General features: G+C 35.8%; 3 protein-coding genes, 1 long non-coding RNA gene and 1 pseudogene across 7 annotated transcripts; 2 read left to right on the top strand and 3 right to left on the bottom strand.

Moving 5' to 3' along the window:
- Nucleotides 1-37,976: 37,976 nt before the first annotated feature.
- Nucleotides 37,977-98,945, top strand: TNKS2 (tankyrase 2). 2 transcript variants are annotated; one of them, XM_081267372.1, is made up of 27 exons: nucleotides 37,977-38,550; nucleotides 50,816-51,040; nucleotides 53,759-53,854; nucleotides 55,148-55,184; nucleotides 55,634-55,709; nucleotides 56,268-56,362; nucleotides 58,713-58,779; nucleotides 62,437-62,623; nucleotides 63,579-63,700; nucleotides 66,769-66,860; nucleotides 66,949-67,027; nucleotides 70,081-70,252; nucleotides 72,702-72,781; nucleotides 76,163-76,308; nucleotides 77,142-77,307; nucleotides 78,951-79,170; nucleotides 82,438-82,529; nucleotides 83,184-83,372; nucleotides 84,907-85,159; nucleotides 85,841-85,923; nucleotides 87,023-87,143; nucleotides 88,471-88,568; nucleotides 89,563-89,637; nucleotides 92,062-92,167; nucleotides 93,526-93,712; nucleotides 95,775-95,931; nucleotides 96,591-98,945. In XM_081267372.1, the coding sequence occupies exons 1-27, from the start codon at nucleotides 38,352-38,354 to the stop codon at nucleotides 96,651-96,653; spliced, it is 3,483 nt and encodes a 1,160-aa protein (XP_081123498.1). In that variant the 5' UTR covers nucleotides 37,977-38,351; the 3' UTR covers nucleotides 96,654-98,945. The 2 variants fall into 2 exon arrangements, with proteins under 2 accessions (XP_081123498.1, XP_081123497.1); XM_081267371.1 differs by having other exon boundaries at nucleotides 37,989-38,550; nucleotides 82,420-82,529.
- On the bottom strand, nucleotides 93,695-226,693 carry LOC308633948. The gene is made up of 2 exons (XR_014018917.1): nucleotides 226,638-226,693; nucleotides 93,695-95,064 (listed from the first exon to the last, which is right to left on the bottom strand). It is a non-coding gene; the product is annotated as an uncharacterized lncRNA (long non-coding RNA).
- On the bottom strand, nucleotides 138,410-139,186 carry FGFBP3 (fibroblast growth factor binding protein 3; the record flags this gene model as incomplete). Its single annotated transcript, XM_081268649.1, has 1 exon — nucleotides 138,410-139,186. The coding sequence occupies one exon, from the start codon at nucleotides 139,184-139,186 to the stop codon at nucleotides 138,410-138,412; it is 777 nt and encodes a 258-aa protein (XP_081124775.1).
- On the top strand, nucleotides 152,301-242,562 carry BTAF1 (B-TFIID TATA-box binding protein associated factor 1). 2 transcript variants are annotated; one of them, XM_081267369.1, is made up of 38 exons: nucleotides 152,301-153,240; nucleotides 167,432-167,555; nucleotides 175,542-175,656; nucleotides 176,648-176,794; nucleotides 181,629-181,792; nucleotides 184,614-184,750; nucleotides 187,364-187,493; nucleotides 187,762-187,830; nucleotides 189,618-189,707; nucleotides 190,620-190,715; nucleotides 190,821-190,997; nucleotides 192,127-192,267; nucleotides 193,487-193,611; nucleotides 196,226-196,346; nucleotides 204,221-204,325; nucleotides 206,266-206,415; nucleotides 206,933-207,075; nucleotides 207,908-208,082; nucleotides 209,516-209,719; nucleotides 215,959-216,385; nucleotides 217,402-217,592; nucleotides 219,397-219,550; nucleotides 220,156-220,265; nucleotides 221,681-221,882; nucleotides 223,417-223,565; nucleotides 227,431-227,583; nucleotides 227,946-228,067; nucleotides 228,150-228,317; nucleotides 229,772-229,849; nucleotides 229,988-230,117; nucleotides 231,793-231,934; nucleotides 232,022-232,152; nucleotides 234,427-234,552; nucleotides 236,374-236,526; nucleotides 237,728-237,939; nucleotides 239,204-239,363; nucleotides 239,812-239,982; nucleotides 241,202-242,562. In XM_081267369.1, the coding sequence occupies exons 1-38, from the start codon at nucleotides 153,227-153,229 to the stop codon at nucleotides 241,343-241,345; spliced, it is 5,550 nt and encodes a 1,849-aa protein (XP_081123495.1). In that variant the 5' UTR covers nucleotides 152,301-153,226; the 3' UTR covers nucleotides 241,346-242,562. The 2 variants fall into 2 exon arrangements, with proteins under 2 accessions (XP_081123495.1, XP_081123496.1); XM_081267370.1 differs by lacking the exon at nucleotides 167,432-167,555.
- Nucleotides 164,936-165,419, bottom strand: LOC308634049 (peptidyl-tRNA hydrolase 2, mitochondrial-like; annotated as a pseudogene). The gene has a single exon. The product of its transcript is annotated as a peptidyl-tRNA hydrolase 2, mitochondrial-like (transcript).
- Nucleotides 242,563-255,743: the final 13,181 nt, after the last annotated feature.

The following is a 255,743-nucleotide window of genomic DNA, read 5'->3' on the forward strand; positions in this document are numbered from 1 at the left end:
ACAGTCTTACAAACTGCCCTTTTGTATACAGCTTTTATCTTGAAATATTAGACCACAGCTGATTCCTGTACCATTAAAAATTCATCAGAAGAACTAATTTTTTGAACCTGCATTTATCTCAGTGAAGTATCATAATTTAACAATACTTTATACTGAATATGGTCATATTTATTAGTGTTTCATATAAATATGATGATTATCATCATATTTAAAAATTTAACCATACCTTTGACTGTTTCCATATTCCTAGACATATATTTACATGTATTTGCATTCAAGCCAATGTGAAATTGGGAAACTTTTTCTTCAGCAAGAACTTAACCTAACTGTCTGATGCACTAACAGAAAGAGAATGATTAGCAACTATCCTCCAGTAAACCACAATGTCATAAGATTATTGTTTGTTTTACCAAAAGGAGTCCACTGATTACAAGTCATGAGGAGCCAATGATAAAGGAAACTCTAAATAGATTTCATAAGTGTGTTTGAACTTCACAAGCTTTTCATATCTCCCAGAAAGCCAAATTCACCTGGTGTTTTAATACAATCTCCCAATCTTACTTTTTGAAGACTGTCCTTCACTTTCCTGTCCACATTTCCAAATGACATTAGTTTTTAAAGTTCCAAATCAATTGCTATTTCTTTCAGTTGCTCACCTTACAAGAAGAATAATTACCAACCTTACCTCTCCTTTATGCCCACAGCACTCCTTATACTCTTAAAATATCAAAACACTTCCACTCTGCTTTATAGTGGTTGTGCCCATATCTTATCTCCCATGTTCAACTTTATGATTTGAGGAAAGAACCTTTGTCTGATCCATCTTCATATCCCCCAAGTACCTAGAACTCTAATTCAGTCTTCAACCTGGAAAGGACTCAAGGAATCATTCTTATAGACTTCAATACATAAGTGGTAACAACTTCAACTATACAATATTAATAATAACCAACAATATGTATTTCTACTTTTAAATGTAAAACTTAATTTTTACTCAACTACATTGAGAAATTTTGTCTTTTGGAATGCAAATACAGCCTGGATAAAAGCCACCAAGCACTACATTTGAGGACTTTAAAATTTAAGGAAATTTGTGATTCAAGCAGAACTGAAGTAAAATTCGGAAATTTGGTTAATCTGATTTTTGCATTTAACATTTAACTAATTTTATGTACAATATGGCTGGAAATAAGTCTAATTATAATGCTAAATAGCAAGGTTAAGTATTTTCTCCCTTTGAATTACTTATAAATTTTTAAAATCATAGTAAAAATCCTTAACTACTTAAAGAATGAATCTAAATACTAAATGACTTTTTCCCCCAGTACTGGAATCAAACCCAGGAGCACTCTACCACTGAGCTACATCACCACCCTTTTTATATATTTTTTTTTTCAGTTGTAGTTGGACACAATACCTTTATTTTATTTATTGTTATATGGTGCTGAGGATCGAACCCAGCACCTCGCACATGCTAGGCAAGCCCTCTACCAATGAGCCACAACCCTATCCCCATTTTTATATTTTATTTTGAGACAAGGTCTCACTAAATGCTGAGACTGACCTCAAAATTTGCAATCCTCCTGCTTCCACATCCCCTCGATTACAAGTGTGAACCACTATACCTAGCTACCAAATAACTAGTTTGTATTTGTCCCTTGTTAACAAGAAGGTTATACTGGATTGATGGATGGATAAGTGATAAAGCACATATATCAACATGTTAAAAACATCAATTAAATCAGTGGTTGAGGGCCAGGGTTTTGGCTCAACAGTAGAGCACTCACCTAGCACATGAGAGGCCCTGGGTTCGAGCCTCAGCACCACATAAAGATAAATAAAGATATGTGTCCAACTAAAAAATAAATATTTTTAAAAAATAAAAAGTAATAAATCAAGGGTTGATAAACTTTCTCTGTAAAAGTTCAGACAGCAAATACTTTAGGTTTTGCAGTCTCTGTCAAAAGTATTTAACGCCTTGGTGTAGTGCAAAAGCAGCCAGACACAGACAGGAACTAATGGCCATGAATGTGTTCCAATAAAACTTTATTTACAAAAATAGATCAAGGAAATTAGAATTGGTTCACAAGCTGCAGTTTGCCAACCCCTAATCTAAATGGTGGGTATATAGGTATTCACTATGTAATTTTTTTTACCTTTTCTGTATATATTGGAAACAATATGTCTATGAATTATCCAAAGGTTTTAAACAAGTACCCAAAAATTTAAATATTAAAAGTTTATCCGGGCTGGGGTTATGGCTCAGCGGTAGAGCACTCGCCTACCCTGGGTTCAATCCTCGGCACCACATAAAAATAATAAGTGAAATAAAGGTATTGTGTCCAACTACAACTAAAAAATATTTTTAAAAGTTTATAAATTGTTACCAAGTTTTGGTTCTTGTATATGTTCTTTGATACAGCCTTCAGATGGTATAAATTAAATATCAAATTTTCTTAGTTGTGTATTAAAATCACCCTGAGCAGTAATAATTAATCCAAAAATGGTTAATCCTTGGCAATGGTAAGAAGAAAAATTTTCCTCCCTGCTTTTCTTGATCAAAGCTACAGTGACTTTCCACTTAATTGTGACCTTTCCATTCTTGTCAGGAAAGGGGAAGTGGATGTTTTTTGGCACTATTATTTTATACACAGTGTATGTGCCTTTTTGCAGGTCTTTTTTTAACATTCCATTTTTTAAAGCTGACATTATCTAAAGTTGACAGCAGTGACTTTTCAAATTATGTTATTTCCCTTTGAATAATTCCATCTACATGGTCCTTAATACAATTTGACATATTTTCACTTTCTTAACAATGTGAGCTATTTTAAAACTACATTTTATGGAAGTTGTGACCCTGATTACTTTAAAATGTTAAAAGGAATCTAAATTTGTATGTGTTTAGAATATCAGCTCTTGTGAACAGAGCAAGATGACAACCAGGCTGTAATACACCTTTAGGATCATATGTCCTGCTTAAATTGAGCAGAAAAAAAAATTGTTTTGTAGTCACTGCCTTAATTCTAAATTCAAACCAGATGTTAGGAGATGATCGTAGTGTCCCAACAGAATTTTTCTTTGAGCCTATGAAATCATCTGGCCTTAGCACTAACTGCTCAGACCAACTGATCACTATAGGAAACAAAAAAAGTATGAGCTGGGAAGAAAATAGTCTATGTTGTAGGATCAGTTTGGCCATCCAGTCATAAATGCTTCCATTTGCATTGTGATTCCCAGTCCTACTGGTTGCAGGGTCCCTGCCTAACTCATGCTACTCAGCTCTTTCAAGTAAATCTCTTGTGTAAAACCCAGTGGATTTCTTCAGAGGATTCGAGGACCTGGCCTTCGTCCTGTGCCAGTCATTTACACTAAGCACACATGTTCCTCATTCTGGGTAATTATTTTAAATAAATAAACTGAGGTTGGGAGGAATTACATGGCCTCCCTTCCTGCTCTGCAAATCCTGGCAACACTGCTCTTCTATGTCTGACTCAGCATCATCACTTCCTGCTATCTTGCCAATGCCCTCTTTGCATTCAAACTCTGAAGTCAAATAAATCAGTGTCCCCCTCTCACAATTATCCTTATTAGTTCTAGATTTTGATTAAGCTACTTACTCCTACAGAAGTAGTCAGATAATGGTACCAAAGGGTAAGTCCAGGTTTTAACCCTTGGAACCTGTGAATGTTCCCTTATACAGAAACTTTTGGAGGTGTGATCAATTAAAGGTCTTGAAATGCAGAAACTATACTGATTATCCTAATCAGTATAATTATCCTAATCAGTATAATCCTAATGTTGTCCCCAAATGCCATCACAAATGCCCTTAAAAGATACACAGGGAGAGTAGACACCACACAGAGAAGACAATACAAACACAGAGGCAGAGATTGGAATGATGTGGCCATTAATTAGCTAAAGAATCAAATAGCCACCAGAAGGTAGAAGAGTCAAATAATGGATGCTTCTCTGAACCCTCCAAAAAGGACCAGCTCTTCCAACACCTTGATTTCAGACTTCTGGTCCCCACAATTGTGGAAGAATAAATTTTTATTGCTGGTTGTTTTATTTTTTGTTTTTGTTTTTTGGTTGTACACATTACCTTTATTTTAACGATTATTTTTATGTGGTGTTGAGGATCGAACCCAGAGCCTTGCACATGCTAGGTGAGCATTCTATAGCTGAGCCACAACCCCAGCCCAATTTTTGTTGTTTTAAGCACTAAATTTGTGGTAATTGCTAAACCTCAGTTTCTTCATCTGTTAAACAAAAATAATATATGCCTTGCTGGGTTGTTATCAGAACAAAAGTCATAAATATAAAATACTAGTTAATTCTCCAGCACAAAGGAGGCGTATAGTACACAGCAGTAGCTACTTTTTCTATTATAATTATCTTTATTATTTTTTAATATGGATTTTTTTACCCTAAGCCTAAAACTATTGTTTTAAGAATCAAAACAGCCTATAATTCTTACTACCCAGGAGGCTGAGGCAGGAGGAACACAAGTTTAAGGACAGTCTCAGAAATTTAAGGAGACCCTGTCTCAAAATAAAAAATAAAAAGGGCTGGAGATGTAGTTCAGTGATAGAGTGCCCCTGGGTTCAATCCCCAGTGCTGAAGGAAAAGAAAAGAATCAAATCAAACCATACCCAATGGTTTCATCTTCATATAGGAAGAATTGCAATTCATATTTATAATTCATAGCAAAATAGTGCCTTTCATCAAGAAGCTGTCTTCTTGCTATATTATTATGATATGTCAGATCTATTCATGTCAATAATCAAATAAGCCATGTTGCACATTTCCAAGTATCTAATTGTGCATTTTACCATAAATTATATGTTGAAGATGGAAAATAAACAGTTGCAGCTGTCTTGAAAACAGCAAATCTAAATTTGAATTGCTGGATTTTAGAAAAATGACAGATCGTTAATATGCTACTATTTGTTTAAACCAACATCAACTCTTACTTATTCAGAAGCTGAACATTCATGGAGATATAATTAGGGGAGAGTCGGAGTTTTACATGATGCAAGATTGGCTAGAGGTGTACTATGTAGGGAAGTAATCATTCACCTAATAAATGATAATGAAACCATTGTGCTGAGTACTAGAGTGTATAAGGGTGAATAAGAGGGACTCCTTACTTTGGAGGTACATATACAATAATAAAGGACATATAAATATAAAAGATAGATTGAAATTCAGAAAAATAGTAAAGCTAACACAAGAATTTATTATATGCCAGGCACTGTATAATCCTTCCTATGCATGATCTCATTTAATATACTCAATGGAGTATGAGTTTGTTGGGATGAAGCCAACTACTATGTATAAGCAAAAAGCTTTAATTAAAAAATAATAATAAGGGGCTGGGGTACTGGCTCAACACTAAAGTGCTTGCCTTGCATGTGTGAGGCACTGGGTTCAATCCTCAGCACTAAATAAATAAATAAATAAAGGCATTGTGTTATGTACAAAAAATTTTTAAATAAATAATAATAATAATTATTATTATTATTATTATTAATAATAATAATATACATAGTGGTGTTTTAGTAAGCTTAATTTGCCCAAGTCACATTATTTAAGAACAGGAGCATAAAAAAGCCACAAGATCAATTTAAGAAAAATGTAAAGGAAGATAAAATACAGCAGTTCACAGGAGAAATTAATCCAAATTATTAATTATTTAAATAAATTGCTCATTTTAAAAAAACAATTAGGGCACCTCTTCCAATCATCGGACTATGGCAGGAGCCCAGACTGCCCACACCAGCCCATGCAGGACCCTGGCTCTCAGTAGGTCCGGTTCACTCCTGCCTCTGGCGCAGGACTGCCCCTTCCAACCAGCAGACTACCAAGGGAGGTCAAGCCCAGTGGCCCAGATCCACCTACACTGGCCTGTGCTGGTCTCAGGCTCACAGCAGGCCCAGTCCATTCCTCCGCCGGAGGGGCAGACACCTGCCCAAGTCTAGCCTCTGGCACAGGACTGCCCCTTCCAACCTACTGACTACCGAGGGAGGTCAAGCCCAGTGGCCCAGATCTACCCACTCCAACTTGTGCAGGACCCAGACTCAGGATGCAATAGCATTTATTGAGGGACACCAGCAGGGCCTGGAAGTCCAACATCAAAGTGAGGTACAGACAATCTTCACAGGTACTACAAGAATTTAGAGAAAAAAACTGTAATGTCTCAGATCCACACTGCAAGAAAGGAAGACACATAGACAACATGAAAAAACAAGGGAGGAAAGTGCCCCCAAACAAACCAGGACACTACAATAACAGAACCCATGGACAGCGAAGTTGATGAAATGTCAGAGAAGGAGTTCAGAAGGTTCATAATTAAAATTATCTGTGAATTTAAAAATGACCTAAATGAGCAAATACAGGCAAAAATTGATCACTCCAATGAGATAAAAGAGCAAATACAGACAGCAAAAGATTACTTCAAGAGAAAGATAGAGACTCTGAAAAAACAAAATCGGAAATCCTTGAAATGAAGGATACAATAAATCAAATAAAAAACTCAATAAAAAGTATAACCAAAAGACTAGATCACTTGGAAGAAAGAACGTCAGATAATGAAGACACAGTATATAATCTGGAAAATAAAGTTGATCACACAGTAAAGATAGTTAGAAACCATTGAACAGAACATCCAAGATTTATGGGACAGCATCAAAAGACCAAATCTAAGAGTTATTGGGATAGGGGAAGGCACAGAGTTTCAAACCAAAGGAATGCACAATCTCTACAATGAGATAATATCGGAAAATTTCAAGCATGAAGAACAAATTAGAAAACCAAATACAAGAGGCTTACAGGACTCCAAATGTACAAAATTACAACAGATCTATACCAAGGCAATGAAAATGCCTACCATATAGAATAAGGATAGAATCTTAAAAGCCATAAGAGAAAGGAATCAGATCACATATAGGGGGAGACCAATTCATAGCTCAGCAGATTTTTTTTTTCAACCCAGACCCTCAAAGCTCAGGAGATTGTGGAACAACATATACCAAGCTCTGAAAGAAAATGGATGCCAACCAAGAATCTTATATCCAGAAAAACAAAGCTTTAGATTTGATAATGAAATTAAAACCTTCCTTAATAAACAAAAGTTAAAAGAATTTACAACTAGAAAGCCTGCACTACAGAACACCCTCAGCAAAATATTCCAAGAAGAGGAAATAAAAAACAATGATGAAAATCAACAGAGGGAGGGATTAAACTAAAGAAAAATCTAATCAGAGGAGAAACCAAGTCATGTTAAATACCAAAAATAAACAAAAATGGCTGGGAATACAAATCATGTCTCAATAATAACCCTGAATGTTAATGGCCTAAATTCACTAATGAAAAGACATAGACTAGCATGATTGGATCAAAAAAAAAAAAAAAAAGACCCAACAATATGCTGCCTCCAAGAGACTCATGTTATAGAAAAAGACATCCACAGACTAAAGGTGAAAGGTTGGGAAAAATCAGACTCACATGGACTGTGGAAGCAAGCAGGGGTTTCCATCCTCATATCAAATAAAGCAGACTTCAAACTAAAGTCAAAACGGATAAAAAGACACTACATACTGTTCAAGGGAACCATAAACCAACAAGACTTAACAGTTATAAATATGTATGCCCCCAAATAATGGAGCATCTACATTCATCAAACAAACTCTTCTCAAGGTCAAGAGTCAAGTAGACCACAAAACAATAATTTTGGGTGACTTTAACACACCTCTTTCACCACTGCATAGATCGTCCAAACAAAAGCTGAACAAAGAAACTACAGAACTCAATAATACAATCAATAACTTTCACTTAACTGACATATATAGAATATTTCATCCTTCAATGAACAAGTACACTTTCTTCTCAGCAGCACATGGATCCTTCTATAAAATAGACCATATATTATGCCACAAAGCAACTCTTAGCAAATATAAAAAAGTAGAGATACTACCCTGCATTCTAAGATCATAATGAAATAAAATTAGAAATCAATGATAAAATAAGAAATAAAATCCACTCCAACACTTGGAGACTAAATAATATACTACTGAATGAACAATGGGTTACAGAAGACATCAAGCAGGAGATATTAAAAAATTTTTAGAGGTGAATGAGATACAACATATCAAAATCTCTGGGACACTATGAAAGCAGTTCTAAGAGGAAAGTTCATTGCATGGAGTTTATTCCTTAAAAGAAGAAAAAGTCAACAAATAAATGTCTTAACATTACATCTCAAAGCCCTAAAAAAAGAACAAATCAATACCAAAAGCATCAGAAGACAGGAAATAATTAAAATCAGAGCTGAAATCAATGAAATTGAAACAATTGAAAAAATTGACAGAATAAAAAGTTGTTCTTTGAAAGAATAAATAAAATTGATAGACCCTTAGCTATGCTAACAAAGAGAAGAAGAAAAAAAACTCAAATCACTAACATGTGATGAAAAAGGAAATATCAAACATACACTACAGAAATACAGAAGATAAGTTGAAATTATTTTGAAAACTTGTACTCCAGTAAAATAGAAAATATTGAAGGCATCAACAAATTTTTAGAGTCATATAATTTGCCCTGATTAAATCAGAATGATATACACAATTTAAACAGATCAATTTCAAGTGACGAAATAGCAGATGCCATCAAAAATCTACCAACCAAGAAAAGCTCAGGACCAGAAGAATACACAGCCAAGTTCTAAAAGACCTTTAAAGAAGAACTAATACCAATACTCTTTAATTTATTTTAGGAAATAGAAAAAAGAGAGAGCACTTCCAAACTCATTCTATGAGGCCAATATCACTCTGATTCCAAAACCAGGCAAAGACACATCAAAAAAAAGAAAACTTCAAACTAATATCTCTAATGATGCAAAAGTTCTCAATAAAATTCTGGCAAATCGAATACAAAAACATACCAAAAAGATCGTTCACCATGATCAAGTGGGATTCATCCCAGTAATGCAAGATTGGTTCAACCATATGAAAATAAATAAATGTAATTCATCACATTAATAAACTTAAAGATGAGAATAATATGATCATCTCAATAGATGCAGAAAAGGCATTTGAAAAAATACAACACCCGCTTCATGTTCAAAACACTAGAAAAACTAGGGATAACAGGAACATAACTCAACATCATAAAGGCTATCTATGCTAAGCCCCAGGCCAAAATCATTCTAAATGGAGAAAAATTGAAGGCATTCCCTCTAAAAACTGGAACAAGACAGGGATGTCTTGTTCCACTTTCACCACTTTTATTTAACATAGTTTTTGAAACACTGGCCAGAGTAATTAGACAGACGAAAGAAATTAAAGGGGTACATATAGGAAAAGAAGAACTCAAATTGGAACTATTTGCTGATTATATGATTTTATACTTAGAAGACCCTAAAAGTTCCACCAGAAAACTTCTAGAACTAGTAAATGAATTCAGCAAAGTAGCAAGATACAGAATCAACACCCATAAATCAAAGGCATTTCTATATATCAATGACAAATCCTCAGAATTTTAGAACCTTATCTTAAGTGAGGCAATTTCTGGAAAACAATCCCAATATTTCCTTTCCAAGTACAATCATCTGTATAATTCCCAAAAGAGAAGCAGACAATAATCCTGCTTCAATAAAATAATTAGAAGTTAAAAAAGAGAGAGAGAGAGAAATGAAGGGGACTGGGGATGTGGCTCAAGGGGTGAGTGCTTGCCTGGCATGCGCGGGGCCCTGGGCTCAATCCTCAGCACCACATAAAAATAAAATAAAGATGTGTCCACCGAAAATTAAAAAATAAATATTAAAAAAATTCTCTCTCTCTCTCTCTCTCTCTCTCCCCCTCCCTCCCTCCCTCCCTCCCTTCCTCCCTCCCTCTCTTCTTCTCTAAAAAAAAAAAAAAGAAAGGGAAAGGGAAATGAGGAAAACTACCCCATTTACAATAGCCTCAAAAACAAAAACAAAAATACTTGGGAATAAACTTAACAAAAGAGGTGAAAGATCTATATAATGAAAATTACAGAACCCTAAAGAAAGAAGTCAAAGAAGACCTTAGAATATGGAAAGATCTACCTTGTTCTTGGATAGGCAGAAATAATATTACCAAAATGACCATATTTCCAAAAGCACTATACAGATTTAATGCAATTCCAATCAAAATCCCAATTACATTCTTCATAGAAATAGAAAAAGCAGTCATGAAATTCATCTGGAAAAATAAGAAGACCCATAATAGCTAAAGCAGTTCTTAGCAGGAAGAGTGAAGCAGGTGACATCACTATACCAGACCTTAAACTATACTACAGAGCAATAGTAACCAAAACGGCATGGTATTGGCACCAAAACAGACTGGTAGACCAATAGTACAGAATAGAGGACACAGAGACTAACCCACAAAATTACAATTATCTTACATTGGACAAAGGTGCCAAAAACATGCATTGGAGAAAAGATAGCCTCTTCAACAAATGGTGCTGAGAAAATGGAAATCCATATGCAACAAAATGAAATTACGCACCTATCTCTCACCATGCACAAAACTCAACTCAAAATGGATGGAGGACCTAGGAATAAAACCAGAGACCCTGCGTCTAATAGAAGAAAAAGTAGGCCATAATCTCCATCATGTGGGATTAGGCCCCAACTTCCTTAATAAGACTCCTGTGGCACAAGAATTAAAATCAAGAATCAATAAATGGGATGGACTCAAACTAAAAAAGTTTCTTCTCAGCAAAAGAAACAATCTGTGAGGTGAATAGAGAGCCTACATCTTGGGAGCAAATCTTTACCCCTCACATATCAGATAAAGCACTAATCTCTAGGGTATATAAATAACTCAAAAAACTAAGCACCAAAAAAAATAAATAAATAACCCAGTCAATAAATAGGCCAAGGACCCTGAACAGACACTTCTCAGAAGAGGATATATAATCAATCAACAAATATATGAAAAAAAGTTCATCATCACTAGCAATTAGAAAGGGATGGGGATGCAGCTCAGTGGTAGAACTCTAAGATTTCATCTTACTCCCATCAGAATGGCAGCTATTATGAAGACAACAATAAGTGTTGGCAAGGATGTGGGGGGAAAGGTACACTCATATACCACTGGTGGGACTGCAAATTGGTGCAACCAATATGGAAAGCAGTATGTGCCGCAGTCTTGGCTGGGCACAGAATCACGAGCCACCACAGCTTTGTAGATTCAAACAGCAATTCTTTATTCCCAAACTCACACCGGCCTCCACACACGCTCTGGGGCAATCCCAGTTCTTCTGCCACCCAATTCACCTACTCCACGAGGCTTTTTTTCCCAAAATGCTCTCTGAATCTCACGAGAACTCAATGGGAGCTCAGGCAGCAGGAACGCCCTAATTCCAGCAGCAATAATCCTCAACATCGAACTTCCCTAAAATCCAAGGTCTTAAACTGGGAACGCCCTTAACCCAAGGAGCGGGATACTTCCTCAAACCTGATCAGCTCTAAACCCGGATCCGCCTTCCTTGAGCAAGGTCACCTTACATGCAATGTCAACAGCGAAATTCCAAGGCAAGTCATTTAACATGGGGTACGCTGGCAAGGAAATTTCGAATGCGTCATTCCTACTTGGTAATGGCCCTCAGCAAGTATGGAGATTTCTTGGAAAATTGGGAATGGAACCACCATTTGACTCAGCTATCCCTCTCCTCGGTCTATACCCCAAAGGACTTAAAAATAGCATACTCCAGGGCACAGCCACATCAATGTTTATAGCAGCACAATTCACAATAGCTAAACTGTGGAACCAACCTAGATGCCCTTCAATAGATGAATGGATTAAAAATGTGGCATTTATACACAATGAAATATTACTCAACAATAAAAGAGAATAAAATCATGGCGTTTGCAGGTAAATGGATGGAGTTAGAGAAGATAATTCGAAGTGAAGTTAGCCAATCCCAAAAAAACAAATGCAAAATATTTTTTATATAAGGAGGCTTATTTATAGTGGGATAGGAAGAGGGACCATGGGAGAAACAGAGAACTCTAGATAGGGCAGAGGGGTTGGAAGGGAAGAGAAGGGGTTATCATTATCCAAAGGACATGTATGAAGACACAAATTGGTGTGAATATACTTTGTATACAACCAGAGATGTGAAAAAAACTGTGCTCCATATGTGTAATAAGAATTGTAATGGGGCTGGGGATGTGGCTCAAGCGGTAGCGCGCTCGCCTGGCATGCGTGCGGCCCGGGTTCGATCCTCAGCACCACATACCAACAAAGATGTTGTGTCCGCCGAGAACTAAAAAAAAATAAATATTAAAAATTCTCTCTCACTCTCTCTCCTCTCTCACTCTCTCTTTAAAAAAAAAAAAAAAAGAATTGTAATGCATTCTACTGTCATACATAAATTTTAAAAAACCAATAAGGTAAGAAGAGAAAAGCACAAACATACAGCACAGGAAATGCCAAAGGGAACACAAATAAATATATATATATATATATTAAATCTCTATTAATAAAAACTTTCTGAGGGCTGGGGATGTGGCTCAAGCGGTAGCGCGCTCGCCTGGCATGCGTGCGGCCCGGGTTCGATCCTCAGCACCACATACAAACAAAGATGTTGTGTCCGCCGAGAACTAAAAAATAAATATTAAAAATTCTCTCTCTCTCTCTCTCTCTCTCTCTCTCTCTCTCTCTCTCTCTCCTCTCTCACTCTCTCTTAAAAAAAAAATAAAATAAAAACTTTCTGAGCCTGGCATGGTGGTACACACCTTTAATCCCAGTTACTTGAGAGCCTGAGAAAGAAGAATCAGATCACAAGTTTCAGACCAGCCTCAATAACATAGCAAGACCCTATCTCAAAATAAAATTAAAAGGGATGGGGATGCAGCTCAGTGGTAGAACACTTGCTTAGCATGTGCAAGGCTCTTGATTTAATTCCCAATATTAGAGGGGAAAAAAAGAAAAGGAAGAGAAGGAAGAAAGGGAGGATTGGAGGAAGGAAAGAGAAAAGAAATTATATATATGTATAGATATGTAGAGATACACACACACACACACACAATGAAATCTTTCATGCAAAGGTGGTAGATGTGATAGAATAATACCAAAGAACTTTTTAAGTGTGCCAAAAAATATTCCCCCAAAGATATTAGGTTATAGTCCCATTGGTTTCAGATTGGTTCTTGCATGTCTTAAAGAGGAATATGTAATTCATATGCTAAAGAGTATAGAAAAAGAAGAATTTTTTTTCTTGTTCACTTTACCAGATGATATGACCTTGATAATAAAACCTTTAAAAATGGGGAAAATGGGGCTGGGGCTATAGCTCAGTGGTAGAGCGCTTGCTGCGTACATGTGAGGCACTGGGTTTGATCCTCAGCACCACATAAAAATAAATAAATAAAGATATTGTGTCCATCTACAAATTTAAAAAAATTCTTAAACACTATTTCCTTTTCTTTTTTAATATTTATTTTTTCATTGTAATGAACAATACCTTTATTTTATTTGTTTATTTTTATGTGGTGCTGAGGATTGAACCCAGGGCCTCACACATGCTAGGGGAGCACTTTACTGCTGAGCCACAACTCCATCCCCCAAATAAAAAAAATTAATGGGAAAAATATATTTAACTCACATTTAAGGACTTTAAATTCTAAAAAAATTACTAAAAATTATCAAGTAGTATATTTTTTAGAATTATCTTAATTTGTAATTCAATTAACATAATTCTCCATGTTACCAAACTAAAAACATAAAAACTATATGATCATCTCAGTAGACATATACAAAGAATTTGACACAACCCAACATCCATTCCTGCTGAAATTCTCAGCAAACTAGGAATAAAAGGGAATTTCCTCAACACAATAAAAATAAGCATGAAACCTGCAACTAATATCAAACTTAATGGTAAAAAAAGCCTAAATGTTTGCCACCTAAGAACAGAAACAAGATAAGAATCTGCTTTTGCCACTTCTATTTACCATTGAACTGAAGATTCCAACCAGTGTAATAGGCAAGAAAAGGAAATAAAAACCATGTTGACTGGAAAGAAAGATATAAAACTGCCTTCATTCACAGATGATGTATCTGTAACAATCTGATAGAATCTACAGAAGAAGCTATTAGAACTAATAAGTGAATATAGAATGCAAGATCAATATACAGAAATGTAGTTTTACATATACTAGTGTAAGGGTCCGGCTAACATCGGAGGAAGAGACCACCAAGAGACCAGCTCATGCAACAGCAAAAGGGGTTTATTGAGGATCCAATCCAGCGCGCTGGGGCTCCAGGCTCACTCAAGACGGGAGAGCGGCCAAGAGCCCCGGGCAGGGGTTGAGCAGTGCTTAAGTACACTTTTTGGGGAGGGCAGGGGCTTTGCATACATCACAGTCTCCTTTAACAAATCACCATACACCGCGGGAAAATCAAACAACAATTCCCAAACATGATTAGTACATTCATTGGTGGAAACAGGTCAGGCGAGAGTGATAGGCCAGTCCTAAGAAGGGGGGTACATTCAAACTGATTGGTTTGGGCCCTGAGATGCCTATGTGCCAAGCTGCACAGGGTCCTAGGTTATTAAATAACTAAATGGTCTGGGGGAATATCTACTGGGCAGTCCCGGGAATTGTTTTAACAGCTACAGGAATTTCAGGTTTTGAGTGCAGTTTAGAAACTTTACAATACCTAGTCCTTTACATTTTAACTCAGGCTTTGCAGCTTAGAAGCAGCTTTACAATGCCTGGTCCTTTACATTTTAACTCAGGCTTTGCAGCTTAGAAACTTTACCCTTTCACTAGCAATGGGGAATCAGAATTTTAAAATAATACCATTTACAATAGCAAAAAAAAATGAACTATTTTAAGGACAGATACAACAAAAGATATGGAAGATTTACAATTTGAAAACCAGAAAACAATGGTGCCATTCTTCTGCATCTTAGTAAATAACACTTCCATTAAACCAGTTGCCCAAACCAGAAACTTGAAAGTCATCATTGATATTTCATACTTCCTTAATTCCCAGATATAATCCATCACCAATTCGTCCCGATTCCGCATTCAAAATACATCTCAACTCACATTGTTGTAAGGACTTAGCCCTGTCCTAGCCACCTTTGTTCCCCTTCTTATCTTTTGTTATAATCTTTTGCCTTGATCATTCCACTTCCACCATTTCCCTTCCCAGTCCATAGCACACTAGCCAGAAACATATTCTCAAAGTGTAAATCTAATCAACTCTCTTCAGTGGCTTCTTAATGAAAATCCAGAATCCTCACATCTACATGATCTGGCTTCTTGTATCTCTTCAGCTTCATCTCATCTCTTTGATCTCCCATTTTCCTCCAGCCACATTGCTACTTTCAAGTCTTCAAACATAACAAATTCTTTCCACCTCATGGGGTCTGTCTGTGCTTTTCTCTCTTCCAAACCACTCTCCATGAGTCTTTGCCCATCTAACTCTTATTTATCCTCTGGCCACAGTTTAAACATCACTCCCTCAAAGTGGCTTTCCTGACCATTATAATCCCCAATTTAAATAAGATCTCTGTAGGACACAATCTTGTGCTTTGCCTTCATAGAATTTATATTGGTTTGTGTTGTACACCAATTTAAAAGGTTATTTCTAATGTGTTTTCCCACTAAGGCTAGATATCTATATCTATATCTATCTATCTATATATATAGATATATATATATATAGATATAGATATATTTTTTTGCTATATAGTTTATACATATATATATATGGAGAGAGAGATTGAGAGAGAGAGAGAGAGAGAGAGAGAGAGAGAGATTGAACTCAGGAGCACTGACATCCCAGCCCTTTTTATTTTTTATTTTGAGACAGGGTCTCACTACACTGCTTAGGACCTCCTTACATTGTGAGGCTGGCCTCAAACTTGTGATCCTTCTGCCCAGGCTTCTGATCCTGGGGTTACAGGCATGCACCATTGTGCCCAGCAAGATGAGATTATACAATGCATGAGGACAGATACCAGGGAATATTGGTTTGACTCATCACTTTTATACCCAACACTCTACCCTGGCACACAGTCTTGTGTTTTCATTTTTGATTCTCAATTTTTTTCATGCTTGTATTAGTGAATATGTGAAGATTCAGCTCAAGCATCAATTCTTATAATACAACCACCCTCACTACCTGCCAACACTGGTAGATTTTAGCACTTGCCTCTTAGTTCTGCACTTAGTTCTGTACCTATATGCCACAGTCTGGCTGGGCACAAAATCACGAGCCACTCACACCTTGTAGATTCAAACAGCAACTCTTTATTCCCGAACTCACACCGGCACTCTACACACGTTCTGGGGAAATCCACGTTCTGGGCAAAATCCACGTTCTGAATCCCAAATACTCTCTGAATCCCGCTCAACTCAACGGGAACTCAAGGAGCAGGCGTGCCTGAGGCAGCAGGATATGCCCTATTCCCAGCAGGGTACACCTTAAACCTGGAACCGCCCTAAACCCAAGGAGCAGGATACTCCCTAAAACCTGATCCGTCCTAAACCCGGATCCGCCCTGGCCCTTGAGCAAGGTCACCTTACTCAAGCATACATGCAATGTCACTGCAAATGACCTGGGTCCAAAGGCAAGCCCATTTCCACAATGGAGAGTCCTTCCTCTAAGCAACATGGAGTAGGCTGACAAAGAAATTGCCATGCGTCATTTCTACTTGGCAATGTCTCTCAGCACCTATAACTCATATTTGACAACCAGTTTCACTAAACTTCAAGTTCCTAGATGAGCCAATATTCCATGTCACCTTTCAACCTTCACATATGCTATTCCTTCCTTATAGCAAAAGGGGGAACCCTTTTGCCTAACTCCTCTCCACTCATCTTTGGGATCTTAGTTTGGACATCATTTCCTTCAAGAAATCTCAATATCTCCCCAACATTTTTCATTGTAATTATCCATTTAGTTAACCTCATCCCTGTCCAGAATGTGACCTCATGTCCTGTGTCTGTCTTGTTCACTGCTCTTTCTCTAGAACATAGCACAAAATCTGTCACATAGTAAATGGCTAATAAGTATATGCTGAATCAATGAATTTGCAAATGCTTAATAGCTGTTAATTTTTAAAAGAAGAAAATTAATGTATGTAGTTTTCAAACTCTAGGTATTCTCTTCATTTAGCCAAATGTTTCAACTCACATGGTTAGAATCAATTTATATTGGAGAATTAATTAAAACCCTACTTAAACAGTTCTCTCCCTATAAAGATGAGAGTAGACCTGCTTCTACTGAATCAAATCAACACTTTTCTGTAACAATCATAATAGTAATAGGAAATTCTAAAATGACCCTCTACAGGTTCCAAAAATCACACTCTACTGCTGAAAATATTACCATTTTAACTTCATCTCTCACTAATGAAATAGAAATAAATAAGCAAACCAGATTCTCTAAATTGGCTTCCAGGACAATGCCAGCACTATCTGTGTTAAAATTTCAGGGGGAAATGCAATCATTGCATAAGATGAGTGCCCAGTTTTCCAAACAGTCAAAATTGGCTTTTTCAGAAGAGCAACCTTGGAAGTATGCAGAAATCAATTGATTAGGCAAATGCACACTCAGCAACTGCAAAGTTGGCATAGTGTTTAAATCAGCAAGCAAAAACCAGGGAGACCTTCACAGACACTATTCCAGTAAAGATATACCCTGAGAACAGAGTACAGCAGGTAAAAATGACTAAACATTCTGATATCAACTCAATCACCAATGGTATATGGCATGTGCTGTTTTTTTATAACTATGTTGTAGGCACCATAGTTTGGCTCAGTTGGCATCCATTTCTACATTTTCTTTCTTGGTTTCTTCTACTATACTGGAAAAGCTAAATAAGCTCGTAGCCAGTTTCTCTTCCAATTAGGGGTGGCTAAAAGAATAGTTTGGGATAAATAAGACTCTGGGAAAGTATTTCATGATAAAGGAGGCAGAAGTAACTAGCACCACATTTCCCTTATCTTTCTGCTTAGACCATGAACTAAATGTCTGCAATGGTAGTAGCCATCTTGAAACCATGAGGCAACACACCAATATGCAGAAGACAAATAGATAAAATGCCTGGAAATTTGATGATGTCTACCCTATACTGCCTACCTTCTGATCTTTTTGTTATATAAGAAAAACAAACCTTTATCTGTATGAACTACGATTCTTGCAGCTGAAAATATTTCTGAATGATACTATGACAATGCTACTCAAAATATGGCCTGCAAGTCAGCAACATTAGCATCAGAATACCTGGGAGCTGTCAGAGATGGAAATTCTCACCTCTGTCTTTCTCCCACCTCCATCCCCACTACCGTTCAAGTTCTATTTCCAGCCTTCCAATCTTTCCTTCTCTTCTAGTTTTCATTATGTCACTTCTTGGATATTTCTCTTCCTTTCTCCATGTTTTTATTGGGACTGAAAAGGTTAAATATTAGATGTGCATAATGCATTACTGGTTAGAGTAGATGGTACAAAAGAAAATCATAGGCATTACCACATATCTAGTTTGCACTTCAAATTTTTAAAATACAAAACCAAAGTCTTGATTTTTATTTTTTCCTCTCAAACTGCTCTTCCCCTGGTGTTAATTTCAATTAATGACATTTCCATTCTCCCAACTGCTTGAGTCAAAAACTTGGAGTCATTCTTGACTCTTTTTTTTTTCTACATACCACATTTGATCCATTAGTAAATTCTTTTTGCTCCACTTTCTTAACATATCCCCAATCCTAATACTTCTCACCACTGTGCCATTTCTACCTTGGTTTCAGCCAGCATTATATATTACCTGAGCCACCACAGTAGTTTCCTATTTGATTTCTCTGCCTCCATCTTTGCCTCCCTACAATCTATTTTTCAAAAAATAGATGAAGCAATCTTTTCTAAAGTGCAGACATATTATGCCTTTGCTCAAAACTTCCAATGTCTTTTAATGTATGAAATATGAACTCCTTATCACAATCTAAAAGGCCTTACATGATCTGGCCTCTGGCTACCTCATCAACATCAGTACATACCACTCTTTTCTCGTTCACCCTGCTTCAGTATTGTTGGCCTTCTTGCTCTCAGCCATGGCAAGCACATCCCTTCTGAGGACCTTTATATGTCTTATTCCCTCCCCTGGAGTACTCTTCTTCCAGATACATTTCCCCTCGCCTACTCAATTGTCACCTTATCAAAGTTGCCCTCCCTGAAAACTTTCTCTAAAATAGAATGCTGCCCATCTCATGCTACCATTTACTTTCTTTTACTTGATTGCACACATTGCAACTTGACCTTGTATTAAATATTCATTACTATTTACTTATTATCCCCAAAGTGCAAATACAAAACACACATCCCAACATCTTAAAAAAATGCTTGACATGTATTTGTTAAATTAATAAAATTCCTGTAGACCTGAGTTAAATATATACCATATTACCATTCCTTACCATTTCCTCTACTTTTTCTAAGTTGATAGTTAAGGCAAATTTTATTCATTGTCCAATCAACACTTAAGCCTCCTATTCCACTTTTATGACTAAAATTCTATTTGTCAACTAATCACAGACTGGCTTCAGCTAGTCATAGGTAATCGTATTCTATGTTTCCATAGATAGTTAAATAACAGTTATTTGATCTCATTTTGTAAAATAAGGTGTCCTACTTTATAGCTTAAGCTAGAAGGGTAATTTTACTAAAACGTCTCTCTTCTCAAATAAAAAGACAGAGACTTGGAAGTTTCAAATTGTTCATATTTATCCCTTCCTTCTTGGAACACAAATTTAAGGAGATGAGGCTACTACCTTGAAGTTACCAAGTGGTATATATAAAAACTGAAGGTCAACCCAATAAGGATAGCAAAGTGGAAAGACAGGCCCTAAGTCCTTGCTAATATCATTGAGTCATCAGGCCTGAAACTACTCGTTTCCAGAGTTCTTATTAAATATCAATACATATTCTTTTTTTAAATTTTTTTTAACATTTATTTTTTAGTTATAGGTGGACAGAGTACATTTTATTTTTATGTGGTGCTGAGGATCGAACTCAGTGCCTCACGCATGCTAGGCAAGCGCTCTACTTCTGAGCCACAACCCCAGCCCAATACATGTTCTTATAGTTGAAGCTATTGTTGGTTAAGTTTTCCTTTATTTGCAAACAAAATCTAATTTAATTATTTTATTTATGAATGTTTGAGGAGAAAAATGTGATTTTTTTCTTTATATAGAACATTCTAGATAACAAATGGGAGGTCAAGAGAAATAAAATCAAGAGAGGAGGAAGGAATAAACAAACCCAAGTAATTTATGAATGAAATAATCCTGAAAGTAAAGCAAGTTATAAGAAATAGGGGAAAAAATACTCAACATCTTCCTCACTCATCATCTAACCTCAACTTCCTCTAATCTTCCTTTTTTTAAAAAAGTTGTAAATGGACACAATATCTTTATTTTTTATTTATTTATTTTTATGTGGTGCTGAGGATCAAACCCAGGGCTTCACACATGTGAGAAGCGCTCTGCCGCTGAGCTACTACCCCAGCCCAGGCCCTTTTTTTTAATATAGAAGAACCATAAACTAAAATGCTACTTTTATACGTCTACTACCACACTGTAAAACCACTAATAGTTTCTCATCATCTACCACATAATGTTTGTCTAGTCACCAAAGATTCCAAAACCAGTCACACCAACCCATTAAATTTATCTCCCACTATTTTCTAATCTAAACCCTCCAGCTTAAGTAAAAATAAAAACACTCTCCTTATTGTCCTCTTACTCTATGTTACGTCTAAGCCACTGATCTTTCCACTCCCAGTGGTGAATGATTCAATAGACAAAATAAGTAGATATTGAAAACACTACAACTCAATAATGATGGACTGATCCAGAATTTTCCAACCAGAAAATCTGGAATAAATAATTTCATCAGACATACACATTTTATGATTTACAATTTTAGAATTACTTTATTTTCAATTGTATATGGTGTGTGTACATCATAATTTTTCTTCTAAACATTAAATTGAGTCTTGACCACTTAGAATACATTTTTTTCCTCTTATCTAAATCCTTCCTTATCCCTTGAGTCCAAATTAAAGTCCAATCTTCTCCAAGAAAACTTTCCAGACCAGAACAAGGTCTTCCCTTAATTAAATTTGTACAATTTTTTAGACTCAAATTTTCACTTAAATATATATGTGTATTTGTATTATAATATTTTATGTGAATTATAATTATCTCTCTAATAAGACTCAAAGTTTCTTACAAAGAAATCCTCCAGAATGCATTGTACTTTTTGAAATCTCTCACATACTAACACAGTAAGAATGCAATGAACACTTGTTAAATGGAAAGATAATAGAATCACTGACCTGCCAATTTATGTAACCATGTGCAGATGAACGTTTAAACATAAAAGCTTTATTTTCCAAGAGTTATCAGCTATCTTTTGAGCCAAAGAGAAATTCTAGCTTAAGCTATAAAATAGGACACCACTATCAATATCAATAAATTGAGCCAAACTCTCTCTTGGGATTTGGGTTGTGGCTCGGCGATAGAGCGCTCACCTCACACATGTGAGACCCTAGGTTCGATCCTCAGCACCACATAAAAAGAAAATAAGTGAAATAAAGGTATTGTCCAACTACAACTAAAAAACAAATATTAAAAAAAAACCAGCCAAATTCTTCTTTGGGAACTGCTGCAGGAATCCATCAATTTTAACCAATTGCTCCTTGCAAAGTCTTTCCTAAGGAAGAGCCATAAAGAGTACTCAACTGATCAGACATCAATTTCCTCACCCAATACCATCCCTTCCAAAATGCCCAGCACCATTACCAAATCAAAAGTATGAATTTTTAATCAGAATATAGATTGGCAAACAACAGCATTTATGCTGTACCAAATTGATTGCCAACATATTTCTCACCCTTTCCTGCTTAAGACAGTCTGGTACCTGCCTCAGTGACAAAAATTGGTAGCTGATTCCTTCCCCTTTCAGTGTTAGTGGACTATCCTGCTCTCTTATCTGGAAATCATAACCAAAGACACTCTCCATGAGCCATCTCCAACATTCCATAGGGAAAGAATAGGAACTTGGGCACCCCAGTTTTAAATAGTGCCACTTCAAGAGGTATAAGGAAGACCATATTTTTCTTCTAATTTGGACAGGGCCTATTTCCTTTTTTGTAGTCATTAGTTGATGTTCTTAGCAGGGAACAAGTAGAGTAAGCTTTTTCCAGGATGGGCTTATACCCTCAGAAATATATCATCCAAAATTAAAAGCCAAATTTCTGATTGTTTCTCAGTTTGCACCCACTTAGGCACCAAAACACCTCATTCTTTAAAAAATAGTCTAACAAAATTTAGAGCCAAATTTATACTTCATTCTGCCTGTGCCCAATGACAAGTCATTCCAATTCTTTTTCTCTTTTGTCTATTTTATTTCCCTTCTACTCAATTAAAAGAGAAATCTTTTTGTCACTGGTATTCACTGCATTTCCTATTTTTTCCCTTTCCTGTACCCTGCCCTCTGCCTGAGTAAAAAAAAAAAAATTATAAACTAAATTGTAGGTAATCTATAATTGATATTATAAGTTCAAGATATAAAAACTGAATATAAATACAATTTGACTCAATAGATAATTTATTTCTGTATACATCTGAATCTAGTTACACAAAATGTTTTTAAGGAGAAACTATCTTTCCTTGGGAAATCTGTTTTGGAAGATTGCATGCTGTCAATGTCACATTATAATAAGGTAACAAAAATAAACTACTACAAATTCCTTCCTATTGGAATCAGTGGTAGAAGTTTAATAGGCAATTCAGGGCTCCAGCTTCAACTTTAATCAATGTCAACTCTCTGATAATCATATGTTCCATTTAATGAGTAACTAGCTGCAGAGAAAGATCTCAATTTGATTGCAGCATGTTATGTACAAACCAGACCACTTTTTTTTTTTAACACAGTTAAAGAGTAACAAATATGTTTTTAAAGGCCATGGAAAAGTACCACATTTGTGGGAAAACTGAAAAAAATAAATGCTCCTAATTACAGGGTAAGTTATTTTCATATTCTGGGCTTGATTTTTCCTTAACATATCAAGAAGATACAATATGAAATATTGAGCTACAGAAATAATAAACAACTTCCACCAACATTTATATTATTTAAGTCTTGGTTGTCCAGTTTGAGGACTAGGTCTAACAGTTCAAGCATAACCAAGATATTTTTTAGCCTTCCTTTGAGAACTCATCAAGATTTGAGTACCAATTCTATCATTCAAGAGCTGTCACTTAAGAATATAATTGAGTTTTCTAATTCTCAGTTTTCTTATTGGTAAAGCAAAGATCATAACCGACCTCAGGAGTTGTTGAGAGACTACACATAAAGTATCAAATTTAATGCTCAGAACATACTGAATTTCCTTCAAATTCTTTTCCCACATGCTCCATCTTTAAACTTCCACTCTTACTGTTATGTATCATTATGGATATATGACGATCTCTTCCACTGCTTGATAGCAATGAGTTAGACAAAAATCTTTTTGTTGTTAGATGTTCTAGCAAAATATATCTTTTGTGTGCAGGTAATTTTAATTTATATAAATAGTACTATGCAATATATTTCATTCTACTTTTTATTCTTTTCTGACTTGGGGTTTGGAGGAATTCTTTGCTTCTTATTGTGATTTGGGAAAAATATAAAATCTGTCTTTCACAATTCCTTTTCGAAGGCAAATTCAAAAGTGAGATTTTATAAGTCAGGAATGCCCAAACTCACTTGGAACAACTTTATCTGAAGAGATTAGATATACATGGAGAGCAAATACATGATGAAAGGGTGCAGAAGTTTTTATCTTAGATCTTTTGTGGGAGGAGGGGTGGATGCCCTAGCTGCACAGGGTTGGGTTGATCATATTCTTCACTTAAAATCCCATTATCATCATTGGTCTGTGCAGGGCCTTGCCCATGTTTTATTTATTTATTCTCCCATTAATCACCATCCCCTGCTCCTTCCTCCTTAATCTCCCTGTAGGCAACTATGCCAATGAATGAATATCTTTTTGTTCATGTTCTTACAAAATACATGGTTAGCATGAAAAAATTTGATAAAGGTAGTTTTAATTTTCTTAAGTAGTAGTGTGCATCTGACTATCTTTTGTTTTATTCTGCTTTTAAGTTCATCTATATGCCATATGTAAATCTACATAGTTACTACTAGTTCTTGCCTTATTCCCATGGTATGCAATTTCCACATTTTACCCAGCCAGTCTCCTAGTGTGGGACACTCAAGAGAACATTCAAACATTGGCCACCATAAATAATGCTGAAATTAATATTCTTACATGAGCTTCCACGTGAACAGCCAAAGCTATGAGGAATGGTGGTATATGTACACAGTACTTCAATATGAAAAAGCTGACTCAGCCATAAAGAGACCTGGAGATTCTAGATATGGAACCAAACCAGTTAGAGAAATAGGCTTAGAGATCACAATCTTAATTTTTGCTTAGTTTTATTTTAAGAACAGAAATTTAAAGATTTCAAATGTTACTTCTTTTTGAAATTTCACCTTATAATAGTAAAATGATCTTTGGAAAGAATCCTACCGATCTGTTTTAATAAAACTATAATCTGAAGGGGGGATTTAAAGCAAAAGCTAATACATCAAAAACCATCACTAGTGCAAAGTTAGCAAACCAAAATTTTGTAATTTAAAATAAAAGCTTTTTGGAATTAATTTTTAGAAAACAAAAGTTACCTCCTAAAAAAAACACTACCTTATGTTTTTCACTTATACAATTTGTCCATAGTAAAAATAAAATCAAATTTTTAGATAAAGATGAAGTTGACTATCTTAATTTATTTCTAATAAATAAATGAATAAAATTCCGTCCAAATTCATGATCTTATAAAAGTAACTGAAAATACAAGAGATCATGTGCTATTAAAAACAACTATGCTTTAAATAACTTGAAATGCACATGTGTTGATTCCATTAAAGTAACATTATCCTTGAGAATGTACATTTTAAATCTAAAGAATATATGTATATGTCCTAAACCATAATAATTTTGAACAACAATTAGGCTATTTCTAGGAATAAGGCAATAATAGATCAAAAGCATTACATTTCTATAAACAAGATGTCTTATAATTTTAAAACTAATGCATAAACAAAAACAAAAAAATGCAGCATTTTTAAAAAGTAATAAATTTTAACTAATTTAATTATATGCCATTACATATTCACAAGAATAGCTAAAATCAAGACAATATCAAGTGTTGAAGAAGATGCAGATCAACTGAAATCATACATTGCTGATGGGAATATATACTGGTACAACTCCTTTGATATATAGTTTATAATAACATTAATTATATCCACACCCTATGGCCTGGCAAGCCTACTTTTAAGTTTCTATCCAAGAGAAATGAAAATATAGGAACACAAAGATTTTACACAATTACTCATATGAGTTTTATACATAATAGCAAAAAAACTGGAAATAACCATATGCCCATTAACAGGAGAAGGACAAATAAATTGTGACATATACATATATATGTCTATATGTATGTATATAATTAGCGGAAAGGCTACTTGAGATGTTAAGTGTATACATACATATATATGAGTTACTATCATATATCATATATATATATATATATATATATATATATATCCCTATATTATATATATATATAGGTAGTTCCTATCTCATATCCATGCTATAAAGTAGCTCTTTAGTTGCTCAAAAACACTAACATTATGAATCACTTTGTAACATACATATAGATTATACATATCTATATGAATACCATTCAGAAATTTAAAAGAATGAAATATGGATCCTCAAGGCAATATAGATATATCTTACAAACATTAGGCTGACAACAAGAAGCCGTAAAAGAGTGCATACCATATTTTTTTATGAAACTCATGAATAGGCCAAGCCAGTGGCTCACACTTGTAATCCCAGCTATTCAGGAGGCTAAGGCAAGAAGATTGCAAGGCCACTGCCAGCCTTAACTACTTTGCAAGACCCTGTCACAAAACTTTAAAAGGGCTGAAGATATAATTGAGTGGTAGAGGGCTTGCCTAGCAAGTAATACAACAAAAACAACAAAGAAAAAAAAAAAGAATAGGCCTTGGAGGGAGACAGAAAGGCTAATTGAGAAGGAGCATGATGTAACATATGATATAACTATCTAGGATAATGAAAATGTTTTCTACCTTGATTTGGGTTGTGTTCATACAGGGATAGCCATAAGTAGAATCACTGAGATATATATACTTAATTATCTCAGTGTCGAAAATTCCCGTTCACAGAATCTTCTTGTTGTCTTTAAAACCCAATGCCACTTACATTCTCCTTATACAAAATCAATGCTGTTTAAATTGCCAAAATTGATGGCAGTGATTTCAAACTGGTATTCAAAGGCAATTTGTCAGTTTCAGAGGAAAAAACAATGAAAAGACTTTTTTATCTAAAAGAACTTTTTATATCATTTTGCATTAATTTTTATATTTATAAAATTTGCAGTTTTTTACTATTAAGTTGGGTTATATTCTCTGGTTCAAAAATATATATCAAACTCAAAAGTGATTAATTGTAGTATAAAAATAGTACCAAAGATAATAGAAATATCATCATTAAGAATTCTATTACAAGTATACAGTGGGAGAACAGGACTAGAATTGGTACAGAGTACTTTGAGTATACTTGGCTTCACATGAAATCTGCAAAAGAAAAGTACCACTAAGTATAATTATCAATACCTGGAACATAGGATTTTTGAGAACTGATGATCCATTTGCTCATGGTCGCTAGAGCATTATCTATTACCAAAATGTTTCAAACAGCTCATGTCATTGAAACATTACGGTAAGTAAAGCATCATGAACTCTCCAGTAACTAATATGCACAAAATTCTGTTTTCCAGTCTTAAACTGAGATACCTTGGTTGCCAGGGGCAAAAAGGGGGCAAAATTTTAAAGGCACCACTTGAAATTTCATTCCTCGTAATAAAAACCAGTATAAGTTATAGTACTGGTAAGAAGTTTAGAATAATAGCCATAATTAATAAAATTGATGTTTTTCTCATAGAAATAATAATGGGCTATTAGCAGAATTTATAACACTGAATTCTGAATATCCGGAATATAGCTTTGGAAGGTAGTTGCTATCATATATCCATGCTAGAAAGTAGCTCTTTAGTTGCTCAAAACCACTAACGTTAAGAATCATTTCATAGCATACATATGGATAAAACAGATAACAGAACGCACTTGATGATTTTATGCATTTATAACTGAGAATCCATGCTGCAGAAGAAGAAACTATGGTTAGCAAATATTTTGTGAAATGGAAAATGTATAGTGAGTGGATTTAGTAGTAACAGAACGCTGGGTATGGACAGAACCAGTATATGTTGCCATGCAAATGAAACACCAACACACAGGTGGCTATGGTTACAGAGCACAGACAAAAATTGACATATACCTTCTGGTATTCACTTGGTGTTGTAGGAAACAGACAACTGTTACAATGATCAAGGTATGGCTAATAAGAACACTAAGCTTGGGATGAGAACAAATTTTAAAAAGGTCAAAGTTTTTTATGATAAATAAAACAAGTAATTACATGAGCTTTTAAAATCAAGACAGAATAAAATTTTGCTCTAGATTCTGATAATGTTGGTAAAGATCTTTTTAAGGACTTCCATAAGCTGCACATATGAGTACCATATCTAGTATCTTGACTAGCCAGAACTTATTTTAAGGTAAAAATATGCTGATAATCCTGAGGTTAAAGTGTTGGGATTTCATGAGAAAACTACATTGTAATAAAAATTATTCAATAGACAATCATTTCACTCTACAAATATTTGGGGTTTTTTTACTCTTCAAAGAAATAAATAGATGGTATATTATTGGGCATATTTTTAAACTACAAACAAACACTGCAACAGAAATGTCAAGAAATTTTTCTTAGAGTTGCAAACAACCAAATTTCGAAGTATTAGTATCTATATCACTAACTGGAGAATTACATATGTTCTTCTCCAAAATATATCTCTGGAAATGTCCCCCCAAAATTTCAGGATCCATATTCAACCCCAAAGTCTTCACAAAGTCTGAAAACATTTCTTTCCATCTCTGATGCTCATAATTGTGAATTAACACTTTCTAATTTAGAAGAAAACAAAGAGTAAGAAAAGAAAATATAAAATCTGACCTAGAGCTCTAGGCATCCATCATCAAACCTATCAAAGGTTATTGTTAATCATTTCAATGTTCTTTATTTTTGAATATGCTAATAAATTTTAAACCTCTAACTGTAGAATTGCATATGCTATAAAAATTCATTAAGTGACCTATGGACCTCATAAGTTAAACATGGATGGACAGTAAGACATGATAAATGAGAGTTTCACTGTGTGTTTCTGGGTGTCACTAATTCACAACTAGTATCCAAGGAACTAAAAAGAAAGAGTTGTTCTCTTCCTAAAGTCACAGGTGACCATGCTATTACTATGTTATTTTTATCCATAAGAAAACTGTAATCTGGATAAGTAAAATGAGCAAAGTCATACAGGTGATAAACACCAAAAGCATATCTGACTCAAATATTCACATTCCTAATTCAAACTCCTGGCTTTATACCATTCCTTCTCAGAACCAGAGCTGTTGAGTACTTTTGGTATATCAGTAGACTTTAGTTTTTTAAAATATTAATTTAAGGGAAAACTTATCCTGTAATTCTTACTGAGCTGGTAGCTGCCAACTACACTTCCTACACCATAGCCAGGTGCTGGTTGTTCAGCTTACATTAAAAAATATTCTGCTATACTACAAAATTATATTTTTCCTGTTATCTTAGGGAGCATCCAAAGCAGCCCAAAGCAGTGCATACTTGAATACAGTACTGCTTTTATTCTGCTTCTATTCTGATGACCCTCTATTCCCTGAACCAAAGCACCGGTTTATCTCCCTAGCCCAAGATCCCTTTCCCCACTTGCAGGCCTGAATATAAGGTAAGGAGCATCAGAATACTCGATGCTTTTTTAAAAATACTTCTTAAACCTTAAACATGGCAGTTTGCAGTTGAGCCATGGGTTCATATTCACTTTATTTGCTAGTCTTTTAAAATTAGTAGAACTATTTCCACTAGATGGCTGTCTTTACCAAGAACTGTAAAAGCTATTCCAGCTTGTGATGATTTGCAAGTTTAAAGATTCGTATATGTGCAGCCATTTAGAAGACTTACTCATACAAAGCAACTATGATGTTATTTTCTCACTCCTACAGAGGAAAAAGTCAGTATGTTGAAAATGTAATGAGATTTTTAAATAGAAGAAAAAATTTCATGTTGAAGATTTTCTTAAGAAAATAATGAGTTTCACCCAGAAGACAAATAGAAAGCCAGACGTATATAAAAATTATTTGTGTAATTGCTAATGTTTTCAGATCAAATGTTCATTATAAAATTAAGTGTTCTATATTTAAAGGAAGAGATTGACTATTGCTAGTTGTAGTAGGCATTTGTTTGGCATCTTATCTTCAGTGATAAAGATGGAATTTATTATATGTTATAATTTCAACTGATGATCAGTGAAATTTGTTTACTTCTATCCCACACTTTGTTATTTGATTAGTACTTGATGCCTTATTATTTGACTAGAAGAAAAAATCAGCAGCATGTTTGGAGAGGATTAGTTCATGGTTGTTCAGTAAAGATTTTATTTAAATGTAACAAAACTAAAGAAAAGTATGCAAATTGTAAGCTTATAGCTTGATTACTTTTCAAAGGAATGAGATTAATGTAAATATTTTCACAGAATTGTAGATTTCATCTTAAGTTTTGGGGCTTTTTTTTTTTTTTTTTTTTTTTTGCTATTTGTTTGGTTATCCAAATAACAAGAATAAGAACTAGGACTCTAACAGCTACCCAGAAGCTTATTTATGCTTCCCCCTAGAAATGTCCTCAAATGGTGACCATTTTCCTGACTTCTAGTATCATAGGTGACTTTCGCCTGTTTTTGAAGCTTATCTGAATCAACTCACTTCTTTTGGTTTCCACTATGTTTGTTAAAATTTTCCATGTTGTTTTCACAATGTATTCATCCTATTTCTGGATACTTGGCTAGTTTCCAGTTTGGAGCTATTATGAGTGTTTTATGAAGTTTTTGTTTTGTTTTGTTTGTGGTGTTAAGGATTGAACCCAGGACTGCATATGCTAAGCATGTGCTCTACCACATCCCCAGCCCATAAGTTTTTATATGTACTGTAAGTCAATATGTGTATTGACTTATGCCTAGAATTGGAAATGCTAGGTCATGGGATTTGCATATATTCAGCTTTAATTGATACTGCTAATTTTCTACAATTGTTGTACCAACCCACACTCCCACTAGCAGTACATAAGGGTTCCATTACTCCAGTGTCTCTTCAGCACTTGGCATTGTCACTCCTTTAAATTGTAGCCATTTCAATGGATATATAATGATATCTCATGTGGTTCTAAAGTACATTTCCCTGAAGACTGATAGAGTTGTTCATACATTTATTGGTTGATGATGTTCTAATCTTTTGTTCATTTTCTATAATATTTTCTCATTTTATGTTAATTCATATGAGTTCTTTATAAAATCTGAAGGTCATCCAGTCAGTGGTCAGATATAAATATATTGTAACTATCTTATCCTACTCCAGGGCTTGACTTTTTATACTTTTTTTTTTTACAACTTAAATATTTTTTTTCAAGTGGGTTATGAACTCCCATTTTTACCCCGTATACAGATTGCAGAATCACATCAGTTACACTTCCATTGATTTACATATTGCCATACTAGTGTCTGTCGTATTCTGTTGCCTTTCCTATCCTCTACTATCCCCCCTCCCCTCCCCTCCCCTCCCCTTTTCTCATGAGAAGAAGATTAACATTAAACAGGGATGAGAGGTGGGAGGGAAAGCGAGAGAGAAGGGAAATTGCATGGAAATGGAAGGAGACCCTCAGGGTTATACAAAATTACATACAAGAGGAAGTGAGGGGAAAAGGAAAAATAATACAAGGGGGAGAAATGAATTACAGTAGAGTGGGTAGAGAGACTTTTTATACTTTTAATGGAATCTTTGATAAAAAATTTATCAATTATTGTCCTTGATGGTTAGCATATTGTTTAAAAAAATCTTCACTTATTCCAAACTTATAAATATATTTCCTTTGTGCTTTTTTCTTGGAGCTTTATCAGACTTAATCTAGCTTCAATTGCTTTTGGTCTATGGTGTGAAGCACAGGCAAAAATTTATCATTTCATATGGGTATGAAATTGTTCCAGTATCAATTTTTGAAAAGACTATTATTTCACTACTGTACTATTGTTTCTTCTTTGTCATAAATCAGATAATTGCACATACTGTCAGTTTTATTCTGGATTTTTAATTTTTTATTCTATTTCTTTGGTATATTATCTATCCTTGGGTTCATGGCCTTCATTATTAACAGTAATGTAAGAAGTCATGATATCTAGTAGTCTAAGACCTCCCCCCCCCCAGCTTTGTCCTTTATCCTGACTGTTCTTGATCCTTTACATTTCCATATAGATTTTAGAGTCAACTTATACATTTATACAGGAGGAAGAAAAATAACTGCTGGGATTAATATTGGAAATGAATTAATCAATAAAACAATTTAAGGGAAGACACACACCTCTGTGGCTTTGTACTGTGTCAATTTCGCTAGGTAAAACTACATCTCCCCAAATTCCCTTCTCTAATCATTTAGGTTAGGGTGGACCACAGGAGACTTATTTTGCAGAATATTTGACGTGAAGAACAAAGCAGTAGCAATAATTTTTGTGTTCCAGCGTCAGAACAGGCATTGTTATAGCTCATGTACATTAATAACTTTCTTTTGGATCACCTCATTGGTGTGGGAACAACAGTTGGGCCAATTTCCTCTGATTCCTCTTTCAGCTTCTCTGTCTCCTTGACAAAGTTTTCCTCCTGCTAGACACCAACATCACCAAGTTTGAAGGTAGTGAGAGCTGGGCTCATACAGGTTTCTATCCTAGTCTACCTCTTAATATTCTTCCTTTCTCAACTACTTGCCATACAGAAACCAAACTCTAGCATTAAATGAAAGGACAACAGCCTTATAGAGGCTGTTTTACGAGCTCCCTCATTATGTAAGTTCAAATTCTTTTTAACAGTTATATATTCTGTAGGGGAAGATACTAGGAAAACAAAAAGTTAACCATGTATTATGGTTACTGGTTGGATTTAGCAAGATATTAGAAAATAGGATGATCTCAAATAAAATTGGCTGATTTCAAACAAAAATTAAAGGGAATAAAAAGAATCCATAATTGTGGGCATTAAAGGACAAAAAAAGAAGGAAATTGAGAAAAACTTTATGCAACAAAGAGCCATTAAGATTGAGATGGGGCCTGGGGTTGTAGCTCAATGGCAGGTGAGCCCAGCATGTGTGAGGCACTGGGTTCCATTCTCAGCATCACATATAAATAAATAAAAAATAAATTTCTATCAACAACTAAAAATATATATATTAAAAAAAAGATTGAGATGGGTTGTGCATCTATGAATATCTAACAACAAATCCAACTGTTGTGTATAATTAGAATGCATAATTTTAAAAAATAAATTAAAAAAGATATATTAAAACACACTCAAATTCACACTCAAACCCGAGTAGGTATTAGATGCCTATAATCCTAGCTAGGGAGCCTGAGGCAGGAGGATTGCAAGTTCAAGGCCAGCCTGGGTGACTTATCAAGACTCTGTCTCAACATTTAAAAAATAAATAAATAATAAGGGCTCAGCAGTAGAGCATCCCTAGATTCAATCCCCAGTAAAGCAAAATGATCATGATAATGATGATGATATTGAGACAAATGGAAAAGAATAAATTAAAGGAATGGCCTCCTTCCCAAGACCAATGGCCTTAAAGTAACTATCATTAAGAGAGAAAAACTTGATGGCATTCAGGAAGCAGGAAATAATCAAGTTTGAGAATTGTATCTGCAAAATAATTTAAGTGCCATTACAGGTATATTAAATTAACTAGAAGCAAATTAATCTGAAACCAATTAAGTTTAGAAGGAATTGTTTTGCCAAAAACAAAAACTAACAGGGTCAACCATAGAATCTGGACTGAAAAATCATTCAACTATTCTAGTTTTAAAATAAACTTTGGGTTCTAAAATTTACATAGCTGCAAGTAGGCTGAGAAAACTGTGCAGTCCCCATGAAGGGTATATTCCTCAACAACCTCTTCATGTATGGCCATGAAGAAAAATAGACAAGGAAGAGTATCCAAGAAGGTAAAATCAAGAACCATGAACAGAATTCCTCAAAGGAAGCAGAATTAAGGTCTAATAAAAAATTAGCCTACATCTCCACATAGGAGATATTTATAATGAATGCTTCAGAGGATTTTATAGCTAACATTGACCAATGACTGCTATTAAATATTAAGAGTATGGTATTGGAAGAAGGATAATAAATCAATCAGTGGAATGAAAGAGAATCCCAAACTAATTCATGAATATGAGGAAGCTTGATGTGGCACTGTAGTTCTCTTCTTAAAGTAGGGAGCACTTAATAAGTGGTGCTAGAAAAATTTGTTATCCTATAATAAATCCCAAAATCAAGTCTATGAATACTAATAACTTAAATGTAAAGGTAAAAATTTTTAACTTGTAGAAGAAAATAAAGAATATCTTTACAGCCATGTGGTAAAGGAGAATTCTTAAGAAACAAACTCTAGATGAAAATCTTTATAAATTCAACTACATTAAAATTGAGACATCTTCTCATTGAGAAAGTCAAAAACAAACTACAAACTGGGAGAAGATATTCTCAACACATATAACTGACAGGATTAGTATCCAAAATTTATGAATAATGCTTATAAATTGATAGCAAAAGCTGATAAAAATGGACAAAAGACAAACTCCTCTAAGATTCAAGTTGAATTTAATCTTCACTGCAATAATATTAAAAGGTTTGGCCATTGAGAGGTGATTAAGACCTAAGGGCTCTACCCTTATGAATAGAATTAGTACCCTGAAAAAATGGCTTAAGTTTGAAAGGAGTTCTCTCTTGCTTTCCATCCCTCCTGCCATGAGAGCACACAGTGTTACTCCCCACAGGCTGCAGGAACAAGACACTCTTAGAAGCAGAGAGCAGTCCTCACAGTACACTAGGCTGCTAGCACCTCATCTTAGACTTTCTAGCTTACAGAACTATAATAAATAAATGTTTTTTAATTTATTATAGTTATTTATAAACAATAACCCAGTCTTGAATACTTTGTAATAGCATCACAAACTAAGATACTTAATTTTATTAGCTTTTTTTGCCATCTTAACCTTTTTATTTATTTATTTTTCTTGTACTGGGGATTGAACCCAGGGGCACTAAACCACCAAGCCACATCCCCCGCCCTTGTTTATATTTTATTTAGAGACAAGGTCTCCCTGAGTTGCTTAAGGCCTTGCTAAATTGCTGACTCTGGCTTGGAACCCACAATCTTTCTGCCTCAGCCTCCCAAGCTGCTGGGACTACAGGCATGGGCCACGGCACCTGGCTTATTTTAACAATTTTTAAGTGAATAGTTCAGTAATCTTAAGTATTGTTATACAACATTTTTCCAGAAATTTTTCATCTTATAAGACCAAAATTCTATAAGCATTAAACAATCTTCCATTTCCCTTTCTCACCTGCCTTTAATAACCACCATTCTACTCTCTGTTTCTGTGAATTTTACTACTTTAGATACCTTACATAATGAGTTGAATTGTGTCCCCAGCCCCCAATTCTTCTGTTGAGACTCTAATCCCCAGTAGCTCAGAATGTGACTATATTTAGAGAATGAGCCTTTAAAGAAATAATCAAGGTTATATGGGGTCATTTGGTGCGGGTTCTAATCCAATCTGACTGGATTCCTTATGAGGTGAGGAATTTGGGGCACAAAAGAGACAACAGAGTTGTGCATGTGGAGGAAATGACATGTGAGAAGGAGAGAGGCCTCAAGGAGAAATTAACACCTTGATTTTGAACCTTCTTGCCTCCATACAGTAATAAGTGTCAATTCTTTAAACCATCCATTTTGTGGCATTTCCTCATAGCAGTCCTCAGAAAACTAGTACATTTAATTCAAGTCACATACATGGAATCACATACAAATAAGACAGTCACATACATGGAATCGTATGTGACTGTCATTTCACCTAGCATTGTATCCTTAAGATTCACTCATGTTGCCAGGTGCAGTGGCCCATACCTGTAATCCCAGTAACTCAGGAGGCAGAGGTAGAAGAACTGCAAGTTCAAGGCCAGCCTTAGCAATTTAGTGAGACCCTGTCTCAAAATAAAAATAAAGAGGTGGGCTGGGGCTGTATCTCAGTGGTAGAACACTTTCCTAGCACGTGAGAGGCACTGGGTTGAGCCTCAGCACCACATGAAAATAAATAAATTAATTAAAATATTTAAAAATAAAAAGGGGTGGGAATGTGGTTCAGTCGTTAAGCCCCTCTGGGCTCAATCTCTGGTACCACCACTCCCACAAAAAAGATTCACTCATGTCATAGCATGTGACAAAATTTCCATCATTTTGAGGGCTCAATAATATTTATATACGTGTGTGTGTTTGTGTGCTTTGCTTATTCATCCATCCATTCATGGACATTTGGGTTGTTTGTACCCCTCAGCTCTTGCAATGCTCTTATGAACATGGATGTGCAAATATCTCCTTGAGATCCTGCCTTCGATTCTTTTAGAGATATAGATACTAAGAAGTGGATTGATATCTCTATGTTTAATTTGTTTGAGGAACTACCCTATTATTTTCTATAACAGATGACAATTTTTTGATTCCACAAATTGTGCAAAAGATTCTAATTTCTCCACATTCTCACCAACACGTGTTCTCTCTTGTATTTTTTTTTAATAGTAACTTACATCCTAATGGGTATGAGGTTATAGCTCACTGTGGTTTTGATTTGCATTTCTCTAATGATTATTTGCTATTTCAAAAAAAAGTCAACTACTATCTCTCTGAAATATCATTTACATTTACCAAGATGGAAAATTAGTCTGCCAATACCAAGGGTGGGTGATAAAAAATGAAAACTCCTATATGCTGCAGGTGGGTATAGACATTATTAACAATCCCTTTGAAAAACAATGTTACCTTGGAAAGTGAACATTTATATTTCCTGTAATCCTTTCTTCCAGTGTTTTTCAAAACTTGGGTCACACTTACTAGTGAGTTCTGTGATGCATTTTAAGAGTCTCAATTAGCATTTTTTAACACATAGGACAGGCAAATAGGATTTTGTTATTTTAAGAAACTTTCATTGGATATAGGCGAGTGTGTTTCCTGGTTGAAGACACCAAATGAATTTCTTATACTATGAGTAGTGCATAATGTCTGAAAGCCTCCCATACTAAATTCTTGCACAGGTGTACTAGAAGAGTGGAAAAGAATGTTCATAACAAAAAAGTCGGAAACAAACCAAATGTCCAGCAAAATTGTAAAATTGTGGTATGTTAATTTAATGCAACTCTATAAAGCAATGAAAAGAATGCATGAGTCTCACAAACCATTAAGTGAAAAGAAATTACAAAGAAAAACTGATATTTTTATAAAGCTCAAAAAAATAAATAAATAAATAAAAGTGACCAAGCACAGTGGCTCAGCCTATAATCCCAACTACTCTAGAGGTTTAGGCAGGAAGACCACAAGATAGAAAACAACTGGGCAATATAGCCTGACCCTGTTTTAAAAAAAGGAAAAACAAGTAAAACTAAACAACGTGTTGTTTAGGGACACACATCAGAAGCAAATACATAAGTGGAAATTACTGAACAAAAAACAGTAATAAAAATTGGGAATATATTTGGCAAGTGGGTGAAATGGGGAAGAAAAACAAGAAACAATCATATTGACAATGTTGTAGTACTTTGGTGAGTTCAAATGCACCAAAATTTTAATTTATATTAAGCATTTCAAGTACATACGATTTCATAACTTACATATTTATAACAACGTTCATTTTTATAAAAATGCTTTTGTAAAAAGTGGACATTCTCTTCTAGCACAGCAGTGAGTCAACACTCCCAAACAAAAACTGGATTTCCTGAAAAACAGGTTAATACGATAGGGGAGAAAAGCTTGTCAGCATGCCAAAGGTCAACATGAATAGTTACGCAGGCAAAACCAATCTACTCTTTTTTTTTTTTTTTCTTGAGGTAAGGAAAATCTTTCACAACTATGCCTCTACATTGAGCATGAAAATAAATTAGGTGCTTTCCTTGTATTCCCTGGTCACAGAAAAAAAAAATCACAATTCAGAAACCTTTTCTGGAGATGTGCACGCCCCGCATATTGGCACCACTGCTGTGCCCTGTACAATATTGACTTATAGACAGGTCTTCCAGTCAGCACTAAGCACATAACTTGCTATGAAAAAGTAATTCAACAGAGCCATTCCTCTCAATTGTTACTTTAGAATTGGAATAACTTTCATCACTTTCTTGATTTCCTTTATCTTGGGGCAGTTCTTCCAAACTTGGTTCACTTCTGAAAAGTGGCTTACAAGAAACAAAAGCAGTTGCGGGGGCTTCAGGAGAGAAATACGGTAAAGAAATCCTACAGGAGAAAAGGAAGCTTAAAATACAGAAAATTTCCACCCTAACACTCCCAAAAGAATATGCAAGAACGGAGAGAAACTTCCAAGGGCTCTTTTTCAGTATATTAACAGGAAGAAAATTCATCTCGGGAAATCTGTGCCCTCTCTTTTTTTAAAGGCAATAGGCAGAGGCGCTCGGTTTCGGCCGAACCGCTGTAAAGATGGCGGTGGGACGAAGCCCCTTCTCCAGCCGCCACCTAGGTCTCTCGCCTCATATTTCCCACAAACCCCTCCGCGCGGCCCCACTCGCCCAGAGCTGCTCGGCCGGTGTCCCCGCAAGTGCGCACGCGCGGAACGACGTCACGTGAGCTCCCAGGGCTCCACCGAGCTGGCAGGAGGGGCCTTGCCAGCTTCCGCCGCCGCGTCGCTTCAGGACTCGGACGGCTGGTTCTCGCTGCTTCCGCTGCCGCGGGGCAGCCGGAGGCCACCGACCGATGCTAGGAGCGCGCGGCGGCGCGGCCATGGGACTGCGCCGACTTCGGTGACAGCAGGGAGCCAAGCGGCCCAGGCCCTGAGCGCGTCTCCACCAGGGGGCCTCGCCCTCCTGCTCGCGGGTCCGGGGCTCCTGCTGCCGTTGCTAGCGCTGCTGCTGGCGGCGGCGGCCAGGATCATGTCGGGCCGCCGCTGCGCCGGCGGCGGTGCGGCCTGCGCGAGCGCTATAGCCGAGGCCGTGGAGCCGGCCGCCCGTGAGCTTTTCGAAGCGTGCCGCAACGGGGACGTGGAGCGAGTCAAGAGGCTGGTGACGCCCGAGAAGGTGAACAGCCGAGACACGGCGGGCAGGAAGTCCACCCCGCTCCACTTCGCTGCAGGTAACCCAGGCCAGCGCTGTCTCCCCTAGCTCCCGAGCCCACCTGTGCACCTCGGGCTTGCAGGCCCGAAACCACGCCGTGCTCTTCTGCCCCCCGACCTTTCGCTCAGGACGCTGGTTTTGGCAATCTCACTCCCATCTAAGTGGGGATTAAGGAGATTAGGGGTGGGTTAGCGTGCTGTACTCTCTGGAAGTGGGGGGTTGGTTTGGTTGGTTTGGGGGTCGGGGGCTTTATTTTCTTTTACAGTATCAACAATACCTGTACAACTTCCGGTCTTGCTACCCTGAGAGGCCCTTAACACACAAGAAAGAATGGGGAACATAGTAAATGGACCTTCTGATTTGAAAGAAATAATACTCTCAAACATTTATCGTTATTGCAGGCTCTTCTGTTAACTCTTATCAGTACGTTGAGTTAAAGTCTAGAGACCTTTGTAAAGTGCTAGATGTAATTTATAAGTTCGTTAATCGCTATTGACACAGCGTTAATTGGTTTATCAGAGTAGCCAATCATTAGCAAGTTTCCACACAGACTAGAACTGAAAAAGCAAGTTGGAAGAACTGAGATCTGATTTAGGTTGGGTGTGGGTAGTCCCTGCAATACAGTGAAAAGATGGTGTAGGTTCTTTAGCTTGGGGCTAACTTTGTCACATTCTGAGATTTGGAGCATTTGAATTACTTTCTCTTACTGTTTATTAGATTCATTTTATGACACTAGAATGTTAAGTTTAATTGAAGTGTTTGAAAGAGCCAGAAATGGGAATAGAACAGTCACCTTAATTCCATAAAGCCTGTATGCTTTTTTCACTTTCAGGAAAGGTTGTGACTATTTCTAACTTCAAGTAGTTGAAAATGGGAGAAATCCTCATACTTCGATAATCCTTGTATTTTACTTGATGTATATCATGATTGTTTTAAAACGTTCTTTTTTTTTAAAGCTGGGAGATACATTTTAAAGTATCCTTGTTCTTTGGAGGCAGGAATGATGAGTGGAGGAGCTTGAGAAAGATTTCCTTGTTCTTAGACATTGCTTGTAGGGTTTCTACCAATTGGAGATTTGTTTGCTTTAACCTGTTCCCATTTTAAAATGTAAATACTGGGCTGGGGATGTGGCTCAAGCGGTAGCGCGCTCGCCTGGCATGCGTGCGGCCTGGGTTCGATCCTCAGCACCACATACCAACAAAGATGTTGTGTCCTCCGAGAACTAAAAAATAAATATTAAAAATTCTCTCTCTCTCCCCCCTCTCTCACTCTCTCTTTAAAAAATAAAAATAAAAAAAAGAAAAAGAAAATAAAATGTAAATACTACCAGGAAACATGCTTTCTTGATCAATTGCACCTTTGTTCTGTTTCTCACTGCAGAGCCTTTTTAAGAGAAAAAAGCTTGGGTGGACCCATAGTTGTGAGAACTAGAAAAAACTTGTGGGCAATGGAAATAAAAGCAAGAATACTGAAGTCATATCTCACCTCTTTAGCCATTTTGCTTTAGATTTGGGTGGTCATTACTGCCTTCCTTCAGTTAATTTGAATTGTCCTGTTTGACCATGTAGTCAACATTTAACCAACTGATTTGGCAAACTGTTACAACCAACTGATACATAATCCAAAGGGTAGTATTACTTAGATTATGTTCACTTGATCTGTGAGATAAAAATAGCCAAGGAAGATCTTAGTTGCTACCTTTCAAGAATTTGGTGTATTAGTGAGTTCATAATCTGAAAATAGTAATATTTAGAGGTGTAATGTTATGGTATTATCTTCTCACTGACCTTGTTTCTCCTCCACCGTCCCACCTTCAGTTCTCTCCCAACATTTCAAAGTATCTTTTACATAGATTTTATGTTCAGATTGAAATGAAAAACTTAATATTTGAGGAACTGGTCCACTGCTCACAGTCTACTCAAATTCTCAGGTTTAGGTTATAAGGTTAAGAATTGAAGTATAACCACTTTATGTTAGCCTCCCAAAATAAGTAAGACTGGAGGCTACAAAGAAGGATTCTCAGACAGAAATGCCTGATAACTATCAAAAGGAACTGCCAGAGTAGTTTTTAGTTTAAGGCCTACAGCTATTTCTAACCTACACAGGTAGGCTTGGTGTTTGCTAGTATGATTATCCAGCCCTGAGTAACAAGATTAAAGGTTTCTCTATTAGTCACAGAGGTCATACTAGAAAAAAGATTTTGCAAGATCAGATGACATTAAATTATTAAACTGTATCTTAAGAAAAAGGACATCTATAACCCTAAAAGTTAAATGTTGTGTTTACATCCCTGACAATTCTGGCAATGTGACAAATATCCTTAAAGATTTACATGCTCAGATAGAAGCCATGTCCTCACCAACTTTGTCATGGGAACATATCTTAGCTCCTGGTTCTCTGTTACTTCCTGGTGGAAAACATTGTTAGTCTCTGTCTTTGGCATCATACTCATTGGCATATTCCTGTGCTGTGGCATTTATTGCTGCATCAATCTGGTTCCAGTACTAATGAATTCTTGTTTCTCTTATAGACCACCCATCACTCAAATGGCCCTCCAGCCTATTACTTCTCAATCGGACTTCTATCATGGACCACTCGATAGACCCGATTTTTAAAGGGGACTGCAAACTGCTTGCCCAACATCATCCCCTTTCAGCCTGAAGAAGCCAGAACGATCTTCGCCCCCCTTTCCTTACAGTAGTAAGGAGTTCCCAAAATTAGAGGGGGGAATGAAGCCAGATTTAAAATTAGGTAGTCAGTGTAGTTAGGTAAATTGGGTCTAATATCGAGTGAAATCTAAGATGGAGGCCATGTTGAGAATGAATTTCTGGAAAAGTTGAGCAACTCTTGAAATGTTAATGAAGTCCCAAGAAAAGCCCTGGGCCCAAAGTCCATCCCAAAGAAGTGTTAATGAAGTCCTTCCTGCCCAGATTACTTCTTTGGCCCACCTGTTTCCCACCCCTGAGGCCTTCCAACCTACATTCCATCACTGAAAGAACTATAAAAAGGGGAAACAACCGCACTTCCACGGATTCCACCTCTTGGGTCCCCTTCTTCCTCCGGGAGAAATCTTTTCTGCTGTCCTTTAATAAACTTCTAATTTCTACTCTGAAAAAAAAAAAAAAGAATTGAAGTATAACATTTTAGCTAAAGTTTTCTAAGTCCTGCATTTAAACCGAAAGGTTAAGAAATGTTTTTTTAAAGATGGTTTTGTAAACTTAATCTAAAAAATTTATATTAAAGAGAGGCACTTGTTTTCTTTAAGTATACTCAGCTTCATTTTTCTCTTAATATTTGGAGAATACATTTCACAGGTTGTTTTATAACGTGATATATCGGTCATGTTAATGTATATGGGAGCATTCTGTTGGGTGCTCAACATAGGTGTTAGTACTGTGTTACTGCCTAACCAAGCAATTACTTGTCTCCACACATTGTAAAGGAACATGGGAGGAGGGTCATTCTTTTTAAAAATCTTTTTAGCCAATTAAAGTTTGGAGATTTTATTGGTATGGGGGCATGTTTTGTCTTTGGTTTGCTTCCCAAGGAAGAGAAGGAATGAGATGTGTGTAGACCTCAGAAAATGCAGAACAGTTTAGAAAAAAATTTGTTTTGTCTTTTCATTCAAAGAAAATCTTTCTTTGAATGAAAAGACAAAATCAGTTCCAACCCTAAGGGAATTAAATTGTTAATGGAAAAGGTAATTAACATAAACAGAAATTTTTCTTCTATTTGTGTTTTTTTTTTACTAATGAACTAGATTACATATCTATAGGTAACTATGATTTAAGAAGTCATTTCTTAAGAGAAAAGTTATTCTGGAAATAACATCCTTTTTCATCCACCCTCTGCCTGACCCCTAACCACACGCAGGATATGAATGATTTTTTTGTGACACATCATAGAACTTGTAGAGGCAAGTTGGTGGTAGGGTGGCATTAGCTCTAATTCTACTAAAAGGAAGAATATCTGAAATTCTTGACATTGTAAGCCCCAAGAAAACAAACTTCAGTAAGAAAGACTGCTTCTCTAACTTACTTCTGAAAAATAGGAAGTGACAGAAACTTTGGAAAAAAGACACTTAGTGCCCATTGTAGTAAAAGAAATATGGCCTTCCTTAGAATCTTAGAACTCAGAGTGAGGGCGTAAAACTCCATGACTTAAGAATCTTAAATATTCTTTGGAGCATACACAGAAGTAGCATTCAGTAGTGAAAAATGTTTATTAGGTTCAAGAAATTCAAGTATATATATATGGCACAAAGATTATATGTGTAATTGGGAGAATTACAAGTTGAAAATAAACTCACATCATGAAGTCCCCGCTGGTTAATACTTGTTTTGATTGATAGTAATATTATTGTTCCATATCCATTTAGACTGAACTTGAATTATTATATGCAGTTATATAGATTAATTACTAAAGAGAATTTTTTTTCAGAGAAGGAAAGTAGAATTAGAGTTTCTGGAACATATGCAAGCAACAGATCAGAAAACTAGGGGTACTTATTCGGAAAAACTAGACCATGTTATTATCTTCACATATGTGGAAGAGTCAGTCATGTATGAGTGTATATGACTAGTGTGCCTACAGCAATCAGAACTAAGGACAGTAGGATAAATGTTACAAGGATTCAGACAGACTAACCATCTCAGCTGTGGAACTGGCTGGAAGTATCCAAGCAGTAGCTAGATTGTCATCTTTCAGAGATGTTATAGAAGGGATTTCTACATTAAGTGGGCAGTTTGACTTAACAGGTCATTATCATACTGGTAACCAAAAAAGTAGAATGGTTCCTTCAAGATTTTGACAAGTAAGGTGCTAAAGATAAATGAAATTTTTAGGGTTGCTATTTGTATCCTTCCCACAAATGATCCTGTCAAAGACCTCTGAAACTCCTTCAATACCATTTCCTTTTTGACTATAGGCCACCATCATATTTATGGTAAATGAACATGGTGTATCTTCTCTGCCTGTGTCTTTAATTATAGATTATTATTTTCAGAATTTTTTTAATGTGAGAAATAATTAAATCATGAACAGAAAACCCCCGTATCAAGTATGATCAGTCTGTTCAAGAATTCAGAATCCTTGCCGGATGCGTTGACACACACCTGTAATCCCAGCAGCTCAGGAGGCTGAGGCAGGAGGATCTCGAGTTCATACCCAGTCTCAGCAACTTAGCGAGGCCCTAAGCAACTCAGGGAGACCCTGTCTCTAATAAACTATTAAAAAGGGCTGGAGATATGGCTGTGTCAGTAAGCACCCCTGGGTTCAATTCCTGGTATCATAAAAAAAGAATTCAGAGTCTCTACATGACCAGTGAAGCTCCACCTCTTGTACAAGAATGCTATTCCAATTAGAATAAGTTATACTCCAGGTATGTATACTATGTCAAAATACACTCTTCCTGTCGTGTATATCTAAATAGAGCCCCCAAAATCACTTTGTATCTAAATATGTACAAATATCCTGTGCCAATCAAAATTTTTAATTTAAAACAATGGTATTTTCAAGAATGGCAACAATTGCTTTGCATGTATTGAGCAATGCCTTCTTACTAGAGACAGTGTGCAAGTGCTGCATATCATCTTATTTCATTCTTATGACAAAATTATCTATATCTAAACCATTATTAAATTTTTAGTACTGTATAATCAATCAATCTTAACGTATTTTATCACAAAGCAATGAGATAAAATATATTATTTTAGCCCTAAAGCAAGATTGACTATTGGTTCCAAAAGATTTACAAAACCAATTAATTTATGAGTAACTACCATATTATATAGTGATATTTGATGCCTGCGAATGAGCTTCCCTGAAAATATCAGTTTCAGTCCTCACCATTATGTTTGATGTTAACATAAAAAAATTCATCACTGTGTCTTAATGGATTTTCAAATTTGTGATATCTCTTATTAGGCTATAAATGCCATTTGGTGTTTTATTGTTGTTTGGTTGGTTGGTTGGTTTGGGTTTTTTTTTTTTTTTTTTTTTTAAAGAATTCAGAATTCTTGACACACTAAATCTCCAGCTATCTTAATCAAGATCTTGAGCTAAGTGGCTGGGGTAGTGGTTCAATGGTAGAGTGCTTGCCTAGCGTGTGTGAGGCACTGGGTTTGATTCTCAATACCACATATAATAAATTAAATAAAGGTCCATTGGCAGCTAAAAAATATTTTAAAAGATCTTGAGCTAAGCCATTTTATTCAACTCTCCTTGAATCTACAGTAGATAGTTGACTTCAATAATTATTTTGGCATACTCTTCAGTGTTCCCCAATGCAGATTGTCAGAATTTCATCATCCTAGTGCCATGACATTATTCTTTTCTAAGTTTCTTCTTGTCTGGCCAGATACTATATCTGTTCCAAGTTGAGATGGGTAAAGCCCTCTCCCTTATATTCCTCATTATACAGAATACATGTGGGAAATAGCTTTTCTGGATTTTTGTAAACTAAAGTAATTAGCAATTGAGAAATGTAAAATGACATTCCTTTGAAAAATCTGTTGAGTAGCCCCTGCTATATAAGACAAAACTGAGGCTCTTAATTATACTTTCCCCATCTCCCAGAACTCTGAAATTTTCTGTTTCATGGCATTTGTTCCTTTTTGTTTCTGAACTTTTTCTCTGATAAAACTATGTGATGTTGACCTATGTTTAGATTAGTAAGACATCATCTTATATTGGACCATTTGTATCTTCAGTGGCCTGTTCCACCTTTGGACTAAAAACGGGGATGAGAGTGGTACTAAATGAAACTTCCTCAGAGTCTAGGTTGGTTTTTTTTGTAGTGACTTCTACCTCTGTGCTTTTTGGAAGCCAATTAGATGAAAGCATATTTCCAGTATATGCTGCAAAATATGGTACTGTTAACAGTGGTCATGATTGGCAAGACAAAGATAGTTCCTGGAATTGTTGAAATTAATGACATCTGAATAATAAAGAAACTTTGACAAGATAGAAAATGAATAAATTGCTTGTCTTAGTGGTCCAAAGTCATCAACTCTATTCCCTGAGAGGGTTCTTTGTTTGCTATTCCCAAAAAAATATGAGGCTTAGATTAAACAAATAAATATTTATCAAGCCCCACTGTTTGCTAGACATTGGCCTTGTCCCTGAGAAAACTGAAATGAACACAATACCTGTAATTAAATGACACAGTTATTGATCAAATAAACTTTCTAAATAGACCTTCACTTCTCTGTCAGAACTTTATAGTAGATTCATACTTGATGTATGATTTCCTCAGGATTTTTAAACAGAGCAGTGTATGACAATGAATGTTGTTCCGTAATTATAAAATAAACTATAATGTGTCCTGAACATTCACGACTACCAACTTTAGGTTTCTGATTCCTTTGTAAAGAGACTCTTAGGATATGGAGATTGGCATTGACTCTGAGGATACAACTGTTCACATTTTACCTGACCAGTGAGAACATGATCAGAATATATCCTATAAAGCTATTTCCCCCACTCAAGAATCACTGTTTTTAAGACCATAAGAATAAAGATTTCATCAAGGGATTACCTGAGAGTATGGGAAGCATCTTAACTCTTTAAGGTTTCACCAATATCCCAACAGTGAAAGATTTTTTATTTGTAAGAGCTGCCTTCTAGCTCCCTCCAAGTAATTTCCTTTAGTGCCAAAGTGTGGCTTTAAATATTCAAAAATCATCTTCTACTGTATTAATGTAGCAAACTATTGCCACCTAACATAGTCCTTATGATGTGACTTTGGAAACACTGACCTCTCAGTCTCCAGCCTGCTTTAGACATCTTAATCAATAAGGAACCATGTTGGCATATTGTTGACAACTAGTTAACAACTAATTGGTAGTTGGATGACCTAATTGGGGAGGACAGTGTGATCAACAGTGCCCAGATAGTGATAAAGGAAGACTGAAGTCAGGACTAATGATAACTGACTTTACTTCTACAGTGCTGTTCTTAGTTTTACTTTACTCTCTGTTCTGAAAGCCTGATTTATTAATATAGCAAATGTCAACAGATATTATATACTACATACCAGGGAAGTAGTGATGATCTAGAAGATACATGACTCTTACCTTTTATGGAAGTAAGAGATAGGTAAGAAATAGTTACAAATTGTGATACTACTGTGAACAGCAGAGACCAGAACCCCTGCTTTTATGGAGCTTGCAGTCTAGTCAAAGAGATGGGGAGACAGACTAATAAACAGTGTTAATATAGAAAATAATGTGGGTGGGCAGAATGGAATGCTTTAGATAGGATGGTCAGAGATGACCTCTTTAAGATAGTGACATTAAACAGATTAGACAATAAGTAGAAGTGAGGCATAATATGTTCAAGGGAAGAACATTCCAAGCAGAAAGATGGCCTTTACCAAGTCCCTAGCACACTTGATAAACTAAAAGAAAGCTGGATCATAGTTGGGAAAGAGAAGAGTGGTATGAAATTCAGTTAGAGAAGTGATAAAAACTATTTTATTCAAGTAACCCTGTAGGCCACAATAAAGGGTTTGAATTTTATTCTAAGAGCAACCATTTGGAAATCATGAGTTATTTTAAAGAGAGATGTATTGTGATGTCTGTTTTTGAAAGATCACTAGGGACATAAGTGGAAATGAGAGGCCTACTTAGGACACAGTTGGAATAGTTCAGGATGGAGGTGATACTGGTTGGATTCAGATAGTGTCCATGGAAATGGAGAGAAGCTGCGCTGCGGAACATGTGGAGTTTGAGATGCATTTGAATTATCAAGAAGAAGGTATGTCAAGTAAACATACTGAAACTTAGGTGAAAAATCTAGACCAGAAATTTAAATTTGAAGGCTGTATATTTAGATAGTTTTTTAAAGTCATAGGAGTAGATAAGATTGTATAAAAAGATAACTTAGAGTCTTGAGGAATTCCAGCATTTAGAAATTGGGTAGAGAAAGCAGGAACCCCCCCCCACACCCCCGCTGGGATGGGGGGGGGGATATGACATGTCCAATACTTGAACTCCTCATCCTTTGCCGCGAAGTGTGTCTTCTGCAGCTTTCCCCTTTCTCAATGGATGGCAGCCATACATCACTAAAGCCAAAAACCTTGGGGTCATCCAAAACTCCTCACTCATATTCAGTGGCTCTTGTTCTCTCTCTCGCGCCCCATATCTAATCCATTAGGAAACTGCTGGCTCTACCTCCAGAGTATCCAGAGTCTTAAACTTTCCACTATTCTGACAAGTACCATGAGATTATGGTCTAAACCACTGTAAGCTCTCACGTGCTTTTACCCATAACCTCTACAATCTATTCCAAGAGTAGTCAGAGTAATGTAAGTTATGTCATGTAATTTATCAGCTCAGAACCCTGTGGTGACTCTCCATTTTCCTCAGTTTAAAAAATGAAATTCTTACAGTGGTCTTCAAGCCTCTTAATCTGTTGTCCTTATCTGGTCCTCATCACTTCTAACCTCATCTCCTTGCTATCTCTTTCTCTCTCTACTCTAGCCACTCTGGCTTTATTACTGTTGGCCAGTAAGGCTAACTCCCTCATCTTTTTTAAGCTTTTGATCAACTGCTACCATCTCAGCAAAGATGTCTAGTCAAGTAAGGACGGGTGTGTCCCTTGGATTTGGCAATGTGGAGATTATAAGTGACTTTATTGAAAGAAGTTGTAAGGAAGAAGCAAAGCCAATCAAATTTGGGAAAATAGAGAGGGGAATAATATAGATTGGGTTATGTGAAGGAGCAGAGAAATGGTAAAGTGACTTTAGGGAGAATACTTTTTATAAAATGAAAGGGATTGGAACATGTTAAAACATTGAACATAAGAATGATTTAGTTAGAGATAGGGAGAGGTGGTGTTCTCTAGTCAACTTCATGAATATTTATACATGATTCAAATACTGTCTGTATGATCATGACCAAAAAGTGTCTCCAGGCTCAGACCAGTTTCTCCAAATTAGCATCCACAGAACTTACTACTTACTAGACATTTGTCCTACAAATGCTTCAAATTTAAGCATTTCCAAAACCAAATATTATCCCACAAAACTTCCTGTTTTATTCTGTATTTTATGGATTTGATAGTCATCTGCAGCTTCTTTCCTTTCATCAAATAAATCACTTTGTTCTACCAATTTTCTCTTCTCTCTCTTTAGATACTCTTAGCAACATTGTATGAAATGATAAAAGACTGGAAACAACCTAATTATGCATGAGAATGGAACTAGTTAGCTTTTGATTCTTCCAGTAAAGAATATGTACTACTAGTAGTGATTTCTAGGATATTACTACATTTTTCTTTAAAAGAAAAGAACAAACAGTATCTTTTTAACAATTAGTAGGTGTTTGCTTATACATATATAAAATAATTTTGGAAATATAAGCAAAAGAAAATCAGAATGAAGGGAACTGGGAGGTTTGGAATAGGAGTTGAGAAGAAGGCTTCATAGTATCCCCTTTTACCAATCATGTGAATATACCTATTCTGTTTACATGAACAGTGTGAATGAGACAACAAATCAGTCTCAGTTTTGACCCTTATCATCTATCACATGGACTATGGCAGTGGCTATCTAAAATCTTAAGGACCAGACCCTACTACTTCTTTCTCTTCTCATTTTACCCATTTATCCACACAATCACCAAGGTTATCTTTCTTTTTTAAAAAAAGGAGGCAAAAAAGCCAACTTAACAAAGTGGACTACTCTGAACAAGCCTTTGTAAATACTAATGTGTTGTGGGAATGTTTTTCCAACTGTTCCTAAGAGGTGGCTCAAAGATACAGGGATATTTAGATATTTTCTTTTAGGTCTGAAAAAGAAGGATATTCATTTCGTTAATTTGAACTTCGTGAGTACCAGCTGAGTACCAGCATTAGCTATTTAACAATAAAGATAACATAAACATGCATTGAAATTATAAATAAGATTTCATTGAAATCTTCTGTCTGAAGAACACCAGTCCATGGAACAGAGTCCATACACCTCCTTAGCATGACAAAAGGTTCTTTCTGATTGGCATGTGCCTATTTTAGCATTCTGTGCCATGGCTGTTATGAAGGATTTACTCCTTCATACCTCCTTTCCCAGGTACTTTTTTTTTTTTTTTTCCTGCTTAACCTGTAATGTCTTGCCCTTAAATTGTGAGCTTTTTTTTTTTTTCCCTCTCTTTTAGTTGTCAATAGACCTTTATTTTATTTATTTACATGTGGTCCTGAGATTCAAACCCAGTGCCTCACACATGCTAGGCGAGCTCTCTACCACTGAGCCACAACCCCAGCCCCAATTGTGAGCTTTTTAAAAGGAGGAACAAGGATACGAGGATACTCATCTTTGTGGGCACAGAGCCTAACAAGATTAAAACAAAGTTAATCTTTTTAACCATCATTAACTCCTTAGTTGCAACCAATGTCCTGTCAACCCAAGAAGTCTATACCATTGTTTTTTCATCCATTCCCATGCTAGTCATTTTAGGATTACATTCAGAGTTGAGGATTTAAGAATATTCTTTTCCTCTCCCTCAGCCCGTAGACAAACCTCTCTCTGCTTTAACTTCTGCCTGGGATCCTTTTCATTTCATGAATAACAACACTAAAAGGATATTAAGTATTAATATATGAAAATTAAGTTACCATGCTCTTCTTTTATTTGGTTGGGGGGGTGGCTTTTGAGCAAAACTATGGAAATTAAGTAGCTAAAGGAGGACTCCTATCTGGGAAGAAGTTGCTTATGTTGTGCAAGTGGCAGGTTAAGGGCTCTTTTGAAAACATCTGATTTGATTCTTTTTTTTTTTTTTTTTTTAGTGTCACCTTTTCTCACTACAAAGACAAATATAACCTATAAGCGGATCTTGTCTTACTGCTATCTCATAGTCCCCCACAGAAACATTTTATGAGACAGATGTGGGAAAGAATTCTAGTAAGAGTTAGTTTTGTCACTATTTCATAATGTAGTGGTTTATATACTTAAGTTATATACTTTGAACATGTGAAAATATGTGTACAGTAAATATGCAGAACTCTTTATTTACAATTTGAATCCTTATAAAGCTATTTAGCTTTTGGTCAGTTAGTAATCTTTCTCTGAAGATGATAGTAGCACCAACTAAGGCACTACTGCTGTACTTCAGGCTACTTAGCAGTGCTACCCTTTAGATTTATCATTAAGAATAGTTACTAACATTTTAGATCAATTTTTCAATAATTAATCCTTGGATTATTGAATCTATTATTTTCCGTTCTGAAACATTTTAGCATGACTTGGACTCACTGAGTCTAATTTATTAAAATAATTTGTTTTCTTCTAGGTTTTGGACGGAAAGATGTGGTTGAATATTTGCTTCAGAATGGTGCAAATGTCCAAGCACGTGATGATGGTGGGCTTATTCCTCTTCATAATGCATGTTCTTTTGGTCATGCTGAAGTAGTCAATCTCCTTTTGCAACATGGTGCAGACCCAAACGCTCGAGATAATTGGAATTATACTCCTCTCCACGAAGCTGCAATTAAAGGAAAGATTGATGTTTGTATTGGTAAGACTATTTACTTTTCAGAATTTCCCAGAAATTCTAACTGTTTAAGAGTTTATATTGAATTATTTGTTACTATCATCAAATTCTGCCATACTAAATATAAATAAGAACACTTCATGATTTTTAAAATTTATTTATTCTAAATAGTTTGTGATTTTTATCTAACCACTGTTTACTGAATTGCCTTTTTGTGTATAATACTTAACCTAAATTTCTTTGCAGAATAGTTTACAAAGTTCCTGTTCTGTGGAAACATGCATTCTCTTGGGAGATAAAATACACAACCAGCTAAAGATACAGTGGAAGTGAAATTGACTGTTAAAAGAAAAGTGATTAGGGCTATGACTAGACTGGAGTCAAGTCTCAGAGCCCAGTTTCCTAGAATCTTTCTAGTCTTTCTAGTGGGACACAGGTTAGGGATTTCTTTATAAAGAGCTTTGAATTTTAGGTTATGGAGCTCGATGTTGCTAAGTAAGTAGTGTGCAATATTGAAAATAATTGAGGTAAACAATTTCACGAAAGTAGTATATTTTAGAAACAGTAATCTGGTAGGGAGCTGGGTAGAATGCCAGCATCAGGGAAACTAGTTAAGAAACTGGAAAATAACCCAGGTAAGAAATGAGAGAATGACCTCAGGTCACTCCAGGAGATTAAAACTGACAGATTGGGCTGGGGATGTGGCTCAAGCGGTAGCACGCTCGCCTGGCATGCGTGCGGCCCGGGTTCGATCCTCAGCACCACATACCAACAAAGATGTTGTGTCCGCCGAGAATTAAAAAATAAATATTAAAAAAAATTCTCTCTCTCTCTCTCTCTTAAAAAAAAAAAAAAACTGACAGATTAAGTAAGAAGCGTGTGGTGGAAAAAATATTATTTAGAATATTTGAACCTAACAAGTGAGACAGGATTTGCCTGACAGGTTGATCCCTGACAAAAATGATACATGAGAAGGCTGTTTGAGATTTTTTATTAATCAGGGATTTGGGATTCATTGTCACCTTAGCTCCATTGTTTTTCCTGATTCAAAACAGGAACACTTAAAACTCTTTTAACACAAAGAAAGGCAGGTCTGAGCACCAGGAAAAGTCCAGGGGCTCTGTGCTGGAATTAAACTGGCCTTCCTCCTCCAAAATCCTCATTTATTACACCAAAGTCATTAGTTTGAAATGGGTCATTTATTAAGATGGCAAAGTGAAGGACTTACTTACCTTTGTCCACTTCTCCTTTTCTGTGTGTTAAATTATTCTTGCCCTTTGCTCAGTCTACTCTTTGTACCACATAACGAATCCCTAGTGCCTTGGAGTCTCAGGCATATAAATAATTTTAATACAATAACATGGAGTTTTCCAGATGTGGTTATGGATCCATACTCTCCAGTGTAGTAGCTAAGGACTTAGAATGGAGGCTAGTCTTAATTGAGTGTGCTATAAAGGAAAATATACACACTATTTCAAAAACTTAGTACCAAAAATAAAAGAATGTAAAATATCTCATTAGTAATTTTATATTGATTATAATATGAATATAAATATTGAATATTTAATGTATTAGGTTAAAATTAATTTAAATTTATTTTTAATGTAACTACTAGAAAATTTTAAATGACATTTGTGGCTTACATTCTAACACATTTTATTTCTATTGAATGGCACTATTAAAGACTAGAATGAAATGGAAATTAATCTATTAAAGAACAGGGGCTAAGCTGAGCTTTTTTGTTTGTTTGTTTTGTCTGTTTTCTCTTAGCTCTTTATTTATAGAATGTCTTGGAATGTCTTCCTATAAAAAATAACAATATGAATCATAGCATAAGGCTTCTCCTCTTATGTGCCTTAGATTATATCTTTGAGGTTTTTTTTCTTTTTAATGTATTTATTTTTATATGATGCTAAGGATTGAATCCAGTGCCTCACACGTGAGAGGCAGGCGCTCTACCACTGAGCTACAGCCCCAGCCCCTCTTTGAGGTTTATTGATGACTTTTTAAAAGAATTTACACATGTACAAAGTATTTTAGATATGAACAAAAAAAAATTTACCCATGTGATTTTTTTTTTTTAATCCTACACATCTTATTTATGGGCTATCTATAGCTTTAGACATTTCATTTATGTCATGATAGAATAGTCTCCATTGGAATGAGAAAAGCTTTCAAGCAAACTTGCCCTTTTTTCCCCTTATGTACTTACCTGTTGTTAGTCAACTCATTACCATCTATATAAATAGCCAAGGAAAATCTCCCATTAAACTGAAGGGAAACTTATTTAGTGTGTCTTTAACACATTAAATACTAGACTATTTTATATATTCTTAAATTTAAAATATAACATTTACCATGTTATAATATGAAAAATTTTTAAACTTCTTTGAAACTTCTGGAACAGAACTCTTAAAAAAATTGATTTACTTCAAAAAAAAAAGAAAATTATTTATTAAAATCAAGTTTTTATTTATTAAAATCAGTCCAGCTGGGGTTATGGCTCAGTGGTAGAGCACTTGCCTAGCACAGGTAAGGCACTGGGTTTGATTCTCAGCACCACATAAAAAAATAAATAAAGATATCCTGTTCATCTACATTCTCAAATATTTAATAATAAGTTGCAGTGGCAGAGCAGCAAAGACTATATTCAAAATGTAAAGTGGACTACTATTACATTTTTTTAAAAAAATCAAGTTAATTATAGTTACCATTTCTTAAAGCAGTGTTGCTATTTTTCAGTGCTCTTACAACATGGAGCTGAGCCAACCATCCGAAATACAGATGGAAGGACAGCATTGGATTTAGCAGACCCATCTGCAAAAGCAGTGCTTACTGGTAAGTCTATATACTGTCTTTGGTTATTCCAGGAAGACTATAAAGAACAAACTTACTAGGTAGACCATCTGCCTCCTGCAGTTAATGATCTCAACAAGGATTTTTAAACAGTTGTCAGTTCAGTTGCTATTCTTTTTTTTTCTTTTCAAATTCATTTTAAAATTTGTCATTGTTATCTTATTAAGTGTGTTTGCCATTGGGTATTCAGGATACTTTTTAAATATCCCTGAATTTTCAAATGTATCTACCCCTTTATAAACTATTACTTAGGGAGGAGGGAATGTACTTTAATCATTTTTTACATATCCTTTCAAAAAAGCACTAATCGTTATCTTTTACTAATTATCTTCATAACAATAGTCTGTGCATACTCCATTTCAGTACTAAGAGTACTAATTATTGTACTCTGCTCTAACATATTCATGTCATTGAAATCCATCTTCAAAAAACTTTGGGACATAAAGAAGCCTTGCCTTAGTAATCAGTACACAATTCACATTGTAAGCAATAATTTGAATGTTGTTTCAGCAAGTCTTTATATTAATTTAAATTTTGTTGATTTTATACTTTCATTTGTATTATTTTATAAATGTTTTCAGCATAGTTTATAATTAATCATTTTTGTATATGTAAAATAGTATCAAATAGAAACAGTCAATGTTGAAAAACTCTTTGGATTCGTAAGGATTTAATATTTATGTTCAATTAGTGATGCAGTAGATTTTTTTTTAATATTTGTAATGTTGTTATATTAGGTTTGTTTTGTTTTGTTTTGATTGTTGTTGTTTTATTTTCCTTTTGGTGCTGGGGCTTGAACTCAGTGCCTCACGCCTGCTAAGCCTGTACTCTACCACTGAGCTACACTCCCAAACCCCTTATTTTGGTTTTGAATGTTTTGGATACATTTGTCAATTATGTTTAAAAAAATAACATCCTTATTTTAGGGGAAAAGAAGAAAAGAAAAAGTTCACCAATAATCTACCAGCCCAGATAAAACTTTGTTAATATTTCCTTCTGGGCTTCTGTTTCTCTGTGTATATTAATTTTTTGTAGGTGTAGTCATACTTTATTACATAACATGGAATCTTTTTTTAAAACTTTCATAACAATGATATTTCATGTCCTCATGTAAGTATTAAACTGCACGATATTCTGTTTATTAACCCCTTTCCATTTTAGAAATTTGTTTTCAAATTTATCTGTTTTAAATAGAATAGGCATCTTTTTGCATAAAACTGTCATTGATTTTTTTTTTTTAATTTCTTCTCATTCCCCCCCCCCCCCAATTCACAGGAGAATATAAGAAAGATGAACTTTTAGAAAGTGCCAGGTATGTACTGATGTTATTGAATATACACCATGAATTTTTACAATTAAAAATTTTTTAATTTTTACGATTAAAAATTTGTTTATAAAAGTATACATTAAAAGAGAATGATAAAGGGAAATCAGTAGAGGGACCAAAGGGTAGAATGTAGAGAGGGACAGGGGAAGTGCTGAGGAGTGGTATTGCTCAAATTGTATCATTATGTTGTGTATTGTATGCATGTATGAATATGTGCAACTATAGTGAACCAATAAAAAAAATATATGGTAGTGGGGATGAGAATGAGTTTTGTCTTAATGGCCCTAATACATGCCTCTAGATATGATTTGATAAAGAATATAAATTGCTGGACTGGGGATGTGCTTGCTTAGCATTCAAAAGGCCCTGGGTTCGATCCCCAGCACCATACAAGAAAACACACATAAATAGCTAATACTTTTTTTGTGTTCTAGGAGTGGCAATGAGGAAAAAATGATGGCTCTTCTTACACCATTAAATGTCAACTGTCATGCAAGTGATGGCAGAAAGGTACTTCCTTTTGTAATTAAGTTTGTGCTTATCTCCTGGTGATGGGTAAATTAAATTGAGTAAAGTACTGATTTTTTTTAAATAGTAATTCAGATTAATTCTCAGTTTTAGTAAATGACCTGGCACAGTGGCATACATCTGTAATCCAGGTATTCTGGAGTCTTGAGACAGGAGGATCACAAGTTCAAATCCACCCTAAGCCACTTGGCAAGATCCTGTCTGAAAATAAGAATGGAAAGGGCTGGGCATGTACCTTAGTAGAAGTAGATTGCCCCTGAGTTCAGTCCCTATTACTGGGATTTTAAAAAGAACAAAAAGCAAATTTAGTGGAACTTTATTGATAATAAACATTTTAAGTTGTTTGCTTCCCATATGCAGTAGTGAACATCAAACTTTAATATGGTACCCTCAGTATATATGTTATATTTTATTTAAAAAATTAAATTGATGTTACACAAGTTGTAATTTGATTTTCTGGTTTTATATTGGATTTTACCTTTTTATATATTTTATTCATTCATTATGTGATTTTATTAATTTATTTGATTAATATTTCAGTCAACACCATTGCATTTGGCAGCAGGATACAATAGAGTAAAGATTGTACAACTGTTATTGCAACATGGAGCTGATGTTCATGCTAAAGATAAAGGGTAAGCATTTGAGCAAAAATAAGGACTTTGTTTACAGTACACTCTGAAGTCTTATAAAAAGCATGTTTTTGACTAAACAACATTATCATTTATTGAGTTTTTACAATTTACAGGTACTCTGAGGATAGAGAATTATAAAACCTTAAGCCTCATATACAGTACTTTATGGATCATGAAAGATAACTGATAAAGAGATCTGTACCAAGTGCCAGGTGATAGACCCACTCCTGGAAAACCCTATCAGTGAGGGATGAAGTGGTTGGGAAATCCTTCAGAAGGCGGTGGTACTTGACCTTGACTTTAAAGCCAAGTCTTAAATAAGAAAGCAAAGTGGGGAACATCACTCTGTAAGAGAATCGATGTAAGTTTAGGTACTAACCCAGATGATATAGTACATTTAAGAAACTATAACCGGCGGGCTGGGGTTGTGGCTCAGTGGTGGAGCAGTTGCCTAGTGTCTATGAGGTACTGGGTTCGATTCTCAGCATTGCATATAAACAAACAAAATAAGGTCTATTAATAACTAAAAATAAAAAATTTTAAAAAAATACATTAAAAGAGAAGAAAGAAACAGTGACCAGGGATGTTGCTCAGTGACAGAGCACCTAACTAGCATGCACAAGGCCCTAGATTCAATCTGGGGCACTGAAAAAAAAGAAACAATGAATAGATCAACTTGACTGAACCAGATGATTCATATGTGGAACAAATAAAAATTTAGGATTGGAGAAACAGGTAAGAACCAGATTTTAGAGAAGTTGATATCCTATCCTGAAGAATTCAAACTTTATTCTTTCATCATAAGCAATCTATGATCTGAAACAAGGGGATTTTTTCCCCCTAGTGGAGTTTTAGGAGGCGTATTCTGGAGCAATGTGTAAGGTTAATTGAAGAAGGAAGAGACTGGAGCAAAAGGAGCAGTTAGAAAAGTGAGCATTATAGGAGTTTGACATAGTGAAGATCTTTAATGATGGTAGAGAAAAATGAAAATAAAGGCATAGATGCAATAGATATTACAGTGTAAGAATGGACAAGATGGCACAAAGTCTAGACATGAGAGAATGTGGAGTAAAAGGAAATCTGTTTTACATCCTGAAGTGGAATGAGACCCAAAAGTACACATAATGAAATACAACAGTGAAAACTGGGGAAAAACAAGTTCATTTTTACAACTTTTGGTTTTATGTGAATATGATGGGAATTCAAATGGAAATGTCTACTACATATTTGGGAATAAAATTGAAGTTTAGGCAAGTAAAGAACCATATATTTAAAAATGGTATGGCAGAAAGCCATTAACCTTTAAAGAGAGATGTATAGAACTAAAGAGACTAAATTGCAGATGGCCATCACTTACCATAGATCATCATGATAGTGGCTATAGCAGTTAATTAGTGACTAATTCCCCAAGGAGAAGGAGAAGCTTAAAAATAGGATTTGATGTTCCACTATACCTTTCCATATATCATGTTCTTCCATTCTCATCATGAATGAATTGGATTTCAGTTTGTTGAGGAGTGTAGCAGTTCTCCTTATAGGATTTTAAAAACATTTCAAAGAAGAGCCATTGTTTGGGCTGAGTCTAGAAAAGATGTGTAACAGTGATTGATCCAAAGAAGGGAGAGAAATTTATCCTATACCCAGGACGCAGTATGTATAGAGACAGAGGGCACTGTAAGTTCAGCATACCTTTAGTAAAAGGGAAAGGCCAGAGAAGGAGTCTTGTTAAGAAGTTACTACTATCTCTTAAAAGCAACAAGGAACCACTAAGGATGTTAAAACAAGATTAGCCACATAAGAAAAATCTGGCTGCAAGCAGGCATGGTGGCTCATGCCTATAATTTTGGTAACTTGGGAGGCTAAGGCAGCAGGATGACAATTTCAAGGCCAACCTGAGCAATTCAGCAAGACCCTGGCTTAAAATTATTAAAAAGGTAGGGTGGGAGGGTGGGCTGTGTGATGTACCTTCCTGATGGCTCATCCCTGGGTTCAATGTTCAGTCCCAAGAAAAAGAAAAATCTTGCTATGTTATAGCTTGCAGGATAAACTGGAGTGGGGCTATTTAAGTAGTTCAGGAGACAAATAACAATAGACCTAAACAAAATTAGTGGAAGAAAAAAGAAAAAGAGATTTGAAAAAGAATTGGGAGTTAGAATTTTTAGGACTTAGGATTCAAATGGATGTTACCAAAATTGTACATTTTTATTAGAAGTTCACATAAGCCATTTTCTACTTAAAACAAGTATAAATTTAGAATAATTTAAGTTTGAACATATTTTAATTTGTAAATTTCTCTACACCTAGGGAATGTGTAATAATATAGGCTTCCCCCCTCCCCCTTTCATTGTAGTGATCTGGTGCCGTTACACAATGCCTGTTCTTATGGTCATTATGAAGTAACTGAACTTCTGGTCAAGGTTAGTTCTCTTATACCTTTCTGATTATTTTCTCCTATAAAATTTTGTAAAGTACATAGTGTATCTGGGTTTGTTCCTGTGTTCTAAATTCTTAGTAGAAAGAGAAGCCATATGCCAGGCACGGTGGCACATGCCTGTAATCCCAGTAGCTCAGGAGGCAGAGGCAGAAGGATCATGAGTTCAAAGCCAGCCTCAGCAAAAGTGAGGTGCTAAGCAACTCGGTGGTCGAGCTCAGTGGATGTGGTTTAGTGGCCGGGTGTCCCTGAGTTCAATCCCCAGTACCAGAAAAAGAAAATGAAAAGAAGCTATATGTATAATCATAAAATACAGGTGATTAATAGATTATCATCTAACTGCTCTCGTATTTTTGAGATACCATACACTTCTAAATATAAAATAGTACTACCATCATGGGAATAGCAGATTAAATGATTCTGTAATTTGTAACTAAAGAAAGCAAGGTTTAGTGGCTCATATTATTTAAACCAAATATATTTGCAAGATTTGCTAATTTGTATTTTAGATTGATGCAGGCTTACTTGGTAAGCTTTACTAGCAAGAAACTTATTTTGACCCATACTGAATGGGAGTAAAAGACATGTGTCATCCTTGAGAATGAATCCAAGGATGTTGCTATCCCTCAAATACTTTTCCTTACCCTCTCAACAGCCGTCATGGGAAGGAAAAGAGGGCACTTGTCCTCTGTGCTTCTTTTTTGGGCATATGCCACCATGGAATACATTTTTCCCACAGAAACAATGTGTAGCATTTAAGCAAATCTCTTTAAATACCTATAGTATTGGGCATTTGTAGCACTAATGCTTTTGCTTCTTGTAGAAGTGATTCTTGAATTCAATAGCATATTTGGAACATTACTATGAATAAAGAGTGAAACAGATTGAAAGTATTCAAAGTATAGCCTAGTGGTAGAGTACTTTTATAGCATGTTCAAGTCCCTGGCTTTAACCCCCAGCACATAAAAAAGTAAATAAGATTGAGAAACTGGGACTAGGGTACAGTGGTAGAGCACTTGCCTAGCATGTGCTCTGGTATGAGGTCTTGGATTCAGTCCTCAGTACTGTGGGGAAAAAAATGTGGGATGGAGTGGAAAACTGACTAGGGGTCATACTTAGAAGGATGTTAGGTGAGGCAAGTTTAGTATACAGTAATAAAGTTCAGGAAACTCAGGAGAAAGGAAGTAGATAGGAATTGGGAATACATGTGAGGTCCCAGGCAACACCAAGTTGACAGCCATAGCAAAAGAGTCTGGCTAATAGAAACTGTCATGTAATAGCAGACATTCAGTGACTGCTTTCCAAGACCAAGACATGATCTCTAAGTCAATGAAGTATGATACCAGCAGACACAAGAATACAAGGAGTTCTCTTAACTTTTTCATTCTAAAAGGCCTCTCAATACAAGGAAGCAAATAGGTGGATCTGGTTATAATGAGGGGAAATTTTTGTTAGGTGAATTCATAATTAAACATCTGTGCAGAAAGTGATGACTAGTGGGAACGTCAGAACCTTTAATGGCTGCCAGAGGTTCTATCTTTGCCTTCATTGTGATCCACATTTTTATTGTTGGCTTAAAAGAATTAGAAAGGGATACTTATAAAATTTGCAGATTAACATGAAGCTGGGAAGGATAAGTAAGCTTGGGTTGAAGCCAGTAAAATGAAATTTAATAGATTTAATAGGATCAATAAGGAGACAGGTTTATAAATCTAAGTACACAAGAAGAAGAATTGCAAGGAGAATATACTTTGATGTTTGTTTCGAGCTTTTATGTTGCCCACTGATTGAATATAAGTATAAATTAATGTAACTCCCGAAAAACCTATTATAATTTTATGCCAGTAGTACAAGTACAGTGTTAAGAACAGATGTATTGGGCTGGGGTTGTGGCTCAGCGGTAGAGCGCTCACCTAGCATGTGTGAGTCCCTGGGTTCGAATCTTGGCACCACATAAAAATAAATAAAGATGATATTGTGTCCAACTGAAAAATAAATATTAAAAAAAAAAAAAAGAACGGGCTGGGATTGTGGCTCAGTGGTAGAGCGCTCACTTAGCACAGGCGGGACCCGGGTTTGATCCTCAGCACCACATAAAAATAAAAGGCATTGTGTCCATCTACACCTAAAAAATAAATATTTAAAAAAAGAACAAATGTATTCATGAACATACTATATTTTGCACAGTCAAACCACTTTCCAAATCTATTGTTATTTTAGGCTCACAATATTTTTTTAAATGAATTTCTTAGACTAAAGTATGTTTAGTTGATGGCTACAAGGATGAGTTTAGAAACCATCTGATATGAAGGATGAGTGAAGGAACTTTGAGGTATGTAGACTGGAAAAGAAAAACCTAAGAATATTACAAAATTACAACAAAAGAGTATTGATCTTTGATGCCCAAAAAAGACAAATGGAGCAAATTTTGAAGTGCATATATTAAAGTAGAAGTGAACATCCTAATGGGAATTCTGTAGTACCTATAAAAAGCCATGTTAGCCAAGAATTGGCTCCCCATCACTGAACATATAAAAAGCAGTATCTTGGAGGGGAGGGGGGATAGTAGAGGATAGGAAAGGTAGCAGAATACAACAGTCACTAATATGGCAGTATGTAAAAATGTGGATGTGTAACCGATGTGATTCTGCAATCTGTATTTGGGGTAAAAATGGGAGTTCATAACCCACTTGATTCTAATATATGAAATATGATATGTCAAGAGCTTTGTAATGTTGTGAACAACCAATAAAAATATATATATATATATTTTAAGACCAAAAAAAAAAAAGCAGTATCTTTTTCACTGTCAGGAATGCTCTGGAAGAGATTTTGTGTTTGATGGGTCGTAGTAGTATAACTTCTACAGTCCATCCAACTCCAAGGCTTGGAAATGACTAAAATATTGTTAAGTTTGACCAATGAAGTGTTAGCAAGGATATGGAACAACTGGAATTCAGAACATTGCTGTTAGCAATGTAAAATATATAGCCACTTTAGAAAATGGTTTCCGTTTTTGGTAAAGTTAAACATTAGACCCATTTTGACAGCTGCTTGTATAATGAATAATGTTCCTCAGCAGTGAAAATAAACTATTGATACAAAAAAAATAATAATTTTTTAATTTTTTTAAAACGTGAATAAAGTTAGACACAGAAATATACACTGTATTTTTTCCTTTTTATGAAATTTAGAAACACATTAACATGGTACTACAAGTAGGATGAGGCAGAAATTGCCTATAAAAAAGAGCATGAGGAAGCATTCTGAGTGTCCTATATCTTGATTCAGATTATTGTATTGTGTATAGATATATCTGTCAAAACTCACTAAAATTCAAACTTAGGAGTTTTGCATTTCACTATATGTAAATTATACCTCAAAAGGGGATGGGGGTGGTTCTTGGAGAAGATATAGATTAAATCTAAAGCTTCATTTGAGTTAAGTAGGCCCCTTGTGGACATGCCTAACAATCAGCCACTATTCCTCCATTGGGAAAAACATTTTCGTTTTGAATTAATTGGCTTAAAAAGTGAACTTTAGGAACATAACCATTTTAAGCTTACATGATGTTAATTGCACAGTACTAATAATTCTAAATTCTCTTAAAATTGAACATTAAATGTATACTTTTTCCTCCCAGCATGGTGCCTGTGTGAATGCAATGGACTTGTGGCAGTTCACTCCTCTTCATGAGGCAGCTTCTAAGAATAGGGTTGAAGTGTGTTCTCTTCTCCTAAGTTACGGTGCAGATCCAACACTACTCAATTGTCACAACAAAAGTGCTATTGACTTGGCTCCTACACCACAGTTAAAAGAAAGATTATCATGTGAGTATAAAAATTATGAATGTCCAGCTAGGATATTATGGTATCATTGACCTGAATACTTTTCTTTCCTATAAAATTTTCAGAATGAAATATTATCCTTAGATATAAGTACAGTTGTTTAGGGAGCTTCAGCATATTCTAGGTGCTATGAAAAGAAAATATATTTGTATAGGGTTTTTGAAGTCAAGTTATACTTTTTATATGTTTTAGTCTTATGATATTTTTTTGAAATGAAAGCATGAATTTCAGTCACATCTTTGATATGACTTTCTAGTTAACCTGTTAATGAAGTTAGTATTATTTATCAGATTGCCATCTTGTAAACACAGTTCCCAGGTCTTAACATTTAATAATCTTTAATACCTGGGCTTAGTTCTGTGGTTTTCTGTTTTTAGCTGAAATAGATGCAGAAAGAAATAACCACTATATTCAGTATTACTACATATATTATGTAGTACTTCTGCAGTATTACTACATATAAATAGGCAACTTGAATTAGTTATATTTTTCTGGAGTAATAAAGGATAAGGGTGATTTCACAAGTCTGATGAGTAAAAGAAAAATACCCTCCTTTGTTTGATCATCATAGGTGGCACTTAGTAATAGACAATTTGTCTAGCACCCAATTATCTAATAGATCTAAACAAAACTATCTTTATGTTAGTTTAGGGGTTATTTATTGAGGAAAGTTTTGAAAAATTCTCACAATATATTATAGTACTCTAGATAGCTCTAGAGCAATTATGTATTTGAGCAGATCCTCAATCTGCCATAACCTAAATATGTGTGTACACTTGAGGATGAATTGAGTCATAACTGAGAAGAACTGGAATACCACTATAGGCTATTTGGGAAGATTATTTTCAAAATAACATCAAGAATCATGCTAAATGTCTTTTACTAAGTTCTATTAATTTGATGATGCTCATGAAGATCTGAATGCTTTTTCATCTAGATGAATTTAAAGGCCACTCATTGCTGCAAGCTGCACGTGAAGCTGATGTTACACGAATCAAAAAACATCTCTCTCTGGAAATGGTGAATTTCAAGCATCCTCAGACACATGAAACAGCATTGGTAATTTTTCAGACTTAAGTTTTTAAAAGACAGTAACTAAAAACATGCCAAACTCATAATGTTCTGATTTAGCAATGACATTATTTTTTAAATCTGTAATTAAAAAAAATTAAATTAATGCCCACACATATATAAAGAAAAGAGTCAAACAGTATAAATAGCCTCAACACACACCCTCTAAAAGGCAATAATATTATAAGTTTGATAATCTATCCAGAAAAAAAAATTTTATTCATATATTGGTATGCGTTATAAAAATTATAAAGGCTTATTCTAATAGAAAATTTTCACTGAAAATAATGAAAAAAAAATTATACCACCATTCAAATAAAAACCATTTGGTGTATTTCCTTCAATATTGGATTATTTTCTCAAAATTAGTTCTAAAGTGTGAGTAAAGTATCTTAGAGGCTACTTCCCTGATAGAACTAAGAGTAACTCTGAAATCATAACAGAGTAGATGTGAGTAGAGAAATATGAGGAAAGGCAATCAGAAAAGTATGGGTAAGTGATGAAAGATAGAAGTGGGAATAGTATAATCGGTGGCGACCTTAAAAAGGAAAAATTATAAGCCAGGTGTGGTGGCACAGCCAGCAACTCCAGATGCTGAGCAGGAGATTGTGAATTCAGACCCAGCCTCAGCAACTTAGTGAGGCCCTAAGCAACTCAGCAAGACCCTGTCCCTAAAAAAATATAATAAAGGACTGGGGATGTGGCTTAGTGGTTAAGCACCCCTGAGTTCAATCCCTAGCACCAAAAATAAAAGGAAAAAGTTCTTATATGATTTACATAATATGTTTAGGTGAGAGAAGATAAATTAATGTGTTTAATAGATTTAACTCAACAATAGCTGTACTTAATAATCTTTTATGATAAATTTCTTTTCCTTTTGCCTTAATGTAAGCTATGTGAAATTTATGTAAAAACCTATTTATAAATATTTTGTATCTTTTTGTTACTTCTTTTAAATCATCCAAGTAAAAAAAATAACAAAGCTGCAGATTGTAAGAAATTCTAATAAAAATTAAAGCCACAGCAGCATTAAAATGGTACAGAGAAACTTGGAAAGACTAACATCATAGGAAAATGTCTAGTATGAAAAGCTAATACAGTTATACCCCTTTATCTGAGAGGAATATCTTCTAAGACTCTCATGGAAAAAAGAAACCACGGACAGTAGTGAACCCTGTGTGTGCTGTTTTTTTGTTTGTTTTTGTTTTTTATTCCTCTATACCTATGGTACAGTTTAATTTATAGTTTAGGCAGAGTAAGAGATTAACATCAATAACTTCACTGTAGCCATTAGAAACCTCAGAATGCAATTATTTTTCTTTCCTTTATATTAAGCTGTTTCAATAAACGAAGCACTTAAACAGCTTCTCTTGAACATATCAAAATTGCTGGTATCATTATTCTTGCACTGGAAGCCATTATTAAGTAAATTAAGGGTTATTTGAACACAAACACTGTGATACCTCAACACTTGATCTGATGATAACCACAATGGCTCCTAAGTGATAATGAACAAGTGACATAGGCAGTTGTGTACGTTCACTAGAAAAAGAAATGGCTCTCATCTTGAGCATAATGATGTAAAACGTCATCACACTTCTGAAAACTGCTTCTAAAACTAATGAAAATGAGTACAGTGGCACATACTTGTAATCCCAACAACTTGGAAGAGCTGTGACAGGAGGATCACAAGTTCAAGGCCAGCCTCAGCAAGTTAACAAGGCCCTAAACAATTTAGTAAGACCCTGTCTCAAAAAAACAAATGGTTTATGTAATTTTCCATGTAATATTTTCAGACTGGGGCTGACCTGAAACAATGGAAAGCAAAAGCATGAATAAGGAGGAGCCATTGTACTAAACATTGTTTCCCCCCAGATACCATGCTATTAAACAACTTGTTGTTAACCTTCAAACAACTAGAAGTTAAGGGTCAATGGGTAGTTGAGGTACAGGAGCAGTTCTTTCTTCGTTTCCAGAGATTGCAGGCCCTGCACCAGGATGGTGCAGAGGAGTAGAGGTGTATTTTGAGGTGGATGTGATAAAGTATTCTTGGAAATAAACTATTTCCATTTTTTGTGCTCTTCTGAAAGATCTTCTGGGAGTTATTATCCTTAAGGTGCCAAAAGAGCTATGTTCACAAGTTGGGTTTTATTTTCTTAAGGGCAAAGGAGTGATTTTAGTGAACACAACAGTATCAAAGAATGAATCTTTAGCCATCATGAAGATCTGACTTATGATTAACAGATTACAATCAGAGAACAAATTTCATGTGTACTGTGTGTTCAGTTGTGTAGAGCAGCTTTGCTTATAAATTAACCAGAACTTTTATTCTAGGGAGTTTCAGATTTCAGTTTTAATATTATATACATTTATTTAATCATTCATCATTCAGACATTATTGAATACTTGTTGTCCATGAATATTATCCTGTAGGTTGAGGTTGCAAACATATAGGCCATGACCGTAAGATACTTACTAGGTTTCTGACTGGTAAATCCCTACCTTCTGCCTCCTTTCTTCCTTAATATATCATAGATACAGATGCTGCACCTTCGAACTCCAAATGGAGTTCTAAAACCGATTGTATCAAACAGGTAATCCAAGCTTCTTGTTCTGCTACAGCAGCTGGTTGAGAGAAGCACCTTATTAGCTATTAACCAAGCAGAATTCAAAGTGGAAGAGTATTCTTTCTTCATTGTAAAGAAGCCCCGACCTTTGGGGTATTTTCTTAACCTTTTAAACAATAACGTAAACACCTTCAGAATAGGTATCGGTCACATTGTGTTTCTTCACATCCATAGTGGCTTTTTCAAAGAGATGAAAATTTTTGAACAGAATATTTAATAACAGGTATCATTTAGTACATAGGGTTTCAGACCTTGTCATAATTTGGTAATTGTTGTTACTATCCACTACAAAGTCTTTGGAGAATAAAGTTAGGTCAGAAGTAAAACATGTTAAATAATTTGATTATTCTTGATTGGAAACACAAGTGTTCTTAAATAAAAATCAGTTATATATAGTCCTTGATTAATGCTGCAATTTGAATTATTTAGCATTGTGCTGCTGCATCTCCATATCCCAAAAGAAAGCAAATATGTGAACTGTTGCTAAGAAAAGGAGCAAACATCAATGAAAAGACTAAAGAGTAAGTATACTTTAAATAATTAAATATTATTGACATTTTACTCTTTGGAAGATATACTCATTGTTTGGCTGACTTTTTGTCTTTTAAGATTCTTGACTCCTCTGCACGTGGCATCTGAAAAAGCTCATAATGATGTTGTCGAAGTAGTGGTGAAACATGAAGCAAAGGTATACTTCCTTTTTGGTAATCTTGGTCACCCAACAGTTTATATTCTGTTCAACAGATGAAATGCCTACTCCCTATTTACAAATTAACTGTTTTGTTTTTTAATCTACACCTAAATAGTCCTGCAGCTGGGCGCAGTGACACATGCCTGTAATCCCACCTATTTGGTAGGCTGAAGTAGGATTGCAAGTTTGAGACCAGCCTGAGAAACTTAACGAGACCCTCTCTCAAAATAAAATTTTTAAAAGGGCTGGGGATATAGTACCATAGTAGAGTACTTGCCTAGCATGGGCAAGGTTCTGGGTTCAATCCCCAATGCCACCCTAAAAAAATAATAATAATAAAGTCCCTCAGGTAATTTTTTCTGTATCCAGTTTTCTTGACAGAAAGTTTATGTATTTATTCACATATATATTATTTATTTATGACCTTCTTTCTCCATTCCTTTTGTCCACACCCCATTATTACAGTTTTATCACAGTTATCTTTAAGGTCTGTATCTAACAGTACACTCTCCAGAATATCCCCAGCTAAAGTAATACTGATTCTGAACAGTCATCTTTTCTTACCGAATCTTTTGTTCCTTGGTCACAAAGCTAACTCCTGCTCTTTACCCCAGTGATGGTCTTTCCACCTTCTTTTATTTATGTAACTAAGTCAAAGACTTTTTATAGGAGGAAACTAAGTAATTTGGATAAAAGCATTGTACCTACCCATGGTGATAAATTACTATTCTTTAGTTAGCACTTGTACACAAATCATTTTATACATTGAATATTTGTTCTTCTATCAAGGCTAGAAATCATTATTTCTTATCTAGAAAATTCAAAAAATACTACTTCGTAAAAGATACACATCTCATATTGGAAGAGATGACAGAGATAGTCACCTAATTCAGCAATTTTTTAACTTTTAGCCATAGATGCTTTCCTTCTTCAAACAAAATCTTTAATAGATATTTACTGTCTAACAGAAAGGATGGAGCTGCTTTGAATGAAAAGAGAAGAAAGAAACATACCCCTTTTTGCTTGGGTGGCCCTGTAGCCCTTCCCTAATGTGTTTTACAGACTAGTCTTCTTATCTGTCCTTCCTTCACTCAAGGAACAACTTAGAATTTCCCACTTTCTTTTCATGTTGCCTCTCAGTGTCCTAATCTCTTTGATTTGGGGGAATTCTCGATAATGTATAATCTTGATCTTTTCTATTGTAAATTATTGAATAAAAGTTTATTTCCGCTTGACTGCTTGGCATACCTCATTTGTCTCTGTTCTGTAACTTTTCATTGACTGCTGTTTTTCATATATGTGGTATATTTCTTTTTAAGTTCTGAAACTCAGTGAAACAATCTTGACTAGGGTGACCAACCACCCAGTTTTATCCAGGACTTAGGGATTTCCAGAAACAAAACTTTCAGTACTAAAAGTGAGAAAATCTCAGGCAAATCAGGACAAGTTGGTCATCCTAATCCTAATACAAAGTAGTACTCAAATAAAATTTTGGCTAGTGGATGTTTTTCACTTTTCATTGAGTTTGGAAATGTTAATAAATAATTGCCCTGAGCATTTTAAATAGATTTTTCAGGTTCTATAAACATTAAAACTAGTTATTTATAGTTTCATGTTCATTGAGAAGTTGGTGTTATATTCTTCTTAAAATATTCTGATTCCATGAATATGAATTGGCCAGTGTCTCAAAACACCGATGGACACAGAATTGATTACTAAGTAACTTAATTTCTCAGTTATATTTCAAAGAATTGTTTGCATGGTGGGAATATGGAGGTAGAAATGAGATAGGGGGAGTCTTATAGTCTTATTTTTTTCTTGTGAAAATTTTCAAAGATATATATAAGTAATTATAAGTAATTGTATATCCATCATCTAGTGTCTGTCACTAATGTTTTACTATATTGTTTTATTATACATCCTTTAATATATCTTATTTTGAATACATGTCAAAGTAATTTGCATATTAGTATACACGTCTCTAAATCCAAAAGTTCATCAACTAGAGTTCAGCATTTGTTTATAATTTTTCTTAAGATACAAAATTTACATTCAGCAAAAACTTATAAATTTTAAATGTGCATATGCTGAATTTTGATTAATGCATACATCTGTGTAACCAAAACTCTTGTCAAGATAGTAAACATCCTCTGCCAAAGGTAATGCTCCAACCTAGGCCATCTCCACCTCTAACAGTATCAGCCATTTTTACTTTTTCTGACAGATTAGATTTGGCTGCTCTAGGCCTTCATATACATGGAATCATACAATATGTATTTTTTTGTGTAAGGCTTTTTCCACCCAGTGTAATGTTTTAGAGATTTCATCTACCTATCAATAGTTGTTCCATTGTATTGCTAAGAAATAATACATTGTGTGGATATACCATGTGTTTATCTATACAGATTATATTTTACATGATAAATTGGGTAGAGGATTAAGCCAATAGAAGTAAATATTTTTAATACTAATTTAACTCTAGCTTTGCTCCTGACTGTTGTCCATCTTGGGGTTAACCTCTACATTTCTAGAACTCCAAGATCCAGAAATAGAGATTCAGCTTTCTTAAGCAATATCTAACTTTAAATACAGTGCACCTATAAATAATTTGTTAATAAATTCAACTGTCACTCGACATTTTAGCCTAAAATTAGGTTTTTCTTCTGATGTCAGCCAGCCTTCATAAGTTGGTGTATTTGTGTTCTAGATTTAAGCAAAAAATACTTGCTTTGATTTAATAAAAGAAGAACTGAGCTAAGTGCAGTGGCACACACCTGTAATCCCAGTGACTCAGGAGGCCGAGGCAAGAGGATCACAAGTTCAAAATCAGCCTCAGCAGTTTATCAAGGCCCTAAGTAATTTAATAAGACCCTGTCTCAAAATAAAAAGGGTTGGAGATGTGGCTCAGTGGTTAGCACCCCTGGGTTCAATCCCCAGTGTCAAAAAGAAACATTCAAAACTTTTAAATAGGTAGCAAGTGTTAAATACATGGTTGAGTGGTTTTAAATTGTGCACTGCAGGCTAATTTCAACTTTTTCTGCATTATTAAGGTTAATGCTCTCGATAATCTTGGTCAGACATCTCTGCACAGAGCTGCACATTGTGGCCATCTGCAAACTTGCCGCCTACTCCTGAGCTATGGGTGTGATCCTAACATCATATCCCTTCAGGGATTTACTGCCTTGCAGATGGGAAATGAAAATGTGCAGCAGCTGCTTCAAGGTATTAAATGCTTCTGTGACGTTAATTTTTTTTAATTAACCTTTAAATTGTTTAACATTATGGTGTTTAATGTAGGAGCTGGTAATGAAAAGAAAATTTTTGAGAATTTTTGGCTATTTCTTCTTAATAGTACTCTTTACAAGTACTCAACTACCCAAATGTCATGAAGTCACAATTATGATTTCTTTACAACGTTTATTCTGCGAAAATAGATGGCTCTCAAGTTTTTATCAAGAAAATTTTTAAGAATAAGATATAATAGTTGCTATTTCTTTTTAGAGAAAGGAAAATCTGAAAAGATGGATCTAATAGGACCACAAGCTGGTAATACATAATACCCTAAGTACTGACATTTATTCTTCATTCCTTTTTAGGATCCTTTTTAGATCCAGCATATTTAAGTCATATATACTTTGTACAAGGTAACACACTATGTGGCTTATTAAAACTTATTTAGCTAGGTGCATGGAACATACCTATAATTCCAGCAGTTTGGGAAAATGGGTCAGGAGTGTCACATGTTCAAGGCCAGCTTGGTCAATTTAGTCCCTGTCTCAAAAAAGACTAGGGATATATAGCTTAGTAGTAGAGCAGCCCTGGCTTCAATCCCCAGTACCACAGACACACACACACACACACACACACACACACACAGAATATTATTTAACTATTAAAGGTACTCATATTCTTAAAATTTAACATTTAGAGCAGGTGTCTGAACACATTACAGGTTAAATATTTCAGTGTAGAAATCCAGTCACATAATATTTGAAGTATCTTTGCTTCAGGCAAGGTAGCACTTGCCCGCCTCTAATCCTAGTGACTCTAGAGATAAGGTGGGAGGATTCCAAGTTCAAGGTCAGCATTAGCAACTTAGGTCTTAGAAATAAAAAGGGCTAGGAGTGTAGCTTGGAGGTAAAGCACCCCTGGGTTCTATCCCCAGTACAAAAAAAAATTTAAGTATCCTTACTTACATCTCTACTTTCTCTTAGAATCTAATAGAGTGGCTTTGAAATCTCAAAGCGCAGATAATGAAGCAAGCATTCTTTTCTTAACAGTCATTTTGATGATCTTTATGCCTGTTGTCAGGGAATCACATTTTGAGAAACACTGCTTGAAAAAGTGAAGGCAGATTGATGTAGCCTCATAGGATCTGCCAAAACTAAAATGACTACAGTGGCTCTCTGGATTACCTTTTTTCTATGTTTTACACATCTGTTTAAGGATAATAACACTAGCCCTATTCAGTTGCCTAATGATAAAATTTAGTCTTGCCAATTTTATGCTAAGTTCTGTTGTTATTTATAGCTTCTCTTAATTTTCAAACTAGCTTCTGAAAATAAATTATTAAAGGGAAATTTTTCAATCAAAGAATGGTATATAATTTTCAAATTGCCTTCTAGGAAAATTATATGTACTATTTCACAAACCCACAAAAAGTATTAAGATCTGTTTTTGTTGTTATACTAGATACTGTAAATATTAATATTTTTCTTAGGTAAACATGCCTCTATGAATTAATAGAAAAGGATGCTTTTTTTTAGTGCAAACTATAGAAATACTGTTAGTGTAGCTCCACATTTCCACTTTGTATACTAAGTGGGTAAGAAAACAACAGGATCTTTTTAAATTTGTATTTGATAATGACCAAGTTTGAACATAATTTTATCTTTATTGATCATTTCTCTATTTTTTGTATGTGAATTGTTGTCTGTTTAAGCCTTCTAGTATGCTCATAAGAACACCTTATGTTAGATATAGTATTTCTTAAACTGTATGTTGAAATGTGATTTATTTTTTTGCCATTTTGTTCTGTAATTTGGTTAATGCTCTGTTGCCTGCCAGTTATTTTTCCAAATCAGTTTTGCTCTAAGAAGCTTTTTTAGTTCAAGATATGAAGATACTTATCTATGTTTTATTCTAGTTCTTTTAAGGTTTAATTTTTTATACATAAATCTTGAGTCTGTGTTCAGTTTATTTTGTGCTAAGGTAACAGTAGATGTTCTTTTTTTCTGAAATGTTAAATGAGCTGTAGAACAGAATTTCAGACCTGGAAATAACTTTATCTGTTTTTTAGTTCAGCTTTCTTTAGAATTAAAAATATGTGAGCCTCAGAACACTGATTTGCCCCAGTTCAGATAACTAGTAAATGGAAGAACCACTATTAGATTTCTGGCTTTTGTTCTCCTGATGTAATACTTTTGTAACATTCCATATGGCTTGATTATAGAGCAGGCTAGCTTATCATTTATTTTATGTTCCTTTTTGTTGCTTAAATCATATTTTATAATTATACACAGTCTTAATATTTTTCCCCCACTGCCATGGAGATTTCCTACCTAGTCTAGCAGACTGTAAAAGGACTTTACCTTTTGATAAGATGCCTCACTTGAAGCTTGGTCCTATTTTCTAAACAGAAATTAATCACTCTTTCCCTCTCTCTTTTTAGAGGGTATCCCATTAGGGAATTCAGAAGCAGACAGACAGTTGCTGGAAGCTGCAAAGGCTGGAGATGTAGAAACTGTAAAAGTAAGATATAATCTTTATGTATTTGTTAACCATGCATTTTTATTTTGACATCATTTAATGAAGTCTGTACTATTATAATGAAGAGCTTGGTTTATTTATATGTACCTTGCTTTTAAAGGACAAAAATATCTAGTTCTCTACAGATAAAAAACACTGAGTGATGAAAGAAAAGGACTTTTTAGTTTCACATACATGTCTTAGAGTTCACAGATTTTAAATTACTTGTTGTCTGTTTAAGCCTTCTAGTATGCTCATAAGAACACCTTATGTTAGATATGTTTAATATGTTTAACATATTTAATAATCTTTACAAATCTTCCCAAATAACCTTTCCTCAGATTCTGTTTTGACTTTTACCATGTCTACATATATTTGTATGTGTGTGTGTGTGTGTGTGTGTGTGTGTGTATATATATACACACACACATACACACATACAAATATATGTGTGTGTGTATATATGTACATAAAAATATATGTATGTATATATACATATATATGGTAAATATACCAGATATTTCCCTGCCTACAGAAATTGTACATCCAGGTAAATAACTCAAAAGCCTAATATATTGATAGATCACAATTCAACTAATATAAGAATTTAATTCAACATTTTTTCATGAATTAAATAATTATTCAGTAAATGTAAAAATGTTATTTTTATTTTCTAAGCTAGTAAGGGAGAGAAAAACCTTGTATTTTCCCTTTTAGAGACTTTTCCAAAACTACTGCCAAATTAAAGGGGCACTAGTGGGTAATAAGTTTTATAAAAAGCTGTATTTGTTGACTTAATTCATGGCAAATTTAGCTATTTGGAATAATTTTACTATTTCTGTAGGGTAATTCCAGTACTAAACAGACCCACTAGACAAAATCAATTTTAGATTTTCTAATAAATATGAATATTGATCTCTTTCTAGAACTTAAAGTAATTTATCCACTGGTCTTTTAAAAAAAATTATGTATTTTTAGTTTTAGATAGATATATTAGTTTGTTTTTATGTGGTGCTGAGGATCGAACCCAGTGCTTCATGCATGCTAGGCAAGCATTCTACCACTAAGCCACCACCCCAGCCCCTCCACTGGTTTTATAAATGAAGAGCTTTCTGTAAATTGATCCTTTCTTTTGGATTTATCTTTATAAGTAATATAGACATCATAAATAATCAGGATTTTAGTTTTTTTGTAAAAGAAGTGGTCAGAAAATTAAGTTAAACCAAATAGTTAAAGGACAACTAGCTGATTCCCCCCTCCCATGTGAGGGAAGGGAGACTGATAAATTTTAAATGCCTTTTCACTATACATACTAAAAAACATAAAACTCTTCAGTAAGCACAATATGAAGCATTTTAAAGACGGAAAGGGTCTAAAGGAATAGAGAAATGAAGAAGACATAAGGTAGAGGCAGGAATTTAACTTAGAGAATAAAATAACACCACTGGATTAAGGAAGGCCAGCTCTCCTAGTGATAGGTATTAGGCTGTCTTCCCTCCCCTCTCCTTCTAAAATCACTTGATAGACATTTATCTCCACCAGCCTTTCGTTTTTCTAAGGTGGCTCTGTATGAATCTCTGAAACAAGAACATGTATGTATTACCCAATGAACGAGTGCTGATCCATCAGACTATATATTTAATTGGACTACTATTAGAAAGCCTGTCTCAGGGGCTGGAGAAATAGCACAGTTGTTAGAGTGCATGCCTCACATGCACAAGGCCCTGGGTTCAATCCCTAGCACCACACACACCAAAAAAAGCCTGTCCCCAGAATGGACATAGTTAAACTGAGAAGTAGAGAGGCCTGTGATAATACCACACACCTAACACCTGATATGCATTAAAAATATTTGTTCCTGATGCCCAACTTCATAACCTTTGAAACACTGTCTTTTGAATAGACCCCTGAATTTATATATCTATGAAGTTCTTGTTCAGTAAACATAATGAGCTTTGCTAGTCCAATGATAAAGCCCCTTGAGGTAAACCCACTGACTGACTCCTTGGTTTATTGAGCTTATATATTCCTGCTTTTCAAGGTAGGATAGTTAAAGGAGGAAAGAGTTTTTACTAATAGTGACTTTTTTGGATTTTGTTTTGTTCTTTTTTGTTTTACTCTTTGAGCACTGTGATTTATTATCTATGTTGCTTTCCTTCCTTAAACTTCCATGTTCTTTTTTTTATTTATTTATTTTGAGAATTTTAATATTTATTTTTTAGTTATTGGCAGACACAACATCTTTGTTTGTATGGGTGCTGAGGATCGAACCTGGGCTGCACGCATGCCAGGCGAGCGCACTACCGCTTGAGCCACATCCCCAGCCCTACTTCCATGTTCTTCATGCAAAATATTAAATGAGGACTGGGGTTATGTCTCAGTGGTAGAGCGGCTTGCCTAGCATGTGTGAAGTACTGGGTTCAATCTTCAGCCCCACATAAAAATAAACAAAATAAAGGTGTTATGTCCATCTACAACTAAAAAAATTTCAAAAAAAAATTTAAGTGAGGATTTCTCCATTCTGCCTCCTCATTTGAACCGAAAAACAGAAAATTATTTGAGTAACTATAATTTTCTCAAGATTAACCAGTAGCATTTTATTAATTTATTCTCTAAGAATAGTTCCTTGACCGCCAGTGTCACTTAGAAACTTGTTAAAAATGCAAATTTTCAAGTCCCGCCAGAGACACACTGAATCAGAAAATCTAAAGGTGGGTCCCAATGCACATGGAAATTTGAGGTCCACTGGTCTAGAACATTACTTTCCAATCTTTAATGTGTGTACATATCAATTCTAACTCGGTACGTAGGAGTCTGAGATGCTGACTTTTTAATAAGAACCTTGACAATGCTGGTGTTCCTGTGATCCAGTGTACCTGTACGTGTAATTGCCACAAAATGGAAGTTATACTTAGGTTATCTTTATGTAAGGAGTAGTAGTAAAGGTAAAATTGACCTACTTACTGTAGAAAAAATAGGAGATACAGGCATAAATGAGAGGACCAAAGGGATATTCTCAGTAAACAACAAGATGAAATAAGAATAGATTTCCTGGGGTTGGGGATTTAGCTCAGTGGCAGAGCACTTGCCTAGCATGCGCAAGGCCCTGGGTTCGGTCCTCAGCCCTGGGGGGGAAAAAATAGATTCCTGAGAATACTTCTTAGATACGAAAATGAGGGCTGGAGTTGTGGCTTGGTGGTAGAGCACTTGCCTAGCATGTGTGAGGCCCTGGGTTCGATTCTCAGCACCATATATAAATAAATGAATAAAATAAAGGTCCATCAACATCTAAAAAAAATAAAATAAGCCAAACATGAAATTTCCTACAACATGGATTGAAACAAGAAATGAGAACGTGTATGTATGCTGTGTTCAATCCTACAGAAACTGTGTACTGTTCAGAGTGTCAACTGCAGAGATATTGAAGGACGTCAGTCTACACCACTCCATTTTGCAGCAGGGTACAACAGGGTGTCTGTGGTGGAATATCTTCTACAGCATGGAGCTGATGTGCATGCTAAAGATAAAGGGTGAGTACCAACAGTTACTAAGGTCTCTCTTTTCCTTACCTTTATCTGGCCTTTTAGGAAAATATGACCCTTTTTTGGTACCTGCAATTGAACTTTGGGGCGCTTCACCACTGACCACATCCCCAGCTCTTTTTTTTTTAGTTTGAGACAGGGTCTTGCTAAAATGTGGAGACTGGCTTTGAACTGCATCAGCCTCCTGAGTTGCTTAGTGAAAATATTTTTTGATGGTTGGTAGCTTTTTTTTTTTTTCCTAGGAGGTAGTCTATTTTCCTTACATTGATTTAAATATAGCTTTTAATTTCAGTTAACATTTTTTTAAATATTTATTAATCTTTATTATTGTAAGACTCATTTTTGTCTGGTTTTGGTTTTGGTTTTGATTGAACTCAGGGCTTTGTACATGATAAGCAAGTGCTTGACCATTGAGCCATAATCCTAGCCCTCTAGTACTGATTTGTTGTTGTTGTTGTTATTATTGTTGTTGTAGGTGGACCAATGCCTTTATTTTTATTTATTTATTTATTTATGAGGTGCTGAGGATCGAACCCAGTGCCTCACCTGTGCTAGGGGAGCACTCTACCACTGAGCAATCGATCATCCCAGCCCTAAAGTATTGATTTTTAATCTAGTGTTTCAGTATTTGTTGAGGATATTTGAATTTTTCCAGTTTATCTTAAGATCATTATTCATTAAAAATATACAGTTCTTAATGTTCTACTAAATATAATCAGTATAGTCTCTTAGTTCAAGAAATTTCTTTCATCTTTTACATATAATTATTGAAATTAAATCATCCTTCTCTAGCATTATTCTCATTTAACTTTTCATTTCAGGGGCCTTGTACCTTTGCACAATGCATGTTCTTATGGACATTATGAAGTTGCAGAACTTCTTGTTAAGCATGGAGCAGTAGTTAATGTAGCTGATTTATGGAAATTCACACCTTTACATGAAGCCGCAGCAAAAGGAAAATATGAAATTTGCAAACTTCTGCTCCAGGTATATTTAACTACTTACTGTGGACAGTGTAAATTATCTACAATATGTTAACAGTTTTGGACCTCCCCCCACTCCCCAAATAACTCTAGTATAAACTAGTAAAAGTAGAAAACAAAATTATCTATCTGTAACTAGATTCCAGAAAGAAAAAAAAAAAAACTATGAAACAATTTTAAATTTTACTCTATATTTGCCACACATGAATTTTTGTGTATGACATGATCTCTGATTATTATTTTTTCCTAATAATTTAATCAAAATACTTGATGAATTGAATGGTTTATAAGCCTAGCTTATTTAGCATAAAATTGATGGCATTGGTTTAATACAGATACCAATAGATCTTTTATAGCAAAAGCCAAGAGAATAGATTCATGATTTATTTAATTGTTTGTGTAAAGTAAAAATAAAGTTATGAGCTGCATATTGACATTTCACAATGGATTGCATTTATGACCATGCGCCTATACAATTATAATGTAGCTGAAAATTTTTTACATTTTTTATTTGTTCTGTTTAGATACACATTACAGTAGAGTGTCCTTTGGTATATTATGCATACTTGGAGTATAATTTATTCTAATTAGGGTCCAATTCACATTGTTGAACATGACATGGAATTACACTGGTTGTGGTTTTAATTTGCTTTTCTCTAATTGCTAGAGATGTTGAACATTTTTTCATATATTTGTTGTCCATTTGTATTTCTTCTGTGAAGTGCCTGTTCAGTTCCTAGCCCATTTATTGATGGAGTTGTTTGGTTTTTTTAATATATCCTAGAGATTAATGCTCTGACATGCAGGTGGCAAAGATTTTCTCCCATTCTAAAGGCTCTCTCTATCCGTTCTTGATTGTTTCCTTTGCTGTGAAGAAGCTTTTTAATTTGATACCATCCCATTTGTTGATTCTTGTTTTACTTCTTGCACTTTAAGAGTCTTATTGAGGAAGTTCATTCCTAAGCCAATATAATGGAGGTTAACATGCATTTTCTGTATTTAGATACACAATTACTCACCACTGTGTTACATTTGCCTGTAATATATAGCTTATAGCTTAGGAGCAATAAACTATACCATATAATCTAAGTATGTAGCAGCCAGTACCATCTAGGTTTGTGTTAAATACACTCGGATGTTTGCACAATAAAACATCTCCTGAGGATGCTTTCTTCAGAACATGCCCCATCATTAAATGAAGCATGACTATAGAATGTAATGTTTAATAACATGATTTAAAACTCTAATTTTAAACATTATAAAAACCCAATAGTACTTAACTGCCTCTTTGTTCTTATTATAATTTTCTGGTATAGGTCAATTTTTTTTATTCTAGTTAGTTATACATGACAGCAGAATGCATTTCAATTCATTGTACACAAATGGATCACAACTTTTTGTTTCTCTGGTTGTACACGATGTAGAGTCACACCCTTTGTGCAGTCATCCATGTACCTAGGGTAATGATGTCTGTCTCATTCCCCCATCTTTCCTTGGGTTAAGTTTTAATAGTCGTTTTAATCTTTAAGGTAGAGTCTCAGTATAAATTGATGTTCTTTGGTATGGTGACATTTGACTATTTTCTCGTTGATAAAGGGCACACTTAAGCCAGTTTCTCTCCTCCCTTCCTATTTTTCACATGCCTAGCATGGTGCAGACCCTACAAAGAAAAACAGGGATGGGAATACTCCTTTGGATCTTGTTAAAGATGGAGATACAGATATCCAAGATCTACTTCGAGGAGATGCAGCTCTGCTTGATGCTGCCAAGAAAGGTTGTTTGGCCAGAGTCAAGAAGTTGTCTTCTCCTGATAATGTAAATTGCCGTGATACCCAAGGCCGACATTCTACACCCTTACATTTAGCAGGTAAGTGAATGAAGTTTCATATATTTTGGCTAGAGATTTCATATATTTTGAGATTGGTTTTACCTGAGTAAATATTTCCTGTAACTAAATTTGAAACATTCAGATCAAATGTCTTTTAATGACACCATTATATACTCTTTCATATACAGGGCAACCATTCTTCAAGCTATTAGCTAAATTCCAGTTCATTTCAGTACTAGTATGTTGCATCAATAAGAACAATTCAAACAGGCTATGCCAGTCACCATGTACTTTGGCATCTTTCACTCTAGTTCACTATATTGTTTGAATCAATTTTGATGAGTGAGTTTTGAAATATATGCCTGCTTGAGTCAGCCTTCCTCATGGGATACTAAAGCTTTTCATTCTGATGATAACTGCTAAGAACAGATATAAGAAAAAAAAATCTTTAAAAAGTTTCAAAAGTAATATAAACCTTACCAAAGTTATTCCTTGTTTTACTTTGCAAGAAACTGCCATAATCCAGCCAACCATGGTGGCACACACCTCTAATCCCAGTTATTCAGGAGGCCTGGGCAGGAAACTCACTAATTCAAGGCCAGCTCCAGCAACTTAGTAAAACCCTATCTCAAAATAAAAAATAGAAAGCCCTGAAGATGCAAGAAAAAGAACTTTCGTAACCAAATACCAAAGACTAGATGACTTTAAACAACAGAAATTTGTTTTCTCACAGGTATAGAAGCTTAAAGTCCAAGATTTAGATGTCAGCAGGTCTTTTCAGAATATTAGTCAGATCAGATTAGGGCCTACCCTAACAGCTTCATTTTAATTTAATTACCTCTTTAAAAACCCAGTCTCCAAATACAGTCATATTCTAGTTACTGGCGTTAGGTCTATAACCCCAAAAGAATTTGGGGGAACACAGTTGAGTCCATAACATTTGTTCTAAGTTTTCACTCATAAAATTGGCACAGACTACCATTGTTTTTTAGTCCAGTTGAACAGTGATGTAGCATCAGGGCAGCTTTTTCAGCTTTATGGCAGATGACAAAGAATAGGCCTTGAAAATCACTGGGCTAGCTACAGCTAATATCTCAGTAAAGTTTCATCATGCACACAGTTGTCTAAACGTGGTTTAAACAAAAGAAAAAAATTAAGTAGTGCAGTTATTACTGCTGCTTGGTATAAGAGAAAAATATGTAGTTTATTTCAGTCTTACAGTATAACTTAATGTGTTGCTAACATTTCAAAGATAGTTTTCAGGAAGCCAGGGGTTCAGTGTTAGAGCACTTGATTAGCATGTACAAGGCCCTGGATTCAGTTTCTAGCACTGTAAAGAAAAAACAAACATAATTTTGTCCACAGTGGTGCATACCTGTAATCCCAACTACTTGGGAAGCTGAGGCAGGCAGATCACAAGTTTGAGGCCAGCTTAGTGAGACCCTGCCTCAGAATTAAAAATTAAAAGGTTTGGTGATATAGCTCAGTGTAAAGCACCCTGGGTTCAGTCCCCAATACTTTGGAGAAAAAAGTTAAAATAATAATTTTTTGTTTTGTTTTATTTTTACCTTTTTTTTTTTTTTCTCGTGGTGCTGGGGATTGAATTCAGGGCCTTGTGCATTCAAGGCAAGCACTCCACCAACTAAGCTATATCCTTAGCCCTTATTTCCACTGTTAAATTATCAACTTCATGTAAATTTGGACTACGGTGTCCAAGAAAATTAATTTCTTTATCCATGTGTCTTTTGGTGCATTTTGGAAGTTATAAGCCATAAATGCTAATAGGGTAAGAAAGCCTTACCACTTCCAATATCAGAAGTTTGCAAGAGAAGCTATGACCTGACCTCTGGTTAGAAATTTTGCTGTTTATATTTATATGAGATTTTATATCTTTATTGTGGCTTATCTAGAACATTTAACATTACTGTTAAAATCCATGTTGTCTTTGTAAGTCACAGACAGGTTATGTACACAAAATATTTTGGCCTACTTATGCAGTGTTAAGTAGTATACCTAGAAGGTATAATATTAAATTGAAATCTAGAAGGACTATTAATCAGTGTAATGCTAAATTTAAGGGAATTTTATGGTTTTGTTTTTCTTGATCTTTTTAAATTCTGCGCTTTAGGTCCTCCTTCAAAAGGATAAAAACTACAATAAAAATATTAATAAAACATTTTGAACAATTTTAAGTCAAGTGCTATCTGTTTTTATATTGGCAACGTTAAATTCCAGATTTGTTTTCTGTGTGTCAAAATAAAATATGCTTTCCCATAAAAGTATTTACTGAGATAGCTCACAAGTAATAGCTAGGAGTTTATAGCATGTTTCCAAAATACTAAGCTTTACTTCATGTCTTTTGGAAATATGTACCCCTAAGTTTCCTGTATAAAAAGCATGTCTTGCTGGGCGCAGTTGGACACACCTGTAATCCCAGTGGCTTAGGAGGGCTGAGACAGAAGAATAGTGAGTTCAAAGCCAGCCTCAGCAAAAAATGAGGTGCTAAACAACTCAGTGAGACCCTGTCTTTTTTCTTTTCTTTTTTTTTTTTTTTTTAAGAGAGAGGAAAGGGAGAGAGAGAGAATTTATTTATTTATTTATTTTAGTTCTCGGCGGACACAGCATCTTCGTTGGTATGTGGTGCTGAGGGTCGAACCCGGGTCGCACGCATGCCAGGCGAACGCGCTACCGCTTGAGCCACATCCCCAGCCCAGACCCTGTCTTTTTTAAATAACATACAAAATAGGGCTGGGAATGTGGTTCAGTGGTCGAGTGCCCCTGAGTTCAATCCCTGGTAACCCTCCCCCCCTCAAAAAAAAAAAAAAAAAAAAAACATGTCTTTACAACCCTCTAGGGAAGAAGAGTACTACCCAGAGGCCCACTCCAGTGTGCTTCCTCCTGCCTTACAGCTACTTGTATTCCTAACATGACTATTTATGATTGGATGTCTATGACTTGCAGCCTTTTGAAACCATGGACCTGAGGTTAGGAAGTTGTAGTAAACAGAAAGGCAGGTTTTAAATGGAAAAATATAAGCAAATCAATCAATATAATTCTGAGAGTCTCTAAAACAAATGGGTGTTATCACCAAAAGCTTCCAATTTTTGAGGCCAGTGGGAAATTTTTTCAAAAAGATAAATTTTTGTGGACTCAAGAATTTCAGATTTATATAAAAATCTCTTTTTTTCCAGTGATGTCTGTGCTGTATAAATATTTATAGCTGTGTGAGTTTATGTTGGACTTTTTTAATTTATAAGTAAAAGTAATGTAACTTCTTTTCTAAATTAGCTGGTTATAATAATTTAGAAGTTGCAGAGTATTTGTTACAACATGGAGCTGATGTGAATGCTCAAGACAAAGGAGGACTTATTCCTTTACATAATGCTGCATCTTATGGGGTAAGTTATGTTGTCTTTAAAAAAAAAAAAAAATCCTATGGAATTTTCAATGTGAAAGTCAGTATTGCAGTTCATATGAAATTTTGTTTGAATTTCTTATTTTCAAGGAAGTAACTGTGAAGTTAAATAAGTTCCAAATTTTATTTTTCAATTTGTTGTCACTTGTTTTATTACCTTCCTTTTCACCTGTCTCTTAGTTTCGGTGAGATGGTGGTTTTGTTTTATTTATTTTTTGGTGCCCAGAAAACTCACAATGTTTCACAGGAATCTGTAGAGATTGAGATGTATGCTCCTATCTTAAAACATCAAGGATGTTTTCATTATTAACCAATGTCAGTGATAAAGTTTGAATAATTAAAGAATGTGTTTATAGATTGATATTCAGCAGTTATAACACATGATTAAGTCAAAAGTCATTAAAGTTGCTTCCAACTCTGTAGAATTCTTAACTATTTTCTAGTCTCTCAAGTTACTGAAATATCTACTATAATTTTTAAACAACTACCTGTAAGTTATGATATTGGAGAGAAACAGCTTTACTTTTCATTTCCAAAGTTAGTTTGAAAATATGGGGATAGGTACAGAACTAGTTTCTTCTTAAGAACTAAAATGTGATAATGTTTCAGACTGTAACAGAAGTATTTTCTTTTACAGCATGTAGATGTGGCAGCTTTACTAATAAAGTATAATGCATGTGTCAATGCCACGGACAAATGGGCTTTCACACCTTTGCATGAAGCAGCCCAAAAGGGACGAACACAGCTTTGTGCTTTGTTGTTGGCCCACGGAGCTGATCCTACTCTTAAAAATCAGGAAGGACAAACACCTTTAGATTTAGTTTCAGTAAGTGATGGGCTCTTGGAAAAATCTCAATGCTTGCCTGACCTTTTAAAGTTCACTTGATACATGTTTAAAAAAAAATATAAGACCTATCTCTAAATAAAACACAGAAAGGGCTAGGAATGTGGCTCAGTGGTTGAGTGCCCTGGGTTCAATTCCCAGTACCAAAAAATAAATAAATAAACAATCCCAGGCCCTCCATAAATGCTGTTACTGTGCATACAGTGCAAGATAGTACAAACCATGGGTCTCTTGTGTCTCCCACTCAGTACATTAACCAGAGCAGTAAAGGAAAAGGAAAAAGAAATACTTTTGAGATGGAAAGGAAGAAGAGTCTTTTCTTAAAACTGTTTTCTACTGAAAGAGATTTTGTTGTTTCAATACAATGAGAAGATGATTTAGTTCAGCTTCATTTGAGGTTTAAGTAGATTTTTCTCAGCAGGCTGACAACCAACTGCATTTGTAGCATTGTTTTTCTAGGAAATCATCTTTTCAGTTCCAAGCTACTTTAGAAGTAAACCCATGTCTTCATTTACCAGATAGTATTAAGTGATAGTGACTGAAATAGAATGCTGTAGAGAATATTCACAGTCTTTAGAGTCAAACAGACCTGGACTAGAATTCCAGCTTTATCACTTAGAGTTGTACAGTCATACAAATTGTCTAGCTTCTAGGCCTTAGATACATCAACTATAAGAGATAGAGTATATCTGGTCAGTATGAGAATTATATAAGGTAATATATTTAAAGTCCTTAGAACAGTATTTGGTACAGAAAAAGCACACAATAAATGATACTGCTATTACAAACAAATGTTATATACAAGCAGTGAGTTTCACAAGAATGCACAGATTGAAAAGGAAGATGATGAGGATTGGAATAGGCAGTAAAAATGACCGTGAAAACAAGTACTTTGGGGCTGGAATTGTGGCTCAGAGGAAGAGCACTTGCCTAGCATGCGTGAGGCACTGGGTTCGATCCTCAGCACAACATAAAAAGAAAAATAAAATAAAGGTATTGTGTTCACCTACAACTAAAAAATAAATGTTTTTTTTTTTTTTTTTAAAGTACTTCATGCTAAATGTTTGTTTCTTAGTATCTGAATTGATCACTGTGAAAGAATGATTATATGTCACTAATGAAACAAATTAATGTACTGGTCAGTTTAGGGCTTTTTTTCCCCCCATTCTGGCAGATTTGATTAAGATTAATTATCTTTGTTACCAAAACAAAAACGTCTTTTAATTTTGAGGAACAGAGATATCACTGAATGTTTTCTAAGAAAAGCAAACATAATTCTTTGAAGTTTCATATGTAGTGTAAATTTCTTATTTCAGAGTAATTGTAATAAGGTTGTAAAGACCTTTTAAAATAGATATTTTTGTAATTAATATCATTGTCTTTTAATCAAGATGTCAGAGTTATAATTTTTTTCATTGTTTGCCCCATTTAATAGTTTTAGACTGCATTCTGTTAGCTATAATAGAATTTTAAAACTTGCCTGTGACAGATTTTATCTCTTTTAAATGTACCCTAGGCAGATGATGTCAGTGCTCTCCTTACAGCAGCCATGCCTCCTTCTGCTCTACCTTCATGTTATAAACCTCAAGTGCTCAATGGTATGAGAAGCCCAGGAGCCACTGCAGATGCTCTATCTTCAGGTCCATCCAGCCCATCGAGCCTTTCTGCAGCCAGCAGTCTTGACAACTTATCTGGGAGTTTTTCTGAACTGTCATCAGTAGTTAGTTCAAGTGGAACAGAAGGTGCTTCCAGTTTGGAGAGAAAGGAAGGTGAGACATTGTATAAAAATAACTGGTATCATTAGCCCCATATTTCTCATTTGGAATGCTTAGCCTTAAATACAATTATTAATATCAAATCAACACAGACTATAAGTTTTGCCCTTTGTGGTTTTCTTTACATTATTAATAGAATTCATAATGAAAGTTTTGCCTTTCACATTGAAAGTTAGACTCTCACACGGAGGCTTCCAGCCAGCTATGTTTAAAGTATATAGTTAAGGCATGAACACGCTGATTCAGCGTATGTACTCAAGGTCATAAACATTTCTTGTGAACTTGCTTACTTATGCAACCTGTTGGCAGTGTGCCACCTTTGTCTGGCCTGCATATAAAAAAGGCCTATAGAAATGGCTCAGGGGGCAAAATGGGGCTGGAACTAGAGGTTAGGGGCTGTTGCTGCCTCCAGATAAAAATGTCTTGAATCTTCCATCTGCCAGGATCTGAGCCTCTACCCAACAAAAGGCCTCATAGATTAACTGTTATGATGTTGAAACTTTATAGGTCTGTCTTAGCAATTTTTAATGTTACATACAGTATTCTATCCTAAGGGACTATATTTTGCTTCATACTTACTTACTCCAAGTAAATAGGAACATCAAAGACCTTTATTGTTATAATGCTGTACATTATTGTGATGTGAAATTTTGTTCTGCTTTCCCCCTTCCCCAGTTCCAGGAGTAGATTTTAGCATAACTCAATTTGTAAGGAATCTTGGACTTGAGCACCTAATGGATATATTTGAGAGAGAACAGGTAAGTAGATGAATTGTATTGCTTAGTTTAGTGTTTTTGAAAACTTAAGGAAAAATTAGGATATACTTGAAATCCCTTGAGCCTTGTAAACTATTGGGGAGAGAATGGTTTCATTGGGTTTTGGTTTTGGAGTTTGTTTTTGTTGTTTGTTTGTTGCTAGGGATTGAAGCTAGGGCCTTGTGCAGGCTAAGCACATGCTACTATTGAGCTACACTCCTGGCCCCAAGAATATTTTTTGTAGGACTGGAAATCAGTTCCTCTTCTAATTTTCCATTTTTCCTATCAGACCATAAAAACTGATTCTCATGTAGTAATAAAATAGCTTTCTTGAATGACAGGTTTATCTTAATCAGTTCTCAAATTAAGTTAAAGTATTCTGCCAGGATACAGTGACTGATTTTTGTTGTTGTTGTTTTTCAGAAAATATAGTTACTGTAGGCTTGTATCCAAAGAAGCTTTCAATCTAGTTTTGGAACTAGAAGACCATATGAAAACTTTAAGGTTTGGTGTGGCTTAGATTTAAGAAATTCAAAGAAGGAAAAAATTACCATGAACTTTGGACTATTCAGGGATAGTTTCTTAGAAGGTATACAGATAAAATAGGATTGAATGACTTTAGTTTCATCAAGTAAGAATAATATATTTTAGGTAAAAGGGTTAGTTTGAACAATGATACATAAGTACTGCTTTAACATAGTCCAAACTCTGGGGAAACCATTGAAGCCATTTTGTAAACAGGTTGGATGTTAAGGAGTGATGGAAAAATATAGTAGAAGAGATGAAATGGGGGCCCAAGTTGTAGCTCAGTGGTAGAGCATTTCCTTAGCATGCCCAGGATCCTCGATTCATGATACAGTATCATAGAGAAGAAATTATATACCTCAGTGTGGTTAATTTCAAGGTACATTCATGACTCAACATTTTTGATTCAGCTTTTTAGTTAATTTCAGCTTAGTGAAGGATTTATTTTCATATCAGAGCTATCTAAAATAATTTGAAGCAAATGCATGAATCTAATTTATTATGAAAATACCAATATAAGATGAATGTCCAACAAATGAATAAGCACTCTATAAATAGTTTCATTCTCTTTTGTAAGATCACTTTGGATGTATTGGTTGACATGGGACACAAGGAGCTAAAGGAGATTGGAATCAATGCTTATGGACATAGACACAAACTAATTAAAGGAGTTGAAAGACTTATCTCTGGGCAACAAGGTATTTCATTTTCATAATTGTTGTTACCAGGTTATTAGTTTACATAAAGGCAGCCTTTGGTATACTAAGTGATAATATAAAAGTTTGTAAGAATCTGTTTAAACTTTCTCAGCTGCTAAACTTTGTGAGCCTAATTAATTAGAAGGCCATTCAGAAATTTGAGGATTTCTTTAGTTCCTGAAAATTGAAGTTAAAATGAGATGATTTGTGAAGTTACTCTAGCTCTTAAATTTTGTGACTCTAAACAACCTGAAACTTAAGTATCTTATATATAATGCCAATATAACAGATAATGACTAGATAGTAAGCTAGCCCATGAAATAATATAGTAAGTCTCTCACACAACTAAAATCCAAAGCGCTTGAAATAAAAATACTGGAAAATAATGTTACAGCTAAGGAAATTAAATGAAACAAAGTTGGATGATATTTTTATTTTTCATTTATGTTAGTAATTAAGGAAAAGGCAAGTTGCACTCACTCAACAGGTATTAACACTTCCTATGTACCAGATCTGGTTATTAAAAGGTGTATTGTTTTAGGTGTTAAAAACCACATTTTAGTTTCATTGTTAAACTGGAGGGAGTTTATGCTGAGGCCAGAAGCATCCTATAATTGAAGTTCTGGCCATATAACTGCTGCACTGTTAGTAAAGGAAGTAATGGGGGGAAAAATGTGTTCCAGACAAAGAAGAAAAGGATTTTCTGAAGTATTCCCACAAAACTCTTAACTTATCTGATCAAAAATTAGTAATCTGAATGCAGTGTGGTAGTGTGGTATCCTGGAAAAAAAACAGGACATTGGTAGGAAAACTAGTGAAATCCAAGTGCAGTCTGACACTTGTACTATGATTACATGAAGTGGTATAAAACCAGTGGGAAAGATGGGTAAAGGATACAGCCATCCTATCAAGTATATATTCCAAAATTAGAAAGTTGTTAAAAATGGTAGGAAGCTAAGCTGGGTGCTGCAGTATATGCCTGTAACCCTGGCTATTCAGGAGGCTAAGGAACGGGGATCACAAGTTTGAGGTCAACCTTAGCTCCAGACCTTGTCTAAAAAAATATTATAAAAGTCAATAGTAAAGGCTGGGGCTGTAGCTCAGTGGCAGAGCACTTGCCTTCCATGTGGGAGGCACTGGGTTCAATCCTCAGCACCACATTAAAAAAATATACAAATAAAGGCATGCTGTCCATCTACAGCTACAAAAAAAAAAAAAAAAAAAAAAATTTAAATCAATAGTATGCATCAAATTATTCAGGTGCTTATTTTTGGTTGGTGTTGTTTTACTGGCATTTTTTTTTTTTTTTTTAAATTTCATTTCATAGGTCTTAACCCATATTTAACTTTGAACAACTCTGGTAGTGGAACAATTCTCATAGATCTGTCTCCTGATGATAAAGAGTTTCAGTCTGTGGAGGAAGAGGTATGTTCATATTCCTTAAATAAATGGAAAAGTAGCTCAGTCACATATATTGTGAGTTCTGTTTGCTAAATTGCCTGGAGGTTTCCAGACCTATTTGAACATACAGTATGGGTTTGAAAATCATTCCTCTTTTTGCCACCTGGAAAACTGAAAATAAGCATTTAAGATTTAAGGCACATTCCCACCATAAAGTTCAATTCCAGTTACTTGATTCAGCACTACAGTTGATACTGACACAAAATTCTGTTGGAGAAGAGTTTGCTTTCATTTGAAAGAAAATGCTAACATTCTGTCCTTTAATTAGAACAATTACAAAGCCTAGAGACTCAGACAAAGCCCAGAACATGTAGATACTGTTTATCCAGGAAAATTTTATTCTTGTGTTCCTTCCAAAGATCTTTAGAATCTACTGAAATCTTTGAACATTGTCCTCCTTACACTTTGAGTAACACATGCTCTATGTGTATGAATTGAGCACAAAGATACAAAGTTTAAAGATATTTAATTCTAAAACTCAAGAAACTTCAACTGTCAGTGAAATATATATTGTGCTTTATTAGGATAAAATCAGAGCAAAACATTTTGCTTTTTGTATGCTTTTATATGTTTAATTCACCTTGCATTTTCTTTTTCTTTAATTTTACATAATTTTCACCTGTAAATATGGTTTTTAGGATGATTGGTTAATAGTTACTTCCTATCTTGTATTCTCAAAAGTAAAATCAGATGAATCAAGTTGCATGTTTCCCAAATCAAAAAAGACATAAAGGCTAACACATGGGCTGGGGATATGGCTCAAGCGGTAGTGCGCCTGCCTGGCATGCATACGGCCTGGGTTCGATCCTCAGCACCACATACAAACAAAGATGTTGTGTCCGCCGAAAACTAAAAAAAATCTCTCTCTCTCTCTCTCTCTCTCTCTCTCTCTCTCTCTCTCTCTCTCTAAAAAAAAAAAGAAAAAGAAAAAAGGCTAACACATTTATTTTTCCATCAGATGCAAAGTACAGTTCGAGAACACAGAGATGGTGGTCATGCGGGTGGCATCTTCAACAGATACAATATTCTCAAGGTAATAAATTAGTGAAAATAAAGTTTCCTGGGACCATAGTTTCCAAAACCTTAAACATGAAGTAACTGGTAAGAACATAATGATATTTCTAGCCTAATAGTTCTTTGACATGGCACCGAGGATTATTATGGGGAAGACTATATTCTTGGAAAGTAAAGATCCTCAAAGTCCTTCTACTATTTTTAATAGCCCAATAATAATTCATTTCTTTTTGAACATAATGAAGTTAAGGAGTTAGGATAATGATAAATCCAGTAGGTTCAAGACTGTATTAGATAGCTTTTTATCGCTGTGACCGAAATACACAACAATAACAATTTAAAGGAGGAAAGATTTATTTTGCTTTACAGTTTTAGAAGTTTCAGTTTATAGTTGGCTGGTTCCATTGCTCTGGACCTGAGGAAAGGCAGAATACCATGGCAAAAGGATGTGGCAGAGGAAAGCTGCTCAGCTCATGGCAGCCAGGAAGCAAAGAAGAGAAACACTGGGGTTCATTCCAGATCCAAACTTTATTAAAAGAACTTTAAATATATGGAGTACTATTAATGTATTTTATTGTAAGAAAGTCTAGTATTACTTTCATAGTAATACTAGACTGCTTGTTGTTTTGGTGGTATGTAGCCATGTTAATTGAAATCAGTTAAGTAATTGAAATCAGTTAAGACAATAAGACTCTCTTAACTGATTTCAATTTCTCTTCTCAGGACCTTTTCTAGTGTTGTACTTTCCTTTAGTTATAGCAATCAAAAACTCTATACACCACTTGAGATGCATCATAATTTTGTACTAACTACATTGATATATTTTTAACAGTAATTGTAAAAATTGGACTTAAGGCTAGAATATCTGGCAAATGTATTCCTAATACATAAGTTTAAAATTCAGTGAATTGTATCAACTAATATACTATTATAATATTAGATTGGTATTTTCGAGATAGGGAATGTATATTGAATGTTTTTAGTTTGCTGTGGTCATACTATCAGAAATCAGATGATTTAGAACACATTATGGAAGTAAGGGATCATAGTTATGTGTGGAGGTTTTGTTAAGCATATTTGATTTCTAAAGTACTATATTTGGATTTGAGAAAGATGTTTTCCTCTTATAAAGGTATTTTAGTGAAATACTTAAATTTTTTTCGGTGATAAAATGGTTTATTTTTATTCCTTTTTTATACATAAATGAGATCTGGCTTTGCCAGTTAGGGTCCTTGATTATGGCTGTGGCAATATTTTGAATTGTGTTGAGCCAAACTAGAACTCATCAGCTCCCTGGTATGCTCTAGGGACCACCAGGGGGTTGTATCATCTTTAAAACAGCTAAAACAACAACACTAGGATTGTGAGTTTTGACCAACAAATACTCCTAATGAGACCTGCATTCATCTTTAAATCTTTTCCAGACAAAATTTTTTTAAATTGGAAGATAAAAAGGAGGAATAGGAGTTTGTGTATGCATTTTAAGAATGTTTTTTGTGTGACTATTTCAAATATTTTTTTTTATTAAAAACAGACTTAGTGGGCACTTTGAGCCACATACAGTAGGGGGAAAAAAGATCACTGTTCTCTTCCTAATACATTACAGAACTCAGCATGTTTGATTTAGATGCATTTTTAAAACAATTTGGGGGGCTGGGGTTGTAGCTCAGTGGTACAGTGCTTCCCTAGCATGTGTGAAGCACTGGGTTCAATTCTAAGCACCACATGTAAATAAATAAAGGTCCATTGACAACAAAAAAAAATATTTTAAAAAATATTTGGTAATTATTTTTTATTAGCAATAATTTGAAATTTAGATAATTTTAAAATTGAAGTGTTTTAATATTTTATGCTTTAATTGTAGATGGACACAATACCTTTTATTTATTTGTTTGTTTGTTTGTTTATTGTGATGCTTAGGATTGAACCCAGTGCCTCATATGCATGAGGTAAGTGCTCCACCACTGAGCCACAGCCCCAACCCAAAATTGGAATATTTTAATCAGTTAACAATATTCTTGATCCCTTCATGTATGGCCATGTGTATATAGCCTTTTTCTCTTTGAAGTTGTTGATTTTTAAAATAAAGCTATACTCCCAGCTTTATGGTTAAGACATAATAATTTTAGTTGACTAATATATATATTACATTTTAGAAAGAAGTTGTGCCTCCCTTTTGGCTAAATTTGTGGCCCAACTTTTGGTTAAGATGAAGAAGTAGGGGCTTGGGGTTGTGGCTCAGAGGTAGAGTGCTCGCCTAGCATGCACAAGGCACTGGGTTCGATCCTCAGCACCACATAAATGTAAAATAAAGATGTTGTATCCACCTAAAAAAAAAAAAAAAAAAAAAAACTTCAGAATAAATATTAAAAAAAAAAAAAGATGAAGAAGTAGGTAGTTACTAAGACCTAAAGATTTTATTTTTCTGGTTTATTTTTTATAGATTCAGAAAGTTTGTAATAAGAAACTGTGGGAACGATACACTCACCGGAGAAAAGAAGTTTCTGAAGAAAACCACAATCATGCAAATGAAAGAATGCTATTTCATGGTAAGATTACTTTCCCCCCAACCCTACTACAGTGCTCCTCTACATTAGTATAGGTTTTGTCAGATACAAAATAATAATGCATCTATATTCTTCCTGTCATTTTTATAAATACATCCAATATTTCTCTAACTTTTATACTTACATTTATGTCAAGTTGTTTTGAATTGGTATATTTTATAATGGATTGTTTATAAATAAGATTACATGATGGAAAAACAGAAATAGGAATGTCAACTATTCATGGTTGTTTTTTTTTATTTTTTCCCCCTTTATGTAATGAGTTTTGCCTAATATCACACTGGGAATATATTTTACGCTTTTAACTACTTGATGGAATTAAAATAAAGCCTGGAATCACCTGTAAATAACGTGTGCTGCATCCTCTCTGAGTTAATTTGTCTGTATTTCTGTCAAGTGGAATTTAACATATTTTACTGTCCCTTGATAAAAAGGGATATTGATTTTGATTAATCACTTACCTCTGTTAGTTTAGGTTTTCCCACCCCCATCCTCCCTCCACTCCCTGGCCTGGTTCCCACAACTTCCTCTGGCTGCAGCCCTTTTCTTGGCATACAAAGGAAAAAGTGCTGTGTTTATAGATGAATGTAAATCTTATGTAGCAGATAATGGAAGACAGAGGACAAGAGGTGTAAAGAAGAGAATATGACACAGATTCCTTAGGCCACTTTTGATATCTAGAAAAAATGCAGATAATAAGCAACATTGTAAAACTTTTTGCATTCAGCTTGCTATACTAGATGAATTATGAGACTTCATTCTGGATTTGCATTCCAGGCTTTATTTAATTTGGGAACTGGAATCTAATAACTCTTGCATTGATATTTCAGGTAATCTGTTTTTCTAGTAAATCTGTCCTTTGGCATCTTAACCACCCACCCTATTGAAAACATTAATTGACATTAGGATTTCTTTATTCTAAAATAAAAGCCTGGAAATCACCTATAAAAAAATGTATGCATCCTATTCTGAGTAATTTATCTGTATTTCTGTTATGTGAAATTCAGTGTTTCTTTGTCTCTTGACAAACAAGGGACACTGATTTTGATTAATCACTGGTTTGATTGAAACAGCTGACAGTTAACTTTTTACTCCTTTTTGTTTTAGCTTTATTGTGCTAGTACTGTGTCGTTACATGTTTAAGGATCTACCTTCTAGGGCTATGTGTATGTATGGCTTAGAGGCAGAGCACTTGGCTAGTATGTGTAAGGCTCTGGCACCAAAAATAATAATAATAATAATAATAATAATAATAATAATTAATTAGAAACTTCTAAGAGGCCTTAGCTTTTTCTAAGATAAATTTTCAAATTGTTGTTACCAATTTATGTGTATTTCAGGGTCTCCCTTTGTGAATGCAATTATCCATAAAGGCTTTGATGAAAGGCATGCATATATAGGTGGCATGTTTGGAGCTGGGATTTATTTTGCTGAAAACTCTTCCAAAAGCAATCAGTATGTATATGGAATTGGAGGAGGTACTGGGTGTCCAGTTCACAAAGATAGATCTTGTTACATTTGCCACAGGTAAGAGACTCACTTGTTGTCATTTATTTTGATAAGAATCAGATAAGAACTGATTACATATTTGGAAAGTTTAGGGGACAAGGCATTATGTCTGATAACTTTAGGTATCTACATGAGATGTATTTTACATTGTTTTGGCCCTCTCACCAATTATAATAATTGATATTACTAAATGACCTGTACAGGCCAAGCATGATTCTAAGCAGTTGGCCCATTTAACTCATTTACTCATTAGAACACCTGATGCTTAAAAGAATACTGAGTAGAAAATAATATTGGGAGAAGATCACAAGTTTGGGACTAGTCTAAGCAACTTAGACCCTGTCTCAAAATAAGATTGTTAAAAAGGGTTGGGGATGTAACTTAGTGGTAGAATACTTATTTAGTATGTTCAAGGCCCTGGATTCAATCCCAGTACTAAAAAATAAAAAGAAAAGAACTTTGAGTATGAAAGAGACTATATATATATACATACACACACGTACATACACACACACACATGTGCACATTTTTAAAAATTTATTTTTATATGGTGCTGAGGATCAAACCCAGTGCCTCACATGTGCCAGGCACACTCTACCACTGAGCTACAACCCCAGTCCTATATATTTATTTTTTATTACAGACTTTTGGACTCTAAAAATTTAGTAGTGGGGGCTAGGATGTAGCTTAGTGGTAAAGCTCTTGCCTAGCATACACAGGCCCTTGGTTTGATTCCCAGCACTGCAAATAATAATCTAATATTCACATGTTAGATGGCATTACTTGGCAAGTTCAGTCATTTTTTGTAATGCTTGAGGAGTCTCCTTTCTACTATAATATGATCCTGGATCCCCAGTTAATAATATTGCTACTGGAAGAGATATAATTAAAACTCACTTGAATTTCACCATACACACTTTGTAATCCCAGCCATTTGGGAGGCTGAGGCAGGACAGTCACAGATTTGAGGCCAGCCTGGGTAATTTAGCAAGACCATATTTCAAAATTAAAAAATAAAAAGGGATGGGGATGTCACTTGGTGGTAGGGTGCCCTTGATTCAAACCCCAGTAATGCAAAATTACACCAAGGTGAAAAGCTGCAGTCCTGGAGAGAAACAAGCTAGTGGCAGTATATTTGTTTTATTCTTGTTGTTATTTTCCCCCTAAATGTACAGAGGGATTCATGTTCATGACCTCCCACCCCTTCTATTTTAGATCATAAATTGGACTGTTTAGGAAACTTGTAATTTCCCAGGATCCTATAAGCTGAATGCTGTTTTTACTTGTTATATATAGTCTGGAGGCTAAATAGTTCTGATTACTAGAAGTAAGCAATGTTGTAGTGAGTACATCACCATTTAAAATGTTTGCTTGTCTGGAAATAAATGTATCCCAAAAGCAATAAAGTGAATAAACTAGATTTGTGGCCAAAACTCAAAAAAGTTGAGTAAGAAAAGCAGTACACAAGCTGGGCACAGTGGCACATGCCTGCAACTTAGCAGGACCGTGTCTCAAAATAAAAAATTTGTGTTTTTACTGGAATAAAGATAAAATGGTAGTTACTCCATTTTTCAGTCTTGTAGTTAAAATAAGAATTAACTAAATGGACAGATTTCTTTCACTAGTAAGAGCAGTAGAAGTTGGGACAGTGGCACACACCTGTAATCCCAGCATCTCAGGAGGCTGAGGCAGCAACTTAATGAAGCCCTAACGAACTTAGTGAATTTCTGTCTCAAAATAAAAAATTAAATGGGCTGGGGATGTAGTTCAGTGTTCAAGTGCCTCTGGGTTCAATACCCAGTACCAAAAAAAAAAAAAAAAGGGTAGTAGAAGATAATTTTACAAAATTCTTTTGAAGATAAAATGATAAAAACAGGTATTTAGCAGTTGGGATGTAGCTCAGTGGTAAAACTCTTGCCTACCTGTCTCAAGGACCAGAGTTCTATCCATAGCAGAGCAAAGCAAACAGTTGTGTTTATATGTAAATGGATTTTTTAGTATAGACACACATACAAAAAAAAATGTTATGTTGGTGTATGAATTTTGTCTCCAGGCTGATCTTTTCCTTTTTATGTTATAGGCAGCTGCTCTTTTGTCGGGTAACCTTGGGAAAGTCTTTTCTGCAGTTCAGTGCAATGAAGATGGCACATTCTCCTCCAGGTCATCACTCAGTCACTGGTCGGCCCAGTGTAAATGGCCTAGCATTAGCTGAATATGTCATTTATAGAGGAGAACAGGTAATTCCATTTTATTTGTTCATCTTCAAAAGTGTGACTTTTCAACTTCTTACTAATCTCTTAATCTTACCATCTCTTATACTGACAAAACATACTTCTTTGAGAACTAGATTCTTTTGAAATTTTTATTTGGGAATAATTACAGGCTTGAGAAGTTACAAATAAGAACTAACTACTGTGTTTTTTCTTTCTAACCAAAATTCTGCTTTCAATAAGTTAAATCTAGGGCTGCAGATATAGCTCAATTGATAGAGTGCTTACCTTGTATGCACAAAGCCCTGGATTCAATCCCCAGACCCACCAAAAAAAAAAAAAAAAAAAAATCTATCTGTAGCTCAGAAGTATATCATCTTTTTTCCTGCTCTGAGTGAAAACTTGTTCTAGAACAGCATTCTCAGTAGGGGATAGGTATTGGAATCACTTCAGTTAATAAAAACAAGCATGTAGTTAATATTAACTTAGACCTGCTGATTGAGATTTTAAGGGATGATTAACTGGAGTTAAGGTTAGGATGTTTTTTGAGAAAGGGCCCTAGATGATTCTGATCTGTAAGGCTAATTTAGGACCTCCTCCCTAAAGATTAGGAATCCTTAAGGAAGTTCTCTTTATCTTTCAAAAAGTTTTGTTTATCTATATTTGAATTAATCTTTCTCTTCTAGGCTTATCCTGAATATTTAATTACCTACCAGATTGTGAGGCCTGAAGGTATGGTTGATGGATAAATAGTTGTTTGAGGAAGGAAACTAATTCACCTAAACCTAAAATCACCGAAGCAGCTGGTGGCCTCTAAGTTTTTCTCCTTTGCTGGAAAATTCATCTTGCTTCCAGGCCTATGGCAAAAGGATAAAAAATGTGAAAGAAGTTTAACATTCTGACTTGATAAAGCTTTAATAATGTACAGTGTTTTCTAAATATTTCCTGTTTTTCAGCACTTTAACAGATGCCATTCCAGTTTAAACTGGGTTTGTCTGTACCGAATTATAAACAGTTAACTTGAACCTTTTATACGTTATGCATTGATTCTAACAGAAACTGTAATGCCCTCAACAGAACTCATTTTACTAATACAGTACTGTGTTCTTTAAAACACAGCATTTACACTGAATACAATTTCATTTGTAAAACTGTAAATAAGAGCTTTTGTACTAGCCCAATATTTATTTACATTGCTTTGTAATATAAATCTACTGTTTTAGAACTACAGTGGTTTACAAAATTTTTCATATGTATTGCTCATCTGTACTTCATCTTGCATTATACTGATTGAGTGATCTTTATGTTTGATTGCAGAGGCTATGTTGAGTTGTTAGTAGAAACTTAGTTGGCAGAGATTAATTTATCAGATTTAATTTACTGATGAAAGAATTTCTCTCTCATTAGAAATCTTTCTCATTTAAGAACATTATGAATACTCTGGGGATTTAATTTGTGATGCCTTTGTATGTATTAGACACACATTCCAAAGAGCTCTTAACTATGATAGGTCCTGGTTATTAAAGAAGCTTCTTTTCTGGCCTCAAACTCTAGGTTTTACTTAGGAAATTTTTCCAGTGTCATTCTGTGACAATTAGAGCAAATGCTTCTGTTTTTGTAGAGAGGTTAAATCCTAACTTTTGAACAATTATGGTATTCTTTTCATGGAATGTAAATAGGAAATTAAATTTCAGAGTTGGAAAAAAGTAATCCTGGATAATTGCCTGATTGGTTCTAATTACCTTAAATCTAAAGGGAGGAGGATAGCAAATAGGAGTGGGTAATTTTTTTATCCTAAGTGTTGTTTGTTTATGCTCTTTTTTTTTTAAATCTTATTGTTATATTTATAGCCAATCTATACATCATGGGTAAACTGAACCCAGAACCATAAATGTAAATGTCTCAGTCTTTCCTTGGCCCCTGAATGGGCAAGTGCATTGAGACAGGTACTTTCTGATCCTGGGTTGCCTCTACATAACACAGTGCTTAATTGGAAATATGCTTTCATTTGTGCACCACGTGGTGACCAAACTTATGTCCAGTTTGGCAGCTGTGGAGGGAATTGCTGTTCCATAAAATGCCATTCCTATTTTCAGAAGTGAAACTATCTTTTCTACAAAGCATACTCGGGCATCCTGGTATAGAAACATGCATAATGGCTTGGCATTCTATTTTACCTGTTCTAGCTCCCTCAGAAGTCAAGGAAAGATTTTTATCCACCTAAGTCCTTATCAATGAGGACGTTCCACTTCACTCTCTGTGTCAATTCACCTGTGTTTTACCTTTTATTCAGTCTCTAAATTAACTGACCTTTGCAGTAACCTGTATATTAAGTGCTAGAAAGTCATGTTTCTTGTTCTGAATAAGAGTCAAAGTAAATGCATTTGTGGAGTTGTCTCTATAATATAAATTGTGATCATTAGTTAAGAGGTCAAATCTTGACCTTGAAATGCTTTTATACAGCTCTCTACTAATTGCAAATATGATCCTAAAGTCATTTCTAAGAATACAAATGGAGTATGCCAAATTTTATACACATTTTTCAGGTTCTCTAGGCCTCTAGGTTTTATAATTAGAGAATAATGAGATGAATTAATGGATTTATATTTACATATCTTGTTATCAACATTTAGGCCATATCACTTTGAGTAATTTTGGATTTGTGTGTCATGTAAACCATTGTGGTCTATAAGTTTACATATTGTGAACTGTGTTATTTCATCTAATCCATTGCTTACTTAGTGTGTTTTTCCATGAATGATTATATTGTGGTTAATATGTTAGCATGGCAATATTTTCAGGTAGCTTTTTGTTTATTGGGAGATTGGGATTTGGGGGGAGTTTTTTAGTGCTTTGCATGAAATATCTTACTTTTAAAATGATGGAATTGCTTTCTCTTTTTTCTTGTGATTTTTTTTTAAGTGAGATTTAATTTTTTTGTGTGAGTAGTAATATTATACCCATCTTGAATGTCTTGTACTGTATCACATTCCATACCCCCTCATTTAATTCTTAATAAACTGTTCACTTGTTTTACTGGGTAGCATGTTAATTACTGGTGTAGTATAAACGTGTTGAATGGTCTTTGAGAAAATGGATTGAGATTATAACAACCACAAATAGAAGGCAACGTGTAGTTCTAAGTAATAGTGATGAAGAGTACAGTTTAAAGCCTAAAATATTGAATGTTGTGGCCATGTGTACTCAGATACATTAAGATTAAAATAGCTATGGGCTGGGGTATAGCTCATTGGTAGAGCACTTGCCTAGCATGTGCAAGACCCTGAGTTTAATGCGGAAGACCACCTGGAAAAAAGAAAAACAAAATTAGCTGTAAGATGCTTTTAGACATTTAGACCATCCAACACAACTTTCAGTTAAACCTTAAAACTCATTCCTGGAAATCAGTCTTTTTAACTTATAAAAAGGAATATATTTTTGTTTTCTATGCCATATAAAAACATTACTGGTAAGCTTCTAAATCTCAAAGTTAGTGGTATTTTTTTTCTCTTAAAAGAAAGTATAATAGTGTTATGTATTTTATATTTCAATATGCTAAGTGACCGTGTGTGTGATCAATTCTTTGCTGTCCATAATAAGAGAATGATGGTGCAAATAATTCTTAAGTCTGGCTTTGAAATACATTTCAGCAGCTTTATCTTTTATCTTCCTGCTTCATTTAAGATAATATTGAAATGTTTACTGTTTCCTAAGCATGCATGCCAATGTATGATGTGATCCAATTGTTTGCAGGTTAATGAAGCAAGAAAACATGCAAATAAATTTCCCAAAGCTCTTATGATTAGTACTCCTGACTGTGCCTTTACCTACTGTCCTGTCCTATTAGAGGACTAGAGTGACAGAGGAAGCAAGTAGGAGAAATAGTACTAAGCAACTAGGAGAACTGTCAGATTTCTATAAAGTTAGATTGTAACATGGCCTTTTTCTGTCTTCTGAGTCCCACTACACCACATTATGCTTCCTAGAATAGGCAGGCTGTGGCCTAAAATATTTATACTCTACTTAAGAAGTTTTTTTGTTCACAGTATAAGACACCATTATTAGAAATGTCTTTGTCACTCATTCACTTCATCATCTACTCACAGTCATCCTCCCCATGACACAGATATACCCAGCTCCCAAAATAGCCAACATAATAATGTTGATCATTGCTATACAAAAGTGTGGTCTGCCGATGGGTATAGGTCTGCAAACTCTTTATTACCTGCCCTTGGAGAGAGGCAAATATAAAAAGTAAGGACAGGGCTGGGGGTGTAGCTCAGTATAGTGCACAATGAAAGCTGAGTTTGATCCTCAACATCACAAAAAAAAAAACGGGGAGGAAATAAACTTTTTAAATAACTTGATGTTCCTGCAATATATTTATTTAATATTTACAAAAATATTGGTCTGTAGCAGATAAGAAATTAAGAAAAAATTCTTCGCAAATCATTTGAAAGGTTTCACAACGCTATCTGTTTTGTATATCAATGGAACTAACACCTAGCAGTCTGGCATATAGTACCTCAGTAAATTTTTTGTTGAGTGAGTGAACAAATAGTGATTAAGTGATTGGTTGGTCAGATGGATCTGAATTTGAATTCCTACTCCTTGCCAACTGTGCAATCTTGATCTCAAATAAATTACATAATCTTTATAAGTTTGATTGTGCTTATTACCTCAGGGTTATTTCAAGAACTAAATGATCATTCATATATACCACTAAGCTTTGTACTTGGCAGTTAACTATTTATCATACTTAACATTTCACTGAACACTCAGGACTAGGCTTCAGTTTTCCCAGTTGTCAGGAATTTTAAAACTTTTAACCACTAGTCCCTTTATTCTAATGAAATCTTAAGAGGGCCAAATATAAATCCCTAGTTGCTGAGAACCTGACAACCTGGTTGGACAAGGAAAACATACCCAAACCCAAGCTGCATGTCTTCCTAGAGTAAAAACAAGCCCTACAGACACTGTCATCCAAAATTCACAGCAGTTCATTTGGAACACAAGTCAATAGACACAATATTGGAAGATTGGCATCGCACAAAGTAGCATAATAACTATGGAATCATATTTTTTTTAATATTTTGTTGTAGGTGGACACAATACATTCATTTTATTTATATGTGGTGCTGAGGTCCAGCACCTCACATGTGCTAGATAAGCGCTCCACTGCTGAGCTACAACTCCAATCCCAGAATAGTTATGTTTTTAAGCGATGGTGGGCCAGGGTAAAAGAAGGAATAGGAACCATTAGACCATGTATGGTGGCAAACACCTGTAATTCCAGCTACTTGGGAGACTGAGGCAGGAGGACTGCAAATTTAAGGACAGCCTGGATGACTAAATAAGACCTTGTCTCAAAAAATTAAAAGGGATGTAGCTCAGTGGTAAAACGCCCCTGTGTTTAATCCCCAGCACCACAAGGGAAAAAAATAAAAGAAAAACAAGTAGAAACAATGAACACAAAAATGGCATTTTAAGGAAATAAAATAGACAAGATAATCAAGAAAAATAAATTTATGATGTAAAATATTAAAATGGGTTGGGCTTTGTGGCACACTCCTGTAATCCCAATGGCTTGGGAGGCTGGGGCAGGAGGATCACAGGTTCAGCACCAGTTTAGGAAATCTAGCAAGACCCTATCTCTATAACCACAAGTATAGAGAAAATTTTTAAGAACTTTGAAGGATTTTGCTCTGCTCTGTACCAATAAATTTGGAAATGTACCTTAGATAAATCCTAGGGTAGTATTTTAGTAAAGCATAAATTATCAGAACTAATCCCAGAATGGAGCAAAATAAACCAGATGCCAAGGAAGAAATAGAGAGATGCTACCAAAAAATGGTCCCAAACAATTCCTGGAAGAGTTATATAAGTAAATTCTGACAGCCCATTAAGTAATGAGCAGATAGTTTTTATGTTCAACTGTTCTAGAGTGGAAAAAAACAACTTCCAATTTTGGCAGGGTGAGGGTACTGGGGACTGAACTCAGAGCACTCAACCATTGAGCCATATCCCCAGCCTTCTTTCCTATTTTATTTAGAGATAGGCTCTCACTGAGTTATTTATCACCTTGCTTTTGCTGAGGCTGGCTTTGAACTTGCGATCCTCCTGCCTCAGCCTCCTGAGCCACAAGCCTCCAATTTTTATAGTACAGCAATAGGGTAATACTAAAAGAATGGCTGTTAATGCACAATTCTTTAAAATACCTGCAAACAAAATCTAGTAGAACCTTAAAAAAACAACACCAGCAGGAAGAGAAACCACAAATGAGCATAATAGAATTGGGAAATGATGGAAGTGTTAAGCCTCTTTTTAAATTTGTTTTTGTGGTACTGGAGATTGAACCTAGGACTTCCTGCTTGATAAGGTAAACACTCTATCATAGAGTTACATCTCCAACCCTTACAACTGCTTCTTATTTGTAAGTAGGAAGGCTACTGTACTTGGCAGTTAACTATTTATCATACTTAACATTTCACTGAACACTCAGGACTAGGTTTCAGTTTTCCCAGTTGTCAGGAATTTTAAAACTTTTAACCACTAGTCCTTTTGTTCTAATGACATCTTAAGAGGGCCAAACATAAATCATTTTTTTATAATTAACTTTATACTCACCCATCTTATGAATATTTTTGGTGTTCCCACAGTTTTTCATTATTTTTTTTTTAAATACTTGTGCTCAATGATGCATACCTACAACCCCAGGAACTCAGTAAGCTGAGGCAGGAAGATTATGAGTTCAAAGCTAGCCTCAGCAACTTACTGAAGCCCTAAGCAACTTAGTGAGACCTGCCTCAAAATAAAACAAAAAGGGCTGGGGATGTGGTTCTATGGTTAAGCGCCCCTGGGTTCAACCCCTGGTACCAAAACAGATTGATAGACCAGTGGTACAGAATAGAGGACACAGAGGCTAACCCACAAAATTACAACTATTTTATATTAGACAAAGGTGCCAAAAGCATGTACTGGAGAAAGGATAGTATCTTCAACAAAGGGTGCTGGGAAAACTGGAAATCCATATGCAACAAAATGAAACTGAATCCCTATCTCTCACCATGCACAAAAGTTAACTCAAAATGGATCAAGGATCTAGAAATTAGACCAGAGACTCTGCATCTAATAGAAGAAAAAGTAGGCCCTAATCTTCCCCATGTGGGATTAGGCCCCAACTTCCTTAATAAGACTCCTATAGCATAAGAATTAAAACCAAGAATCAACAAATGGGATGGATTCAAACTAAAAAGTTTCTTAGCAAAATAAATAATCTGTGAGGTGAATAGAGAGCCTACATCCTGGGAATAAATTTTTACCCCTCACACATCATATAGAGCTCTAATCTCTAGGGTATATAAAGAACTCAACAAGATAAGCACCAAAAAAACAAATAATCCAATCAATAAATGGGTCAAGGACCTGAACAGACATTCTCAGAAGAGGTTATACAATTGGGCTGGGGATGTGGCTCAAGTGGTAGCCCGCTCACCTGGCATGCATGCGGCCCGGGTTCCATCCTCAGCACCACATACAAACAAAGATGTTGTGTCCACCGAAAAAACTAAAAAATAAATATTAAAATTTAAAAAAAGGAAGATATACAATCAATCAACAAAAATACAAAAAAATGTTCATCATCTCTAGCAATCAGAGAAAGATACCATCTCACCCCAATAAGAATGGCAGCCATTATGAAGACAAACAACAACAGGTGTTGGTGAGGATGTGGCGGAAAAAGGTACACATACACTGCCAGTGGGACTGCAAATTAGTGCAGCCAATATGGAAAAAAGTATGGAGATTGCTTGGTAAGCTGGGAATGGAACCACCATTTCACCCAGCTATTTCTCTTCTCGGACTATACCCAAAGAACCTAAAAACAGCATACTACAGGGACACAGCCACATCAATGTTTATAGCAGCACAATTCACAATAGCTAAACTGTGGAGCCAACCTAGATGTCCTTCAGTGGATGAATGGATAAAAAAAATATGGCATTTATACACAGTGGAATATTACTCTGCACTAAAAAAGAATAAGATCATGGCATTTGCAGGGAAATGGATGGCATTAGAGAAGATTATGCTAAGTGAAGTTAGCCGATCCCAAAAAAACAAATGCCGAATGTTTTCTTTGATATAAGGGGGGTGATTCAAAGTGGGGTAGGGAGAGAGAGCATGGGTGGAAAATTACCTCTAGATAGGGAATAGGGGTGGGAGGGCAAGGGAGGGAGAAGGGGAATAGCAAGGATAGTGGAAGGAGACGGTCATCATTATACAAAATTCATGTATGAAGATGTGAATTTGGTGTCAACATACCTTCTATACAAACAGAGATTTGATAAATTGTGGTATAAAGGTGTATTAAGAATTGCAATGCAAAAAAAATATGAATGTAATGCACTCCACTATTGTCATGAATGTAAGAAATAATAAAAGAGTGATATTCAAAATATTTACTACCCAGGCACTATCCAGTCAGAACAGATTTAAGGTGCCCTCTTCTGCCAGCTTTTAATTCTTCATTTGGTTTGGGCAACTGGAACTTCTAACACCCTTGGGCTTGGGGCAGCAGCTACTTACCAGAGGCAATAGAAGTGTGCTGATGTCTTAACAACCATCACAGCCTCACTGCTGGTTATACAGCTACAACTGCTTCTTATATGTAGTAGGAAGCCCAAGGGGAGAAGAATACTTCTTCTGCATTATTGGGAAACAATTTCTAGAAGCAAAATGTAGGCTGAGGGGTAGCCCAGTGACAGACCCTCATAAAAAATAAAATAGGCTGGTGATGGAGCTCAGTGGTTGAGCACCCTTGAGTTCATTCCCTGAATTAATTAATATCTAAGGACTTGGGGCTGGGGATATAGCTCAGTTGGTAGAGTGCTTGCCTTGCATGCACAAAGCCCCAGGGTTCAATCCTCATCACCACCAGAAAAAAATAAAATTTATATATATATATACACACACACACACTAAGTTTTGAGGTGTAAGTCCTTTTTTTACTGTATTTAGTGGATTTTATTTATTTATTTATTAATATTTATTTTTTAGTTTTCAGCGGACACAACATCTTTGTTTGTATGAGGTGCTGAGGATTGAACCCAGGTTGCACACATGCCCGACGAGCGCGCTACCGCTTGAGCCACATCCCCAGCCCCTTCCAGTTGTTTAAAACGAAGTTGTCATACTGTCTTTCCCTAACATCTCCCATATAGTCCACTGGTTTCTCTACCCTTGTCCTCCACCACTCCCATCTCCCCAGCTCCCACAGTCCGTTTTCAACTAAAGTTCCAAAGTGATCTTGTTGACCCATGCCACTTAATTTGCTCAGAACGCTGCAGTGTCTCCCATTTGCTTAAAGTAAAAAGCTAAAGTCTTAAAATGTAGGCTTGATCCTGTATGGTCTACACCTCTGTATCCCAGTGACACCATTTCCCATTCTACCAATGGATCACTCTGCTGTGGCTTCTCCAGCCTTCTCCAGAACACAGACATTCTCCTCAGATGTCTTTGCAATTGCTCTTTCTGTACCTAGAGTGCTTTTTCCTCAGCACTTCCTGTGACTTAAGCCCCACCACCTTCACAGTTGTTGGAATGTTTTCTGGATCCCCGTATTGCATTGTATTGTATTGTATTGTGGAGGGGTTGCTGGGGATAACACCATTTCTACATCCCCAATCCTTTTTTTTTTTTAATATTTTTTAGTTGTTGGTGGACTTTTATTTATTTGTTTGTTTGTTTGTTTGTTTGTTTGTATGTGGTGCTGAGATTCGAACCCAGTGCCTCACACATGTTAGGCAAGCGCTCCACCACTGAACCACAACCCCAGCTCAATCCTTTTTATTTTTAAGACAGGGTTTCACTCAATTGCTATGGGTCTCACTAAGTTGCTGAGACTGGTCTCGAACTTGGGGTCCTCCTGCCTCTACCTCCAAGTTTCTGGGATTATAGGTGGGTTCCACCTCACCTGGCTGGACCACTTGTTTTAAATCCCATTGTATCATTTCCTCCCCCAAATCACTCCCTATCCTTACCCTGCACTCTCTTTTTCTACAACTCTAATTACATCATAAATTCAATAAAGAGGCTAGAGGTGTAGCTCTGTGGTACACTTGCCTAGAGTATACAAAGCCCAGGGTTCAATCTTCAGCAGCACCAAAAATAATAATTCTATAGAATTTATGTATTTATTATATTTATCATCAGTCTCCTACACACACTAAAATGTGAACTTCAGAAAGATGTATTCAGCCGGGCATGGTGGCTCATGCCTGTCATCCCAGCAGCTCGGAAGGCTGAGACAGGAGGATGACAAGTTCAAAGCCAGCCTCAGCAATGGTGAGACGCTAAACAACTCAGTGAGACCCTGTCTCTAAATAAAATACAAAAAATAGAGCTGGGGATGTGGCTCAGTGGTCACATGCTTCTGAGTTCAATCCCAGGTACAAAAAAAAAAAAAAAAAATGTATTCCACTGATATAGCTTCAGGGCTTAGAGCAGTGCCTGGCATATAGATGATATGGAATAAACACTAAGTGAATGAATGGACTTATGTTAATGATCTCCATTCAGCTCTTTTTGTGGTCTACTCACCATTATATGGAGAAAGCAATAGCTAATAATGGTACAACAGTCACTTACAAAGTCAGCAATAACAACGTCAATAATCATTTATTTTTAAAATTTACCATAAGTAATATCAATAATCACAGTTGTTTTTCAAATCCACTACCAGTGGATCAATTACCATGTAGCAATCCAATTACCATGTAGCAAACAGTATACTAAGAGCCAGATAGTCCACATGGACGATATTAAATCTGTCTTCCAGATGAGGGCACTAGGGCTCAAGATTTAAAGAAATTTACTGGAGCTGGGGATGTGGCTCAAGTGGTAGCGCGCTCGCCTGGCATGCGTGCAGCCCGGGTTCAATCCTCAGCACCACATACAAAGATGTTGTGTCCGGCAAAAACTAAAAAATAAATATTAAAAAGTATAAATATTAAAAAATTCTCTCTCTCTTAAAAAAATAAAAAAATAAATAAAGAAATTTACTCAAGACCCAAGTCACTATGCTCCTGGTATTGAGTAAATCAGTCCCGAAGAGTTGGAAGTAATCCTCAGTGGTCTGTGGGCTTGTCATTCGTTGCTTATGCCCCATAAGGATACAAAATGGTAGGTATCTGCAATGTTTCTGGTACTTGCTGTCTGAGATTATGGGTAATAACTGCTGTGTCTCTGCTGCAACCCCCAGTCCCTCCCCACCCCTACACCAGACTGCAGATTTGTTGGAGGAGCTTTACATTCTTCAAATCAACTTGCCTTCCAAGAGGTTTGGCCCAAGGAGGAAGTAGATGGAAGTCTGTGCCTGTGGTTCTTCCCCCTTGAAACAGATGACACAAAGGATGTTTTTACTTAGAATCCTGAATCTGCTGTATTTTAAACTGACCAGTTCACGGAACAGATGGATTCTGGATGAAGCTGTAACCCAGAGGTTGAAACTGATTTCTGTTGGCTGTTTCAACCCCCATGTATTTGTGAATGATGTTAATTCATGAGGGGAGGGAGGTAGTGGTAGAGGATGTTCTGTTCCAAAAAGAAAAAGAATACTTCTGTTTTGACCACTGGATAAAATGAGAATGAATCTAGGCAGAAATGACCTGACTCGCGTTTAATAGATTTTTAATATAAAAAGGCTAGCAGATTCCAGTAGAAGTGAAGATAGTCTATTTGTATTTATACACAGGGATTAAACAAACTAATCCAACAGGAGTCTGTGCAGGCAATTGTTTGGGAGCAAGATAGATCCATCTGCGTGCAAAGAATTGTGAATGAAGGAGCATCCATGGCTCAGTGGGCAGGCAGGGCACAGGGGAGACCACCAGTCTGAATAATCAGACATTCACATTTCCCACTGTTTTGTTCTATTGTATCCAAATGTGAGAAGCTGCTCTTCAGGCCTCCACGTACAAAGCTCTTTATTGGACTTTATTGAGGCATGATCCCAGCTGCTTTACTCAAACTGCCAGCCTCTGAAGGAGTTTGGCTTGATGGTGTCTGGCAGCTTGGCTTTGCCCCCAAGTAGATTTATGAGCTGTGAAAGATAGTCAAATTAACACCCTAAGCATTCCTGATAGGATTAGAGGCCTGCATTTGCATACCACCCTGACATACCACACCATCTTTGTATCTTCCCAGCCCTCCTGGGTGGGGTTTGGAGAGGGCAAGTAAGAGGTGATGCCACACACCCCTCTCCCAGCTGGCTATACAAATGGTCACCATGCAATTCCAGATTATGTTATATGGCATTTAACATCTTCTAATGGCAGCATCTCCCAATCAAAAGGACTGAACTGAAGAGGCAAATGCATCCCTTTTCAGGGCTGGATTCCCAGAGAGAGAGAAAGAACCAGCCTCTTTTCTGGGGTAGGATGAACTCCTCTAACTGCCCCAAGGAGTACTGGGGATTGGCCATAAAACAACCATTGAAATCAAACTAGTAACTGATTGTTCTGATTTTAAGTGAAGCATATTCAAGGTAGAAACTTTGGAAAATGCTGTAAATACAGCAAAATTTAAAAATTATCCATATATCTTATTACTTACAAATTATTTACCAGTAACATTTTTATGTCTTTCCAAGCTGTTTTCTATGCATATAGACAGGTGATCTGGTGTTTGGTTTGGTTTGTTTGTTGGGGATCCAGAGCCTTGCATATTCCCTCTACCACTGAACTATACTCCCAACCTGTTGTTTTTAACTAAGCCAGATCATATTTATTCTGAATCTTTTTCTTTTAATATTGTATCCCCAGCCTTATGCCATGTTACTGCCATCTTTTTTGTACTGTGAGGTCCACTGACAGAATAATCACATCATCACATCACATACTTGATTGAGCCTGGTGACATGAAGTAACACTGAGTGTAGAGGCAAGAGATGACTAGGGTGGCAGAAAATTATATATATAGTTGAAATTTCATGAAACTGCTAAAGAATGGAGTGAAGCCAAAACCTAATGTTTAAAAAAAGTTAGAAAATAACTTCCTGATTCTCCATCCTGTCTCATGTATCAGCTTAGATAAATCTATGGCAAGTTGTAATACTGTATTCCAACCAGGAGCCATTGGGTATTGCTTAGCATATGTATTTGGTTTTCTTATCTTTTATTTTCAGGGTTAAATTGTTGTTTGTGGTTTGAAATGGGTTTTCAATACTCTCAAACCCTAGTACCCAACCTTGTACCTATGGAAAATTTCATTTTGGTGATTTAATTAAGGGCTATCATTGAAAAATCATTTAGATTATATTATTAAATAGAAGGTTGTTTGTAAATCTATTGTATGGGGAAAGGGATTCTCAATGCTGGCTGTGGTTAGAATCACCTGGGGAATTTAAAAGATACTAATTCTTGGGCCTTGGTCCTAAAGATTCTAATTCAATTGGTCAAACAGGGATTTAGAATACCTCAGGAAATTCTAATTAACAACAGGAATTGAGATCTTCCATATTTAATTGCCTATAAAAATCACCTTCCCAACAAGTCTGCTTGCTCCACCAAGACAAGGAGGGGCCATGTCAGTCTTGGTTGTGACAATTCCCAGCATCCAGCCCAAGCTGGGGACATTTGTATTAAATGAATACAATGATTGATTTAAGACCTGAGTGACAACCTGTTTAGACCCACCACTCAGTCTTTGGGGAATTGGAGGTTCTGAGAACTGGTTTGAGCCAAATTCTTCGGAGGTAACAAAGGAAGCAGGTAAAGATAAACCTTTACATAAGCAACCAGGTTATGCTGGGATTTTAGCAAGAGGCAGGGGCGGGCTCAGTTGGCCTTGGATATAAGAAAACAGATTCCTTATGAAAGCAATTATACCTCCACACCCACCCCAAAGAACCTAGGAACTGTGGGAGGAAAGTGAGAGGTGGGGCCAGTTAAGAACTTGGAATAGAAAGGAGTTGGCATAGCCCAAGGAGCTTTTGAGACACCCATGTTCACAGCTGTGTTTCTGCGATCCTATCATTCCAAGCACGAAGTTGTGCTATAAATCAGAGCTCTGGTAGCTTCAGCAGTGTTCAGAGGGGTGTCCCAGCGAAGATTGATGAGAATTAGTAAGTGGCGGGGCGGTGGGGCGAAGGACAAAAAGCTGACATGGAACAGTTCCGAACACTAAGAAGCCAAAGAGAAGAGATGCTGAATTGGATTTTCTGCAAGTCACTGAAATGATGAAGGGAGGCAGAAGGGCAAATAGTGTTTTGTTCTTGCCCTGAAGCAAAATTATAATGGCAGTGCTTGGTCTAAAGGAAGGAGAAGCCAAAGTGTAATTTTTATATATTTGTTATATATTAATTTTGAATAGGTATTATGAAGGTATGTGATGTGTATAGACATTTATTTCCTTTTGGCACTGGGGATTGAACCCAGGGCCTCACACATACTAGGCAAGGGCTCTATTACTAAGTTAAATTACCATCCCTCAAAGCACAATTTTAAAAAGAAAAATGAGCATAGCATAAAATTCAGAGGTATAAAGGATATAGGGTAGAAAGCAAGTTTCCCTCCTTTTCCCTCCCCTACTACTCATTTCCTTCCATAGAAGCAATAATCATTATCAGTTTCCTATGTATTTTCTCAGAAAAATCTATGCTTAATCATATATAATCATTTTTTCTTTCTTTTAAACACAAATAGTATGTAATGAAAGCAAATAAGAGAGAATACAAAAAGAAAGAGAAAGAAAGAAAAAAGAGAAAGAAAGAAAGAAAGAAAGAAAGAAAGAAAGAAAGAGGAAGAAAGAAAGAAAGAAAGAAAGAAAGAAAGAAAGAAAGAAAGAAAGAAAGAAAGAAAGAAAGAAAAGGAGTCAGACCTCAATGGATCAGTGATGCTTTATTAAGCAAGGGAGAGGCACACTTTTAAGAGGAAAATGGCGGCTAGCTACAACAAGAGTCTGAGTTTTATGGGGTTTAGCAGGGCCATGTCATGGGAAGAGTTGGTCAGTTACTTTTGGCAGGCTTACTTTCAACAGGCAGGGGGATTGGGGTAGATACAGGAGATTGAGACAGATCATATTCCTGAGATCCCTTTTCCCCGAGGGTTTTGTAAATCTTCCTTTCTGTCATATAAGACCTTTGCTTTTTTTCTCTTGACTATATAGCCCCCAGATACTTCCTTGTCAATATAATGTTGCCTCAGTCTAAAGGAGAATTTTTAGCCAGGTATGTGGTGCACACCTATAATCCCAGCAACTCAGGAGGCTGAAGAAGGATTACAAATGCAAGGCCAGCCTGGACAACTTAGCAATTACCCTGTCTCAAAAAAAAAAAAATAAATAAAGAGTGGGGAAGGAGCTCTGTAATAAAGTGCCCCTGGATCCAATCAGAGTACCACCAAAAAAATAAAATAAAGGAATTTTGTGTGTGCCTAGCATGCACAAGTCCCTGGGTTTGGTTCCCAGCACTGCAAGGAAAGAGAGAGAGAGAGAGAGAGAGAGAGAAAAGAAGAGGAAGGAGGGGAGGAGGAGGACGACGAGGACGAGGATGAGGATGAGGAGAGGGAAAAGAAAAATTTTAAATAAAACCTCACATATTCATTCTGTTATTTGCTAAGTCTTTGTGGATTCCTGGAATCTGTCATATCAGGCACCTGCAGGTCTTCTACCCCATTCAGCCTTCATTCATTTTACACATTGGGGTTCAGCATAAGGATTTTGTTAAAGGATTTGCACCTGTTATACTCCCTTGGACTTCATAAGAAGGTTTTGAGGCCCTGAGAAGTTGAGTGACTTGTACAAGTTCATCCAACTGAAAAGAAACAAAATCTCCCAAGTAATGCCTATATCCTGCTCTTCTCATGCCAGGATCCTAGTCCATTCAAGTTGGCCCAACCAGTGCTTCACCTTCTTAGGATTGCTGGTGTCTTCAATTGACAATTATTTTTTCTTAAAGTGATGGGGATGGAACCTAGCACCTCACACATGGTAAGCAAGTGCTTTTCCACTGAGCTATATCCCCAGCCCCTTCAGATGACTTCTCTGCATGTCACTATCTGAAACCAAAGAATTGCTTAAAGAGAGAGCATCTAGCATTCTGGAAGAATCACTAGGAGAGTGTTAGGGGAAGGAGGCAGCAGGTAGGCATCTGTCCTCCCCAGCAGAAACAAGGACAGCTTGGTTCAAGGAAAGGAAACGTTAGATCCAAGAGCTTGCAGGAACTGTGAATCAGAATAAAACACTCCTTTGTCAAATAAAGTCCACTCATGGGGAGCCTCAGGGAGTTAAATTCCTATATTAATTAGCTTTATTATTGTTGTTATTATTTCCAGAGCTGGGGATCCAACATAGGGCTTTGTGCATAGTAGGCAAGCACTCTACTACTATGATGCAGTTTTATTAACCTCTAGGAACTTTTGCATCTCTTTGTAAGAAAGCAGGAAGGCAAATACAAGGCATTTATTTTGTCTCATTGGTCTTCCCTTGAAGAACTATCTTCAACTGTGACCCCATGAGATTTACAAGGGCAGTTTTGTGACTTAGATTCATGTCACAAAGGCTTTCCCAAATCCTGGCCAGGGCCAAGAATGTGTCTGAAAGGAAACCTTTTTCATTAGACCCATAGCAGAGGCAATAAAGTAGCTGTGCTTTTGAAACCAACAAGTTGAGATAAGCACAAAGCGTTGAAAAGCAGAAGCTGGCCTAAAATGAGGTGAGTCACAAGTAAAGCCCATTGACAGGGATGGAAAGTGTGTTTAATAGGAATTTAAGTGTAGATTTTTTTTTTCTTTTTTGGTGGTCCTGGAGATTGAACTCAGGCAAGCACTGTACCACTGAGGTACATCCTCAGCCCTGAGTGATATGGCGTGTTCTTTAATCAGAGCTTCCTAGGTCTCTTAGAATGTCAGACACTAGAGGCTTCCACCATCTTTCCCCTAAAAAGGGAGTTCAAACCCTGTGGTCTGTGATCTAATGAAAATGCAGTCTGACTCAGTCTGGATTAAAAGAGTTTTGTTTTGTTTCCTGTCTCCCTTTTAACTGATGGAACTACCATTCAAAACAGGAGATAAATTGCAAGAGGCCATTTCATGCCGGAGCAGTTACAAAGCAGAACCCCCAAGAATGCTTAGCAAGAAAGTGGAGGCCAATCATTCTCTTCTGAGAGCTGCAGGGATACAAAGCAACTGGTGAGTGGAGAGAGACTTAGTTAGCTTCCAGCCCCAGTGGCTTGTCTCAAGGAACAGGAAGGAATATTCTTTCTTCTGTGGCCTCTTCCTTGGGCTAGTCTTCATTTATCATGATTAACACACCCAAAATTTTGGCAAGCTTTGGGCTTTTTTAGTAAAGAGGGAGAAATCACTTAAAAATAGAAACAAAGTTATTTGGACCGTGGCCTATATAGTTATGATTATAGCACACACCTGAAGATGGAGCAGATGAATTGAGAGGAGCAACTTTTTCTACCAACTGTCAAAATGTTGCATTTTACATTCTCCTTAGGTGAGAATTCACCATTGTAAAATTTAGACTCTACTTAGTGCTAAAGGGCATTCTTTAGGAAGGCCTAGTATGCTAGTCTGCTTTCCAGTCCTATAACAAATACCTAAAATGATATAAAGAGAAAAAGGTTCATTTCAGCTTACAGTTTCAGAGGTCTCAGTCCACGGTGGGTTGGTGGTGTTGTAGCACATCGTGGCAGGAGGATGTGGCAAAGCACAGTCACTAACCTCATGACTGAGAAGCAAAAGAGAATCTTCCCCCGTTCAGGCATACCCTCAGTGACCTTAAAACCTCTCCTTAAGCCCCACCTCTTAAAAGTTACCACTTCCCAATAGCACCAGCTGGAGACCATGCATGGACTTTTGGAGGACATTCAGCATCCAAACTATAGAATCTGGTTGTTTTTTGTTGTTGTTTGGTTTGGTTTGGTTTTGCAGTGCTGGGGATCCAACCTAGGGCCTCAAGCATACCATGCAAATATTCTGCCACTCAGCTAAACTCTGAGCCCCTAGGATTAAACCCAGGGTCTCACACATGCTCAGTAAATGCTATGCCACTGAACTATATCCCCAGGCATTTATTTATTTATTTATTTTAAATTTTGAGATAGGGCCTTGTTACATTCCTGAGGCACCCTGAACTCTGCCATCCTCCTGCCTCAGCCTCCTAAGTAGCTGAGATTACATACATGTGCCACCGTACCAACTATTTTAAAATGAGTTTTTTCTCTAACTCCAATAATAATGTCCTGAGTGGTTACTAAAAAGCAAGACAGTGCAGAGGAAAAGGAGGAATAAAAGAATAATTACTAGCATCTACTACATACCTATTGGCCAGATACTTTTCTTCAGAAAAATTTAAAAACATCACGTTTCCTTTCTCTGCTTTAGTAATAATTCCCCCAAATTTTGCTGTACATTGGAATCACTTGGAATCTTTTTTTAAAATATGGATATCAGACTCTCAGCCTCTGGCATTCTGATTTAATTCCAGTGTGGCCTGGGCCATGAGGAGTTTTAACAGTTCCTGAAGTGATTTTGATGTCCAGCAAAGTTGGAGAACCTCTGGCTTAATGCCTAATGTATCTTCAGGATACCTGCAGGTGGCTTTCTCCTCTTTTACCAGCTCCAAGCACCCATGACCTTGACTCTGTGGGGTGTCTCTCCTGCAGCACCTGTAATTTACCCTTTGGCCTCTTTATTCTACACTCCTCAGGAGTACTCAGAGATCCCCAAAGGCAAGACCATGTCTCCAGGCATCATTGAATTCCTACACCACCATGGGCTCTCTGAGTACTAATTGAAGGAGTGAAATAATTTTCTATTTAGAGGGGCTGGGGTGGTGGCTCAGTGGTAGAGCAGTTGCCTAGCATGAATGAGGCACTGGGTTTGATCCTTGGCACCACATAAAAACAAACTAATGTGTCCACGTAAAACTAAAGATACATAAATAAATATTTTTTAAAAATTTCTATTTGAACATATCATTTTACTCAGTTAACTTTCTTTTTTTTTTTAAATTATAGTTGTACCTTTATTTGATTTGATTATTTTTATGTGGTGCTGAGGATCGAACCCAGAACTCAGCGCCTCCCAGGTGCTAGGCACCTGCTGAGCCACAACCCCAGCCCCACCAGTTGACTTTCTATAACTAAAATAAATGTCGTTTTGTTTTTGCTCACTTGGTCATACTTTCTGTAATTTTAATAATCATTGGATTACCTTTTAAAAGAAAGCATTTACACCATTTTATGTTTTACATGTTTTAAGATACGTTTGCCAGCTGTAGTTATCAATACAAGCAAGATTCCAAATGCAGTTTGTCAAAATAAATTAAACGATTATACGTGGGTCAGGATTATTTGTGAAGAAATATATTTCATTTAAGTGTCCATAGACTTAAAACCTGGTTTTCCTTTTAAAAGCAGGAAAAAAAAGTTCATACTTCATAAAATTAAAAGGTAAATTCTTAAAAGTGTCTCCTTTTTGCTTGATTAATATGGAGTTCAGGACCGGCACACACATTTCTGAAGTTGTATCACGCTTTATTTCCAAAATGCAAACAAAGAAATGGCTTCACAAGCAGTCTCCTGTAACATCGCGGAAGCGGTCAGATGGCAAGGCTGGGCGACCGGCCTTCAGAGCCACTGTAATTGTCCCCACGTTCCTGGCCCAGCATTTCTAGTTCCCGCGACATCCGCAGACTTCTAATGTCGCGCTTTGTAACCCCGCGGGGCAGCATGAATGGCGGCGAAGGTAACGTGACTGAGGAGCCTGGGGACCTCCCGGGAGGGGCGCCGGCCTGGCCAGTGGGAAGGTCGGACGCTGAGCGGCGAAATCACCCCACTGGCATCAGACCACCGTCTCCATTCAGCAGCGGAATGTGGGCGGGCGGAGGACGTGCGGCCCCTCGCCCGCGGTTAACCCTGTGTGCGCCCGCGGTGCGCAGCCTGGCGCCCGGAGCATCCCCTCCCGGGGCCTCCACGAGCGTCACGCTGGGTACCCAGCACCCTTTCGTGAACCGCGTGCTGCGACTTGCCACGTTCACGTTCCTCTGCATGTACAAGTGGCTCTCTGTGTGTTGTTGTCTTTTTAAATCTCACCACTTAATCACCTCGATTTATGTTCCCCACAACCGCAAAGTCTCACCACAATTCAAAAAATTTAGAAAAGACATTAAGGTAATCATAAGGTCTGGGAAACTGGTACAATGCCTGGCTTCCCTTGCTGGAAGTCACTGCACAGTACCCAGAAGAGGAAAGGCAGTGCCTAAGCAAGCGCTTAAAATTGCACAGGGAGTGCACAGGGAGTGTGTGTGTGTGTGTGTGTGTGTGTGTGCATGCACACGCGTAATAATTTATTACCTTATCATATTCCTAAATTGGAGATATGTTGGGTCTCCAATGAGTTTTCCTCCAAACTTTAAATTCAAGAATATTTAATTCTACAGAAAAGTTCAAAATATTGTGCAATAATACAATATATATCTGTTTATCTATCCTTTACCTAGATTGATCATACGTTATCATTTTTTCCCGTTCACTTTATCATCTAGGTGTATAGGGAGTTTCTCACATAACCACAATATCATTGATAAATATTAATACCTTAAATATCATTGATTCAACCTAAAATATAGGTTATATTTAACTTCTCACACTTGTTACCAAAATGTATCTTTTTCTTTTTCTTTTCTTTTTTTTGAACCAGAGATTGAACCCAGGGGCACTTTACTACAGAGCCACTTCCCCAGCCCTTTTTTAAAATTTTGAGATAGGGTCTCTATGTTGCTGAGGCTGACTTTCAACTTGAGATCCTCCTGCCTCAACCTCCCATTCACCTGGATTACAAGTGTGTGCCAATGCACTCAGCTCAAAATATGTCTTTTAACTAAGCTTTCAGTATCCAGAGTACAATAAGGATTCATGCATTACATTTATTTTTTTTAAATGCTCACTCATTGGTGAAATTCCATATATTTATATATATAAATATATGAAATTTCATATATATATATATATTAGTTTTAGGTGGACACAATATCTTTATTTTACATTTATGTGGTGCTGAGGATCAAATCCAGTGCCCCATGTATGCTAGGTGAGCACTCTACCACTGAGCCACAACCCCAGCCCCATGCATTACATTTAATTTTGTTACTTGCTTTTTAGGGTAATTTTCTTTTCCTTTTGTTAAATTTTTTAATTAACTTTTTTTTTTTTAGTTGTAGTTGGATACAATACCTTTTTTTTATTTATGTATTTTTATGTGGATCAAACCCAGGGCCTTGCACATGCTAGGCGAGAACTCTACTGCTGCGCCACAATCCCAGCCCTTCTTTTATTTTTATTTTTTTTAACTGTGCTGGGGATTATACCCATGGCCTCAAACCCTCTGCAGGACCTACAACCCTCACCACTCAACATTTATTAATATTTTCGGTCAGGCATTTGAATTTGGTGGCTGAGGTTATTCTAGGTCTGTCTTCACTGGAGGGCTAGTTAGCACATTTGTAAACCAAGCTTTTGAGTGAAATCCTTTATTGCTGAGCTTCTGGTACATATCCTGGGTTTCCTGTGCAGACAGCTATACTTCCCTAGCTTGGGGACTGACCCAACACTGAAGCAACAATGTTTTCTTTCCCAGACCTTCTCCCCCAGAGCCAAATATCTCCTAAAGACCATTGTATTAGTCTTTTTGTTTTTTCCTTACCTCCCATTATTTATTTATTTTTTGCAGTTCTGGAACCTCAGGGCCTCATGCATACTAGGCAGGAGCTCTACCAGTAAGCTATATCCCCAGCCTGCTTTGCTTTCCTTTAGATCCCAATGATTTTTTTGCTGTTTTACAAAAGCTCTGATCAAAAACCAAATTAAGGGCTGGAGACTTGACTTAGTTGGTAGAATGCTTGCCTCACATGGACAAAGTGCTGGGTTCAATCCCTAGTACCACAGGAAAAAATAAATAAATAGGACCACTCTCTTTTCTCTTTTTAAGTGATCATTAAAAACATTTTAAAGTTTCCTTAAGTCCTATGGCTCTTCTTTTGCCATGTGAGGATCTCAGAATTCTTTTCTTATACTTCTATTGCCTTTCTCTTCATGCTTATCTGTAATAAATGTGTACCAAGCACTAGCTATATGCTAGATACTACATAAAATGGGGTTATATCCACCTAACAAGATCACAAATAGTGGTTCCCCTCTAGTAAAGGGTGAAGACTGATGCATTCAAAGCCTGTGGTTGTAGAACTGATAGAAAGTCATTCTGAACACAAATATTTGTTCCTAGAGGATGAAGGACTGAGGGGTTGGTAGAATGTGTTCAAAGTCCATGCCCTGATGATAAGACAGCTATGCGGTATTGGGAAGACCTAGTTTCTAGTTCTACTCTGTGTCCTTGGAGAAATTATTGAATATCTCTGAACCTGATTTTCTCACCTTTTAAATGCCATCTCACAAGGTAGATAAAGAGATATACAAGAAAATGCTTTGCAAATTAAAAAAAAAACAAATACAAATTATGTGAGTCATTATTGATGAGTTTTCTATAATGAAGACTTTAAAACAAGTATGTATGATACCATTCTGGAGAAGCAGGGATTTGGAGGAAACAATTTTGAACACTAGATTTTATATGAGATGGAGAACAGCAGTGGCATTGAAGATTTCATTCTTAGGCATGTAGGTAGAACACCGTCCTCTCAGTCTTAAGGCAGTACCAGTTCCAGCCTCTCCAGCTTTATACATGGTTTGGTGCCTGGGAAGAGGCTGCAATACAAGGCAGAGTTTACACTGAACAGGATAGTCACTGAGTATTGTGCATCCCTGAAGCTCAGGCAGGTAGCATCAACTCCTAAGAGGAGCAATACTACACTTAGGGCCAGGTCAGGAGGTTCTCTGCTTGAGCCTGCTCTGGAGAGGGCTCTGCATAGCACAAACACAATTCATATATATATTAAGCCAGGCAGGGTGGTGCATACCTGTAATCCCAGCAACTTGGGAGGCTGAGGCAGGAGGATCACAAGTTGAAGGAGAGCCTTAGCAATTTAGGAAGTTCCTAAGCAACTTAGACCCTGTCTCAAAGTTAAAAATAAAAAAAGACCTGGAGATACAATTTAGTGCTTCTGGGTACAATCCTCAGTTCAAAAATAATTAAACAAATAAAAGAGCACCTGGAGTTGATTTTACCCCAGAGATTCAAGGATGGTTTAATATACAAAATCAATAAATGTAATTCATCACTTAAATAGAACTCAGGTCAAAAAAATCACTTAGCTATCTCAATAGATGCAGAGAAGGCCTTTGACAAAATCCAGCAACCATTTATGATAAAAAAACACTGAAGAAGCTAGGGATAGAAGGAAGCTACCTCAAAATCATAAACATTATACATGAACCCAAAGCCAACATTATAGTAAATGAGAAAGAAAACTGAAAGCATTTCCTTTAAAATTTGGAACAGGACAAAGATATCCATTCTCACCACTCCTATTTAATATAGTGCTAGGAATTCTAGCTAGAGCAATTAGGTAAGAGAAGGAGATAAAAATGGAAAAGAAAGAAGTCAAATTATCACTGTTTGCAGATGATATGACCCTATACTTAAAAGATCCAGAGATATCCACCAAAAGATTGCTAGAGCTAATAAACAAACTCAGCAAAATAGCAAGTTACAAAATCAACCTACTTTCCTATATATCAATAATGAATCTGCTGAGAAAGAAATCAGGAAGCAATCTCATTCACAATATCCTAAAAAAAAAAAAACCTTACCAAGAGGTGAAAGACATCTACAATAAAAATTATAGAATATTGAGAACATAGGAAGATGGAAAGATTTCTCATGTTTATGGATAGGCAGAATTAATATTGTTAAAATATTACCAAATAATTAAAATAATACCAAAGTATTATATAATACTAAAGTAATACACAGATTTAATGCAATCCCCATCAAAATACCAATGACATTCTTCACAGAACTAGAAAAAAAAAAGTCCTAAAATTTATTTGAAAGAATAAAGGACCCAAAATATCCAATTCTATGTCAAAGAAGCAATATTGGAGTCATCACAATATCTGACTTCAAATGATACTACAAAACTGTAGTAACAAAAACTGTGTGGTACTTACATAAAAACAGACACATAGACCAGTGGTACAAAATTGAAGACACAGAGACAAACCTACACATCTACAGTCAACTGATTCTTCACAAAGGTGCCAAAAACATATACTGGAGAAAAGACAGCCTTTTTAACAAATGGTTCTGGGAAAATTGGTTATTCATATATAGAAGAATGAAACTAGACCCTTATCTCTCCCCCTGCACAAAAATCAACTCAAAAATGGATGGAAAAATCTAGGAATTAGCACAGAAACTATGCAATTCCAAGAAGAAAACATAGGATCAACACTCCAATATATAGGCACAGGCAATGACTTTCACAATAGGACCCCTAAAGCTCAGGGGAAATTGTCAAGAGTTAATAAATGAGATATCATCAAATTGAAAGTTTCTGCACGGCAAAGGAAACAATTAAGAATGTGAAGAGAAACCCTGCAGAATGGGAGAAAATCTTTGCTAGCTAATCTGCTAACAGAAGATTAATATCTAGAATTATATAAAGAACACGCACACACACACAAAACTGAAAACCAAAAAAACCCCCAATAAATTGATAAATGAACTTAACAAACACATTTCAAAAGAAGAAATACAAATGGCCATCAAATATATGAAAAAATGTTCAATATCATTACTCATTAGCGAAATGCAAATCTCATACCAGTCAGAACGCAGTCATAGAGAACACAAACAATAATTCTTGAGAGAATGTGGAGAAAAAGGAACACTTTTACACTGTTTTTGGAATTGCAAATTAGTACAACCACGACGGAAATCAGTATGGGGATTTCTTGAAAGACAAGGCAAGAAACCACCATATGACTCAGCTATGCCACTCTTCAGTATTTCCCCTAAAGAATTAGTCATCATAATGTAGTGATACATACATATCCATGTTTAAAGCAGAATTTACAATCGCAACTATGGAATCAGCCTAGGTGTTGATCAGCAGATGAATGAATAAAAAATATGTGGTATGTATACACAATGGAGTTTTATTCTGCCATAAAGAAAAATGACATTATGTCGTTTCCAGAAAAATGGGTGGAACATGAGAACATTATGTTAAGCAAAATCAGTCAAACTCAGAAGGTCAAAGATCCTATGTTTTCTCTCATATGTACAAGCTAGAGAGGTAAAAGGAAAATAAAGGTAAGGAAAGGGGATCTCATGGAACTCAAAAGGTGATCAGTAGAGGAAAGGGAGGGGAAAATGCTGGGGAGGGATATTGGCCAAATTATATTGTTATATTCTGTGTATGTATGAATATGTAAGAACAGATCCCATCATTATGTACAACTGTATTGCACACACAAAAAAAAATGTGAAAAGGAAAGAGGTTGAAGAGAGTTGCCTTTCCCCTTCTGTCAAGTGAAGACAGAATTAGTGCCTTTATCAGACACTGAATCTACTATCACCTTAATATTAGACCTTTCATCTTCCAGAACTCTGAGAAATAATTAATTATTTAAAGATTAAAAAAAAAAAAGAGCATAAGGGTAACTCTGTCACTTGAGAGGGCTTGGTTCTAGCACAGCTGGGCCTATAACCTTACATATCCACTTTTGTGACAGTACTGTTTAGACCTCAGGGAAATGCTTCTCCATATTTCTTGGCCTGTGTTCTCAAAACACAAGGTAACCATGAATGCTCCTGATCTTGGAGATTGATTCTCCTCAGAGTATGAGGAAGAGTTTGTCAAAGAAACCCCCGTGAGAAGAGATGAATTAACATGTCAATGCTTCCTCTCAGCAGAAATGCAGTAGATTCTTGCACTGTGACTTTTTATTATTATTTATTTTACAGTAGCACTACACGACAATTTTCTTCTTCTCTTTTATGTTCCAATTTATGTTTACAAAAGTATTCATGAATAAGAACAGTGTTTAGGGGCTGGGGTCATGGCTCAGTGGTAGAGCACTTGCCTTGCATGTGTGAGGCACTGGGTTTGATTCTCGGCACCACATATAAATAAATAAAAGAAAGTTCACTGACAACTAAAAAAAACAGTGTTCATAATGTAAGTGCCACCTAACTTTTTTTGATTAGTAAACAATTTATATAACTCTTAAATTTATGGGTCTAAACATTATGTACATGAAACACTAAAGAAGTGTTTTCCATCAGCAAATAGAAATAGACATTGAATGAAAGCATTGATAATAATTTTATGTTTAATAAAATTTCAAAAAATAAGTTTTTAGCTTTATTTACATAATTTTGATTTAAAGTTTTGAAATTTTTTGTTTTATATTTTCCTTTTGATTTAAAAGACTTTTTGTTTTGTTTTTACAGTGCTGGCTGCTAAACCCAGGGCCTCTCACAAGTACTCTACCAGTGAGATACACCCGCAGCCTTTCTTTGAGTTTAGTAAGTAGATAATTTTAATATTTTAGGAGAAAACAACATTTATGAAATAATTTAAATGACTGGATTTTCTCATTACTAAAATTTTTAATAAAGATCATCAATTTTTGTACCTATCAGATGTTATTACATTTTATTTTTAATTTTTTTTAATTGCTGAAAAACAAACCTAAGGCCTCAATTATGGTAGATAAGCACTCTACCACTGACCTACATGTCCAGTTCCACATTTTATTTTTTACCTTGTAATTCACTGAGAGAATGAGTACTAGTTAAGACTGTAATGGAGGGGCTGGGGTGTAGCTCAGTGGTAGAGCACTTGCCTAGCATATGTGAGGCACTGGTTGGATCCTTGTACCAAATAAATAAAGTAAAGGCATGCTGTCCATCTACAACTATATAAAAAAAAAATTTTTTTTTAAAAAGACTGTAATGGAAAGTATCAAAATGAAACTCGGAACTGAAAAAAAGCTGAAAGGAAAAGAAGGGAAAAAAAAGTTATTAGGAAAAAAGTTATTAAAGTGACTTATTTAAATTTTTTAAAACTCCAAACCATAAGCTATGATTATCTTGGCTGGTGTATGCCTATAATCCTAGTGACTAAGGAGGCTGAGCCAGAAGGATCACAAGTTTAAAGCCAGCTTCAGCAACTTATCAAAGCCCCTAAGCAACTTAGACCCTGTCTCAAAATAAAAAATAAAAAGGAAATTTAATTAATTAATTGAAAAAAATTAAAAGGTTAGGTATGTAACTCAGTGCTTAAGCACTCCTGGGTTCAATCCCTAGTACCAAAACCAAAGCAAACCCAAACAAAACACCCAGTTATGATTATCTTAAAATGTACAAACAGGAAATTTGAAATTTTTTTTACCACTGATGATTTAGTTGCTTAATTAAATTTGGATTAAAAATTTAGTTTATCAAATCTTCAGCTTGAACAAGTGAATGAAATGTTTTGCACCTCCAAATTATTATTATTATTGTTATTATTTATTTATTTATTTATTTATTTTTATTTAATTGCAATAATAGGGATTGAACCCTGGCCTTCGTACAATTTAGCTCAGTGTACGAAGGCCAGGGTTCAATCCCCAGTTATTTTATTTTATTTTAAGATAGGGTCTCACCAACTTGCCCATGGTGGCCTCAAACTTGGAATCCTCTTTCCTCAGTCTTCCAAGTAGCTGAGATTACAGGTATGCACTGGCTGCACCTTCTCATTCTAAAATAGAGATATAGTGATAACACAAATCAATGAAGATAAGAAAGAATTATCCCATGGGCTGGGGATGTGGCTCAAACGGTAGCGCGCACGCCTGGCATGCGGTGCGGCCCGGGTTCGAGCCTCAGCACCACATACCAACAAAGATGTTGTGTCCGCCGAAAACTAAAAAATAAATATTGAAAATTCTCTCTCACTCTCTCTCCCTCCTCTCTCTCTTTAAAAAAAAAAAAAGAAAGAAAGAAAGAAAGAATTATCCCTATTAAACCACAACTTAGAAAGTTCAAATGCTACTCTGAACTGTCTATTAGGAAGTGGAAAAAATTATATCCATGAAATTGACAAACTGGATAGGAAGAAGAGAGCTTCAGAACTTTACTGAAGTTTTTAGATAAGCATCCTAGAAAATGGCTATTTCATCCTTCTGGCAGCAGGAGAGAGTTTCTAGCAAAACACAATTTGACTCAAAAGAATGATTATCCAATTTTCCTTTGAATGAACCTGGCATAAGTTGTAATATTTTACTTTATGTCAAATTCCTTCAAATGAGAAACTAGAAATTGGCTTTGATATGCTAAGCCACAAAGATAAAATACCCTGTAGCTACTTTAACATCTCACAACTAAATTCCTGATTACCTTTAGCCAGTGAAGAAACATTTAAGTTCACTGATACAAGTATATGACTGTCACTTGCTCATTCAAAAGCAAAAACAAAAATAGTTTATGCAATTATTGGAACTTAAAAAAAGGCTGAATAAGCAGCAATTGATAGATTCACAATGACAACTAAAGGCTAATATAAAACATTAAGGTAGTAGTCCTAAATTAACAATAGATGTTCAATACTTAGTCGTACATTGTGACATTTTTCATGGCACTGATAACATATTATTTACAGAAATAATGAGAAATTTCTAGATTTAGTAAACATGACTTCAAAAGTTAAAACTAAAACAGCCAAATATGTAAGACAGTTAAGAAATAATCAAATAAAGGAACACTATGTGGAATGAAGAATTGGAAATGAAATTATTAATTTACTTGGAAAAAGAAAAACTGAGCTGGTACCAACATTAAGGTCATAGAGCTCAGTAAGGACCCTCTCACCCTTAGACTTGAGCTCTCATGTTCAATATTTATTTATTTTTAATTTATTTAAGACTGTCATTTATTTGTTAGTCTCTGTGTATGTCTACCTATTTTCTGACTGCATGGTTAATTCTAGACTTATTAGTCTATAACTCTGGATAAATTTGTGTATACGCTGTTTTATAATAGCAACATAATTTTTTTTTTCTCATGGTATTTTGAACCAGGTAGAGTAGACAAGGGAACAATTAGATCAGAAAATTTTTCATTTCTCAAAGAACAATTTCTTTTTCTTTTTCTTTTTTTTAATATTTATTTTTTAGTTTTAGGTGGGCACAATATCTTTATCTTATTTTTATGTGGTGCTGAGGATCAAACCCAGTGCCTCATGCATGTTAGATGAGCACTCTACCACTGAGCCAAGACCCCAGCCCCAAGAACAATTTCTTTTATAATTTTTTTTTTAAGTGTTGGGGATTGAACCAAGGGCCTCATTCATGCTGAGCAAGCGCTCTACCACTGAGCTATATCCCCAGCACTAGAACAATTTCTTTTGAAGGTCCACAAGATATACAAAATAGGTCTTATGAGGCTTGATTACATCTAAAACAAAACAAAATAATCTTCTTTTGTAACCAAATGATTAAAGGAGGTAATAAGTGATAATTTTTTCTCTTTGTGTATGTACATGTACTTTCTCAAGACTCATGCATTTTCAAACTAATATCAGTAGATGGTGAACAGTGGTAGGCTGTATTTATCATTATAAACGTTTTCTTTATATGAATCTTCTCATTGAATCACCTTTTTAGAGCATAACCCTGCTGTGAAGGGAGTAGCCCCCACTTTTTTCTAGCCTCCTGAAGCCGATGATTTTAGAAGAAATTCCACATCTGTTTCCTTTTCTCTTTGCAAAATTAGGAACATTTCTGGCTAAGGAAAAAAAAAGTGGTAGAGAGGAGAAAAGATTTCTTTCCTCATCCATTGCAAGGTTCATGGGACAGATATTCCTGTATCCAAAAAAAAAAAAAAAAAAATACTGGAAATAAAATACATGTAGAGAATTCATTGTTTCTCCTTGTGATCACATGATTGACTGGAAATTACAGCTTCTGCTCACCAGCATTGCAAGAGTACAATACTATGTGTAACTAGCATTTACCGGTGTATTATAAAGGATGCAGGTGAGAAAGTGCACAGGGTGAGGTATTAGGGAAGAGGCACAGAGCTTCTATGCCCTTTCCAGGTACAATCCTCTTCAGGAACCTCTACATATTCAGATACTTGGAAACTTCCCTCATTTTCAATATTTAACAATATTTAGCCAAGAAGTCTATGAATTTCAATTAGGATATAACAGCAAACTTCCAGATAAACAATATAGTAATTAATCAAGGCATTTTTATGCTGTATTGAACCTTATAAGACTACAGTAACAAAATAATACAATAGTTACCGGCTAAATTATTTTCTAAGCAAGATCAAAATTCAGGGTCAGTTAAGCATTAAACAATAGTAGTGTTATTATTATTATTATTATTATTATTATTATTATTATGGCAAAGGAAACTACACAGCCATTAAAAGAGGAAGCCTCCTACTGGCCGTGGTGGCACAGGCCTGTAATCCCAGCAACTCTGGAGGCTGAGACAGAAGGATTGAAAGTTCAAAGCCAGCCTCAGCAAAAACAAGGCACTAAGCAACTCAGGGAGACCCCATCTCTTAATAAAATACAAATAGGGCTGGAGATGTGACTTGGTGGTCGAGTGCCCCTGAGTTCAACCCCCCCCCCCCCCCCCCCCCCCCGCCCAGCAATAAAAGAGGAGGATTCCTCTGCTCTCTCTCTCTCTCTGTTTTTTGTACCAGGGATTAAACTCAGGGGCACTCGACCACTAAGCCATATTCCCGGCCCTTTTTTGTTTTTTTGTTTTTGTGGGGTTTTTTTTGTATTTTATTAAGAGACAGAGTTTCACCGAGTTGATTAATGCCTCAACTTTTGCTGAGGCTGGCTTTGAACTCCCTATCCTCCTGCCTCAACCTCGAAACCACTGGGATTACAGGCCTGCACCACCTTTCTGGCTCCCCTCTGCTCTTTTAAATAAATTTACCATTGACTAGCAGCCAAAGTTTGAGGCTGCAGCCTAAATGCTCCTGCTGGCTCCCTCTCCTCTTATATCCTACCAGAGGGTCCCATGAGGCTAATTGTCCTGTTAGCAAATAACTTTAGCTCTCCAGCTTTTGATATGTACCCTGCCTTACGCCCTAATCATACACGGAGATCATTCATTCGGGGTGCTTCACTTAAAAATTGTATCTGTGTAGGTGCCAGCCAGCCAGCCACAGTTCCACAAAGTGGTTTTATCCTCCAATTTTCCTGAGGGTTTGTGTTATAGATCTTAACAGGGCTTTGCAAGAACATCCAAACCCATCTAAGGAATTCTACCAACTCAGGAGGCTGAGGCAGGAGGATTGCAAGTTCCTCAGCAGCTTAGGAGACCCTGTTTCAAAAAAAAAAAAAAAAAATGGTTGGATACTAGCATACCCATGTGGTTGAGACTGTGATGTGAGGTAAGGAATTAAAGACTGAACTGTATTAAACATCATCTTTCCTCTAGGAACATCTGCTGTTGACACGTTTTCAAAATGCTCCAAGCCTCTGTGCTGTGTGTGTGTCTTTGAGGGGGGAAGGGTGTTTTCTTTGCTTTTGTTGTTGATGTTTAATTGAGTACATTCCTGAGCTTTGGGCAATAATAGAAAGGGATAAGAAGACAGGAGATTAAATAGCTGCCTCTAAATGCTTGTATTTCATCCCATGGCACTACCAAGGAATATTCATACAGTATTTGGTTAAGCATAAACTTTGACATTTCACCCTTCTGGCATTCCATACTAACTCTCTTCCATTTAATTCCCTCCCAACATCTTTAAAAATCAATGCAGAAGGACCCTATCTCTATCTCCATTTGGAAAATTGTTCTCATTGAAATCATTGTGCCCAGGAACAAAAGAACATATGGATCAAAGGTTTAGGATCTTCAGCCCCCACCACCATCACATGACTACCCAGCTCAAAGGCAGCAACTGTCAAGTGAAGTGCTGGTTGGAAGCTTCAGGCTTTTCAAGGCAAGTCCCTGTGGTTACCTAGAAACGCCCACCCCCCTCAACATACACACATCGCTTACATTGTTTTGCACTGTGCTGCCAACATTCTTTTGGGAGACTCTGTATTAAGCCATTTCAAGTTGTACTCCTTAATGAAAGCGTCTTTCTTTTCTCTCTCTCTCTCTCTCTCTCTGTCTCTCTCTCAAACATGCAATCTTGCCTCCTTGTACCTCCCAAATTCACTTTTGGTTTTCCAAGGGAACTTTAGAATCAGTTTGCCTAGGATTTTCCAAAATCCTATTGATACTTTGATTGTAATATATACAATTTTAATATATAATTTATATATGTATATATATACGTGTATATGCATATACATTTATATATTTATTTATACATATATAAATAAATCTAGAGAGAATTGACATTTTTTTAAATGTCAAAACTTTTTAATTAATAATAATAATGAATCCATGTGTTTTCACTTATTTGAGCCTTTCTTTTCTGCCCTCAGAAGTATTTCTATGTTCTTCATACAGTTTTCCCGTATTTCTCATTGAGTTCACTCTTAGGTATTTTACCATGGGTTGCTGTTATTAATGGTATCTTCCACTGTGATTGTCTATGTTAGATGACCTCCAATACTTTTTTTTTTTCTGTGCTGGGGATCAAACTCAGGGCACCACCCATGCTACTACTGAGCTCAGTTCCCAATAATTTTAATATGGATAAAGTAGGCTTCTTTCTTTAACAGGAGAGGAGGATCTTGGTCTGCTTTTATGGCTGCTTTTACAATTTGAAATGGGGACAAGTTTGAATGTGATGAGCCAAAGGTCATGGGAGGGACAAAACTTGAGTAAGTTCATCAAAGCCCTGCAGCTGTAAGCTGTGGTCAGGAACTAAAGAAAATCTTTCTTTGAAGTTATAAGAAAGCTGTGAAGCTGGGAGGTCAGCTGTGGTATCCCAGACTCCAAGACCACATATGAACTCCTGGACAGAAACATTTTCATTTCCTTTCAAGTCCTCCATATTGAAGGAGATCTTCCAACCTCTTATGACTCCACATTAAGGATATGAGTACTACATATTGCTCTTATCATCACATAATTCTCTCTGCTACACCTACACGTTTCTTGCTCACTTCTTTCTTTCTTTCTTTTCTTTTCTTTTTTTTTTTTTTTTTTTTTTTGGTGTATGTTTGCACACTGAGGTTTGAACCCAGAGCCTCACACATGCTAAGCACAAGTTCTACCATTGAGCTACACCCTCATCCCTTCCCATCCCTATTTCTTTTTATGCTGTTCCAAGCTGAGATGAAGAGTGGCTGATCACCATTTTGTGTAAGTGACCTTCAACTGAAAGTTCCCTCTGGATGCTTGCACTGGAATACATAAAGAAATAGAATCCCAAACAATATATTATTAAATTTTTGCAATGTGTCAAGCACTGTACTATACATGACCATTTAATTTAATGCTCTCCACAACCCTACAGGGAAGTGCTATTACTATCCTTCTTATTTTACAAATGGGAAAACCAACACTGAGAGATGAAAAAAAATTGTCCAAGGTTACACAACTGTTCATGGTAACACCAAGATTCGAACCCATGTATGTTGGTCTCCATTGCATACATTCTGAGTACCTTTTAGCCATAACATATTTTTATAGAGAGGGGGAAAAAATACCCCAATCATGCCTCTGTCAAACTGAAACATTATTCTCTTTCTAAACTTTTTTTTTAGCAGCCATGGGAATGCCTACTCCCTTTAAGAAAGTACCTTTTTGAGGAGTGTGGTTAGGTGACCGTTTTCAGAATCCACCAGTGTTATCACTAAGAGTGTGCGCTCATTGAGACATTCCCATCAATGACTATGCCTACAGGGGAGCTAGAACCAGGCTATTCCTGTCCAGTGTGGGGCTCCTTCAATGGACAATCTGTGTGCTGGGACTCCCCACAGGCATGGCTAAGATGTTCTCAGAACTGCACAAAGCTGAGGCTCTTCTTACCCAATTCTCCTTCCTCCCACTCAACCTGCACATGACTCAGAGCTTCTTCCCACCTACTGCTGTACCCTCTTCCTTTATTCCTTAGAACCATCACCCCTAATTTACATTTTTGTCATAAGTGTCTTAAAGGTCCCACTATATCTTTCCCCAAAGATGTTCTCATTTTTGTTGCTTTCCTATAGATCCTCTTCAAAGTTTCTTTATCTCTTTGTTTTAGGATGGGACATGATGCTGTAGTCTGACCAGAACTGAACATCAATGAAACTAGTTTTGGGTGTCTTTATATTCATTGTATGGGCCATGAGCATGAACTCCGGTGAAGTCCTCAACAGAGCAATTGAGCATGTGCACAATCAGTGGTAAAATATTCATTTGTCAGTTTGTCTATACTGTTAGTCTGCACTTATTATACCTGTTTCCTTTCCTGAACAGGAGACATGGAATGCTGTTTAATAAGTTTATATCTCTGTCAATATCTAGCGTTCTGCTACCCACAGGTTGGGCCTTTATTATTGTATTTCATTGAATTTAAAGCTCAATAAATTGTAATCCATGCCATTTTAATGTGACATTAACAAAGTAAAAAGATACTGCCAACTAAATGATGACATGTTACCTATTATAAGATGTATTCTGATTTCAGATGTAAATGTGAGATACAATGGTGTATAAGATAGTCTTTATCTCTTCAGATCTCTCCACCCTTCCCTTTCCACAATGCTTTGGACCACTAAGCATTGCATCCTCCAGATCCCCCTGTCTCTGGCTTCTGATCATGTTCAGTCCATGAAAAGTAGAGACAGAAGGTTGAAGAGTAGTGGAGAGAGAAGTCAAAGTATTTGTTTATTTTCTTGGGTTCATTCCAGTAGGCCAGGAGTTGACAGCAGTTGCATTTATGTAACTAAGACTATATAGTTCTTATTGACCGACTTTGTCCTACAGCTACAGCTCACTCTCCTCCCATCCCTATCTCATTCCCTCTTTCTCTGCTCTGGAAATCACTCCTCCCTCGCCCCTTTGAATTTAGGGATGAAAATAGCTTCCAATTATTGCTATTCTTAGAAATGTCATCATTCCTTATTAGCCCCTGTATTTGTTTCCTAGAGCTGCCCTAACAAATTATCACATCAGCATGGCTTAAACTAACACAAACTTATTCTCTCACAGTTCTGGAGGTTTGGAGTCAAATCAAGGTGCCAGCAAGGCCATGCTCATTTGGAATGAGGACCCTAGGGACAAATTTCTTCTGGCCTCTTCTAGTTTCTGGTGGTTACTGGCAACTCTTGGCTTGTATGTCCATCATTTCAGTGTCTGCCTCCTTCTTCATTTGACCTTCCTTCCTCTGCATTTCTCTCTTCTCCTCTTCTTGTAAGGACACCAGTCAAAATGGATTCGAGGATCACCTTAATCTAGTATAATCTCATTTTAACTGATTATATCTACAAATACCCTGTTTCAATACAAGGTCACTCTTTGAGGTTTTTGGAAGGACAGTCTCCTTACTCTATACTTTTATAAACAGTTCCTTCAATAAATTCTTCAGATATCCATTATTGTGTTATATATTTCATATAGGGACAATGATGATATGATGTATACCTAAGTATTCTTAAATACAGTATTTGGGTTTTTTGTTTGTTTGTTTTTTGGTTTTGGTACTGGGGATTAAACCCAGGAGTGCTTTATCATTAAGGCATACCCCCAGTTATTTTTATTTTGAACAGGGTCTTGCTAAGTTGCTGAGGGCTTTGCTAAATTTCTGAGGTTGGCCCTGAACTTCTCAGCCTCCCAAGTAACTTGGATTACAGGTGAACATCACCACACCCAGATCAGCATTTGTTTTTGACTAATAGAAACTGCTAAAATCTTGCATTAGTTATAAAGGGAAATCTCAGAATACAGGAGCTTAAATAAGAAATACAGTTTGTTTTCATTATTTATGATAGTGACATTCTATAGAGTTGGTGTGAACACTTAATTAGCAAATACTGAACCATTGCTCCTAGGGAATATACACGATTAGGTTTCTGCAAGCCTCTAGTCAAAACGTTTTATTTTCATCAACCACAGGATGCATAATTTATGTATGTTTTTGCTTAAAAACACTTATTTGATATATATGGCTGATTCATTAGCATTGTAACTCCTGAAAAATAGCACTATAAACAGTTTCCAAGTACCTGAAAAAAGCTTATTAACAGATGTTCAGCACATCAGAGCCTTCTCAGATTTAGGAAAGCTAGACAGCACTTCAGCACTATGTTTGGGGGCTATTTTTTTTTCTTTTAATTTCTTTTTAGTTGTAGATGGACACAATACCTTTATTTTATTTATTTTATGTGGTGCTGAGGATTGAACCCAGTGCCCCACATATGGTAGGCAAGCACTCTACCACTGAACCACAACCCTAACCCACTTGGGGCTATTTTAAACTGCAAAAGAACTAACAAAGGGCACAAAAAATGGGGGAAAAAAAGTGGCATGAATAATATCATGTAAAAGAGATATATTTACAGTGTAAGAACTGAACCAAGCTGAGTGTGATGGTACATGCCTGTAATTGCAGTTGGCTCCAGAGGCTGAGGCAAGAGGATCATGAGTTCCAAGCCAGCCTCACCAACCTAGTGAGGCCCTTAGCAACTTAGCAAGACCCTATTTCAAAATAAGATACAAAAAACAGGGTGTGAATGTGGCTCAGTGGTTGAATGCTCCTGGATTCAATCCCTGGTATCTAAAAATATATATATTTTTAAAAAGAACTGAACTAAGAAGGCAGTGTGATGTCTTGTTGGATCTCAGCTGGAAACAAGCATGTTGGGTAACTAAAAATTTTCACCATTCTGTGCATGCCCATGTCCACAAATGATTGCAAAATCATGGTAATGATTTTGAAGTTACAAATGAATTGTTAAGATTGCTAACTAACTGAACTTTATATGCTTACAAAGGTTTTTTTAAGTAAAAAAGAGGGAGGCAAGTGGTAATGGAAATAGAAGTTGAAATGAGATGATTGCTGACTTTGAAGATGGAAGAAGACTGTGGTCTAAGGAAGGTATGGAGCCTCTAAAAGCTGGAAACGGGGCAAGGAAATTGATTCTCCCCTCGAGCTTCCATTGTGTATTTTCTTTGAGGTTGATCTGATTGTCTTTTGCTTCCAGCATGACCTTTTCAAGATTTCTTGTTTTTGCCTTGAACTTTGTGTTGAATATCAAGATGGGAGGTTTACCACTAGAATTTTCTTTCAGTCAGCAGAATGTGGAAAATTAAGACTCATCTTTCAGGTAACAATATGCTCAGGCAATGAGATGTGGTGGAAAGTTACCATTTTATAAGCCTAATAATATTCCCATACAGATTTGCTTTCTGGGTTAGAAATGTATGGCAGACAGTCAGCATGTCAAGCACATTGTGACATTTCCCATGTCTGCTAAATGAATTTACAGTCAAATTGGATTAGTTTCATAGAGGAGATGCCTTACCAGTTAAGTAAAATTGAAAGAAAAAAAATCAATGGAAACAATATCCATAAGAAGGGGAAATGTGCTTATGTATAAATAGCAAAGAACTGATTCTTTGTGGCAAAAGGCGGGGTCAGAGAAGTTGTTATTGTTATGGGTTGAATTGTGTCCCCTGAAAATTTAATTAGAGTCTTAATCCCCAGTATCTCAGGATGTGACCCTATTTGGAAATAGGGTTGTAGCAGATGTGATTATTTAATATGAGGTCATTCTGGAGTAGGATGGACCTTTAATCCAACAGGACTTGGGTCTTTATTTAAAAAGGGGGGGGAGGGGGAAGGGGGGAAAGTTACTGCTCTACTCAGGAGGCTAGAGAATCATTTGGACCCAGGAGTCTGGACCAGCCTGAGCAACATGGTGAGACCCCATGTCTTAAATTAAAAGGGGGGAGGGGAATTTAAAGACAGACACAGGGAAAATGTCACAGATAGAAGCCAAACAACGCCAAATAGATTTATCACAGCTGTCAGAAGGAATCAACCCTTGCAGGCACCTTGATCTCAAACTTGTAGTTTTCAGAATTATGAGACAAAAAATTTATGTGGTTTAAGCCACCCAGTTTGTAATTGTTTCAGCAACCCTAGAAACTAATATAATTATAATTTAAGGAAGTATAAGAATAGAATCAAACCTTGTGGAAGTGCACAGGCAATTTTGATTTTGTGATTATTTCTTATCTTAATATTATTTCTTATCTTAATATTATGTACAAATAAAAACAATAAGAGCCAACTGCTACAAACTACATTATCATGTGAAAAATTAATTATGACTTCATTTATGCAAAAAGAATAAACTAATATATTTATAAACATAAATACATTTATACAATTAAATAGAACACAGGATGAAGATTTGAATAGCTCCTAAGAACCTCAGCCATAGACCACAGAGAAGTGATCTGAATATCTATTATATAAAAAGGTTTTATAAAAAAAAAAAAACTTATACCAGGTTGCAGTAGTTATTGGTGACTTCTATGGAGTGGAGGCTGTATGGGGACCAAAGAAGATATGGAAGGATTTTTATATTTTACTCTTTATACTTGTGTATTTTTTAAGAAATGTTTAATGAAAATGTCTTCATGGGAGTTTCAGTTGTACAATGTTATGGGTGGGGGCAATATAGCAATATCTTTCAAAAACCTAAGAGCATATATCCTTTAACCCATGAATTCAATGTATGCATCTTGCAGATAAACTAGCATACGTGCACAATAAAATAATTCCTGAATAGCCTTCCCAGATAATCAAACCTACATTTATCTTTCATTTCCCTAATCTCTTACATGTAGAAACCTAATTTCTGTTTTTGTTGTTTTCTAATGGTTTTATGGTATAATCTTAAATTCAAACTTATAGAAGGTAGGTACTATATCAGGATATGCCTGCTTCCCTTCCTTGATACTAAACACTACTCATTTTGTGTGTGTGTATGTGTATTGTGGTACTGGGGACTGAACACAGAACTTCATGCATGCTAAGCACACACTTTACCACTGAGCTACATCCTTAACCCCTTTATTTATCATCTAATTAATTGATTTTTAAACTTACCATTCTCTAAGAAAAGAAGAATTAATATTGGTTGGGTACATTTTATGGACCAAGCATTTGTGGTACTGGGCAATAATTAATATAAAACAGTTTATTCTTCATGATAATGCTGCAAGTTAACTACTATTCTCATTTAACAAGAGAAGAGAGTAAAACAGACAGATTAACAACTTTCTTAAAGTAACCTAGAGTAAGTGGCAGGCAGAACTAGTATTCAAACCAGTTCTGTCTGATTCCAGTACTGATGTTTGCCCACCTCACAGGAGCTGCCTCCCAGGGCCAGCACTAGAAGGAGGGAAGTAAGATAAGGCTCTAGCCTTGGGTGCAAAGTGCTAAGGGGAAAAAAAAACCCACAAAACACAGTAATAAAGATAAATGCAATATTAATATAATATTTTAAAAAATCAAAATCAATGCAAACAATCCATATTGAACAAAATATTGAATTTTCAAATAAAGATAGGATCATTATTACCGGTTTTCCTTTTAGGCTCTAATGTAGTTTCCCAAGGCACTCATCTTTAATTAAAATCATGAGTCATTGGATAAAATGTTTTAGTCGGCTGAATATGTTGGTGGTGTATAGGGCAAACCAAAAGAATGAAACCTGTGCTGCGCAAGGATGACATGCAAATCGTGAAGCATTCCATATTTTTTGAGATGGGCATCATTACCGTAGGTACATGTATGACTGCACATATGGTGTGACGCTACATTGTGTACAACCACTGAAATGAAAAGTTTTGCTGCAATTGTGTAAAATGAGTCAAAATGCATTCTGCTGTCATATATACCTAATTAAAATAAGTTGCTTAATTTAAAAAAAAAAAAAGAGTGAACTTAAGGAAACTTGAAGGTTGAAAAGACTTTGCCTAATCAAGATAAGTTCAGGCTAGGAATGAAGCTCATTTCCAGTAGTGGAGAGCTTGCCTAGCATGTGTGAGGGCTGTGTTTGATGCCCAATACCACCAAAAAGGAAAAAAAAAAAAAAGGTGTTCAGAAAGGCAAACTAGAGTTGGAATACATAAATGTAATTCCAGTTCCCCCTGCGCTAAGTAACTTGGAAATTAGAACCAAAACAAAGTGATCCAATGTCTGTGATAAGTTCTCTACCTCCCACAGACCATGCTGCAGTCCCTTGCTATTTACGATCCTGAGGTTTTTTCCCAGTACTGACAGTAAGCCTGGGTGTACACTGGTGAGTCTCCCTTTATTTCTAATGGCACGTGTAGTGGAAAATACCCACGTTCCTCATGTTCATCTCCTTGTTATTTTAGAGATTTTGATCCTGAGGTCTCCCAACTGCAAGATTGTCCTTCTAGTCTATTCTTCCAAATGTTTTTAGGTGCTCCAGATGTGGAAGCCTTCTGTATTTCCCTAGCCATTCATCTGCCTTCCTCTGAATGTCCATGATCTTCTTGGGCTATAGCATGAAAGAATATGAGATTCCCATGTTGTTATCTCTATGCAAAACTATGTGTAGGATTCTAGAATGATAACAGTGTACTTCAAGAACCTCAGATTTAACCCAAACCAATCCCCTAAATATATAGTCTTGAAGACTCTAGGACCTAGCCATGGTCATTCAGGAAGCTAATGGTAAGATCTGTCAATTTTCTTCCCACTGCAAGCAGCTGGCTCCTGTCAGTCCTTCTTTGTTCCCATGACAGAGTCATAGCACATCTCTTCTTAAAGAGCAAAGGAGCACAGGGAGTAGCATCTGTGTTCTTGGGCATACAGAGTTTTCTTAGAGAAAAGGTCATCAGACTGTCAAAGGGCACAGAGGAATTAGCTAGGAGAGGTACATCCCAATTCTAGCCATGGTTCTAGGCAATGCGGCTTCATTTTCAATACCCATTTCTGAGGACACTTGCTTTGTGCTAAGTTTTTTAGAGAAAGTGTATGTTGGTCCATATTTTGGGGGAGTAGTCTCCAGGTCCCCAAGTTTCCCTTTTTTGGCCATAATGAATTTTATCTAAAGGTCAATGTTAGAGTGTGAACTCATAAGCTTGACCTGAAAGTATGTTGAATCTGAATGTTTTAAAAAATGTGTGAATACAAGAATATATAGAATAAGTATAAAATATTTTACATTTCCTGGAGGCAGGTCAGAGAGGGAAAACATCAGGATGCAATTGTTGCATTTACTACTATTTTAAAAGGGGAGGGGTGAAAAGAACAGGTCAGCAAAAGGTTAAAACTTCATATTGAGGGGTGATTTAAATGTCCAGTGATCTCAGGCTGGTAATATAAATTAATAAAGTTGATTCATAAAATGAAGGAACAATGGAGAACTCTAGAAAATATATCTGAAAAGAGCCAATTGTCAATCAATAGTTTCCCTGTGAGAAGGTAAATCCAGTGTTGCCAGATCATTTTTCAAGACAACCAGAAATCTAGATTTTAATATGAAATTATCTAATTTTTAAATGTTGACGACTAATCCAAATAGGAAGAAAGAGGGAAGGAGGGAAAATGAGAAGTAATCTTAAACACGATCGATTCAAGATATGTTTGAGAACTTAATTCAAAGTGTGCTTGGAAGTAGTCAAATGCAGCAGAATTTCCATTGCCTTGCTGGTTCTTTAAATCTAATCAGACAGTTTTTATTGTGCACCTAAAAAGTGCAAAGTCAATCATTATATCACATTAAAACTGAAATACATTAGCAGTTAATTACATGAAAGAGAGAATGGTCAAAATGAGATCTTCACACTTTAACTGTTTTCAAAAGGATGATCAAAATAAAGAGATTTATTTATTTGTTTTCTTTAAAAAGACCTTCTAGAGCCTTCAACTTCTACATTTCTGAATTTTGAAGGTTAATGGGAAAGTTTCAGAACATTAGTTTAAAAGGAAATCAGTTTAAAAGATAATCATCCTGAAAATCTTTTCGTGGAGACAGTTTTGACTTGTCTCCATAGAAATGGTCTGCGATGCTAAGCTACACCAAAGGTCGTAACAATTCAGAAAAGGAAAAAAATTCTGTCATCTCGTCAGCTATTAGATAAGAAGACAATGAACAATTCTGCCTGGTGTACATTATCTATTGGTCATGGTTACATTTTTTCATAAATTGTTAAGGTACATTGTACCCTGCTTCTGGTGAGGAAGTCTCATCACTTTAATCTGCCTCTTATTCCCAGCCTATCTCTGTACCTCTCCCCAGCCTACAGTTTTTGCATATTTAAATGTACACCTATTTCTGTTTCCACTATTTCTTCTGCTTTTAATCAAAATCGAGACACTTCAAAATTGTTTAATTTTTCAAAAGCAAAAACAAAACAACAACAAAAAAAACCCTTTCTGCTGCTTCAGAGATTCTCCATACCCCCCTACACTCTCACCCCAAGCTCCCAGCCCTCCCCTGCCCCATTGCAGAATCCGAACTCCTTCACACTCTATCCTGGTACCCCTTGGTCTAAGATGCTCTTCGCTTCCCTGCCCCAATCGCGCTGACATGCTCTTCCCTCACACCTGTCCCCACGTCCCTCCCCAGAGCCGTAGTCTCAGCCATTCCAGAAATTCACAAAGAAGTTGCAGAGGGAGTGCCACTTCTCAGCGCAATAGGTCTCCGTGAGCTGTGCGTTCTCCTCCAGCCCTTCGGAGCCGGTCCCGGTCCCCTTGGGTCGCTCCTCCAAGGAGCCCGAGGTCCCCTTCCTCTTGCCTGCTCTGATCTTCCTCTCGGAGGGCTTTTCCTTGGACAGCGAGTTCGGGGGAGGTGGAGCCGCCGCCGCACGGTCGGGCGCAAGCTGCCGGGGCAGCCCCCGGCTCCTGACCCTTAGCCTGGGTTCCCGGGGGAAGCCCGCGGCGGTGGGGCGGGCGGGGAGGTACGCGCCGGACACCAGGCGCAGCTCGGCGCCGTGGCCCTTCTTGCCAGCGCACAAGCGGGGCTGGAGCGGCGCAGGGTCGTGGCAGGGCCGCCGTTTCTTGCGTAGCCCGCCCAGCACCTGCTTCCAGAAGTGGGAGCGGCGAGCCCCGTAGGCTGCGCAGCGCTCTGGCTCTCCTCGGTAGGCACACTGGTGGCGCACCCCGTCCGGGCCCTGGCAGTGCAGCGCCAATTCGCTGCCGGCAGTGGCCCCTGGGGTAGGCAGCAGGAGCTGCCAGCTGCACACGTGCTGCTCCGGGCTCATGAAACGACCAGAAGAGCCACCCATAGAGCCAGAGGACGTTTTCACCACGCTGCCAGCTGCCCCCTTGTCCCTCCGGGCAGCAGCGTGGAGGCAACCGCCCAGCAGCAGTAGCAGCAGCAGCGAGAGAGACGGTTGTAGTCTCGGAGGACTCATGGCCCGCGGTGTCCGCACTGTACTCTTCTGGGACCCCTGAGTACTTCAGTGGAGGCGAGGCGAGGCAAGGAGCATCCCCGGATCTGCGGATGGAGGCAGAAACCACTACCGACTGAGCCCTGTGCAGCCCTTTGCCCAGGCACATGCACCTGTGAACTTCCCTCCCCAGACTTCCTAGAAATTGGTTCCCCTAGTTGCGAGGGGCCCCCTCTGAAAAGCTTTCCTGGGAAGAAACAGCTTACTGTTTGAAACTATTTATACATTGAGATTTTTCTTCTCCATACAAACACGATAGCAAAATGATTACTGATAATTTCCTCCTTTACCCCCCCCCCCGTTTTCCACCCTTCAATAAATTATCAACAAAATGATTTCAGATTAGTTCTCTGAAATCTGCACTTTACTGCACTTTCAACTTACCGAGTTCTGGGAGAGGTGGCAGAGCCTTAGGGTAGAGGGAATGACTGTGTAGTCTGTTTTAGCCTGTTCCCTATGAATGAACATGTTATCAATGGAACAGAAGAGGCCTCCCCTGCTATGCCCCTCCCAACCAGACTTCTCTCACACTGGATTTTCCAACACACACACACACACACACACACACACACACACACACACACGGTATGACAGAAGCGGCCCTGTGATGTGAAATACATATCTTGCATTTTGCTTCCACTTTAAAAAATAATCATGCAAGGTTTTCTTTTTCCTAAAGAAATTCATCATTTATAATAGTGTATTGGAACCAAGTGCATGAAAGCATCCACCTTGTTAACAAATGCAAGGGTGGAATCTTTTGGAATATCTTACTTGGATGTCTCACTATTTTATCATCAAGCTAATGCAGGTGGTGGTTAAAAAAAAAAAACTTGCAAATTTTAACAATTTTTTTCTTTTCTTTATTTAATCATCCAAAAAAACAAAAGTTAAACTGAAAGATGTTTTAAGCTTTAAATAAAATAAAATGGAAGTCAATATTCTAAACCAACCAGTATTTACACCATTACACTATTTTCCTACCATTCTGAGTCCTATATTTTTACCTATCATTTTACTGTTTCTTATAACAACTTAACAAATATTACTACTAATCAAATTATAATATCATAGTTTATTAACATACTATGGTGTCTAGCTGTTTAACCATCAGTGAGCATTTTCACTTTTGATTATTTTTAGATGTTATGAATCAGTTATAAATGTCTTTCAAAAAGTGAAGGGTTTTGGGCTGCAGTTGTGGCTCAGTGGTAGAGTGGTTGCATAGCATGCACGAGGCACTGGGTTCGAACCTCAGCACAACATAAATGTAAAATAAAGATATTGTGTCCACCTAAAACTTAAAAAATAAGTATTAATTTTTTTAAAGTAAAGGGTTTAATTTTTTTAAATATTTATTTTTTAGTTGTAGTTGGACACAATACGTTTATTTTACTTATTTATATGTGGTGATGAGGATCCAACCCAGGGCCTCACACATGCTAGGCGAGCGCTCTACTGCTGAATCACAACCTCAGCCCACAAAAAGTAAAGGGTTTTAAAGAAATTATTTGTGTTATAGTTGAAAGGTTAAATCAAATCAAAGGGTTTAACATTTAAGAATTAATGTGTTCTTAGAACAGACACTTCTCAGAAGATGATATACAATCAACAAATATATGGAAAAATGTTCAGCATCTCAAGCAATTAGAGAAATGCAAATCAAAACTACTCTAAGATGTCATCTCGCTCCAGTCAGAATGGCAGCTATTAAGAATACAAACAACAATAAGTGTTGGTGAGGATGTGGGGGGAAAGGTACACTCATACACTGCTGGTGGGACTGCAAATTGGAAAGCAGTATTCCTTGGAAAACTAGGAATGGAACCATCGTTTGATCCAGGTATCCCACTCCTAAGTCTATACCCAAAGGACTTAAAAACAGCATACTACAGGGGCACAGCCACATCAATGTTTATTGCAGCACAATTCACAATAGCTAAACTGTGGAACCAACCTAGATGTCCTTCAATAGATGAATGGATAAAGAAAATGTGGCATATATACACAATGGAGTATTACTCAGCAATAAAAGAAAATAAAATCATGGCATTTGTAAGGTAAATAAATGGAGTTGGAAAATATAATGCTAAGTGAAGTTAGCCAATCCCAAAAAACCAAATGCCAAATGTTTTCTCTGATATAAGGAATAGATTCATAGTGGGGTTGGGATGGGGAGCATGGGAAGATTAGATGAACTCTAGATAGGGCAAAGGGGTGGGAGGGAAAAAGAGGGGAATGCAATGGACATCATTACCCTAAGTACATGTATGAAGACATGAATTGTGTGAATATACTTTGTATACAACCAGAGATATTAAAAATTGTGCTCTATATGTGTAATATGAATTGTAATGCATTCTGTGGTCATATGTAGCAAGTTAGAATTAAAAAATTAAAAAAGTAATAATTAATATGTTCTTAGGGCCTGGTAAGGTGGTGCACACCTGCACTCCCATTGACTGGTGCTGAGGCAGGAGAATGTCAAGTTTAAGGCCAGCCAAAGGGCTGGGGATGTGGCTCAGTGGCAAAATGCCTCTGGGTTCAATTCGCAGTACCAAAATAAATAAATAAGTAATTTAAAAAAATCCTCAAAGCTGTTTGTTTGTTTATTTATTTATTTATTTATTTATTTATTTTGGTACTAGGGATTGAAACTAGGGGCATTTAACCACCAAACCACATCCCTACATCCCAGCCCTTTTTATTTCATTCATTTTTTTTCTTTTAATTTTAAGACAGGATCTTGCTAACTTGCTGAGGTTGACTTTGAACTTGCAATCTTCCTGCTTTAGTCTCACAAACTGCTGTGATTACAGGTGTGTACCACCACTCCTGGCTAAACAAAGCAATTGTTTTAAATGTCAATGTATTCCATCTATTTTAAAACATTTTCTCAGTAATAAATATGATGTTTAAAATTTAAAGAGTTTTTATTAGAGACTGGGAATGTAGCTCAGTAGGAGAGCACTTGCCTAGAACACACAAGATTCTGGGTTTGATTGTTCCCTAGAACCACAATTTTAAAAAAAAGTTTGTGCCTCTAATTGTTTTACATACTTTTTCCTAAAATAGTATTTTTTAAAATTACTGAACTGTCATTGGTATTGTATTTGAACAATTGTAATCCAATTATTACTATAAAAACTGAAATATTTTAGCATTGGAATAATGTATTTAAATATATAGTGCTATATACTAAATATATACTGATGTATAGTGACCTAAGGAAAAAGATGTTCACCACTCTGGTGAGTTGGTAAAAATCAAATGACTTGCTCAAGGTTGTATATCATTGGGTGATATTGTCATAAGACATCTGTCTTTCAGTGGTCAATGATTTTTACATTATGGCTTTGTATTTTATTACTACTAATTTCAAAGTTAGTTGGGTCTTAATTACACCAGTTCAGTTTATAACGAAAACCATTTTTTTTAACCTATAAAATTAAGAAATGGTAATAAGAGGCTGGGATTGTGGCTCAGTGGTAGAAGGCTTGCCTAGCATGTGTGAGGCACTGGGTTTGATTCTCAGCACCACATATAAATAAATTAATAAACAAAATAAAGGTCTATTGACAATTAAAAGAAATGGCAACAGATATTTCATAATTAGCAGTAAATTATTAATAGTTTTCACAAATGGAAACAAATCCTTTCTTTTGCAGAAAAGCATATTTGTAGGGGTAGAGCACTGAAGAGTATTTTTTTTTTCTGTAGCTTTGTCATTGTCACCTAACAAAACATATTTGGAATTGTTTTTCAGCTAGAGAGTGACATCTTGTGGCATTATGCACTAATTACAATGAAAAAGTGTATCTCAAGACATAATTACTGAGATTACAGAGACCCTGCTTTGTTGTCAGAAACATTTTTCCTGGGGGAAAAACTCAGGGCACACAGATGTGCCTACCTCATGTCAGAAAAGGAAAACTAATTTTCAAAAGTTATGGTAAAAAAAACCAAAATTTACCATTTTGACCATTTTTAACTGCACAGTTTAGTGATATCCACACTGGGTTTTATCTGTTTTCAGGACTAAGGATTGAACCTAGGGGCACTTTACCAATAAGCCACCTCCCCAGCCTTTTTTATTTTTTATTTTGAGACAATGTGTCACAAAAGTTCTGAAGGTTCCTGCCTCAGCCTCTCCAGTGGCTGAGATTACATGTGAGTGCCACCACACCTGGCAACATCCACACTGTTGTGCTATCATCATCAACATTAATCTCCAGAGCCTTTTTCATTTTCCAAAATTGAAATCTGTATCCATTAAACAATGACTCTCTATCCCTTTCTATCTCCACCTGCTGGAAGCCATCATTCTACTTCCTGTCTCTATGAATTTGACCACTTTGAGTATTCTATAAAAAGTAAAATCATATAATATTTGTCTTTCTGTGACTGGCTTGTTTCTCCAGATGATATTCTTCAGGTTAATTTATATTGTGACTTGTTTCTGAATTTCTTTCCTTTTTAAGATCGAGTCACATTCTATTGTATTTATGTATCACATCTTCTTTATTCTTCATCCACTGGTGGACACTTGGATTGCTTCTACATTTTGTATATTATGTATAATGCTTTAATGGACATTGGGGAACAAATATCTATTCCAGTTCTTGTTTTCAATTATTTTTAGTATATACTCGAAAGGAATAGAGTTACCAGGATACATGATAATTCTATTTTTAACTTTTTGAAGAATTGCTCTACTATCTTTCTGTAGTGGCTGCTCCATGTTACATGCCAACCGACAGTGCAGAAGAGTTCCAATTTCTCCATATCCTTGCCAATACTTATTCGTTATTATTATTTGTTCCTGTGTAATATCCACTCTCTACGTGTGAAGTAGTATCTTTGTGGTGGCGATGTGCATTTCTCTGATGATTAGTGATGTTGATCATCTTTCCATATGCTTATAGGCCAATTGTTTATCCTCTCTGAAGAAATATCTACTCAAGTCCTTTGCTCATTTTACGATTGGGTTGGTTTTTTTGTCAGTTGTATGATTTGCAAATATTCTCTCCCATTCTGTGGATTACCTTTTCATTATGTTAATAGTGTTTTGTGATATGACATAGTTTTTAACTTTGTGTAGTCCAAGGAAGATTCCTTTTTCAAATATCATTATGTGATGTGATTAAGATGAAATATATGTCTTAATGTTTTCAAAAATCTTGTTTGCATCAACAATCCAACAGGCCTGTTTGGATTCCTATCATATACTACCTGATGGTTTATAATGAGGTGAAATTTTTTAATAATTTCAGTGATTGTTTGGTCCTATGAATCCCAAAAAAGAAAAATCTTAACCATAAAAAAAATAGTATTTGCAGCCCCTTGTGCTCAGATAAGGTGAGCTGTAGCACCTAACCTAACAAAATTCTATGGTAGATGGAATGTGAGTGTTCCTACCTTTCAGTTTCTTAAGACTTTGTCATTCTTCCTGAATATAAAATGAGCTTTGCATAGTTTAATAATTAAATATTGTTTCATGTATGCTAGCCTAATCTCCCAAATTATTATTTTTAAAAAATTTTAGATGTTGATTGACCTCTATTTTATTCATTTATTTATATGTGGTGCTGAGAATTGAAGTGCCTCACACATTCTAGACATGTGCTTTACCACTGAGCAACAACCTCAACCCCTAATCTCCCAAATTATATTGGAAGGTTTTTTTAGACAGGATTTTTAAAAATGTTTAGTTGTAGATGGACATAATACCTTTATTTTATTTATTTATGTGGTGCTGAGGATCAAACCCAGTGCCCCACGCATGTGAGGCAAGCGATTTACCACCAAGCCACAACTCCAGCCTACGAAAGGATTATTTTAAACAACTGTTTAAACCTCATAAAATACTCAAGACAAAAAGTAATTGTTTGAACTCTCATACGTGGTTAGTAGGAGTATTAAATGGCACAGTCACTTTGGAATACTATTTTGACATTTTCTCATAAAGTTAAATACACACTTACTCTATGATCCAGGTTTCTACTCCTAGGTATTTATTCAAAGTTAAGGAAAGACACACACAAGAATGTTCATTGCTGCCGCAGTCTGGCTGGGCACAAAGCACTTGTATGTTCAAACAGGAAACTTTATTGCCCGAACTCCACCAGCACTCCACACACACTCCCCGGGAACTCTCCCAGCTCTCCCCCAGGCTCCACGCCTACCCCACTCTACCACACTCGGACCCCCCCCCCAACTCAACGGGAACTCCAAAATAGTGGGAGCAGGAACCACCCTATTCCCAGAGCTGTCCTATTCCAGGAGCCACCCTATTGCCGGACAGCAGGGGTCCATATACAACTGAATACACAGCTTAACATAACCATCATCATCTCAATGGCTCACTGGCATCACCTCTCAACCACTCCCTTCTGGCAGAATGCCATGCTTCATCCCGACTGGGCTGTGGCCCTCAACACATTGCATATTACTCATAATAGCCCCAAACTGGAAACAATCCAATGATCCATCAACAAGGGAATAAACATTATGATACAATCTGTTTATTCCTCAGCAATGAAAAGGACAGGACTACCACAACATGCAACAATATGGATTAATCTCATAATTGTAATGTTGAGTAAATGTAGACAGACACAAAAGAGCCATATTGCATGATTCATGTATATGTTCTGGAATAAGCACAACTAATCCATGGTTGGAAAAAAAAATCAGAATGGGACTGCTTCTGGGGAATGAGTGAGGGATATAAAAAACCTTTCTAGGGTTTTGGCTACATTCCATATCTTGGCAGAGGTTGGAGTTACTGTGGAACACCACCAGTGAAGCTGTAAGGGTCCGGCGAAAAGTCGGAGGAAGAGACCACCAAGAGACTGACTCATGCAATTGCAGAAGGGGATTTATTAAGGATCCAATTCAGCGCACTGAGGCTCTAGGCTCACTCAAGAAGCGAGAGCAGCCCAGAGCCCAGAGCAGAGGCTAAGCAGTGCTTAAGTACACTTTTTGGGGAGGGCGGGGGCTTTGTATACATCAGAACAAATCATCATGAGGTGCGGGAAAATTGAACAACAACTCTCATACATGATTAGCACATTCATTGGCGGGAACAGGTCGGGCAGGGGTGATTGGTCACTCCTAAGCAGGGTACACATTCAAACTGATTGGTTCGGGCCCTGTATGCCTACGTGACAAGCTGCATAGGGCCCTGGGCTAAATGGCCAGTAGGGTGTTGTCTTAACTGCCTCAGGAATTTCAGGTTCTGGGTGTAGCAGAGGAACTTAACAATACCTGGTCTTTCACTTTTTATTTATTTATTTTTTTTTAAAGAGAGAGTGAGAGAGGAGAGAGAGAGAGAGAATTTTTTTTAAATATTTATTTCACTTTTTAATCCAGGCTTTGCAGCTTAGAAACTTTACAATGCCCGGTCTTTTACATTTTAATTCAGGCTTTGCAGCTTAGAAACTTTACCCTTTCAAAGCTACTTGAGTGGTCTTTTACTCGGTATTGAGCCATGGGGGATTTGGTCTCCCCTTGGGAACAATCCGGTATTCCGGTGTAGACCACCCAAGGCGTGAGATCTCTGCCCTCACTCTACTAATGGGACATCTCTTGTAGTTGGGAGCAACCCATTGGGAACTAACAACCCACCCCCTACCTTATTTGGCAAAAGAACATTCCATGGAAAACCTTTGAAGTTCCTTGTGTAAATACACCAAAAGCTGGCTCTGGGGCTCTCTCTTTCCAGTGTGGAAGCTCAACCCCCAAGGTCCTTGAGTCATTCTGCCCTCACTTTTCAAAATTACTTTCTGTGTCCTGTGTTTTTTTTGCAGCCTTCTTTTCTTTTCTTTTTTTTTTTTAAAGATAGAGTGAGAGAGGAGAGAGAGAGAGAGAGAGAGAATTTTTTTTAATATTTATTTTTTAGTTATTGGCGGACACAACATCTTTGTATGTGGTGCTGAGGATCGAACCCGGGGCCGCACGCATGCCAGGAGAGAGTGCTACCACTTGAGCTAAATCCCCAGCCCCGCAGCCTTCTTTTCTTAGCTTTGTTTCACAGCCAGCCCGCTTCACGCAAAGGAAAACCAAATTTCACTGCCCGCGTAGGTCATAGGTGAGAGGTTACACTTAGGATTTGTGTATTTTAACAGGCAGCAGTGTCATGTCTGTAAACTTGGCAACCTGGGAGGATGAGGCAGGAGGATCACAAATTAGAGGCTAGCCTCAGCAATTCAGCAAGAACCTAAGCAACTTAGGGAAACCCCCACTCAAAATGAAAAATAAAAAGGACTGGGATGCAGCTCTGTGGTAAAGCATCCCTGGGTTCTATCCCCAATACCAAAATTAATTAATTCATTCATTCATTCATTCTGCATTTTATTGTATGTAAATTTTATCTAAAAATAACATTAAACAATTATTAAACCCAAGTTAATGATAACCATTCTGAAATGTTTAGGGGTGAAATTAGTCGATGTTTGCAACTTATTTTTGAAAAAAATATATAGATCACGTGAATAGAGGGAAATTAGTAATGGAAAATTGCATGATAAAGCAAATACAACAAAAATACTAATCACAGAGTCTAGGTAGTAGATGGGTGTGTTCACTAGATAATTTTTTCAATTTCCTGTACTTCTGAATTTTTCATAATTAATATTGAAAAACAAAAATGAACATAATAAAAACAGTGTTTCTACTATTCAGAACTAACCTAGGTTAATATCTTGTCATATTTGTGTTCCATAATTTTTTTTTTTTGTAGTGCTGGGGATTGAACCCAGTATATGCAAGCACTCTACCAACTGAGCTATATCCCCAACCCTGTTTCATGATTTTTTTTAAGGAAAAAAAAATATGGTAGTTGCTTATATCTCTATTACCCTTGTCAAATCCTAATTCCTTCTGCACTGTATTGTCATCCAGGGATCACAGGTATGTTATGGTAAGTTGGTGAATTCTTTTTTTTTTTTTTAATATTCTTTTAGTTGTAGTTGGACACAATACCTTTATTTTATTTATTTTTATGTAGAGCTGAGGATGGAACCCATCGCCCTGCACGTGTTAAGCGAGCATTCTACTGCTGAGTCACATCCCAGCCCAGTTGGTGAATTCTTGTAAGAATAATTGTTTATGCATACATATAAAAAGTTAATGTCAAGTATAGTCATTGTAGCTTTATTATTAATGAGAAATTGAAAAAACTAAATATCAACCAGTATGGAAATAGATAAATTGTAGATTTTCATATAATGAAATAAATCTTGGAAACAATGTTAATTAATTTAAAACAAGTTTATAAAATGATACTCTTTATTGTTTATGTATATACATGTATGTATCAAACTGATATAAAAACAAAGACAGTAAGCATATACACAAACTTCATTATAGTTATTTCTGAGAAAATAGGGAGGGGATGGAATTGGAGAAGAGTGAAAAATGACTTCAATTACATTTTAATTTCTTGAAATGTATCTGAAGCAAATTTAGTAAAATATTAACATTTAAATATCCTGCTTTTTTTTTTTTTTTTTTTGGTTAGTTTTTGCACTGGGGATTGAACTCAAGAGTCTTTCATATGAGTGCTCTACCACTTAACTACATCTCCAAACCTTTTTATTTTTTGACACACGGCCTCACCAAGTTGGTGAGGCTAAGCCTCAAACTTTGGATCTTCCTGCCTCAGCCTTCCAAATGGCTGAAATTATAGGTATGTGCCACCATGCTCAGCCTGCATTGTTTTTTGTTTTGTTTTGTTTTGGTGCTGGGTATTTAACTTAGAGGCACCTTATCCCTGAGCCACATTTTTTTGGTTTTATTTTGAGACAGGGTCTCACTAAGTTGAATAGGGCCTCGCTAAATTGCTGAGGCTGGCTTCGGGAACACATGATCCTCCTGCCTTAGCGTCCCAAGCTGCCGGGATTACAGGTGTGCACTACCACACCCAGTTTATTCATTTCACTGGTGTTAGGATCTCATTATGAGATATATAACATTTAACTTAGCCATTATTCTACTGATGGGCATTTAGATTATTTCCAGGTTTTCTAGAAAGTAAACAGTGCTACTCTTTAGAGATTTTCTGTACCAGAGTATGTCCCTACTGCATTTTACTTAAACTGGAATACATGTACCCGCTGGGGTATCCAGAAATGAGTCAAGAGGTGTATGACCTAAATGTTTCTTTTCTTGTGTGTGTGGTTTTTGTTTCGTTTTGTTTTTGAGGTATTGGAGATGGACACCTGGGGTGCTCTACCACTGAGCCAGCCCCTCTTGGGTGGTTTAAGACTACATCTCCATTGCTAATGGTTTGTTTAGTTATGGATGTGACCCAATTCTGCATACATTTAGAAGTTCCCTGTCAGTTTTTGGGAAAGTTCTTCTCTGCTCTTAAGAGATAATGGAAAGTCATGTCTTTCTTCCCCTTTCCTCATGTGTTCTCCTTTTGCAATATATAAGTTCAACAGTTTGGTGGGTTCAAGTTTACCTATTTTCTTCATCAGTGGTAAATGTTCTGTGCAGTAAGAAATTTTTTCCTACTCTGGTGTCAAAATAGTCTTCAATATAAGTCTTCTAACAGTTTTACAGTTCTGCTTTTCATTTTTGGATCTTTAATCCATCTGAGATTTATTTTTGCATATGGTATGAAATAAGGATTTCATTTGTGCATCCATATGGAGAGCCAGTTGTCCCATGTTCTTTAATATTTTTTTCTTTCATCAATGATTTTGAAAGCCACTTTTCTAGTGGTAAAAAAAATAGTATTTATTTAGCACTTGGTATTTTCTAAGTGTATGATGTATTAATTCATTTAATCATTACCACAGTATCAACTCATCATTTATTATTTACAATTCTGAGACTGAAAAAAATCTGAAAACTACATTAAAAATTTCATTTGGTGGCAAAACCTGACCTGAACTGGCATAAAGCTATCTACATAGTTTTTTATGGTGTTTGGGTATGGTTATTACCAAATTTGCCACAGAACTATATCTCTATTTGATTATACAGTGTTGCCCTAGAAGGTACTGAAGTGTGGCATCATCTGAAGTATATTCATTGCATTACTTTTCAAAATCAAAAGAATTTGTAATTCTGGCAGGTTTTCAGATAAAGATTGTGAATCAACATTAATTGGTGCCATTTCACAGCCTAGAGAATTAATATACTTGCTCAAGGTCATATTGTTAAAAAAAAATAATAATAAGGACTAGGGCTGTAGTCTAATGGTAGAGTACTTGCCAAGCATGATTTTGATCCCTAGCACTACTTATACAAAATCAAAGGAATAAATAATATCTGTTAGTATTTTTCATGGCAATCATTTAGTTAAGTGTTTTATATACATTATCTCATTTAATCCCCACCACCCAACTCTGTGAGTACCATTATTTTCCTCATTTCCCAGGAAAAGGAATTGAAGCTTACTGAGATTATATAATTTCCCTGGACAACTGTTAAGTGTGGTCAAAAGGATTTAAAAATAAACACATCCAATGTCAATGTATTTGATAAAGTATCCTTACAAACCTGATATGCCATCTAGACTATATATTTAATTATCATTTTGACACTAAAGAATAAGATTTTTAAAATGTAAATTAGATCATTTTAATCTCTTGCTTAAAACCTTCCTTTCTACTACCTTTAGCATAAAACCCAAATTCCTTATCATAGGCCCTTTCTTCCTCTCCCATCTCATCTTCCAATAGAGCAGACTTCTCAAGCTTTTGTTGTAGGTGGATCCCCTACCCAGAAAGTTCTTCAGATCTTCACACAACTAAATATCTCTTGTCATTTAGGCCTCAACTTGAGTTCCTCCTTAGTTTTTTCCCTCATTACTTAAGTAGGCCTATGTTGCCCTTTTATTTCAGCATCCTTTTACATAGCACCTAAACATATTTTTGTGTTTATCTGTTTACTTACTTTTTCCTCCCATTAGAATTGTAGTTCAACACTCTTGTCTCAAAATAAAACTTAAATAAGAGGGCTGGGGATGTGGCTCAGTGGTTAAGTGATCTTGGGCTCAATTCCTGGTACCAAAGGGGGGAAAAAAAAAGAATTGTAGTTCAATCAGAGTGGGCACCTTCTCTGTTTTTTTATTTTTTAATTTTTTTTTAGTTGTTGATAGACCTTTATTTTATTTATTTTTATGTGGTGCTGAGAATCGAACCCAGTGCCTCACACATGCCAGGCAAGTGCGCTACCACTGAGCCACAGCCCCAGTCCACCTTCTCTGTTTTAAGCTCATGTGAGGCCCCACTTTCTCAAATAGTAGATGCTTAATTCTGGCTGATTAAAATGAATGTTGTACACAATGAGTTTATAGTCCTACTTATTAGTCTGAGTGATGGGAGTTAAATTGAAGAGGCAGATGAAACCAAAGAGAAATTGTGATACAACAGCTTAATCAGATGTTGTCTGATAACATAAACATTGCCTAGCAGGGTGTCTGACACAAAGGTGCCAAATAAATATTAGTTGAATAAATGAACAATAAGTATTATCCCTAGCTTGGATCTTGGACAAATTACTTAAGTTTTCAGAGCTTAGTTTCCCCACCTGTAAAGAGAAGATTAAAACTTACTTTACAGTGCTGGCCCACAAATCCTATGAGATAATTGAAGCCAAGTGCCCAGCATATAGCAGGTACTTAAGTTAGTTTCTTTCTCCATGTATATTCGCTTTATGGTTTACAAAGTTCTTGCAAGCTCTCTAAGATACATGACCTCATTTTATTTCCACAGCCTACTATAGTGCTTCTCATTAGCCTCATTTTACAGATGAAAAACACTCAAGGATTGAGACACAGCCTCTTCAGGTAATGTTTTAAAGCAGAGGAGTGAAGCGATAAGTGTTTTTGAAGATTAATCTGTTAGTGACCTCTAAAATGGGCTCGATTGAAAAAAATGGAGAAATATTACTATATTTACTCACATAAAGTTTAACGTGATAAAGGGTTTGCACGACGTGACAGAACAGTGTTAAGGTTTGTTGTTGTTGTTGCTGTTGTTAAAAACCCAAAAAAACTGATAAACTTAAAACGATCGAATTACAGATAAGCGAAGCATTTTTTTTAAATGGGAGTTTTGGAATCTGATTTATTAATGACTGTACCAACATTCAAAAAAAGATTAAAAAATCAAATTGGTAAAGTTGTGGGCAAGATCTTCCCTTTAACACCTATGCAGAATTTCTTTCAAATAATGGCACGTGATTGAGCCGTTTCAGTATTGCTGTAGATGTTACCTTAAAAAAAAAATCATTTATTAGAGGCTGGCCTCTGATTTACGGTTCTCCTGCCTCAGCCTTCTAAATCGCTGGGATTAAGGGCACACGTCACCAAGCCCGGGAGGCTGCAGATCTTTCTTGATTTCATCCCTCCTACAAGCACCGCCACGTGGGCCACAGTGCCATAAACTCCTTCTGCGTTTGCCAGGTAGAAGGAGGATCAGGACGGAATGCAACTGTAAACCAAAATTTTTAACTTCCTGAACTTTGGCTAAATTGTCCATTTTCCTTCTCTGGAAAATCGGGGGCCCTGTATTTCACGTCTCTGCTTAATTTTGAGACCAGAGGTCCGCTCCAGATCTGCACGCCGAGCTTTGTTTTCAAGCGCCAGGGCCACGCACCGGCCTCTCCAGCTCCTTTCACTCCTCCGCGGAGCGCAGCCCCTCGCGGTGAGCTGATGTCATTTCCGGCGCGCTGACGCTCAGTCCGGCGTGCCGACGCCTGCGTCAGCAAAGAGCGGGGCTGGGGGCACCGGGTTTGAAGTCGTGCGGGTCGGAGGACTGACGCCTCCGCCGCTGTCTCAGATCCCAGCTCCCGGTTGCGGCGGGGACGACCTCCGGTAGGTGGCGGAGCAGATGCCCGAGGGCCCGCTCCGGGACGCCTCGCACCACACCGGCCGCTCCCCTCGGCTCCGCGGCCTGGGCCTGCGCCGCTCTGCTCTCTGGAAACTAGCGCCTCAGCGGCGCGGCGAGTAGCTCGCGGGGCGCTCCGAACCGCCAGCGCTCGGCCATGGCGGTCTCCAGGTGGGTCTCGCCCCTGACGTGCGAACGGAAAGAGGGGTCAGGCGAGGCACCGGCTGCTCTTGGCGACGGAGCTCCTGGAGAGGAGCGGTTCTCATTGTCACTGGACTCCAGCACCTTCTTCCCTAGACTTCGGAGTTCGCCCCTCGGTCGGCGGGGGCTTGGGCTCGGGTTACTCCTAGTAAATCGGTTCAAGAATGTCTTTTTCTTGTTAACTAGACCCTCCAGCACGTTAGAGCTGCTTTTTTTTTTTTTTTTTCCTTTTCCTCGCTGTGTTTCTCTTCTCTGGTTTCTCTTCCCTCTTTCGGTTCTAGGAGGGTAAGTTTTAGCATTCTAAGTCTGATCCCTAACCTCCATTTCATGGCAAAACTTGGTAGGAACCGTCGAAGGAGGGGAGATTTGGGTTTCCTATTAACAAAGAGACCGTCAGATTATGCTAATTTTTAAAACATTTACAGAGTTAGGCATATGTTCTTTCCTGAGGCATTTTTCCCCTACAATTTAAAGTATAAAAATCATTTTGTTCAGCAGTAGACGTTCTGTAGTCAGCGTTGTAATATTATTGTTTTAGCCCCATCACAAATTTTAAATTATTGTAAAACAATGCCCAATGACTGAAAAGTTAAGAAAACTAAAGAAGAACAAGACATTTGTTTAGCTATAAGAGGAAAGTTTTCTTCGCCTAAATGACAAATGTTTGAAAAACTTTGTTTTTATTATTTGTTAAATTTTTTTCTTAATGGTACTGGGGATTTAATTCAAGGTCACTTTATTTTGAGATAAGGTCTGCTCAGTTGCTGAGGCTGTCCCTTCAATTTGACATCCTCCTGCCTCTGTTTCCCAAGTCACTGGATTACAGGTGTGGGCCACCATGCCTGCTTTTTGGAGAGATTTGATTTTGGTGGTCCTCATGGGAATATGGTCTCTTGGTGCTAGCAGTCAGAAAGAGTCATCAAGATCTTTAGAGTTGGCAAGGGAACTTTTAATGAGAATTGGGGTCTTTTACTACACAGGCTGAAGGAAAAAATGATGAAAATAGATAGTTTTCATTCATTTTTTATAATTAATTGAACACATTCTCTGAGCATATTACTAGCTAAAATGTTAACTGTTATTCAAGGGTAAGAATAACCCCTGCGCCTCCCAGACTCCCTAGATAACTGATGAAATAGTGTGTGGGAGAAGCCTATGGGAGTTGGGTGAAGGGGGTTGCTAGGTACTGGTAGTATGGAGTATCTAATTTTTATTTCATAGATTAATTAATCCATTCAATGTGAGGATTTTTTTTTTCTCTTTTTTTTTTTTTTTTTTTTTTTTGGTACTAGATATTGAATCCAGGGGCACTTTACCACTGAACTACATCCCCAGTCCTTTTTAGTTTTTGTTTTGTGGCAGGGTCTTGCTAAATTATTGGCTGCCCTCAAATTTTCGATTCTCTTCCCTCAGCCTCCAGAGTTGCTGGGATTAATGTGAGAAAATTCTTGTTTTGTGATGTATAAAACTGCTCTAACAGAATACAAGTAATTATATATATATATATTGCAAATACAAAAAGGAATTTCTTCTAATATGCTGCTCCAATATAAATACATAAATATATACATTATAAGCACATTGATTCATTAACTTAATATGAGATTTGTTTATTAGGTGTTACAGTGTTTAAGTAGACTGTATATTTTCTACAATACTGGATGTAGCCTTTTAGAGACAAAATGATAGTACTGTATCAGAGTCTTATCTGCTTTAGTCACACTAATCTATTTAAGTTTAGGTCACCTAGTATTTCTGAATGAATGAGTGGGTTTTGAAGGCTTCTGCCTTCTGTTCTGGCCATTGGATTTCAGAGTAGTTTTTTTTTTTTTTTTTTTTTTGGTATCCTTTTTCTTATTCACTTTGTCAATTCTTTTTTTAAAAAGTCTGTCAGGTTTTTCATGAAGAACTACTTCTCTGCTTGCTTTAATAAGTTCAAGCAAAGTATTTTTGAGACACTGTGTTTTGGTGGTATTTTAAAATGTGGATTCTCTTTGAATGGCAAACCTTGGTTTCAAGCTGACCTTCTTCATGCACTAAGCATTATTTCTGTGCTCACCAAGCTTCCTTTTTTTTTTTTTTTAAATATAGAGTGAGAGAGGAGAGAGAGAGAGAATTTTTTAATATTTATTTTTTAGTTATCGGCGGACACAACATCTTTGTTGGTATGTGGTGGTGAGGATCGAACCCAGGCCGCACGCATGCCAGGCGAGCCCGCTACCGCTTGAGCCACATCCCCAGCCCCCCAAGCTTCCTTTCTTTCCTGTTGATGTATGCTTGTGGAAATATGGACTACTTTAATACTATTTTATGTGAAATAAAGTGGAAGATAGTTCAAGAGATAAAAATCACATGCCAGAATCAAATCTAAAGTATTTTTGTTTTATTTATATCAATGTGTGTAACTGAAGATAAACTGCAATATTTTTAGGGCCTTGAAGATATTTCTAACAGAAAGGAAGTAGTAAATTGGTACTGTCATTTCCTCAATTGCCAGGTCAAGAAATCTGGGGATAATCTTTGGCCTTTCTGTCCTTCCCTCTATCAACATCCAGCCAGTTACCTATTCCAGTTTTCCTTTCTAATCTCTCATCATCTCTACTCCAAAACACCTGCAAACATAAGTAGCTTCTCTCCACTACCTACCTCTTATGCTATTTCACTCTGGTTCATTCTTCACTTCAGCCATATTATTTGCTAATATGCAGATTTTAACATGGTCATTTTTCTGCTTAAAACTTGTTTGTTATCTGTTGCCTTAGGACAAAGTCCAAATTCCCAAATGTCTTTCCTCAGCTCAAGTCTGGCTAATTCCAACCGTAGTTTTTTTTGATCTAAGCCTATATCACTTTGTTCAGAAAGCCTCTGCAGGTTTTATTTCACCTTTGCTATTTGCAACAATGTATACTCTTGTCCATTGTATTATTTAACCATACATTGTAATTGTTTAATTGTTCTCTTCCTTTCTGAATTAACATAAATTCAGTGAGAGAAAGGAATGTGTCTTTGATCTTTCTGTCCCCAGCTTCTAGGATATGATGCTCAGTACATTTATTTTTTCTTTTGTTTTCCTTGTCCCCTCCCTGCACTTTCTGCTGGGGATTGAACCCAGGAGTACTCTACCACTGAGCTACATCCTCACCCCCACTTTTTTTTTGGAGACAGGGTCTCCCTAAATTGCCCAGTTGGCCTCTAACTTGAGATTTTTCTGCTGCTTCTTCCTGAATAGCTGGGGGTGTAGGTGTGTGCTTCCACACCTGGCTCCTCTTTTCTTTATTGGGAAGGAGTCTCCTTATATTGCCTGGGTTGCTTAAACTCTTGAGCTCAAGGGATTCTCCTGACTCAGCCTCATGAAACCAGGATTGTAGGCTGGCAGGCACATGGTACCTGGCTTAATATTTTTAAAATATTGATTAGTTGATTAATTAATTTGTGGTGCTTAGCATTGAACCCAAGGATTTCCAAGTGCTATGTAAGTGCTTGACAGCTGAGCCACACTCCCAGCCCTGAATATATTAAAAGCAAACAAAAAAACTAGTGATTTTGTTGCTTGCTTTAAAACCTTTTATAATTTTATCATAACTTATGCATAGTAGACTATTTCCTGTGTTTTTCAGTGTTTCTATGTTTAACTAGTTTTCCTCAGAAAGAAAAATATGCACTATAGCTTTGAAATTGGCCAGGATTATAATTTTTTTTTAAAATCATCAGAATAATTTTTTGAAGTTTAAATACAGTTAAGTTCTAAATGCAGTTAAAGTCTATGTGATAACATAGACTTTTGTAATGTACAAACCTGTATTTTGTATGATCAAAAAGTTTAAATCTTACTTATAGTGCTATCAAGGCTTGGTTTTATTGTACTTTGAATTGTTAAGAATGTGTCAAATTATGAAATGTATGGACAATGCTTAATCTGGGTGTGATATATCTTGCAAAAATAACTTTGTGACTCTCTAAAGTTGCAAATATAATCCTAACATTGGAAGTTTTCTATAAATTTTACTACAATATCACTGGAGGATATGTAACTCCTTTAGATCCTTAAAAAAAGAGATGGCATACTCTGGGGTGTGGTCAGGTGCATGCCTATAATCCCAGCTACTCAAGAGGATTGCAAATTAAAGGCCAGCTTTGACATTTTAGGGAAACCCTGTCTTAAAATAAAATTTAAACAATGATAGGTGTATGTGGTCGGGGGGTAGGGGTAGACCATTTGCCTGCCTGGGTTTAATCTCCAGTACCACCACCAAAAGAGAGAGAGGAAGAGATAGATATGAGATTGCATACAAGTATAGACAACAACATTGCCTTTAAAATGTAAATATTGTTAAGTCACTTAATCTCATGCTCTTAACTACATAACTGTGTCCACAAAACCAAGTTTGGGGAAAAAATTAGTATATGGTCTAGGCTTTCATTGTTGCTCACAGATGATTTAAGTTTGCTTCTCTTTTTTTCTTTTTAATATTTATTTTGTAGTTATACGTGGACACAGTATCTTCATTTTATTTTTATGTGGTGCTGAGGATCGAACCCAGTCTTCACGCATGGTAGGCGAGTGCTATACCTCTGAGCCACAACCCCAACCCTAAGTCTTATCTCTTAAATCTTTTAATACCTTTGTTTTGTTTTGTGAGGCTTTCTCCCAATATTTTTTTAGTTGGCATTAAACAACCAACAATAAAGGCAGCCCTAGAGGGATTTATTCATTGGTGTTCAATTTATAACTAGGATTCCAAAGCTTAATGTAGATTTTTTTTCCAAAAAAATTGCTTTTTATATCTTTGCCAACTTATGCTACAATTGATCGAGTTGACTGTTGTACAACAGTTTTCTTTCTTCTTCTTCTTTTTTTTTTTTTTTTTTTTTTGGTTTTGGGGATTGAGCCCAGGGCCTGTGCTTGTGAGACAAGCACTCTACCATCTGAGCTATACTCCCAGCCCCTGTACAACAGTTTTGAGCCATTAGTTTTTCCTTGATCATATAGAGATTCTAAAAAAATAAAATAGATCTTTTTCAATGATCATGATTTAAAGGCCATGTCTTTATTTATTTATTTATTTTAATTTTGGTGGGGAGGGTACTGGGGATTGAACCCAGAGACACTTAACCATTGAGCCACAAGCCTTGCTGTTTTTTATATTTTATTTAAACATAGGGTCTCAATAAGTTACTGAGGCTGATCCTCTTGCCTCAGCCCCCTGAGCTGCTGGGATTACAAGCATGCACCAGCACAGCCAGCTTGATTTGACTCTTTTATAGCAATATCTTTGGTATGTGACATGTATCTGTGCACATGAAAATGATGCAGTTCAGAAAGGATTCAGGGGGAAAAAAAAAAAAAAACAAAACAAAAAGCATGCTGGAGGTCACACCCTCTTACTGAAGAAACAAGTTGCTACATATGAACAGAATTTTGCTTTAGTTTTGTTAATTCTCACTTTGCACTGCTGATATTTCAGAGAAACATTGTTTCAATAGGCCAATTCTGCAAAGAAGAAAAAGTTTCTTGATGTGGAGGCAGTTCAGTGAACCCTTCCTAATGACAGGGAAAATGGTAATATAGAACAAAACCCAGGGCTGGGACTGTATCTCTCTGGCAGATCACTTGCCTAGCATGTGTGAGGTACTGGGTTCCATCCTCAGCACCACATAAAAAGATAAATAAAGGCATGATGTCCATCTACAACTTAAAAAAAAAAAAAAAAGAACAAAACCCGTTCATTTCCTATATGAGACCACACAGGTGTGCTAGTCTTACTTATCCCTTACTGCTAATTTCAGTCCATTATGAGAGTGGCAGGAGGTAGTATTGTAAGTTATAATGTATTAAACATCTTATTATAAAAAATTAGAGACAGGAAAAAGTACCGGAGCTTTTCCATTTTATCTTCTATGGTTAATTCCTTTCTGTTTCTTCATACAAAGTACTTCTATGAAGTTTGTTTGTTGGCTTCCTTTGCAGTGCAAGGGATCAGACCCAGAGCCTTACACATGGCTAGGCATGTGCTTTACCACTGAGCTAAACCCCCAACCCTGTTTTTGTTTTTAATTTTGGTAACAAATAACAGAATTTACCATTTTAAAATGTATGATTTCATATTGTGTTGAAACCACAGCTATTTCTGCTAAAGAACCTAGAAGCAAGTTGTTTTATTTCCTCCCGGTGCTAGGCATGCTAGGCAAGTGTTCTATTGCTGAGCTCTATCTCCAGACCTATTTTTTAAAAAATATTTATTTATTTATTAGTTCTTGGAGGACACAACATCTTTGTTTGTATGTGGTGCTGAGGATCGAACCTGGGCCGCATGCATGCCAGGAGAGCACGATACCACTTGAGCCACATCCCCAGCCCTCCAGACCTATTTTTTAAAGAAATATTTTTTTAGGTGGACACAATATCTTTATTTTACATTTATGTGGTGCTGAGGATTAAACCTGGTGCCTTGTGCATGCTAGGTGAGCACTCTACCACTGAGCCACAACCCCGGTGTCCCCCAGATGTATTGTTATCTTTTAGATAAAATCATACAAAGGCATGTTGGATCAGAGATTAAGTGTAAAGGGGAAAAAGTCCCAAAGGAAATAACATAGCTTGGATATCCTTTTTCAACATTCATCATTCATTTAACTAGTATTTACTGAATGCTTTCTTGTTCTAGGTACTAGAGACATAACAGAGAAGTAGTCTCCATTCTCATGGAATTTATTTTGGGTTGAGAGGTATTTGCAGATAAAGAGTATATCTTTATATTCTTTGTATTCTGTGTAGTATCTTAAATCTCCTTTCTTATTTGGGAAAACATAATAACACATTACCCACAGTATGAACTAGTATTTATTCCAAATATTTTTTTTTTAAGAGAGAGAGAGAGAGGAGAGAGAGAGAATTTTAATATTTATTTTTCAGTTTTTGGCGGACACAACATCGTTGTTTATATGTGGTGCTGAGGATCGAACCCGGGCCGCACGCATGCCAGGCGAGCGCGCTACCGCTTGAGCCATATCCCCAGCCCTCTAAATATTTTTTAAAAGTATTTTTTTAGTTGTCAGTAGGTCTTTATTTATTTATTTATTTTTAGTACCATAGAATTATTTTTTCTTTTGTACCGGGGATTGAACTCAGGGACAATCAATGACTGAGCCATATCCCCAGCCCTATTTTGTATTTTATTTAGAGACAGGGTTTCACTGAGTTGCTTAACATCTTGCTTTTGCTGAGGCTGGCTTTGAAGTCCTGATTCTCCTGCCTCAGCCTCCCAGGCCACTGGACAGGCATGTGCCACCATGCGCAGCTATTAACACAGAAATTTTATGTTTGTTACCTCTGTCTCTTCCATTTGTCTGTCCTTCAGAGCATGAAGAATGACTTTATTTCTTCTTCCTGTTAGAAACTTCTATAAGAGAAGTTTGAAGCAAAATTAGTCTTGTAACTACTGTGTTCCCTCAGTCAACCCTCCTTTTAACTTCTCTCTTGATATATAACTTCTTTTAGACTTCTGCCTCACCAAGAAACCTGTCTGCCCTCCAGTATAATTCTCATCCTCCTGCACCACTTAACTGCATCAGTCTTTTCCACTGTGGCCTGGCCCTGGTGCTTACTGTTTGCCTCATAGTTGACTACCCTGGGGTAACAGGTCAGACTGCCTTCTTGTCAGATCCTTGTCTTTTCATCCCTTTGTTTTTCCTTTTGTGTGATGTCTAATTTACTGTCTGGGAGAGAGGAATGGAGAACTCCAAAAGGAACTTTGAGAGAACCAAAGGAGTCTCTCATGTCCCCATTCCTCTATTCAGAGAGGCTACAACTTAAAGCAAGTTTGGCTATCACCAGAGTGGAAGAGGTAAGGATAAACAGACCTGGGATTGCAGGAGAGAGAAAGCTGATTTCTATCATTAGGACAATTGGATGGTGAGAGAAGAGATGACATGACATGGCATTGGAATAAAAGGCTCTGCAGAAAGGAGAGGGCAAGAGGAACTGTGGGGCTATGAGGCAGGATCAGCATTAGGTTAGAGAAAAGATGAAGGCCTTTGGGCAGGATTCTAAATGAAGCTGGGGGCAGAGGAAAGGGAAAGTTCAGGAAGAATGGGAATTATGGGCTTTTTGAGCTTGCTGTGACTGGAGCTGGCATGACTGCCTTATTCAGAATGCCGAAATACTGCTATGCTGACATTTTCACTTATTGAAACATTACCTTAGCATCACTTAGTTATTTTTATAACTTGTTTTTATATGTAATATAGCTATTAAAGATGTTTTTAAAGGAAGCAAAAATTTCCATAATATTGGTGCTTAAACCCGCAAGAAACTTGAACATTTCCTTATCTGTAATTATAACATAATAAATACTTGAATATTGTGCAAAGTATTCTGGGGGACAAAAAGAATCATTGAAGGAAGTGAAGCCTAATAAGAAGCATAAGGCATCTTGTAATGAATTAACCTAAGAGATGCTGCATATAAAAAGCATAATAAATACCTAAATAACTGTTCAAGGTGAAAATTCATGTAAATTTCTGAAGAGAGAGAAATTTGTATTGTATAGTAGTCAAATGGTGAAGGATTATAGCTGAATGTTAATGGAAAGGATCTAGTTAACAAATTGAAACAAGAAAAGACATTCTAAGTGGAGAAAACAGTACAGATAAAACCATGGAAACTCAAAAGACCCGTATTTAGATGGTACTTTTTTGTTTTGGATTACAGATAGCTAAGGGTGAGCCACTGAAAGTTTTAGAATAATGATTTGAACAAATGGTGCTTTAGGAAGTTAGTTTCGTAATGTGATCCCATTTAGTGTGAAGTTATGCTTACCAGGCAGTGGAAATTATGGAACTGGAACTCCCAGATGGGCTAGTGTACTGATAACAAAAAATAAAACTAAACAGTTTCCAAAAAGGATTAAATCTGGGGGAATGTTCATACTGAGTGTGCTAAGAATAGGAAGACCAAGGAAAGAAGGGTTTGGAGAACAGTAGTGTGAAAACTTAGGAAGGAAAGTATTTTATGAATGAGGTACTTACTGGTGTCACATGTCATTGAAGAGCTAAACAAAATTGAATTTAAGAGAAAACTATTGTATTTGGCACTTAAAAAGGTCATTGGTGACGTAGATATACTACACCTATACACAGGTGTAGTATAGAGAGAAACTTGATTTGTAAGGATTAAATTGTGTACCATGAGAAATGAAAGAAGTGTTTTAAGACACTTGTTCAAGATGTTTGGTAGTAAAAGGAAAGTGTTATAGAAGATGGAAGTCAGGCAATTTATTTTCTCATTAGATATCTCTGCAGAGTGGACTATAGAAAGGAATGGATTAATAAAGCAGTGATTTGAGATATTGGAGAAAGGATTATTGAAGATAGGAGGACAGGATGGTATTAGGATAAAAGTTAGTATCTAAGCCTTGAAAAGGAGTGACACTGTCTTCAATCTGAAATAGCATAAATATAAAAACTAATCTTTAGAAGTAAGGGAAAAAAAACTTGAGATAATTTGTGTTCTGTAGTGTGGGATCTACTCCTTTTTATGAACTAGAATAGCTAATTGGTGGTTTGAGGAAATTTTTGAGAATTTTTATTCTTTTTGCATATGGGTTTATAAATGGGTTAATATTGTATCTTCCTTAGAGTTTATTTTGCACAGTATTGCTTTGGGTCACCATGAATAGAAGGTGTATCACAGAAAAGGAACTGGGAGGTTTTTGACTTTTTCCCGCAGTAATCTAACAAACTGACATCAGATAAGTCATAAATAGGACAAACATAGGAAACAAAAACACCTTTTAAGGTTGTAAAATTTAAAATGTGTGTGTATATCTACTTTTACCCTTGAAAATAAGATTAAGTGAAGTTAGTGAGCTTCCCTTAATATTCTAAGAAATTGTAGAAGTGGGACTTCAGTGATCTCCTAACTTCTAGTCTAGTTTTTTATTTTATCATTCTTTCTGGTAGGAAAGTCCTCAATCTATCTGAATTGTACATATTATAAAGAGTCCAATGTTATACAGAGTGTATATAGCATATGTAGCATAAACTTGATCTTGGGCTAATTCTTTATGCTGAAACTAATTTAAATATTTAATTTTTGGTAAGTTTGCCTGCCATAGAATGTAGAAGGTTTAAAATGAATATTTTGACCAAGTTAGGTTGCAGTTAATTATATACAGGCTCCAGGAGGATGTCAAATTTAGTTTGATTTGACAGTATGAAACTTTTAAAAAAGTAAATATTTATGTTGATGCATACAGAAAGTTGTTAGTAGATGCTTAAATTTTTCTTTATTGAGCTGGGGACATTAAAAATTACAGCCATGGCAATTTGTTAGCATTCCTAAGGTATTTGTTATAAAAGTTCACGAGAGGAGTCTTATGAACTTTACTATCAACTTCCTTATGAATATAAGTCAAAGAGCATGCTGAAGGTTATGTAATGAATGGGTTAAGGAAGCCATTTTCTGGCAAAGGGATTTTAGGTCTGATTTGGTCTTAGAACTTTTTAAGAACACACTGGGTGTGTATAGCAGCCTGAAATCCCAGAGATTAGGGAGGCTGAGACAGAAGGGAGTGCAAGTTTGAGACCAACCTGGAATACTCAATGAGACCCTGTCTCAAAATAAAATAAAAAGAGCTGGGATGTAGCTTATTGGTAGAGCGCCTCTGAGTTCAATCAGTAATTAAATTTTTTTTTCCACAATACCTTTATTATTTATTTTTATGTGGTGCTGAGGATCAAACCCAGGGTCTCACACATACTAGGCAAGTGCTCTACCACTGAGCTACAGCCCCAGCTCAATCCTCAGTACTATTAAACAATATTTCATCTTGCAAGTAAAGGCAAGTGTTTAAATAGCCTTGAATGAATAAGGAGAAATACTGTGTTAATACTGGATTACATCTGTGCATATTGTATGTAAAAAGTAAATTACTGTTTGTAATTTCTTTTAGAAATTAACTGTTATATAACTCTTTTTTCTTTATGTGGTTAGCTTTAATTGTTTAAAATAATTTTAAGTGTCAACTTTGCCTCTTAGTATTTTGTTCTCAAACAGCTGAAACTTTCATAGCACTGTTAGTGTTTTTTAATTAGTACTTTATAGTTATACCTGTTACTGTAGTTCATTTTGACATAGTTCAGTTTGACATAATCATTTAAGGATGGAACATAATTTGCTCTATCTATTTAAGTTCCCAGTTCTTCCCTTTTTCTTCTCTCCCTCCATCCCTTCCTCCCCCTGTTTCTATTCCACTGGTCTTCCTTCTATTCACTTTTGGTGTTTGTTTTTTTTTTTTTTTTTTTTTTTTTTTTTTAAATTAGTGCCTCCCCTACAGGAACAAATTTTACTTTCATCTCAAGAATATTTAAATTGGGGAAAGAAATTGATCTTTTTTTAAAATTTTTTTTAGTTATACGTGGACACAATATCTTCATTTGTTTATTTTTATGTGGTGCTGAGGATCGAACCCAGGGTCTCACACGTGAGAGGCAAGTGCTCTACCGCTGAGCCACAACCCCAGCCCCAAGAAATTGATCTTTTAATGTTAGAATTTAACAGGCTCAAACAAAACAAAACAAACAAACACTCAAACAAAAACATCATACAAGAGCCCATCCTGTAAAGCTTTAGGTGACCAGTAACTTTGTTGATTAGGTCTGCTGGTCATGGCTCAATTCTTACAACAGTTGGGGAGCCTGGTTCCATCCAAGTACATATAGCATCTTGAATCAAATTTACAGTCGGTCCCAGCATTTTTTGCATGGGTCAGTAATTCAGTCAGGGTTTCTTCATCAGGGGCTTTGACACCATTTTGGTCTGGCCAATTTATTCCTGTTTGAGCACTCAGGGTTTCTCCTTTGAATTTGCTTGTAGGCGGAAACAGCAGCATGAGAGCACTGGGCAGCAACTTTTCCTTTTCCCATAAGTTATTTCAGACCATAAGAATCATTTTGTACTCCCCATTCTCTCCCAAGATGCTTGCTTTAGTTCTGTTTTTTGGTCTGTCTCACTTATTGAGCTTTTGGAGAGCATTCCAAAGTGTATCCAGAGGCCTCAGCCAAGGCACATGCCACAAGTAATGCCACCAGCCTGACTGAGTGTACTTAGGATGGGCCAAGTATTCTAAAACCAAGGATTTGGAGAGCATCTAAAGTACCTCTCCTCCTCTCATGGCTTCCCATTCTTCTAGGAAGCAAACACACTTCTTAGTACATTATAGATATATGTAAGGATGAAGTTCACTGTGGCATATTTATATATGTACATAGCATATTTTGGTCAATTTTATTTCACTGTTACCCGCTTTTCTGTCTTTCCTCCCTTCCATTCAATCCCCTTCCTCTGTTCTATAGATCTCCCTTCTGTTTCAGGGGAGTCCCATTCCCTCTTTTCCCCCTTATTTTGGTCTAGTATCCACATATGAGAGAAAATGTTAGCATTCTTGACAGAAAAAGATGTATTTTAGTTATTTTTATCATTTATTACGAATTTATACTTATTAACGACTAAATTTTTTAAATGCCGTGTTTCTACTGTTTGTCTCCTGATACCACAGAAAGTATCTATTTCTCAACCTTTTACAAGCTTATTTTTTTGTAGTAAAAGGCTTTCAGAAGTTCACTTTGTAACTTTTTAGTTCTTTGTGAGATAAAAGAAATCCCAGAAGTAATAGGAGTCTGTTTGCAGTTTTTCAATGCTTAATGCTTTCGCTTGATTTGGACCCTTTGCTTTCTCTTCCTTATTTGATAAAATTTGAAGATATATTCACTAGATATCCCCTTATATAGGATTAACAGTCATTACAACTTTGCCCCTTGTCACCCTCATTTTGTTTAAAATGTCCATTTATTACAGATTTGAAGCCTCCTTCTTTTCATTACCTCACTAAAGGTAATTAGTGTGGTGATAGGTCTAGACCCATATAATATGTAAACAGGAGGTAGCAATTACCTGTGACTTTGCCTCTTTAAGTCTTTTTAGGATTTTCTTGTATCTTAGAAACAAAGTGACAGTTTTTTACCACCACACTCTTACTCCAGGTGCAAGACATTATGATTTTATCCCCAGCTTTTTTCAGAAGTGGCAGAATTGGGATTTGAAGTAAGGCCCTGGAATTTGTGCCATGCCATATGATTTTATAAATTTGCAGATATTATTTATCATCCTCTCTTCAGCTAACTCATGTACCCCCATACCTGTCTATATGTATGTTGTTTGTTTAGGGACTAGGGATTGAATCCAGGGAGGAGCACTTGACCATTGAGCTATATTCCCAGCCTCTTAATTTTTTATTTTGACATAGGGTCTTGCTAAGTTGCTTAGGTAAGCCTTGCTAAGTTGCTGAGGCTGGCCTCAAATTTATGATCCTTCTGCCTCAGCCTCCTGAGTCACTGGGATTATAGGAATATTCTACTGGGCTAGGCTACCTCATAACTTTAGTCCCAACTTTGATGTGAATTTTAAATCTCTGTTCTTTTTCTCTCCTTGCTGTACTTTCCCTGCCATAGTGAGCTTGTCATCTTCTTCTATAATATTTCCTCTACTGCTTTTTCACATTTCTTTTTAATGACATCTCTGTTTTCTAAAATGCAAAACCTGTGTCCTTAAGGGGCTGAGGTTGTGGCTCAGTGGTAGAGTGCTCGCCTAGCATGCACGGGGTGCTGGGTTCAATCCTCAAGCACCACATAAATGTAAAATAACTTCTTTTCTAATCTTCTTGCCAGGATTGTAGTTCAGGTCTGCACTTTTAGTCTGTAATTCTCCAAAAGATTCCTTCTATTTCAGTGTTCACACTGTTGCCAGTTTAATCTTCCTAAAGCATAGCTCCATAGCTCCAGTCCCTTTACTTTTTGACCAAAGACTTTCATGGTTGCACTATATATTCAAAGGTTTCCACAATAGGGCTTCAGCTTGTTCTGTAGCTGTATCTCCCATTGTTTTCTTAAGTGCAACAAGCTATGTTTTTTCACTTCCCAAAACATACTCTTCCTTTTCTTATTGTGTTCTTGTTCCCTCTTCTAGATGTTTCTTCCTTGAGAGCAGAGATCAGGCATCTCCTGCTGCCCTACATAGGTCTTTGTTCATAGGTGCTTAATGCATTTATTGACTCAAACTTATGAGGAAACTCATTTCAGGTTAACTATTATATTTTTGTTATAGGCTTGATCGTCTTTTTATCTTACTGGATACTGGCACTACTCCAGTTACAAGAAAAGCTGCTGCACAGCAACTTGGAGAAGTGGTGAAGCTTCATCCTCATGAACTAAATAATCTGTTATCTAAAGTAAGGACTCTTTTTATTTTTCTTAGTATAATAACAATTGTAGAGACTTGTCCATGGATAGGAAAACAAAAATAAAGATAAACATAATTTTATGTTAAGTAACAATTTGTGATCTCTAAATTCCATTAAATATCTTACAGTTCTCCAAATAGATTTAAAAATTTTGCTATTTCTTTTCTTTGGTGACAAGACTTAATTTTTTTTTTTTTTTAATTTTTAAACTCTAGTTTAATTCTTTAAGGGACTTGACAATATAGAACTTTTTGCTTGTGTCACAAATTTGAATCTGACCCAATTTGGTAATGAACTGAGTTGTTAGTCTGGTTTCTTTCTCAGTGGTCTGACTTGTTCTTAATGGCTAATAATTATATCATAGTTGATAGTTTTCAAATGAAGTACTCATGGGCAATGGTTGAAATACATGAGAAGCTAATTGTTATATTACATCCTTAGTTAATAGCTTTTTTTCTTTTCTTTTTTCTTTTCTTTTCTTTTCTTTTTTTTTTTTTTTTTTTTTTTTTTTTTTTTGGTGCTGGGGATTGAACCCAGGGCCTTGTGCATGCTAGGCAAGCACTCTACCAAAACTGAGCTATATCCCCAGCCCAGTTAATAGCAATTTGAAAGTGGAAACATTCTGCTTTGGTGGACCAGTGTTTTCATACCCCTACTCCATATTCTTTCCCTAAATAATAGTTGTATTTTTACTGAACTCTGGGCTTGTTTAGGTATACCTTTATGGTTGTAATTGGCGAATTCTATGTGTTTAATTCCCTGGCATGCAGAGTAAAGCAGGAGTGCTTTGGTGGGGAGGGGAGTGTTGGGACAGAGATAGAGAATAGGGTGGTGGAACAATATGATTGCTCAGATATTGGAAGCCTGAAGATACCTCTTTCTTCTAGTTTAACCCCTTCCTTTCATTCTCATTTGTCACTCCCTGATACATAGCAGTAGGAGTTGTAAGTCCTTTTTCAACATATACAAATCTGCACTATATGGTTGCTCCCCAAGGGCTTTTAAAGACTCCCTTTCCAACCTACTTCCCTGCTAGATTAACTGTCTACTCAAGTTGGAGAGACAGTGATTTGCTACCTATAGCCTCCACATTCTCAGAAAAGAGAAGGCTGCATATTAGGCATCTGTGAGGTGAGGAAATAGAAGCATGTGTATTTTTCTTCCTTATTCCAAGGGAAGAAATGGAGGTCTGATAGATCTAGACAGGGAACAATACAACAGGACTGACTGTGCAGAACTGATAAAGGTTTCTAGCTTTCCAAATGAATTCTGTTCTTAATTCAGAACTCAGCAAACTGGCTGCCATCAAATCATTCTAAAAGGGGAAGTTGTCTTTAGCAACTTCTTGCCTTCTGATCCTCTTCTTTTCCCTCAGTATTTTCCTGTTATCTTGGTTTTGTTTTTTTAAGAATTTTATTGAAGTGTAATTTACATATCTTAAATGTACAGTTCAGTGATTTAGTATATTACTATTGTATGTAACAGTTGTCACCACAGTCTAATTTAAAACATTTTTATCACCCAAAAAGAAACCTCAATCTATTCAACATAATCAAACCTCACTCTATTATTCCCCTTCCCATACCGAGCTCTAGGAAACCATTAAAATAATGTATGTATATTTGCCTATTCTGAACATTTGTTTTTTAAACAAATCATACCTTATTTGTAATCTCTGGGACTTGTTTCTTTCACTTTAAATACTGTGTTCATATTAAAGCACGTACCATTACTTTATTCCATTTAATTGTCGAATAATATCCAATATATATTTACGGTATACCACATCTTAACCATTTAGCAGTTAATGGACAATTGACTTGTTTCCATTTCTTTTTAATTTTTTTTTTTTTGAGAGAGAATTTTAATATTTATTTTTTTAGTTTTCAGCGGACACAACATCTTTGTATGTGGTGCTGAGGATCGAACCCGGGCCGCACGCATGCCAGGAGAGCGCTCTACCGCTTGAGCCACATCCCCAGCCCTCTTTTTAATTTAAAAAAAAAAATTTTTTTAGTTATATATGGGCACAATATCTTTATTTTGTTTGTTTATTTTTATGTGGTGCTGAGGATCAAACCCAGTGCCTCACATGTGCGAGGCAAGTATTCTATCACTGAGCCACAACCCCCAGCCCTCCTACTATTATGTAATATTTTACTGTTATGTAAAATACTGCTGTGAAAATTCATATACAAAATTTTTGTAGGGAGGTATGTAAATTAGTTCATTTTCTGCTGTAATAACAGAATACCACAAACAAAGTAATTTATAAAGATTAGAGGTTTATTTAATTCACAGTTCTAAAGGTTGGAAAGTCCCAAGATTGGGCAGCTGCATCTGTGAAGGCCTTCTTGCTGTCTTTTGCAGAGTCCCTGTGTGTTGTAGGGCATCACATGGCAAAAGGGGCACATCCAAAAGAGAGCCACACTGGCTTTTATAAAGGATCCACTCTACATGTAACCCATTAATCCACGAATGAATTAGTCCATTCATGAGGACAGAGACCTCATTACTTAATCATCTCTTAATTAAAGATGTTACCTGATCTTACCTCTTAGTACCTCACAGTGGGAATTAAATTTCAACTTGAGTTTTGGTGAGGACATTGAAGCCATAGTAGTATGTTTTCATTCTTTTGAGTATATACCTGGAAGTAGTATTGCCAGGACACAAGGTAACTATGTTTAACTTTGAGGAATTGCCAAAATGTTTTCCAAAGTGGTTCCATTTTATATTCCTAACAGTAGTGTATAAAAGCCCAGATTTCCCTACATCCTTATTAATAGTTATTAACTGACTTTTTGACCAAAGTCATCCTAGTGGGTATGAAGTGGTTTGGATTTACATTTCTTTGATGACTAAAGATATCAGACATCTTTTCATGTTTATTAGATGTTTGGAGAAATGCCATTTAGACCTTTTGCCCCCTCCTCTTTTATTATTGAAGTATTTCATTTTATTTTATTTTTTGGTGCTGGAAATTGAACCCAGGGCCTCATGCATGTAGGCAAGTGCTGTAGAACTACATCCCCAACTCAAATTATTTTAATATTCTTATAGAAAAAAGAGACTCCATACTCAAGACAAATAGAAATATGTTCAACATAACAAATTGACAGAATACCAATTCTTTGTTCTACAAAGTGCTCAATTATGAAGTAAAGAGCAATCCAGTAGTGAACAATGATTATGAATGGGACTTTATAGAAAAAAAGCCAACCCTATAAATTAATAGTATAATATCAAATAATGCCTAACTTTTTTCTCCTTTTCCTCCTTTTGTTTTTCCTTCTTCTCTTCCTCCTTTTCTTTTTTTTTTTTTTTTTTTATTTCAGTACCAGGGATTGAATCCAGAGCCTCTTGCATACTAGGCAAGTGCACCACTGAGCTACATTTCCAGTCCTTTTTGCCCCACCTTTTTAGTAATTAAATACAAAACTGTAATAAGTATTATATCTATCAAGAAATAGCAAAATTCAAAACATTCTATGATGATAACAAGTCCTGACAAGGATTTGGGGAAGTTTGATCATTTTTTACCTCAATTTTAAATTATTTGTCCTTTTTCCTTCCTTAATTTCTCTCTTTTTTTTAAATATTTATTTTTACTTATGTATCTTTAGTTTTAGGTGGATACATTAGTTTGTTTTTATGTGGTGCTGAGGATGGAACCCACTGCCTCATGCATGCTAGGCGAGTACTCTACCACTGAGCACCACTGAGCCACCACTCCAGCTCTGCTCTCTTTTCTTTAAAAAAAATTTTTTTTTTTTAGTTGTAGTTGGGCACAATACTTTTATTTTATTTATTTATTTTTATGTGGTGCTGAGGATCGAACCTAGCGCCTCACACATGCTAGGTGAGTGTTCTAAGGCTGAGCCATAACCCCAGCAGCCCCCCACCCATCCCCCGCCTTTTTTTTTTTTTTTTAAAGGCATCTTTCTGTGTTGCCCAGGCTGGTCTCTACCTCCTGGGTGCAAGTGATCCTCCTGCCTCTCAGTAGGACTGGGGATTGAAGTTCTCTGCCCCTGAGCTACATTTCTAGCCTTATTTATTCTTTTAAAAATGAGTTATAAGAGTTCTTTATACAATTTGGATACATATGATTTCCACATGTATTTTCCTGTTGTGTTCATTTTTTTTTTTGGTAGTATCATGTGAAACACAGAAGTTTTTAATGTTGATTGAGATTTTTTTTTTAAATCATTGATGCTTTTGTTTTCATACTTAAGAAATTGTTGCCTGACCTAAAGTCACACAGATTTACCCCCTATGTTTTCTAAGAGTTGTATAGTTTTAGCTCTTCCTTTTAGGTCTCTGGTTCGTATTTGAGTTAATTTTTGTTTATGGTGTGAGGTAGATGTTCAGCATTATTCTTTTTTTTTTTTTTTTTTTTAAAGAGAGAGTGAGAGAGGAGAGAGAGAGAGAAAATTTTAATATTTATTATATATTTATTATATATTTATTTTTCAGTTTTCGGTGGACACAACATCTTTGTTGGTATGTGGTGCTGAGGATCGAACCTGGGCCGCACGAATGCCAGGCGAGCGCGCTACCACTTGAGCCACATCCCCAGCCTCAGCATTATTCTTTATTTTATTTTATTGGTTCTTATTTATACAAGACACTAGTGTCCATTTTGGTAAAATTATTAAAGCATAGGATATATCTTCTTCTAATTAGGACCCCATTCTTGTGGGTTGGCACGATGGTGGGGTTTACTTGAGTAATTTCATGTGTGTACATAGGAAAATTATATTAGATTTATTCCACTGTCTTTCCTATTCCTATCTCCCCCACTTCCTTTCATTCCCCTCTAATTTACTGAACTTCCCCCTCCTCACTTTATTATGGGTTAGCTTCCACATATCAAGTGAAAACATTTGATCTTTGGTTTTAGGGGATTGGCTTATGTCACTTAGCATGATATTTTCCAAATCTATCCATTTACTGGCAGATTTCATAAAGTCATTCTTCTTTATGGCTGAGTAATATTTCACTGGGTTTATATATACCACAATTACTTTATCCATTCACCTGTTGATGGGCATCTAGGTTGGTTCCATAGCTTAGTTAGTGTGAATTGTACTGCTATACACATTGATGTGGCTGCGGCTGATTTTTTAAATCTTTTCAGATATATGCCCAGGAGTGGGATACAACTGGGTCACATGGTGATTCTATTCCTATTTTTTTGAAGACTTTCCATACTGTTTTATTTTCAGTTCCACCAGCAATGTATGAGCATTTCCTTTTCCCCACACCCTTGCCAACATTTGTTGTTACTTATATTTTTGATAATTGCCATTCTGACTGGAGTGAGCTGAAATCTCAGTGCAATTTTAATTTGCATTTCTGTAATTACTAGAGGTGTTAAACATTTTTTCATGTATTTGTTGATCATTTGTTTTTCTTCTTTTTTTTCCAATAACAGAATTTTTATTTTATTTTTATTTTTTTATTTTTTTTATTGGTTGTTCACAATATTACAAAGCTCTTGACATATGATATTTCATACATTAGATTGAAGTGGGTTATGAACTCCCAGTTTTACCCCAAATGCAGATTGTAGAATCACGTCGGTTACACATCCACATTTTTACATAATGCCCTATTAGTAATTGTTGTATTCTGCTACCTTTCCTATCCCCTACTATCCCCCCTCCCCTTCCCTCACATCTTCTCTCTCTACCCCATCTACTGTAATTCATTTCTCTCCTTGTTTATTTTCCCATTCCCCTCACAACCTCTTATATGTAATTTTGTATAGCAATGAGGGTCTCCCTTCATTTCCATGCAATTTCCCTTTTCTCTCCCTTTCCCTCCCATCTCATGTCTCTGTTTAAAGTTAATCTTTTCTTCCTGCTCTTCCTCCCTATTCTGTTCATAGTTGCTCTCATTATATCAAAGAAGACATTTGGTATTGGTTTTTTAGGGATTAGCTAGCGTCACTAAGCATAATCTGCTCTAGTGCCATCCATTTCCCTGCAAATTCCATGATTTTGTCATTTTTTAGTGCTGCGTAATATTCCATGGTGTATAAATGCCACATTCTTTTTTATCCATTCATCTATTGAAGGGCATCTGGGTTGGTTCCACAGTCTAGCTATTGTGAATTGTGCTGCTATGAACATCGATGTGGCAGTATCCCTGTAGCATGCTCTTTTAAGGTCTTCAGGGAATAGTCCGAGAAGGGCAATAGCAGGGTCAAATGGTGGTTCCATTCCCAGCTTTCCCAGGAATCTCCAAACTGCTTTCCAAATTGGCCGCACCAATTTGCAGTCCCACCAGCAATGTACAAGTGTACCCTTTTCTCCACATCCTCGCCAGCACTTGTTGTTGTTTGACTTCGTAGTGGCTGCCAATCTTACTGGAGTGAGATGGTATCTTAGGGTGGTTTTGATTTGCATTTCTCTGACTGCTAGAGATGGAGAGCATTTTTTCATGTACTTGTTGATTGATTGTATATCCTCCTCTGAGAAGTGTCTGTTCAGGTCCTTGGACCATTTGTTGATTGGGTTATTTGTCTTACATGTGACTGTTTAGTTTTCCCAGTACCATTTGTTGAAAAAGAATCCCCACTGAATTGTCTTGGCATTCTATTCCACTGGTCTATAGTCAGTCATTTTACCAGTACCACACTGTCTTGATTACTGTGAATTTTGAAATAAAAAGTTATGAGTTTACAATACTTTTTCAAGATTGTTTTGGTGATTTTGGGTCCCTTACATTTCCATATGAATTATAGGATTAGCTTGTGCATTTCTGCAAAAATTCCAGCCAAAATTTTGTAGTAATTAGGTTGGATCTATAAATCAATTTAGGGAATATTATTATCTTAACAATATTAAATCTTCTCATCCATGAACAAGAAGTGCCTTTTTATTTAGATCTTTAATTTCAGAACAAAGTTTTTAATATTTCATAGTTTTTAATATACAAGTTTCACATTTCTTTTGTTAAATTTGAGTATTTTCTAGTTTTTGATACTATCACAAATAGGATTGTTTTCTTAATTTCATTTCAGAGTAATACATAGAAATACATTTGACTTTTGTATGGTAATTTTATGTCTTGTAGCTCTGCTGAATTTATTTGTCTACTGCCCCCCCCCCGCCAGTGGTGGGAATTGAACCCAGCAGGGATTTGCATGAGCTAGGCAACCTTTCTAACACTATATCCCCAGCCTCACTTTTAAAACTTATAGGAGCTTTATGTGGGGGAGGGGTATATCATGTATAACTTTGTATTATGTAATAGGACTCACTGAATATGTGTAGTTGCTTTTTATTAATGTTATATTTTTTAAATGCACTTTTTTTCTTTTTTCTGCTTAATTTTAAAATTTATTTATTTATTGGTACTGGGGATTGAACCCAGGGGCATTTTATCACAGAAGTACATCCCCAACTCGAGCCCCCCCCCCCCCCCCCCCCGCATTTTTTATTTTGAGATATGATCTCACCATATTGCTTAGGGCCTCACTAAGTTGCTATGGCCTTGAATTTTCAGTCCTCCTGCCTTAGCTTCCTGAGTCACTGGAATGGATTGCAGACCTGTGCCTAACTTGCTTAAGTATTCTTTTCTTAAAAGTTTGTTTTCACGTTTTAAAATGGTAGTGATTGCGCTGGGGTTGTGGCTCGAGGTAGAGTGCTTGTCTGGAATGTGAGAAGCACTGGGTTCGTTTCTCAGCCCCACATATAAATAAATAAACATCTTTCGACAACTTAAAAAAGAGATATAGGGGCTGGGGATATAGCTCAGTTGGTAGAGTGCTTTACTTTGCATGCACAAGGCCCTGGGTTCAATCCCCAGCACCACACAAAAAAAAGATATATATATTATTTTATATTATATTTGGAGGGCTGCCAGATTATAAATTAATAGCAAGTAAGTTTGTATTTCTTGGTTTTGGCTACCTTGAACAAACATTTTTTGTTACGTAACTATTCTATTTTATAATTTTTTAAGGTATTGATTTATTTAAGGAGTGCAAATTGGGATACCCGGATTGCGGCAGGACAAGCTGTTGAGGCTATAGTGAAAAATGTGCCTGAGTGGAATCCAGTACCAAGAACAAAACAAGGTGCTTTTAAGTGGAAAAAGTAGCTTGAAGTAAAAACCTAACTGCAGAATTAACTATAATAGTGTAGTTTATATTTGGATAACTTTTATTTTAATTTAGTTCAGTTTTAGTGCTTTCAGGTGAGATTTTGTCAGAAAATGATATTGAATAAGGTGATTTTTACCACTGAACATAAAATAAATGAATAAACAATGTTTTTATACATTATTAAAATTACTAATACTATAGTATGCTCAAGGAATTCAAATTCTTAAAAAAGAAATTAAGTGAATACAGTGCTAATATGTGAAACAATCCATTTTCTTATTGCTCAGAGAATAGGATAGTGAGGTTATTTTCTAAATTTAAGCATAATTAAGTTACATGTGGATAATTGAAAGGGCAAATCTTTAATTTTTTATGTACTCCTTAGAGCATTCTGTAGTGGTAAAAAAAATTGTGTTTGTCTTCTGATTATAATGACATTTAAAAACAAATTATGTTTTGAAAAGTTGAAAAGGTATACATTTTAAGTGAAAATGTATTTTTTATTTTTATTTCAATTAGAATTCTTTTTTAATTCCCAGAATAAGGCAAGACTGATGTTAAAGGACAAAATTACTAATTTAGTTTAACGTTTTTAATTAGCTTTATTTTCATTTCTGAAATCAAGCCACATTTTATAAGTGTTCCCTAAGTGAAAATTTAAAATGTTGCAATTATATCCATTTTCATGTCACCAGAATAACATCACTTTTAGCATACATCTTAGCTTGTCTAAAATTTTTGCTTTTATTTTCTGGACCTATTATTTTGAGTTATTGTATTGATTTGTCTTCTCTTGTCTAGTGAAATGTATAAGCAGGAGGGATTATATCTTGTAGAAAAGAGCCTTCTCTTTGCTAGTTCATTATTCCTTATTATACATATACTGCAAGTTAAGATGTGCAATTTTCTTTGATTCTACACTTTGGCTTAACTATATGTTCATTAATATTTTAAACCTATCTAGAAACTACTTCGGAAAGTTCAATGGAAGATTCATCTACTACAGATCGATTGAATTTTGACAGATTTGACATATGTAGACTGTTACAACATGGAGCATCACTTTTGGGGTCTGCTGGTGCAGAATTTGAAGTCCAAGATGAAAAATCAGGTATGTAATAGTAATAAAGCATGAACTTTGTGTTTTCATACTGATATGTCACATGGTATATATTCTCATTGTAATCTAACATGTCAGGAAATGTAAATTGACTGAAGTTTGTAGGTAGATAAGGATGATATTGATGGGAAAGGTAGCCAGCAGTCTGTTTTTAAAAGCTACAGTAGAATTATTTTTCTTCCTCTTAAGTGAATGTGTACCATGTATCATTAGTTGATACATATTAATATTTCAGGAGTAATTTTACTATGTAATATAGAAATTAGATGTATTACTCAGAAGCCTCAGGATAATAGATTTAAAAATCAGTTTTAGCACAGTATAGATTATAGTAATGTTTTCCCAGCTGTGGAAATTTGAGAGATCATTTGATTGTTTTATTTATTGACAGTGTTCGGGATCAAACCCAGGGCCTTCTGCATGCTAGGCAAGCAGTCTACTAGCGAAATGCACTCCCAGCCCCATGGTTGTTTTATCTTTATCTTGTGTTTCTAATATGGTTGGATCTTCTCATGCTGGCATCTAAAGCAAAAACTAAAAATTAAAATTTGGATAGATAATTGTCCCATTATCTTTAAACTTACAGAATCTATCTGGATATAAAATAAATGTTTTGGCCATTCAAGATTGTGGCCTTGAGTGGAAAAACCTTGATGTTTTTAATGGATTTCTGTAAGTAAATAAGTTGCCCTTTGACTAAAAACCAAAACTGAATAGGGCTTTTTGTTTCTTGCTAATTAATTATCATTCAAAGCATTTTAGTTTTGTTAATCTCTAAACGGAACTTCAATTTGTTCCTCTTAAAAATCGTCAGAAGCCATTTTCTCTTATGGTTTTTATTTAAAATATCTAGTTTATTTTTAGAGAGAATTAACAGAATAATTTTCTTAAGTTTCAAGAAAAGCATAGTTTTTTAGATAAGGGACATAGAACTCTTTTAAAAAACTATTTTGAAGCCATTATTGGTAAACAGTAAGTTTACTAAGCTTATTAGAATATCATAGATGTTATAAGAAATCCTTGATTCTTTTTCCACATATAAAAGATAGTATCTTCTTTGCCACTTTTTAAAAATGTGTGTTTGGGTCTTATCCTATAGATTTATGATTTCTTAGATCTGTGGAGAGCAATGCAAAATTGTATTTAAAAGAACAGCTCTTTAGGGCTGTAGCTCAGCGATAAAGCACTTGCCTAGCACATGTGAGGCACTGGGTTTGATCCTCAGCACCACATAATAAATAAAATAAAGGTATTGTGTCCATCTACAACTAAAACAATATATTGAACAACAAAAAATAAACAAATAAAAATAAAGAACAGCTCTTTAAGTGACTCTGATATATAACCAGATTCAAAACCCCATTTTCTTGAGAACTCAGTGTTAGTATGATAAGTCACACCTTGCTTGAACAGTGCTCATTGAAAACCTGAAGTTAGGGTTTTTTTTTTGTTTGTTTTGTTTTTACTTTAAATGACCTGTTTTTGTTTTCTCATATGAATGTCTATACATGATTAGTATAGCTATTTGTCTAAGTTTGCTTTGCAGTTAAGTTGTGTTGATAATTTCCCTGTAGGACTTTCCTTGGATTGGGAAGACAAGTTTGGGGGTCAGTGTTGTGAGACTTGTGATCCAAAAGTATTTACCTTTGGATGCCTAGTTTTTTTCCTTTCTGACTAGAGCAACCTTGCTTTTCTTTTTTTCTTTTAAATTATTTGGCACTGAGGGTTGAACCAAGCGGTGCTTTGAAACTACATCTCCAGCCCTTTTTATTTTTTATTCAGTGTTTCTCTAATTTGCCCAGGCTGACCTCCAAATTGCAGTCCTCCTTCCTTACCCTCTCAAGTGGCTGGGATTATAGGCATGTGCCACCTCACCAGGCTTGAGTAGAGCAATCTTTTAAAATTTTTTTCAAATAGCTTTATTGAAATATAATTCACATTTCATGCAATTTACCCATTTCAGCAAAGTATAGTTATTTTAATTAGGAAGTAGAACTCTTAAAAGGCTTTATTTTTGGAACAGTTATTGCTAAACAGTAAGTTTACTAAGTGTAGTTTAGTGGGTTTTATTATATTCCCAGACATGCAGTGTCACTAGAGTCAGTTAAATCTAATTAATTAATTAATTGACTGGTACTGGTGCTTGAACCCAGGAGTGCTTAACTACCAAGTTACATCTTCAGTCCCCTTTTTAAAATTTTTTTTACTTTTGAGACAGGGTCTCACTAAGTTGCTGAGGGTATCCCCGAGTTGCTGAGGCTGACCTGGAACTTGGAATTCTCCCTTCTCAACTTCTCAAGTCTCTGGGATTATAGGCATGCACCACCATAGCTGCATCACAGTCAATTTTAGAACATTTTAATTGCCTCACAAAGAAACCCATATTTTTAAGCTATTACTCTTTTATCCTCCTACTTTCTTTCTCCTTTTTGCTCTAAGAAACCATTTGTCTATGTTTTGACTATAGATTTCCTATTCTGGACCTTACTTGTAAATGAAATATGATATGTGATCTTTGGTGATTGGCTTCTTTTACTTAGCAGAATGTTATCCATGTTGTAACATATATCAGTAGTAAGTAATTCAGTAGTAATTCTTATTACTGTTATGAAATGTATTAGGTTTCTTTAAAAAATTGTGGTAAAGTATGCATAACATAAAATTTATCATCTTAACTGTTTTGAAGTATACAGTTCAATAGTGTTAAGTACATATGTTGTTGTGCAGCCAGGTTTCAGAAGTCTAAATATTGCAAGACTGAAACATTAAACCCATTAAATAGAAACTTCCCGCTTCCCCTTGCCCCAGCTCCTGGTGACCACCATTCTACTTTGTATGAATGGCTTATTTCACTTAACAGCAACTCCTCTAGATTTATTCACGTTGTAGTGTTAGAGTTTCTGTTCTTTAAAGGCTCAGTAATATTTCATGTGTGTATAAATCACATATTATTTACCCTTTCATCCATCATTGCCACACTTTGGCTATAGTAAATAATGCAGTTGTGAACACATATCTGTTTGAGTAGTTTCTGCTTTCAGTACTTTTGGTTGTATACCTAGGAGCGAATTTCCAAGCAGATAATATAATTCTGTTTTTAATCTTTTGATAAACTACTATAAGTTTTCCATAGCAATTGCATCACTTTATATTTTTACCAAGAGTGCATAAGGATTCCAATTTCTCCACATCCTTGTCAGAACTTTTTTTTTTGCAGTGTTGAGGATGAAACCCAGAGCCTCATGCATGGTAGCCAAAGTACTCTACCACTGATCTACTCCTTAGCCTTTATTTATTATTTATTTGTTTGTTTGTTGTCAGTGGACATTTATTTTATTTATATGTGGTGCTGAGAATTGAACCCAGTGCCTCATACATGCTAGGCCAGTGCTCTACCCCTGAGCTACAATCCCAGTCCCCTTGCCTTTAGTTTCTATTTATGTTTTTATTTTTGATACTGGGGATTGAACTTCAGGTCTCACCCAAGCGAGGCAAACATTCTACCACTGAGCTATATCCCAAGTCCCTGGTTTAGTTTTTTGCTGAGTTGCCAAGACTCCCTTGAACTTGTTATCCTCCTACCCTGGTCTTCCAAGTAGCTGGGGTTACAAGCATGTGCCACCAAGCGCAGTCTAGGACAACTTCTTTTTTTAAAATAGTTTTATTGGTATGTTTTGCACATTCCATTTTTAGTCCCTTTAGGTAGTTTTTTTGGGGGGTGGGGAGGCAGTACTGGGGATTGAACTCGGGGGCACTCGACCACTGAGCCACATCCCCAATCCTATTTTTTTGTATTTTATTTGGAGACAGGGTCTCACTGAGTTGTTTAGTGCCTTGCTTTTGCTGAGTCTGGCTTTGAACTCGTGATTCTCCTGCCCCAGCCTCCTGAGCCGCTGGGATTATAAGCATGCGCTGCTGTGCCTGGCCCTTCAGGTAGTTGTTAAAATAACATTTTGACCAGGGTTGCTATCTGCAGAGGGTTATTCTAAGAGGAACTTACTCAGACATTACAAGAAGCAGGTCATTATTGTTTTTAAAACTAAAAAAATTTCAACAATGTAGAGAGACCTCTTTTGTAGTTTCATTGTTTTAAGGCTCAATTTTTATTTTTGAAGTAATATCTTTTTGTGTATTCTGCTCTTGTCCACTGAAGAATCAAGGGTTTGTTTACTTGAAACATTCAAAACCTATTTTTTTCCCCTTATCTTTGTTATTTGGAATACATCATTTGAAAACATATAAAGGCCACATTTGGAATAAATATTTATTTGTTGATCTTTTCTGTTAAATAAAATCTAGATTTTAGCAGGGTACATGATACACACCTGTTATCCCAGCTACTTGGAAGGTTGAAACAGGAGGATCATAAGTTTGAGGCCAGCCTTGGCAACTTTGCTAGTGAGACCTTGTTTCAAAAAAGAACTGGGAACATAGCCTAGTGGTAGACTACCATTGGGTTAGTCCCCAATACTAGTGATCTGCTATTAAAATTGAGATTTTGTTTTGTAGTCTAGTTAGAGCTTTCTAGCTATAAAATAAGATTGTTTTATTTCCATAAGAATAAATCTTATTGTTTCATATATACTAGATAATGGATAATGTGACAATGAAACTATCTCAGGGAAAACTCTTAAAATGTTTTGTTAGTTAGAATACTCTTTTTCAGTCATGATTAGGCAGTGGATTTATGGGATGTTGATATTATTGTGAGTGTGATTCTTTTGGTAGAAGGGGTATAATGGTTTGTTTTAATGGAGTCTGATATGCATATAGTAGACATTTTCGTAACTGATTTGGAGGAAATGTATTTCTTTTCTGTTTAAAGGTGAAGTAGATCCTAAAGAGAGGATAGCACGTCAGCGAAAACTATTACAGAAGAAACTTGGCCTTAATATGGGAGAAGCAATTGGAATGAGTACTGAAGAACTCTTCAATGATGAAGATTTGGATTATACACCAACTTCAGCAGCCCTTGTAAACAAACAACCTGTAGGTAAAACATGTGGTTGGTTGTTTGCAAATCACACAGAGGGTTTACTTCATTTCACTTATGCATTTGTAATTCTTTTTAAATGCTGTGCTTAATTTTATTATTGTTGTTTAGTGCCACTATACTGTTTTCATAAAGAAAATTTATGTTTTTATTTATTCTTTTTTTTTGTGTGTGTGATATGGGGGATTAAACCCAGGCTTCAAACATGCTAATAAGCAAGCACTTCACCTATATCATTATATCCCTGCCCCTTTTTAAAAATTGTATTTGAGCCGGGCACAATGGTGCAAACCTGTAATCCCAGTGGCTCCGGAGGCTGAGGCAGCCTCAGCAAAAGCACAGCACTAAGCAACTCAGTGAGACCCTGTCTTTAAATAAGATACAAAAAAAAAAAAAAAATAGGACTGGGGATGTGGCTCAGTGGTCAAGTGCCCCTGAGTTCAATCTCCCCTATCCCCCCACCCTCCCCAATTGTATTTGAGATATAGGGTCTCTCTTGGTTGCCTAGGCTGCCCTGGAAATTGCAATATTCCTTCTTCAGCCTGTCAAGTAATTGGGATTACAGACATGTGTCACCACTCTCAGCATATAAACTAAATTTCTGCAGACAGATTCTGTGGAGAAAGAAACTTAGCCTATCTCCTAAACATTGGACTGTTAAATAAAAGCTGTGGTGACCCTTTTAGGAGCCATTGGTATTGAAAGATCCTAGTTGCTGCATTTGTTCTTTCCGTTCCTTTTGTGTGTGTGTGTGTGTGTGTGTGTGTGTGTGTGTGTATGAAAGAAAAAGTAATTTGGAGGAAGAGTGAGAAAGAAAAGCTATTAAAACAATTATAGATAGATTTGATGATAGAGGTCTTCAGAGCTGTGATTTATGAGGGAAAATGTCCAAAAAACACTTTCAAACAATAACAACAAAAAAAGGATGTACAGTGTGAAGTAAAACATTTTTTGCCCATGTTCATGGACATACATGTCCCCATGCCTCATCAACAACCCTTTTTTTTAAAGTTTCTTGTGCATCCTTCCTGCAATTTTCTGTACACATGCAAGTATGTATGTGTCCATTTAAGCCCTGTTTACCTTTTCCCAGTTCATACAATTTAGTATATCATTGTATACAGATTGATCACATTCTTTTAGATAACTTCCTTTTGTTTTATTTTGTGGCTGTACAAAATAAAAGGCAAATAGAATCAGCACTTTTTTCCCTCTTTTCACTTTTTTCCCTCCTTTTTCATTGGTCTTTCAGTTCCCAGTGGATGCAAATGTGCTTTTTTAACTTTTTTATTTTAATGCCACAGACTGTTTGAAGTTCTAGTAAAAGTTGTGGCTCTTTGCTCACACACAAGTAAAATACTACATTTCAAGGAGTTAATATTTCTTCCCCATCCCCCAATATTCTTTAGAGCTCATGGGTCCCATTGAGAATTCCTGCTTATTTTGTCCTTTCTTTTTGCTGATTCTATTTGCCTTATACTAGTTCTAAACCATTAGAATTTATGAAGTGTATTTTTTAGGGCTGAGGCATGTGTGATGATGAATGATGTTGGCATAGAATAAAATGGCAGATACCAGTAGGTAAAAGGAGAGAGTATAAAGAGGAAGAAATATAATGACAGCCAGGAAGGAATGGAAAGAAATGTGGTAGAAAGAGAAACATAAAGATGTATAAAAAGAAAGGAGATTTAATAAAAATCAAGTAATGTGATACTATGATGGATAATTGAGCATGGTATAAGGAAATGTATAAGGAGGTATATTTAGAGAAAGTGATCTGTAGACATCAGAATACTTAGATAGGGATGAATAATGATAATTTGGGATTTGCTAGGTCCATGTTTAGTTGGCATTATATGTTACAGATGTCAGGGGATGTTACGGTTAATAGTTGACTTATGTATATGCCAGTGCTTCCTGGACCAAAACTGCAACAGAGCATCACATTAGTAACATACCCAGTTATATATGTATAAATTCTAGTTGAATCATACAGTTTGTCACAGATTTTTAGGCATGGGTTTAAATCATTTCTATCACAGATTCCTCCCTACCCACCCACCCACCCACTATGTTGCCTATGCTCAAACTCCTGACCTCAAATGATACTTCTGATCTTTCTGCCTCTGTCTTCCAAGTAACTGGGATCACTGGCACAAACCACTGTCCCTTGTTTATTACACAGTCTTTATTAGTATCTCACATGAATAAAAAAAGAGCAAAACAAGTAGGCAGTGAGTGGTTATTGGGCTCAGTTACCTATAGTGTACTAGACCAATTAATCACTTATGGCTGTAATTATTTTTTACTTTTTTTGAACAGATGATGATTTGTTTCTTTTTTTGGCATTTTAGTTTTAAAAATTTCTTCTCTTTATATATACATGACACTAGAGTATATTTTGACATATTATACATACATGGAGTATCACTTCCCATTCTTGATGATAATATTTCTTTTGTGGACATTCTTTATTCTCATAACTTTTAATTGGTAATGTGGTTATTTTGAAGTCTCACCTCTTCAAAGCCCTTTTTATGGGTTAGCATTCATTTGTGCCATGTGTGTGGCATAAAAAGTTAAAAGGTGTATCTGTTGGGAATTGGAAGAATAAGGAAGGAGGAGGAAGAAAATGAAATTATGGTACAGCTATACAATAGAATAGCATAGCATAGGGCTGTCAAAGAATGTGATTGATCTGTATATACTGAAATTTATAGTATAATCCTCTGTAAATTAGTCCTCTACTGAGGCTGAGACTATAAGTACTTATTTTAACCTCTGAAGTTCAAACTCAGCATTCTTTTACTCTTTTAGATGCTCCAGGCAGCAGAGTTGATTGACTCAGAATTCCGAGCAGGAATGAGCAATAGACAAAAGAATAAAGCTAAAAGAATGGCCAAGCTTTTTGCAAAACAGAGATCCAGGGATGCAGTGGAAACTAATGAGAAGAGGTAGTCGTCTTTCTGTTTTTTCACTTAAAACAATAATGTTGTGTAGTTAAAATCTATGTCTGCTTGATTTGTAAAAAACATTTTGCCGTTTTTTTGTTTAATTGGGGAGTACTGTTTGGATTGTTTTTCTTAGTTGTCAGAGAGTATTTACTGTTACTGGAGACTAAGACCACTTCCCAAGAAAAGTCCTCCCGAATAGATTTTTTTGTTTGTTTGTTTGTTTCTAATTATCAGCTCCAAATGATGGCTAAAGATTACAAAGGGGAAAAAGTATTCCAGGTGGAGGGAATAAATGTAAATGCCTTAATCTTGAAATATTCAAGAATCAGAAGGGCAGTTTGGCTGGGAATAAGTGGATGAAAGGGAGATTAGTAGAGAAGGATTTCAGAGAGGTGGTCAAAAGATCATAAGTTAAAAATACTGTCAAGTAAAGTGAGAAGTATTGTCAAGGTATTGTATCATCTCTTCCCTAGGCTGGGCTTATGCTAAATTGTGGTAATGATCGAGGATTGCTTACTCAATCTTGTAGAAAAGAACTCTATAGATAAAGCCATTCTTTTCAGTTTCCCTTTAAAAAAAAAAAAAAGGAAAAAGAGAGAGAGAGAGAGAGAGAGAGAATTTTTTAATGTCTATTTTTTAGTTTTTGGCAGACACGACATCTTTGTTTGTATGTGGTGCTGAGGACCGAACCCAGGCTGCACGCATGCCAGGCGAGCGCGCTACCGCTTGAGCCACATCCCCAGCCCATCAGTTTCTTAATGAGTTAATCAAAGTGTTATCTGTGTGTGGCTTAGACCAGTGGTTCTCAAAGGGAGTTCAAAATGGCTTCCTCCAGATGTTCTCTGAGGTTCTTAATGTCCAGTTTTTTTGGCCCTTATTTTTATCTGTTAAATCAGAGTCTTTGATTGGTGTTCAAGAAATTTTTGAGTAAATGATGAATTAGTAAACATTGAAACTCTTATAAAATTAGAACTTTATAGGCAGATAGTAGTTGTTGCAAATAGCAGTACTTTGTTGTTTTTCTTTTTTTTTTTTTTTAGAGAGAGAGAGAGAGAGAGAGAGAGAGAATTTTTAATATTTATTTTTTAATTTTCGACGGACACAACATCTTTGTTTGTATGTGGTGCTGAGGATCGAACCCGGGCCGCACGCATGCCAGGCGAGCGCGCTACCGCTTGAGCCACATCCCCAGCCCCGTGTGTTGTTTTTCTGTTCATATAAAGATAAAAGGTGTTTATAGTAGTTGTTTAAAAGCTAAGCACCAATGAGCATCCCTTGGTAGAAATTTATACTTGGGGGCTGGGGATATGGCTCAAGCGGTAACGTGCTCGCCTGGCATGCATAGGGCGCTGCGTTCGATCCTCAGCGCCACATAAAAATAAAATATGTTGTGTCCACCGAAAACTAAAAAATAAATATTAAAAAAATTCTCTCTCTCTCTCTCTCTCTCTCTCTCTCAAAGAAATTATACTTGGGATTAAGTTTTGTTTTATTAAGGGTTTAAATTTTATTAAAATTAACTAGTTTTTAAAGTGAATAACTCATTAGATCATAAACAAGTTGATCTAAATGTTCCAGAATATTCCAAAAATGCAAAAAATTAAAATCAGAAGCACTTCTTGTCCCAAGCATTTTGGATAAAGGATAATTAGGTTACTCTTAGTAACCTAATAAATGTTCCTACTAGTTTTTATTCACATACTTTACCCAAAGATTTGAGTGTTGGAAAGATAGACTTATTTTTCAGAGTTTACAAATCATTCATCCCACTAAAGTTGTTAAATACTTTCTATCTGCTGGATACTGTTGTAGGCCCAGAGTATTCAGTAGTGAATATAATAGATTAGAATTTCTGCCATTGGAGCTTAAAGGGAAAGAAAGATGTATAATGAGATATGTTGTGTTATATATGTTTGTCACTTTAATGATAAGGGTTAAATGTGGAGAAAAGGATAAAATGAGAAAGAAATGTGGATACAGAACTTGAAATTTTAGATTGGATGGCCTGGAAGGGCTTCACAGAAGTGACTTCTGAGTAAGATAAGAAAGAAGTAAGAGTGGCTCTGAGTATCTAGAAAAAGACATTCCAAATAGAGGAAATTATAAAAGCAAATATCTAACAATGGAGAGACACCTAATAAATTTAAGAATGTAAAGTGACCAACCAATGTAGCTAGATTGGGAAAAATTAAGGGAAGAATAATAGAGGTTGAGGTTAGGGAGGCTCAGATTTCTTTCATGAACCTGGTATTATTCAGCATATTCGTTTTCTCCAGAATACTGAAGCCTAAAGAAGATGGTGTTATGCTAGGCCAGATTACATTGTTGTAATTTAAAAAGGAGTGGAGCTGGTTCTCCGGGGGAAGAAAGAGTGATCATTAGATTTGGCATCCAATTTGAAAGGAAGCATTCATTGACCCATAGAGTGGTGGGATATATTTTGCTCAAAAAATATTAAGTAGTTACTTTCAGTTATTTGATACATGAGATTTTTAATAAATCATATAAGCAGAATATGCTAGAGCATTTATTCAAGTGATGGATTTTCTTACATTCATTGTGGTTCACATTATCCTTTGCCTACTTTTTGAAATATTGTCTTTTATTTTTTAGCAATGATAGCACTGATGGGGAGCCAGAAGAAAAGAGACGGAAAATAGCAAATGTTGTTGTTAATCAGACTGCAAATGATTCCAAAGTCTTGATTGACAACATTCCAGACAGCTCTTCCTTAATTGAAGAGGTACTACTGAAATAGCCTAAAGTGTCTGTTAAAATTGTTTATAATTTCTGAAGCTAATGTCCAGTTGAGAGTACTAAGTAATTTATCAGTTGAGAAATTTTATTGGTGAACATTTTGCATCTTTATTACTAAAAAAAATAGTTATTTTTTAAAAATTTAGAGCTTAATTACTGCCACTTAAACCTACAAATGAATACTTTTATTGAATTACTAAATGTTAGCATAAAACAGATCTTTTAAACTAGTAGTAACTTTCTTTCTTATTCAGACAAATGAATGGCCTTTGGAAAGCTTTTGTGAAGAACTTTGCAATGACCTTTTTAATCCCTCCTGGGAGGTAAGATATCTTCATTACAGTTTCTCTGGGCTCTTATTTTTTGTGCTGATGAAGGAAACAGTGTCTTGACCCAGTATACTTTGTCAAGGGTCTCTAGTCTTCTCTAGAGACTAGGACATCAGGGCACATCATATCATTGACCTTGAAGTAGAAAAATTGAGACTGGCTTTTCTCCTTTTATATCCTTTTAGTCATACTTTAAAGTGAATTATTTATTTCTTTTCATTCTGTTGACTATAATCTAAAAGCATGCATTTTTCTCCCAGGCATTGTTTCCTTTTCTTTGAATGGATAGTTTTGATTAATCAAGAACAGTACTTTCAGAGGTTGGGGATATAGCTCAGTAAGCCTGTGCTTAGCATGCACAAGACCCTGATTTTAATCCTCTACACACAAAAAAAAACAAGGAGTGGTTTCAAAACCAGTTTTTCACCCTCAAAAATATTCTTCAAAGAAAATCTTGAATAGGTTTCAGTATGTAAGAAAGATGATAGTGAAACATTTGATTGAATTTGTTGAATTGGTAGTCTTAACCTAGTCTGTCCCCCTTTGACCCTAAGGTAACTAAAAAATAAAAATAAAAAAAAATTTTTGCTTTGGGCTTGGGAATGTAACTCAGTAGTAGAGCACTTGCGTACTATGCATTATCCCAGCACAGCAAAGGAAAAAAAAATGCTTTGAAAGGTTTTAGCAGCATTTCTGTTCTTTTATGTACTTCTGTTTATTCAAGTCTTGGCTCAAATGAGGTTTTGAGTATGGTGTCAGTAGCTTGTTTGTTTTTTTTTCCCCTTCCAGATGACACTGGGGAAAGTATCCTTACCTTTACTAAGAAAGGCGATTTATCCCAGGGCAACAGTAAAGCATTAGTCATGAGACATTTTGTTTGAATTTTCATTTTTTGGCACTTAACACTGATTACGTTGGAGCTTTTACCACTGAGCCACATCCCCAGTCCTTTTTATTTTATTATTTTTTAAAAATTTCAAGACAGTATCTTGCTAAGTTGCCAAGGGTCTCTTGGAGTTGTTAAGGCTGGACTTGAACTTATTATTCTCCTATATCTCAGCCTCCTAAGTCACTGGAATTACAGGCATGTGCCAGAGCTAGAGCTTATTTTTGTTGCATATAGTTCTAAAATATTGTTTTGAGACTGAAAAAAAATATAATGCTTTCTTTATTCTCCCTTTTCCCTTATTATGGATAGTTCTGAAATGCAGATAGGAGATAGAGTGACAACCATGTGGATTTATATCGTAGAAAGATTTTTAGAATAGGTGTTTTTTGTTGTTGTTTATTTGTTTGTTTATTTTTGCAGTACTGGGGATTGAAACCAGGATCACTTTACCACAGAGCTACATCCTCAGTTCTTCCTTTTTTGCGGGGGGATGAGGGGGAACCAGGGATTGAACTCGGGTACTCTACCACAGAGCCACATCCGCAGCCCTATTTTGTGTTTTATTTAGACACGGAGGTCTCACTGAGTTGCTTAGTGCCTTGCTTTTGCTAAGGCTGGCTTTGAACTCGTGATTCTCCCGCCTCAGCCTCCTGAGCCACTGGAATTACAGGCGTGTGCCATTGTGCCCAGCGGCCCCCTTTTTAGTTGTAGATGGACACAATGTCTTTTATTTTTGGTGTAGTGCTGAGGATTAAACCCAGTGCCTCACACATGCAAGGCAAGTGCTCTACCACTGACCTACAACACCAGCCCTCCTTTTTTCTTAATTGAAGGAAAGATTGGTTTCTTTAAACATTTCATCTCTGACATTTGCTTCTTTGGTTCTTTTTAGGTTCGACACGGTGCAGGCACTGGATTAAGGGAAATTCTTAAAGCTCATGGAAAAAGTGGTGGTAAAATGGGAGATAGCACTTTAGAAGAGGTAAGTGTATTAAAGCTCTGAATATCGCCAAGTTTTTTAGTAATTGGTTTGTTTTTCCCGTAGAGGGAAGTAACAAAAGTATGCATCATGAAGTAGGAGTGAGGGGTAAATAATAGGAAGAATTATGAGTGGTAGAGTGCTTACCTAGCATGTGTGAAGCACTGGGTTTGAATCTCAGTGCCTCATATAAATAAATAAATAAAATGAAGATCCATTGATAAACAAAATTTTTAAAGAAATGAAGAGGCAAAAAGGAAAGATAGGAAGTTTGTTTATAAACAGGAAAAATAAGTTTGGGGAAGGACATGTTTGGAAACATTGAGTGGGAAAACATGTAGAAGCAAGAGTATTTGAGCAAGACATAATGAAGTGGAAGAGTAAGGTGAATAAGAGGTTAGTGGAAAGGTTCGAGAGCAGCATGATTGTTGTAGCAAGAGACACTGGTATTAGAATAGTAGATATGTAACAAGTTTATTTAATACCTGAGCAACCTTAAGTCATTAGTTTCTCCTTGAAGTACAAGTAAGAGAATCCATCAATTTAAGACTTTTTATATACTATGTGGGAGTCAAATTAAATCAGCAAAGAGGATATACTTAATTTTTAAAGGTAGTAATTAAAATGGTTCTACTTTTTGGTTATTGTTCATTCGGCTAAAATAGTCTGTCCTAGGGGCTGGGGATGTGGCTCAAGCGGTAATGCGCTCTCCTGGCATGTGCGGGGCTCTGGGTTCGATCCTCAGCACCACATAAAAATAAAATAAAGATGTTGTGTCCACCGAAAAGTGAAAAATAAATATTAAAAAAATAAAATAGTCCTAGTATTTTATTTTTATTTTGGATCTAAGTTATTCCTAAAGACCTATTTACAAAGTGTGATCTTTGTTATTAAAAACTGATTATGTTTTGATAGATGATTCAGCAGCATCAAGAATGGTTGGAAGACTTAGTTATTAGACTCCTTTGTGTTTTTGCATTGGATAGATTTGGAGACTTTGTTTCTGATGAAGTAAGTGTCATCAAAATGAATCTTTTGCCCAATCATATTTTAAATTATAGAAAATAAGTTTGTATATTTTTGCAAATATAACTTCTCTTTCTTTCTCATCTGTAGGTTGTAGCGCCAGTTCGGGAAACTTGCGCTCAGACATTAGGTGTGGTTTTGAAACACATGAATGAAACAGGAGTTCATAAGACTGTGGATGTGCTGCTAAAATTACTTACACAAGAACAATGGGAAGTTAGGCATGGTGGTCTACTGGGAATAAAATATGCTTTGGCAGTTCGTCAGGTAAATCCTTCATGGTTTGAAGCATGCTGGGGTTGGGGGTGTTCCTCTTAGTTTATTTTCATTAACCACACAGAATGGCTCCTTAATGCTTTGGACCAGCTTTTCCCCTCTTGTCTTGTTCATGATGTAAAAGAATTGAAAACTCCCTTCCTGTCCTTAAATACAAGCTCACAGCTTTTTGAAGTTTTCTAAGGTTTTTTTGTTTTGTTTTAAATGACTGCCAACAACGTGACATTTCCTTGTGATTTTTGCTTGTTAACTCAAGGGCTCTCTGTACCTTATTTTCTTCTTTACTTCCTTCCTTATTTTTCCTGGCTCTAGTACTTTTTCCACACCCATCACCCTCACAAACAAAAACTGCTTTTCTATGTTGTGATCTGTGGCCCATGTAGAGAACAGCAGTGTTTCTCACAAATGGAAACGCCTTACTAGTTTTAGAAAAGCTCTCCCTATTTCATAGCAAGACCAATTCTTCGGGAGACCCCTAGTGTATGATCAAAGAAGTAGTTTCTGGGTGCCGTTCCTACTGGGGAAAATGAGAAGAGATTATATGGGAATAGTGAGAAGCAGCAAGGGATGCCTTTTCTTTTCCTCTTCTCTCATACCTGCTTTGGTTGTCCCTGACATTGAATAAGAAATGGAGCTAAGGTTCTACCCTGTGTATGTGTGTGTCCATGTTCACACAGAAAATCTGTAATCTTGGGCTGGGGATGTGGCTCAAGCGGTAGCGCGCTTGGCTTGCATGCGTGCGGCCCAGGTTCAATCCTCAGCACCACACACAAACGAAGATGTTGTGTCTGCCAAAAACTAAAAAATAAATAAATAAATTCTCTTTCTCTCTCTCTCTCTCTCTCTCTCTCTCTCTCTCTTAAAAAAAAATCTGTAATCTTATTTAGGAAACATCTTCAAATATTGAAGACACATCAGTAATAAAGTACTTAATAGTCTTTCTCACATGGATTGTTTATTGTTGGCTTCTACTGATGTTATTTTTCTTTTCTGTTTGTGTGATTTTTTAAAATATATAAATGTTGGACTTTATGCTATCACATGGCAAATTTAATAGAAATGTTTAAGCACAACAGTTGTACTGTAGAAAACTAATCTGTTTTGATGTACTATTTTACAGGATGTAATTAATACTTTATTGCCTAAAGTTTTAACTAGAATAATTGAAGGACTCCAGGATCTTGATGATGATGTCAGAGCGGTTGCTGCAGCATCATTAGTGCCTGTAGTTGAAAGCCTAGTCTATCTTCAGACACAAAAAGTAAATTAAACTTTTTAGTATTTTTTGTTTGTTGTTGTTGTTTTCTGTAGAGCATATTTACATTTGGGATATGGATTTTTTTCCTCCTTTATTCTCAATTTTCTTGTGACAGATATCCTCTGGTGCATGTAATGTTGAATATATATGTTGTCCCTGGGAAGAATGAATTGTGCCTGTTTACTCTCTTCCTATACATAATATACAGAGACATTCCTTGAGAATTTCTTCTTTATTTTACTCCTTATTTTTTGTTTGTTTTTATTTTAGTTTTTGAAATAATTTTTAATCTGGTTTCATTTTTTATATATATGACAGCATTATGTATTACAATTTTTATTACACATATAGAGCACAATTTTTCATATCTCTGGTTGTATACAAAATATATTCATACTAATTCGTGTCTTTATACATGTATTTTGGATAATAATGATCATCACATTTCACCATCATTTATAATCCCATGCCCCCTTTCTTCCCCTCCAATCCCTCTGCCCTATCTAGAGTTCATCTATTTCTCCCATGCTCCCTCTCCCTGTCCCACTATGAATCAGCCTCCTTATATCAAAGAAAATATTCGACATTTGGTTTTTTTGGGATTGGCTAACTTCACTTAGCATCATCTTCTCTAACTCCATCCATTTACCTGAAAATGCCATGATTTTATTCTCTTTTATTGCTGAGTAATATTTCATTGTGTATATATGCCACATTTTTTGAATGCATTCATCTATTGAAGGGCATCTAGATTGGTTCCTCATTTTTTTTAAGTGATTGTTTTAAGTTATATGTGATTCCATTTTATCAAATCTAGAACACAATAGTTAAATGTGTAACTAGCATTGTATTTTGAGCTCAGAAATTAAATTTGTCTTTTCATGATGGCTAGTACCATTTTAAATGTAACAAGATTGCTTTATATAAAGGGGCATGTCTTGTATTTCTGTACAGTATCTTCAGAGTTTAGTTTTTTATATAAAATACAATGTTAGCTATTTTATTTTCTGAATTTTCTGCCCAGTGTGTATATGGTTAGGAAGGGAAATGCCAAAGTAGAGTTTAATGGCACTAAAAAGAGGGATAGAGATATGTTAATAGCAAATAATATCTCCCTCTTAACTTTGTTTAAAACTGTCACTATCAAAGTTAATTGGGATTGGCAGGGCTTGTGAAATTTTTGTGTAAAGTTGATAACTTTTCTTGAAAACTGATCTTATAGGTACCCTTCATTATAAATACATTATGGGATGCTCTTCTGGAATTAGATGATCTCACAGCTTCAACAAATAGTATTATGACTCTTCTTTCATCTTTGTTAACTTATCCTCAGGTCCAACAATGCAGGTAATTATTTTTGATTATTATTCTTTACATACCCTTTTCAGATAATTAATCTTAAGAGTAATAAAATTTAAGTTGAGGATGGCAAAGATCACAGGCAGCCCCTTTCTCCTTATTGTAGCCACAACACATTTCGGGCAAGAAGTTATTTTCAGGGATGGGCATAGTTTAGTAATAGAGTGTGTTTGGCATGCACAAGGTTCTGAATTCAGTCTTCCATGCTTCTCCCCTACCCCCAGTTTCCTTATCCTAGAGTTACTTTAGTTATGTAAGTCCATAAAATAGTTCACTTTAAAAACATAATCATTACATATTGTTACCAGCTTTGGTCCCATAATGTAGACATTATTTAATGATATTAAGTTTATAGGATTATACTTGACCATCAACTTTCTATTTTCAAAAACTTTCTCTCTGTGAACTTTTTTTAAAAATATTTATTTAGTTGTAGATGAACACATAGTATCTTTATTTATTTTTATGTGGTGCTGGGGAATGAACCCAGTGCCTCACACATGTGAGGCAAGTACTTTAGCACTGAGCTACAGCCTCAGCCCCTGAACTTTTTCTTTGTAATGTTAATTTCCTCAATTCTTATTCTTGATTTCAGTAATTTTTTATCAGAAAGTGAATACATAATACTATTATGCTCAAAGGCAGAGATTAGGTGAAGCCAAAAACATACACCAGAAATTTAAAGTTAATGGCTTTGATATCCTGATATTTAATGTAAAGCTCAGTTAATTAGTGTGTTCCCTATCTTTTAAGACTGGCTCCTAAATATTATTGACTCCTTCTATGCAAGTTTTAAAAACTCACAGTTGAGAATGTTAATTACTTTTCTTAACTTTGTGAGGGTGGTCAATGAAAGTTTGTAAAATTGTGACTTAAGAATGTTCTGGCTTATAAGTATCTCCAGTAGAAATTAGATGTATAAAGAAACATGTAGAAAAGCTCTCAAATAATATGACTTGCTTTTATTTTAACACTAAATTTAGACTAATAGGACAGCACATAAATAGGAATAACAAAATAAGTGTTTGTAAAAACAGTAGAAAAGAGAAATTGAAGTGGTGGTACATGTATGGGGTTTCCTACTTTTTGTATGCTTTAATTACTAATGAAAATTATAGGAATTAAGTGAGTTTATCCATATGAAAACTCTCCCTAAATTGCAAAATGCAGAGATTTTAAATTGCTCTAAATCAAGAGTTGGTAAAGTTTTTCAGTGAAGGCACAGATAGTAAATATTTTTGGTTTGTGAGTCAAACAGTGTCTGTCACAACTACTCCATTCTGCAGTTACAGCATGAAAACAGCCATCTAAAACCCATAAAGGAATGAACTTGCCTGTGTTCCAATAAAACTTAAAAAAAAAAAAAAAAAAAGGCTGGAGTGGATCTGACATTTATTTGTGCCTTGTAGGATGGTGTCAGAAAAACTAGATAATGTAAGAAAATGAAATGATGTTCTGAAAATTCTGGGAAATTGATGTGAAATAATGTAGTTTTCTATGCTTTTATTTGTTTATTTCAAAATTGCATTATTAGAAATTCTGCTTCATGTGTGTGTTATTTGGCAGATACTTTGCAGCTTATGTAAGAAGGGATGCAGCATGTTTTTTGGTGCATGAACAATTACACTATTAACAAGACATTGTTATAATGCTTTATATATTTTAAGTCTCTTATGTCTTTGTGTGCATGTGGTCAAATTAGAATTTTATAAATGAACTTAGTACATGTGTAAATGAACTTAAGTGCAAGAAGTAATGTTCATACAAACTTGCAAGTAATAAAAATAATATTAAAAGACAGGAGTCCTGAGAGGAAACATTAGGGACGAATAGATAAGAAATTAACCTTGGCATGTGCTTTTTTTGTTCATGCCTTTTTCTACAGAGGTGTATATTTCAAATGCTACTTATGAATCATTTCCTAATTCTAGGAAACTTTTACAACAGACTCATGAATGTGGCAAGAATCTTATGGCTCAAGTTAGCATAGACTTGACTTCTCTTTCCCCATTTAAAATCTAATCTGTGAGAAGAAAAAACAAAAGGTTTTCTAACTTAGTAATGCTAAACCAGGATAACAAATTTCAGAGCTACCATCATACTAGCTCTTGCTCCTTAGATACATGGCAGAGATGGCCTTAAAGGGGGGTTAAACTTAAGTGCATCTCCCATTGGGGTTAGCCATGGAGCTGGAATAAGGATTGGCAAACCCTGATTGTGTAGCTAGAATATGTGTCCCATTTTCCTGAGTAAACATAGTTATAAATATAGTTATTTTGGAAAGTTCTAACTTCATAAAGGTTATTCATGGCATTAGGGCCAAAGAAAAACCTTCTTTCTGGCTGCATTTCCTCTGACTCTTGGTGCTGTGATAACAGTTTCGAATGAGGATGTTAAGGGGCTGGGGATGTGGCTCAAGCGGTAGCGCGCTCGCCTGAATGAGGATGTTAAGTGAATGTTCATATGCAAGTAAGATAGAATCATCTTTTATTCATCAAAAAGACACGATATCAATATCACCATCCGCATGAGAATGATATGTAGGTACTGTATGGAGTTTCAACTGAGAATGAGTAAGATTAATTTGTGTCTTCTTTATTAGTATTCAGCAGTCACTTACAGTTTTAGTTCCACGTGTCTGGCCTTTTTTGCATCACACTATATCATCAGTTCGAAGAGCAGCATTGGAAACTCTGTTTACGTTATTATCAACACAGGACCAGGTAAGAACTAATAACTGTATATAGCAGTCTTGAAATTTATATAAATTAATTTCATAAAATAAACCTGATCATTAGCTTTCCCTTGCTACATATTCAATGATCAGAATGTTGGGCCTATATAGAAGAATACAATCACCATGAGGGTAGAAATATTTAAATATTTAGTTCTAGTTGTATTCTTAGCACTTGGAGTAGTGCTTAACACATACAAGGTCCTCAGTATTTGCTGAATGATTGACTAGCCCCTTCCTATAGGAAACCTGTTATTCAGTCTTTGCTTGCCTTGTATGGTTGATAACTGGTGATTGGCAGAACTTATCCCATGTTAGAAAGATTACATTGGAAGCTTTGAAGTATAGCCCTTAAAGACTCACCACTGAATTCCCATACTATTGCCTTCTCTTAAAGTTTACTCTTAAGAGTATGATATTTCCAAGGATAACATACTTGAGGAGTCACATATTGAAATACCTACAGGGATCCTTTAGGTAATATCAGTGGGTGAATGTAGTCTGTGGTGAGCTGATAAGTCCTGCCCTGTTTTAAAAGGCTTATTTTAACACTCCTATTGTTAAAATAACCCCATATAGGTAAAACAAAATACCTGAGGGGAAATATCAGTAAGGAATCTATTGTTAATAGCATGCTATATTGTACATAGTACTATAGTTTGGGCCAGTCATCTTTAAAAAAGCAGTGGTTAACTTTTTTAGGTAATAGACTATTGCATGAATAAAATGTCTCTCTTGTGTCCATTAACCATGTGTTTCCATGTGAATTAGGAATATTCTATGTAGATTTGTTTTAACCTGCAGCATGATATTGTGTCAAACTGTGAATAAAGCATTTGTAAGTTGAGTTTTGCCTTATTTTGATTTTGTCTAATCAGAATCTTCTCTGGAGAAAAACTATCAGGTGTTTTATAATTCTCTGTTGATCAGGCATGGGTTGATATGACAACTGGCATGGATTGTTCTTAATTTTCATTTCATTTTTGTAGTTTTATGATTTTTTTTTTTTTGCCTAAATATTTCTGATGTAAGCAGTCTTAAATTTACTTTAGAAAAACCTCTCAAAGCTGTCAAATCTATTCCTTCTACTTGATCTTTTTTTTTTTTTTTTTTTTACATACAGATTTGATTTTTAAGAGTAATTTAGATTTACAGAAAAACTAAGGGGAAAAGTAGAGTTCCCATATACCCTTACATCCCTTCCACTATCCTCACAATTTCTCCATTGTTAGTATCTTGTATTAGTGTGGTACATTTATTAAAATTGATTAGCTAATATTATTACATTATTAGCAAAAGTCCTTATTTTACATTAGGGTTCACTCTTTGTGTTGTAGATTCTCTTTTTTTTGACAAATATACAATAATAACATATATCCAGTTTTACAGTATCATCAGAATATTTAAGCTGTACTAAAAATCCCCTGTACTTCTTGTTCATCCCACCTTTTCACTCCCTTAATTCCTTGCAACCACTAAATCATCTTAATGTCTTAGTTTTGCCTTTCCCAGAATATTATACAGTTGAAATCATATAGTGTGCAGTCTTTTTTATATTGACTTCTTTAACTTAGCAATATGAAATTATTGTTTCTGCTGTCTTTATGACTTGGTAGCTCATTTGTCACTGAATATCACTGAATAATATCCCATCATATGGACATATTACAGTTTATCTATTTACCTACTTTAGAACATCTTGGTTACTTCAAGTTTTTGGCAATTAGGAATAAAGCTACTATAAATGTCATTATGTAGATTTTTTATAAGTTTTCAACTCCTGTAAGTTTCAAGGAGCATAATTGCTATATAATATAGTAACCATGTATTTAATTTTATAAGAAATCACCAAATTATCTTCCAAAGTGATTGTGATTTTGCATTTTACTAGCCATGGTTTAGAGTCCCTGTTACTTCATACCCTGGCTAGCAGTTGTTTATTTTGGATCTTAACCTTCCTTGTAGTTATGTAGTAGTATTTCATTGTTTTTGCAGTTTCTTAATGACAGATGACATCGTACACCTTTATATGCTTATCTACCATCTGTCTGTCTTCTTTGGTGAGGTGTCTGTTCAGATCTTACCCATTTTTAAATTTTTTTTTTTTTTTTTTTTTTTAGTATTTTAGTTGTAGTTGAACACAATACCTTTATATTTATTTATTTATTTTTATGTGGTGCTGAGGATCGAACCTAGGGGCTCGCAGGTACTAAGAGAGAATTCTACCACTAAGCCACAACCTCAGTCCCCCTATTTTTAAATTGGGTTGCTTGTTTTATTCTTGTTGAATTTCAAGATTTCTTTTTAGCAGGGTGTGGTGATGCACACCTGCAATCCCACCTACTTAGGAGACTGAGGCAGGAGGCCTGCTAGTTCAAGGCCAACTTGAGCAACTTAGTGAGACCCTGTCTTAAAAAAAAAAAAAATGGATAGAGAGGTAGCTCAATGGTAGAGCACTTACCTAACATGCACAAGGCCCTTGGGTTCTATCTCCAATACTGTCAACAAAACAAACTTTTTGAGGGTTGTAGCTTAGTAGTAGAGCATTTGCCTAGCATGTATGAGACCTTGGTTCAACTCCAGCACTATAAGTGAATAAATTAAAAAAAACTTTTTGATAGCATCATTAATGAAATTTCCCATTGTGTCTTGCCTTTACCTTCAGAGTATCTTTTTTTTTTTTTCTTTCTAGATATACGTGACAGTAGGGTGTATTTTGACATGTTATACATACATAGAATAACTATTACTTGTTCAGAGTATTTTTTTACTGGGTAATGCTGTCATTGAAACTTAATACTGCTGATTATAGATCATTTTGTACTTTGTCACTGCCCTGAGTCACAGTATCCTTACCACTGAAGACTGTAGCTATGGTTAATTATTCATCTTCAGTACATTCTGCTTTTGACCTTCATAAATGTCCTTTTATATCCTTTACTCCTTTTGTTTGATTTTTTGTTGTTATGTTTTTTCAAATAGTAGTATAAAGCGAACCCTTAAAAAAAAATCTTTTAGGGGCTGGGCTGTGGCTCAGTGGCAGAGCGCTCGCCTGGCATGTGTGAGGCACTGGGTTCAATCCTTAGCACCACATATAAATGAACAAATAAAATAAAGGCATTCTGTCCATCTACCATTACAAAAAAATTTTAAAAAAAATCTTTTACAACTACAACCATTATTTTGCGGGGGGGGGGGTTAAGTAGAGAAAAGAGCAAGGAATTAAGTCATTCATGTTTCATCATCCACAATTGGCATTTGTTTTAGTTTTTATGTTATTGATTTACATTGTTTAAGAAAATTTAAAAATAAGTTGTAATCCTGTTTAAATATCACTTGTTTTTAATTTACCTACTTCTTTCCTTTTACATGTTTATAGAAAATATTATCATTCTTACTCCAGTGCTTAGTTTCAATATAGTCATAGTTTTTCTGGAGGGAGAGGATTAAGTCTTTGAACAAAAATTTGGGGGAGCATAGCTTCAATTATTTGCAAAGTTGTTAGTAGTTTGTTGTTGACTCTATATTAGAATTAAATTCCTCTCTTTCTTGGTCTTCAGATATCTGGCTTTTATCAATTTTAAATCTACTTTTAATCTGTTTCCATATTTATATTCAGGAGTCAATAAGATATCCCAATTCTATCTCTGTATCACAATTGTAATTATGTTATGTTCACTTGATCAGAATATCTTTGCACATGTCTCATCACTATGCTTTTACAATTCCCTATCCTCACCCTCACCTTACTAAATGTCAATTCTCCTTCTGCCTCTGAGTATCCCTTCATGGAATAAGTCAAAATCTTTAGTGCCACAAATCTATTCCAACTTTAGTAACTCATTGTGATTTTTCTGTATTTAAAATATTATTTTGATAAAAGCATTAATATGCAGTGAAAACTTAATTTTTATTTTTAATCTTGTGATCATAGCACATGTGCCAAAGATCAAAATAAACCATGTTTGAGGCAGTTACTGTATTCTTCACAAATTATCTGATACTTAGTTATTGATTGATTCAATTCCATGACCTGCAGTTCTGAAATCCAAAATTTCTTGTAAATTGAGTCAGTTTATAAAACTATTCATTTGATTGCAAACTATACTGAATAGAGGCTCTTTGCTCTTTTTTCCTTTTTAATGGGCCTATTCCTATATTTTGCTTCAGAAATAATATATTTCATTTAAGTACTGCCTCAGACTTATTGGGTGTTTACATTATGTACAATACATACAACATCATTATTATTCTAAAATTTGAAAAGTTCTGAAAAAAAAAATGTTTTTAACAGTGATTGAACCCAGGGGCACTTAACTACTGAGCCACATCCCCAGCCCCTTTTTTAATTTTTTTTATTTTTAGATGGGGTCTTGCTAAGTTGCTGAGGGCCTCACTGAGTTGCTGAGGCTGGCTTTGAACTTTGGATCTTCCTGCCTCAGCCTCCTGAGCTGCTGATATTACACTTGTAATGTGTGTGTCACTGTACCTGGCAAATTCTGAATTTCAAAACACATCTGGCACTTGGCAATTTGGATGAGAGATGTTAACCCTCTAATGTTAAAATTTATGCTTGCTTTAACTTGCTTTCCATTTTCTGAGCTGCTTCCTTGCCGTTTATCTCATCCTACTATTGCTGAGTAGTTGACATTCTTATATAGAAACAATCATAAATTAAAGATTATTAAATTATTAAAATTAAATTAAACTAGAGCTTTGACTCTACCATCTGTTGACTTCTTGACCTCAGTCAAGATTATTTAACTCTTTTTGGTTAAATCCCTATGCAGCCTTCCTCAGAATTGTATGGATTAAGTGAGATAACATATATGAAAGTGCTTTGAAGATGTTAATACTATACAAATATAAATAGTAGTTCGGATAGTAAAACACTAACATTTGCACTTCAAGAATTCTTTTCTTATAATTTGGTAATCTTATTTATATTCTTGGATATAGCATATTTATATAAATATATATTTATGCAATATTTAAAAGTGATATTAATAATAAAATAATAATAATCTGAGTTATTATTGGCTTGTTTTATCCTAGGAGATGTGCTAAACACTGTATATGAAGTGGCTACTGCTATTTTTATTTTGCATTTGAGAGAACTGATGATCAAAGATTAAGAAACTTTCCCAAACCCATATAAGCTACACAGCTCACAGTGAGCTGCTTACTTCAGATTCAGATTCAAGTCTGACATTCAGCTTTTTAACCTACATTTTATATAGGGACAAAATGGATTAAGTATTGGTTGAATTGCTTTCCCATTTCTGAATGTGAAGTCATCTTACATACAAAGTAAGAAAATGAATCTCACTTATGAATTATTAGTAACTGTTCTGGTTTCAGTTTTTCATGTATCCAGCTATTATTCTCAATAATTCCAGACTAATTAGGTGAGGTCAAACTTGACCCAGCATACTGCTGCCTCATTACGATTGAAGCTTCCGGGGCTGGGGGTGTGGCTCAAGCAGTAGAGCGCTCGCCTGGCATGCGTGCGGCCCGGGTTCGATCCTCAGCACCACATACAAACGAAGATGTTGTGTCCGCCGAATACTAAAAAATAAATATTAAAAAAGATTGAAGCTTCTGTTCTCTTGAAATTATTCTGATTATCTTTAGTAACTTTTTTGTTTTCCCTGATAAAATTGGAAGACTAAAAAGGAAGATGTCCATATTTTTAAATTTTGCCCATTTTAAGTATACAGGTATACACTTTTCTAAAATGTCTTTAAATAGAACCAGTTAATAGTTCATGAAATCTTATTTTCATTATATTTCCCTGTGGCATACCATCACATCTGTGAAAATGTTTTAATTCCTGTGTCTTTATTAATGAGTAATATTAGCATATGGAAGTGTTTTATACTTCCTAAGTGTACTCTTGGGGAGTACAAAATAGAAACTCCTAAGAAAACCAAACTGGTTTCAATTGGTAATTACTTACAGTGAAGATGTGACTTTTTTTTTTTTTTTTTTTTACTGTGCTATTAGCTTGGTAATCAAACAAAGGAATTTACCATTCCCCCCCCCCCCTTTAACCAGGAAATGTTGATACGTGTAATGGTGTATCTATGAATGTGTGTGTGTATCAGTGAACCACTGGTTTGAGAAATGAATAATGTCATGTATCCACAATTACATCACAGAGAATAGTTTTATTGCCTTAAAAATCTTTTGTGTTTTACCCATGTCTCTGTTCTTCTCCCTGGTTCTATTAAATAATTATAATGTAGAATTGGCTAAAATAACAAATACAAACAAAAATTTATAGCCTGAGAAAATATCTACAGTTTGTGTTACATTTTCCTGGTTATAAATGGTGGTGATAGAAAGGAATCTACAAATGTAGCTTCTGAATCCACAAACAACTTTTTGAATTGCCATCAATGGAGTTGAGGATAGGGGAAGAGTTGGTAAATATAATGGAGAAAATCAGAAATGAAAGGAGATTATGGAGCTGGGCACAGTGACATCCATCTATAATGTAATCCCAGCTGCTTGGGAGCCTGAAGCATTAGGATCACAAGTTCAAGGCTAGCCTTAGCAACTTAGTGAGACCTATCAAAAACAAAACCACGAGAGAGAGAGAGTATGAAAGACTAATAATATTAAGTTATCTGTATATCACTTACTGTTTTTCTAATTGTCTTTAATTCTCTCTGGTGAAAAAATATAAATTTATTTTCTTCCTACCTTTCCTTCAAAAAGAAGAATTATGGTTTACCAACTTAGTAAATATGCTCCCCTGGTTGATGATTTTTGTAAGTTGTTTTAAACTTTTCTTAAACCATCATGAGAAGGTAAAGCCCAGGTCCTATATTTGTCATTAGTTTTTCACTGGCTAGAAAATGATAGGTAGCTTTTTAAGTTATGTACATACTATCATTGGAACGTGTGTTTCTGGAATTTCAGTTAAAAGTATCAAATTTCTCTTCAGTTTCTTCCAGACACTGTATTTTTTTGTGTTCAGAAAGTCATGATGTGGTTTGGATGATAGGTACTGTGAACTAATTTATTTGATTTTTCTGGTGTTTCTGTTCAAAACGAGCTTGTAATTATTTGAATAGCATTGAGAATATGTACAGTTCCTTGTGTTGAGAATTCTGGGTACATAACAGGTATTTGGTTACAATACTTTTTGGCTACTTGATTTAGGTAGGCTTTTGAAATGTTGAGAAATCCCTTAGCTTAAGATTTTTAATCTAGGTTTGAGGAGACATTTGAGCCTCTGATATTGGAAACAAAATTATATACCAAAGTATATACATAATGTGTGTTTTTCTAAGAAAAGAGTGGGCCTAATAACTTTCATCATATTTTTGAGATGTCCCTTACCTGAAATAGATTAAAAACTTTTTTTTTTGTAGTGAATGCAAAGTACAATTTTCTAGGTTGGGTGTTATCTTAAAACTTATTACTTGTATTACTAGTGAGCACATAGAACTTAAACTCTGATCCTCTAGCACAGCAGCAATAACCTGTTATTCCAAATTTTCTGAAAATGCAGTGGTGTATGATATAACCAAGGAGAAACTTCTGGTTACTGCTTGGTTCTATATGGAGGGTAATTTCACCTTATTTGGATGTTAATAATTTTTTTTTCGCTCCCCAGTGATTGTATTCTATATAATTTCTCCACCTTTGGAATAATATTTGTTTTATAATATAATATAAACAAATATAGTATTTGTTTTCTCTCAAGCTTATCAAAATCTATCACCAGCTGAACATTTTTGATAAAGCCATGTGATCTTTTCATGATAATACTTAGCTTATTTGACTTATATTTCAGATAAGCTGACAACAAAGAATTAAACACTATACCTTTGATTCTGTTTTTATTTTCAGAATTCTTCATCTTGGCTTATACCTATACTGCCTGATATGCTTCGACATATTTTTCAGTTCTGTGTTTTAGAAAGCAGCCAGGAAATTCTGGATCTCATTCACAAGGTACAATGAATATATCTTTATCCCTCTTTCTATAAATTTTGTAGATTTTTTAAAAGCTTTTCATAATTTCTGTACTATGGATCTGAGATTTTTAAGAAATTAAAAGTCATCAAGAGACTTGAAAAGTCTAGCAGTCTTTATAATGAGACAGGAATGTAGGTTTCTTGTGCAGTGTAATAGTTAAGTTAGCCATGCTTCTTCACTTTTTTTTTTCCAATTTTAGAGAATAATACAATATGAACTATTTTAGTTTCTCTTAACATGTAAGGCACTGCCTCAAAATACCTTTATACAATTTTTTTAAGTATTGCACAATATAGGTACAAAACTAATATTTATGATTACATTTTCTTACATATAGTAAAAATCTTTAAACCTTTAAGAGAAAAAAATATATTTTTGAAAAAGCCGATATTTGTACATTTTTAATTCTACCAGTAAAGGAATATCCTTTACATATTTTTAGAATAGTGGATATCTTTTTTTTTTAAGAGAGAGTGAGAAAGGAGAGAGGGGGGGAGAGAGAGAGAGAGAATTTTTAATATTTATTTTTTAGTTCTCAGCGGACACAACATCTTTGTTGGTATGTGGTGCTGAGGATCGAACGCGGGCCGCACGCATGCCAGGCGAGCACGCTACCGCTTGAGCCACATCCCCAGCCCCAGAATAGTGGATATCTTTAAGACGGATACTTTATAATTTCAGTTTAAAAAAAAAAATACAAAATGAAGCTGCTGCTGTCACAGATCACTGTAGTAAAAAGATATAAATGCTACACCATGTCATAGAAACATAGTGTAAAATAACTTTGTGCTTGGTTGGTAAATGAAAATTGATGAATGTTTTATTTTTGTAACCAAGCTTGAATGTGTACTTTAAGCTTAAAAAAAAAAATCAAGGAGGTGAAAAAGTCCCTTTGGGCCTGTGCATTTTAATTTGTACGATATACCTTTTTTTTTTTTTTTTTTTTTTAAGTTAGCCATAACAAGCTGGAATTGTTGGTTAGAATAGTGCATGTTATTTAAGCTAAAATTCAAGCCATTGACAAAAGATTTCTTATTCTGCTTTCTTATTTTGTGATCTTTAAGGCTTTGTTTTAAGCACTTTCTGAAAGCCTTAATACAGAAAATAAAACAGGGAAGACTGATTTTGCTGTTTATAGTATGCTTATAGATCTAAGTATTTGGGGGGGGGATTGATTTTGATAGTATGGAAAGTCTTAATTATCATAGTTTAGACTTGTACTTTTTTTAAATTAGCAAGGTTAGTCATATGTGTTGAAGTCTTAAAAGGAGGAGACATTTGATATATTTAATAGCATTTGTGGGGGAAAAATGGCACTTGTATCTTGAGGATTTGTTTTGAATTGTTAGTCTCTGAGGTAACTAGCTCATTTTAGACTTTTAAAAGTGGAGTTATTTCTGCATGCTGGTTCTAGCCAATTTAATGTTAGGCATCAATAAAGATACCTTACTGAGTAAGATCATGAATTGAGACTTACTCTGTTTTAAATTCAACTAGGATATTACCACTTTAAAATTTATCAGTGAATACTTATCCAGAGCTATTATCTGTTAAAGTGTTTTCTTGAATATAATATTGCATTTGTATCAATCCCTATGATGCATGAAAAGAATTGTAGTGACTTAATGAGACAACTCTTACTTTATGGCTAATTTTATTTTAAAGTTTTCCATAAAATATTGGAGAAGGCTCTGTTTTCCTTTTTTTAAAAAAATCAACTTTCCTTTCATTACTTCTTGTAGTATATAAACCCATCCAAAACCAGAATTTCAAAATAAGCCTCTGTTGAGTTTTAAAATTAATATGTGTGCCATTTCTACTTTTTAAATTTTGATTCAGTATCCCTAAAAATAAATATTAGGTTTTGTTAGTACTTAACAGGAAAGTTTCACTTTCATGTTCTTTTTACTTTATAGGTTTGGATGGAACTCTTGAGCAAGGCATCAGTTCAGTATGTGGTAGCAGCTGCTTGCCCATGGATGGGTGCTTGGCTTTGCTTAATGATGCAGCCTTCTCACTTACCTATTGATTTAAATATGTTGCTAGAAGTAAAAGCTAGAGCCAAGGTAAGTGTAGAGAGACACATGTATTTCTATATTCAACTTAATTTTTTTTTTCTTTTGGGAGCCACTGAGGATTGAACACAGGGCCTTATACATGCCAGGCAGGTACTCTACCCCTGAGCAACATCCCCAGTCCTCAATATAGTAACCATGTAGGAAATTCATATTATTTTATTATTAACAGCAAAAATTAATTTAGCATTTGTAAGGAGAAATTGTTTTTTATTAGGACCATGATAAGGTTGAATAGTAATTTTTAATCCATTAAAATGTTATGAAGTGGGGCTGGGGATATAGCTCATTTGGCAGAGTGCTTGCTTGCCTTGCATGCACAAGGCCGTGGATTCAATCCCCAGCATCACTAAATAAAATAAAGGAGACTGCATATTTAAAAAAAAATAATAATGTTGTGAAGTGTATTTTACTGTGGTTATTTCAATATTTTTGTTGTTGCCAATTAAATTTTATGTTTAACCTTTATTGGTTTTTGTTTTCGTTTTTTTTTCTTTCTTTTCTGTAGGAAAAAACAGGTGGTAAGGTACGTCAAGGCCAAAGTCAAAGTAAAGAAGTACTTCAGGAGTATATTGCAGGTGCAGACACCATCATGGAAGACCCTGCCACAAGGGATTTTGTAGTTATGCGGGCCAGAATGATGGCAGCCAAGTGAGTACACACCAAGTATTGAATAATTTATAGGTCTAGCCTGACAGATTAGCTCTCATGGGGAGAGAGAAAAAGAGACCCTAACTAGATGAAGACTTAGATTTATGAGCACTATCAGTCATGATTGTCTTTAGTTTGATGAACAAAACCTTCAGCATACAGATCAAGTAGAACAAAAATACATTCAGTTGAAATGTCACCATAGTCAAAGACCTATATAGTGTGCCCATAGCTGAATTATGGCTAGACCGCTTAACCAAAAAGAAACTTTCTAAATCCCAAATATCAAAAGTAATTAACATGGGATTTGATTTCCACAAAAGCTTTCCTGGGAACCTGCACTTTTCTTCCCAGGAAAATCCTATATATAGTCACAGAGGTCAACCCTGGGTGTGTCACTCTTCTCTGATTTGAGAGGTGAGCAGCGTCTGTAGCCTGCCTTAGGAATGTATAAGGCTTTGCTTGTGCCTTACTTTCATGTATCCTAAATTTTTTTCTCAGCAGGGTGGGTCAATAACCCACCTGGGCTAAGTCGAGGTCCCATTGTCCCCTTAGAGGGAGTCCCTCAGACCCCTGTCCCAGGACAGCCTCCGAAGTCATTTAAAGGAAAGATTCCTCTCATGTATCTGTTAATCCTTCCTCTATCACACTTGTTACAGCCTATGAAAAACTTAGAGCAAGTAAATATTTTTTTTTTCCATTTTAAAAATAGAATTTATATCTATTTATAATGATAAGATAGGAGTGAAATCTACTGGAAAATATATGGCTTCATTGGGGGAAATTTTATTTCAGGTAATTTCTATAGTAACTTCTTTTTTCTCCCTGTTAGATTGTTAGGAGCACTTTGTTGCTGTATTTGTGATCCAGGTGTAAATATGGTAACTCAAGAAATTAAACCAGCTGAATCCCTTGGCCAGTTACTACTCTTCCATCTCAACTCCAAATCTGCCTTACAAAGAATTAGTGTTGCTTTGGTAATCTGTGAATGGGCTGCTTTACAAAAGGTAAGATTTTTTCCTGAAGATAATAAAGACAAATTATGTGAACTAATTTCCATTAGCTGTTAGGATAATTTATATTTTACAATATGAAAGTGAAATTTTTCTCTAATAGGATCCAGCAATCATAGAAAAAGTATTCCAAACTATATTGAACATTATTTCATTCTCATTTACCTTTAACCATAACATTTTTTTTAACATTTCTACCCATACCTGAGACTAATAGGCATGCCCATAATTAATATTTGTTTTTGACCCCGAAGTCTATTAAGAAAGGTCCCTATCAAAAACATGGGTATATATGGAAGCAGTCCAGAAACTGGGTTGTATGTATGCAGTTGGTCATTCATTCTTGTATATATCTCATAATACTAAAACTACAAAAAGCTGCTTTGTGTTTTAGAGCTCTATTTGAATGGGTAGTAGCAAGGGCAGAATTTTAGTCAGAGGAGAAATCTCTCCATATTTAAACCCAGATCTTCATGTATCAAATAAATCATTCTCTTTTAGCCCCTTTAACCTTTAACTTATCATAAGATGTATGATTTTTTGTAAGACTTGTTTCTGGAAATTTAACTGTCTGCACTTGCTGTGAGAGTTGCTTGTAACTGCCTCTTAGCAGTGTGTCAAAACTGTGTCTAAAAGTAATTGAGCCATGCTCTATTGCAACTGAGACCCCTGCTTTGCCTCTGGAAAGAAGCAAGGCTCATCTGTTTTTAGGCAGGACTCGGTGTGCTGGAGAGGCAGTGATGCTGTGTTTTTGTGCCTCTCAGACTCAGCAGCAAGTGTTGACAGTTCGGTTTCTGGACCCTCACAGAGCTTCTCTGGATTTACTCTGTGAAGCCCAGGCTGATCACCCAGATCCCACAGAACCCCTCATGGCTCACCACTGAGGCCATTCCCCCTCTGGTTGGGGCAGGCAACAACCAGAGAGAGTGGGAAGGGTTAGTTAAATTTGGGGGCAGGTAAGTAGCTTTTAAATTATATATCCATTTTTACAGTATGGCATGTAAAGCTGTGGTCTAAACTGTTAAGAAGTCTAATAATGACTTTAAGTAATATTTTTAGTTAGTGCATGCCAAATGTTTTCTTGACTTATTTTTAAGAAATTTTTATAGTAATGTACTTTTAAATCTGTGCTATATTTGTGTAAACATCAAATAAATTCAGTACAATAAGAGTAATTAAATAAAATAAATTTTAATGGAATTATAATAATTCCACATGCATGTTCTGTAGTCATTCATATTAAAATTTTAGAGCAGTTTGGGTATAATACCTTTCTCTGTGCAACTAATTATTGTTCTGAGAGAAAACAACAGATTAAAAAATCAGTAGAAATTTAGAATTTGGTAGTTTTTAAGTGAAGATTTATATAACTATAAAATTATGTTTATATATTTGCCCTGAATATTTGTTGTCTATTATATTTTTAGGAATGTAAAGCTGTTACCCTAGCTGTGCAGCCACGTTTACTTGATATCCTTTCAGAACATTTATATTATGATGAAATTGCTGTTCCATTCACACGAATGCAGAATGAATGTAAACAGCTTATATCATCATTAGCTGATGCACATATTGAAGTTGGTAATAGAGTAAACAACAACGTTTTAACTATAGATCAAGCTAATGACCTGGTGAGTAAAGAAGTAACTCTCTTCATTTTAGAGCATGAAATAAAGATTAGAAATTTGTCATAGCATGTTTGTCACAAAACCACATATTTTGTTGTATCTGTCTGTGGCCTGGTAGCCTCTCATCTCAATTCTAGTTTATTTCATGTGTTGACTTTTCTTGGAGAATGGGGAAAAACTTTCTTTTTCTAAACTCTGTTTTTCCCTTCTTTTTCTTTTTTTTTTTTTTTTTTTTTGTTGTTGTTGTTGTTGTTTGTATTTGGGTTTTTTTGTTATTTTTGTTTTGTTGGTAGTACAGGGCCTCATGCATGTCGGCAAGCACTTTGCCTCTGGGCTACATCCCCATCCCTTTAAACTCAAATTCTGACAAACCAATGTACCTTTATTCAAAAAAGTTGTTACATTTTGTTGTTTCCTAGTCTTGCTTGAGAAGAGAAAAATATAGGAAAAACTTTAACAAATCCCTAAATATTTCTTCTCCCTGCTCCCAACATTAAATGAAAATGGAAATTCAAACATACTTTAAAAAGTAAAGAATTCATACAACAAACATTATATACTCAGCAATTAGATTGTGCCGTTGACATTTTGAATATATGCTTTTTTTTTTAAAGAGAGAGTGAGAGAGAATTTTTTAAAATATTTATTTATTTATTTTTTAGTTCTCGGCAGACAAAACATCTTTGTTGGTATGTGGTGCTGAGGATCGAACCCAGGTCGCACGCATGCCAGGCGAGCGCGCTACCGCTTGAGCCACATCCCCAGCCCCTTGAATATATGCTTTATCACGCATATATTCAAATATCTACCCTTCTTTCCAAACCACCAATCCATCTTATTTTTTAATGTATTTCTAAGTAAATTTCAGATATTTGTACACTTCAATGTGTAAGTGCTCAGTCTTAGGTGAACATTAGATGAATTTTCACAGATACATATGAATGTAAAATCTAAACCTTGTCAAGATAGAAATTCCCATCACTACTTTGTAGTTAGTCCCTTCTTCTCCTTGTCCCTAAGTAACCATTCTTTACCTCATGGTAAATTAATTTTGCTTGTTCTACAATATCATATAAATGTAATTATACACTGTGCTCTGAAGGGTTTTTTGTTTTGTTTTGTTTTGTGTACTAAGGATTGAACCTAGAGGTGTTCTACCACTAAACTATATCCCCAACATGTTTTTATTTTTTTTAAGACAGGGTCTCATTAACTTGCCTAGGCTGGCTTGAACTTGGTATCCTCCAAGTTATCCATGTTATGTGTATTAATAATTCATTTGTTTTATTACTGCATTTTATGGCACCGTATGAATATTTCAAAACTAGTTTAAGCGATTCTCCTGTTGATAGACATGGGCTATCGCCAGTTTGAGGCTATTGTGAACAAAGCTTCTGTAAGCTTTTTTAATACACATTTTTTGGTGGACATATATTTTCATTTTTCTTTGGTAAATATATATGAGTGGAATTGCTGAATCTTAAGATAGTTGCCTTTCTTTATTTTTTTGGAAAACTACATAGAGGATAGGGGTATGGCTCAGTGATAAAGCTGGGTAATACCCACCACTGCAAAAAACTAAAATTAAATTTTAAAAACTCAGACTTCCCAAAGTGGTTGTATCATTTTACCTCCTAACTAACAAGGTGTGAGAGTTTTGGGTGCTCTTCATCATTAATAACATTTAGTATAATGAGCCCCTTTAACTTGCCATTCTGTGGTTGTGTGATGGTGTCATTGTGGTTTTGAGTTTCATTTTCTTTGTGACAAATTATATCTTTATTGGCCATTTCTGTATCTTCCTTTCTGAAATGTCTTCAGATCTTTTGTCTACTTTTAGTTGTTTCTTATTGAATCATAGGAGTTCTTTATAATCCTGGATACCAATTCCTTGTCAGATAGATTCAATCTGAATAAATTTATCAGTTGTTTCTTTGATTATGATTTGTGATCTAAAGAACCTTTTTCTATCTCCAAATAGTGAAGGAATTTGCATACATTTTCTTCTAAAGCTTCATAGTGTTAGCTTTCATGTTTAGATTTGTCTTCCATCATCATCATCATTATTTGTACAAGGGATTAAACCCAGGGGCGCTTAATCACTGAGCTATATCCCCAGCCCTTTTTAAATATTTTATTCAGAGACAAGGTCTTGCCGAGTTGCTGAGGGCCTCGCTGAGTTGCTGAGGCTGGCTTTGAACTTGCAGTCCTCTTGCCTTAGCTTCCCCAGCCACTGAGATTACCGGTGTGCACAACCACGTTTGGTTCTTCTGCCAGTTTTTAGTAGTGCTGTGGATCAAACCAAGAGCCTCATATGTGTTAGCCAAACACTTTGAACCACTAAGTTACATCCCTAGTGATCTATCTTGAATTAATGTTTGTGTATAGTATGAAGTCAAGGTTGTTTTTCTACATATATCTAGTTTTCCTAGCATCATTATTAGGAGATTTTTTTCTGTTGGATTGCTTTGGCATCTTTGTAAAAAATCAACTGAAGAATGTATGTGGATCTGTTATCTGAATCTTTGTGCCCAATATGTTTGTATCTTCCTAACCAACACCAGTGTCTGATTACTACAGCTTTGTACTTAGTTCAGTCTGTGAGTTCAGTTACTATAAATTAGTTATTCCTGGGTTATAGAATTGAGAAATTGAGCTACTTGTTTGTGTTTGGCCTCATGAAATAATGTTTCTTTCTTTCTTTTTTTTTTGTAAGAGAGAGAATCTTTTTTGTAGATGTACACAACACAATGCCTTTATTTTTATGTGGTGCTGAGAATCGAACCCAGGTCCCGCCCGTGCTAAGCGAGCACTCTACCACTGAGCCACAATCCCAGTCCAAATGTTCATTTCTTAATCCCCTTTCTGACTGAAAAATACTGTAGTTGAATTTTTTTTTTCTCACTTATGAGAGAAAGCTAAACTTGTTATTTTTGTACCCAAGTTGTTCTTTGGTAAAGTTTTCTAAATGCCTAGAGTTAAAATTCCTCAAAGATTCTTTATAATTAGATTTCCTTCCTACTATTTCTGTAAACTTATTGAAGTTTCAAATATCCTCCTTCTTCAAGAAGGACCCCTTATTTCCCAGTGAAATTACTATTCAATTTCATCAGTCCAGTGGTTTCAACTCAGAACAGGAAATAGCATAAATATCAGAATCTCTGGAAGAAAGTATTTAGGGATGGTAATTTTAAAAGGTAAAAGTCTTTTATATCTTTTATTGGATCCCTGTTTTCCTCTTAAATGCCAGATAGGGGCATTTACCCGATATAAGCATTTCTGTCTTTTCCTCTCTCACCAGTCTCTTAATTTAGTTCTTATCCATATTATCTTTTCTCAATCATGTGCAATATTATCTACTCTTAATCTTATGTTCTTTTGTTAAGCACTTTTATTTGGATTATTATCTCATTGCCACTTCAGACATAACCAAAAGTGGAATTTTTCTTTCAGAAAGTCTCATGTTTATCATTTCTCTGTTTGCATTTTCAAAGCCTAAAGGCCTTGATATTTAGGTCTGATTGTTCTCTGATTCTACCTCCAGGCAGTTTCTGGTCCATTTCATCCTTCATGCTTTGCTAGACTTTTGTGCCACTCTGTATCCCTTTCTTCCTTAAAAATGGTTTCCTTTCCCTTGCTTTTTAGACCCCCTCCCCCCTACTCTCATTACCTTCTCTAGATACCCCATCTCTTTTCTCATTACCAAACTTCTGCCAAACTGGTTAGCTTTCTTTTTGCAGAAATACATCACACACAGTGTTTTCTGTGCCTCACTCAGTCTCACTTCTATGCCTGAGTTCCTGGTCCTTTGCCAGAAGTTCTCTGCCTCAACACTGTACACTCACCTAGAGTTCTTTTCTTGATACTTCTCCATTTGCACGTTATACTCAAGCAATGATAAACTGTCTTCAGTTCTTTAGACGGTATCCTGCCTTCCACCTCTTACCTCACTTCATCTGTTTACAAAGATGTATATAACTCCTGACTTAACCATTCTTTAAACCAATCCAAAAAGCTAGGTGTGGTGCAATGCACTTATAGTCCCAGCTACAAGGCAGTGGGTGGGTGCTGAGGTGGGAGGAATCCTCGAGCCTTGGAGTTCAGGCAAGCTTGGAAAACAGAAACATCCCACCTCAAAATAAATTAATTAATAACACTTTTCCACGTCTTTCCTTTTTAAAAATTAGTTAACTGCCTCTGGCAAGTCTTCCCTAAGCTCCTCTGCTAAGAAAGTTTTTTTGTTTGTTTTAATTTTCTTTTGGTAATTGTAGATGGACAGACTGCCTTTATTTTATTTGTTTATTTTTATGTGGTGCTAAGGATTGAACCCAGTGCCTCACACATGCTAGGCAAGCACTCTGTCACTGAGCTATAGCTCCAACCCTCTATTAAGTTTTAAGTGACTCTCTGAACTTTCATAGCAACCTGCCCTTGCCTCAGTGATATGTTATGTTGTCTTAATTCTTTATTTATATTTCCCATCTATGCATTTTTAGGGTATGTTAAGACTGTGTCTTATTCATCTTTGAGTATCTGATAGTAAATATTGTTTAAATGATTGAATTAATTTAGGGTGATTAGCTTTTCCTTGATTGCCTACAATCATTGGACATTGTCCAAAATAAGCATAGTGTACTTTGGACAATATTTGAAAATTTTTAGTAGTGTATCTGTTTCAGATAATTCTTGCGCAGAACTTAAACAATGGAGTAGAAAGTATAAGCTAGGAATGGTATGTGATTTGTGTGTGTGTGTGTGTGTGTGTGTGTGTGTGTGTGTGTGTATGTGTAAGTGTGGTGAGCAGATTGACAGTGAAACTGATATAGTTTACTTAGTCTTCAGCATTTTATAGTGATAAAAGAAGATCTTATTTGTATAGCATTATTGATATTGTCCACAATGAAATTAATAATTTCTAAGTATTAAAAATTAGATTTGCTGGGCATAGTGATGCACACTTGTAATCCCAATGACTCAGGAGGTTGGAGAACAAAAAGGGCTCTCCATTAAAAAGAAAATAGATTTTAAATTTTCCAATGTTATTAGGCTTTTCTTGTTAATAAGGATCTATCCCTGCAAGCTTTTAATAATTGCTATAACCTATCTATCAAGAGTTTTTGTTATATGAGCCCATCACACAATCTCTATGTATGTGAATGTTCACAGCAACATCATTCAAAAAGTAGCCAAAAAGTAGGAAAAACCCATCAGTAATCAATTGATGAATGAATATAGTATATAAGTAAAAATTATCATATGAAATATTATTTGATCAAAAAAGGAAATATTGATACAATGCTAAAACATTTGTGAACCTTGAAGGCATAATACTAAATGAATGAAATAGGTCACAAATGACTACATATTTTATGAATCCATTTATATAAAATTTACAAAATAGACAACTTTGGAAAGACAAATCAGATAAGAAAGTTCCATAGGGCTGGGGAAAAATGAGGAGTGTTTGCTAGTGAGTATGAGTATTCTTTATGAACTTAGGAAAATATGTTCTAAAATTTTGATTCATAACTATGAGTATACTAAAAATGAGTGAATTATAAATACTTCAGATGGGTTACTTTTATGGCATAAGAACTATATCTCAGTAAAGTTGTTTTAAAAAAATGGACTGAACAGTTGTTAATGAGGTTTGTAAAGTTGTCTGGAACAGCAGTCAACTTTATCTAGGTAATTAAACAAATAATGGCTGTTGCATTTTTCTCCCCTCTCTCTTTTGTGGCCTGAACATTTCTGCGAGAAGGGAGGTCAAAGAAAGAATGAAAATAATTAAATTAGCATTACTTAACCACTTTGTAAACAGCTACCCTAAACATTTTTTTAGTTAGAATATTTTTCCCAAGAAGTTTTTAAATTTTGATACTAACAGTTTATATTTGCATATATCTGTATTTGCATATTGCTTTCTCTTTATGTCACCAAAGCACACTATAAGTGTTGAGTGTGATTTTCCCCTCAAACAGATTAGATATACTTAAAGGAGAAGAAATTTTATTCATCTCAAAAGAATGTGTCTTTCTTCAGGAATATAATGTTAATGTTAAGTTAGACTAAGTAAACTTTAGTTGGGAGGTTTTAGGTATTAGTTTTCTGAGTACTAAAAACAATATTAGATAATAAGGAACTTTTGTGAAACAGAAAACTTGCTGTCTGCTGTTTAGGAGTTTATAGTGTATTTGGGGTTAATGTAATTAATGAGTTTTTATTTCTTTTTTTTTTATTAGGTCACTACTGTTTTTAATGAAGTCACATCAACTTTCGATTTAAATTCTCAAGTATTACAGCAATTAGATAGTAAACGACAGCAGGTCCAAATGACAGTTACAGAGACAAACCAAGAGTGGCAAGTGTTGCAGTTGAGAGTGCATACTTTTGCTGCATGTGCAGTTGTGAGCTTGCAGCAGCTTCCGGAGAAATTAAATCCTATCATAAAACCACTAATGGAGACGATTAAAAAAGAAGAGAATACACTAGTGCAAAACTATGCAGCTCAGTGCATAGCTAAACTTCTTCAGCAGTGCACAACAAGGACACCCTGTCCCAATTCAAAGATTATTAAAAATCTCTGTAGCTCACTTTGTGTGGACCCATATCTAACTCCTTGTGTAACATGTCCAGTACCAACACAAAGTGGCCAGGAAAATTCTAAAGGTATATATCTAAACCTTTATATGGGATAGAGAAGAAATTAACTATTTAAATTTGTTTTCATTTACTTATATCTATCATTCATGTTAGAGCCATTTTCTCCATATTCCATTCTGAGAGAAAAAAGTTTGGTTACAACAAAATTCCTTGTTACTTCAATTAGCTAATCAATTACAACCCTCTTAAATAAGCCAGTCATAAGAGACCTGATATCTGATATAAGGTGATTGAAATCCATTGAGACAGGTATTCACCCTTACCTTCATCTTGAAAACCGTCATTGTATGACTTAATAGGCTAGAAAACAGTTGTATCAAATGTTAATGAAAGTTCTTCCTATTGTATTTTGTTTTCTAAATTTAGTCTTTCATGAGATTGAACTCTGTTTAGTAAATAATGCTTAACCAGTTTTTCTATTTTCTTTTGGAGAATTCATGTGGAAAATAACTACTTTTAGTAGTCTGGTATCAAAGACCAGTGTTTCTTCACATGACTCAGTCCTACATGACTTATATTTTTTATTAATAAGATTTTAGGAAAACAAAACAAATTATTGAAAATGTAATAGATTTGCTAATTTGGTGCTATCAAAAATTGATCTGAAAGAAGAATGTGAACATTTGGAATATTAACATAAAAATACAAGAGGGTTATCATCTTTCCCCTCTCCTTTATTATATGAGGCAGGAATATTCTGCAGTGGTCAAGTTTTCCTGAATTCATGGGGACCATGAACATTATTTTAGAGGAAGCTTGCTTGAGTTATTTTTAATGTTTCTTTTTGTGCCTAGGCACAATCATTCGTGCATGTGATATTTCTTATTGTTCACATGATTCTACAACTTTGTGTTATAAAACCTATGCAAGTAGATTTTTTTGTTGCCATTTCATTGTCTAAAAAAAACATGTCATTAGCTTATAAAAATTGAGGCCTTAAATAAAGGGCTGTGTCTCATTTGGAGCAGAGAACTTTTGGTTACCTATATTATGATTAAAAGGCTAATTTTTTTCCTTATTAGGACCCAACTCAGAAAAAGATGGAATGCACCATACTGTAACCAAGCACAGAGGTATAATCACACTCTATAGGCATCAGAAAGCTGCATTTGCTATCACAAGTAGGCGAGGTCCTACCCCGAAAGCAGTAAAAGCTCAAATAGCAGATCTTCCTGCCGGAAGTAGTGGGAGTATCCTTGTCGAACTTGATGAGGTAAGTAGATTTTTTTTCTTTTGAATGTTTTGATTTTAAAACAGATATCTAGCTTATACATTGAGAACTAAGTTGTCATGTCAGGTTCCAGAACTGTATTTTTGTACTTATAAATGAAAGGACTAGTATTAATAGCTTTTTGGAGTACTCTAGCAACATGGTCCAGGATAATAGTTAAGCTATTTAAATTTCTCATGTGTCTTATAATTTTTACCAGCCTAACTTTACCTTCCTAGGCAAGAAACCCTCTTGATGGTGGGTACATAAGCTATTTATAAATATATAAATGAATTCACTCCCATAGTATTGACTACAAAGAAGATATTAAACAAGAGTAAAAAATAACTTCTCAGTCTTATTGATATCCAGAATTTCTTTTGATATTCAGACAGTAGTTTTACAAATGTGAGATCATCACTGCCCACCTGACTTTTGGTTAACTTAGAATGTATTAAATGTGTGATATGAGTATAGGGATCTAAACTGTGTGCAAACAACCAGTTATCCCACTATTGAAACCTTTCTTCCTTGATTTATAATGGGCCCTTTGTTATATATCATGCTTTTCATTTTTGAGGATTTATTCTGACTTTCCATTCTGTACTGTTGGTCTCTCTGTTCTTTATTACTAATTTCTTTAAAGATAAATAATAACCAATGATAAGTGTTTTGTTTAGAAAATTTGATTCATGTTATTAACAATGAAATGAATCTAAACAGTTTTGATCGCAATATGTAGGAACTTACCTGGGTTCAGCAGTAAACTATTGATGCTAAAAGACAGGGGTTTGTAAAATATAAGCCTATTTTTAATTTGTTTTTAAAATCATCATCTTAAGTTATTGTCTATATATCTATACTCTATGAATGTTGTCAGGCATAATGGTGTACATTGTAATCCTAGCATCTTGGGAGGCTGAGGCAGGAGGATTACAAGTTCATGGCCAACCTCAACACTTATCAAGGCCCTAAAGAACTTAGTAAGACCTTGTCTCAAAAATGAAAAAGGGCTGGGGATGTAGCTCAGTCAGTACCCCTGTGTTAAATCCTTGATTCAAAAAAAAAAAAAAAAGAAAAAGAAAAACATAAACAAAATTGTGTGAAATCTTTTTCATTGGTTATATCTCACCATAATAGTTTCCATCAAAATTTTACTGTGATTTTGGTATTTATTCCTCCGTGGGTTACAAAGCTCTTCTAATACTTTATAGCTTTTTTTCTTCTTTTGCAGTGCTGGGGATCAAATGAAGGGCCTTGCACATGCTTGGCAAGTGCTCTACCACTATCCCAAACCCTTTCTTCATCTTAAAGTAATTAAAAAATATGTATATATATTTCTTTTGTGGGGGAGATGGTCTTATATGGACTGTAATTATTGTTGAATACCACATTATCAATCTTGCAGTTAGCTTAACATGTCTTATTATGTCCTTTACATGAATATAAATAAGGATATATCATTTCATCTTTCTTTTAACTGCTAAATTTCTTTGGGATAGGGAAAAGAAGAAGATAAAACAAAGAAAAAAATGTCACTTAGGACTATATCTAAAAGCAGCACATATCCTTTAATTCCTTATCCCTGACCCTACAAAAGTATTTTAGTTTGGACACAAAAATCTAGTTAGGAGGTTTAGTCCTTTGTATTTTAATTATTGGAAAATGTTTATGGTTGTCATAATTGTGTCTAATAATTGCTTCATTAGTTAATGAAGCACTGTAAAGTCTTTAAATTCTCTTGATAAAATTTTAAATGTATTATGCTTTTTTCCTGAGATTATTTTCAACTAATATTTAATTTTAGGCCCAAAAGCCTTACCTGGTACAACGGAGGGGAGCTGAATTTGCCTTGACAACTATAGTGAAGCATTTTGGTGGTGAAATGGCAGTGAAATTGCCACATCTCTGGGATGCTATGGTTGGCCCACTGAGGAATATAATTGATCTAAATAATTTTGGTATGCATATATATTTTATGAGTTACATTTTTAATACATTTCAGTGTCTATCAATTAAATATATCTGTAAAATAAAAATACCTATTTCTGTTGATCCCAGACAACTGTAAATTTTAAAAATTGGAAGTTTGTTAAAAACATCGTAATTTATTTTAGCCAGGTGCAGTGGCACATGCCTGTAATCCTAGTAGCTCGGGAGGCTGAGACAGGAGGATCATGAGTTCAAAGCCAGCCTCAGCAAAAGTGAGGCGCTAAGCAACTCAGTGAGACCCTTTCTCTAAATAAAATAAAAAATAGGGTTAGAAATATAGCTCAGTGGTTGAGTACCTCTGAGTTCAATCCCCAGTACCGCCCCCCCAAAAAAAACCCTTTTTTTTTTCTTTTCTGTTTCTAAAAAGAGATAATCTAAATAGATCATTATTATTAACTTCTTTTTTTGCTTTGAGTGCAGAACCCTAGCACTTAAATTAAGGTCATGGCATTTTAACATGAAACGTAAAATTGACTACTAGCTGAGAGGTGCTAAAAATTGTGTGTGGGGGGAAGGTTGAGATTTTGAAAAATTAACTTGCAAAGTGATATAGACTTTTAATATATTTGAATAGATGGAAAATCCCTCCTGGAAAGGGGAGATGGACCTGCTCAAGAATTGGTGAATTCTCTGCAAGTTTTTGAAACATCAGCAGCTTCAATGGATTCCAAGCTTCATCCCTTGGTAACTTAACTAATGCAGATGTAAAATTTCTTCAGATAGAACAAATAAATGATCTTACTAAAACATCTTAAGACTTGAAAAATGCAACTTCATGTCATCCCCAGTAATTGCAGTTGTTTTTTTTTTTTTTTTTTAATACAGTATTACTATATTTCTTCTTTGCTGACAGCACAGCTCTTGTGGGCTTTGTGAGCTGGGGTACATGAATGGTAGAAATCTCAATCTGGAAGCTTAGAATATGGGGCATTACAGAAAGGGCTCTAATGCCGCAGAAACCAGATATAAACAGGAAGGAAAGCCAGTATCGCTGCTCAAACCATTCCAATAATATACCTCCAAGAGAGGAAAAACGCAGGAAATAAAGCTTGTTCCCAAGGTAAATATAAAGGTAGAAGGAAATCACCTAAACCACAGCTGGTCAGTGTCAAAGATAGAACACTGGTTTGTGACTTTACTGTTATATTTCTTACAAAAGAATTGTAACAGGAGGAGGAGGAAAATTAGTTATGTGTTTTTTCTATAGAAGAGTGTTATTCTTTGCATATACCTACATTAGGAAGGTCTTTGCAATTGTACCATTGTGAAGGACAATAGCTCTAGTTCTCTATTGTTAGATTCGCTAAGAGGGAGTAGAGAAGAATAAAGATTTTTGTTCATGTAGTATAAAGTAGGTTCTTTTACTTGATAAAATTTTGTTAATAAGGTGTGGGTACAGTGGTGTGTACCTGTAGTCTCAACTTCTCAGAAGGCTGAAGCATAAGGATCACTTGAGCTGTCTTAAAAAATTTATCATTAGTAAAGAAAGACAGAATCCATATGTATGCTCTTGCCCTCATGATTAGCAAACATTCATTCAGCTGATCTATAAGGCTGTTGTAACTGTTGAGCAGGTTCTTGACTGTAATATTAATCTTAGTGTTCCCTGCAGCAAGCATTTAATAATAGGATGTTATTGTTATCACAATCATAACTTGATAATTTCTATCAGAGTATGATACCTAGAACAAAATTAGGAATACTGAACCCAGTGAATAAAAAGTACATTCTTAAACCTAAATCAACAAATTTGAAGGAGGCTGATGATGTGTGGTATCATATTCCCAGTCTTAATAACAGAATGTTGAAAGTGCCTTTTGATGTGTCTCTTGTTGAGTTTGAAAGAATTGTGTGTGCCTTTCTTATGGTGAGAAATTCTGTACCTTTTCTTAAACAGTTATGATATCTTAGAATGAGTTTAGATTAACTTTCTATTGATGTCTTGACAGTAATGTTTTGAGGTATTTGGAGATATTTTTGGATTTAGAGTTAACTAGAAATATTGAGAACATCTTTGATTGTGGGCTATTATAGTTAACATTTTAAATGATAGAGACCTTAATGAGTATTCTGATTGCCTTTAACTTTTTTATTTTTAGTTGGTACAGCATTTGTCTCATCTTTATATGTGCCTTCAATACCCGAGCACTGCAGTGAGGCACATGGCTGCTCGTTGTGTAGGTGTCATGAGCAAAATAGCTACCATGGAAACAATGAACATCTTTTTGGAAAAGGTACTTCCATGGCTGGGAGCAATTGATGACAATGTCAAGCAAGAGGGTGCAATTGAAGCACTTGCCTGTATCCTTTTTTAATTTTGACAAACCCCTTAGACATTTTATTTAGTTTTCTTAAGGATGACCAAAATAAAATTGACTTATTAAAATATGCATATACTTTCTCTCTCTTTCTCTCTCTCTCTCTCTCTCCTCTCTCTCTCTCTCTCTCTTTAAAAATAAATAAATAAATAAAAATTTCATCCCAAGCTTGTTAGTTTGTTTAAAAAAATTAATTAAATAAATAAATAAAATATGCATATAAATAACCTACTTTGTTCAAAAAAGAAAATTACTTTTAAAGTTTTATTTCATTACAAATATTTTATATTTTATTAAAATTTTCACATGGAAAGTTTAAGAATTACTGTTGACCAGGCACAGTGGCACACACCCGTAATCCCACCAGCTCAGAAATCTGAAGCAGGCAGATTGCAAGTTTGAAGCCAGCCCCAGCAACTTAGCAAAGTCCTAAGCAATTCATCGATACCCTATCTCAAAATAAAATATCAAAAAGGACTGGGGGGCTGGGGATATAGCTCGGTTGGTAGAGTGCTTGCCTACAATGCACAAGGCCCTGGGTTCAATCCCCAGCACCAAAAAAAAAAAAGGACTGGGGGTGTGACTCAGTGGTTAAGCGCTCCTGGGTTCAATTCGTGGTACAAAAAAAAAAAAAAAAAGATTCACTATTAATTTTAAAATGATTTTGCTATTTTATGTACTTTTAAACTATGTATCTAATAACTGATTTGTTTATTTGGTTTATAATTAATGTTTTTTCAGGTAGTACCTGTGGTATAAACATAAAATATTTCCAAACTTTCTTTGTTTCTTAGTTGGAAAATGACCAAAATAATACTAGATAACTAGAACTAGGTAGGCAAGCCCATTGTAAAGGAGAAGGCAGCTATTTTTTAACTTGAAGTATCGGAAAAATGGTTCTGGAGCAAGAAAGATGGATGAAGATCAGATCAGTAGAAACTGGTTCAAAATGCAGAAGATTATAGGAGCCTGCACTCACAAGGTCCACTGTATCTAGTTGGTGATTGTCAAGATCCTGTAGGGAAATTTAGAATTAATCTTTGACACACTGCATTGTGTTCTCTTAACTTAAAATGTGGCTAACTTTTTTTTTGACATTGAAATTTCTATTTACTAAAATGTCCTCCAGTCTTCTTTTTTTTTTTTTTTAAACATTTAATTTATTTAATTATTTATTTAGTTTTCGGCAGACACAACATCTTTGTTTGTATGTGGTGTTGAGGATCGAACCCGGGCCGCACGCATGCCAGGCAAGCATGCTACCACTTGAGCCACATCCCCAGCCCTGTCCTCCAGTCTTCTTTAGGCAAAAAAACATAATTTTATGTTTTCAATCATGAAAAAAATATGTAATGGTTTCAGAAGTACAGTATGAAAATGATATTATAATTGCATCATAGTTCTTTCGGGATAGTCTATCATCTCAGTGCAGATGAGAAAATAAGGAAGTGTTTCAGAACAATATAGTCATTGTTATTGAAAACATCTTTTCAAAATTTCCTTAATCACTTATTCAGGTGTAATGGAACAACTAGATGTTGGTATTGTTCCATATATTGTTCTTTTAGTTGTTCCTGTGTTGGGAAGAATGAGTGATCAGACCGATAGTGTAAGATTCATGGCTACGCAATGTTTTGCAACATTAATTAGACTCATGCCACTTGAGGTAAGTTGACAATACTTGGTTTATGGATTTAATGTTTCTGTAACTTCATGATAATTTTACTCTTCTTTAAAACATGTCAAGTTTTTTCAAAAAGGCATTAATTTGAAAGTGTTACAAGTATTAAGATTTCTAATACTTTGATACTTTTTTAAAAACAGCGTTTTAATTTAAAAAGAAATTAGAGACCGTTTCCTTAAAAAAATGATGATTTGTTGCTGCTCTTCTAGAAATAGAATTGTTCCTAAGTTTCTCTGGGCTGAAGTTTAGTTGAGAGGTAAATTTGAGAGATAGAAATTAAAACTGTAAAAAGCAAATGAAGTTTCTTAGCAGTATGGAGCAAGAAATTTAAAAGGCTAATTGGAGCACTTTGGAGTGCATTCATGGGACAGAAATAGTGTATGTGGTCTGGCAGTTTCTGGAAAGCAGTCATGGAGAGTCCTTAGAAAGCTAAACTATTGGAAGCAAGTAGAAGTGTCTTAAAGCAGGAAGTAGAAGTGTCTTAAAGCAAGAGATGAGCCTAGATCCCATTACCAAGCTGCTTTTTAATATTTTGATAGGATTTAGATAATTCAGGAAATAGGCACATACGTAATCCATACTATAGAATGTATTGGTACTTACTTTTTATAGCTGAATAGAATTCCATGTATGAACATACCATGTTTTGTTTATCCATCAGATGATGGATATTTGGATTGTTACCAGCTTTTGGCTATTGTGAATAATGAGCGTGGCACACTTACAAGTCTTCATATATGTTTGTTCTTATTTCTTTTGAGTAAATATCTAGGAATGAAATTGCTGAGTCACATAGTAAGTTTAACCCTGCTGCCCCTTTGGTACTGGGAATTGAACCCAGAGGTGCTTTACCACTGAGCTACATCCCCAATTTTTTTTTTTTTTTTTTTTTTTTTAAATCAGGGTCTTGTTAAATTGCTGAAGCTGGCCTCAAACTTGTGGTCCTTCTACTTCAGCCTCCCAAGTACCTGGGATTGCAGGCATGTGCCACAATACCCAGCTTGTTAAACTTTTTTTTAAAAATTAATTAATTATAATTAGGTATGTATGACAGCAGAATGCATTTTGATTCATTGTACACAATTGCAGCACAAATTTACATTTCTATGGTTGTATACGATGTAGCAGTCATACATGTACCTAAAGTAATGATGTCCATCTCATTCCACCAACTTGCCCTCATGCCCCCATGCAACCACCATAACCCCCTCCCCTTTGCCGAGTCAAAAGTTCCTCCATTTTTCCCATGCCTCATCCTCCCCATTATGGATCAGCATCCACTTATCAGAGAAAACATTCAGCCTTTGTTTTTGGGGATTGGCTTACTTTGCTTAGCATGATATTCTCCATCTCCATCCATTTACCTGCAAATGCTGTAATTTTATTCTCTTTTAATTCTGAGCAATATTCCATTGTGTATATATACCATAGTTTCTTTATCCATTCATCTACTGAAGGGCATCTAGGTTGCTTCCAATAGTTTAGCTTTCTAAGGACTCTCCATGACTGCTTTCCAGAAACTGCCAGACTACCCCAAAGTGTTACTATACCATTTTATATTCCTACCACGAAAGTATGAATATAAATTGGATAGCTTCTTTGAAAAAATAGTTGGCTTTATTTGATGAAGATATTTATCTCAATGATGTAGCAAATCCATTCTACATAAAAATATATATAGAGAGAGACTCAACACATGTGCCAAGATACATTTTCCAGAAGACTTATTATAGCATGACTTATAGTAGTCTAAAACCAGGAACTCATATTCACGAACAGTAGATTTTTAAGTTGTGAACTCTTTTTTTTTTTAAGAGAGAATTTTTTAATTCTTATTTTTTAGTTTTTTCAGTGGACACAACATCTTTATTTTATTTTTATGTGGTGCTGAGGAATGAACCCGGCACCCCGCGCATGCCAGGCAAGCGCGATATCGCTTGAGCCACATCCCCAGCCCAAGTTGTGAACTCTTACACTGCAACAAAAACAAACTGCAGACACATAGAACAATATTAGTGAACTATTTTTTTTTTGGAAGTTGTAGAGGGACACAATACCCTTATTTAATTTATTTATTTTTATATAATGCTGAGGATCAAACCCAGTTCCTCGAATGTGCTAGGCAGGTGCTCTAACACTGAGCCCCAGCCCCAGCTCTATTAATGAACTCTTAACATAATATTCCACTTTTATGAAGTTAAAAAATAGGCAAAAGAAATTGGATGCACACTTATATAATAAAGATGTAAAAGAAAGAAAGAAATGGTAAAATTCAGTCAAGTGATTACTTCTTGAGAAAATGAAATGGAGATTCTAATTGGCAAGGAGCATAGGGGATTTTCTAAGGTGATTTTTCTTGTTTTGATAAAGAGATGTTGGTTTTATAATTTATTAAGGTACTGATTTATAAAACTATTTTAAATTGTCATATTTCTCTGCATGTAGATTTTATTATGATATTAAGAAATAACCAGTGTGGCCAGAAAAAAAAATGTCTAGACCACTATATAAAAGACCTTAGTGTCATTTTCAGAATTTCTAAGTATGGTGATATATTATTATTGACTATAGTCACCATGCTGTAGAACTTATTCATCCCCTCTGGAACTTTGTGTCCTTTAACCAACATCTTCCTATTTCTCCTTTACTTCCCTTCCTACAGAACTCCTAGCAACCACCATTCTACTCTACTCTATTCATTTGACTTTTTTAGGTTCCACAAAGTGAGATCATTCAGTGTTTGTATTTATGTGTCTGGCTTGTTTTGCTTAGCATAGTGTTGTTCTGGTTCATACATGTTGTCATGAATGACAGAATTTCATTTTGTTTTTTAAGGCTGAATAGTGTTCCATCATATATCAGTTTCTTTATCTATTCACCTGTTGATAAACACATAGGTTAATTCCAAATCATCTCAACTATTGTGAGTAAAACTGTAATGAGTAGTGACATTTTCCATTCAATGTTCTGAATGGCATTTTTTAAAATGCTAGTGGATAGCTGTGAGGAATACAGTGACTACTAGTATATCTTAGTTCATTCTTAAAACACTACCGGGGGCTGGGGAATGTGGCTCAAGTGGTAGTGCACTCGCCTGGCATGCGTGCGGCCCCGGTTCGATCCTCAGCACCACATACCAACAAAGATGTTGTGTCCGCCAAAAAAAAAACTAAAAAATAAATATTTAAAAAAAAATTCTCTCTCTCTCTCTCTCTCTCTCTCTCCCTCCCTCCCTCCCTCCCTCCCTCCCTCCTTCTCTCCTCTCCTCTCTTTAAAAAAAAAAACACTATCAATTTCACTCAACAAACTTTATGCAGATGTCAACAAAATAAAAAATGCAAATATTGGCTTTTTAAAAAATGAAATCATATTGGAGACCCTAAATTCTGTTCCTAACACTGAAAAAAAAAGTCAATTCAGATTATTCTGATAATAAAAAAGGTCTTAGGATCCATAGGGGTTCTCTACCACAGGGATCTCTCCAGACCACATTTTGAGATCAAATACCAGAGGGCATCACAACACTAAAATTGAGAAGCTCCCAGTTACAACATTTAATTTAAACTACGTAACTTTTTATTTACCTTTTTATCAAGTAATTCATGGTGTGAGAAAATTAAGCCATAGCTGTGTTCTTTAAAATACCTCATATGTTTTCTTAGTAGTCTGATTCAAGCAGTTTTAATACCTATCAAATTCTTAAGACTTGTTTGTCTTTAAGTCTTTAAAACCATATTGTTTATTTTTTCTCTGTGTATTTCTGTTTTGGTAAGACTTATTTGATACTTTTGAGAATGAAAAATTGTGACTAAATAGTTTTAATACATTTTTTAAAAAATTATTTTAGGCAGGCATTCCAGACCCTCCAAACATGTCAGAAGAATTAATCCAGTTGAAAGCAAAAGAGCGACACTTTTTGGAACAATTGTTAGACGGGAAAAAGTTAGAAAATTATAAAATTCCAGTACCAATCAATGCTGAACTAAGAAAATATCAGCAGGTAAGTTTTATACTTATCTTGTAAATAGAAACAGTTATTTTTCCTTTCCATTGTACCTTGAAGAATTTTTTAAATTGACCTCATAAAATCTTATGTTTAGTGTCACATTTATTTATCTTTTGCTTATATAAAGATTTTGGGGAATTGGGGTTGTGGCTTAGTGATAGAGTGCTTGTCTAGCATATGTGAGACACTGGGTTCAATTCTCAGCATCACATACAAATAAATGAATAAAATAAAGGTCCATCAACATCTAAAAAAAAATATTTTAAAAAAGATATTTGGTCTGTGCAAACATGTTTTTTGTAAGAAAAAAAATTATCATCTATTCAAATTTATATTTTTTTCCCCTAACTTTATAGGATGGTGTAAACTGGTTAGCATTTCTTAATAAATATAAACTGCATGGAATTCTGTGTGATGACATGGGTTTAGGAAAAACTTTACAGTCCATCTGCATTCTAGCAGGAGATCATTGTCACAGGTAATTTTAAATTTTAGTTTAAGATTTGTAGATTCTTAGAAATATAAACAAGCTGGTAAGTTTGTGTTTTGCTTTTGTAAAGGGCCCAGGAATATGCAAGGTCAAAATTGGCAGAATGTATGCCACTTCCTTCCTTGGTTGTTTGTCCACCAACATTAACAGGTCATTGGGTGGATGAAGTAGGTAAATTTTGCTCCAGAGAATATCTCAATCCGTTGCACTATACTGGACCTCCCACTGAACGAATAAGGTAAGTTTCACAACAAAAATATTTTAATCTTTTATGTAGTTTGAAAGAGTAAAACATTTTAAAATAAATTCTAGTTAGCTCTTTTAGTGATAAGATGAAAAATTACTCATTTAAGAAAGGTGGGTATACTTATCATTGAATCTTATCAAAGCCATTGTACAATCAGCTGGTATTAGAGCGGAGAAGCTATCTGGGAACCAAGTTCATTCTGTATGCTCCTTGAGAAGCCTTGTTACCATAGTACCTTCTTGCTGCTTTCTGTTATACTTTCATTCTTTACCTTCTTCTATAAGAGTTCCCCTTTCCCTTGTTCCTTCCTCTTCCTTCCCTCTTCTCAAATATGCTTTTGGTTCATAGTGATTGCTCTAACCACTCCACTGCCATTACAACATTAGAGTTCTTGTTGCTTTACCCCCTTGCTGTTAACTAGTATACCTCTTTATGCTCCTAGCTACAAATGTTGAAGAATGGAAGTTAATTTATTTCATTTTATCTTTTAAAGCTTGGCTAGTCAAAGGTTGCTGATTAAACCATAGCTTTGGCTGCTCTTCTGTATTAACAGCTTTTCTAGTTTAGAGATATAGACTTTAAGGCATAAGGCCTGGGTCCAAGGTCATTCAGTTAATAAGGTGGGTAGAGTGAGGATTTGTACCCAGGCAGTTCAGAAACTTGCACTTTTGAGCAATTTACTCTTAGTTAGAATTCATTGGCAAGTAATATGAATTCAATTCAAACTAGCTTAAGTGAAAAGGTGAATTCATTCACTATCTTGAATTTTAGGGATGGATTCTTTCTTCAGGCACATCTAGATTATTCTCATTTGCTCTTCCTCCCAATTTATTATATTGATCTCTACTGGACTTTAGTCTATGGTGGACAGGGTGACCATGGGCAGAACTAGTTAGCTCTCTTTTGGTGACATTGTCCCAGTTTGGCACCTATAATAAACAGATCTTCCCCCTTCTATCAGCAATATCAATACTACACATGATTGACTGGCCTTTTTTGGATTATATCTCAAAACCAGCCTCTGTGGCCAGAATTTAAAATATTGTGAATTGCTCAAGCTGGTTCTGATGCATCATCTTTTTATTGATTGAGGGAATATGTGATGATAACCCTCTGTATGCCACCCCCACCCACAGGACAACCTGGAATGATAAAGAAATGGTGCTCCCAGAGAATAGATGTTGGCAAATCAAGTTTAAAATGCCCACCACATTTTGAATCAGTGTTCATCTCTTTTTTCATCAAACTCAATAGAGTAACAGGACCACATCATAAAGAGAGTAGTCTTTCAAGTAGCAGGTTCATCTATAGAGAGTAAGTGAAAGGGCTTAATAAGAATACTGAAGCAGGTTGAAGTACTTTATATCATGGTAGCTGTAGTTTCACCATTAAATTTGCACTTAAAACTTTGAAGATTTCCTAATTTTTTTCTTTTTTAAATAAAGGTTACAGCATCAAGTAAAAAGGCATAACCTGATAGTGGCTTCATATGATGTTGTGAGGAATGACATAGATTTTTTTAGGTAAGAATTAATTTTTTTTTTTTTTTTAGAGAAACTTAGTATCAAATTTGAAGAAACTTTGTATTTTCCTGCTTCTGAGATGCTCCTTATAGTTACTTACAGTAAAAGATCTAAAATTTTCTATTTATTCTCCTTTAGAAATATTAAATTTAACTACTGTATTCTTGATGAAGGCCATGTCATCAAAAATGGAAAAACAAAGTTGTCAAAAGCAGTAAAACAACTGACTGCTAATTATAGAATTATTCTTTCTGGAACCCCAATCCAGGTAATTATTTACTATTCTTCCTATTTTCTTTTTTAAAAAACATTTGACAAGTGGAGAGTAGGCTTGGCAATTGTCAGTGAATTAATGGAAGGACCTGTTTAATAATTTTCTAATAATTATGTTGTTTTTATAATGATTCAGTTGGAATATAGCAGTATCTGAACAAACCAGGCTTTAAAAGTCATTTTTAAAATATAATTTTAGGCTATGTAAATACGAGTCTTATGTCCAGAGTATGAAAGAAGTCAGTCAGACTTTACTCCAAACTGATGATTCTCCTTCTGTAGTATAACACTGCAATCTGGTTTAATATTGAAAAACTAGAACCAATTGATAAAATGAATCATCATATAGTGAATGTATGAATACCTGATATAAGGAGGCAGTTGAAGGGGAACAATTGTACAAGTTTATCTTGCAAAAGGAAAGGGATGGATATGCAGGTATCTTTGTATACTTTTGAAAGATTCTGTTGTTGGACTTGGTTGCAAATATATTCACATCTAGCCTGGATAACCAACTCTGGTAGGAAAATCCCCTTATTTTCTAGTCAGTAGGAGAGTGAACACCAAGTGACCCCTGAGATTCCTCTGAACTCTAAAAATTGGTAGTTCTTTATTACTTTGCTTAAATTATTTTTGATGATTATTATAAGGGTAAGTCTTTAGAAATTTATCAATAGTTTTTTTTTTTTTTTTTTTTTTTTTTTTTTTAGAGTACACTTAAAAGAGAAAAGAAGACTCTTTAGGCTTGAATTATCAGAATTTGTTTTGCTTCAATTTAAAGTCATAAAAAATATCACAGTGGGGCTGGTGATGTGGCATGCATGAGGCCCTAGGTTCAAATCCCCAAGCACATAGATGCAAAAAAAAAAAAAAAAAAAAAAAAAAAATCACAGTAGCTTTAAATAGATAATAGCTTTTTTACTTGGTTCAGACATCAAAAGAAGTTGTTGGGGTTTTGTCTAGTTAAAGGCCCTCTTTCTTTCCCCTTCTCCATTTGAACAGTTTTACTCTGCTGTCAGGTGGATTTCTGCACTGTGGAGCCTGAGTGGGATTAGAAGGGTGAGCATATGGGAGAGCAGAATAGCATAGTGATCTGAGAAAGATATAGTGACCCAGAAGACCTTTCTGGAAGGGGGAGTTAAGGGAATGGGCACCATAGGATCCACATATATTGGGAAAACATCCAAAATGGTAAAGTGCTGATTCCCACCCAACAACCCAGTGATTTGGAAGGAACTCATTAGGCCTTTGCCCCACAACCCATATTCTGGGTGGACTTGATCTTATAATTAAACTCTTACAGGTTTTCTTTGTTGAAGACATGGTGTTTGTGGCCAAGTTCCTTAAATCTTGCTGTTAATTTGGGTATCAAAGATAAATAGAATCAGAAACTTTCTGCTCTTCTATTTACTGCTTCATAGATGCTAGCAGTATGGTATAAACACCATGGACCTAGTCTCATTCTGATGGAGGAGACTAGATTTTCCTCAAATAGGATGTAATATTTTCTCCAAGGATACTATTCTGAAAATAGACCTACACCATACACCTAAGAATGTGGTGATTATCTCCCATTTGTGTCGTCATAATGGGCTTCCAATAATGTTCTATTAAGTATAAGGAAGTGATCCCAGTACAAAAAATAATTGGTATTCCTTTTTTATATTAAGAACAATGTTTTGGAGCTGTGGTCGTTGTTCGATTTCCTCATGCCAGGATTTTTGGGTACTGAACGTCAATTTGCTGCTCGATACGGGAAACCTATATTAGCAAGTAGAGATGCTCGAAGTTCCAGTCGAGAACAAGAAGCAGGTATGAAATAGATCTAATTATAGAGCCTATGTTAGTGAATGTAGTTTATTCCCAACTTTTAAAAACTCATTTTCTTATTATTAACAGGTGTTCTTGCGATGGATGCACTGCACCGCCAAGTCCTGCCATTTCTTTTGAGAAGAATGAAAGAAGATGTTTTGCAGGATCTTCCACCTAAAATTATTCAAGATTATTATTGTACTCTTAGTCCTCTCCAGGTTAGGAATCTGGTGATTGTAGTTGTTAGTGCTATCTTTATTAGCAGAATGTCTTATATAAACTATAAAATAGTTTATACAATATAGCTTTGACTTTCCTAGCTTTTAGGAATATTTTGTGTCAAACAGATATAAATAAGGCCTAACTGAATCTGTTTAATTATGTGAATATGGGTTTAGATATGTGCACTTAGAATTCAGCATTAGATCAAAATCCAGTATCATAGTTGCATTCTTTTTTTTTTTAAAGAGATAGAATTTTAATATATATATTTTTTTTTAGTCATTGGCGGACACAACGTCTTTGTTTGTATGTGGTGCTGAGGATCGAACCTGGGCCGCATGCATGCCAGGCGAGCGCGCTACCGCTTGAGCCACATCCCCAGCCCCATAGTTGCATTCTTAAATGTCTAGTTAATTGGAAAGATTGCAAAGTTAAATTGATGAAGAAATATAGTAGTCCCTTCTTATCCATGGAGGATACATATCATTGTAAGACCACCTATGGATACCTGAAACCACAAATAGTACTGAAACCTATGTATACCATGTTTTATTCTTATTATAGATCTGAGCAACCTCAGCATGATTTCTTTTTCTTTCTTCATAAGAGCTTTCACCTTTTTCATTCAAAGATATGGCTTCTTTTTGGCATTTTCAATTTGCCAGCATTGCTCTTCTACTGCTCTGGGGCCATTATTAAGTTAAATAAGTTTTATTGGACACAGACTCTGTGATGCCATGGCACTTGATCTGATAATGGAGACATAACTGAGTGGAGTCATGGGCAGGTAGTGTTTATGCTCAACAACAGGGTAATTCACATTCCTACCAGGACACATTGGGATGGTGCAAGGTTTCATCACACTACTTATAATAGCACAAGTTTTAAAACATATTGTTTATTTCTGGAATTTTCCCATTTAATATTTTCAGACATGGATAATTGAAAAAACAGAAAGCAAAACCATGGATTTTGGGTGGCTACTATAAACCAATGTTTATTAGGGGCAAAAAAATCTGCTTATGAATATGGTATGTCATCCTCCCAATAGCATTATAGTTATTGTTAATCCCCATTTTGCAAGCAAGGAAAGCAAAGCTCAAGAAAATTAAGCAAATTACCTGTAATCATAGAGCCAAAGTACATCAGGGCTGAGTTTCAAACTTTGATCAGTGAAACTTCATCCTCTTTGAAGTATTAAACATTTCCCATAAATTGACCAAATTAAATTTGTTTTCTGCATGGTTCTGATTTTTTTCAGAAGACTTTATTATGAACCTTTTCTTATACTTTTCTAAGGATGTAAATGAGAACTGTCACTTGACTTAGTAAGATATAACTTCTAAGTCAGAATTTTTTGTTTGATGTATACTTGAGTATTTGATATACATTCAGTCTGATCAGTATTAGGAGTTGATTTAGTATTGTCAAATGAATGGAAGCTACATACACACATCAAAAATTTACTCCCCACCCTTACCCCCCAATGTATTAGCTAGTATTGATAAATTTGACATGGATTTAGTGGGCAAGGTACTAGTCTGAAAGCTAATAGGTCTCTGATTCTTTTGTACCTCATCTCTCTGGTCTTCCATTCCAAAACTTGGGCTAATTACAGTTGTGCAGTTTTTAAAAAGATGCCCTCTCAAAGAAATATCTCTGGTGATATACTGGTGGTAATGCTATAACTTAGGTATATATATAACACATTTGGAAGAAGTGAGCTCCAGAGGGAAGTGACATTTTGACTTTGTTTAGCATTCACAGGTTTTCATTCTCTGATTTCTGTTCTTTAGCCCTCTACATTTTATTGCCCTTAACATTATTTTAGTATGTACAATGCAGGATCCCAGACCCCAAAGGTAATGCTTTAAACTTGATAGGAGTTCCCTTTCTAGGCTAGTGGAAACATTCCTTTAAATTTTTGTCTATTGAAATCATTTATAGGGTCTCACTCACATAACCTCATTTAAGGTAGACTTTTTCCATTTGGTTGGAAGGGTTCAGGTTCTCTTTTATTAGTGTTTATTTTTCTGAACAGTAGGAAAACTGAAATAGGACTATTTGACTAGTATTTTTAATACTTTTGCAACCGAACTTCATGTGCTATACTTATTTTTTCCAAATGTAAATTTAAAAGAATTTACCAAGATACAGTAGATAATCTATAATATCAGTAGTGAATTGTAGATAATATTTTTTTTTTTTTTTTTTTTACTTAATGATGCCTGATTATATACTTCACTGTTTTCATGGGGGCAATTTTACAGGTTCAGCTCTATGAAGATTTCGCCAAGTCTCGTGCCAAGTGTGATGTTGATGAAACAGTTTCTTCAGCTGCACTTTCTGAAGAAACTGAAAAACCAAAGCTTAAAGCTACAGGCCATGTATTCCAGGTATAGTTTATAGTCTACTTTTTTTTTTTTTTAATGTTAAAGAATGTTTTTTAATGGTGCAGTTTTTATAAGGAACAATGAAATATGAGTTTATTTCAATCTTTTTCAGTATTGCATATGAATCAAAATAGGTCAAAGTACCTGTTTAACATTAATTAGAAAATATTAAATATACAAAAATGCAGTATATGTTTGTATATTGCATTCAAAGAAGGGTTTTAGACTCAAGAATTTTTTCCGCCAGGTGCCATGGCACAAGCCTGTAATCCCAGCAGCTGGGAAGGCTAAGGCAGGAGAATCATGAGCTTAAAGCCAGTATCAGCAGATTAACGAAGTGCTAAACAACTTAGAGCCTGTCTCTAAATAATGTACAAAAAAGGGCTGGGGATGTAGCTCCGTGGTTAAGTTCCCCTGAGTTTAATCCCCGGTACCAAAAAGAAAAAAAATCTTTCCCATTCTAAAACTACTAGATGGCAGTAACTTTTCTACGCTCTAGAATTAAGTAAAGCAATAGACAGTGGGCTGGAGGTGTACATCAGTGGTAAAGTGCTTGCCTGTCACTTAGTATGTATGAGCACCTGGATTTGATTCCTAGCCACTTGGGGGAAAAAAAGCAGTGGAGAAAATAGACTCTCCCTTGTAAAGATGGCAAAATACATATTATTTAAGAGAAAATTTAAAAATAAGGCAGAGAGTGGAATTATAGACAGGCGTTTAGGGTAGGTTGTGGTTTTTAATTAGAGGGGTTAAGGACTTCCTCACTGAGAAAGTGACATTCAGGGAAAATTAAAGCATGCAGATAGGTTGAGGGGAAGTGATTCTAGGCAGAAGATACAGAAGTCCTGAGACAGAACATGTCTTGTGTGCTTGACAGGTTAGTAAATGAAAAGAAAGTGGCAAGTGTCAACTCACTTTTCCTTTTCCTCTTGAAATATTCCACCATAGAAAATTAATTGTGGTAGCATTTTTTAAAAAAATTTTTAGATGTTGATGGACCTTTATTTTGTTCATTTATTTGTATGTGGTGCTGAGAATCGAACCCAGTGCCTCACATGCTAGGCAAGCTCTCTGCCACTGAGCCACAACCCCAGCCCCTGTGGTACCATTTTTTTTAAACAGAGGAGAGGGAAGAGGTGGTTGTGAAGACTTAATGCCTCTCCCACACAATTTTTATCATAGTGCTCAGTGATGTTGAGCCTTGTCAGTAGAGCTTACTAATACAAAACTGTGTGCCAAAGCTGAGACTGAAATCATAAACCAAGTGAAAGGCAGAAGAAAAAGAATGTGGTTGAATTAGAGAAGAAACCCTGTGGTATTTGTTTCTCAGTCACCTGCCTTCACCTCCCTCCCCCCCCCCACCCCCCCACATCTACTGAATTAGAATGCTGCCTAGTTAGTCTAGGGAGAGACTGCAGATTTGTAAGATCCTCAAGAAAATTTATACCCACAAAAGTTTGAGAAATCCTTTTTTAGGAAATGAATATTGGTTCTAGAAACATCTGTATACATTATCAGGCACTTTGAGTGGGAAAGGGTTTTAAAGTTGCTGATGAATAAGACATTCTCTTTGCCATAAGAAGCTCATTGTTTAGTTGGGGAGGCAGATATAAACAATACAGTGTTTTCAAGTTACAAATTACATTCTTAGAAATATACAAACTGTGTAAGGACTACAAATGAGACATTTGAACTGGTTCTTGAATAATGAGTAGGAGTTTTCCAAGAAAAAAGGTAATATAGACAAGATGGTATAACTTAAGATACAGAAATAAACTTTTGTGGTATGCGAAATGGACTATGTATACTTTTTCCCTCTTAAAGGCATTACAATACTTACGTAAACTGTGCAACCATCCAGCATTAGTTTTAACACCCCAACATCCAGAGTTCAAGAGCACTACTGAAAAACTGGCAATTCAGAATTCTTCTCTTCATGATATTCAACATGCGCCTAAACTCTCAGCTTTGAAACAAGTATGTATGTCTTTTAATGGTAAGATATGTTCCTGATGTTTAACTCTAGGTAAATTTGCTTTTCCAAAATACATAAATAATGCAAAAATATACATTTGGCTTGTTAATTTTTTGATATAGCCCTTTTAAAAAATTGTATGCTTTTAGTGTGCAGTTCTGTGGCATTAATTACATTCATAGGTGGTGGTGATGATTGTATAACACTATTTCCAAAAACTTTCTATCACCCAAAAACTCTGCCCATCGTTTTCCCTTTTTCTAGCACCATGCAATCTTCAAACCATTTTGTCCCATCATCCCAGATGTGGGAAACCTATCAGAATTTTAAATTGAGGGCCAGGGATGTAACTCTGGTAGAGTGCTTAACTAGCATGCATAAGGCCCTGGGTTGATCCCCAGAACTTGGGGGGTAGGGCGAGGGGAGCAACAAATATATCACTTATAGTCACTTTGAAATGTTTTTAGAATTCTTATCTTTTGAGAAAAGTAATTGGTATATGATTAGAACATTTGAAAATATTTTTTTCATATATATATAAAGGTTATAAAGCTCTAAATTATGATTTCCAACTTATTTTAATGCACCTGTGTCAATTTAATTGAAATATTTACAGAATTGACACTTGGATTATTTCTGCCTTTTGGCTATTATGAAAAATATTATAATGAACATTGCCTTATAACTATCTTGTATGCCCTGCAAGTAACAGTATTCACTGAATGACTGAGGGTATAGGAAATAAAAAGATCTGTGGCAGTATGTTTCCTGCTGTTAAAGGGGGACTCTTATCAGGAATCCAGGTGATCTAGCTGGATGCTTTTGGTTCTCTCCAATGTAGTTGCTCCATTGTGTATTCTTCACACTTTTTTCTTTCAGGATCTTTTATGAATCATTTTGTCTGGGTCATCTGCTTTGTCATTACTTTCAGTCAACACTTATTGAGGCTCCAATGAGCCTCAAAGAACTAAGGAGAAGCCCCTGTTAGATGTGACCTCCTGAAGAGGTGACCAAGGAACTCTGAAGTCTGAGCACTTAAAAAGTAGTTCCCAAGGCCAAAGAGTGACAGATTATGGCCCAGAGAACTAATCTCTTTCCAGATTACAGGTTCATTTACCCTTTGATTGCCATAGAGAAAAGTACTTGTGACAGTGAGAATTGTTATCTACTTTAATTGAATACCTAATAATTTCTTTTTCCAAGTTGCTGTTGGACTGTGGTTTGGGAAATGGCAGTACTTCAGAGAGTGGCACAGAGTCTGTTGTGGCCCAGCACAGGATACTGATCTTCTGTCAGCTTAAAAGTATGCTTGATATAGTAGAACACGATCTGCTGAAACCTCACCTGCCCTCTGTCACTTATTTGAGATTGGATGGCAGCATACCTCCTGGTCAGAGGCATTCCATTGTTTCCCGGTAAGTGGCTCCCAAAACTCTGTTATTATAAATCACGGTATAGTAAATGCATTTTTACATATTTGGAAGTTTGCCTTGTGAGGTATTTTCATTGGCTAAATGTCTGTGAATGTTTTTCCAATTATATAATTGAACCCAAATAAATCCTTTTTAAATACAAAAATATAGAAATACAGCAGTTCAATAAATGAAAAAGTATATTCATAAAGCACTCTGAAAAGCATGTAAGAAATTTAAGAAAACTACTTTCTCCTTTACATTTTTGGGAATTTAGGTGGGAGGAAGCAAAAAAGTGACTTAGCTAAATTATCTGTTCTGATTCCTCTTGAAAGTTGGCCTATCCAGGAAGCAGAATTGGTATGGTCTGCTTCAAACATCTCAGTAATTGCTTTTTTTAAAATGCAGATTCCTAGGTTCTGTCCCAAGCCTGCTGACTTTGGGCATTTTGAACAAGTCTAAAAGATTGTTAGGCACAATACAGTTAGAGACCCACGAGGGAGTTTTGGAGGCAGACAGACCCAGGTTTGACTCCTGATTATACTATTTAAACAGTGTTCCCAGTCCCTCTAAAATAGGAATAATGGCAATACCCTTTTAGATCTGTATTGTATTAACAATGTTAACAATGTTAATAAAGTTGAAAGCTCATTGCTTGCTCATAATAAGAATGTAATGGTGGCTTGGTAATTGTTATTTTTAAATTTAGTGATATTAGATTCCTGGAAACTACTAGATGTCCTTTATCAATATCTTCTAGAACTAGTAAAATAGTAACAACCTCCCAAAGTCTTATCTTCTACCCTCCCTGAATGATATAATCTATTCCCCACACTTCTGTTCTAGGTTTTATCTTAATTATATTTAGTGTTGTATTTTTACAACTTAGTCTTTATCTTTTATAAAATGTAATTTAGTTGGCCTTATATCTGTTTATGAAATTTCTGACAGTATAGAATGGACTAAAGATGTTATGTATATTAAAAGAGGATATTTTCAGGGCTGGAGTTGTGGCTCAGTAGCAGAGTGCTTGCCTTGCAAATGTGAGGCATTGGGTTCGAGCCTCATCATCACCCAAAAATATTGTGTCCATCTATAACTAAACAATTTTTAAAAGAGGATATTTTCATCTCAGGTCATAGAAATATCCATGTGTTTTTAAAGCATTGTTTTCATTTGTGCTCTTTAATTTTTATTAAACCGTTTCTGTGATAAGAGCCTTAGTAAGAAAGGTACTAATTTTATTTTTTGATATCTGTACTTTTAGGTTTAACAATGATCCATCCATAGATGTTCTCTTACTTACGACTCATGTTGGTGGCCTGGGGCTTAACTTGACGGGCGCTGACACAGTGGTATTTGTGGAGCATGACTGGAATCCCATGCGAGATCTACAAGCTATGGACCGGGCCCATCGCATTGGGCAGGTAAATATTTTAGTTTCACATAAACATGTGTTACAAGGGGGAAGACTTAATTCAGGTTCAGGCTCTTACTCTGATGTTAACAAGTTGTAGTCTTTGATAGTCGCTAAACTTGTGTGTAGTATCATTTCCTTATGTATTAAATGAGGTGCTTGGGGCTAAGAAAACCTGGGTCAGTGTCCCTCCCTAATATTCTATGGTTTTTGCATACATTGAACTCATGCAGCCAGACAAAAAATTCCAGTTCTAATTAGCATAATAGAAAGTACTTAGTACATGTGCATATATGAATGTGTAGCAATAAACCCCATCATTATGGACAACTATAATGCCCCAATAAAAAAATAATGGGAAGAAAAAAACAGAAGTGCTTAAGATTAGTCCCCTGACTTGGTAAACCGTAGAATTTATCAATGTGTGCTACAGTTGTTTAATTGTTTTTCTCATTCAGAAACGTGTGGTTAATGTTTACCGATTAATAACCAGAGGAACATTGGAAGAGAAAATAATGGGTTTGCAGAAATTCAAGATGAACATAGCTAATACAGTTATTAGCCAAGAGAATTCTAGTTTGCAGAGTATGGGAACTGATCAACTTCTTGATCTCTTTACTCTTGATAAGGTAGGAAACTTACACAATTTGTTTTGTGTTTAATGTATTCACAGGCTTCCTGGTTGTGAGGATAAAGATATATATATATGCAGTTAGGATACCTAAAGTAGATTCTCAATAAATAGTAGTCATTATTTTTATAGTAGATGATAGAATCAATACATCAGATAATAGTCCACAATCAAAAAGGTGCACCAGCTGGAAATACTAGTCTCAGGATACAAAACTGATAGTGTTGAATTTAAAAACCTTCAGAGCCGGGCATAGTGGTGCACGTCTGTAATCCCAGTGGCTCCGGAGGCTGAGATAGGAGGATCTAAAAAAGCCAGCCTCAGCAACAACGAGGAGCTAAGCAACTCAATGAGACCTTGCTCTAAATACAAAATAGGGCTGGATATGTGGCTCGGTGGTCAAGTGCCCCGAGTACAATCCCCAGTATCAATAAACAAAAACAAAAAAACCTTCACAGGTTCAGAAAATCAGCTGCATACTCAATATAATTTGTGGTTAGAAATGACCTTTTATAAAGATGAAATTAAACTATAATAGCAGAATTATATCATCCAAGCCTGAGAATATTCTGTATGTTAAACCACATGTGCAGTAGTGTCTCATTCTGGGTGCTACATTTTAGTGGTAACAAATTAGTCCCTGATGGTCAGAATGGAGGAAAGCTCTTGAGTCATATCCTAGGAGTAAAGTTGAAAGAATGAGGGATATTTAACCTCAAGATACATGTATGCCTATCTTCAAATAGTTCTTACTCTGTTTAAAAAAATTATTCACAAAGTGGAACTAGCCTCGGATATTCCAGGGAAATGAGCTATTGCCATAAAGGCCGCTTTGGAGGCAATTGGAAGAATTTACAAATGGACTATATATTAGAACATTTAATCTAGCACTGTTAAAACTCCTTCATCTAATTTTGTTATATTGGAGAATATCCTTGTTTCAGGAATATATGTGGATTCCTATCTAAAGATAAAGGGCAAGAAAAAAACTGGTGTTTAACTATGGATCTGACTAATACAGATAAGGGGCTGGGATCGGGGAGGATGACAAAATAAACGAAATTACTATACAATTCTTGATAATCCTGTTTCAAAATTTCTAAGTATAGACTAAAAAATGATAAAATTACTAGACCTGTGGGAAAATTGGATGGACCATCTTTTGAAGTCATGTCTGAATAATGTTTCATTTTATGTTTCTGCCAATTTTTCTTAAGGATGGCAAAGCAGAAAAGGCTGATACCTCAACTTCTGGAAAAGCAAGTATGAAATCAATTCTTGAAAACCTGAGTGATCTTTGGGATCAAGAGCAATATGATTCAGAATACAGCCTTGAAAATTTTATGCATTCTCTTAAATAACTATCAAATATTGTAAATGCAATTGCTGCTAGTTCAGTTACATTTCTGCTGATATTCAGCAAAATTTCTAAGTTTATGGTGAACTTTTAACTCAACATGTAAATAAATCTGAAGAATATCCAGCATAATGCTGGCTCTTGTTTCACTGGGGGGAACAAGTTATTCTCAAAATATTTGCACTGTATTAAATTTAAATGTTAATGTGAAACTGTTTAAATTTTACATGCTGAATAGCTGCAGAGCAGAGGAACCAAACCAGGTTTACATGTGCTACTGGGAGGTGTTCTTATAGGGCACAAGCCTCCTCTTTCTACACACTTTGTACAGGATGATATCCATGAGTACTTTCGTGTTCATGTACATTTTTCCTTTTACATAGAACTTGTTTTTATAACTGATTAAAGAATAGGGCTTTTTTGTACAAAAGCCTCAATGAGCCATAATTATAAGAATATAAAAATAACGACTATAATATTAGTCAGTCTTGGAACATGAAAATGTTAGACAATGAATTGAACCAGGCCCTTGGTGAAAACCTTTATATAATGCGGATGCATAGTGTTTTTCAAGTCTTTAACATCATTTTGTCAACTTTTAAAATATAATAACTATTCTAAATGCAGGGCAGGTACTGGTATATTTAAGGCTACCATAACATCCTATTAAGAGGGTGTGTTTTGTTTTTTTAATTTATCTAATGGCTAGGGTATAGCCAGATTCAAAGAACATATGTACTCAATAGGTTTCAATCATATATATTATATATATATAATATATATATTTTGTAACTATGAACATATACAGTTTTCAAAAAGTAGATTTTACACTGTTTAAAATTCCAAAACCTATGGTGAAAAGACTGTTTATTATAGTAATTCATGACAGAAGCAGCAAAGGGAGAGATACTTTCTTTATATACACAAACATACTCATATCTATATGCATAAATGTATCTATTCTGCACCCAAAAGGTGCATGGTTTTGGCACTAAAATCATGTAGTTATACTGGGCAGCAATAATTGGGCATGAAACTGATTGAGTGAGCTCAATGGTGAGGGTGGGTATATGTATATAGATATGCATGTATGTATATAATTTTATAAATTCCACACATAAATTAATACATGCTTCTGTGTATACACATGTATGGGATATATTTGTGTGTGTATTTATATATATATATATATATATATATATATATATATATATATATGTAATAAACATCCCCAAGGTTTGTGGCTGGCCATACATATAGGCATCAGTTTAAAAACCATCAGACCTCAGCTGTACAATAACAAGTGTTTTGTTAAAATTATTAAAAGTTATACTGTTCTGCAGCACTTAGACATGGACATCTGTCACATTTCAGTAGCTTTGGCAACCATACTGTAACATTAAACCTAGCATTCCACAAGAGAATAAATATAAGATTGAAATTGTAAAATATATGCAATTGTGTGTTATTTTTAGGAAATGATCATAAAAATAATTCAGATCCATAGATTTATTTTATTTGGGGGGGGGATACTGGGGATTGAATTCAGGGGCACTCAACCACTGAGCCACACCCCCAGCCCTATTTAATATTTTATTTAGAGACAGGGTCTCACTGAGTTGCTCAGCAAGCACCTCACCATTGCTGAGGCTGGCCTTGAAATCCTGATCCTCCTGTGTTAGCCTCCTAAGCTTCTGGGATTACAGGCGTGCACCACCACACTAGGCAGTCAAGATCCACAGATTTTTTTTAAAAGCTCTATCTTCATTATTTGGGGGATTCATATTCAAAATTAGAAGACCAAAAAGAAACTTGTGACTTTATGTCAAATATCCTGTGTACTTGAGTTAAAACTTTGTTAATGATTTATTAGCTATTTCCATAAACCAGCTATTTAACGTAGAAAATATCAATTGCTATGATCTAAGAACATGCAAGGAGCATATCATTAAAGAGATAGTATATAAGGGACATAAGAATTCATACAGAGTTAGTTTCCCCTGATTTAAAAGGTCAGATAGAACTAGAAGTCAGATATTTAGGTAGTTTAAAATTTTAAAGGTTTTTTTTTTTTAATCTGAAAATATGTATGTGTAATTAGTAAAATGTTTCTAGAAGGATAGACAAGAAAATGACAATAGCCACTATCTCTTGAGTGGGAAATAGCATAACCTTTTTTTTTTCTCCCCTATTTTTGGTACTGGGTATTGAACCCAGGGGTGCTCTACCACTGATCTATATTCCCAGACCCTTTTTATTTTATTTTGAGACAGGGTCTCACTAAGTTGCTAAGGCTAGCCTCAAACTGCTAATCTTCCTGCCTCCCAAGTGGATGGGATTATAAGTGTGCACCACTGTGCCAGACCTAGTATAACTTTTAACATTTTAAAAATCTTTTGAGTTGTGAAATATTGCATTACACATTTTATTTTTAAAACTAAAACTACTTTGTAAGAACTAAATATTTTTAAATGTCCCAGTCATGGTAGTACATCTTAAGAATAATGGAGGCTAGAGCTGGAGGTAGCTCAGTGACAGAGCACCTGGCAAGCAAGGAGGAAGCCCTGGGTTTGGTCCCTAGCTGTAGGGGGTAGGGCAGGGCTGGGATAACAAAAGATATTCCAGGAAGTTTGAAATGAGTAATGAATGATATTTGCTGTCACTTTTGTGGCTATGATGAGATAGTTATGACTTTTAAATTGTGTGGATATGGGAAATAAAGCAAGTTTGATGGAATGTTGGTGCTATTTTAAGTTAGGTAATGGGTTCATAGATATTCATTATACTGTTTCCACTTTTTTTTTTTTTTTGGTATGTTATAGAAAACTTCAAACAGTTAAAATAATTATAAATTCAGAGGTTCTTATCACTAATGTTTCCTGTAGGAAAATCTTAAAATTTTGGATTTGGGGTAAAATTGTTTCTCATGTATATTTACACATTCATACAGTACATACACTTTTTATACAAACATTTCTCAAAGAAATCTTAGTCTTTCAACAGAGCTTATCATAATGGTAACAAAGATGAAACTCTTTGATGTTGGGGCTGAACTGCTGTAGCCTTAATCCTTCTGGATGGTTTAAATAAGCTTATCCAAAAATAAATAATCCAGGGAATTTTCCAGGGAAGCTATTTGAGAATATAACCATTTAAAAGGCAGAAGTAGAACTACAGAACACAGAAGTTACAGAAAAGTAACAAGCATTCCATCATACGTCTGTTCCAAATATTTAATCTGAATACAGTCCTCTACCTTCTATGGACCTCCTCAGTTTCCCAGAATATATGCAGGTTAGTGGAATCTTAAGTGAATCATGTTATCAAATAACACAGAACTTGGGCTGGGAGGTAGCTCAGTTGGCAGAGTGCTGCCCTCACATGCACAAAGTTCTGGGTTCAATCCTCAGCACCACATATTAAATAAATGTGTTTAAAATGATTTTTTTAAAAAATAACACAGAACTCAAATCAAAATAAAAACTTTAGTTATGTCTATTAATAGAAAATGTTTGCTGTTCACAAAAAGCAGTGTCAACAATCATCTCTAACAAGATAAAAATTACCTCCTGTTTCCAGAAAGGGTTTCTGTAAATCTCAGGTAATTTACATTCAAACCAAATTCTGTTGAATACAAGGGAAATAGGATCTCAGTCCCCACAGAGATGAGATTTAATCTCCATAAAAGCCACAAAGAGATCTTGTATTCAAATGGTACTAGAACAACTATCCTGAAACAGAGTTATCTGTGAAAAATTAGAATCCCAGGCCTACAAAACAGTTAGGATTAATGTCTGGATTTATACTAAATGTATACTATAGGAACCACAGCTCAAAAAAATAAAGGCAGTTCTGGCATCAGGAAAAAAAAAATTATTTAGTACTGGGGATTGAACCCAGGGCCCCTCTGTCACTGAGTTACATCCCAGTCTCTTTCATTTTTCTTTCTTTTTGGGAGGAGGAGAACTCAGGTACTCAACCACTGAGCCACACCCCCAGCCCTATTTTGTATTTTATTTAGAGTCAGGGTCTCAGTTGCTTAGCACCTCACCATTGCTGAGGCAGACTTTGAACTTGTGATCCTCCAGAACCACTGGGATTACAGGCATGTGCCACTGTGCCTGGCTCTTATTTTATAATTTTGAGACAGGATCTTGCTAAGTAGCTGAGGCCAGCTTTGATACTGCCTCAGCCTCCCAAGTCACTGATTACAAATGTGTACTTCCCCACCAGGCAAGTAGCAAAGATAAAACTTCCCCGTAGGGACAATTTCAGATAGGGTCCTATAGAATTTCCACAGCAGGAAAAGATACTCAGGTACACATCATCTACTGGAGGAAGAGTTAGGAGATGCAAATAGAATAATTTGAAAGACCATAAAATGATTAGAGAAACATTACAAAAGATTGGTAGATTTGAAAAGGAACCAGTATATAAGAAATAAGTATGTAAATTAACACAGATAAGGAGAGTTTGTGAACTGGAATACTGATTTTAAAAAGTTACCTACAGGGCTGGGGATGTGGCTCAAGCGGTAGCGCGCTCGCCTGGCATGCGTGCAGCCCGGGTTCAATCCTCAGCACCACATACCAACAAAGATGTTGTGTTGGCTGCGAACTAAAAAAAATAAATAAATATTAAAAAAATAAATATTTAAAAAAAAAAAAAAAAAGTTACCTACAGTGTGATACAGTGATGAACTGGTAGAAAATATGGAAGAGCAGGCAGGCAGAAATCATGGAAGATAGAAAAAGAAAATCCAATACACAATAATCCATTATTGGGAAATGCAGAAGGAAATGAAGATATGGAAGAAGATATTTCGAGAAAGGATCTCATTAAGTTTGAGGCTGACCTTGATCTTCCTACCTCAGCCTCCCTATTTCCCAGAAGGGTATGTGCCTTTGTGTTCAGCAAGCTCAAGTTTTAACCTGATGACACTAACACCTGATGAAGCTGCAGGATAATTAGAACTTTCATATTGCTGTTTGGAATACAGAACAGTGTGTCCATCAGCTGACAAATGTTCAAACAGAACACGGAATGACCATAGAAAAGAATGAAGGATAAAAAAGAACTGAAGTACTGACATGCTATAATGTGGATGAATCTTAAAAACGTTTTGCTAAGTGAGAGAAGTCATAGAAGATAACAAATACTATATTATTTCATTCATAAAAAAATGTTCACAATAAAACGGGGTTCAGGGACACACACCTGTAATTCCAATGAGTTGGGAGACCAAGGCAGGAGGCCCCTATCTTAGCTTTTTTGCTACTGTGACTAAAGGATCTGTCTAGAACAACTGTAGAAGAGGTAAAGTTTATTCGAGGGCTCACATTTTTAGAGGTCTTAGTCCATAGAAGGCCAGCTCCATTCCTTGGGGCTCAAGGTGAAAGCAGAACATCATGGCGGGAGAGGGTGGCAGAGTATGGTGATAAAGAAGTGGAGAGGGACTCCACTCTCCAGATACAAATATATACACCAAAGCCACACCCCAATTCCCACCTCCTCCAGCCACACCCTACCACTTTAGTTAATCCCATCCAAAATTAACTCACTGATTAGGCTAAGGCTATAACCCAATCGTTTCTCCTCCAAACTTTGCATTGTCTCACATGAACTTTGTGGGGGTCACCACATCTAAACAGATCCCAAGTTCAAGGCCAGCCTCAGCAACATAGGGAGACCCCCAGGATATTACTTGGTGGCAGAGCACCCCTGGGTTCAATCCCTAGTACTGCAAAAAAGAATATTAACAATTCTATGCCCACAAATTTAATAACTTAGATGAAACAGATCAGATCCTTGAAAGGCATCACCATACACTGAAACACAAGAAGAAATAGATCCTCTGAATAGGTGCATGTCCACTTGAAGAAACCATCGAAAATAACTCCAAACAGAAAGCACCAGACCCAGAGGATTTCACTGATGAATTCCACCAAGTGTGTGTGTGTTTTACAAGAGATCGAACCAGGGGTACCCTACAAGAAAGGAAAACTACAGACAAAATTTATAGCTAATGTAGGTACAAAAAGTCCTCAATAGCAAATTAAATTAAAAAATGTATAACAAGAATTATACACCATGATCAGGTATGCAAGCCTGGTTTAAATTAGAAAATTAATAAATGTAGTAGTGTGCACCTATAATCCCAACAGAGGATCACAAGTTCAAGGTCAGCCTGAGCAACTTAGTGAGACTGTCTCAAAATAAAAAATAAAAGACTAGGGATGTGGTTCACACGGGTTCCTGGAGCAAAGGCAATTCAGTACAGAAAAGACAGTCTTTTCAACAAATGGTGCAGAGCTAGACATCTGCATGCAAAAACAAACAAAAAATCTAGTCACATACCTTGTACTTTTCACAAAACCAAACTCAAAATTGGTCACATGGGGCCAGGGATGTGGCTCAGCAGTAGAGCACTCGCCTAGCACGTTCGAGATCCTGGGTTCGATCCTCAGCACAACATAAAAATAAAGGTATTGTGTCCAGCTACAACTAAAAAAATATATATTAAAAAAAATTTGTCACATGGGGCTGGGGATGTGGCTCAAGTGGTACTGCGCTGGCCTGGCATGCACGAGGCACTGGGTTCGATCCTCAGCACCACATAAAAATAAATAAAGATATTGTGTCCACCTAAAACAAAAAAATAAATATTAAAAAAAAATTGGTCACAGACCTAAGTGTAAAACACAAACTGTAACACTTCCAGAAAACAAACTAGAAGAAAATATAGATGACCTAGAGTTTAGTAAAGGCTTTTTAGATAAAACACCAAAGGCATCATCTTCAAGAAACTTGACAATAGGTGGGGCGCACCTGTACTCCCAGCTACGTAGGAGACTGAGGCATGAAGAGTACAAATGGAAGGACAGCCTCAGCAATTTAGTGAGACCCTGTCTCAAAATAAAAAGGGCTAGGGATGTAGCTGAGTGGTAGAGCACTCTTGGGTTCAATCCCCAGAACTCCTCCCTCAAATTTAACAATAAGAAAACTAAACCTGATGTTAAAAATGGGCAAAAGATTTGAACAGACATCGAAGAAGATACACAGATGGCAAATAAGCATACGAAATGATGTCCTACATCATATGTTAAAAGAATTGCAAGTTGAAACAAGAAGATAACCACTAAACACCTCTTGAAATGGTGAAAATCCAAACCACTGACAATCCCAAATGCTGAAAAGGATATAGAGCAAGAGGAACTCATTGCCATTAGGAATGAAATTATAATATGCAGCCACTTTGGAAGAGAGTTGGACAGTTTCTTACAAAGCTGGGCTGGGGATGTGGCTCAGTGAAAGTCCTGGGTTCCGTGCCCAGCACATATATAAGCAATATATAATTCTACTGCACAATTCAACAGTCGTGCTCATAGATCTCATCCAAATGAAAACAATTTCCACACAGAAACCTGCACATGTATATTTACACCAGCTTTATTCATGAATGCTCAAAACAGGAAGTAACCAGGATATACTTCAGACAAATTGAAAAAAAAATCCATACCAATAATGGAATATTATTCAGTGATAAAAAGAGATGAGCTATGAAGCAAGGAAAAGACATGAGAACCCGTAAATGCAGATTGCTGGGTAAAAGGCCGAAAAACCTACCTACTATCTGATTCCAAATAGATGACATTTGGGAAAACAGGACTACAGACAGTAAAGAATCAGTGGTTCAGGGAACAGGGAGGGAATCACAAGCTGGAGCACATGCAGTTTTTAGGGCAGTTAAATTTGTCTGATACTAAAATGGTGGCTACCCAACATCATGTATTTGTCAAAACATAAAAAGGAGCCACACATTGTGGTGCACATGTTTATAATCCCAGCGACTCAGGAGGCTGAGGCTGAGGCTGGAGAATCACAAATTTGAAGTCCCGCACAGCCACTTAGTGTAACCCTGTCTCAAAATAAAAGTGGCTGGGGTTGTAGCTTGATGGTAAAGCACCCCTAGTTTGATCCCCAGTACCACATATACACACATAAACCATGGGCTTTAGAATGGGTCAATGACAGAATTGCTCAATTACAACAAATGTAAGGGAAAGTGAGGGAGGGGTGTTGATAGGCTATATGGGAACTCTACTATCTGATCAATTCTGTACTGAGTAATTTGAAATTGCTCTATAAAGTGGTTTAAAAATAGCCATGTTAAAAACTCCAATTAGAAAAAAAAAAAGATATTTCACTGAAGAGGATATACAAATGGCAAATGTGCACATGAAGAAAGGTTCAACATTAGCCATTAGGGAGATCAAATTATAAGCACAACAGGACAATACTGGCTAAAATGAAAAGTAGTGGCAATACTAAAGGCTCAAGAAGATTTTGAGAAGTTGGATCACTCATACATTTTGGTGGATATGTAAGTGGTACACCTGCTCTATAAAAGTGGTTTGTAGTTTAAAAACAAAACATGAAGGCTGGGGATGTACCTCAGAGGTAGAACATTTGCCTAGCATTCATGAGACCCTGGGTTCAATCCTCAGTACCCAAAATAACAACAACAAAACTAAACAAGAATTCACCATATGACCCTTCAGTTGCATTTATGGGCATTTATCCCACAAAAAATGAAGACAACCTGTACATGAATTATTTACAGTAGCTTCATTTGTTAAAGCACAAAACTAGAAACTCTCCAAATATATAACTTTCAAGTTAAGTAGACTGGTGTGTCCAGACCATAGACTACTACTTGGTAATTAAAATGGAATGAACTATTGATCTGCAGAGACTGAAGGAGCAGTCCCCAGAAGTTAAATAATTTATACATTCCCATTTATATAATATTCTTGAAATAATGTTATAGAAGTGGAGAACAAATTAGTGGATGCCAGGGGCTGAGGGTGGCAGGAGCAGAGGGAAGTGGGTGTGACTATAACCAGGCAACGTGAGTGATTTTCCTGGAGATGGAAATATTCTGGGCCTTGAGTGTATCAATGTTAGCATTTTAGTTGTGATACTATTATACAGTTTTGCAAGATTCTAGGAGGAAACTGTGTGAAGAATATGTGGGATCTAAATTCTGATAATAAATGTGAATTTATAGTTATTCCAGAATTAAAACAAATAGTTTAATGTAAAAAAAAAAAACAGACTATATTGTGAATGTGAGGCCAGTAGGTATTAGATGTTAAACAAAACTTTTCAGGCAAATCAACACAGGCTCTCCTTCTGTGAGTGATGGGCTACCTGTGCTTGGGGATCCTGGCTCTGCAATCAACTTCAGAGATTAATGGATGGATTTGTTTTTGTACTTCATTCCTTCCCCCCAAAATGACTATCTTTTTCCCCAAAAACTCCTCCTGAATGTTTAGGCTTAAGGAAGAGTAAAAGGGAGATGGAAGGAGGGGAAGATGAGGAGCAGGAATGTTGAGGTTTGGCTGTTGGGGAAGTCCACCAGTTTGGATGGGTAACTGGTAGCAATGACAGCCAGAAAGGAACTTTGGTTACTTATGAGTGTGAAAAGTGAATTTGACAGAGACTGCCTGGGGAAAAAATTCCAGTTAACCCAAGTACCAGCTCCTGCTCTTTGTTTTGAAAACTCTATTGAAACTTACAGAAAATTAGATCAGCGTGCATCAATATATTTTCCCAAAATAAACACAACTGTATATCCAAAACCCAAATCAAGAGTCAGCAGTATCAGCCACCTTGTGTTTACACCCCCATCCATTTGTATACATGGCATCATATGAACTCTATTGTGGCTCTTGGTGGGTGCAGTGCTGGGGATCAACCAAGGGCCTCACCTATGCTAAGCACATGCTGTGCTCCTGAGCTACATCCCAGACCTCTCTGGCTTGTTTTGATCAACATTAATTTGTGAGGTCTTTCTGTAATGTTGCATATACTCATTGATCTTCATTCTTGCTGTTTATAGCATTCCATTTGCAGATATAATTTATCCACTTTAATATTTCAGGGCATTTGGATAGCTTCCAGTTTGAGGCTATTTGAAAGGTAGTTCGGTGATTATTCTTGTATATGTCTCTTGAACATATTTTGTATTTCTGTAGGTCATATACCTATAAAACAAGCTGGATCTCAGTATGTACACATGGCCAACTTTTGTAGAAATTTTCCAAAATGGCTGTGCACTTTACATTCTTATGGGTACTTATCTAGATCTTCCCTTATACATGGTATTTTTAGTCTTTTAAGTTTTGGTCATTATATAGTGGATGTGTGTTGGAATTGTGTTTTGGTTTTAATGATGGGTAACAAAAGTGAGAGGGTCCTGTCTTTTGGAAAGAGAACAGGCACATAAGACAGCTCCTTGCTCCTCCTAGGGACTGAGACTTGCCAAAGGACTTTTTATTCCATTTACAGAAAGGCATTTGGTTTAGGTATGTAATGAAGGTGACAAGTCAAAATGTTCCCTTAAACAGTTTAACCCAAGCCACTCTAACCAAAGGTTTGACCAGTAAAACAGCAAAAAGGAACATGACTTGGACTGGCCAGACAGTGCCCAAATTCAGAGTTGCCTTCCCCTGATACCACTGTGTAACTGGAGAGAATAAGGACAGCTTTCAGTTATCCATTCCATGAACAGGGATACTCCAGCCAGTTATCTGTGAGTATCCACTCAGACCCCCAGACTTGATAGGATTGTTTTAGACTGAAGACATTTGAAATTCTACAGATGCAAAAAGCAGCTTTTTCAGAGTTTTGTTTCTTCAGAGGCAAAAACTTCCAGGAGTGAGCCTGGGGAGTTTTACTGGCCAGAAAAGAAAATGGAGATTTCAGTCACCTGAATACACGGAATTACAAACTTTGCTGCCTCCTGTTTATCTTCCTAAGAACCATTTTTTCCTGAAGAAACTTTTGTTTGTTTATGGTACCAGGGCTTGAACTCGGGAATACTCAACCACTGAGCCACATCCCCAGCCCCTGATCTTTTAATTTTTTTAAAATTTTTTTAGAGACAATATTTTACTTACCACCTTGCTTTTTTGCTGAGGCTGGTTTTGAATTCATGATTCTCCTGCCTCAGCCTCTGAAGCCACTGGGATTACAGGTGTGAGCCACCTCCCCAGCCTTCTCCCTCTTCTTCCTGATTTGGTTATAGATACATAAACCCCTATCTCTAATTATCAAGAAATCCACTTTTTTTGCATAATTCTGTAGTCATAATGGAAAAGTTAACATCATATCTTCTATTAATCTTTTAGTTAATCCACAAACCTCCAAACACATAACCTTAGTTGGTGGAGGAAAAGATTGTTCCCCCCAGCAATTGTTTGAACTTCAATAGGACACATCAATTTGAGCCATTACTCCATCAATAACCTGTTTAGTTGAATTGTGTTAAGACACGGAGTGCTAATGTTAATATTATTTCACTGGAAAGCTATCTAAATACAGACAGTGCCCAAATTCAGAATTGGGCACTAAGTCCCCGTTTTAAAGCTGAGTGTTCATGGGTGTTTACTGGTGATTCCTTTTCGTGAAGCAGGTGCCTCAGACACAACCTCCAGTCTTCACAACAGTCAGGCCTGTGCTACGCATCTCCACATCTCCTGCTGTTACGGGGTGTTTAGCATTTAGCAAGGAATGATTCAAACCTCACACACAGGAACATGAAGAATATACAGACTAATTTTCACCCCTAGAAATAAGCTGCCCCTCCCAAAGTCACCTTCAGTGACCCACTCTTCCCGCCAGAAATGGGTCCTTCAGACCCACTCTGAAAATGGGATTCCATTTGTAGCTTTGATGTATTTTTTTTTTTTAAATCAGACTCAACAGGGAATGGAACATAACATGTCACTCCCTTTTGCGGGGAGGGTGGGCAGAAGGGATACAGAATTACAGTGGCTGTAAGAACCCTGGGTTCCCCATGAACCCTCGGGGTGCTGCTCTCTGCAGGTGGAAACCTGTGCAGAATTAAGCAACCTCCGAAGAGGCGCGGAGGAGCGATTCTAGCTGGCGTGGGGTCTCCAAGTTGACCTTCAGGCCAGGTGACCCAGAGGGGTGAGCTTACCTGCAGGGCTGCGGCGAGGAGCCAGCGGCCGCCACCACACGCCCAGGCCGCCTGGGAGGTGGGGAGGGAGCAGAGCGTGGGGCGCGCACTGGGTACCCGCTGCAGAAAGGGGTGCAGTGCGGAGAATTGGGCCAGGGAGGGGTGAGAAGGAGCCCGAGACCCACCCGGGCCACCCCGCGCGGACGCCCCCTCCGGCTATATATAACCCGGGCGGCGCGACTGACGGCAGGGACTGGGCGGGGCGTCCGCGGCGCAGCAGGTGCTCGGCTCCGTGCACTGCCCGCAGAGGCCCGAGGGCCAAGGAGGGTGCGGGGCGAGCCCAGGCGCCCACGGAGCGGTTGTCACAGTCTGGGAATTTACAAATACCTGTGCCCAGTCCCCTCCCTAACCCAACCGTGGGATGGGACGTGGCAGCAACTGGTTCAGAAGGGATTCGTTTCCGCAGCCACCTGTTATCCATTTTCTTAAAGGTTCAGTACCTAGGAGAGAGCGCCCCAGCACGTTCGAAAGCGAGCAGGGATTTTTTAAAAGATTAATTTTCTGGAAATAAATAAAAATCGGAGAGCCTGGTGTAATTGCAAAAAAAAAAAAGTGTCAATATTTACCTTTTCATTAAAATTTCTGATTGTAATTTCAAAAATTGAGTTCATGTAGCAAAGTGCTGGAAATTTAAAATCGGGATAGGACTGTAGCTCACGGGTAGTTGGGAATTTAACAAGGCGGCCGTTGGTTCAATCCCCAGAGGAGAAAGAAAGGGAGAGAAACAAAACAAAAACCCCAACTGCACCTCTAAAAACCTGGAATACATGTTCACAAGAGTCTGTTTCAAATATACTTGTGTATTTTTAAAAATGAGTGTTATTTGCATAACATTCGCTGTACTGAATGTGCTGTAAAGGGATTTTTTTATAAAAAGGCTAATCAAGAGAATTGGAATGTTCCCAGATACAAAACAAATACAACAATCTTATTCCTTCGCAAAGGATGACAAGTGTCAGTACTTCATACAACTAGATTTAATAAGTTGTTATTACAGAAAAAAAAAGAAGTCCAAACTACAAAGTTTAAGCAGTTGTAAGCAATAGCTGCATTGAGCTCCATGTTTAGTCACAGTACTGTAGTTCCATACAAGCAATATTAGTCCAAGCCCCAAAGGCAGAAGCTGAGTAAGGGTTACTAGCAAAAAACAATCTAAGAGAACAGGTAATAAAAGATACAATACATTTAAAATTAGTTAGTTGAAAAACAAATACAGAGATCTTAGCTGTGAACACTCTAAAAGTTATGTCCATTATTTTGACAGCAAAAATACAAATACCTAATACTTTATACCCCAACAGAACTATATCCAGGAAAGAAAAAGAGAAGTTATCCTGTTTTTAGCACCCAAGTTTTCTACTTGTTGCAATTAACTTCATCATACAAATTTAAACATCCCTGAATCACAGATCCATTCTTGACCCATTTTGGGGTATAGAGTAAAGTCAACAGCATTAATTATAAAATACTCTGTGGTAAGATGGAACACTATTGCAGCTGAGATAGAGAAGTTTGGTGATAATAAAAGAAAAAAGAAAGAAAGAAATATTAGCTGTCATACCATACAAATTAGTGAAAAAGCAACAATCCATACAAATACTCCAGTTGTAACAAAAGATACTTTTTTCACTAATCTGTGACTAATCTTTCATTCAAACCTTGCAAGTAGAGATGTCACAATACTCAAATATTTAGGTAGGAGCTTTACCCAGTTAAATACCATTTTGTTGCTAATATAATAGATAAAATGAAAACTAGCAGATATTTGCTAATTGCATAAATGCAGTACATTCTGCATTAGCCCATGCCTCACTAACAAGCTATAAAACACAAGATATAGGCAGAAATCTAAGCATAATCTTTATACCACTAAACAAGAAGTTTTCCAATTTCTTTTCTTCTGTTCCTAATCATTTATTTGTAGTTAATGTAAAATTCCAACCAGTAGTACCCAATTTGAGTTAAAATTTTACATCACAACTTGATCTAATCTATATATTATTTACAAAACTGAATACACAGAGCGTACCCAAGAGCCGACTCTGGACACACGTTTCTCCCAGTTATTGATTAACCTCCGCTCCGTAGCCACGGAGCTGGAAGAGGCCACCAACGACTAGTAGAAACACACCATCCATCTAGAGCAAGTCATTGGATGTTCCGTTTACGCAACACCAGTTTTGCAGTTGTATTTTTTTTTGTTTTGCTTTTAGTTTTGCTTTAACTTTAGGTGCCATTGCAACGACGTGCTGTCTTAACAGCACAGCTTCCCGGTGAGGTGGGTGTTGGAAAAGCAGCAGCAGGAGGGCAGACAGATCATGCACGGGGTGACCCGGTGTGTGGCCGCAATAAAGGG

This window comes from Spermophilus citellus (assembly GCF_964194105.1).
Source record: "Spermophilus citellus genome assembly, chromosome: 15".
In the NCBI taxonomy this organism is placed as follows: domain Eukaryota; kingdom Metazoa; phylum Chordata; class Mammalia; order Rodentia; family Sciuridae; genus Spermophilus; species Spermophilus citellus.

Excerpts from the sequence above, each read along its gene's own strand:
- TNKS2 (XM_081267371.1), top strand. The coding sequence starts at position 38,352 with ATGTCGGGCCGCCGCTGCGCCGGCGGCGGTGCGGCCTGCGCGAGCGCT. Across the intron at positions 53,855-55,147 it reads TGCAAAAGCAGTGCTTACTG|GAGAATATAAGAAAGATGAA; the intron begins GTAAGTCTATAT and ends CCCAATTCACAG. Across the intron at positions 63,701-66,768 it reads AGACACATGAAACAGCATTG|CATTGTGCTGCTGCATCTCC; the intron begins GTAATTTTTCAG and ends TGAATTATTTAG.
- BTAF1 (XM_081267369.1), top strand. Across the intron at positions 204,326-206,265 it reads TTCTGGATCTCATTCACAAG|GTTTGGATGGAACTCTTGAG; the intron begins GTACAATGAATA and ends TTTACTTTATAG. Across the intron at positions 227,584-227,945 it reads AACTAAGAAAATATCAGCAG|GATGGTGTAAACTGGTTAGC; the intron begins GTAAGTTTTATA and ends CTAACTTTATAG.